Genomic DNA, 288,358 nt, shown 5'->3' on the forward strand with positions numbered 1-288,358 from the left:
AGGAAGGTTCTAAGAAATTAGATAACTAAGCAAGAGTAAAAGCAAAAAACTTCATAGGCATTTTAAAGATATCCTTGGTTCCATTTTAATGTTTTATATATTCATTTGATCTTAATTATACTTATTTCCCTAAGGCCTAGAGACTTCCAGAAGTCCATTTCCACCCAGGCCCATGCTCATCTCCTTCTGTGACATCTTATCTCAGGAATAGCATGAAACCATTTGGGATCAAAGCCTTCTGGTTTGGGAATGCTGCACTTAATTCTCTCTTACCATGTGGGGCTAGATATGTGGGTATAGACTTGGCTCTTTACATCTACATACTTGATTTGATATCCAACCCATTTTTTTTTTTTTTTACTCTTTTACCTAATTAGAGAGGATGTGGCTTAGGAGAACAAAGCTGTCCTCAGTTCTACATTGCTTCTTCCTTGGGTTTACTCCTCAACCTATTAAAAAAATTATTCCTAAAAAGGATAACATTTTCTACTAAACATTACAACAATGTCTCAATCCAAATGAATATTTTAAAAATGGAGATAATGACATTCAAGTATGTATAATTTTCTTTCCAAAGTGATTTTTTTAATGTTTATTTACTTTTGAGAGAAAGAGAGACAGACAAACAGACAGAAACAGAGTATGAGCAGGGGAAGGGCAGAGAGAGAGGGAGACACAGAATCTGAAGCAGACTCCAGGCTCTGAGCTGTCAGCACAGAGCCCAATACAGGGCTTAGACTCATGGACCATGAGATCATGACCTGAGCTGAAGTCAAAAGCTCAACTGACTAAGCCACCCAGGCACCCCTTTCCAGTGTGATTTCTAACACCTATATGTTGTTAAAATCTGTGTGCTGAAGAAAAGCTGTGTATATCCAACTGGTTTGTCATATTTATATCACACTCTCCTTTAAGGTCTTAGAAATAACTCTAAGTATTGACTCTTATAAAAATTAAACTTCTTTTATTGAATCATTGCTTACACTTTAAGTGAAAGAACGCTAAAAATGGACCGAACATTTAAAATCCAGTTGGTATACAGAGAGGTTTGATCAGTGTTAAAGGCTTCTGACAGGCCCTTGTCACCATCAGAATATACGATATTTTGTGGTCTGGTAGAATTAATTTATTGGCTGCTCTAGTGATTATAACATTGATTTGTTCCCCATGTTGCATTCATTTCATCTGTGTTAGTATCACAGGAAAAACAATACAGTTGCAATTATTACCTGAATATTTTTCAGGAAAAAAAACTAGATAGTTGTGCATTTGTTTATTTGTTTATTCCTTTACCAGCCAAAGCTGTTGCCCAATAATTAACTAAACAATGGATTGAAGCAAAGCACTAGATTTTCTTTTTCTTTGACATCTGCCCTGTATGGAGGAAATTTGTGGGAGGGCAGAGGACAGAAGACATTTTCAAAAAATTCTATACAACATGGTTAAGAAATTTCTCTGTGATTATAAAATCATACAAGAATAATTGGATGGAGATACCACCTGATTCCCCTGGGAATTCTAGTGACATTTCTGAGAGCCAAGAAGGGTCTCTGCATGATTCTCAGAAGCATTCTGCAATTTTTTTCCGTCTTCTCTCTTCAGCTCAATGGGTTCCTGGCCAAGTCCCAGGACCAGGAGCTGGGAGAAAGGCTGGGCTCAGCTCAGTCAAGATGGAGTGAAATTCCAGACATGCTGAAACTCCTGTGTGAAATCTCTGGGGAAGTTTAAAAAACTTCAGAGCTCTGTACTTCATGAACAAAATTCTAAATTAACCATTCCAGGGTCACTTCTGACCAACTCTTTAGCCCTTTTCTTTTGTGGCATGGTTGAGAAATCCAGTTCTAGCCCATGTAGATTTATTTGATAAAGTGCATTGGAATTTGCAGGGGTGGTGGTGGTGGTGGTGTCATGATTCAATTGCAAAGGTGAAAATCTGCACATCTTGAAAAAGAGAGAGCCACTGGCTACAGAAGAAATGTCTTCATTAGTCTTAACTAAAATATGGTCATTTCATTTGGATTTTTGATGGTAATTGCTCTATTGCACCAATATAGAACATGTCTAGCTAGGCTGGCACTTAGAACAGCTGTTGTAAATGCTTAAGAATAATTAACAAAAAGTAGATTACTTGAAATGTAGAAGAAAGCCAAAAATGCCAGAGAAGAGGCAATGATGGTAGAGATGCTCTTTTTCCTTTTGGTACCATTGTTCCCTTTGTGGCCTCTTAACTATAGTACTGAAATGGCTACCACTCATGAAGCCCATTTAAATGCTTAAGGGTGTTCTATGCATTATGCCACTCCATCCAGACAGCTGCCCTGTTTATAGGTGTCAATCTATAGCTAAGGAATCTCAAGTTTAGGAAGGCTCTGGGGTTTGCCCAAGGGAGCTCATTTTATGGGAGGTGAAAATGCAAATGCTAACATAGGATTTGTGAGCACCCTTCCTAGAATTCTTAGTTCTGATTGTACATACATCAGGATCTCCTGTGGAGTTTTTTCAAATGCAGATTCCTGGCTTTTAGCCCAACACCTCCAGTAAGAGGCTAGAAAACCCTGGTGTTTGCTTATTAGTTTGTGTATTTAGCTCTACATAAATGTTTGAGGTGCAGCCCTAAAAAGTCATGCCATAGTCCAGGATGACTGAGACAGAGGGCCAGGGAATCAGCAGAATAGCCTCCAGGTGACTTAGAGGACAGTGGGGCAGTGGACACACACATGGTCATCTCTGTTGCTCTGTGCTGCAGAGCCCCTCTTTCTTCTCATTGGTTTGTTTTTAAAACTCCCCCCCCGCCCCCCGCCGCTTCTAGCCCCTAGCACAATTTCTTCCACAGAATAGATATTCCAACATGTTTGTGAAATGACCACATAAATGCCACAGCACGGAACATAGCCTGGCCCAGTTAGGTGCAAGTAAAGGATAGATCTTGGGAAATAGACTGAAAAGGTGTGATGTCTGAATGGCAGGACTCTGAAGTAACGGGAGTGAGGGAAGGAGCAGCATGTTCTGAATGCCTTGGACACATAAGTTCCTTTCATGAGTCATGTCATTACTTCTCATAATGGTCCTCCAAAGTAACTTCCATCTCACACACTGAACAGATGAGCAACTCAGCCTCAGACAATTTAGTAGGATACTAAATGGTCATATGGCTGGTATCAGAAAAGCCAGAATTACTGACCCTCTGTCTGACACAAAGCCTATGCCCTTTATATGTTACTCTGAATCTCCTAATTAGAGAAGAATCTTGCTCTAGAGCTGCTGGTCCAACAGAAATATAAAGCAGGCTACAATGGGTCCCCAATGTGGGACACATAGGTCATTTAAAATTTTCTAGTACCCACATTTAAAAATGTAAAAAGAAACAGGTGAAACTAATGTTAATAAAAACAATAAAAACAACAAAAAATCTCAGTAAGACATTATACATTTTTTTCCTTCATACTAAGTTTTCAAAATCTGATGTATATTTTATATTTACCACACATCTCAACTAGGACTGGCCACATTTCAAGTGCTCAGTAGTCATATGTGGCTCATGGCTGCCATATTGACAGCATAGGTGTAGGTGATCTAGTCTGGATTGATGTTGGGGAGCTCAGTGTTGGGAAACCCAGGAGGAGGTCATACTTTGAAGGTGACTGGGTCAGGCAATTTGGCATACAGGAAGTATGTTATTAATTAATTAAACATAAATTAATGAGTATCTACTATGTACTAGGCACTGTTCTAGGCCCTAGGATAGAGAGGGGAACAAGATCAAGTGCTTTCACTAATGGAATCTACACTCTAGGAGGTGTGATAGACAACAAGCAAGTCAACGCATAATATAAGTGATATGAAGAAAAAATGCAGCCAGCAAGCAGATAGAGTGCGACAGGGACTATTTTTGATGAGGTAGTGAGGATGAGCCTTTCCAAAGATAAGACATCTGAGTGAAGACTGAAGCTAGGCACAGGAAAAATTTAGAGAAAGAGTGTTCTAAGCAGAGGGAATCCTGAGGTGACAACATGTTGAGCATATTCTGGGAATAGCAGGGTCAGTGTTTTCTGAATCGGGACAGAGAGTAGTAGGAAGTGAGGTGTGAAAGTGAGACTGGGGTCAGCTTCTGCAAGGCCTCAGGACTTCCCCAAGTGTGATGGGAAGGCTTCACAGGGTTATAGTCAGAGAGGGGAAGTCCTCTGATATATACATACTTTTACAAAGGATGTCCTGGCTATAGTAAGGAGAATCACCTGGAAGTTGGGGTGATGAATGACAGGTGGTTATTGCAGGTAATGGGTAGAGCTGTGGGGAATAAGTCGAACTTCATTGGGATGGGGATGCACAAACACTAGGGATCCCATTCTTAGGGTGCTGGTGTGCTAAGTGCTACTTTATATATTTCAGAGGCATATGTTGATAATTGGAGACCATTTTTTTTTCAAATTGCACATTTGAATGGATTACCAAGACTGGGACTCAGAGAATCAGGTCATGATAAATTGCCAAAACCGGGATAGGATGGGTGAGTGCATCTGATGTTATAAGGTAATTTGGTCAGGGACCCTAGAAATTCCAGAACCTGCCTTAGCCCAGCCAGTTCTCTTCTCTGGGAAGAGGTTCAAAGGAATAATAAGTTATGAGAAATAGTGACATGTAGAAAATAAGAGTGGCACTGTATCATTGGCTGACCTTGTATTTAAAACTCCAGTGTATAGTCATTGGGTAAAATAATTGGCACAAGAGGCATGAAGTGAACATTAAAGTGGAAGGATTATCTTCTTAGCCCCTGTCCATACCTTGCAATCTCATCACTGGAGATGAGAGGACCCCCTCACTAGAATGTTGGCTTCATAAAGACTGGGATCCTATCTTATTCACATATTCCCATATTCCCAGAGATAGAACCTGGCATCTAATGAGTGCTCAATATTCATTGCATTCATCCATCCATCCACCCATTCAATAACTCCTTCTAACAGTATCTTTGCCAGGCACTGGGATAGAGCAGGGAGGAAATATGGCCATTTGCATTCTGAATTAACAGTCACCATCAGAAACAGACTTTTCCCACTGTATGATGAGCTCTTGGGAGAGGAAGGACAGGTCCCTGTGGGAATGCATATGAAAGTTCCCTCATCCAGGGCTCTGGGGAGCCTTCCCAGAAGCAGTGGTGCCAGCAAAGATCATTTATGGGCTTAGACTAGGGGGTATGACATTTGTAAACTAAAAATCCTCTGTTGGTGGACTCATAGGCAGTATCACGGTAGAATGAATGCAGAACTATATTTTCAGAATAATAGTCTATAGTTAGTTGGCAAATTTAAATGGTGATAAAGCCTCATTAATATGTATGACCCACAGTCTTCCTAAATTTGGTAGAATGAAAAACTGGCATATATGATAATTTTTAAAACCTTACATTCATGCCATTCATTTGTGTAATCTGGCATATAATACCTGATTATCATAATTTTGCGTAAATAATGAATAAAAACGAAAAGGAAAAATTAAAACCTTTCACATTGGACACAATTGTAATTCTTTTACAGTAACATTCACAGTGAAATTCTTAATTAAGTCTGCATGCCTCTTTTACGAAAGTGCATTTTATAGATATAGTTAATTTTTTAATGTCTGCATTAATGAGAGAAAAAAAGAAGCATAGATAATTCCCCAAAACCAAAGCTTAAAATCCATCTCCACTGGGCTGTGTGATAAAGTCTACCCTGTGCAATGCCTGATATTTATTTTCTGAATGATGCTCTTTGTAGGACAATATTAATATGCATTTGTATTTCTTGAAAAAAAAAATAGCTGTTGTAAATCAGGGAAGAGAATATGGCAAGGGCTGAGGGATGTGGAGTTCTGTTTGGGATTGACATTTTTCCCAGTGACAATAGTTATATAGATACCTGACTAGCTCATATGCCATAGGTTGAAAGAGAAGAAGATATTTATTCCCTTCTTTCCTTCCTTCCCTCCTTCCCTCCTTCCTTCCTTCCTTCCTTCCTTCCTTCCTTCCTTCCTTCCTTCCTTCCCTAATCTCAATTCATTTATCATATTTCCAGAAATTTTCAGTGTCAATAAAAACACAGAAATCCATTCAAGTTCAGACAAAACCTTAACAATAAACTTGGAGAAACAACTTATCAATATGATTACCTCCATGGGAACTAAATACTTCAGCCCATTTGTAGCCTAAACCCCTCAAGGCCCATGGTCATAAACTTGAGAGGATATGCTGTACATATGTCATGCATATGTTAGTGCTCCTGCTTGTGTATGTGTTGATGCCCAAAACTATTCTTTTTAGAAAAATTAAAAAGAATTCGACAAGCATATTGTTGAGGGCATTTTGCAGTATTTGTTGCTGTCATCATAATAAAGATTACAAATGATCTCCCTGCTGTTCAGGATGTATCATCTAAGATCAGATATCAAGCCAAAGATGGCAGAAATGCATTCAGAGCCCTGCTTTATGAATTTACTTTGCTTATTGCATTTCTTTTCTTGGAAATGCAATTGCTTTGGAATTACTGGGATCAGGGGGAAAAGCATGTCATCAAAAAAGGAAGCTGTAGAGTGGGGAAATGTGATAAAAGTCAATTTAAGTTTGACAGAAATCTTGGGGTTTTTTTGATCCATAACTTCTAGGTAACTGCTTCAACCTTTGCAAAGCCAGAAGAAATATTTTCATTCATTTTTGTTGTTCAACACACATTTCAAAAGGACAGACCTGGTGTACTATCAGAAACTTGATAATAGTTTGGAATAATAGGTCATATTTAAAAAAATCAAATAATCCAATTATCACACAAATGTAATTGGCTTGATTTTTGCGTGTGAGAAAACTGTAAGAAAAGAAGCAAAATAATGAAAAAAATCTATTAAGTACTAAATAGACATCAGATTAAGCCAAACTTCTTGTTCCTTTCAACACAATCAATCTTAAATTTCCGTTTAGCTCATATAAAATTCAACATGTTATTTTCAGTAATTGTACAATATATCATGTACAGAAATACAAATTGAAAATCATTTTCTCTTGGAGATATAGTCTAAAGTTTTTTTAAAAGTTTATTTATTTTAAGAGAGAGACACAGAGAGAGAGAGACAGAGACAGGCAGAGAGAGAGAATCCCAAGCAGGCTCCACACTGTCAGTGCAGAGCCCAACATGGGGCTTGATCCCATAAACCGTGAGACTATGACCTGAGCCAGAATCAAGAGTCGGATGCTTAACCAACAGCCACCCAGGCACCCCTGTAGTCTCAACTTTTGAGAGTAAGAGTATATACATGCACGTGCATACACACACACACACACACACACACACACACACACACACAGGAGCTCTCATCTCTCGTTCTTTGGGTACCAGTGCACACACAAAAATACAAATTTAGGTGGGTTCTAAGCTATGTTTCTTGGATTGCAAGTAACCAAAATGGACTTTGGCTAATTTAACCAAGCAGAAATTTATTGGAAGTGATGGGATTACTTACATAGTCAATGTCAGGCTAAAGAAGCAAGCTTGGAAAGGGACATGAAGCCAGGCATTCTATTTGGCAGGAATTATTTTGTAGCATCAAAGTGCTAAGGCTCAGTGAATGAGCCCTAACCATTTTCATTTTGTTCTCTCTTTTTTGGTTTAAATTGTGTTTCCTGGAAGGGAGCAAACATCCAAATGATTCATTTGTTCAGATGCTCACTGTTGGAAGAAGAGTGTGGGGCACTTCCCTTAACTATTCCAAGAGACTCTGTCCAATGAGGTAAGAAGGGGACTCTAAAGAGATGGATTCCGGGTAGCCTAAAACAGCGAGCAAATAGTCCAGGGTGTGAGAGTAAGTAGGTGTTACTTCTTGGAGATCTATTTCTAGTCCTGAGTGATGAGATGACCATCTCCTCTTAGACCATTTCCAAAGCACAGCACAGATTGATGCATTGTAATGAGCTCCTGGTTTGGAGTCTGAAGACCTGGGTCTCATACTGATTAGGTTTTATGACTTTTTGTAACTCTTCTGTCTTGTTTGTGTCCTAGTTTTCCCATCTTTCCTGTCTCATTATGGATAGTTTCCTATCTTGTTATGGACACGAAGGACAATGCACATGAATGTATGTGAAAGCACTTTCTAAAGCTGGAAGAGGGTTTCCAAATGCTCCTATGAGTTCGAGAATCCTCTGTGAGTGACCGCAAGAGCCTAAAAAGAGACAAAGACCCAATAGCATGTTTGAAATCCAGCACATATACGAGATAGTGAGATCAGTGTCACTTCATGAATGTGTATACTTGACAGATTAGATAGCTGAAATGACTGTCATGAAATTTAATTTTAGGGGCACCTGGGTGGCTCAGTCAGTTGAGTCCCTGACTTTGGCTCAGGTCATGATCTCATGGTTTGTTGGTTCGAGCCCAGTGTTGGGCTTTATGCTGACAGTGCAGAGCCTGCTTCAGATTCTCTGTCTCCCTAGACTCTCTCTTCCCTTACCCTGCTTGTGCTCTCTCTCTAAAAGTAAATAAATAAATAAATAAATAAATAAATAAATAAATAAAATTAAAACATTTTAATTTTAGCTAAGTCTGTTATTCACCAGACTTAGGCCATACTTTGTAAAGCAAAGTCTTCAATTTCCTCTTTTTAGAACAACCTGTTCCATGATGCTGGTTCCCAACAGTCCTTAGGCTTCAGGCATCTGTCTGGATTTGGGGTTCTTAAATTATAAATGAAAAACATACACAGAGGGGTCGTATTTGATGAATATGTTCTGGAGTTCTTACATAATTCAAAATTCACCTATTTCAAGACTAATACCACCAAAAGATAGGAGATAGTTTTGTTTAGCAGCTAAAATGAGTGTCTGCATGTAGCCCAAGCATAAACTCAGTTTACAACTTGCTTGCCTCCTTCATCTTTGAGACTAAATTATGTGATTGTCTACAAACTTTCATTTGGGTGGTTGAGTCATATTATTACAAATTTTGCACATAAAAAGAGGCTCAACGTATTTTATGTCACATTATTTTGACTTCCTGTAATTCAAATCTGCATCCAATATGGTGGCTCTGCAATTTGACATAGTGTTCTAGTGGCCTCACCTTTTAAAAAGCCCCCTTTTGCAGGAGCATTTGATTCAAATCATGAACACATTCACTGTCAGATATATCCCATTTAACAAATGCATAAGGAAGAGCCCAGTAAAGCTAGGATACTTGAGTGTACATTTCATCCTGACCCACCTTTGAAAAATTTTGATTTTTGTAAACCTGAGCACTCATGTCTGGTGACTGTGTCTTGCTTTCACATGGGCTAACACTAATGAGTTGAATGAAGAGTTTTTCTTTGCATGCTAGCCCAAATTTCTCAGTTGAAAAATGAATTTCTCTGCTTTTGGTGAGGGGTGGGTGAGTAACACAAGTCAAGGGGGCAGATGTCACCCAGCCAAGACATATTTTCTTGGTCAATGTCAAGGAAGGCTCAGCAATCCAAAGTCACACAGCTGTAAAGCTGTGAAGACTGGCCAGCTGAAGAGCTGAGTTCTCATCCAAAAAAAAAAAAAACAAAACAAAAAACACTTCACTACCTCTTTTGAGGCAAGACTTCCAAGCTGTTTTGTAAAGGAGCCACTTAAAGCTCTCTTCTCTCTCTCCCTATTTTACCTTTTAATGTTACTTTCTAAAAACAATTTGCAGTGCTATATCCACAAATTTTTTTTCAAGGAAATGATTAGATATTTTGCCAAACAAACAAACAAACAAGCAGCAGTGGGCTTTGAATGAGGTATAGGAAAATAATGCATTCTAAGAAAAGATGGCTATACAAAATAAACCGAAATAAAAAAAAAAAAGGACATAGGATAATTCTTGGATGAACATCTAGATTTCAAGTAGAATGTTCTCTTGTGTGCAATTACGTGAGCATGGCATAGATGTTATGGAATAATTTTCTAGATTCCCCTGTGTGTTTCTTTGCTTCTAGTTGGAATGTCTTCTCCAAGTTTCTTGGCCTCTATTCTTTGTGTGTGTCTGTCGGTTTCAGTCTGACTTCACCTGACATCACACCAGGAACTTCATAAATGAAGCTATTGCCTTCTCTTCTTGATTATTCATGATATTGCATACCTAGGTCTTATCACTTCCTAAAATAAAAATAATCTCTTACAATGGCCTGCAGGCTCATCATCTACAAATTACTTTCTGTCTATCTGATTTTGTTCAATCCTCACCGTGGTCCTCTGAGTATCATCCTATTTTCATGGACACCTAGCTTGAACTGCAAGATACTTTGCAGCTTGCTATAGGAAAGAGAGCTGGGATCCATATCCCACATCATTTGATTCTCTACCCTCTGTTCTTTGTTTTGGTCATGTAGCTTCTCCATAGGGGCACTCTTCAGATGCTGTCCTCTTGTCTTCAGGTCTGTGTCATGGGCCTTGCACACCTATATAGGGATGAGATCCACAATAGCATTCTAGGAACTGCCATCCCAGGCAGTGCCTCCATATTTCCCAAATGGTACATTTATTTATGTCTCAGTTCTGTTCTCCAACCCAAGCCTAGCATCCACACAGTGATTCTCTTCAATATAGACCTCAGGCACGGTCAGTAGGAGGGGTACTGCCTTGGTGCTATGCCCCCAACCTCTTTCAACTTGTTAACTTGCTGCACTAGCTTCATACCCACACCCTCACCAGAACTGACTGCCAGCAATGCATGCAGGCCCTGCTGTAATTAAGTATTGATTTCGTGTAACATGTGTATACAGAGGAAGTTCATCTCATTTGTGGGCTGCTGTTATCTGTCGGTAGAACAAAATGTGTGATTATCAGTGGATATCCTATGGCTATGTATGGCGAACTGTAACCTCAAATCCATCTAATTGTAGTGACATTACGGTACGCCCTTCAGGAGTGGACCATTTGTCTTAACATGGCCTCTGCTGCTGTTGGCCTGCTTTTGTCCCTAGAAATAGCTGCACAGATTCTTCATTGCAGCACCTTCTTAGTTCCAATTTGGCCTTGCCGGATGGAAACTAGCAAAGTCCATTTACTATAATGTAATATGGCTGTGGCTTCAAATAAATGGAGCACCAGGTATTATTTGTTTTCTGCTTTCTTTCGAGTGGTCACACCTCCTGGCATTCTTCTGGTAACCTTGCTATTCCCAGGAGAGCAAGACAAGAAATTCTGGATGGAAACAAAGTTCACATCATTAACACCGTCAGGAAAAGCTGGTAGGTTCTTGCATCCCCCATCACCTTTATATGGCATTCACGAGCCCCTGGGCTGAGTTGAGATTGCTCTGCTCTGTAGATTTGATGAGGTAGGTATACTGGGGGGAGAAACCCTCCCACCCACCACAGGACTGGAAGCCCAAGGAACTGGGACTTGAGTCTCTCTTAATTGTGTGATTTCTCTTTCCATTTGACAGCTTCATCTCCACTGAACCACTGGCTGTCTTGATTAGGAACTTTCTCCTACCAGTGGAATGGAAGTTTCTAAATAAAGATATGAGCTGTTTGTGTACGTGTCTTTACTTGTTTGGAGTTTTCCATCATGGGGAGGGAGATTGGATGGAATAATCTATGTAGGTGGTGACCTGTCTTCATTGCTTGCTCAAAATATTGGCCTGGGGTATCAGGAGATGAACCAATTAAAATGTCTTATTTCTAAGGCTGGCAGTCTCTCCTTTAACACAGTTTTATCTCTCACCTACTGCTACCTCAGGTTACTTCCATTAGGTGTTTCTTTTGCTGCCATGTAAAGAGATGAAAAATAACATTGTAGACAGACTGCTGGTAGAGGGGAAGGTTTCCAATCCTGTGCACCATTGTGGGTTATGTCTCTGAAGCACACGCTGAACTCAAGCTCCATTTTAAGTGTCATTGTATTATAGTCTATTCGCCTGGCTGAGTTAAGAGTCCTAAAGTAGGGAATGGCAAGTAATCGTCAATCACACTGCAGGGGTGTCAACTGTACCTTAAATATGTCACTCAGGAATCTGGTGAATAAGCCAGAAACAAAAGTGTAAAGTAAAAAAAAATCTTCCTCCAATGTCCTCCTCTGATACATTTCAGCAGGGGTCTTTTAGGGGCCATGTTGACAATAATAGTGCACAAATCATGAATGCCCCTTTCTGTACTTTCTGGTATGGGATGGAGGGTATATGGGGAAGATTTAGGCTTTGGGGTCACGTGGCTCTGGGTGCAGATTTCCCGGCTCTTGGATACTGAACAAACAATGGCTCATCCCCTCAGAGCTTCAGTGTTCTCATCTATGTGCTTTGAGCCTAATAGGGATCTTAAAGGTCATGAGGCCTGAGTAGGCAGCACTCACAAAGCCATCTAGTACATAGTGGACACTCCTTGAAGTGTCCTGCCACTACACTTCCTAGTCACTGAGTCCATTACAGCTCTGACGATACAGCACTTTTGCAACGTTTACGTGTGTTTCTTTCCTCTTAATGACATATAAATCCATCCACAAGAAAATGTCATAAGGATGCTTTGATCTATAAAATGTTCAGAATTTCTTAAAACCCTAATGTAGAGTGTGGCTCTCTAAAAGGCTGGGTCTGGGCCATTGCCATCAGCAGCAGATTTTGCTGAATAGTACTATATGTGCTTAATAATAAGGTTTTCCTTTTTTTGTAAACCATTTTTTTTGTGTGGAACTATTTTCTGTGATGCTGAGGTTACAGAAAATATCATTTTTCTGTCACTGTTGGTGTTCTTCAGGTCCCCACTTTTAAATGGATGTGCCTTTGGAAACCTGGGTAGTTATCTACATCAGAAAAACACCTTATCCTGGGCTGCATTGGGTGACTTGGACAAAGCAATGAAATTTAGATGGGGGAATGCTATGTATTACATTTTATAAGAGCCAGCTTCCAATAATAACCATCTGACCCTTGTGATCCTATGTTTTCAATTTTCTTTTTAAAGAATGCAACAAGCAATGCTGCCAAGGCATATTTTTCTGTCAAGTGTTCGCTGACTTGTGAGTTGCTGGGGAGATTTTCTGTCTTCAGTGTTAGAAGACACAAACATTCACCACTTATGTTTTTCTTAGAGTAGCTTCTCATGCAGCGGTCTCATGGCATATGCTAAACCCCAGGTTTGTATTTGAAAAGAAAGTCCCTGTGTATGAATGCAGAGAAATAGGGGCATAATTTTCACCTTGGTTCTAGGTTTTTGTTTTGGTTTGGTCTTTTTGACTTGGGTATGAGCTCAATGTCTGGTAATTAAAAGAATAAAAGTAGAAGCCCATCACTAACACCAAAATGCATTTATTGAGTGGCTATCTTATACACATCCCTTTTCTAGGCTTTATTCTGAGGCATTTTCTATAACATAGCCTATCTCAAAGACTGTTTATTAAAGTAGCACTTTGGGAATCCCTGGTGGGAAGTTGGTGTGATATTCGGTGTACCTTCCCCAACTACCATGTAGGGCATCACCCTGAGGGTGCCTGTGTAGGAAGAGGATTCATTTAAAAATTCATTTCTAGGAAATGCCCTGTATCTTTGTACAAGAAATCCAGATAACCTGAGTGTTATTTGGCTTTGTAAAAATATTGAGCTGAATCCTGATCTCAGTTTCTGCCTCCTTTCCTTTTCTCTTCTTTCTAAACAAAAGAGCAGTTTAACATTAGCATAGTTGCTGTATTAGTTATCTATTGCTGGATAACAAGTTGTCCCCAAATGTAGTGGCTTGAAGCAACCCACATTTATTGTCTCCCACCTTCTGAGGGTCAGGAATTCAAGAGTGGCTTGGCCAGGTACTGGCTTGGGGTTTCTCATGAGGTGGTGGTTAGTGTCAGTAGGGTTGTGGCAATCTGAACACTTGACCGGGACTCAAAGATCCATTTTCAAGGTGGTTCAGTCACTTGGCTCTTGGTTGGAGGCCAAAGCCTTTCTATATAAGCCTCTCCACAATGTTCTTTAGGACATGGCAGCTGGTTTTCCCCAGAGGTAGTGATCTGGAGAGAGCAAGAGGGAGGAGAAAGAAAGAGAACAAAAGGAAACCATAGTGGCTTTTATAAATATCTCCAAAGTCACAGAACTGTCACTTTCTCTTTATTTGTTGGAAATGAGTGACAAGTCCAGCTCACATTCAAGGGGAGGAGAATTAGACTCCTCCTCTTAAAGGGAGGAGTATCAAAGAATTTGGGAACACACATTAAAACTATCACAGTTGTATGTGTCATTTAACGTTTCTGAAGTATAGGGAACGGGGGTAGCTCAGTCGGTTGAGCATCTAACTCTTGATTTCAGCTCAGATCATGATTCTAGGGTTGTAAAATCGAGTCCCGTGTTGAGCTTCATGCTAAACATGGAGGCTGCTTAAGATTCTCTCTCTCTCTCTCTCTCTCTCTTTCTGTCTCTCCTCCCTTCCTCCCACCTTCTGCCCCTCTCCCCTGCTTGTGTCCTCCCTCTCTTTAAAATACAAAAATAAATAAATAAATAAATAAATAAATAAATAAATAAATAAAGTTTCCAAAGAGTTCCCAAACCCTGTTTTTTTTTTTATATTAAATTTAGTGTCAAATTGGTTTTCATACAACACCCAGTGCTCATCCCAAAAGGTGCCCTCCTCAATGGCCATCTCCCACTTCCCCCTCCCTCCCACCCCCCATCAACCCTCAGTTTATTCTCAGTTTTTAAGAGTCTCTTATGGTTTGCCTCCTTCCCTCTCTGTAAATTTTTTTTCACCCTCCTCTCCCCCATGGTCTTCTGTTAAGTTTCTCAGGATCCACATAAGAGTGAAAACATATGGTATCTGTCTTTCTCTGTATGACTTATTTCACTTAGCATAACACTCTCCAGTCCCATCAACGTTGCTACAAAAGGCCATATTTTATTCCTTCTCATTGCCAAGTAGTAGTCCATTGTATATATAAACCACAACTTCTTTATCCATTCTTCAGTTGATGGGCATTTAGGCTCTTTCCACAATTTGGCTATTGTTGAAAGTGCTGCTATAAACATTGGGGTACAAGTGCCCCTATGCATTAGTACTCCTGTATCCCTTGGGTAAATTCCTAGCAGTGCTATTTCTCGGTCATAGGGTAGATCTATTTTTAATTTTTTGAGGAACCTCCACACTGTTTTCCAGAGTGGCTGTACCAGTTTGCATTCCTACCAACAGTGCAAGAGGGTTCCCATTTCTCCACATCCTTGCCAGCGTCTATAGTTTCCTGATTTGTTCATTTTAGCCACTCTGACTGGCGTGAGGTGATATCTCAGTGTGGTTTTAATTTGTATTTTCCTGATGAGGAGTGATGTTAAGCATCTTTTCATGTGCCTGTTGGCCATCTGGATGTCTTCTTTAGAGAAGTGTCTATTCATGTCTTCTTCCCATTTCTTCACTGGATTATTTGTTTTTCAGATTTTGGATACTAGCCCTTTGTCCGATATGTCATTGAAAATATCTTTTCCCATTCTATCGGTTGCCTTTTCATTTTGTTGATTGTTTCCTTTGCAGTGCAGAAGCTTTTTATCTTGATAAGGTCTCAATAGTTCATTTTTGCTTTTAATTCCCTTGCCTTTGGAGATGTGTCAAGTAAGAAATTGCTGCGGCTGAGGTCAGAGAGGTTTTTTCCTGCTTTCTCCTCTAGGGTTTTGATGGTTTCCTGTCTCACATTCAGGTCCTTCATCCATTTTGAGTTTATTTTTGTGAATAGTGTAAGAAAGTGGTCTAGTTTCATTCTTCTGCATGTTGCTGTCCAATTCTCCCAGCACCATTTGTTAAAGAGACTGTCTTTTTTTTCCATTATATATTCTTTTCTGCTTTGTCAAAGATTAGTTGGCCATACTTTTTTGGGTCCAATTCTGGAGTCTCTATTCTATTCCATTGGTCTATGTGTCTGTTTTTGTGCCAATACCATGCTGTCTTGATGATTACAGCTTTGTAGGAGAGGTTAAAGTCTGGGATTGTGATGCCTCCCGCTTTGGTCTTCTTCTTCAATATTACTTTGGCTATTCGGGGTCTTTTGTGGTTCCATACAAATTTTAAGATTGCTTGTTCTAGCTTGGAAAAGAATGCTGGTGCAATTTTTATTGGGATTGCATTGAATATGTAGATTGCTTTGTGTAGTATTGACATTTTAACAATATTTATTCTTCCAATCCATGAACATGGAATGTTTTTCCATTTCTTTGTATCTTCTTCAATTTCCTTCATAAGCTTTCTATAGTTTTCAGCATACAGATCTTTTACATCTTTGGTTAGGTTTATTCCTAGGTATTTTATGCTTCTTGGTGCAATTGTGAATGGGATCAGTTTCTTTATTTGTCTTTCTGTTGCTTCATTATTCGTGTATAAGAATGCAACTGATTTCTATACATTAATTTTATATCCTGCGACTTTGCTGAATTCATGTATCAGTTCTAGCAGACTTTTGGTGGAGCTATTGGGTTTTCTATGTATAATATCGTTCTCAATGGTAGTAGTGTCTTTTCTCTCCTAGCTCTAAGGTGCAAAGTCTCTTGCTGTAGAAGAACTATAGTATATTATTAGCCTTCTGTATAAATCTCTGCTTCCAATTGCTATCCTTTTGCATTCTGGGCAGAATCTGTCTCAGCCAGTGGAGAAATAATAAGCTGAGACATTTTGCTGATCTCAAACAGAGCATTTCCCTGTGGTTTTAAGGCTTGCCTTCATCATGTTTTCATTAAAACATGGATGGTATCTCTGAAGAGTAAGTTTGAGTGGACTGGCATTTATTTTGTGAGCACTGGGGATAGAGAAGAGCATCTCTCTAAATTTGTGGTTCTCCTTGGTAAGACAAATTTAAAGAAATAACATCTTCATAAATAAAATGTAGGAAAGATCATCAGAAAATACTGGAGTATATTCTGAAGTTAGGATAGTAATAAGATTTTTTGTTTATAGTAACCTCTTGAGAAACATTAAGTATTTCTAAGATATTAACTTAGGGGCCTGCTAGTGAGAAAGGGAATGATCTGGAGGGTTGATGTGTTTTTAATCTTTTAAATTAACATACAGTAAATTATCATTTTTGATACACAGATCTATGAATTATAACACATGTATAGATTTTTGTAACTACACCCACAATCAAAATCCCAAACAGTTGCATCACTCCCAAATCTCCCTCTTGCTACCCCCTCATAATTGTATGGCCCCCTCCAATTCCTTTCAACCTCTGATTTTTTCTCTGTCACTACAGTTTTGTCTTTGAGAGTGCCACATAAATGGAATTATATGGTGTGTAATATTTTGACACTAAATGCTTTCATTTATTACAATGCTTTTGAGATTCATTCAAGGTCTTGTAGGTATCAACAGTTCATTCCTTTTATTGCTAAGTTGTATTCTGTTGTATGGATGTACCACAGTTTGTTCATACATTTGCCTGCTGAAGGAGGTTTGAGTTGTTTCCAGCTTTTGGCGATTATAAATAGAGCCAATATACACATCTATGTACACTTGTTTGAGTAAACATAAATTTTCATTTCTCTAGGGTAAAAATGTAGGAGTGGGTCACATGGTAATTGAATATATAATTTTATAAAAAACTGTCAAACTGGTTTCTAGAGTGTCTGTGCCATTTTGCGTTCCCACCAGCAATGTATGAGAGTTCTAGTTGCTTCACATGATTACCAACACTTGAAATTATTGAATTTTTATTTTAGTCATTCTGTTACATGTGTACTAGTATCTGATTGTGGTTTTAATTTACATTGACCTAATGGCTAATGTTTTCTTTGGCATATCCTCTTTGATGAAGTGTCTATTTAAGTATTTTTTTAAAATTTTTAAATGGGTTATTTTCTTACTGTTGAGTTTTCTGAGTTCTTTTTATATTGTGCTTTTATTGTCATGTCTGTGCACTGTTTGCATAAATCCAGCACAGAAATATTTTCTCCTCTGCTTTTTAAAAACATTTTTAAAAATATTTGTTTATTTTTGAGAGAGAGAAAGAGAGGTAGCAGGGGAGGGACAGAGAGAGGGAGACACAGAATCTGAAGAAGGCTCCCGGCTCTTAGCTGTCAGCACAGAGCCTGATGTGGGTTCAAACTCACAAACTGTGAGATCATAACCTGAGCCAATGTCAGATGCTTAACCAGCTAAGCCACCCAGGAGCCACTTTCTCCTCTGCTTTTTAAAAATATCTCATACTTGTGGTGCCTGAGTGGCTCAGTTGGTTAAGCGTCTGATTTCAGCTCAGGTCATGATCTCACAGTCTGTGGTTTCGAGCCCCACGTCTAGCTCTCTGCTGACAGTTCAGAGCCTGGAGCCTGCTTTGGATTCTGTGTCTCCCTCTATCTGCCCTTCCCCTGCTCTGTCTCTCTCTCTCAAAAATAAACATTAAACAAATTATAAAAAATAAAAAATGTTTTATATTTTACATTTAGATCTAAGATCCATTTTACTTAAATCCAATTTACTTAATGTGTGAGGTTCAGATTGGGAACTCTCGCTCTCTCTGTCTCTCTTTCTCTCTCTCAATCATCTATCCATCTGACATATAGATGTCCAATTGTTCCAACACTGTTTGTTGAAAAGACTACCCTTTTGCCATTGAATTGCCTGTGCAGCTTCATATGCATAAATCAACTGGCCATATTTATGTTGGTCTATTTTAGGAATCTCTGTTGAGACTTTTCTAGTTCTTCATATGGTGAGTAACATTATATTGTATCCTGGACATTTTGAATCTAATGTTATGAGACTCTGGGTCCTGTTTAAATGCTATCAAGAATGTTTGGAAGTTTTATTCTAGTAGGCATTTAAACTGCTTAGGTTCAGATCACTTGTTCCAATCAGCATTCTGGAGATTGTGGTTTCAATGCCAAGTCCATTTTCAAAACTTTATATTGCTATTAAGATCACTGAACAGCAGTCCCAGCTGCCCAGCCAAGACCTAGGTGGTTGACTAAGGTATGTTGTTTAGGGTCAGATCTATGCATGAGCCACTTGGGATAAGTCCAGAAGTCGTAAATAATTTCATGAGTTCATTTTCCCAAGCTTCTTTTCTCTGTGGTCTCCTAGTACCTTTGGTTCCCCATGGTTCCTCTTTTCTACCTTCCACTCAGAAAATTGGGGCTTTGCTTATCCCACTCTGCTGCATATTTCCTATGAATCCATCCTTGTCCAGGGCCATGTAGCAGAAAGAGAGAGTGAAAAAAGTTACACACACACACACACACACACACACACACACACACACACACCAGTAACCAGGGTTGCTCCATACGGTCTTAAAGACCACAGGTCTTTTGGTCAGACAAGAAACATCCCCTTCTTCAGAGTTTTAGGTGCCTGGATATCACTATAGCCTGTATGTAAGAAGATGGGAGAAAAGAGAGAGAGGAAGGGAAAAAAAAGGGAAACTGGAGATTTTGGTCCTCTCTCTAGCCCTGAGGGATCCCCTTTCCCACTCCTCATGCCCAAGCTAGAGAGCTTCTTTTAGGGCTCTCTTTGTGTCTTGTACCCAGTTCTGAATTTCAGGTTTCCTTCAGTTTGGGCAGGGGATACTGGGGAAAAATGACAAAAATGGCAAGAGAAAAACATCCTCCAATTTCAAGGAGAGGGGAAACAGACTCCTATCTGATGTTATGGCACTGGGATCTAAATATTGTTATGACTTTTGGAAAAAATGAATTTCTGCAAACAACTAATTGATCAAGAGTTTCAAAATAGTTATATTTAAACATTATTTTATAATATGTATTTTCTGGAATAGTTCTTACTTCCTCTCATTTGTGGTTTATCAGTGGTACAGATCACAAAGGAAAGGCAAGATCAATATTCAAATCTTTCTCTTTATTTGCTGGTTTTCAAAATAATGAAGTAACTCACCATTATCCTCTAATGATGATCTATTAGAGTTTTTTCTTTCTTTTAAAAAAATCATTATGATCTCATGGCTTTAAACAAATTTGATCTGTTTATATCCACTGAAATTATTAACCTCATTGATGCTCAAATTGAGTACAGAGCTTTTCATTATCATTTGATCACTTTGGATAAACCATGACATAGGCCAAATCACTTGTTCACATCACAGCGGGAACAGGTGATAGTTTACAGGTAAGACCCCCAGACGGCTAATCTTTTCCTTGAAGACATATTACAATTACTGGCCAGCACGTGTTCAGGAACGAAGTACAGTGTTATCCACCCATTTATTTTATAATTATTCATTCATTGAATAATTATTCAATTGAAACACCCATTGAACCAACAGACATTTATTGAATACCTACTGTACCCCAGCTGCTGTGTTAGACATAGGGATCTTAATAAGCCAATAGAAATAGACATGTTTCCTGCCCTCAGGGAGATCATATCTAGTCAGGGAAATAGAGGCACTAATTAAATATTTGCACAAATGCATGTTAAATTGTAATGTGACAGGAACTAACAAGATTATTCTGAGGAGGCATGTGGAAGTGATCAGGAGAGCTGGACCCTTCTGGAAGGCCAGAGAAAGCCTCCCTTAGAGAAGATGGCTTCCTTGACGTCTGAAGGAGGGAAAGAGGCTGGCCAAACACAAGAGGGAGTATATGTCAGTACTTATATAGTATAATCTCTCCTTGCTGTCCCTGTTTTTCATTATAATCTGGATCCATGCCAACTGTAATCTTCCTAAGGCCTAGACTGAAAAAAGTCTCCTCTAGGCTTCTACTGCTATTCAAAAAAAGTTTGTTTCCCCTTAACTTCCATTTCCCTTCCCCCCAAAATGTCACTAACCTCTTCTGGTCACCAGGTCAAATATACAAAGTAGGTTGTTTGAACAAATAAAGATTTTCTATTCTCTCCCTAAGACAGAAAAATCCATCCAGAGAGTCTTATATAATCTCCTAACCTTCCCGTGATTTTTTCTTTGGGACGCTGTTGGATTTTTTTTTTAAGAAGAGTTCAGGAGCACTTAATTATCTGCAGAACAAGTTGGATCATGTCTCCAAGCTCAGTATGGATTCAAGCTGAGCCCTCTAAGCAATAGGCCCCCTGGGGCTTGCTTCAGTGGCGCACATTTACATTGGTTACTCCTGGTAACCAGGCCTTGAGGTAAAGGAAAAGAAAGCTTGGATTGTGGCTAAATAAAGAACTACCCAGACACCTGGCTGTTTACCCGAAGGACCATCCCCTTAGGGGTGGATCTGGTCTTTTCAGAAGGTGGAGAGGCTTGACAGAGAGAGGGCAGGAGAGAGAAAGAGAATGCACAAGCACAGTGGCCCTTCTGCCTTAAATTAGGAGATTTTGTTCTGACAAGTGCTCCAGGCACCCCTCTATTGCTCTCAACAATGAGATGTATTCTGAGAGTGCTGTGAAGCCAGTATGGCAGGCTTTTCTTTGTGTTCCTTCTTCCTTAGGCTCAGCTTTTGGCAGCTGCAAGACAGTGTAGGGGCCCCCACCTTGGGCCTGATAAGAATGCACTCTTGGCCCGAATGGCCAGTAGCCATCCTGTGGATGCTTATGGCTTACAGCAAGAGAAGAGCCCTCCTTCTGGCTCAGGGACGCTCCTGCCCTGATCAGGCGCTGTTGGTCCCACAGTAGCAACCACCAGAAAAGCCAACCTTGGTTTGCTGCCCAGGGCTATTATGTCACAGTTGATGACCCGCAAGTGTTCATAGGGTCTTGGCCAGAATGATCTGGCCAGAGTTACAATTTCAAGGGAGAAACATTTCATTGGTGGTTCTTTTTTCCAAACCCAAGCCAGCTAAAACTGAAATGGATTTTATTGCTCTTACAAGTGAATATTCCCTGGGTAGATATGGCTTCAGGCATAACATGATTCAAGTGATGTCAGGAGCCCTTGATGTCTTTCCTAAGCTATAAAAGAAAAATCAGGGTGCTGTTACTAAAAGAAAAAAAAGTAACGTTGGGTTGCCACAAAATAATAAATGTCCACATCAGTTAGTATAATATACACAGTATGCCTGGATGGGATTATTTTTTTCTTCTCTCTCCTTCTTTTTGGAAATTTCTGGTACTTCTCATGGTTAAAGCAATGAAGGAGAATGTTTGTAATGCAAATTCAAGAAAGGATGGAGATGATGAGGTATACAAGATAGTCTACCAGGAAGTTAACCTTTACAAGGCAAGATGTCAAATTGTTTCTTTAAAATCCACCCATGTGGCGTGTGGGAGGCTCAGTGGGTTAAGCGTCTGACTTCAGCTCAGGTCATGATCTCAGGGTTTGTGGGTTTGAGCCCCACGTCAGACTCTGTGCTGACAGCTCAGAAGCCTGAAGTCTGCTTCAGATTCTGTGTCTCCCTATCTGTCTGCCCTCCCCCGCTCACATTCTGTCTCTGTCTCTCAAAAATTAATAAACATTGTAATAAAATAATGAAATAATCCACCCAGAGCCCAGCCACTACGGTGGTGTCTTTTCCACCTACTATCCCTACTTTCGTCCTCATGGTTTGAAGCTCCTTGCTTCCTAGGAGCAGAACTGGTAGGAAAGATAGTGACTACTGAGTCACAAAGAGGTGGTGTCAGGGTGGAGGAGAAGGAGATGAAAGGAAAGAGGGAGGTCTTGAAGTGGGAAACGGTTGTGAAGGAGAAGGTCTGCAGCTAAAGTCCTGGTTTTGTGGGGAAGTTCTATGAATCTCTAGTGAGAGAGATTCAGCTGCAAAATGTGTATGGGGGCACATTACAGGGCTGGAACACTATCCAAAACTTAGCATCCTTTGGACTCAGCAGAGGTTAAAAAATTTATGAAACACTCTTAGGGGTTCGTGTGTGTGTGTGTGTGTGTGTGTGTGTGTTGGCCTCATTTAAGGAGGGAAGAGCAACAAGTGCCTGAATTTCCCCCGCACCCCCAAGGAAGCTGGGAAGTGAGCAGAGCCCAATGGATGGACCAAACAGCTGATCAGTTTCTCTTTTCTTTGTAAATGATTGTCCTCCTCTCTCCTTCAAGACCAGAGTTTCATATACAGTCACTCAGTGGCTATCCTGTGAAGGATTAATGTCTCTCTACAAAGACATTGTACCTGAGTTGTTACACTCATAGCCTTGGGGTCAGACAGAGCTCAGCTTGGTTCCCTTCTCCAGCACACATTACTCATGTGACCTGTATTACTGCCGTGACCTCCAGCATGTTATTTCTCCTCACGTAGTAAGCTCTCCTCACACGTGGACAATGGTGATGCAGATTCCTATTATTTTTGCTGAGTTTAATTGTGTGGGATTTTGGGAACTTGGGTCTGAGGGTCAAGTTTTTTTCTTTGAAAAAACAAAAAACTTACTGAAATAGAGACTTAAATATTCAGGATAAGAGCCCCAGCTTTACTATTGCTTGAGTAAGAGCGCAAAAGTCACCTCACTGGGCTTTGCTCTCTGTAACTGCACGGTGTGTCTGTGTGTGTGTGTTGGGGGGGGGGGCGGGTAGGAGTGATCAAAACAAGTGATGCTCCCCCATCTCTCAGGATTGTGTTAGAACCTGGGTGGGCTGTAGCTTTAATTCTTGCTGGGAATAATGGGTGGGATAGTGTGTCAGAGGACAGGGTCTGGAGGGGGGGAAAGAGGGGAGAAGAGACATTTCCAACCACCAGGTGTTGCGAGTAACATCACCTCCACTTCTCCTCTCCTTAGGTGGTTCAGGGCAAGAGGTGAGGCAGCACGTGCTGCCATAACATCTCAGCCTCCATGTGAGGGACATCTCTCCCAGCCTCTATGTTTTCTTCAGGAACTGAGACCTGCCACACCGGTGAGATTCTCTCCTAAGCCCCACTCAGAACTTTGTGCAAGCAAAGGTATTTAAATTCATCTGTTCTGATTCAGAGCCGTGAAAAATCATTTTGTGTGCTGAGATCAGAGAGGGAAGAAAAACTTCGTGCATTGTTTCTTTTCAATCTATGGAGTCATGAGATGGCTTCTATAATTCTAGAAATTGTGACAAGGCATCCATAAAGATGAGGCAGAACCCCCAGGCAGCAGTTACCGTAGCTTAAAGCAACATTATTTACTCTCCATTCATGGAAGTGTGGCAGCATTTAAGGACTTTATTTAATTCCTTCATCACATGAGCAAACGAGCAATCTGCAAGCAGGGCAAGTGGAGGCCTGGAACCTCTGGTGTCTCCCTGAGACTGAGGCTCAGGTATGCCTGGCTGTTCGGGCTTTGTCCACATTTACTTTGTGCACTTACAAAGAGTGAGTGAGTCCGTTGAATTTACATTTAAAGCTCTTTCGGCGTAAAGCCAGATTCCTACAAAAATGTTCTGACTTAATTCAACTCCATTCCTTTCAAATTAATTCATTTAAAAGAACATATGTTGAGCAACAGTTGGTACCATGTATAAAAATGAACTGGGCCAGTGCTCTGTGCAAAGCTAAGTGGATATCGGCAATTGCTACGTGACCCACTGTAAACAGTGGGGTGAAGGCAGCACTGGAATTCACAGATGCCTGAGCTCTTTCACTGACCAGATGTGGCCAGTTAGTTTCCGTTTTCCTTGTTTTCCTTCTCAGCTCCTTCCTTTGCCTGATAACTGACACACTCATTTATTCAGCCAATATTAAGGACCTGAGTGTAGGCCCAGCAGAAAGGCAGCTCGGGGAGGAAAGCTGATTGTTCTCCTCCGTCTGCAGAGCTTATCTGATAACATCAAGGAGCCCAGCTAGAGAGCCCGGTGGTGGGTTGTGAACACAGGCAAGCTGACAGCTCCTTCAGCTCCAGTTCCTCATCTTCACGTGGAAATAATCATCATATGTACTTCATATGGTGGTGAGGACTGGAGGAACTCATGTGTATCAAAGATTCAGTGTATTTTTCTGGCACACAGCAGGGGCTCAAGAGTTGCTCTCTGTCATCGCCATCATTGTGGCCTATTTTAGATTAGAAATTCCTAGAGGTCAATGACATTTACATTTTATGGATGATGAACAGCTTCCAACACCTGTTAACAAGCAATTTGTATCAATAAGTACCAAATACTAAAGAATAAAATACTAATAAAAATGCTAAAAGTTAAGTGTTTTAGATCTCTGCCCCAAGCCTCTGCCTGTAAGGAGGACTGTATGTGGTTAGCTTCATCCGTATCATCCTTCACAGCAGCAAGCTGGGCCTGGTAAACAGGAGAAGGAAGGAAGGAAGAAGCTACGAGGGGCTGCATGGTAAGGAGCACAGACAGAGCCAGCCTCGAGAGAGCCCAGGGAGGGTTCTGCACACCTGGTTTGGGAAGGAGCATGGGGGAAACCCTGACCTTGAAGAAGGAGAGGAAAAGACTGGGGCATAGCCCCCTTGTGTTAGGCAGGAGGGGAGAGACAGAATGAGAGAGAGAAGAGGAGGGAGTGAAGAAAGCCTGGAGGGCAGCACTGGCTTCCTGGGCCTGCAAGGGTGAGTCACGCAAGGCCCTGGGCTCAGAAGGGCCCCACACTCTGTTCACACTCTCCTGTCAGCCTCTGAAAACTCTTGATAGTTTTTGCACAAGGGATCCCACATTTTCACTTTGCACTGGGCACGGCAAATTAGCTGGTTCTGCCTCAGGGAGATATTGGTGGAAGTTTTCCTGTGCGAGGTAAGAGTAATCTCTTTTCAGTGTCTTCTTGAGATTTGAAGATCTTTCAGTTATTTTGAGGGGGGACAGTATTCAGTTGTGGATCCTTTGACCAAAACTCTAGATTGGGCTGGGCGTCAAGGTGGTTCAGCTTTGTCCATAACAGAAGAGCTGCTCTCCTCCACCCTGTGGTAGGAGTCCTCGGCACCTGCCCAGCCCAGTTCCTGTGCAAAACCCATGGGAAGTTTGCAGGCAACCTCCACAGTGTGCTCGCTGCATCAGGCTCGCTGCGTCATGCCCTTCCTCTGGCAAAATGTTTCATGCTGAGAGAAAAAGCTCCAGGCGTTCCTTGGTGATAGTGGTAGTGGGGGTTAAGTAAAGAAAACAGTGCTCCTTGAAATGGTGTGCAAGACATGGAGAACTTCTCGCCAAAGAGTGGTTCATACTTGGGAAGCCACGCACTTCCGCTTCTGGTTGGATTTTGTGCACAGCCGCTTTTTCTTCCTGCCGCTTACATTCCGCCAGAAAGGCACCGTGTAGAGAGGATGAAGCACTGTGAGTTCAGCCCATTATCAAATGGTTTCAAGGGTCATTTTGATCTTGTCAGGATCAGCAGGCTTCCTTTCAGCGGACCTAAAAAGGCTGACAGAAACAATAAATGGGCAATTTTGAAACTCTTTGTCAGAGTTGTACTTTGGGGACAAACTCTGCCATAAACACTGATTTCTAGTCCCCCTCTCCATGTACCCACCATTTTCAGATATGATGCCCCCCCCATCCCTGACCACCACATAGTCATCAACTTATCTTGCCAACATCGTGGCAGTGAGTGATGTGCGGCTGCTTGTCTATCTGCTCTGTAGTACTTACACTACAAGGAACCAAACATGATGTATACCTCACGGCATACATTCGTCTCTAATTTAGTGCCCACATATCTGTAATAGTTGTATTGAACTGAAGCTGAGAAAAATCACCCTTGCCACCCTCCATTTTTAGGGAGTCTGTGATAGGTTGGAGGATTACCCTATCGATCACTAGTCAGGAATGATTACCTCTCACCCTCCTCTGCCTCATCAATAAATGGCCCCAAATTTCAATTCCAGGAGACACATTCAAAACAGGAATGTCTGGAGCTGTGAACAGAATTATAAATACAACAGAATCTAAAAGAAAGCATTCATACCCAACAGACAGATTATAGGATATGCCACACCCTGTAAAGGATTTAGACTTTGAAGAGTATTAACACTTTTTCCATGGAAGATTGTTCCTTTCATGGAAATTATAATTCCTGTTATTTCTTGATACTGACAATGAAAATTACATATATTTTCTTCAAGCTAAGAAAATGCATATATTTTCTTAGTATTTTAACTAAGTAGTGAAATAAGGCAGCAAGTAGTTCTAAATGGGCTTCAAAGAGACTTTTTAGATCTGGATGTCTTTACGAAGAGATTCTTGGTGCTTTGTTTAAATGCCCCAACTCTAGAGCTGAACCTGGTCCAGATGGCCTGAAATACCATCAACCCTGTAATAGCAAGGCGAATTTGGCATGAAAAACTGGTAGTAAAGAACACTTTAAAAAACAGTAAAAATCTATACTACAGGTATTATAGCAAGACCAACAGATGTGAAATTAAGGGGGAAGGAGGCAGAAAATCCATGCAACATGGATGCTTCTCATCTGAACTAAAGACACTGGTATGAGTCAGTGTTTTTAAGCTGTGTTTGGTAGATTGCTGGCTTCACAGAATCTTAATATGAATTATGTTAAAAATAATGAAAAGAGCTCTGTAGTAAGATAAAGTAAGATTCTCTGAGCTAACAAAGCCAAAAAGATTGTCTTATTGTAGGAATTCTCAATGCTTTTAATTTGCTAAACGGTCTCGTCAATATACAAGGGTGAAGGGCGAACATAATACAGAACACTTCCCAAACTCGTTGCAACTTAGAAAGATTTCCTGAGAAACATTTCAAGGGATTCGAGTTTCAGGACCTTGGGGGAAGCTTCTGTCTTGGTTCTGGGGGAATGTTTGGAGGCATCAGTGGTGAGCTGGGCAGTGTGTGGCCCACAGCAACGTGGCTGCATTGAAGCGCTCAGTGGTCTAGGACCCAAGGCCATCTGGGCTGGCACTGGGGGAAACCATCACTTTCCCCCTTCCTCATGAGGCTCCTTTATGAAGTTCAGAAATCAATCCACAGTGATTCAGCAGGAGGAAGCATAGGCTACAGCTCCAAAATATCAGGTTAATTTGTGTTCTTTGAAGTTTGAGATCTTTGAAGTTCTGTTTTCCCTTGAGAGGTGAAGATGAGAAAAACAAATGTCAAATGTCTTCATACGCTGTGAAAAGAAAGTACAATTAACAACCATGCAGTGTTCCCCAAATGCCTTAGCTAGGGTGCTGGGGCAGAAGTGTCTACAAACTTGGACTCCGCTGGGGTTTTCCTGGGGCGATACGCCCCTGGGATCCAGGAATGCTAGAATCCTGCTTTGCCAGTCACTTTTCCCTTGCTCTCCCCTGTGAGGTTCTGGAAAGGATTATTTACCCAAGGAACAAGAACATGCCTGAAGCTATCACTTTATCTATAGCTGTTTGACTGTTGAGCTCTGACAAAGACTTTGGATCCAAGTGGGACCTTGTGGTTCCATTTTTCCTTCACAACTTTAAATCCCAGTATCTACTGTTGTCCAGCTACCAGGAACAGAAGTTGAGGAGGAAGGGGCAGCAAAATGGCTAGAGAATAAGCCTGAGTCAGTGTACCCACCAGCTGCAAGCCTGGAGAAGAAGGAAAAGCAAGAGGGAAGGTTGACAGGTCAGCATCAAGCCTCTAAGAAATAGGTCCTGACAACAAGCCTAGTTCCATCAGATGAAATAACTAAGAGGTGGGTTGTCTTAGTCTGTTTTGACTGCTCTAACAAAATACTACACCTTGGGTAGCTTTAAACAACAAAAAAGCTATTTCTCACAGTTCTAAGTGCTGGAAATCTGAGTTCAGGGTTCCTGCATGGTTGATTCTGATAAGAGTCCTCCTCTGGGTCACAGACTGCTGACTTCTTGCTGTGTCCTCATGTGGAGGAAGAAGCAAGGGAACTCTCTTGGGTCTTTTTTATAAGGGCACTAGTCTCATTCCCAAGGACTCTGCCCTTATGACCTAATCCCCTCCCAAAAGCCCTGCCTACTAATACCATCACTCTGGGGATTAGGGTTCGAACATATGAATTTAGGAGGGAGGGGGGCACAATCATTCAAACCATAGCACATTTGGGCCTCTGATGTTGAAGAGGGAGAGGATTGGGAGTTGGCAGACTTTGCCCTGGTCATTGCCTGCTTGCTTGGATAAGTCGAGGCCTGGCTCCAGAGCTGGCTTCTCCTTTTCATGCAAGCCCCTGAAGCCCCAGCAGGGCCAAGCCACATTCGAACAGTGACCACTACTGCTCATGTTGATCACCAGCCCCATTTGTCTGGAAGAAGGGTCCCTGCATCAAGACTAGGAGATGAGAGGAGATGGGGCTGGGGCCCTCACACCTTCTTTGATTACTGAATGAACCCACATAGATATGCCTCCTGTCCTTTAAAAGGAACTGCGTATGCAATTTGATTGAGCCCCATCAAAGGGTCAGAGATTAGCATGAGCCATTTTCCCCACTCCTTTCCTTCTCTGGCTAACTCGAACCCCATCTGGAAAAGCTGGTTTTCTGTTTCTGAGCCTGGTTTGATTCTTTTCCCAACCCTGGGATCATAGACTCTGTACTGAATAGCATTCTAAAAGGTCAGCTGACCTATATATGCATCCTCAGACACCTTGAGAATTCCCCAGAGATACAGACCTCTTCTATTTTTTGAAAAAAATCCTGTTAAGAAATACTTTTTTTAAAAAAAAATTAATGTTTATTTTATTTTTGAGAGAGAGAGGGAGAGAGAGGCAGAGCATGAGCAGGGTAGGGGCAGAGAAAGAGGGAGATACAGAACCCAAAAGCAGGCTCCAGGTTCTGAGCTGTCACTACACAGCCTGACATGGAGCTCGAACCCACAAACCATGAAATCATGACCTGACTTGAAGTCGGACACATAACTGATTGAGCCACCTAGGCGCCCCAAGAAATACTTTCTTTTATCTAACCTCCTGCTTTTGCATTGCTCTTTGTGGAGACAGAAAACGCCTGGGTATATCTGCAGTTAAGCCTTCTGTCTTAAATATTCTTGGTCTTACTTTCTGTGGGCTAAAAAATCCAGTCTTAACCTCTTTTTCCAAGTCTTGTTTTCCTTCCTTTTCACCATATTGTAAGTGTCCCAAGAAAAAATTCCCTTAAATTTGTTAGAATCATCTGGAGACCTTTTTAAACATACCAAATCACACATCACTCTCCAGACTTCCTGAATAAGAATTACAGGGGCAGGAGTGGTTTGGGGTTTGGGAAGGGCTTGCCATTCTGAAACAGGACCCATAAATTACTGGGATCGTTTTGAAGTGCATGCCTAGCTTAGAGTTCTCCCTTTCTTATGGGATGGTGGCGACCCTGCCCTTCAGAGGTGGGTCTCTGCCATCTAGGTTAGCACGAACATCAGGGATGCAGGGACATCTCATCCAGACAATGCCAAACAGAGTCTTTCTCCCAGAATTTGGAAATGGAACGTAGAGACAGGAGGTCAGTTTCTGAGGGTGACTAGAAGTATGACATGACAAAAATGGAGACACCAAATTATGACATGAAGATAGGGAGCAGCAGAGAGAGATGGTGCACAGGGAAGAGGTAGAGAAGAAAGCAAAACATTGTAATGACTCTTTAGGCTCTGGTTCCAGTCTCCGATTTTGTGCCCTGGAGTTCCATGAGACAGAGTATGTCCTATGCAATGAAATTCTCTCTTTGCCTACCCTTGCTAAAACAGATTTTCATTACCAGACACCCAAAAGGGCCCCACCAAATACAGAACTGACAGCATAACTGGGAGAGGTGATAAGCTCATAGCCTATGTCTTCTCTCCCCGTTGACTCACTATGGAAGTCTATTTTGCTTTCTTGAGAGGAAACATGTCTCCTTGACTTCTAAAGAATATTTAATTTTCTGCCTAGACAATTTTAACATACCTCAAATGCTGAATGGCCTGCCATGGAAAAAATCTTCCAAACTGTCCTCATAGAAGAAAATAAACCTTGCTAGTTTTTACTAATGGATGTATTCAACCAACAACATGTAAAGTCAGTACTATTATTGGCCCATTTTACATATGAGCAAACTAAGGCATAGGAAAGGTAAATGACTTTCCTTAGGTGACAGAGCTGGTAAACTGTTGAGCCAAGACTTGAAGCCAGATTTAACTACGGAGTCCAAGATTCCAGCCACTTTGCTATACCTGCATTGAAACCAAAATTCAATGGTTGAAAGCAAAACTCTTAATGCTACCTAAGAAGTAATGTGCAAATACTCATTTCTTTATCAAGAGAGCTGTCCAGTTTGGACTCTACAGGAAATAGCAAGCAAGGTGGATTAGAGGCAGTTTTCACAGATGAGTCAGGACTTGACCTGAGGTCAGACAGAGGTAGAGAAGGAGGATGTTGCCATCTTGTCACCCATTTCCTCCTTTAAACAGATCTCTTATTTTCTTCAGATATCCACTCTGTTCCAAAGTGGCCTATGTGCTAGGGGAGGCTGGCTTCCAAGAAAAGACTTTATTTTTCTAAAACCCACCCCCCTTACCAGTAGTTGAGCATGTGACCCAATTTGGACCAATGAGATGCAAGGAGACACTTTCTGGGGAGCTTAAGAGACAGCTTGGTTTTAAAGACAGAGCTGGAGCCACCAGATCAAATCAACCCCAAGTTCTAGCTGACATCCAGACTTCAAGTAATGTTTGTCAGGTTTGACACTATTTTAAGCAAGTTTGAGGTAGATTTTCTGGTACTTGTATAGAAACACTTCCAATTCAGAATTTTCTTTGGAACATTTAGGAACAGAAGCCCAGAGATGTGAATAAACAGCACATTGGTTAAAAAAAATAATAGCAATGCAGAGCCTAGAGAGATAACATTTCGTTTTCCCCCAAGTGCTTTGTCCTTGGAAACCCAACCATCCCATCCTTTTATTGCCCACTCACTTTTCAGCAGATGTATTTCTTCTTCATTTTGTGTAATTCGATTCATTCTCAGATGTTTGTTCATCTGACCTTCCAGTTGGTATGGTAACAGCCTGCCTGAACTGTGGTGTTTATCATTCACTTCAAGTTCTTGTCAAGTCAGTAAGAATTAGGTTTGCCTTCTTTCAAGCAGTCCAGGGGACTAAGTCATTAAGGAGGAGAGGTGGCCCTGTCCCCCCACAAGGGTCAATGCTTGAAATTCTCCTGTTAAAACTCCACCACTTTCTTGTGCTCACATTGATTGAGGTGGTTCCTTCCTTTCTGTGGAGCTCTTGTCTCATAGCCATAGAAGGCAACATTTATTTCCACTCTCCACCCCTGTCATGTTACATTAATAACAGGACACAAATTGAGTGGGCAGTTAGTCGATGGATTTGTAAAAGCCACATTAAAAAATACTGGGAAGGAATAAAGGGTAATATCTCAGAATAAGAATCAATCATTTAAAATAATATGTACAAAGGTTAACTATGCACTTATAACTCAATTAAAAAGTTCTTGACACCCTGGAGGGTAAAACATTGAGTAGGAGCATGGCTTAAATCCACCGGATACCTACTGCGTGCTGGGCACTATATGAAGCCCATCAGGCATGTTACTTCATTCAATCTTCACAATGACCCTAGGAAATAGTTATGATTCTCTCCATTTTAGGGAGAAAATGACTAACTTTTCCAAGGTCTCACAGCTGACATCTGGGGGTGGGGTTTTGGATTTGAATGGGGACTTGTAGAACCATTTTATTTGCACTACACTGTGCTTCCTTGAACAAAAGCACAGTGATTATGGGGGCAGACTTGCCTATGAGAATGATAAAATCTGGCCCTGCCATCCACTCATTGTATGTCTTTTGCCAAATTACCTAACCTTTCTGTGCATCAGTTTCCCCATTTATAGAATAAGGATAATCCTAGTAGTAGCCTCTAGTGCAGTCCTCAGAATTAAATGAGTGTACATAAAACACTTTGCACAATGCATAAGCATAATGAACTCTCAAATGATGGCTGTTCTTATAATATAGTGACTGCCTGGTAAGTGCTGTCCACTAGTACTTTCTGTGATGATGGAAATGTTCTAGATATGCATTGTTTAATGCTGCAGTCTCTAGCCTCGTGTGACTTTTGAGAACTTAAAATGTAGCTAGTGTCACTGAGGAACAGAATCTTTTATTTCATTTCATTTTAATTAATTACAGTTTACATTTAAACAGCCACATGTGCCTCGTGGCTTCCATATTGCACAGCACAGGTATAGAATGTGCCAGATACAGTATGTATGAAAAAGAATAAGATGGGATTCCTGTGGTTTAATGGAGGAACAAGCTGACAAGCAGATGATTAGTAGGCATGGTGATAAGTACTGTAGTGCAGCAGCCATAGACAAAATGCTACGGAGACACCAAGAGCAAGGGACTAATTTGTGCCTGGGGATCAGGGAGAGATTGTGAGAGGCAATGATGGTTGAGCTAGGCTTTGAAGGGTGAGTAAAGATTCACTTTATTCATTCAGCAGATATGTGCTGACAGCCTCCTCTGGGCCAACCACCAGGTTTGAGAGACTGTACAACTGTCAAATGAGAGGTAAAGGTAAGGGTGCAAAGGAGACAACTGTGTGGGTTAGACTCTTTGAGGAGGTCCTGTTGGACAAAAGGTAGAACTTGAACCATCCCTTGAATCACAGATAGGATTTGGATGATGCCGGGAGCTAAGGGAGGGCATCCCAGGTAAGAAGAACAGCATGAGTACAGAGGGGACGGTGGGGCGAGTACCACCACTAGAGCAGCCTAACTGAGAGATAGAACACAACTGGAGGGCAGCTATGGTGAGGTCCTATGGGGGATGCGGGATAAGCAGGGCAGGGTATGAAGTGGGCTATGAATGGTGGTTGATGAGCTCTTACCTTTATGCCACTGGAGATTTGGGAGTCACATGTGATAAGTTGTATGAAGTTGTCTGACAGATGGACTCCAAACGCTTCTGAAAAACAGAGGCAGAAGCTTCATTTGGGAAGTTTCCCCACCTGCCCACAGCCACCACCCCCAGAAAGGCGGTGTTCAGTTTCATGGTATTCTGGCTGCCTGCATCCATTCCCTTCCCATAGCCTCCCTCGTCTCCCCCCATGTCCCTTTTGGGGGGTGGGGGGGTCTGGACCAGGTGGTCTCTCCAGGGTGTACTTCCATCTGCAGGGAGAATCAGGCACTGCCCCTGAACTTGAGCATTTGGTGCCCTGGAGGGGACAGTGGGAGGTCAGAACATTGCTGTTTTGCATCGTGGCAAGAGCAGTAATGCACAGGCAGCATGTCCCCACTACACGGTGGCAGCATGGCTGCGGCCCTGGCTGTTCTGGGTCTGACTCTCCAGCTTCCTGCAATTCTGATACACTTCTACCGAGTCTCTTTTCACTTCAGATTGTCAGAATCAGGGTAGGTTGCTTAAGGCCAAGAACCCTGGCTGATCCATTTTAATAATAATGCAAACTCCTGCAAGTGGAAATGCTTGGTAGTGGCCCCTGCTCTGCCCTAACCTGTCATCTCTGGAAAGTCCTCCACCCCTGGGCCTCATTCTCTTGTCTCCCTAACAAGGGACCCACACTGGTACTTCTTTTTAATTTTTTAATTTTATTTTTAATTTTTTTAAATTTACATCTAAATTAGTTAGCATCTAGTGCAACAATGATTTCAGGAGTAGATTCCTTAGTGCCCCTTACCCATTTAGCCCATTCCTCCTCCCACAGCCCTTCCAGTAACCCTCAGTTTGTTCTCCATATTTATGAGTCTCTTCTGTTTTGTCCTCCTCCCTGTTTTTATATTATTTTTGTTTCCCTTCCCTTATGTTCATCTGTTTTGTCTCTTAAAGTCCTCATATGAGTGAAGTCATATGATTTTTGTCTTTCTCTGACTGACTAGTTTCACTTAGCATAATATTCTCCAGTTCCATCCAGTTGCAAATGGCGACACTTCATTCTTTTTGATTGCCAAGTAATACTCCACTGTGTGTGTGTGTGTGTGTGTGTGTGTGTGTGTGTGTGTATATATATATATATATACACCACATCAAAGCAGGAAAGAATATCCAATGGAATTGCTCGTCAGCAAGTGGTGCTGGGAAAACTGGACAGCGGCACGCAGAAGAATGAACCTGGACCACTTTCTTACACCACACACAAAAATAGACTCAAAATGGATTAAAGACGTCAGTGTAAGACAGGAAGCCATCACAATCCTTGAGGAGCAGGCAAAAACCTCTTTGATCTTTGCCGCAGCAACTTCTTACACACTGGTACTTCTAAGGGAGTTTTTGAGCAAACATCCAGCCACACCCTGGGCCAAGGCAACAGAAACAGAAGGCAATGTGGCTACAAGACATATTTTACAAACAGGTAGAGTTGATGGCTGATTGCACAGAGAATGCAAAGCGGAGACAGCAAAAGACGGCTCTGTGATAGAACCGGAAGGAAAAAAAAAATTGTTAGAAAATCACCCAAAGCCACTTTCGCCATTCTGAGTTGTTGTATCCATTTGACCAAAAAATCAGAGTTTAAAAACATCCTCTTGCTCTGCCTTCTTCGTTAATCCCCTTGGAACAAGCTCCTCCCATAGCTATGTAAATCCATCCACAGCTGCATAACTCACTGCTAATGGAGTGAGTCCCTGCTGTGATCTGAACTGCAGAGCTGGTGGAAGGGCATCTGGAACAAACAGTCCAAGCAGGGCTTGGAGATGTGTCCTGCTGGACCCAGCAAAAGTTCCAGATGCACCTGTCTGCTACTTTTCTGTTCCTCACACACAGCAAACCTTTGGTGCAGCTGTTCTTCCTTTTTGCAAGGACTTGGAGGCTACTCTCTGGCATTACAGATCTAATCCACCTTTCAAATATAAGCTCACACGGTTCGCTGAGTAAGTGTATATTGAGCCAGGCTCAGTAACAGCAAGGCAAAGATAAAAGGACACAGGACCCAGTCTCAAGGAGCTCCCCTCAGCTGGGCCTGGGTGTTGTCTCCAAGTTCCCACCTGGTCATTCATTTTGTCTGTAAATGCACTGTGGGCCAACTCCTGAGGACGGGGACACTTTCCGTCTTCTTCACAATGCCTGTGCACCCAAAAGGGGTGCTCAAATGTACACACTGAGAATCCCACTTTGCGTTGTGTGGAGTGAAAGCCTGATAGTATAGTAGTGAAGGGAGCTCTCCATGGAAGTACACAAATTGGATCCAAACCGCACCCCCCCCCCCAACTAGGTTCTGTGATGTACCAAGAGGGTGACTGGAGAAGCTATTTAACCTCTACAGGCCTCAGTTTTCTCATCTGTAAAATGGAGGATAGGTAATAATGGCATCTATTACTTGACGTTAAAGCAATTTGTTGCACTTGGCTTATAGAATGGTCTCAGTGTACATGGCTGCTGCTTTTTTTTTTTTTTCCTTGATTAGAGAGCTTCCAAGAGGCAGGACATAATTCAAAGGGACAGCTGCCTGCCTGCCCCTTTTCTTTCCCACTTTCCTTTTTTCTCTTCTTTTTCACCCTTCCTTCCTTTCATTTAAAAATTTTTTCCTCCCTGTGTCTTTCTCTGCTTCTCTCTCCCATTCTCTCTCTCTTACTCCCCTCCACCTCTATCAGAATAAGGGAAAAATTATTTGTTATAAATCATAATTGAATACAAACACTATTGAGCAGACAGAATCAGTGAGTTAAATCTAGACAGTGTCCTGTTTCCTAAGAAGACAGACCTTATTTTTCTCCTTCTCATGAAGATGAGGCCCTTTTGTGAGGTACCTTTTGTGCAGTCAATTTACTCAGAATTCCCCACCAGTCCAGACCCACTGAGGAACCTGACCCAAAAGCAGTGGAAAGAGAACAAAGCACAAATACGTTTTTTTTTTTCTTTTCCAGAATTGCTGACTGATTTCTTGGCAGTGGTATGCTGGCTCTCCAGGAGAAAAAAAACACACAAAAGAACGAGAAAGAAAAAGCAAAAGAAAGCCCCAAGTGCTTACCAATCTTTGTGGTGTAAGTACTCCCATCATGGTTGAATTCAAGCTTCTAGCATAAAATCATAGAACACAAAGTAGGGCGAGATGCACACTGTCCCCTCTCAGAAGCCACTCTGGTGCATGCATGCCCCTGAATGCCACTGTTGGAAACATGCAGACACAGCCCCAGTACATGGGCCTGTCCACTCCCCTCCCACACGGAGGGGCCTGGTCCTAGCCCACAGCACTGCATTTTAGCCAGATTTCTTGCCTCTGTTGTCCATCCCGACGTCCATCTGCCAAACATCCTTCTGCAACCCAGATCAGAATATGACTTCCCTGCTATGTACTCCCCAGGGGCTCATCTCACCCCCCCCCCCCCAGCCTTCCACCACTTCCTTCACTCTTCCCTGGAGCTACTCCAGGCCTCTCATCTTGATGCAAACCCTGTGACATCTCCATGACTTTGCTCACCTCTAACTTGCTGCTTGCAATGCTGTTCTCAGAGATCCATTCCTGCTCCTTTGTCTGCCTGGTGAACTGCTCTCATCTCCAAGTTAGCTAGGATGGATGCCTGTCCCCACTTGCCATTCACACCCTCTATCCTAAACTATATGGCATCAGTCACTCCCTTCTCAGAGTCCCCTTGACACTTTTCTTTCCTATTCTGTGGTGAGACATGAACCAATTTCTTTTATCTCCAGATACTAAGATAGTGAGGAGGCTATGGGCCCAGTAGTATTCATTCATTCATTCATTCATTCATTCATATATGCATTAAACAAATATTATGGAGTGCCAAGCATTGTCCTGGGAGGAACTAGAGTAGAGTAGAGAATGAGACAGATATCCCTCTTCTCTGGTAGAGTTCATAGCATACTTTGTATAAGCATGGAAGAAATAGACAAAGATAAATATATAATTGCAAATATGTTCAATGAAGAAAAAACAAGATATCATGAAAGAAAGTCCCACTCGTGAAAGGTTTTTAAGTTTTCAAGAAACCTGGAATATAACTTTTTAAGGGATGGGGGCCTGACTTAGCACACGAGGCATCATGACATGAATTGTGTTGTGTGGCAGGCCCCCAACTTGCTGGCTTATCAGTGAGAGCAAGAGTGGTGCAGTGTTTGTGTCTGTGGCACGCTACACTACATTTCCAAGTCAGCTCTGGTGTCAGGGGTTTGAGCTGAGACCCCCCAAATGGGGGAAGAGGAAAATGAGCATATGCAACACAGGCTTCTGAAAGAAAGTTGGAGAAAGCAGAGAGAAATGTGCACGAGAGCTAGGCAGGCTGCCGAATAAGCACGCTGTTTGTGTGGGGCTCCCTCTCTGTCCCTTCCCCACCCAGATGATGGGGAGAAGGCTGCCTGGGCTGGAAGGGCTTCTCTTTATTAAAAAGGAGCAGGCGAGGGGGGATGGTTGAGCTGTGTTTTGTATCTTTGTATCTCTATTAATTTCTTAAAACAGTATCTCCAGTGATAGAAAATTCAAATACAATAGACTTAAGGGAAGAACAAAGAAAGGATGAATTGGTTCACATAATTAAAAAATCTGTAGTTACACCCAATGCCCAGATCTTTGTTTTTAATACCATTCTCCAATAAAATGAACTATGCTCCATGGAGAAATGACTAATTTCGGTACTGAGGCAGAAAGTATACAGTAATGAGCGGAGCACCTTATAGTGCAGAAAGTAAGAAAGTGCTCAAAACTCAAAACACACACACACACACACACACACACACACAAACATTCAAGGATGTGGAATATCGAAGGGACATAGCAGCCAGCTGAACAAACACGTTAAAAGTCAAAGCTGGTAGAATTTGAGTCACAAAAACAAATTAGAAGTATTGAATTAAAAACCAAAGTGTAAAATGAGCCCATACCAATCATCATAAATAAGTGATTGAATAACTAAATAAAGGAGGGAGAAGAGACAAATCTACGCAGTATTCCAGAGTATGTAGATACTCCGTCCACAGTAGGTAGGGCATATTGCCTCATGCCGTAAGTGTGGGCTACACAAAACACTTCCTTCCAAAAAGTACAATATGGAAAGGGGAGAAGAGTAGCTAATTTACAGTGGAGAAACCTAAAAACATTACTTGACCCAGGTAATTAAGATTGGCGTCAACAATGATAAGTCACGTTGACAGCATGTACCCTTGATAAGATGTGGTAAAAATGGCACTTTTCTATGTGGTCCTCCTCCCCAAAACCCATATCCAAGTCTACTCATATGAAAAACATCAGAAACCCAACTGAGGAACATTCTACAAAACACCTGCCTAGTTTTCCTCACAACTGTCAAGGTCACCAAAAGCAAGCCAAGTCTGAGAAACTGCCTTAATCCAGAGAACCCGAAGGAGACATGATTAAATGTAAAGTGATATCCTGGAGAGAATGCTGGAGCAGAAAAGGAACAATGAGTAAAAACCAAGTAACGCCCAATGAAACAGGGACTTTAGTTAATAATGTACCAATATGGGCTTTAGTGTAATGTATCATACTACTGTCGGATGTTAATAATAGAAGAAACTGGGTGTGGCGTATATGGCAATACTCTGGACTATGCTCACCACTTATCTGTAAACCTCAAACTATTATGAAATCAAAAGTTTATTAAGAAATGTTTTTAAGTCCATAGCTCACCAACTCCAGATATGGCTAAAGATAGGATCTCACATGATGTTAACCAGAACTTTCTCTCCAGCTTTCAGATGTTTTGGCTTAGCTTGCAGGCAGCCTCCCTTCATTCACTGGAACCCTAACAAGTCCAGACCTGTATGATCCTAGTGGAAAAGAGATTCTCTTCCTAATAATTTCAACCAAAGATTTCAGATGGCATGTGCCCATCCCAGAATCAACCAGTGTGATCAGGGGGATGTGGGACTCTTACTGACCAGGTTTAGATCACATGCTGACCTCTGGAGCTAGAGCACAATGAGTTCAACCCCATCCAAAAGGCTGAGAGCAAAGATAGCTTGTTACTTAAACAAAGTGGGTTTTCAGTCTGGTACTGTGTGCTGAGGGGGGACCAGCTGCTCCCCCTCCACTCATGATCTACCCTCCAGGCCTCTAGGAATTTTCCAGGTTCTATTGAGGAGTGAGACAACATCTTGGCAAATGGGCAGATCTCTGTACCAGGCCACCTTGATGATTTCTGGCCAGCCTATAAGTAGGCCAGCCTTGGTCAGTGGTCACCTCTACTCTAACCAGTGGCCCCTAGGGGGCGCTACTTACCTAAGCTATAGACAGGGTAGTTTCAGCAAAAGAAGAAAGGCAAGACAAAGGCTAGGATTGGAAAGTCCTAGAAAATGCCTCACACAGATTTTTGGTGGGGAAAAATTTTATGTTTTGTGTGTCCTCATTTGCTCCTAATTGAGGAGCTTCTAATTCATGTAATTATCTGATTCTAAAGATAATGCCACTTGGTATATACCTTTTCCATCCAATACCTTGGTACAAAAGTGCTGCTTTAGCTTTTGCTGCCTTCCATTGAATTTTAGTCTCTGTACTTTAGCCATAATATATATATATATATATATATATATATATATATATATATATATATATGGTACAACACAAAAGGCTTCTTTTATGAAGCGTTGTCACCAACATGTCAGCCCAGTGTCAAAGTGGCTCCAGGGAGAAAGATGGAAATAGACTGGTTCCATCTATGCATGCTGGAAGCGTACATTAAAACCTCCTATTATTAATCTCTTTGTAAAATATTTCTTCAAGAGTTGTGCATTGCAAAATACAATATAACGTTCATATCAAGTGATATAGGAATTGCTTTAAGCAAAACTTGTTGTACTCTGTATAATGAATACTGCAATAAAAATACATATTCATTTCCTGATCACAAATCATAGCAATTTAAGCCATCTTCTCCCTAACGTTAGTGTTTGGAGGGAAAAATGTATGTGTGAGCCCTTCCCCCTTGAACAGAGGCACATTCTTCTATGGGAGGAAGCCTGTCTACGTGCCATATTGCATGGAGCTCGTTTATTTTTAAGCCTTTCTCATGAGGGTTCGGGAAGTGGTGGTGAGGCCATCAGTGGAAACACAACCAAGGAAGCAGTGCTGTGATCATAGTACAGTAGGAAAGGAATCTACTTTTAAAATATGAGTTTGTTCAAGTTGTCTCATAACATACTACCTTGAATACATCTTTTTAGTCTTGAGTTTAAAGGATAGAAAAATCTGGGGTGCCTGGGTGGCTCAGTCACTTAAGCGTCAGACTTTGGCTCAGGTCATGATCTCGCAGTTTGTGAGTTCAAGCCCTGCATCGGGCTCTGTGCTGGCAGCTCAGAGCCTGGAGCCTGCTTCAGATTCTGTGTTTCCCCCTCTCTCTCTGCCCCTCCCCCACTTGTGCTCTGTCTCTCTCTGTCTATCAAAAATAAACAAATGTAAAAAAAAAAAATTAAAAGATAGAAAAATCCAAGCCATGAAGGTAGTTTATATTTTCTTAAGTGCTAAACCTTACTTGTTGGGTATTGTTGAAACACAGTTTAAATGACATTATGGTGTGTATCAAATAAGAGGAACTTTTGAGGTCACTCCAGGATTAGGAGAGCAGTGAGGAACACTGACGTTTTTTCTTTTTACCAAGGGAGCAAATAAATGCCAATGACCTCCATCTGTGACCACTGTACCTTCTGGCCATGTCCTCCGAGGATTTGGACAGACCACAAACCTTCACTGGTGTTAGCATGAGATGTGTTCAAAGCACGTCTTCCTATCACCAGAGGTTCCATTTGTCTGGTATCCTAGGGGTCTGTATGCGCCCCTCTCATTTTTTTTTTCTCTTTCCAGATCTGAGAGGAACCCTGCTAAGCATATAACAAACATTTGCTCAGTTGTTTCTCTCCTGAGCTTTAGCACGGGGCCTGATACATGTTTGGTTCTCATAAATATTTGCTAAGTGGGTGAATAAACAACCTACGAGGTTAGGACTATTCTTTGTTTTTCAGAGCTGTGGGAAGATTCACACAGTTATATCTCTCATGTCCTACCTATGCCACCTCTAACAAATTCTCTCATTTGACTCTCCTGTGTCCTACAAGTGGTTTTCAGGATGAAACTCAAGTACATAGATTTTAAGGTGATTTAGAACACATTGAATTAAATAGCAGCTATTGCCCCATTATTATTGGCAGCTTGGAGTTGTGAACAGTTCAACACATTGAATCCGAATGCAACCTACGAAGTGTATTTTCTGAGAGGCATGGTGTCTGCCCATAATACCTGTTTGCCCAGGGGAGTTAGGATGTTTGCTCTACAGACAACCTGAGAGATGATTTAGATACAGACTGGCCTCCTGGCCCCAGTTTGACCCTAAATTGCCTACAGAATTACTTCTAAAATGTGGGTTTTTGCCTGTGAGTGACTTCCTGTTGTCCATAGTATAAACAATAAAGTCTAAAATATGGCCTACAAAGTCTTCTTGATGAACCACGTGGTCAGCCTTTCTACATCCATCCCATTCCTACCCCTTGTGCAACAGCTACGTGGGTTATAAAGACTGGCTGTTCAGTTTTAAAGATGGCTCTGACTGCTCTAACCCAAAGGGGTAACCCCATGCCTGGTGTCACAGTGATTGGTTAAGATGTCCCAGATCTATGTGAACTGGCCCATGGATTCCGTAAGTAGAGAGATTGGTTCAGGGGTGAGTCTTGTTGGACGGTGTCAGGAGCAGGCTTTCTTTCTTCTCTTGGATGTTACTTGGGAAGCATGTAACCTGGGTAGTTGGCAGCCACTCTGTGACCATGAGGGGCATCCAGTGTTAGGAGGAAGAAAATACTACAAAAGAGAGAAGTATAAATGTAAAAAAGAATCAGTTCCTTGGTGATCAGTTCATGGGATCAAACCAATCTGACCATTTAGGTATTCATGTTTCTAAGAGCCATAACCTTATCTATGCCCAAAAAACGGTAAGTCATTTTTATAGTTTCGGCCAATTCAAGCTGGGTTTTCTGCAATTAGCAACTAAAAGGCTTCTGACTGATATTCTGCTTATAAAGTTGTCCCAGGATTTCTTTTTAGATTTATCTGTACCATTCCCTGCATGTACCAATCGTTTCGCCGATTGTTCATTGTCTGTGAATTTTCACATACGGTCCCCTCCGCCCTCACTATCTTAACCCCCCTTTCTGCATTGTAAACTCCTACTCAACTTACAAAATCCCACTCAGTATCACCTTCCCTAAAATTCTTCCTGCCTTCTTTCAGTCCATCCCAGAAAGAATTAGTGGCTGTCTTCTTAGTGTTGCTCAAACATTACTTACGTAGCTGCATTAGAGCAATTTAAACACATTCACCAATTTAGCAGCTCCTATGGATTGTTCTGCCAGGTAATGTACTTTGTAGGTATTATCTCATTTAACCTCTACAGCTGTCCTATGATATTATATTAATACCCTAATTTAAATTTAAAGAAACAGTTTATAGAGGTAGAGGGACTTATCTCAGAGTCTGCATCTTATAAGATGGGGGGGTGGAGGGGCAACTGGGACTTAGATCATTTAATTCCAGAATCTGGGCTCTTAACCTCTGTGCAGTGCTCTCTTCTTTGCTAGTGAGTTCTTTGAAGCCAAACACTATCTTTCATTTATAGGTGCCTGAATGTTTTAGGCACTCAGAAATGCTAGCAGGTTAAATGAATGGATGGATGGATGGATGGATGGATGGATCCACGTAAGCCCTTCATATCACAGATCAGAAAAGCAGAACTCAGATGGTGTACATGTTGTGGGTGCTGGGCTGAAATACAGACATCACTGGGCTTTTTCTACAACATCTTTCCACTTTGGGAAGAAAATGATATTTCCTCTAAAAGAAATTTCCCAAAGCAAGAGGATGAAAATAAAATCCAAAGATGCCTGGGCTTCCCTCTCACCCTGGAACCAGTAATACATCCCTCTTAGGTGAATCCTGAAAAAAGCAGACCTCCTCGTCCCCTTCTCTGGAATCCAGGTTATATCTTTTGTTAACTCTCTTTAAATTGTCACTGATGCCTAAACTAATTTGGGGTGAAAAGAGAATAGGGCCAAATCACATTCAAGTCCTGGAATGGGAGGCCCATTTATAACTACTTAGACATCAGGTTTGGATAGAGGAAGGGGGGTTTGAGCACAAAATCCAAAAGAACATTGAAAGTAAGAAGAATCACACGTCATCCTAATTAGCCAGCTGTGGAGTAACAATTCTGCACTTCTGTCATGTTGCCACCATGCAAGAGCAAACTGTGACATTAGTTTAATTACATAAATTTATGAGATGAAGGGAACAACTTTTATAATCATTCAAACAATATTCCTATTCAAATTGCTATGCAATATCTTTATTTAGTCTTTAAGTATTTATTAAAGCGATTCATTTTTCAAACACCCCTCCAACTACCTGTATTTTAACGACTTGAGGGACACTTTTAATTTCCCTCCTCTAATTTCTTTAAATGTGTGCCCTCATCAAATGCTCATGTTCCACCAGCCTGTCAACCCGTGTGCATTTAATATCTGCTCTCAACACTTACCAGTGCCTTCAGCAGGACTGAGAAGTAGAGCAGCAGGAAAGTCTTCGGAGGTAGTGATTCTCTAGGGACTGACTCACATCTTCATCAGCATCACTGTAGCTACCATTATTGACCATGTACCCAGTCAGCATTAGCTGGACTAAGTTTTAGCACTAAGCAGTTTCCATCAACCATCTCCAAAACCCCTCAGGCTGGATACAAGAGTCACTGCACTTGCCCTGCTCACACCTCCTTCTCAGGGAAGCTGTCCCACCCTTTGCCCCACTGCCCAGGGAGCTATGTTCAAGATCACTGGGGCTGAGAGCCTGACCTACAGACAGACAACTAATCCATGGAATGTCCAGAGACCTGGATTCGTGTGGCCTGATTAAAAATATTAACTTGACTAACAAGATTCTCTTGGGAATTTAAGCACAGAAAGGCTCTGCTTATTTTCAGTGAGAAGTGAAGTAGAAAGGATGGTGTGTTAAACCAAGACTCTTTGCCTGGGGTCCATGAACCCATTTAGATGATGTGTGAAATTCTGGGTTTATGTGTATAAATGGTATAAACTGTTTCACAAATTTGAGGTGCAAGTAGGATAATGTTTCTTACTTACCAATTAATTTCTCTTTTACTTACCTCCTTAGCTGAAGATTCATAACCATTATTTTAAGTCTCTCTCACCACCTGAGAGATCCAAGAACCCTGAGGTTCACTGACCTACGGGTTCTGTCCAGTTCCCACACCCAAGCCAGGAAAGCTCTGGAAACCATTCAGTCCCCTGCTACTAATAATGCTCCCCCGACCATGCCAGGTCTTGGCTGAAGCTTGGTGCCCATAGTCAGCAGCAGATGCTGTTGCTGTCCGGCTGTAAGGACCACCTGTGTAGTTCCTGGAGGGAGGCTGGGACCTGAGCAGTCTCTTAGAGCCAGCCTCCCAGCCACTTGAGGGCTGGGTCAGTGCCCTGTCCTTGTGTCTTCCAGGGACACATATGCCTGGGTCAGGTCCTCAGAACAGTGAACATCCTATTCCACCCCTTGGTCCCCATCACACAAGCTATGTGAAAACAGGGTCTCTCTCTCCAATCCCTTCTTTTTCTAAGAGAGGCGAAGCTTAATGGATCCAAGATGGGTTCCTCACATCTTTCTAACACCAGAGCGAAAAATGTAAAAAAAACAACAAATTTTAATCTTTAGCTGGGCATGTTCTGACTGTGCATTTATCTGAGAGGAGCGTCTCTAGCTCTGATCAGATTTTCAGTGGTATTTATGGCTCAGAAATAGGTTATTGAGAGAGAGAGAGAGAGAAAGAGAGAGAGAGAGAGTCAGGAATCACTATAGTAGAGAGGGCCCAGAGTGCCCCGGGGACCTTATGAGAACCAGCATCAGGGTAGCACCCCACTGTCAGTGGGGCCAAGCAAAAGATGCCTGCATTGTGTAACAGGTCACATTAATGGTGATGCTCAAGAGAGAAAGTGCCAGGGTGCCTGAGTGTCTCAGTTGGTTAAGCGGCCAAATTCAGCTCAGGTCATGATCTCACAGTTCCTGAGTTTGAGCACCACATAGGGCTCTCTGCTGTCAGCAAAGATCCTCTGTCCCTCTCTCTCTCTCTCTCTCTCTCTCTCTCTGTACTTCCCCTGCTTGTACACTCTCTCTCTCTCTCAAAAATAAACATTTTTTTTTCTTTTTAAAACAGCTTTATTAAGGTATTGTTTATATATCATAAATCCTGAGTAAAGAATTGAACATTTTAAGAAAATTTACACAGCCGTGCAATAATCACCACCATCCAATTTTAGAATATTTCATCACGAATGAAGATTCCTTTATGTCTATTTGCAGGCACTTCCTGTTCCTGTTCCCACCTCTAGCCCCACCAGCCACTAATCTACTTTCTGACTCTATGGGCTTGCCTTTTTTTTTTTTTTTTTGGAAATTTCATGTAAAAGAAGTCCTACAATATGTGGTGTTGGCATCTGGCTTTCTTCACTCAGTATAATATCTTTGAGGTTCATTCATGTTGCTGCTGGTATCAGTTGCTCATTCCTTTTTATTTCTGAGTGGTGTCCATTCATCAGTTTTTGGCTATTATGAATAACGTCACGACGAGCATTTGTGCGCAAGTTTTTATCCAGCTATCTCTTTTATTTCTCTTGGGTAGATGCCTAGGAGTGGGATTGTGGCGTCTCATGTTAAATTCGTTTTTAAATCTGTGAGGACCTGCCAGGATTTCTTCAAAAGCGGCCACATCATTGTACATTCCCACTATCACCGTTTTCACATCCTTGCCAATACTTGTTGTTATCTGCATTTGTTATGATTTCCATCCTAGTGGGTGTGAAATAGTATCTCATTGTGTTCTGAATTTTATTTCCTTGATTGTTAACGACGTTGAGCACCTTTTCACGTGTTGATTGGCCATTGGCATATCTATTTTGTTCAGTAGGGTTTCTACTCAGATATTTTGTATCCACTTAAATTTCAGCCATTGTTTGTTCAAAACTTTTTTTATTTTCCATTCTTCCCCTTCAGCTTCTCCAATTTCATATTTGCTAGAGAACTTCTAATTGTCCCATCGCCCACTGATGGTCTGTTCATTCTTCTGGATTTTGTGTTTCTTTTCTTTTCTTTTCTTTTCTTTTCTTTTCTTTTCTTTTCTTTTCTTTTCTTTTCTTTTAAATATATGAAATTTGTCGTCAAATTGGTTTCCATACAACACCCAGTGCTCATCCCAAAAGATACCTTCTTCAATGCCCATCACCCACCCTCCCCTCCCTCCCACCCCCCATCAGCCCTCAGTTTGTTCTCAGTTTTTTTTTAAATTTTTTTTTAATGTTTATTTATTTTTGAGACAGAGAGAGACAGAGCATGAACGGGGGAAGGGCAGAGAGAGAGGGAGACACAGAATTGGAAGCAGGCTCCAGGGTCTGAGCCATCAGCCCAGAGCCTGACGCGGGGCTCGAACTCACGAACCGTGAGATCGTGACCTGAGCTGAAGTCGGACGCTCAACCGACTGAGCCACCCAGGCGCCCCTGTTCTCAGTTTTTAAGAGTCTCTTATGCTTTGGCTCTCTCCCACTCTAACCTCTCTCTTTTTTTTTTTTCCTTCCCCTCCCCCATGGGTTTCTGTTAATTTTCTCAGGATCCACCTAGGAGTGAAAACATATGGTATCTGTCTTTCTCTGTATGGCTTATTTCACTTAGCATAACACTCTCCAGTTCCATCCACATTGCTACAAAGGGCCATATTTCATTCTTTCTCATTGCCACGTAGTACTCCATTGTGTATATAAACCACAATTTCTTTATCCATTCATCAGTTGATGGACATTTAGGCTCTTTCCATAATTTGGCTATTATTGAGAGTGCTGCTATATACATTGGGGTACAAGTGCACCTATGCATCAGTACTCCTGTATCCCTTGGGTAAATTCCTAGCAGTGCTACTGCTGGGTCATAGGGTAGGTCTATTTTTAATTTTCTGAGGAACCTCCACACTGTTTTCCAGAGTGGCTGCATCAGTTTGCATTCCTACCAACAGTGCAAGAGGGTTCCTGTTTCTCCACATCCTCTCCAGCATCTATCGTCTCCTGATTTGTTCATTTTGGCCACTCTGACTGGCGTGAGGTGATATCTGAGTGTGGTTTTGATTTGTATTTCTCTGATGAGGAGTGACGTTGAGCATCTTTTCATGTGCCTGTTGGCCATCTGGATGTCTTCTTTAGAGAAGTGTCTGTTCATGTTTTCTGCCCATTTCTTCACTGGATTATTTGTTTTTTGGGTGTGGAGTTTGGTGAGCTTTTTATAGATTTTGGATACTAGCCTTTTGTCCGATATGTCATTTGCAAATATCTTTTCCCATTCTGTTGGTTGCCTTTTAGTTTTGCTGATTGTTTCCTTTGCTGTGCAGAAGCTTTTTATCTTCATGAGGTCCCAATAGTTCATTTTTGCTTTTAATTCCCTTGCCTTTGGGGATGTGTCAAGTAAGAAATTGCTATGGCTGAGGTCAGAGAGGTCTTTTCCTGCTTTCTCCTCTAAGGTTTTGATGGTTTCCTGTCTCACATTCAGGTCCTTTATCCATTTTGAGTTTATTTTTGTGAATGGTGTGAGAAAGTGGTCTAGTTTCAATCTTCTGCATGTTGCTGTCCAGTTCTCCCAGCACCATTTGTTAAAGAGACTGTCTTTTTTCCATTGGATGTTCTTTCCTGCTTTGTCAAAGATGAGTTGGCCATACGTTTGTGGGTCTAGTTCTGGGGCTTCTATTCTATTCCATTGGTCTATGTGTCTGTTTTTGTGCCAATACCATGCTGTCTGAACATTTTTTAAAAAAAAAAGTGAAAGTGCCACACAACATGGATGAATCTCACACATAGTGTTGAGTGAAGAAAAAGTATAATATTCCAGTTATATGAAGTCCAAAAAAGAGTGGTTCTCTTGGCTGGGGGGCATCGACTGAGCAGGGAGGTAGGGGTAGGCTCTGTCCTCTTTCTTTTATGTGGGCCACTAGGAAAGATTTTAGACTTTGAAACTGGAATGCTTCTGTGGCAACTACTTGAATAGCTATGGACAAAATGCAAACAGTGATGTGGTTGTGTTCTTATAAAACAATTTTTTTTTAAAGTGGCAGATGGGGTTTGGCCCACAGGTCTGAGTTTGCTGACCCCTGATCTATACCTTGATGTGGGTGGTAATTACATGGGTCTGGGTAAAAAAATCACCAAGCTGTATAGTTACAATTGGATACTTTATTGTATGTTAACTATGTCTCCGTTAAAAATGAATGAAAGAGGGGCGCCTGGGTGGCGCAGTCGGTTAAGCGTCCAACTTCAGCCAGGTCACGATCTCGCGGTCCGTGAGTTCGAGCCCCGCGTCAGGCTCTGGGCTGATGGCTCGGAGCCTGGAGCCTGTTTCCGATTCTGTGTCTCCCTCTCTCTCTGCCCCTCCCCTGTTCATGCTCTGTCCCTCTCTGTCCCAAAAATAAAATAAAAAACGTTGAAAAAAAAAAATAAAAAATAAAAAAAAATAAAAAAAAATGAATGAAAGAAAGAAAGAAAGAAAGAAAAGAAAGAAAGAAAGAAAATCCATTGTGAGGCTAAGCCAAAAAGGAGTGCCTGGTGGCTCAGTCAGTTGAGGGTCTGACTCTTGGTTCCGTTCAGGTCATGATCTCACGGTTTGTGAGTTCAAGCCCTGTGTTGGGCTTGCACTGAAAGTGTGGAGCCTGCTTGGGATTCTTTCCCTTTCTCTCTCTCTTTCTCTCTCAAAATAAATAAATAAACTTAAAAAACAAAGAGATTAGGCAAAGAAAGAAAGAAAGAAGGAAAGAAAGAAAGAAAGAAAGAAAGAAAGAAAGAAAGATAGATTCCACAGACTCTAGGGTAGGATGTTCTTGGAATGAACGAGAAGCTGGCATCCAGAATCCGTTAGAGCTTCTGCTCTTGGGTGTTGTGAGCGTCCATGCGTATTCTCACATCAGTCCCATCACCCCCTCTTGACTTGAGCCAGCTGGAGGGGACTCACTGATCCTGGCTACAGGGAACGCTTTCCAGAACACCCCACCAGTACTCACTTGGCCGGATGTGACCTCCTGCCTTGACCTGCCCAGATGCGCTCCTGCCTCTGAATAACTTGCCCCAGCTCACACAGCTCACACCACATGTGCCCAGCACACACTGCAGTCCTTGTAAATGCCTCGAAAACTCTGCAGTCCCTCTTCCCTTGTGCCCGTGTAAGTGAGCTGCATTTCCTAGGACTCGAGTCGGCCTCACCTTGGAGCTAGCTCATTGCCGTCTGCCCTTTGCATTCTCATGCTCCAGCTCATCAGCAATTGTTTGTTCTTAGAGCTAAACTTGACAGGGGATGGAGAAAAACACACAGCCAAGGTCAGAGAGCAGCAAACTCTCTCCTCCATTAAGTCTGTCTTCATCTTTAAACAGCACGGATCAAAACCTCACCTGTGTTTTCTCTGAGCTGCCTGCAGCCTAGTGAGGGTGAGTGTCCTCTGAAAGCTGTCCCCTCCCCTGGCTATACCTTTGTTTCCCCACACTGACATCACTGTCCTGAGACAGGACGCAGGAGAGAAAAGGGATGCCATCATTAGCTATAGCCCTTACGGTTTTCCAAAAGCTGTCTCTTAGGGCAAAGTGAAAGAGGAAGAGAAGCTGTTTTTCTGGGCACTTTCTCATTCCTTGGCTTGTGGTTTCCATCTTCAAAGAGCCGGCGACTGTAGCACTTCCCTGGGCTTTTCTTCGGTGTTCATCCTATCTTCCTCTGACTGACTCTTGTGCTTCCCTCTTCCAGGGAACCCTGTGTTTACCCCAGGCCCGTGTAGGTAAAGCAGGGTAATAAGGTTAACCAATTCACAACTGTAATTCCATCTGTCACCTAGGATTAGGGCAAGGACATCGTGGGGGGCATTATTCTGCCTGCCGCCCCCCCAAACCCCAGTGCCTGTGAGTAGGTGCCGAGTCTGTGCATAACACACTCATTTTCCCTGGACGTAATGCACCAGGGCAGCCAGTCGTGAGTGTCCTTCGTATCTGAGTCAAGATTGATTAAGATGTTTGTTTATTGTCATTCAAAGAAGAAAACAACGCCAGCGTGTGATGGGTTCAGCATCACCACATTGCCCCCGGTAGATCAAGTCAGTTCCTTTGCCTGTGCTCGTTCTCACAGTTTCTGCCTGCGTCTCAGCCAGAACCCTGTTTTACCCACCACAAATTGTCTCCAAACACATCTAAGAAATTGTTCAAATCTTATATCTAAAGGTACACTACATATATCTCAATGTTCACTCAAGGGGAAGGGTCAAAGCACATATGGCAGATGAAAAATGCTGACCAAGAACAATTAATAAAGCATGTCCTGTGATGTGCCACCGTCCCAAGGCCATTTGTCCCAGAACGTTAATAAGATTCAGCTTCCAGGGGTCCCGGAAACTCGAAACTCCAGCCTCAGCTTACTAGTGGAGGTCATGTGAGAGAGAGAATCCCACCAATAAAAAATTAGGTTACTTGCTGTTATCTCTAACAGCTGTTGGATTATTCGCTGACTGCCACAAGTCTCCAGAGCTACCTCCAACTCTCTCTCTCTAATCCGGGAGGCATTTCATGACAGTTTAGATTTAAGACGGGGATTTACACAAAACCAGTAAGTAAATGAATTGGTCAATAGGTGTGAGCACCTAGACAGAGTTAGTGAAGTGATTAATGAAAAGAGTTTAAAATCAAAGGTTCAAATTTTCGCTCTTCTGCTTGCTAGCTGTGTGCCTTACGCAAGTTTATTTACTTTCTGTTTTCATCTTTCTCCTCTGTAAAATGAAGATAATAATATTACCTATCACAGGGTTGTTTTAAAATTAAATTAATCGTATATAATGCTTAGATCCTTGTTTGACACATAGTGTTGCTCAAGGAATATTAATTTTTACTGGTGTCGTTATCATTATTAGTATGTATGTGACAGACACTGGAAGGCTCACTTGGGTTAGGTCCCCTGTCCTCTAGCATCCACAGGAGGGAAGCAGGGGGGAGGAGCTGAGAGGAAAGGGGAGGAGCATAAACTAGGACTGAGGATCAAGGAAGGTTTCTTAGATGCAGCTGCATTCAGGCTGAGACTTGAAGGATACAAAGAACTTAATCCGGAGGGTGTAGCTGGGGCCAGGGGTGGGGTGGGAGTGTTGCAGGCAGTGGGCATAAGGCCCCAGGTGTCTCAGCAGAAGAGGTTTGCGAGTTCCTGCTGTGAATACCAGGCTGCTATTTTAGGAGCCCCTGTGGTGGTAGCTGCCATTTCTGTTTCTTCCTTTCCCATCTGGCTCCTCGCCTTCTTTTCCCTTTTCCCTGTCCCTTTTCTCTTTATAAAGCCTTGACCCCAACAGCACTCCCAGACAGGACAGGTTAATGGCCTCTGGTTTAGATACGGTCCCATGGGGTAGGGGTGTGCATGGGTCAGATGCGTCATCTTCCTGGTCTGGGGACTCTGTGATCCCAGGTCTTTAATGAGGAAAGCACTAGATGGGTCTCTCGTGCCCTGTTGTTTGCAGGAGAGCAGTTCTGGACTGTCATTCCCACCCGGGCTGTGCCGGTCTCTCTCCCAGGCTTGCCACCGTCCTGAGGCCACTTGTCCCAGAACATTAATAAGAATCAGCTTCCAGGGGTCCCAGAAACTCCAGCCTCAGCTTACAAGTGGAGGGCATGTGAGAGAATCCCAGGTGAATGACAGACCGACTCTGTCTGGTGTTCCTGATGAAGACCAGACTGTGCTTTCCCGTTTCTGCCGCCAGTTTTGTATCGAGCTTTGACTATTTGCTGGGGGAGGAGCTGTCTGGGGCGCTGGAAGCAGATGAGCTGGAACCTTGTCCCAACCACTTGCAGAGGCTGAATAATTCTCAGCAAGACCTGTAAACCCTCAGAGCCTCCCTCTTCATCTGGAAGATGGGGATTATAATACCTTCTCCGGGGGCTATGATGAGGATCAAATAGGGTGAGTTTACAGCCCCGAGGCCGGGGCCCCACACCCTGGACTTGTGTGAGCGCAGGTGCATGGCATCAGCCCATCCTCCTTGTCCTCCCCACTAGCACAGCCCTTGTGGCTGAGCCTAGTCTCCCTTTTCCTGCCTTCTGATCGGGCTGTCACTGTACCGTATTGATGTGGGACAGTTTTGCTTACAGTGTGTTGTAAAATTGGAGGGCAACCAAGCAGTGGGCATGTGGAACAGACACAGGACTCTGAGCCAAAAATCTCTGTGACTTTGGTCAAGCAGTTACACTGCTCGTGTCTCTTCCCTAAATTGGGATAGAAGCTGACTCACAGGGTTCGGGTGAGGAAAAAAGTGAGGTCATATGAAAGCTCCTTGTAAATTGTATTGTTATTTCCCATCAGCATTAATAACTACTGGCTGGTCTCCAGATGTTGCTGAGGAAGGTTATCAACGCACACACACCCTGGAGGGCGGCTGTGACCAGCTCCCTGGTCAGTCGCCATCCTTGGAGGCTCCAGACCGGAACTGTCCACTAGGTAACCACCAGCCACATGTAGCTGTAGAAGTTTTAACTTAATTTAAAATTGACTTCCTCCATCACACCAGCCACTTTCTGTATGTCTGGTGGCTACCGTATTGACAGAACAGATATAGAACATTTCCACCATCACAGAAAGTTCTATTGGACAGTACTGGACTGAAATAGGCGTCCCCTTCCCCCATCTCTTTAAAGTGTTACAGGAACCCCTCAAGTGAATTTTGGGGATACCACAGAGCCCACAGAGCCTATGTTTTAGGTTAGATCATCCAAATCTGCCCTTCAGATTTACTATAAATAAAAAGACATAGAGATGGACACCGTTGCTATGAAAATAGTTATTAGAGTTATGGAGACTAGTGACCTAGGGGGATGCGCATTAATTCCCACCTACATGTGCTTTCTGGGTGGCCCCTCAGGAATTTGGCATGGAGAGATAGCGTCACAGAAAATTATTAGATTTAAGACGGAGATCATCCCTAAACCAGAGTGTAACTTTTGGGGGGTAAAAAAAGTGGAGCCAACCAGCACCCCCGAAGCTAACACGGGGGACAGTAGTTGGCCTGCTAGTAGAGAAGTTATCAAAAGACAGCAAGAGATTTGCTGCAGCCTGTCTGCATAACGCCAGGACCCCGGGAGGACCTGGGCAATTATCATGTGTCACCACAGAGTCTCCTGGAGGAGGAGAGGGCAGGCCTCGAGTCAGATACAATAACCATCATTACTTGATGGTAAATTGGGTCTGAGACATCCCCTGGTGAGCTTGCCTCCTTCTTGGGCTGGAATTTGCTCCCGCAGCAGGGTGAGGATGAGAACTGGGACAAAATTGCTAGGGTTCAGAGCCATTTCCCGCTAGAAGGGTTCCCAGAGGCCGAACAATGAGACCAAACTTAATTTTGTTGGCTTTTAAAGTATATATTATTATTGTTTTATTGCCCCTTGCTTGTACTTGTAGTAAAGATTGTAATGAAGAAAATGGGAGGAGGCCACCTTCTGCAATGTGGGGACAGTCATATCTGTCTCACAACATTATTGCAAAGATTAATTGAAGGACATGTGATAATCTGCCCCCAGCATGGTACATGCTAAACACTTAGGAAAATGTTTGTTTGTGAACTATTAGCAGTACTACTTACTGCTAATAGTTATTGGTAGTATTACTAATTAATATTACTAATTAGGCTTACTAATATTTATTAGTAGTAAATATTTCGTAGCAATTTTCATAAATATTAGTAGTGCTATTAAATATCAGTTAAACTATTATTAGTTCATTTTTTAATTCATTCCACAGATATTTATCGAGCACACATTTGGTGTCAGACTCTGTTCTAAGCCCTGGAGCAACAGTGGCTAATGACACAGTGGCCTTGATCACGGCGAACTTATACTTGAGAGAAGGGAGACTGTCTGGTAAGATAATTGTAGACACATGCTAGTGACAGGGACTAATGGGGACGGGGGACATCACAGGCTATCTCCTTAGGGTGGCTGGCAAAGCCCTTTCTGAGGAAGGGACATTTGTCCTGACCCTTATATGATGAGCTGCTCTCGGGTGATAGCAGTTAGAATGCTCTGGACAACAAGTAGCAGAAAACTCTGACTTGAATTGCTGAAACAATAAGAATATTTATTGTTTCACGTTGCAAGAAGTCTCGTGATAAGAAGGGGTTGGCTAACTCAGGGCTTCAACACAGCACAAGGACCCAGATTCTTCCATCCTCAGGATGTCAGCGGGGTCCTCGGGGATGGCCTCCCCATGGCTGCCACTGTTCTCAGCCCCACCCCTGAGGTATCTGGAGGAAGACAGCATTCCCAGAATCACACCCAGCACACTTCCTCTTGCATCTCATTGGTCAGACCAGGCCAGCCACCTTTAACATCACTCACCAGCAAGGGAATAGCATCACCTTCACTGGTGCACTTTTTCTGTAAAGAGATGAAATACTTTTGACTTGTGGGTCAAGAGGCAAAACTGAGGGTATTGTGCAGGTACTTCTATAATAAGAGAGAAAACACATTTGCATAAAGTCTTCATGGGTTGATAAAATTAAAAATAGAATAATGGTTAAATATAATTTTTTAAAATTCAGGTCTACTAATGAGAAGAATAGACTTTTTAGGGAGGATAACATTTTGCATATCTTTTGGCAAAGATAGTATTCCCTGTCATCAAAAAAGATTGCACACGTTCATCTGTTAACGCTGATCTATAATGAGATTTTACATATTTCATCTCTGAAAATGTCTTCACACAGACAGGTGATACATGTGACCTCAAAATCCTTTCAAGTTGTAACCTTGTTACTGTGACTGGTAGCGTGCCACTACCCAAGTTTGCTGTGGTTGTGTGAAGGCAGCCACAGACAAAAAGTAAATGAATTGGGACACAGCTGTGTTCCAATAAAACTTTACTTATCATCACTGTGATTTGCAGTTGATGTAATTTTCATGGGTAATAAAGTAGTATTCTTTTGTTTTTCTTTTCAACTATATAGAATGTAAAAAAAAAATTTAAATGTAAGCTGCACAAAAACAGGCAGTATACCAAATTTGGCCCATGGGCTATAGTTTTCTGATTCCTGCTCTAGAATCATGAGGATTTCCTCTGAGTCATGAAGGAAAGGGACCCTATCTGCAGGGATCAGGTAGAAAATCCTTGGGTAGGGATCCAACTGTGTTGGATCTCCCTACTTCAAGGGAGAAATTTCAAGGCTAAGGGAACAGTAGGTGCAAAGGTCCTGCAGCAGTGATAAGCCTGGCATCTATGTCCCTCAGTCAGGATCAGAGAGGAGAAGGAGAAGAGGTGCCCAAGATGAGGGTGGAGAGGGGGAGACAACTTCCAAATGGTGATGTGAGGAGTCCCACAGAGCCTCTCCCCAGCAAAGCAACCATAACTGGTGAAAATTATTTTAAAAAACAAAACCCAACCATTTAAACTCTGAAAATTGTCCTAAAGGCACATAACAAATAAATATTTATTCAAGAAAATGTGTCAAATCTTGGTAAGAACAGTGAGAGCCTGTGGCACTTGAAGCGAAACCCGTTCTCTCCTGCCCCTCCCCGCCACCCAGCTCCATGCTGCAGAGGCTAAATTCCAGACGAGTGTTGCCAAAATGTCGGGCCTCCCTTCCTCCACCCAGTCCCCACTGGTAAGGTAGAGGCGCTATTCCAGGTACGGCAAGCTGATAATACTGGTGCCCAGTTACCTTCACCCAGCTTGCTCATAGGGACACCGGGAGAGGCACACTGTCCACACAAGGATAGACAAGCCAGGGAGGTCAGAAAGTGCTGCCCAGCACCTGCTCATAAAGCAGGGACATTGCTCTGAGAAAGGCGGACCACTGTTTTGATCCTAGTTCTGAGGAAGAGACTCAGAGATTTTGTCCAAGAGAGAGACAGGTCTGAAAAGAGTGCACCAATATGGATCTACCGAAAGGACAGGTAGTAAGTAATGTAGGTGAGGATGTAGAGAAACCAGACCCCTCATACACCGCTGCTGGGAATGTAGAATGGTGCAACCATCTTGGAAAACAGTCCTTATTACTTTCTTGATGATGTCCTTGGAGCACAAAATTTTTAATTTTGATGAAATCCAAGTTATTTATACATATGCATATTGGAAATTCTAGAGGAAAAGAGAAAAAAAAAAAGGGCGGGAAGAATATATGAAGAAATAATGGCTAAAGATTTCTCCAAATTGAAAAGATTAAGCACTGAATTACCAATGACCCAGCAATGCCACTCCTAGATACGTATCCAAGAGAATAGCCACATGAAAGCTTATCTACAAATGTTCACAGTGATATTATTCACAATACCCAGAATGTCATCAACTGATGAATGAATACACAAAACCAGGTGTATCCCTACAAGGTAGTATTATTCAGCCATAAAAAGAACTGAAGTATTGATACATTCTACAACATTGACGAACCTTGAAAACCATATGCTAAATGAAAGAAACCAGTCACACAAGACCACACATTGTCCATTTATATAAAATGTCTACACTAGGCAAATCTAGAGAGACAGAAAGTAGACCCGTGATTGTCAGGCTGTGAGCTTGGGAGAAAGGCAGAGTGACTGCTGACAGGTATGGGGTTAGTTTTTAGCATGATGGAAAGGTTCTAAAATTGATTATGGTAATGGTTGCATAACTCTGTGAACATATTACAAACCAGCAAATTGTAAACTTTAAATGGATGGTGTATCCAAAGTAAATTGGATACTTTAAGTGGAATTGGTGGTATGTGAGTTATATCTCAATAAGGCTGTTATAAAAATAACAAAGGTGAGACGGGAGAGGTGGACTACAGACCCAGATCTGCAGTGTCTTGCTGGCCTGATGGAGAGTCTGGCTTTACTGCAGTGAATGGGAAAACATTGGACGTTTCAGAGCAGGAAATCAGATATGATCTGATTTACATTAAAAAATATTGCTTATAACCCCTTGCTCATATTAAGAATATTATTGCCAATGTTACTACTCTCTTGACTCTGCAATTTGAATGGAATAAATTCATTAAATGCCTGCTCTGTAACTTCCAGGACACCAGTGCCCATTAAGTACTCACTAGCTAAAAGTTCAGACCCAAGAAAGGCTGTCAGAAAATCCTGGAGTATCAGCCACAGCCTCATCCTGCTTGCTGGGATGGTGGGCTCCGAATGGCTCCAGTCTCTGCTCACCCTTAATGCAGTTTGAGGAGCCAGACACAGAGAATCACACAGTGGGGGGCATCTGTCCAGGACCCCAGCCCTCCTGATCTCTGCTATTTGCCTCTTTGACCCTGATTATGGAAGGGAAAACCTTACGTCTTCTCTGAGCCATTCCCCAAGTCAGGTTACTCCACAGTTGAAGGCTGTTTTCTCTGATAATCTCCTGTGAGTATGTCCTCAAAGACTCCTGAGTCCTCAATAATGAATATTAATAATGTGTAATAACAAATCTAATAATGAATGTTCTTAAAGTGATTAAATACTTCTAAAGAAAAAATTCGTGTGTGTGTGTGTGTGTGTGTGTGTGAGTGTATGTGTGAAAACAGAGTCTCAAGTAGCTTTTATATGTGAGGTCTGGCAGCTTCAAGCAAGGAAGGAAGCAAACATCTCATTTTGCAGTTAACCTGTCTCATTACATCATTTGTTGGCAGCCTTGGATGACATTAGTTCTGGGAACTGGCCATATGTTTTTGAAAAGATAAGGACTCTACCTCCAGATATATTGATGGCAATGAGATCATGACATGAAAAGCTGGGGTTGTAGCAGTAAAACCTACCATCAAAAATTTAGACCACAGGTCAGACACTCAAATACCTTTGCGGACAGAGTAGTAACACAGCAGTGTGCGGCTACTTTCTGTTAAGACTCCAGTGAACTGTGGTTACCTGAGAGGTTGTGGCTCAAATATATCCAAATCAAAAAACAATTAGATATTATGTTAATTAAATCCAACCCAACTGGTGGACCCACTGGCTTCCAATTTGTAAGCCACTAGATGGATTTGCTGAATCAGTTTTAACCTTGAGACCATCTTACAGGATCTAAAGCCCCCAGGTTTACTCTCCTATTTATAATAAACCTCGGTAGTTTCCTCGGACAGTTCTCCGTATAGCTGCTGACTCATTATTATTTTTGTATTGTAAGTGAGAAACTCTCCTTGTGGGAGTATCTCTAATAGCGACAGGTGAGGATGATGGTGATGATCCATGTTCCATGCAACAGACCCTGGGCTAAGAGTTTCAAATTACTCGCTCTACTTTATATGCTTCCTTTTTAAAAATTCTCATGGAATAGACACCACTAAAGCCTTGAACTTAACCGAGGAAGTAAATGAGGGTCAGAAAAGTTAAGCAACTTAATGAAAACCACACAGCTCTGTAGCTTCGAAAACCTTCCAAAGAAAATCATTATTTAACGAAACACCTGGTCCTTTACTATTGCCTTTTTTGGTAGGTTTCAGAATGTGTCCTAAGCATTTACTTGAATTTCAGTTCAAGTTTTCCAAGCATGCCCATGGATATAAACATTTATTGAAATATGCTTTTAAAGACAGTAAATTCACAAATATCTGGTAAAAGACAATGAAGTAAGGGGCAGCATAGGGGTTCTATCACTAGAACTAAACTTGAAGTTCCCGAACATTGGTCTAAAACAGGAGTCAACAAACTATGGCACAGGGGCCAAATCCAGACTGCAACCTGCTTTTATAAATAAAGTTTTATGGGGACACAGCTGCACCCATTTACTATGTATGATCAATGGCTCCTTTCCCAGTCTAACTGCAGAGTTGAGAGGTTGTGACAAAGACTGTATGTTCTGCAAAACAAAAGTATTTACTATCTGACCCTTTATAGGAAAATTTTGCTGATCTTGGTCTAAAATAACTAATACCATATACATAATACATCTATAATTTCCCCAATTCTATAATCTCTCTGGCTGTCTTTTCCTTCATTTCGGCAACAAGGAAAAAACACTAGGGTTAAAAAAAGTGCCTCGGTAAATTTCCCATCTTGTCTCCTGAACTGGATAAAGGTCTCCTTTTTATTCGGGGCCGGCAGGGGTGGGGACCAGTGTTAAGAGGGGTCAAGCCACTTGCCCAGGTCATGGAGCAGGTGGGACAACACTGAATAACAACAATATCAGTAATAATAAAACAGCTCTTTACTGAGTGCTTAACACTGTGCCCTGTGCTTTACAGGCAGTGTCTCCCAGAATCCTTGTAACTGCCTTCTGGGGTGGTTACCATTAGTGCCTCATCTGATAGATGAGGAAAGTGAGGCCTAGACCAGGCAATTTCCCAAGATCACACAACCTTCTCTGACTCCAAATAAAGTGCTGTCTTTGACTATAGACTATCAAAGCATCTCTCGAGTGAGCAATCTGCCTTAAGGCTTTCCTCAGGGACTTGGTGGAGCTAGAAACAACAGGTATGGCTGCTGTGAAGCACTGAGTCTCTTGTGGCCACAAAATAAAGAGAAGCAGGAGCCTGGAGAGGCTCTGGACCAAGATCTACCTGCTAGGGCTGGAGCCTTACAGACCACTTGCATATCAGATGCTCTGGCCTGCTGGGTGCTGGATGGCAGGCAGAGCGTCCCGAGCCACCTGGCTCCCCGGTCATTGAAGGCCAGGTGAACTAACTTAGTTTCCAATAGCAGCCCATGAGAACCTGATTCTGAGTTGGAACGTGCGCCCCCAGGTGCTTCTTGTATAAACGAATGCTTGAGAATCACTGGGTAGGTAATAAAAGACCGTTTCACCCAGAGAAAGCCGGGTAGATGCAGACTAGTTTTTCTGGCCAGGAAGAGACAGAGTTCTGCAACCAGGCGGTCCTTTTAAGCCCAGAAAAGTGGTGAGTAGGCATGTTTGCTTTCAAAGCACAGAGGGAGGTGACGGGAAAGAGGTGGGAAAGGAAAGGGAGGAGATGGTCAGCTTTCATCTCTCCTTCCTTTCTTAGCATCGGCCCCTCTAGTATGAGCACTGACTGCGGCAGACTGAATAATGTGCTCCCCATCATGTCCCCCGGCCAAGAGGTCCCCATCCTGGTCCTCAGGACCTAGAGATATGTTCCTGTACATGGTAAAAAGGATTTTGTAGATTAACATTCTGGATCTTGAGATGGAGAGATTTCCTTGGATTATCTGGGTAGACCCATACTAATCAGATAAACCCTTAAATGTAGAAAACATTTCCTGACTAAATTTTGAGAGATGCCAGAGCAAGAAGAGTTAGGAGGGATTTGCAACAGGAAAGAGACTTCACCCACTGTTGCTGGCTTTAAGAAGTAGGAAGTGGCCACAAGCTAAGGAACTGTGGGTGCCCTCTAACAATTGGAAATTGCCCCTAGTTGACAACCAGGGAGGAAACCAGGATCCCTGGTTCCCAAACTACACGGAACAAAATTCTGCCAACAGTCTGCATGAGGAAGGAATCAGATGATCCCCTAGAGCTTCCAGAAAGGAGCACAGAAAACCTTGCTGACGTTTTGATTTTGCTTTAATGAGACCTGCATTGATTGCACTTGCTACCTATAGAATTGTAAAATCATAAACTTGCATTGTTTTAGAAACTCAGTTTGTGGCAATTTGTTAGGGCAGCAATGGAAATTAGTGTTCTGACTCAGAGCTTTCTACTTGTTGTTTATCCTCAAGTTTTTCAGGTACAGTCGTGCCAGACTAGACCAGATAATGAACTGTTTTTGCCCTATGGTGCAATTCAGGCACCTGTATCTCCCACAGTACCCCCACAAGCCCCTAAAAGTCTGAGTGCAATGTCTGCTCTAGCACCTTGCCCAGAATTTCTGCAGCAGTGCCAGAAGGAGTGGTGGCCATCGGTGACTTGCTTTGTGCCTTTGGATTCTTCTCTAGTCCTCTTGAGCTATTCTTAGAATCATTGCCTTTGTTTCTTCACCCTGTGCTTCTCATGCAGTGTTCTTTTTTCCAAGAAAGGAAATAAATGCATTGTTTAATTTATGAGGATATAATACTATAATAGTATATTCCTCTGCCTGAAATGTATTCTTAAGTATTACCTTGGTCTGTACTTTAATTGAATTGGATAGAGACGGCACACTGCCGTTGTTAAGGTTAACGGCCCAATGATTTACAAGACAAGGCACATTTACTGGCAAATAGATTTTAGTAATTGTTCCGCTCCACGGTGAGAATAACAGCTTGTGCATTGATTCCTCATGTTCTGGAACTGGGGCTCACCTAGAGGAGACTGAGCTCAGGGTCCTAGAAACACAGAAGGCTGCCTAGGACGGATGAAATTAGCAGGCCTCACAAACTCTTCCTGCTCAGAGTACTTTGGCCCAGGGACGGCCTCAGGTGGAGGGAATGGTATCCAGAAATGAAACACACACACACACAAACTAATAAGGGATTGTTTTTTCCTAATCTGAGGAAGGTGGAAGATGAGCTATACTTGATACTCTGGACTTTGCCACTGGGGACTCGGTTTGGCATTTCTAAGGGGAAGGGATGAATTAAATAGCTAGGGGGAAAATATCTGCTAGGGTGGTTTGATCTTTTAGAAAAATCTTAGCAACGATGTTGGGGACCAGGAAGGAAGTCCACTTTCCAGAATGACTGCATTTGCTGTTTTGATACCCTTGCCTCCATGGTGGTTGAGAGTCACAGAATGGTCTATAAAACCAGGCCACTCTGAATATGTCTTGCTAAGTCTGACCCTTATTTTCTTCATCTCCAAGAATATTGATGAGGCCACAAGTTCTGTTTCAAGAACAGATTATCTTGCATTAACTGTGACAGAAACTCTAAGGAGGGAATTGAACCAGGCCTGGTTGGGGTGGTGGGGAGGGTGGGGAGAGCTGGGAATTGCTGAGGCCATGGTTCCTCAATGACGCACATGCACCCAGGCCTCTGAGCCTCAGCAGCCACTGAGTGTAGGGCCCGCCCCACTTTGGCCTGTGGTATTCCCCAGAAAGTGATGGAGAAGATTCAAAGCACAAGGACAGCAATCCTTATTTTTTCACGGACGTTATTTGTATTGTATATTAAATAAGTCCTCTGGAGGTTACATAGGACAGACTACGAGAGGAGCCTAGCTGTAGAGAAAAAGCTAACTGAATATTGTCCCACTTGAAAGATGATGTTATTAAAAAGCAAAAGGAGGGCAGTGCTTCTGGATGAATGTATTATCACGTGCATGCACGGTGAAGTTTTTCTTCTTTTTAAAAAAAAAAAACAAAAAACCTTGAAATGGTGAAATAGCATACTTGGCAGTCAGGGTCTACAACATATACTTTAAGTCAGAGGAAACTAAGCACTCCTGGACTCTCACCCAGTTTAAGAACCACCTGATGGCCACCGTCTGTTCCCAATGACCCCCTCCCCGGTCATGCCACCTCCCTCCCACAGAGGGCACTCTCTGAATTTGGTGCAATGACTTCATTTTTAAGAGCTTTTCTCAACATCTCTGCAGTTGTTCAGTACATTTTTAACATTTGCTATAGCTTTTCATTGTATAAATAAACCACAACTGGCTTAACTGCTCTAACATTGATGGAAGCGTGGGCCATTTCCAGTGTTTGGTATCACAGATGAGGCTGGTGTGCACATGGTTGTGACTGTCGGTGTATGACACGTGCAAGAGTTCTCTCAGGTGTCTAAGTGATCTCTAGTGTGTGTCCATGTACCATCTACCTGCACTGTCTAATGCCAAACTGTATTCTAAAGTGGTTGTACCAACTTTTACCCCCCACCAGCCGTAATGAGCACTCCCACTGCTCCATATGCTGGCCAATAGCAGATGTTTTTAGAGTCCTGTTTCGATAATCTGATAGTATTAAGGATATTTAATTGTGGGTTTAGTTTGTAATGCATTTGGATTGTTTCCAAGGTCACATATCTTATGTTGGCTGTTTGCATCTTCTGTGAATAAACTTCTTCGTGATCTTTTTCATTTTCTGTTGAGTTTTGTTCTTTTTATTAACTCCTAGCTCTATATATATTCTAGACCAACGCTACCCAACAAAGCTCTAATGCAGGTCACTATTGCAATTAAAAATTTTTCTAATAGTCATATTTAAAAAAGTAAAAAGAAACTTGTAAAATTGATCATAATTATTATTTCATTTAACTTAGTTTATATTATTTATCCAAAAATATCCAAAATAATTAACGAAGTCTTTGGAATCTGCAGGGTATTTTAAACTTAGAGTACATAGCAGTTCGTGCTGGCCACATTTCAGTTGCTCCGTAACCATGTGTCTCATGGCCGCTGTCTAGAGGCTGTTCCCTTGTCTGTCATATTTTCTTCCAACCTGTAGCTGTATTGTTGCTTTTTGTGGCTTTTATGAACAGAATTTTTATGAACAGAAGTTTTCCACTTTAACATGGTCACATTTGATCAGTCTTCATGCTTTAAGTTCCAACATGGTTAACATACAGTGCTATATTAGCTTCAGGTGTACAATGGAGTATTCAACTTCTATACAGTGCTCATCCTAAGTGTGCTCTTAATTTCCTTCATCTTACTGCTTTTTTGCATTTTAGGAAATCCTTGTCTAGACTAAGGGTATTAAAATTTTATTTATTTTTTGTCCAGAAGGTTTAAATGTTTGTCCTTTACATGTAAGGTCTTAATGTGTATGGAATCCATGTTTGTGTATTTTTGTGATGGTTTGTAGTTCACTTTTCCATATTGTCACCCATCTGCCCTTATTGAATAGCCTTTTTTGTCCCCCTGTTCTGCCAGCCCCATCAACTTCCCATCAGAGAGCCTGTCAGGTTTTGGACCCGTTCTTCTCTTCCATTTGTCTATTTGTCTACTTCTCGAATGCCACACTGTCTTCATTTTTCTTATAGCTACTATAAGCCTTGTTATTTGATGGGGCAAGTCCCTTGGCTTCTTTCTTAAAAGTTTCTTGGTATATTTGGCCTTTTGCTTTCAGATTTTCAATATCGAAACCGGTTTGTCATGATGTGTGAAAATCCTCTGGTGGCCCTTCTGTTCACACAGATGTGTTACTTTGCCTCTCTGGCCTGTCTTTCTGTCTGTAAAATGAAAGCAGCATGGTGTCGTTTTTACAGGATTGTTTTGAGGATTAAATCAAATAATGCATGCAAAGGTCCTAGCATAGTACCTGGCACATGTGAAATTCTCAATAAGTAAAATGAGTAGTTTTATTATTTTTAGAGTGGAGAGGTGGCCAGCCTGTTGTGGAGGATGCTGGGATCCTGAGAGGAAGTCTGGCTTTTAACTGTGTGGGCTGTTGCACAGGAACCGTGTTCTTATTACTACCTTGTCCTCACGTTTTGATGAAGGCTTTTGTGCTTAATGCTAGTAATGTGTGTGTACCACCCTTCACGCTTAAAGGATTTTCTCTCGGTCATATTTGGATTGTTCAGGAAACTTGAACAAGTAAGCATGCACATATTTGGAAATAGGAGACTGGAGCTTCAGCTGAGTCTGAGAAGCTCTATCAGGGCACTGGGGTGAGAGGTAATGAGGGCCAGAATCTTCTACTCTACCACCGACATGTCAGCTATCATGCAGGATGATAACCCGCGGAGGTAGAGGTGAGGTAGGATTGCCAGAGAAGATATAGGACATTCGGCTCCGTTGGAATCTCAGGTAAACAATGAGTAACTTTTTTTTTTTTCAGTATTAACTATGTCCCAAATATTGCATGAGACCTACTCATATTAAAATTTATTCACTTATCTGAAATTCAAATTTAACTGAGCATCTTAGGTGGTTGTTTTTGTTGTGTTTGTTTTTTTTTTTTTTTTTTGTTTTGTTTTGTTTTGTTTTTTATCAGCTAAAACAGGCAGCCCTAGGTGGGGGACATTGTCATTCCTTCTACATGTTATGACTGTGCTCTAATAATTTAGTACATACATTGTCTTTCAATGGCGTGCAGTCTAACTAACCTCTTCTTTTGACAAATGTGGAAACTGAGATCCAGAGGTTCAGAGCTGGTTAACTGCAAAAATCGGATGGTTCTAGATCTCGTGTTCTTCCTAATGCTTCTAAATGTGCAAAAGGACACAGTCAACTTTTCATTATTCTCATCCTGGAGAGGTAGAGACCTCTACCACCACTGACCTTCAGTCATGTGCAGGTTCTGTGGCAGGCCCTGGCCACCGGGCCAGTATCTGGTCACCCAGGTGTGAAAGGCTCAGGATTCTATAAAGTTTCATGCTGGCCTGGAGTTTGAAGGGCATAAGGGTAAATGGCCCACATTTGAGGGCCTCTGTTGGAATGATTGCTTTGTCAAAGCCTTCAGTTACTATAGTGCTAGGGATCAGAGAAGCAGATAAAAGCATAGAAATCTTTAGATTAAAAAAAAATGATGAAAGGGAAGGAAAGATGAACAGATAGGAAGAGCTACTGCCACTTCCTGGCATCTGGAGGGACTGGAGGACATAATGGTGGAGAAGTGGGGCTCCACTGGGAGAGTCAAGTGGGATAATAAGATTTAATATCAGAAATTTTTTTCCCCTAAAATGAAGAGCCTTAGCCTGAGAAAGGGCTCCCAGGGGCCTCTTTGATGAAGAGTCCCATTGCTGGAGTCGTTTAAAACCAGAACTGAACGAAGCAACGGAAAGTGAACTGCAGGAAAGCCTCCCCTGAATATCTTTTGGGACAGCCTTGATAATCTGATAGGTCTTTCTTTTCTCCATGCCCGTGAATCTCTGGTTCATATGAAAACATAATGGTTAAAACTCTCAGGGAACCAGAAATTGAAAATTTAATTGAAAGTAATTTTCATACAGTGAAGTATGGTTTAGAAATTCAGTGTGCGTGTGCGTGTGTGTGTTTTAATCCAGGATAGTGTGAGCAATGAGTCTTCAAATCCTCACCAGGCCAAAGCTTTGTTTCCACCTTGCTGAGCTGTTACTGTTCCTCACCTCTCGTTTCAAATTATTTTTATGTGACACTTGGATGATTATGCCTATTTGACTTCATTTTTCTAACTAAATAGTCTTCAGGAAATAGATCGCCCAGCTTCCTTTGAAGCTCTAAATAAACATTCACAGTATCTATGTGCTATAAAATCAGCTCCTCTATGATGCTGATCCAAGGCATGAAAATTGCCCCTCCTGGCGCTGGATGCCAAGCCTGGTTGACCTTCCCAATTTTTCGGCTGCAAATCTGAAAACAAACCCAGCTGTTGCAGAGAAACATCAGGCATAGGCACACATTAGATAAGTGTTCATGTTTTTCTTTCATAGCAGATGGCCTCACAGGAGATGAATCACGTAAACCACCCTACCTGTTAGCACGCCTTCATTGCCGTCATTTTATTTTCCTACGTCAGTTCTAATATTCCTGGTAACAGAGGCTTTTTTTAAGGCAATTTGGGGAGCAGCTATTGTCTTTTGCTTTGTATCTTACATGCCTTCCACACGAGGAAGAATGACCCGTTGTGGATTCGCCCTTCCTGTTCCAGCTCTCTCTCCCCAGCCCCACCTCTGCAGCCCCATGGGCCTCCCTGCTTCCCCCTGCATCTTCTTTGCTGTCTCTCCTGTGGCTGCAGCCATAGGAAGCTTCCTTGAGGAGAGCCTTGATCCTATCTCTCTCCTGCTCCGAAATTGTCAATAGCTCCCCGTTTTCTAAGAGGCATTTCCCCTAAAACATCCCTGTTTCACACACCATCTCCATTATCTCTGCTGTTTCCCCCTTCCTTCTGTGTGCTGTTGTTTACTTCATATTTATCTTTAAATGGACTCACTTTTTTCTTTTTCTCACTTAAATGTATTCTAGGAGGAAACTTTATCTGTAAGTAAATGGGAAGCCAGTATCATCTGTCATAAATAGAAGCTAACAATAAATGCAATGAAAACAAAACAAAACAGAAGTAGTATCTTCTAGCTAGATATTAATGCCTGAGGCTATAAGCCTGAGGCCTGCTCTCATGTGTGAGCTTGCTCTCTTGCTCTCTCTCTCTTTCTGCTTACAAAGGTGAATGATTATTCAGTTATCTTCCATTTGTCCCTCAGGATACATTTTCCTCCTTTCTCCTTGCCCCTGGAGGCTAAGCCCTATGGACTAATCCTTGGGCTCCTTTGTCTTTTGGCTTCCACCAGGGCTTAGCCTATGGGAGCCCAGTAGGGTATAGGAGTGAGAGTATGGATCCGGGGCTTTGTGTTTGGTTTCCCCAGACTTGTAGTGCTTCTGACCAAAGGTTACTGCTTGTTTTAGGGTGCTTTGTTCCACATGGCTCTCCTCTCCTGGATTATGGCAAACTCCCTCCTCTAGTCCCTTTAGGCCTAGAGTTGGTAACCAAGTGTCTTTACTAGCCCTGGTTTACTGCACTGCCCAAACTTGTGGTTTGTCAATAGTCCCTTTGTTAATCCACCCTCAGATTCTCCTATTTGACATGTCCTATCTCTCTATGGAGACCCTGACTAACACAGTTGTCATGACCTAGACGTTCTAGATAAATCTGCATCAGTTGAGACTCTCCTTGGGTTCATCAAAGATTAGAAGGGGGTGGATTGATATACTGTCTGTGTCCCACTGTGGTGCATACCAGTGACACATGTGTTATGCACTCAGGGACATACCTTTCTATGGAATTCTATGGGATTCAAGCTGGACTGGAGTCATCACCCTTCTCCTCCTGTTTCCTTCCACATACCCTTTGTTACAGACCAATGAACTTGATGCTGTTCCTTGTTCCTGCCGCATGGTTCCTCACCTTTGGTCTGTATTTAGCCTGTTTCTTCTGCTTAGAAAGAACACCTCCATCTCTGTGGTGAATTTGGTCCCTATTCTGATGCTGCCTTCTCTACCAGGGCCTCATTGATCTGACTGCTTCTCTTGTAGTGCCAAGTGACTCTCTTAATATTGTCTCCATTTCCCCCAAACCCTGTATGTCCTTCCCTTCACATCTTTCATGGGATGCAGAGGAGCAAAGAGTTGGCTCCAGGCTGAGGCTGAGACTCTATACAGTTGTGTCAGCCTCTTGGACCCACCTCTAACACCAGGTGGCTCCTTCTCATGGCTGATTATATTCTTGCTTGTATTATGATAATGCCTTTTCTCCTGTACTATATGTAAGTCTCCATTAATTAATTTAACAAATGGTAATTAAAACCTACAAAGTTCCAGGTACCTGGTAGGTGCTGGACATATAGCGATACGTAAAACAACATGATCCCTATCCCAAGGAGCTAAAGGCCATAGAAAACTGCAGAAACCCTTTGAGACTGAACCATTCTAAGGAAGCCATTGACTTTATGTCCCCATCAATAATTTATTTACACACAGACATACACGAACAGCGTGTATTGGTTTACCATTGGGGTTGAAACCAACCTGTGTTTTGAGGTCTTCTTGGGAGACAACTTATATGCCCTCTTCAAAGGGTTATTATAAGGGGGTCAGTATACCACATGAAAGGGCTCTTAATATCCAGCACCAAATAAGAGCTCAGTATGTACATCAGAGGTGGTAGTTGGAGGGGAGTAGTCTTTAGACAGTAAAAGGTTGGAAATTGGCTCTCTTAGAAAAAAGCAACATTGATATTTGCTTGAGAGCACTTGGGTTCAGACTCCTAGTTCCAAGTACCTGGGCTGTGATTATAAACAAGCTTGCAGGGAAACCCTCAGTAAACCTGAGCAGGAGCTGCAGAAGGAGCTGAAGGTATTTAGAGAAAACAAACTAACACAGGCAGAGAACAAGTCAGCCCAGAAAATTCACACACCTTCCACTAAGATTCTATGTGTGCAAATTTTTTTGGTACACTCTAGAACTGAGCTAGGAATACCGAGGATTAAACAGGTTGTCAACACATATTCACCATATTGAGTCCATTTTGGGTGTATAACATCACAAACCCTATTTAAGGATGGTGCTGGGCATGGTCTATATTTTGAATACAGACTCTTATTCCCATCCTAAGAGAATTTACAACTGACAAATTATTACAAGGACTAATCTTTTTCTCCTTATCAGAGAAATATAACTTGGAAGATAGTGGGAAAAACTCCACCTTCTCTATTTTGAAAGACCAAAAAGTGTTAGTTTGTGAGATTGCCCTGGGTCCTTCATCTTGGAGAAGGATATGCAGAATCCCTTTCCTGGCTTCCAGAGAGAACTTGGCTCCATGGAAGCCCATGAATATCTTTCATACTGTCCCTCTTAAAGAGCAAGCAGCTGAATTTCCTGAATAAGAATCACTGCTTTCTCTTTGAATACTTACTTTGTATGACCAGCAGTGGAATGAAACTTTATAATTAGCTCATTCTGAGAAGAACCCACTGAAGTGGTTACACTTTCCCATTTAGCATGTGATGAATTGGAGGCCCATCAAGGTCCAATATCTTGCCCACAGGACACTCAGATGGTGAGTAAGGAGCATTCAGTTCTCCCTGATGCCCAAACTTGTTCTCTTTTTACTTGCTCACATGGTCTCTCAACACTTTGTGTTCCAGATGTTTGGTTAGGTGGATCTGACATGGTGTATTTGATAGCTTTTAGCTGGAATTCTGTTTTCTGCCTTAGTACAATGACTGATGTTCTAAAGATGACTCCAACCCACTGCTGTGTCCTGAAATTAGTCTGAAGTAGGAGGGAGACCTGACCACTGAGCAAAGTTTGCATGTTACAGTACAAGGAGGGGCTCTGATTCTCGTACCACAGTGCCATGCATGTTTGTTTCCTCATTTGTAACCACCTCTCCTACCAGACTATAAATTCCACAAGGCAGAGGCCATAACCATGGTGGTAACCCTCTCTTCCTGGTGCCTAGCAACAAATAATTGTTGAAAGAATGGATTCTATCTGAAATGGTAATCTACATGTAACACACATGACTTAAGTCTATTTGCCTGAATTTCTCAGCAGATAGTTCTGTTCTTTCTGACACATTGTCTCCTGGTTTGTATAATTTATTCATAGGGTTCTTCTTGGCGTACTAATAAATTCCTATGGGACTTAGACTCTTTATATGCTGTGGAATCCGCCACAATAAAGTGTTCATAAGAAATGACTTTAGAAATATTGTTTGGGGCTATGCCAATTATGAATTTCTGAATACTCATGTCTGGGCTCCTCTCTGCCTCTGAGTATGCAATATGGGATATTGGCACTTCTTTGTATTAAGATGTGCATAGATTCTGATTTTAAAAAATGGTTGGGAGGTAGCAGGAGAGGAAAGTCTATCAGAAATCTCTACTCTCTGAAACATAGACACTTCACAAACCCTGGCATGAGTTTTAACAAACACATACATAGCATTCGTACGTGGTTTTTTGCTTATGCATCTAGATGATATGATCGATGAACAGGGCCCTGCATCTGTTGTAGGCAGGAAATTGTAGCCTCGTGTCTTGCTACTGCAATGAAATCTGAGGTGCTTTTTGAGTTTTGTTTTCACCCCTTGACAAAATTGAGTCCTGCCTACATACCAACTGAGAAGCCAGCCTATTTGGGAGCTTGAAGCTACCCTACTTGATGGCCTCCCTCTACCCACCAAAGCATAGCAGATGCTGAACAGGAAAAGGGCCTCTGGAGAGTTGACGTCCACCAGTTTCTCTGACTTTTGCCAACTGACTTTGCAAGTGTTTCCAAAAGTCCTTCACTGCCTCTGTGGGTGTGAAGAACCCCTGTGCAGTTCAAGGGCTTGTGAAATCACGTGAAACAGGATTGAAAGCCTTCTGGCAAAGCAATTGCAGTTGGAATTAGCTATGTCACCAAGCCACATCCTGGCTTAAATGATGTTGTTTATATCCAACTGCACTCAACAAGTCCCAAAGCCTTCTGTCAAGCACAGAAACCTGACTATAGCATTGACTCTTAGCTCCTCTCCTTTGTGTAGGAACTAAAAGGATTGCTCTTCCATACCTCTGTGTTTGAGCCCAGAAGGAGTATGTTCCCCACAGGGAAATGTCACTAATATTGAAGTGGATGAAATCCTGGGATTTCTGAATATGGTATACAAATACAGAAAGTTATGGATTAAGAGGCAGAAGGAAGACAGGTCCTCGGCTTCTTGTTCCTTAAGTGTGCCTCTGGAAAAAGGAAATGCAGGCATGTCCACATCAATAAACAGTATTTCTAAGGCTCCGTGTTTTTAATCACAAAATGGAGGAAGAACAGTGCCTGTTGTTGGGGATCAGTGAGGGGCCCTGTTGGAAGATCCATGCAGACCTCTTAGCACAGCCTCTGGCAGATAATGTGCTCCCACCAGGTAGCCAGTGCTGCACGGGGTTATCAGGGTATGAAACATGTGTGCATGTGCATGCATGTTAGGAGTATAGGCCTTAGAATCCAAAAGATAGAAATAGGTGTCAGGAGACAGGATCTGGTCACAGCTAGACCATTCTCAGATAGGCGATAGGTGCTGGAGTTCCAAGCCAAAGTACCCCTTCCATGGCAGTTCACGTATTATGTACCACATGACCTCCTGTAATGCATTTTCTCTGGTGCCTGAAAGGTTCCATGTGCCCTCTTATAAAAAAAAATAAATAAATAAAAAATTGTTTGTTTTTGAGAGAGAGTGAGAGAGTGAACGGGGGAGGAACAGGAAGAGAGAGGGAGACACAGAATTCAAAGCAGGCTACAGGCTCTGAGCTGTTGGTGCAAGAGCCCAATGTGGGGCTCAAACCCACGAAGTGTGAGAACATGACCCAAGCTGAAGTTGGACACTTAACCGTCTGAGCCATCCAGGGACCCTCTCACTCTTTGTTGTTGATGTTGTTGTTGTTGTTGTTTTTAATGCTTATTTATTTGGAGAGAGCATGCGAGTGAGCAGGGGAAGGGCAGAGAGAGAGGAGAGAGAGAGAGAATCCCAAACAGGCTACGTGCTGTCAGCACACAGTCTGATGCTGGGCTCAATCCCACAAACCGTGAGATCATGACTTGAAGGGAAATCAAGAGTCAGACACTTAACTGATTGAGACATCCAGGCACCCCTCCATGTGGCTCTCTAATTAGAGACTAAAACAACACACATTAAGACTAGGTACTTGCATTTTGATGCCTCAATTCAAAGAATGGTTCTACGATTTGGCTTATATATTTTTTGTTCTTTGTGTTTATTGGTGGTAGGGTAGAGGTAGACCTAGAACTTCTGTGTTTTAGTGACCTGAAATCAGAAATTGTTTTAGAGTAGCAAATAAGAAATTACCTATTTTTCACTTCTCTGAAAATAACATTGATTCACCTTCTTGGTAATGAACACTGTACTTCCTAAATTTGTCAGACTTCTCAACCGTATCCCTGTATCAGAAGACTATATGGCTCACTGGTGAGATAACAGCGGCCTATGGTTTGGGAAGAATCACTGCCTTAATGATTTGAAAATCTTGCCCTCTTCCCCCTCCTCAGTCCCCTAATGCTGGAGAGGGTAAAATTACTGCTAAGGGTCTGGATCTGGGAGAGTAGCCAGAACAGCCTGCCAAGTGCAAAATTGTTTGGAAGAATCAATGTTTAGCTAACAAATTCATGCAAGGTTTTCATTTTATTCCATTCTGTATCCATGTTTGTTCTAATATTGATAGTAAAATGTTTATATGATAGCCCCCATAATACACAAAAATGTTAAGTACAATTAAGACTGCAAGTCTGGGGGCACCCAGGTGGCTCAGACGGTTGAGCATCTGACTTTGGCTCAGGTCATGATCTCTCGGTTTGTGAGTTCGAGCCCTGTGTTGTGCTCTGTGCTGACAGCTCAGAGCCTGGAACCTGCTTCGGATTCTGTGTCTCCCTCTCTCTCTGCCCCTCCCTGCTCACACTCTATCTCTCTCTCAAAAATAAATAAACATTAAAAAAAAATTAATACAGATCTTGCAGTCTTTTTTTTTTTTTTAAGGCTACAGTTTCAGGGGAGTCTGGATGGCTCAGTGGGTTAAGCGTCCGACTTCAGGTCATGATTGTGTGGTTCGTGGGTTCGAACCCCACGTTGGGCTCTGTGCTGACAGTTCGGAGCCTGGAGCCTGCTTTGGATTCTGTTCTCCCTCTCTCTCTCTGCTCATCCCCTGCTCATGCTCTGTCTCTCAAAAATAAATGCTAAAATAAATTTTAAAAAAAGTCCACAGTTTCACTGACTGCCAGATGGAAGACATGGAAGAGATTTATTTGAAACTGTAAATCTTAAATACTTTATCACCCTTTCACTCTATTCAAACTTAAACCCGGTCTAAGACTGGATTGGGAAGGGACTTAGGTGTGGTTTTCAGAAAAAGTCCCGAGCATGCCCCTGAAGTATTGATAAGGTGTATCCTGTCCCACGAACTGCTGTAACATCCTGGAGGAGAGCCCTATATTAGGTTAAAACAGGAAAAAATCCAGCCTTAGTCTGTGATGGTGAAAAATACAGATGTTTCAGACAATAACTGTTTTAATCACCTTTATCAGGTACTTGCCTTGGCTTAGATAAGCAGGGAATCTTCACTGTGTATTCAGAGGGGCCTTTCTAACCCTCCTCCAATGTGGAGGATAAAACAGCCTAAATTCTGCCCAAAATAACTTTATTCATTGAAAAAATACATATTTATATATATGCACATACATATATATACATATATATATACATATATCTCCTACCATATATTAGGTCTTACGTATAGCAGTAAACCAGTAACATATTAATAAACTGTACAATCAGGGGCCCTAGTCTGATGGAGCTCACATGCTAGGGTAGGGAGAAAAATGATAAGTGAACACAGGAATAAAATAATTTCAAACACTGATATGTGCAACAAAGAAAAATCCCAAGAATGTAAGTAAATTTCTCTACTATTGATTGGGAGGTTGAGGACGATCTGAGGAGATATCATTTAGATCAAAGATCTTAATGATGAGAAGAAGCCATGCATGTGACAATGAGGGAGAAAAGATCTCCAGGCAAAGGGAATCGCTAGTGCAAAGGCCCTGAGGTAGAACCAGTTTAGGTGTATGTTTTTAAGGAGTTCAGGAAGGCCAATATGTTTGGATGCTTGAAGATTGTGACACAGAATCATGAGGGAGAGGTAGGCAGGAGCAGATCAAGGCAGACCTTGTTACCATAGCAACATGTTTGGCTTTTAATTGTGACAGCAGTTGAGAGCCACAGAAGGAGTTTGAGCAAGAGAGACCTGTGCAGGGTTTTAGAAGATTGTACTGACAGCTGTATAGAAGCAGACCTTCAGGGCCTGCTAGAAGACTCGGGTTTGGCCAGGTATGAGCTGTGTTGGCTTAGACTAACGTGACTGTGGTGAGGAGAGAGAGAAGTGGTGGAAGTAAAGATCCACAAGTGAGCTCAGTGATGGATTCAAAAGAGAAGAATCAAATAATGCCTAGAGTGGTGCCATCCTACTGGAAATAGAGTATAGGTCACACCAGTAGTGAAGTTTTCTAGTTGCCACTTAAAAAAGGTAAAATCAATTTTGATAATACTCTAGATATATTGGCTTAAATAAAATATATTTCAATATGCAATCAATATAAAAAATATTACTGAGAATTTTATCTGTATGTATTTCAAACTAAGTCTTTGAACTCTGGCACATTTTTACGTTTCTCAGGTCAGCTCCATTTTGCAGTGCTCAGTAGCCAGTGTATTGCAGTGTAGCATGGCTGGTTTATCTGGGAGCACCCTGGAACCTAGCACGGGGCTCTGACAAGGACTTTATCCCTCTGGCATCAGTTTTTTTCTTCCTAATTGGGAGGAAGACTGTTAGGCTGACTTGTGGGAACTCCTATTCTTCCTCTATCAACTTTAACATACAAAACTTTGTGAATATTTAGTCCATGGGACCGTGGCCATGACCCTACCCGTATAGGGGCTGGGCTCAAGGGCATTTGGAAGATGAGGTCTTAAGGTCTGTCTCTCTTGTTCAGCCTTCTCTAAAGTTTCCAGGTTTATGGGTCTCTTCTTGCCATAGAGTCTGTAGTGGGCAACTAGTATCAGTAGGAAAGAAAAAAAACTGAAAAGGACTTTATGTAAACTGTGCTTGGACCAAGTGAAGGCAAATGACTCCATGGGATTTTGTAAACAAAGTGTTGGATTAAACCCAGCAAATTCAGAAGAACACAAGGCAGCAGCATATACTATTGCAAGTGGCAATTTCATTTTACAAAACATCATATTTCATGTGAACTTTGTGTTAATTAACTTAATGTTAATTTCAATTGTTTTGCAGTTTTGCAAAACAGTTTTCATATATATCTAATTACATGCAAAATGGGTAAGCAGACCTTAGTCCATGTGAAAAATTTTTCTTTAAAAAAAAGAAAAGTCTTTAAATTCACCAACTTCACTGAACACTGTTCAAAGTGGTAAGCAGTTTCCAGAAGATGAGTGGGCGGATACCCTGAAACCATCTATCGTTGTATGACCCTGTGCGCATGAGCTGTGCCTGCATAGTTAGAACTAAATGCTAACTGTATGGTGATAGCAATTAACTACAGACCTCAGGGAGGCTTTAGTTCTGAATCTGGATACATTGATATTTACTTTAGTACTATTTTGCCTTTGATGTCATATTCACTTTTAATTCTTTAATATCCTATCAAAAAAGTCCTTTTTGCCCACAACAATGCGAATGAAAAGTACTATATTTTGGCTACCTCAAGGGTTTTGGAAAGGTTCCTAGAAATCTAACCACCTTTTAAAAATATTTCCATGGGAATGTATTTCTGAGTTTTAAATCTTGGATTTTTAAACTAAAACTTAATCTATTTTATTAATTATTTTTATTTTTTTAATTTTTTTACTCTTATTTTTGAGAGACAGAGTGAGAGCAGGGGAGGAACAGAGAGAGAGGGAGACCCAGAATCTGAAGCAGGATCCAGGCTCTGAGCTGTCAGCAACTGAACAGGACTTTATGTAAACTGTGCTTGGACCAAGTGAAGACAAATGACTCCATGGGGTTTTGTAAACAAAATGTTGGATTAAACCCAGCAAATTCCTAAGAACACAAGGGAGCAGCATATACTCATATTGCAAGTGGCAATTTCATTTTACAAAACATCACATTTCATGTGAACTTTAATTCACGTCACAGGGCTAGAACTCATGAACCTCAAGATCATGACCTGAGCCAAAGTCAGACACTTAACCGACTGAGCCACCCAGGTGCCCCTTAAACTTAAGATATCTTAAATGAAGAACTCCCCAATACAAGAGAATGTGCAAAATCTCTATGTATGTGCTTTGTGTATCTTCCATAAGGATTCTCTACAGAAAAGAATGGCTTAAAATAACATGAGCTCCAAAGATGGCCCAGCTGTGGTGTCCATAACCTAAACCAGTGGTTCTCCTCCTTTAGATCCATAAAGCACTGGTGGAACTTGCTTAAAAATTGAAACTTCAGGGCTTGACTCCCATGAAAATGTGCAGTTTACTCCCTCCCCAGGTGGGAAACAGTGCTACACTTTGTGGGTCACAGTGCCTGTTGCGATTGGACCAGCCATCTGCTAGAAGAGTACCTGGCCCTTCTGAATAATCATAGCCCTCATTACTGAGCCCCTACTTCAAGGCAGATTAACACATTGGATCCTTACAAGATCGTTAAGTAACTGGTTAGTGTTTTATGCATGTTACAGATGAGGAAACTAAAGTTTAGAAGAGACCAGCCTCTTCTCCATCGTTAAACACCTAGTGGTGAACAGAGCTGGGGCATAAAGCCTTGTCTTACTCCTAAGACTGCTACTCCATCCAGTTGCTTGACAGATAAGCATCCATGCAGGACCTTAAATCCTTGCTGAATCAACAGAGCTATGTAACTAAAAAGCACCTTGGTTGCAGCTTATTTTGTTCCTAAACCTGTAAATTTGGCCTGGTGAAATTTTGGCATGGTCTTACATGATGACCCGTTTGGTTTGGGCTTTGTAATCCACTTACTTGCATTCTCTTCACCCCTGTTCATCTGTTGTCTTTCCTGTATGGCCCCTGTTAGGCTTGTCCTCAAATCCAAAGTCTCTGCCCTCCATTGTTTTTGTTGTGTTTTGTTTTGTTTTGTTTTGTTTTTGCATGACTGAGCTTGACAAATGCCTTCATTTGAGAAGGCAAGCTGCCTCCCTGTGCTTGGTTTAATGTGAGCTTGGTAGAGTGGCATTGCTGGGTTTAGCATTAGTCCCCAGTGCTTTTAGTGCTTGTTGGTCTACATAATTGTCCTTTTAAGACTCAGATTAAGATCACAAATTCAAGAGTCCAAGACTCAGCTGCCCCAGGATGCAGGGCAGTCTATGAGGGTAAGGAGGCTCTTCTCAGCAATATGAGCTAAAAGTATGGCTATCACTTTTGACACTACTCCTTTAAGAAAAGACCAGAAATATAGAAGAAACCCTAACTAGACTTCAGTCTGGTGCAGCTAGTAGTTATCTTACCTGACTTGTTGGCAACTCAAGTTGGATAATGGATCATGTTAGATAAATGGGTCTTAGTGTGCCTGCAGAGGTCTCCTGATGGGCAATGAGGGGTCTGTAAATAAGACAAAAATCTAACCATGGATACAGTCATGAAGATCTAGAGGCTAACGACAAAATAAAAACATCTGAAATTTAAAAAGCGTCACAAGGAGATCTCTCTGAGATCTCTCTTGGTTGCTTGGAAAATGGATTATCCCAACTACACTTTGCTGCTCAAGTCATGATCTCACAGTTTGTGAGATCCAGCCCAGCATTGGGTTCTACGCTGACAGTGCGGAGCCTGCTTAGGGATTCATTCTCATTCTCGCTCTCTCTCTCTCTCTCTCTCTCTCTCTCTCTCTCTCTCTCTCCCTTTCTCTCTGCCCCTCCCCCTTGTGCATGCACTCGCTCTCAAAATATTTAAAAATAATAATATTTAACAAACTGGGAAATACTGAAACAGTTCCTTTGTATGACAAAGAAACTGTTTTTGTGTATGCACATGTGCACATGCACTCCTAATTAAATTAATTGCTTATGGAGAACTGTTTCTCTAAATGTTTCAGGCAGGAACAAACTATAACAGCAGGGGGAAGAAACTCAATTGAGGGGAGCATGGCATCACCTAAAAAGGGTGAGAAATCACTCTGTCAAACGAGAGGATTAAAATTAAACAGGTATCAAAATTACATACTCCTTGGAAGAATGGCTTACACTAGGAAATTGACTATCAGGCAGGGGGTATGAAAGTAAACTGCTGTCTGTAATTTCATCCTGTCACAGGTAACTACAGTTGTAGTCAACATGCTAATAGCAACAAAGGGGACTGTCTGCTGCACACTCAGAAGGAGCCAGCTTGATGAGCCATCTGGGTTGTTTAGTAAAGAATCAAGATCTCTTTCCAGCTCTTAGAACACCACTAGAATTCTTAAGGACAGCTACTTAAGAGCAGAGAAGTTCATTATATCTACTAGTATCAATTACCAAAAAAAAAAAAAAATCCCCTGAAAAACATAGGGTGAATGAAAGAATCCTGTATATGGCGAAACTTAGGGGGTAAAATTGTAGGCGAGTAGGGCACTATTATTAGAGTTCATAGTTGCCACAACTGGTAATGACCCATCAGCAAAAGACCATAGGGCTGTCCATAGGGCTATTGCAGAGAGATGCCAACCCAAGGATATTTCCCATAGCTGCTGAAACTCCTTATTCCACTTAAGGAGGTTTATTAGATGTCTCTTATAGGGATAATCTGTAACTCTAATATTTCAAATCAGAATATTCTGCATTTTAACCATTATTAGTACTGATGACTTAAGGTATCCCTGACAGCCCATTGCATGGGACCTACCAGACTGTGGCCATACTGCAGCTGAGAACCATTTTTTCAAGATGGTGGTGGTGGTGGGGGGTCATTCTTTATGAAGCTTCTGTCTCTTCCAGTGTAAGGTCCCAGAATACAGATCCAGTGCTTGTATTGGGAATGCAAATGGGGAAAGAGGCATATGAGCTTATCCTCAAATGGAGGAGAACCATAGTTGTTGGTATTTATGGATGGAAATTCTTGGGAAATACCATGATTCTGTTTTTTACTTTTAGAAGTTATTTGTGGATACCTGGGCCAGGTAACTTCCCCAAAGATTCCCAGTGGTTAGAATATTGGCCAAATCTTTAACATGATGCTCCAAGCCCCATGCTGAATCCTATGATTAATCTTTGTGTTGGCATCTTTACAGTGGGCCATGAAGTTACCTTCTCAGTGGTCAGATCCTGTCCTGAATTAACACTGACTAAAACATTATAAGACAGACAAATCTATTATCTGATCAGTGTAATTGATTCTACCTGCTATAATAGACAAATCTCCCGAAATGTAATGATCCAAGATTCTCTCTTGTTCATATAAGATCATCTGTAGTTTGGTGGCCCCTATTACTATACCATCAGGAATATATGACCTGTAGGGGTAGGGAGAGCTGGAGAAGATACATTGTCTCATAAACCATTGATCAAACTAGCCACATGACCTTAACATCAGCATTTGGGGGAGGGGTGTGGGAATTCAGAACAATGCATGGATGTCTGATAAGTCTCCCACATGAAACCTACCATTTCTAGACAATGCCACATAAATATTATTTCAGGTCTGGATGTGGCTCCTATTCATTTGGAGACCTGAGAATTAAACTGTCAGCCTTCACTTACTCATCTGTATCCATGACAAATAGGATCATCACAGCAAGCACACTTACTAATTTCCTATCATTTGGAAAGTGAAAGAACGGAGTCTGCTAGCAGCCACTAGTCCCCAGTAATCTGAAATCTACCAGGCATGGGCGGGGATCTCAGCCTCCCAGAGAGGAGAGTTTCCTTGTTTAGGCTCTGTGAAAGGATTCCTTTGTTCACTGTTCTCCTGGACCCTGGTTTGAATTCTCAAACCTATTTTGTTCTCATCTTCTTTTCTTCCCAAATGAATGACTGCTATCTTGAGGCTAAGGGAAACCAAATGTAGGAAAGCCACATCCCTGCCTCTTCCTACCCCCCTACCTCAGAAAAAGGCCTAAGGTTTTTAATATATAGCTTTCATAAATCAGGGTGACAAAGATGAATAATTTAGTAGAAACAAGACAAAGTCTACAAGGAGACATTCACAAGGAGAAATGCAGTTGGCCAATAAGTATGAGAAAAAGCTGTTCATCATCACAAATTTTAAAAATTAAAATGAGCTACATTTTCTACCACTTAGTATAGGTTTTGTTATATTTTAAGGTATACAACACCTTATATTTATATTTAAGGTGTACAACAGGATGATGTGATACCCATATACGTGATTATTACAGCCAAGCTAATTAACATATCCTCTCATAGATCCCCTTGATTTTTGTGATGAGAGCACCTGCTGAAGTCTCAGCATATTTCCGATATTGGATACAGTATTAACTATAGTCATCATGCCTGCACATTAGATGTCTAGACTTATTCATTCAGTTATCGCTTAATTGAGTCTTTGCTCTGAGTCATTTTATCCAGTTGAAAGGTTTAATTGGGCACCTGGGGTGCAAGGGCCTGAATTTTGAGACCCATATATTTCCTTGTATTTATTTTTGTAAGCTTGCCAGGGCTTCCCCTAGCTCATCCTTCTAGCAACATCTTGCCATATGTAGCCAGTGGCAACCAACACACTCTAATCACCTGTTTTCAGTATGGTAGGCACATGGTCTGCCTGCTGAGGCAGCACAGACAGGGAAGCCACTGAATTTGTTGTCCTGCAAAACAGGACCACCATCTTTGTATCCTCTGATAGCCAGTTCCTTGCTGCCTGCTGCCCGACGGATGCACTAATGGGTATATTTTATGATTTTGTTACAATCACACCCTGCTTCTGGGTTCCAGTACCTCTAAGGATAATTTTTTTTAAAGTTTTTTTTTTTAACGTTTATTTATTTTTGAGACAGGGAGAGACAGAGCATGAACGGGGGAGGGGAAGAGAGAGAGGGAGACACAGAATCGGAAGCAGGCTCCAGGCTCTGAGCCATCAGCCCAGAGCCCGACTTGGGACTCGAACTCACGGACCGCGAGATCGTGACCTGAGCTGAAGTCCGACGCTTAACCGACTGAGCCACCCAGGCGCCCCTCTAAGGATAATTAATGACAAAATTTCAGTAGTTTCACACAGTAAAGGCCAAATGGCCCTGCTCCGTCTAGTAGCTGTGCCATCTGAAATGTGATCTCTAAGCTCTCCACAGCAAATGTCACAGGGCACTGCCACTCATAGTCCATTAGCCAGAACCGGACATGAGGCAGGGTGGTCAACCTCACTGCAAGGAAGCCTGGGGGTCTGTAGTGAAGCCCAAGAATCTTGACCTATCTCTGCCACGTGTGCTCACATAACTTGAGCAGCCAGCTGCTGCATTACAACTCCCTTATCCACAGCTCTGCACAAGTGTAGCCACAGCATCAGAATGGATTCTGTTTCCCAGAATGACGGATTTTTGCCCCCAAACTCCTACCTGCTTCACCATGGAACTGGTTTTGTAAAGGAGAGTGGTATAGGTTGGCAGTGGCAGTCATGGATCACCCTAGAGGTTCTGCCAAGTGCCTCCCGCCCCACTTCTCTCCTTTTAAACTCCTCAGTTACTGCTTCCTCTTTTCCAGCCCCCCCTGCCCCCCCCCCCCCCCCCCCGCCAACACTTAGCTTGCTTTTCAGGTCTGGAATGCTAGGGTGAAAGGCACTTCAGTTTCTCCTTACTTAATTTTTAAAAAATAAAGTGGTGTGTGTGTGTGTCTATTTCAGATATTATGAGTAATGAATGCTGATGTAAGCCTAGAAAATACAGTAGTATATAAAGAACAAATAAAACTACCCATTATTTGATAACCTAAGAATGATCACGATTAGGAGCACTCGGCTAGCTCAGTAGGTAGAGCATGCAGCTCTTGATCTCAGAGAGATTCTGTTTGTTTATTTTTGAGAGAGACAGAGACAGAATGCGAGTGGGTTGCGGCAGAGAGAGGGAGGCAGAGAATCTGAAGCAGGCTCCAGGCTCCAGGCTGTCAGCACAGAGCCTGACACGGGGCTGGAACTCACGAGCTGTGAGATCATGACCTGAGCCAAAGTCGGATGCTCAACTGACTGAGCCACCCAGGCACCTCGTGTGTCCTGCTTTCTTAACAGTGATCCTGAACATGACCTTGTTATTGGGTATTTCCATAAGCATGATAGTTTCACTGAGGTAAACTTAACACATCATACAATTAACCATTTTAAAGTGTAAAATTCAGTGGCATTTAGTACATTCACAATGTAATGCAGCTATTGTCTCTATTTAGTTCTGAAAAATTTTTATCACCCACAAGGAAACTGTACCCATTAGGCATTTGCTCCCCAACCCCTGGAAACCACCATCTGCTTTCTGTCTCTATGGATTTACCTATTCTGATATTTCCCATAAATGGTAACCTATAACATGTCACCTTTGATGTCTGCCTTCTGTTACTTGGCATGATGTTTTCAAGGTTCATCCATGTTACGACATGAATTAGTATTTCATCCCTTTTTATGGCTGAAACATTCTGTGCTATGGATGTAATACATGTTTATCCGTTTTATCCATTTGATGGACACTTGGGTTATTTACACCTTTTGGTTATTGTGAATAGTGTTAAGAACAATAGAATATACATTTTTGTTGAAATACCGGTTTTCAGCTATTTTGGGTGTATTCCTGTGGGTGGAATTTCTGCATCATATGGTAATTCTAGGTTTAACTTTTTGAAGAGTCACCAGGCTGTTTTCCACAGCAGCTGTATCATTTCACATCCCACCAATGTATGAGGGTTCCAATGTGCCACATCCTTACGAATAATTCTTTTTTTTTTAAATGATAACCATCCCAGTATGTGTGAGGTGATACCTCATAGTGGTTTTGATTTGACTAATGACTAGTGACTAATGACTAATATTAGTCATTTGATTTGACCAATGACTAATATTTTCACGTGCTTTTCGGCCATTTATGTATCTTGGGAGAAACTCAAGTCTTCTGTCCACGTTTTATTTGGGGTTTGGGTTGAGATTTTAGATTTCTTTATATGTTATGGATATTAGACCCTTCTGAGACCTATTTTCTCACCTTCTGTGGGTTGTCTTTTTCACTTTCTGATGGTGTCCTTTTAAACACAAAAAATTTAGATTGTATAAAGTCCAACTTATACTTTTCTTGCTTGTGCTTTTGGTGTCATTGTTATAATTCATATCCACATCCAAGATCATCAAGATTTACCCCGTTTTCTTTTAGAAGTTTTATACTTTAGCTCTTACACATAGACCTTTAGTCCATTTTGAGTTAATCATTTTACGTAGTGTGAGGTAGGGATTCAACTTCATTCTTCATGTTTTTATCTAATTCCAATGACATTTTTGAAGAGACTCTTCTTTCTTCCATTGGATGATATTGGCACCATTGTTGAAATCAATTGACTCTATTTGGCTCTCATTATGTCAGCACCACACTGTTGTATTTATAGTAAGTTTTGAAATAAGGAAGGGTGAATCCTCCCTTCTTATTTTTTGAAGTATAATCGACCTTCAGTATTTTGTTTCAGGAGTATAATAATGATTTGATTTTTATACACATTATAAAATGATTACCATAACTCCAGCTGTCATTTATCACCATACAAAGTTTTTACAATATTAACTATGTTCTGTAAGTCTAGGTACCATGTCACCATACACGTTTTTACAATGTTGACTATATTCTATACTGTACATTACATCTCCACATCTTATTTTTTAAGTGGAAGATTGTACCTCTTAATCCCCTTCACCTGTCTCTCCATCCCACCCCCTCTGGCAATCATCAGTTGGTTCTCTGTATCTAAGAATCTGTTTGTTTTATTTGTTCTGCTCTTTAGGTTCCACATACGTGAGATAATATGGTATTTGTCTTTTTCCGTCTGATTTATTTCATTTAGCATAATATCCTCTAGGTTTATCCATGTTGTCACAGATGGCAAGATCTCATTCCTTTCTATGACTAATATTGTTATATATATGTTATATATAAACTTAAACACGTATATATACATCTCCTATATTCATTCATCAGTAGGTGGACACTTAAGTTGCTTCTCTATCTTGGCTACTTTAAATAATGCTTCCATGAACATAGGGATGAATGTGTCTTTTTAAATTAGTGTTTTTGTTTCCTTTGGATACTCAGAAGTGGAATTGCTGAATTATATGATAGTTCTATTTTTAATTTTCTAAGGAAACTCCATACAGTTTTCCATAGTAACTACATGAGTGTACATTTCCACCAACAGTGCATGAGGGTTCCCTTTACCCTATATCCTTAATAACACTTGTTTCTTTATTTTTTGATAATAGCCATTCTGACAGGTGTGAAGTGATAGCTCATTGTGATTTTGATTTGCATTTCCCTGATAACTAATGATGAAAACATCTTTTCATGTACCTATTGACCATCTGCATATCTTCCCTGGAAAAATACCTATTCAGGTCCACTGCCCCCTTTTTAATTTTTTTTTTTTTTTTTTGATATTGAGTTAGGAGTTCTTTATATATTTTGAATGTTAAACCACCTACTGGATATATTATTTGTAAATATATTCTCCCATTCAGTAGTTTGCTCTTATGTTTTGTTAGTGGTTTCCTTTGCTCTGCAAAAGCTTCAGTTTGATATGATCCTATTTGTTTTTTGCTTTTGTCAACCTAACCTGAGGATACATGTCCAAAAAATATTTTGCTGAGATTGATGTCAAAGAGCTTACTGCCTATGGTTTTCTTGTAGGAGTCTTATGGTTTCAGGTCTTACATTTACATCTTTAACACTTTTTGGATTTGTTTTCATACATGATATAAGAAAGTTGCCCAGTTTTATTCTTTTTCATGTAGTTGTTTAGTTTTCCCATCACCATTTATTAAAGAAACTCTTTTCTTCATTTTATATTCTTGCCTTCTGTGTCATAGATTTACTGATGATGTAAGTACAGGTTTATTTCTGGGTTCTCTGTTATGTTCCATTGATATATGTGTCTGTTGTTTGTTGCCAGTACCTTACTCTTTTAATTACTGTACCTTTGTGATATGAGATCCAGGTGTGTGATACCTCCAGCTGCTTCTTTCCCAAGATTGCTTTGGCTATCCAGGATCTTTGATTGTTCCATACACATTTTAGAATTATTTGGTCTAGTTCTGTGGAAAATTCAGTTGGTATTTTGATAAGAATTACATTGCATCTGTAGATTGCTTTGGGTAATAGGGACATTTTAACAATATTGCACTTCATGAGAACAGTATATCATTCCATTTGTGTTGTCTTTAATTTCTTTCACCAATGAAAACCAATCTTATGGTTTTCAGAGTAAAGGACTTTCACCTCGTTGGTTAAATATATGTCTAAGTATTTTATTTTTTGATGCAGTTAGATTACAAATGGGATTGCTTCTTAATTTCTCTGATAGTTTATTAGTATATAGAAACACAAAATATTTCGATGTATTTTGTACCCTGTGACTTTACTGAATTTCTTTATTCTAATAGTTTTTTGTGGAGTCTTTAGGGTTTCTTATGTATCATTTTTATGTATTTATGTATTGCAAATAGTGACCACTTTATGTCTTCTCTTCCAATTTAGGTTACTTCTTTTTTTTAACTTAATTTTGAGAGAGAGTGTGAGTGGGGGAGGTTCAGAGAGAGGGAGAGAGAGAATCCTGTGCTCACAGCATGGAGCCTGATGTGGGGCTTGATTCCACAACTATGAGATCATGACCTGAGCCAAAATCAAGTGTTGGATGCTTACCCAACTGAGCCACCCAGGTGCCCCTAATTTTGGTGATTTTTATTTCTTTTTCTTGTCTAATTGCTATGGCTAGGGCTTCCAATACTGTGTTCAATAAAAGGTGGTGAGAGTAATCATCCTTGTTTTTTATAAGATTTTACAGAAAAAATCTTTCAGCTGTTCACTGTTGAGTATGCTATTAGCCATCAGTGTGTCATATATGGCCTTTATTACATCGAGGTATCACTTTTTTTCTTTTTTCAAGACTATGGAAGTACAATTCAATGTCTTCATGACATTGTACTGTATGTGCATACCTCAATTTATTTTTCTGGTCTCTTAAGGTTGGAAAATAGATTCTTCCATTCAGTTTTCAAGTAGTCCTTGTGAACCACCACAAGCCAATATTTAAAAAAAAAAATACAGCTGTGGGCAGGACAGCAATATTTTCCACTAAAATTGAAAATGAAGAGTGCTCATATACAAAACTTTACTAATAGAATGGTATGCAAATAAAACATTAAAAATAAAAACTGAGAAGTGAGCATATAGGTAAAAAATATTTCTATTTCTCCTGCCTAATAGTATGGGAAACTGTCCTCCAACTACCTTCAAATATACCACATACATGCTCTGACACAAATACTAGATTTGGCCTAAGTCGTGTAATGAATAACTTTGTCTCTGATAGGGAAAATAAATGGACATTCCATCATACTGAAAATACAAATTCTTATATTCTAGTCTGTCTATACCTGTGTGAACTCTAGAGCTATATCAAAAGACCGAATGGTTTATTTTTATTTCCTAAAAATTGAGGTTTATTTGTAAATAAAAAAAAAAAATGAGTCCTCAGACTTCTAATAAAACGGCTTAAGACCTAGAAAGCCCTTTTAACAGTACCTGCCCCATAAGTCTTTAATAAATGTTAGTTGTTTTTCTAGAAAGTTCACCAATTTCTACTCCGCCTTTGTTCCTTTACCCAAGAAAATGGGATTAAGAAGACCACTTCGATCCTGATATCAGAAAAAATTTTTCTTACCTCCCACAACCCCCAATTCTGTGCACAAAGCTATTTAAGAGGTTTGGAAGCTTTCTGACCTTGAACTGGTCCATTAATTTTAATATTGAGCTTTTGGGTCTGAACACAGTATAACCAAGAACATTAAAAAAAAAAGATACTTCAGGGGCACCTGGGAGGCTCAGTTGAGTGCCTTACTTTGGCTCAAGTCACAATCTCACAGTTTGTGAGTTTGAGCCCTGTGTTGGGCTCTGTGCTGACACCTTGGAGCCTGGAGGGTGCTTCAAGATTCTGTGTTTTCTCCTCTCTCTGCCCTTCCCCTGCTTGTGCTCTGTCTCTCTCTCAAAAATAAACAAACATTAAATAAATAAATAAATAAACAAATAATAAAATAAAAGTAATAATATATTCCACAGGGCCATTCCTCATAGACATTCCAGTTGAAGGGTAGCAGAATTGGTCATCCCCAAATATGGCACTTTGGCATAAGGATTATTTTGGGCCAAAGGCAAGTGAGAAGCAATGGAGACCAGAAAAGTTCTCTGCTTAAAAGCAGGATATAAATTTATCAGATGTATCCACTTCCCTCTCTATCAGAAGGACAAAAGTTAATCATTGGAGAGAATTCGAGAACCTTATCAGCCTAGAGATGGCACAAGGGGCATCTACATAATAAACCTTGCCCAAACTAGCCCTTTGCTACCATGTGATTCCCAAATTGTAGCTACCTTCCTGCAATTTGCTACTCCTAGAAGCTCAAAGTCCTTTTCCTTTTTCACTTCTCTAAAAATGTATTGCTCTTTTGTTAAGATGCTATATAAGCCTATGTTCTGACCACCCTTTGAGTTACTCATCACTGGGTACTCCAATGTGTATGTGCAATACACAGGTTAATAAACTTGTTTTTCTCCTTGTTAGTCTGATTTTTTGTTAGGGGCCCAGTAAGAGAGCCAAAGATGGGTAGAAGAGAAAGCTTTTGTCCCCCTCCTCCAAATAGGGCATGCCCTTCCGGATCTGTACAGATTGTTCCAGATTCCAGTACTTTCAGTTCATGATGCTCTGGTTCTTGGTGCTTCCTGATTATGATAAAATAGAAAATACTTCAGTATCAACCACACATACAGGATGAATTGGGTAAGCCTAGGACATGTTGCATGAAGATTTTTCCATTTTGATTTGAAATAAGGAGACACGGGAATAATTTCTCATGCAGGGCACCTCCATCAAGAGACCTGGCTCTCACCTGCCTCCAATAAGTGTTGAGGGGTAGTGGGCCACTGTATTCAAGCTGCTGTGGGGTGAAACAAGAGCAGCAAGGGATGGAGGAGCCAAATTAACTGTTGTAATCCGTTTCTGGTGACCTCAAATCACTGCTCATTCCATTCAGAGCACTCTGATACATAGTTTTGTGGAATAATATCCTTACAAAGGTTAAAACAAAAGAATCATTTTTTAAGTAATATTTTAATTGTGCATAGGGGTAAATCCCAAATTAAACAGTCTTAGAAGCAAACAGAATGATAGGCTGTGACCCACTAAATTGATTCCATGAGTCTTCATTGTAAATAGCAATCACCAGTTTGAAGAAGACTGCTGGGTGTCTGGAAATTTCCAACAAACTTATCCTACCTGAGGAGGAATAAATACAGTAGGCTTTGGTCTCTCTAGCAAATGTTCTTTGTGTATTTGTGTTTTGTTTTGTCCCTGGAAGATTGGAAGGTACTGGAGCTGATGTAGGGGATTGTAGAAGTATTTCTCAGTTTCCCTCACTTGTACTCTATTCCTTCTATAGCCTGGGTGCTCAGATCTTTATTCATCCATTGAACAAGAATCAATGAGTACTATCCTCAAAGATGAAATCTAGATATCTAAAATTTTTTCCAGTTCACTACCACAAAATTACTTAGCTTGTCCGTAGGAGAGACAGCCTCTTTTAGTCTCACCAGAAAGGATTCTGTTGTGTTTTCTGACAACAACCAGTTCTCCAACTCTCTGACACCAGCTGGGTGTCCTACAATTCAATACTGACATGATCTACCTGGAGTTAGCATCAGATCTCACAAGTTAAGGGCTCAATCCCATTGGACTGCCCCCCAACTTTAGATGCTAGTTGAAAGTCCCAGGTTGTCCCTGATGCTTCAAACCAACTGCCCATAAAGTCAGAAGTTCCTACAACTCCCTCCTCAGGTTTGATAATTTGTTAGAAGAACTCCTAGAACTCAGAAAAGCCCTCTATTTGTTATTTCCAGTTACTTCTAAAAGATACAACTCCTAAAAAGCCAATGTTTGGAAGACAGGCCTAGGTCAAGGTTAGAGGGAAAAGGTGTAGAACTTCCATTCCCTGTCTCTAGGCATGCCACCCTCCAAGCACCTTGATCTGTTCACTAACTTGGAATCTCTCTAAATTCTACCATCTAGGATTTTTTGGGAAGCTTTTGTTATGTAGGCACGAGTGATTAAATCATTGGCCATTGGTGAGTGAACCGAATCTCCAGCCCTCACCCATCCCCAGGGGCCAAGGGTTGGGACTGAAAGTTCTAACTCTAATCATGCTTACTCTTTTGGTGATGATCCCCCATCCTGATGCTATCTAGAGGCCCCTAACTAACAGTAATCTTATGAGTATGTAACAGACAATCTTATCACTCCAGAGATTCCAAGAGCTTTAGAAGCTCTTTGCCAAGAATGAGGGACAAAGACCAAATATTTATTTTTGTTATATACACACTGATTTCTCCCCAGGAAGATTTGTGGCCATCTGAGCTAGTGTTGAGGTGGCAGGAGAGGAACTAACTCCAGTTATTCATTTTTCTCCCCATCTCTCGTCCAACTACTTTGCACAGGGTTGAAGTAAAGTCAGAGAAGAAATCAAGCCAGAATTGGTTTAGTTCATCTTATTGTCCTTATCTTCAGATCAAAATCAGAGTGTCTTGAACGACTTGAATGTGAAAAATATTCCTGCTGAAGGCAAAATTGAGAATGGTTGAGGAAAAAAAATAACCAGGGGTGAGAAACAGTAGGAAGTTTTGAAAAGTTGAGTTATAGCCTGCTATAGTTTCCTTTCTGTTGGGTAGAAAGTTTGACCATATAATACTATACAGTTGGAGTGGCCCTGTGTTTGAAACTATAAAGCAAATACAGTGGTTACATCATTTCTGAGTTCCTGACGTTTCCTCCCTTTTAAAGCATACTTTTCTTGTACCTGTATTTCTTTAATTAAAGTTTTTATCATGACCTTTTGTCATATTCTTCTTTGTGTTATTCTCCACTCACTTCCCCATCTTCATTTTCTGGTTACCATGCAATGATCTAGTGCTGCTTCAGAGTGTATTCCTTGGTTTTGTGTGTTTTAAACCTTCACTTTCTGCATCTCAAAATATACATGATTTATCATGAATAAGACCATAAGAACACCAGAAGCCATGTCCCTCCACTGTTTCCCCTCTAAAAACAGGTGTGTAATCCTAACACTCCTTTTGATGTATTGGAATTTTCATTCTGGGAGATTTTTTTTTTCTTATAGGGCTGCTTAAAATTTTTTTTCATTTTAGGTTAACAGAAAAATCAAACAGAAATGACAAGGAGTTCCCATATATCTGACCATGAACCGTCCCACCCCCAGATCCCATGTTATTAACATCTTGGATTAGTGTGCTACATGTCTTACAACTGATGAGCTAATATTGATATGTTATTAACTAAAGTGCATAGTTTACATAAGGCTTCGTTTGTATTCTACATTCTATGGGTTTTGACTAGTATATTATGTCATATACCCATCATTACAGTATACAGAATTGTTTTACTATCCTCAACATCCTTGGTGTTCTGCCTACTCATCTTTTTTTCCTAAACCCTGACAAACACTGATCTTTTTGAATTGGCTCTTTTTCATGTAGCAATATGCATTTGTTTCCTTCATGTCTTTTTATGGCTTGGCAGCTCTTTTTTTTTTTTTTTTTTTTTTTTTTGTTATTGCTAAATAACGTTTCATTGAATGGATATACCACAGTTTGTTTATTCAGCATGACCTCTTTTAATTGCAAGATCTTTGCAATCTGGTTTTCTTTAGCATAACCAAGAGATTTATTATTCTAGATTATAATTACAGCCTATTTATCTTGATGCCTATGAAAAGACTTTGATTTTTCATAACTCACAATTCTGCAAGAAACAAATAAGAACTATAAATGTATCACTGTACTTCATCTTCATTCCCCATCTGGTCTCACTTGAGGAAAATTTGTTTGAACATCAACAATACCCTAGACATCCTAGAGAATGCTGGGAATTATTAGCAAAGGATCTCACTGGAAAATATACAAGGTAGATAACATTCTCCCATAGCTTTCCTTTGGCAAATTGTCATCTTATTAAGAAAATTGACAAATTATAACACTGGACTTTCAGGTTTATTTCAGGGGTGTGTGTGTGTGTGTGTGTGTGTGTGTGTGTATTATATACCCTCTTGGCATTTGTTTATGTTGTATCTCAGTCCATTTGGGCTGCTATAGTAAATATCAGACTGGTGGCTTTTAAACAATGGAAATTTCTTTCTCATAGTTCTGGTGGCTAGAAGTCCAAGATCAAGGTGCCGTGGTCGGATGAGGGCTGTCTTCTAGTTTGTGGACTTCTCACTGTCCTCAAGTGGTAGAAAAGGCACAGGAGCTCTGTAGATTCTTCTTAAGACCACTAATCCCTTTCATGACATGATCCATCCTCATGACCTTCCCACATAATCTCTTCCTACAGCCCCCAACTAATACTATCACCTTTGGGTGTAGGATTTCAGCATGAATTGGGTGAGGGCACAAACATTCAGACCATAGCATCTAGCACATAGTATCCCGATCACTGTACATCTAAATGAAATCCAGATCACCCATATGAACTTGGGCTGATTCTTCTCCCCCATCACCCTTGAGTGAAGTTCATTGGCAGGTGAGATGGTGGAGACAGTCCTGAAGTTCTGTGGGCAAGAGTTTGTCCCTGGGTAACCCAGATAGGACTGATGCAGTGGGTTCTGAATAAACATTGGAAACACACTGTGGGAAAGGAAATGGTGTAAGTTCTTAGAGGGCATTTTTTGTTTGCCATTTCACCCTGTCTCCCCAGAATCCAGGGAAGTACCTTCTGCTGATGAAAACTTGATGATGCCTTGCACGTATTAGAATGACAGTTTTTGGTATGATGAATATGAAAATGGATATTGTTTAAGTAGGGGTCTGATTTATTTACCCAAGGTGGCAAATTGGGGATGAGAAACCTCAATCTCCATTCAGTGAGGATGTACTGAAGAACTAATAGATGCTGGCAACTATGGTAGGTGGGTTAGATGGTAACATGAATCCACAATGGATTTCAGCCTCAAAGAGTTTGCAGTTTTAGGAGGACTGATTGTTTCGATATAAGTAGAGTGAGATCTGAGTTAGGAGAAAAGTATAAATTGGAGCTAAAAGAACTGGTAGGAGAAGTTAAAACTTGTGGATAGGATTATCTTGTAGCATGAGTACCTTGAGGTACCGAATACTACTAGAGCAAAATGTCTGAACCCTTGGATTGTGCCAACTGTAAAGTGGGGACAGCTGTCCCCATCTTTGGAGTATGTCAGAGTGTTAAGTATGGTCTCTGCATTCTTCATTTTCCCATTATACCAGGGTTTTCTCTTACTGGTTCTTTCCTCATGCCTCTAATGCCCTTTTCTCTTTTTCTGTCTTCTTAAATTGGCCACTAAGAATTCAAGATTCAGTATGCATTGACTACATTGCATACATTTTTATGTTACCCCTTCCTACTTTTGAAAGGTATGTGAAGTATTTTGCATATCCATACTAAATTTGATTTAATGTACATGAAGAGGTATTATGCTAAGCTCTTTGGAACAGGAATTGGTCTCCTACTCACCATGTGTCTAGAATAGTGCCTGGGACATAGCTGGTATCTCTACTTGTGTTGGAAAAAGGTTTCAGGCCAGAAAAGCAGAGTTTGTATTATCTGGTAGCTCTGTGGCAATGGAAAACTTGCCCAATCGTTTTTAATATGCCTCCTCACTTAAATCATGGGATTAATAATCATATTTCAAGGCTTATTTGCAAAAATGAGGAAATGATGAGAAAACACTTAAAACTACGAAATATGTTAAGTATTGTATGTTGCCATTTGTTTGCATGACAAATCAGGAGGGTCTCAAAAGAATCAAATTCTTTAGAACTGGAAGAGGCCTCATACAGCTTTTCCAGTTAACAGAGCTTGATATATTTTTGAGGTGTCTTCATCTCTGTAACTCTGCATTTCAAGGCCATCTCATTACACCAAGCTCAAATCCATCTCCTGTGAATCTTTCACTTGGGCCAATATTCCCAAACCTGTTCCCTTTCTCTTCTCCTCACTGTGTACCTTAATAAGTGCTGGAAAAAGGTAAACTTTGTGCCTTTGTAACATGGCACAGAAACAAGGTCCTACAGATTTATTTGTAAAATGGGTCATTTATGCAACACACAACTCAGTGTTGCATAAGGAGTATCTGGAAACTCTTCAAATTGCAGCCCATTGGCAGAACTCTCCCCTACATACCTTGTTAGGATCTTCTGTGAAGTGAATCTAAATGCCACCATCCTTGTAGGAGGCTACATGGGCGATGCAGCAGGTCCAGGAAATGCACACGGATGAGCCTCAAGACTGTAGGGAGCCAAACCCAGGATGCCCTCTTGATGCACATGCATGGGCTATAAAATGCTTCTGAGTAAGAAGATACTGAGAGAAAAGGAAGAAAAACCTGACCTGCTATAGAATTTCTAGGCCCTTAGAGGGTTGTAGAGAGGAGGTTTGGAGTTGTAGGACACTCACTGCCCAAGAACACATACACCTGAGGATGTACACACCCATGAACATACATCTTCTCTCCCCCACAACTCACCCCACACTGCCACCCTGGGAAAATCCACAGCCCTGGAAGTAGATCGCTTTTGAGTGAAGTGGTCACCCAGGAATAGTGCAGGAGCAAAGGTGAAATCACATTATTAGTCTTTTCCTTCATTGACTATGCCTGGTACCATTCCATAATCAGTTTCACCAACCCGTTATGGGCTGTAGAAGGTGACCTTTCCTGGGACCAAAACAGTGTCTTAGGTTACAGTGGAAATATACTAAGGTAGGGATACTCTAACCATTCTGTTCACAACACAATAATGTGACAGTGGTTGTCTTTTGTCTTGATAACAACTTGATAACAACTGTCCTCAGGGGATGTTGCTCTCCTATCATTTAAGGGAGCTCACCAGCTGTAGCAAAGATAAGGCAGGATAAGGACTCTACTCAAAAACCAGTGCAGAATAATTCAGCTTATCCCAAACTCCCAGCCAGTCGTCATTCAGGTGGCATTTGATCATTGCTGCTTTATGGAATGAAAGCCCAGCAGGTACATTTCATAAGGGAAATAAGGCACCTGCAAGTGAGCAGGAGTGGGTACAGTGTAAGGTTGCCAGATAAAATACAGCATGCTGGTTAAATTTGAACCCCAGATAAACAACATCTTTTAGTATGAGTATATTCCATGCATGCTCAGTTAAATTGGAATTTCTGATCAACTAAATTTGTTCAGAATTATATCCCATGCAATATCTAACCAAGGGAACTGAGTTAGGCAGGGAGAGGAAAGGCCACGGATGTGACAGCCCTTCAGTGTTCTATGGAATTTGGGAAGAGTTTGCAATGGAATCAAAAGAAAATGTGAGGAAAAATATTGACATGAAGAAAAACCCACCCCTAATAAAAAGGAAACCCACTATCATAGTCACTACAGATGGAAGAGTTGAAATTAGGCTAAAGGGAAAATATAAGTATCATAATCCCTAAATGTTTTACTTGCACTTTTAATCTCTCAATCTTGAAGCATTTTTCTTGCAGTACATTCACTGTGAGTGCTTTAATTCAAGTAGACTCCATGATTTATTCCAGAGTTTTTCTTGGAAAAACTGTCCAGTAAGAAACACATTCTAATTCAGGTTCATTTAATTTGCCTTCCCCATGCTTCCTAAAATCTCTTCAAGCCATTTACTTGCACACATTAAAAAAGATGCTCAGCATTTCTGCCCCAGAACCAGAACCAAACAAGTATGTAATCACTTAATGCAATTCTCTCCCTGACTTCCTGGAGGGGAATCTGGGCACTTTGAATAGAAATACAGAGCCGTGTGTCTACTCACCTTGCCCACCTTGGATTTGACTCCCCTGCCCCCAGTTTATGCTTTCTTCCCAGAAGTAGTTCATCACCAACTTCTGCTTCCTTTCCAAATGTGAACCTTCCCTGCAACAGGCTCGGGGTAGCGTTTTTCCCCCAGGTGAGAGGGTGAAAGGCCTCACCTGGCTCATGAGCAGAGGTTGGCACCTGAGTAGCAACCAGATGCTCACCGCCTGCAGCTTCAGTAGGAAAGGATCAATCTAGCATATAAAAGCAGGCACAGATAGATTGCTAAACACTGTAGTACAATGATGGCATACATCTCTGAAATGAGAATCTTGAAAATCAATAAGAATTGAAATTGAAAGAGGAAGAATTGGAGCTGTCAAAATGCAGGATGTCGGCAAGATATTTGAGCCCAGGTCCACGTTGGCTTCTCTGGCACCCAGCAGAATTGTCTGTTAAGAAAACTTGTCTCTAGGTGATCTTTTTCATGTCTCTTTTTGAAAAGCACTGTGTCTAAGCCCAGGGACTGGACTCTTATCCCAAGTTGTAATTGACCTACACATCATGTCTGCACAAGAGTGAGGGGCATTCCCCTCAGCCAGAGAGGGAGGTCTGGGGAGGGAGGAGAAGCCAAGGGTCAGAGGCTTATGTGGGAATGGGGTCTGGATAGAGGGAGGCACACCTCAACTTCATGCAATGATTAAATACAAAAATCTGTTGTCTGGAAGACTGGCCATAGGGGTACAGGGAGCAACCAGGCACAGTGAGAAAAAGACTTATCACAGAAAAACACTGAGTACCAGAGCCCTCTTCTGGCTCTTGGTTATAAGAAGAAATTCAGAATATGCCGTTTCACCTGTTCTATATCCTTTTTTAATAGATTTTTTAACTTCTATTTTTTCAAAATTGTACCAGTTCATGTTAACACAGACATGTCCTACTGTTCCACATTCTTGCCAACTCTTGGTAATGTCTTAGTTACTATGTTGGGTTTTATGTCTGGTTTTGCTTGGTCAGTCCAGTGGCGGAGTGTGGTTTGGCATTGTGGATTTGATTTCCTGATTTCTGATGGGATGGAGTACACTTTTCTCTGGATAGAACCATTTGGATATCCTCCTCGTAAAGAGTTACATACTTTGCCCATTTTAAACATTGGATTCTTTATATTGATCTATAGTTCTTTATATCTTCCAAATACTTTATTGGTTATATTGATTACAAATATCAATGTATTTTCTTTTTTCCTCTCTTAACAGTGTCTTTTGAACAATTCTTAATTTTGATGTAATGAAATTTTTTCTATGGCTAATGCTTTCCAGGTCCTGTTTGGATCTTTTATTTTTCTGCTCATCTTTTTTTAGGATTATGTTAAAGGATATTTCTTTGTGCATTGACTACCTACTGTAAAATCTAACTAATTAGCATATCTGTTCAAAAGAACAATTTTGCCTTTGCAAGGTAAATAAAATAGCATAATTAAGATCATCCATTCATTTAACAAACTGTGTCTTGAAAACTGATGTATTGGTTTGAAATAGATGGATTAAAAAAAAACCACGTGCACGTAGACTTCCAAGTTAACATATTGTAATATGTTATACATATGTATAAGTTACATATGTGCAAGTTAACATATGTAATATGTAATAATGGTTTCAGGAGTAGAATTTAGTAATTTATCACTTCCATATAACACCTAGTGCTCATCCCAAAAAGTGCCCTCCTTAATGCCCATCGCCTACTTAGTCCATCCCCCACCCAACACCCTGCCAGCAACCCTCAGTTTGTTCTTTGTATTTAAGAGTCTTTTATGGTTTGCCTCCCTCTCTGTTTTTCTTATTGTTCCTTCCCTTCTCCTGTGTTCATCTGTTTAGTTTCTTAAGTTCCACATATGAGTGAAATAATGATATTTGCATTTCTCTGACTTGCCTAGAATAATTCCCTCTAGTTTCATCCATGTTGTTGCAAATAGTAAGATTTCATTCTTTACAATTGCTGAGTAATATTCCATTGTATATATTATCCATTTGTCAATCAGTGGACATTTGAGCTCTTTCCAAACTTCAGTTATTGTTAATTGTGCTGCTATAAACATTGGGGTACATGTGCTCCTTTAAATCAGCATTTTTTTATCCTTTGAATAAATACCTAATAGTGAAACTGCTGGGTCATAGGAGTGCTCTATTTTTAGTTTTTTGAGGAACCTCCATCCTGTTCTCCAGAGTGGCTGCACCAGTTTGTATTCGCACCATCAGTGTCAAAGAGATCCTCTTTCTCTGCATCCTTGCCAATGTCTGTTGTTTGGTGAGTTGTTAATTTTAGCCATTTTGACAGGTATGAGGAGGTATGTCATTGTGGCTTGTTATTTCCTTGACGATGAGTGATGTTGAGTGTCTTTTCATATGTCTGTTAGCCATTTGGATGGCTTCTTTGGAAGAGTATTCATCATGTCTTTTGCCCATTTCTTCACTGGATTATTTGTTTTTTGGGTGCTGAGTTTGACAAGTTCTTTCTAGATCTTAGATACTGACCCTTTATCTGATATGTATTTGCAAATATCTTCTCCCATTCCGTTGGTTGTCTTAGTTTTGCTGGTTGTTTCCTTTGCTGTGCGGAAGCGTTTTATCTTGATGGGTCCCAATAGTTCATTTTTGGTTTTGTTTCCCTTGCCTTGGGAGATATGTTTAGTAAGAAGTTGCTTCGGCTGACCTCAGAGGTTGTTGTCTATTTTCTCCTCTAGGATTTTGATATTTTCTTCTTGCACATTTATGTCTTGGATCCATTTGGAGTTTATTTTTGTGTATGGTGTAAGAAAGTGGTCCAGGTTCTTCTGCATGTTGCTGTCATTTTCCCAACACCATTTGCTGAAGAGACTGTGTTTTTTCCATTGGATTTTCTTTCCTGCTTTGTTGAAGATTAGTTGGCCATACATTTGTGGGTTCATTTCTGGATTCTCTATTCTGTTTAATTGATCAAAATGCTGGTTCGTGTCTGTTTTTGTGCCAGTACCATACTGTCTTGATGATTATAGCTTTGTAATACAACTTGAGGTCTGGAATTGTGATGCCTCCAGCTTTGGTTTTCTTTTTCAGGGTTGCTTTGGCTATTTGGGGTCTTCTGTGGTTCCATACACATTTTAGAATTGTTTTTTCTAGCCGTGTAGACAATGCTGGTATTATTTTGATAGGGATTGCATTGAATGTGGAGATTGTTTTGGGTAGTATCAACATTTTAACAATATTTGTTCTGACCCATGAGCATGGAATATTCTTCCATTTCTTTGTGTCTTCAACTTCTTTCGTACTTTCATAAGCTTTCTATAGTTTTCAGTGTACAGACCTTTCAACTCTTTGGTTAGGTTTATTTCCAGGTATTTTATTGTTTTGGGTGCACTTATAAATGGGAGAGAATCTTTTATTTCTGTTTTTGCTGCTTCATTTTTGGTGTACAGAAAGGCAACCTATTTCTGTATGTTGATTTTATAAGCTTCAACTTTGTTGAATTCAAGTATCAGTTCTAGCAGCTTTTTGATGGAACCTTTGGGTTTTCCATATAGAGTATCATGTCATCTGAGAAGAGTGAAAGTTTGACTTCTTCCTTACTGATTTTGGATGCCTTTTGTTTCTTTTAGTTACCTGATTGCTGAAGCTAGGACTTCCAACACTGTGTTGAACAACACCAGTGAGAGTGGACATCCCTGTTGTGTTCATTACGTTAGGGGGAAGCTCAGTTTTTCCCTACTGAGGATGATATTAGCTGTAGGTCTTTCATATATGGCCTTTATGATCTTGAGATGTTTCTTTCCCTATTTTCAGGGTTTTTATCAAGAAAGGATGCTGTATTTTGCCAAATGCTTTTTCTACATCTATTGAGAGGACCGTGTGGTTCTTTTCCTTTCTTTTATTAATGTGATATATCACATTGGTTGATTTATAGATACTGAACCACCCCTGTAGCCCAGAAGTAAATCCCACTTGATCATGGTGAATAATTCTTTTAATTTATTCTTGTATTTGGTTTGCTAGTGTCTTGTATTTTTTCATTTATGTGCACCAGGGAGATGGGTCTGTAATTCTCCTTTTTAGTGGGGTCTTTGGTTTTGGAATCAAGGTAATGCTGGCCTTATAGAATGGTTTGGAAGTTTTCCTTCCATTTCTATTTCTTGGAACAGATTTAAAAGAATAGGTATTAACTCTTCTTTAAATGTTTGATAGAATTCCCCCTAGGAAGCCATCCAGCCCTGGACTCTTGTTTTTTGGTAGATTTTTGATTACTGATTCAATTTCTTTACTGGTTATGGGTCTATTCTAATTTTCTACTTCTTCCTGTTTCAGTTAAGGTAGTTTGTGTTTCTAGGAATTTGTCCATTTCTTCCAGATTGCCCAATTTGTTGGCATATAATTGCTGATAATATTCTCTTATTATTGTTTGTATTTCCACAGTGTTGGTTGTGATCTCTCATTCATGATTTTATTTACTTGGGACCTTTCCTTTTTCTTTTTGATAAATATTCATAGAGGTTTATCAATTTTGTTAATTCTTTCAAAGAACCAGCTTCTGGTTTCCTTATAAATTAAGGCGTCTATACACCAAGAAGATCTAACAATTGTAAATATTTATGCCCCAAATGTGAAAGAACCCAAATAAGTCATTTAATCACAAACATAAACTCAATGATAATAATACCATGATAGTAGGGGACTATTAACACCCCACTTACAGCAATGGACAAATCACCTAAGCAGAAAATCAACAAGGAAACAATGGCTTTGAATGACACATTGGACCAGATGGACTTAACATATATATTCAGAACATTTCATCTTAAAGCAGCAGAATACACATTCTTCTTGAGGGCACATGGAACATTCTCCAGAATAGACCACATACTGGGTCACAAATGAGCCTTCAACAAGTTTAAAAGGATATTACACTATGCATATTTTCAGACCATAATGCTATGAAACTTGAAATCAACCACAAGAAAAAAATTTGGAAAGAACACAAATACTTGAAGATTAAAGAACATCCTACTAAAGAATGAATGGGTTGACCAAAAAAATAAGGAAGACATTAAAAAGTACATGGAAGCCAATGTAAATGAAAACACAACAGTTCACAACCTCTGGGATGCAGCAAAGGCAGTCATAAGAGGGAAGTATATAGCAGTCCAGGACTTCGTAAAGAAGGAAGAAAGGTCTCAAACCTAACCAAGCTAGAAAAAGAAAATAAAGCCCAAAACCTGCAGAAGAGGGAAATAATAAAGATTACAGCAGAGATCAATGATACCAAAATAAAAACCTGTATAACAGTGCACATATTTTTTCATTAGCTCCATGTTTATCTTTCACATCAAAGATTTCACTGGTAACATTCTATGTTCTCTAAAGTCACACTCTGCAAACCTTAATGTGCCTCCAGATCATCTGGAGATCTAGTGAAAATGTAGCCTCTGATTCAGTAGGTCTGAGGAGGGACAAGACTCTGCATTTCTCCCAGATCAAGGCAGTTGATGAAGAGAACACACTTGGAGAGCAAGGTTCTCCAGCACAAGGAAGATTTTATTACCATGAAGAATATATAAGCAACATTATTTATGTACTAAGTACTACATCAGTAGGATTTTAAATGGACTTAACTTTTTTCCACCCAAGATGTCCTTGAACTAAACAGACCTCTATTCTCAATTTTTCTCAGATGTAAAGTAGAATATAAGCTCGTGACCACTAGCATTTTAAAATATCTAAACAGTTTGGGGGTGTGGATCAGCTTGCCCTGCTTCTAAAAGCAGGGTTCTGAAGCCAGATCCCATGAAACAAAGCCAACCATTTGGCCAAATAAAGGAGTATCTTCTCTGAAAGAACTTTACTATAAAATTTGGATTCGAAGCTTAATTTGAAATAAACTACCCTCCTCTTTCTTTCTCATCCTAATACTTCCTAATGTTCTATTCAGGTTCTCCCTGCCTGCCTTGGAGGAGGCTAATAGTAGTGACCCTTTAAATTTTAGTATCGTGAGCAACACCATGTTTTGAATACCACCTGAATATGATCCATTTTAGGCTTAGCTACTTTAAAAAAAATGGCTTACAGAGGAGAAAACTGGCAGATACTCTGTGGTCAGGTGATCAAGGTCTGCATTGCCAGTGAGAAATCACATCAATAGCCTCAACCACTGGATATGATATAACTAGAAAGACACTTTACTTTGTAGCCTTTCTTCTCAAAAGCCCATAACCCCAGGGTAATCCTGAGAAAACCAGCACACAAAGCTGAAATGAGGGACGTTCTACAAAATATCTGACCAATAATCCTCAAAAGTGTGAAGGTTATTACAAAGACTGAAAAAGTGCCACAAGATAGTGGAAATTAAGAAGGAGACATGCTGACCTAATGCAGTGTGGTTCCTGGTTTCAATCTTGGAACAGGAAGAGGACATAATATGGGAAAACTGGTGAAATGTGATTTAAGTTTAGAGTTCACTGTGATGTAGCAATGCTGGTTTTGGACTTCAGACAAATGTACCATAGTAATGTGCAAACATTGGGTGAGGGGTATATGGGAACTCCCTGTACTAATTTTGCAACGTTTCTGTCAATCTAAAGTTATTCCCAAATGCAAAGTTTATTAAAAACGGCATTGAAGGCAGGATTAGGGGAGAACAACACCTAAGGGACTACTAGAACATCCTCTGTAAAGCATATTTCATGGCATTTTTTTCCCTGTGTGTGTGTGGGGAGGGGGATGGCGGGGGTAGGATATTGTGCAGGAGTGTATATTTTGCTAGTGACCTATGGAGAAAATAACACAAAAATCAGACTACTTCTGGTTCAAAAGAAAAGCAAAAGAACACCTCAGTGTCCTTAAAAAAAAAAAAAAGTCCTTAGTCATGAAAGTTAGCTCAGATGCTCAGCTGACATGTACCAAATTGCTCTGAAAGAAAGCAAAGTCTAGAGGAACTGTTGAAAAATCTGTCGAGTGACTAATCCCAAGTTGGATCCCAGTGGAGGAAATTGGAGAGATCCATTAGGCAGACGAGGCTGTCCATTTCCTCAGAATTATCGACCGTGGTGATGCCCTTGCTCTGTGCGCATGTGCCACCGGAGAAGCTCCCCAGCCAGAATCAAGTTAAGTGGAAACATCACAATCAATAAAAGACACTCTATTTTCCATTTGCTCATTGTTTTTTAAGGGCTTATTTTGTAACAGCACGAGAAGGATTCAATTCAATATCAATTCACCTTCTGGGTGGGAGAGGACTCCAGATATTGACTTTTAGTCCCTGACAAAATTTGTGACAAGGTTCCGTTTGCTAACATTCTGACCAAAGTGCAAACCTCAGCCATTGGAGGAACCAGGATAAGCAGATGTTCAGCATCACTTCATGATACTGGAACCTCTTTCAATGCATCAACAAAGTCCACAACAAATGTCAATTGCACACCTACTGGCTGCTGAGCCAGCCAGCCAAGCACTTCTCATGGTTTTCAGTGAGTTGCCAAGAGTTGCTCCAGTCTGGGCTTTGCTTCTTCCATATTAAATAGGAGCTAAATGAGTCGTCTTCCAGGTGTTTATACCATTCTATGTTTGTATTCAAGGGTGACTTAAATGATACTGTTTAAAGCAATGTTGGACCCTTACATTGACCTTAGGTATTTTACTTTGTGGAATTGCAGTTTTTGAGTTTGTGTTGGTGATGGTGGTGGTAGTGATGATAATGGGTTAGACTCGCCATAGACCGATTTTTTTCATATTCTTTCCCCACTCATGCCCCTGCCCCCAAGTGAAAATTACTAGGATTAACCAAGGATGTGGTTCTGTATATATTTAATACAATTTAATAATAGAACAAATTATTTTCAAAGATGGCTGTGATCATTCCTCCCACGAATGTATGCATACACACCTCTGCAACATGACTTTGCAGCTCTTTCCATTAAGAGAGAAAATCTATTTCTTTACCCCCAGAATCTGATTTGACTTGCTTTGGCCAGTGGGATATTTGCCAGTGTGGTATGGGAGGCTTGAAAATGTGCACTTACTGGGGCTTGTTTTCTCTTGATTCCAAGAATCCTGCCCTCATATGAGCAAGCCAGGGCTAGCCTCCTGGAGGAGGAGAGGCCACAAAGACAGAGGCCCTGCCTGTCTCACCCATCCCAGTGATGGCGTCAGACAAGGGAGCGAGGTCCTCCTAGGCCACATGGCTTCAGCCAAGCCAATTCAGAGCAGCAGCACTGCCAAAGTAACTCACAACAGTGATAAATACTGTAAGCTATGTTTTGGAGTGCCTTGCTACATAGCAAAAGCTAACTCCTACAGTATATATTCTTTGTTAGAATGGTTTAGTTTTCTCATTTATAGTAAGTCTTTAGAGGCTCAAACCCTAATTCAGAGCAAATATCTTGCCCTCAGAATCTGCCTCTACCTGGGAGACAGAATTAATTGCTCTTGATAATTCTGTGCCACTCTGTTAAAACATGTGGCAATTATGTCATACCTTTATTGTCCACATCTGTGTTTCCCTCTGACTAAGCTCTAAATGGAAAAGTTTGTACACCTTTGGGCATGGCCCCAGTCTTCAGTATGGTAGACACTGGAATATTAATAAATGTAGAAAAGTTCTAAGAAAATGATTTCTTAGTGACTTCTTTGTGCTGGGATCAAGCAGTGTATTCCACCTGCTTGAGTTTTGGCTAACCCAAGAAATAAGACTGAGGAGATGGAAAATAAAGATTATAGTATCTACTCCTGATAAAACCTAGGTAGAAGACATGGTTTATCTGTCATCCAGTGCTGGCAAATACTCAATTCCAGAATTAACCAAATGGGACCCACTCAGGTATAGGCTGTACTATATGAAACTCCATTTGAGTGGAATCTGGAAAGACACTCTTTTTATCCCTCCCCTACTGTAGAGTTGACCCCACTCTCTCCATGACCCCATTGTACATATGTCTGTTTTGGTGTTCACAGATCTTCCTGGCAGTCTTAATAAATTACCAGCACATCTCTCCCCCAAACCAAGATTACAATCTCTTTGGCTCAAGGCCTGGCATGTTAGTTATTTCTGTATCATTTGTGTCTGGTGGAGATCTAGGCACAGAGTACTTAGTAAATACTTGTTGAAAGACTAAGCTTTGTAATTGTGACTCTGGAGATAGTTTGACTTCTCCTTTCTCAGTTCATTGGCATTGAAATAATCACAATTAGGACATGGCATATGTCACATAGGACACATAACAGCTTATGGACAAAAGGGGAAATCAAAGCTGTATATGACGCTAATTTTAATAGGCACATGCTCACTTAAGGAGAACAATTAGAACTCACTGCAGTAATAAGCAATGATGTACTATTTGTGGACTAAACCACCCCTCATATTTGCAGTGTTTTTTAGAGACTTAAAGATGATGTGACTATGACATGTTCTAAACACTGAATATGGTGTTGTTAACCAACTTTTTGTTCTTCGTATTTTTATTAACTTTTAAAGGCTAAATGCCTTTGAAGATGTTTGTGTAACAAACATTGTCTGATTCTGGTGGGGTGTATGGTACTTGATAAAAATACAGATTCCTGATCTCCATTTCCAGCATCATTTGATTGGAGACGTCCGGATAGAGACCAGTGTTGTGTGTTTAACAGCTAACTAGGTGACTGATTCAGGGATTCTATTGGCCATCTCCTGAATAAGGGATCTTTAGGTTGAAAGGAAGAGAGATCTGCTCAATGAGTTGAAGTTCAAAGGTCCTTTTTCTTTTGTAAGGATACAGAGATCTCCCAGGAACCCAGTGGCTGTCACACAATCAGACTTCTGCAAGGTCCAGCCCCAGGGCAGCTCCAGGGACTGGCTTGCTCTCCACCTCTGAGTCTTCATATCTGATCCTTTCTCACTCTCAATCAGCTGTCTTTCAGTCCTTGGTCCTTAGGACGTGGGCATGTGCTGCCACTGACTGTGTCCCAGCTCTTCCCCTAGATTCCTCACAACCACCTGTGTCTTTTGTTTCAAATTCCTGAGAGGCAATCTGATCAGTTCAATGCATCCTCTGGAGACCTGGTACCCAAGTCAAAGGTCAGGAAAACCTCTGAGAATTCATTTCTATTCAAGGATTTCCTTGTCCAGGCAGCTGGGGGCTGGCAGTGGAAAGGAAGGTTTTGAAGAAGACCGTGGCAGGGAGGCTGAAGGCGCACTGGCAAAAAGTCTGTTATTAACACAAACGCCTTCTCACCATTTTCAGTATCTGACTTTGTGACCAGTGATAAAATAGGGAGTAAATTTGTCTCCACGAAAGACCTTTATCTTCAGGGATATTAGCCATACAGTAGGGGATATGTAACACTGCTGTGGAGTGTGGTGTTTTAATAATGCAAATATCCAAAAGGGGGAGTTCTAAGATGTTTGGATAGTGAAGAACTTCTAGAACCCAAAGGCTAGGAAATAGAAGATAATCAACTTGGAAAGGCCTTCTATTCCTTTGAGTCAAACTTTGAGTACTCATTTTGCCTTTGTACTCCTGGGCATTGATTGCATTAAACCCCATCTTGCTAGTTAGAGTTTTCTATGTTAGGGTGACTTTATTTACTTATCAGAGTCGGTAGGTGTTTGAGTTACTTGATGGAAATTTACCTTGATGAACTCATTTTGCATGTTAGAAGTAAAGAAAACCTCATACTCAGAACTGATCTCCTCGGCAAAATATTAAGGAGCTTGTGTATGTGCACTCTGCCTCCCCACCCCCACAGCCACCCTCCCTGTGTGTGTGTGGGGGGGGGGGGGTGGGTGGGTGCATGCGCACACGTGTGTAAATAAGAAAAGGTTAAAAAAAAAAATTGGAGTCGAAAACCAAATTATTTTCCTGAAATGTGTAAACTTCCCCCAGGTTAGAAAGATTTCATTTTGGACAATGCAATGAAACTTAAGTAATCATCTAAGTTGTGCGTCTGTATGTTTGACAGCAGAGCCTTCAAAATATTTTGATATGCAACCTTTCTTCTTTTCCTTTGTGTTGTCAGACAACATGCCAGCTGTCAGACGGAGGGAAGCAAGAAACTTTGGCATCACTATTCCTGCCACCTTCACCATGGAGTTCCTATAAATAGCATAATAGGATAAACCAGCCTCAGAGGGAGAGCAGCAGGTGGCACTCGTTGTATCCAGAGCTGAAGGTGTAAATGAATTTCAATGCCCTTTTGATACCCCAAACAACAATAAGATTATAAAGAATGAAGCTTTTGTTAGAGAGCCCAATATTTGAAGTAAATAATAATGATGATGATACTTTTCATTATCTGGCAGCTTTTCCCTTTGAAAGAGTTTTCAAAGAAGAAAGCGTCCTGTTTTCAGAACAGCCAGTGTCCCCTCTTATCTCTCTAAAGAGTCTCTCTGAACCCCCTCTTTTAAGAAAGGGGAGGTGATACTGATCTGAGCCAGGTGGTAGGTGGAGGGAATTAAGTCTGTTGTTGAAATGTTACTATAAAACACATCTTGCTGTAATTACCAGAAAAGGAAATCATGGTGGCCTTCATCAGGAATGTTCTTTGTTGTCACCCTATTTCTCAGCTTTGGCTTCTGTCCATTCCTTGTCATTTCAGATTTACCACTACTTTTTAGAGCCCGTTTACAGTTCCGTCTCCTTTTCTTTCTGCCCTGATTGCTCCATTTTGAAGAAATCTGCTTTCTGACCACATAGCATGAAGAGAAACAAAACTTGTCACATGGTTTGGCATCTGTATCCTCCTCTAGCTGTGTCTGACTTGGCCTCCAATGTGGTCTCATGGTGTCCAACACATTTCTGGATTCACAGTGGCCACATTCTCCTTTAATCACAGTCTACACAACCAGGGAACACCATACTGGGATCAAAAGAGGAATGGGCGATGATGATGAAAGTTTAGCCCTTCTGACCTTGTGACCTCTTTCTCACCTTCTGTCTTTACCTGTGTCTTTTCAGCTTCCAACTATGGCTCTTCTCTCTCTCTGTCTGGTCCACACTTACTCCTCCAGCGGCTGGCAGGTTCAGCAAACTCCATGTGGTCAGCTCCACTCTTCCCCCAGCTGTAGCTGTGCAAACTCCTTTGACTCCTGGTTCCTCTGGGTGACTGTTCTGCCTTAGCCACCATGAGGAGGAATGGACCACAGGTGCTCAGTTGTAAATAATTAACCTTATGCCTTGCAATCGACTAAAATCAAGCCACACTTTATATTAGAGGCACAGCTGTACATAATCTGACCCTCGGCTTCTCTAGACTTTATCCTCCTTTCTCTCTCTTCCCTCACCAAATTCTGGCCTTTGTGCCCCTTGAAGCTTCAGGACCCTTTCACTCCTCTTCTGTCTGGAGTGCTTGCCCTACAGCTGGTCCAGCTGTTGCTCATCTTCTCAGCTCACCCTTCCTAAACTTGACATCCAATTACTCTCTCCGCCTATTTTCACTTCCTTCACAGCAATACATAACTATCCATAATTCCCATTTGTTAATTTGCTTACCATAGATCTTCTCCCATCAAACGAATGTAAACTCTATGACAGCAGGGGCTTTATATTTTCTATCACCATGAAGCCACTTAATATAGAGAATGCTTAATGATGAGTGTTGGCATGGATGTGGAAGGAATGAGAACACAGAGAAAGTTCTTTAGTAATGTCTGTTCTCTGTGTGCTTTCTTTCACTTCAGGGACCATACTCTATTGTTACATACAGTTTGGCACCTAATTGAAAACTGAATTGTTAATGTCACAGATGCCAAGTTGTCTTAGTGAGCTGTGGCTGGAGATCCATATCAACCCTTGGTTAATCACCCGTTGTTACTCACATTTGAATAGAGTGACGCCAATGTCTAGTTGATCGTTTGCTGAATCTACCACGTGGATGAGACCGTAGTGCTATCTCTACTGTGTGGAGATAATATGCCACCAGCAGCTGTGTCTGCTAAGGCCTATTCAGTGTTCAAAGTGGGTTCTTCCCAGTAGGCCTTGTTGATATGTACATCAAAACCGACATCTGGGAAGATGAAGTAATACCAATTACCTGCATTTCACAACAAGCCAACCAAAGTTCAGAGCCTCAACTGCAAAGTTGTTGAAATAAAAAATAAATGAACAGACGTGCTGGTTGTAAAATCCAATTTTATGTAATTCCTGCTGTACCACTGTCTTTCTCTTGGTCCTCTGCATTTTTCTAGTTTCTTCTGTTCTCTACAATTAGTGTACCTGCATGAAAGTTCTATGACCCACAGAAGGTGGGCTCCACAGCAACATAAACCAGTGTCTTTTGTGAATTCCCTTAAAACGTGTTCCTGGGAGAGTGCTGGAGGAAGTCCCCTTAATACTAGGGTGGGGTCTGCAAATTTTTTGGCAAAGAGCCCTATGGTAATTTTAGACTTTGCAGGCAAAAAGGCAAGATCTGGGATCTTACATAATACTTACATGATAAGAGATGAATTTCTGCAATTTTTTTTCAACAATGTGAAAATGTAAAATCTTCTTAGCTCATAGACCATATGGAAACAGCCCAATTGGACCTGAGGGCTACAGTTTGAGGGCTTCTCCAGGGGAAGAACAGAAATATTAGCCCATGACTCCTAAACCAACACCACTCCTAAACTCCTTGACCTTGCCTTGAGCCACAAACCTGGCTCCTTTTTCGGGTGTGCTCACTTCCATACTTGTGTCCTGGGAGCCCCTTCTGAATTCTGTAACATCTGTGGAAAGTTGGGAGAGACCCTATCTTTTAACTTGGCCACAGGGGATTTATTTTCTCACTGGAACCTCATGGGGGTGGGGGGGGGAGTGTCGCTGGTCTGTTGGGGACAGGAGCCTTGTTACAGCGTTTGCTATCTGGCTTTCTTTCTCACTTACTCTTTTCAGACCTCTCACAGAAGCCTTTCTGCTCATTCAGTTCTCTGGAACACATGACTTAACTGAACCCTCATTAGACTTGTTTACTGAAAATCTAGCAATGCACAAAACTTTGTCTTTCGAGCAGTGCTGTACTGACAGGACTACCATGGCAAATGGAATTAGGCCTATTTAGAGTTCTGTTTCTCTATATGTATAGGTAAAGAACCTCACTTTTAACTGAAGTGGGCAGTAGTTAGGATAGAACTTTAAGAACTCCCTAACAAACAATTTAAGACTGGGTCATGCCTTAAACCATATTTTGGCTATAACATGTTTCACTTCAATGAAAATTCTTTCCAGTGCATTTTTTCTTTTTCTGTGTGTGCGTGTGTGTGAGAATCTTTTTTTAAAATTTTTTTAACGTTTGTTTATTTTTGAGAGAAACAGAACGTGAGTGGGGGAGGGGCAGAGAGAGGGGGAGACACAGAATCCGAAGCAGGCTCCAGGCTCCAAGCTGTCAGCACAGAGCCCAATGCAAGGCTTGAACTCACGAACTGTGAGATCATGACCTGAGCTGAAGTCGGACGCTCAACCGACTGAGCCACCCAGGCACTCCAAGAGAGAGAGAATCTTAAGCAGGTTCAGTGCCCATTGAGGAGCCTGATAAAGGACTCCATCTCATGACCGTGAGCTCATGACCTGAATGGAAATCAAGAGTTGGACACTTAACCGACTGAGCCACCCAGGCACCCCTTCCCAGGGGTTTTTAATAGGACTTTAAACACCATCCAGAGTTGGAGGCACAGAGTCAGGATCTTCCCAGATGAAGCCAAAGCAGAGCTCTTTTCCCAAATACAGTTAACCCTTGAATAATACCCACCCCACCCCCACCACCGCCAAAACTTCACTAACTTTTGACTCTCGCAAAACGTAACTCCTGATAGTCTACTGTTGACCAGAATTCTTACTAATAAACATTCAATTTATACATATTTTGTACTGTATATGTATTATATACTGTATTCTTACAATAAAGTAAGTTAGAGAAGAGAAAATGTTAAGGTCATAAGGAAGAGAAAATACATTTATAGTACTGTATGGTATTAAAATATATGCATGTGTAAGTGGGCCTGTGTTGTTTAAAACCTGTTGTTCAAAGGTAACTGTACTCCATTTTACTGCCTCCTTCTCAGGATGTGGATGTTTCCACTTCCTGACACCTTGCAGTTGTGGTCTCTGACTTGCTTTGGATGATAAAATTTGAGAGGAGGTAGCATGTGTCTCATCTAGGTGGAAATACTTAACTGCCAGAGCAAGGGATTTTTTTTTTAAACCCAGCTACAGGGAACATGGAAACCCAGTGGGTAAACAGTCCTCCATCAAACTGTACAGAGTATGCAGTACAAGCAAGAAGTAGACCTACATCTTTTTAAGTCACCAAGATTTGGGATTTTGCTCTTATTGCTGCACAACTCAGCCCATCCTGACTGCTATCCTCGGTCTAGCCCAAAAGCATGAGAGTAGAAGAAAAAATCTGTCCAGCTGGTTGTTTGGAAGAATCACTGATAATAGTGGTTTCTAGTTAGGCTATTCTGGATACAACTGTCCTGTGCACCATGCATGTTGAGCTGGAGCCATGGGCAGTTGCGTATCTTTGAGTAGGAAATCAAACCTCTATCACAGAGAGGGAAAACTGCACTGGCTGAAAATAAAATCTAGGTAGTGGGGTGAATCCCATTGCATTGTGTTCTGAAAACATTTATTGAGTGCTTCTGTGTGCAAGACACTGTTGGAACCTCAGACTGCTTTATCAGTTTCTGAAGGAGAACTGCAAGTATTTTCTTTCTTACTTGTTTTCCTTGTGGTCAAGCAATTAGTTAAGGCACCTAATTAGCAGCTATTGTACCTCTGTGCAGACAATTTACAAGTCTGTTCTCCAAAAGGGGAAATGTTAATGAGAAGAGAATCCTGTGGCTGAACTCTGGAGGGGACAACTGTCTCCCTTCATTGTATTCACTGGGCAACTTCCTTCCTTCAGTGTGCTGAACTCAGTCTGAAAAAGCCTCCAGCTACTCACGTGACACAGGGTTTATTTTTACCTCCTCAGATTGAAACCCTATTGCTAGTTTAGTGAGCCCTCTTGACCAGCATGAGCAGGTAATGTGAAAAATCAAAACTGACAGCATATTTAAATCACACCCCTAACCCACATTGGGTATGTGTACATCTCATGGTACCATTTAAATCCCCAGATGAAAAAGCAAGGGACATTATTACAATTGCTGGAGGATGGGTCCTGAAGGTAGAACTTTCCAACTACTAAGGACCAAGGATTGGGCAGTCTATGTTTAAGTTGCAAGGGGTGGGGTGGGGGGGGGGGACATTTAGCCACTGACCATTTAAGAAACCTGGAGAAGCCACAAACTATTAAGGTATATGTTCTTATTTTTGTCCAACACACACCTATAGCTACTATAGAATTTCCAGTCCTAAGCAAGATCAGTAGGGAATCATCTTTTTCTCCTCTTGGTGCAAAATAACCAGTTTTATTCAGGAAGTATTTTTGTGAATTGCCATTAAACACTTTGTTAGTTGAATAAGGAAATGGCAAGCTCATAAACAAGTGTTTTTTTCAACCCAAGTGTTGATGATATTACTTTTGCTTCTGGATTTTCTTGAGTTATACTCTGCCTATATGTAAAATGGAAAAGAACCTTGTGAATTTTGAATCCTAAATATTTCTGTGTATGGGAAGGGGAAGTAGAAATCTAACAAGGGAGGCAAATCAGAGGCTCTTGTGAGGAGGAGGAAAGAATAAGCATTCCCATGTTGGCAGGACTTTGAGAATTTGCCTTTTCTGTCCAAAACCAATATCTGAGTCATGATGTCAATACTTTTGAGACTAGAAGCAAATATTGAGTATTAGAAATAGAGAACTTCCTTTTTGTTAAAGGGGCAAGGAAGCACCCTTTGACTTATCAAAATTCCTTCCACAGTTAAAGATGCTCAGAGAATAGAACACTCAATTTTGAGCAATCTTCATAAGGTAGGATAATGGGAGATTTGCTTCACATACAAAGCTTTGTATATCTTCCAATAAGTGCACTTAGTTCCTCCAGCATTGATCAGTGAGGCTGTGGGTCTCCGAGTTCTGTATGGAATGTGGCTTCAAATTCTCTTGACTTCTGATTCTACCCTGGCTGCAACGACCTGTTCACACAGGCTTCAGGCAGCTTTCTGCAGGTAGAAATAAACAGCATCTTGCTTGGGTGTGTATCCCAGGCCTCCTGAATTTGTTTCAGGAATTCCCTGACATCATGGCCCAGTGGCACTGTCAGAGCTGTTTGGCAGGTTTGCAGGTGCATCCTAGAAGCCTAGGAATTAATGATCCTTTGGGAAACTCTTGGCCAATGGGAGTTGAGAGTTGAGGAATAAATGCTTTCTCTTTCTCTTCTCATCCCCTAGGGTAACCACTTTTAAGGCACATTTGATAAGGCTTCTAAGAAGGTCTTAAGGGATCTAGCATTGCAGTGTCTACAGTGCGGGCCAGATTGATAGCATGTTTTTGTGTTGCACCCCCCCTCCCCTCCGCCCATTCCTGTCTCAGTCCTATAGTCCCTCCCTCCTGCCCAGGCATCCTTTGTCAAAGAAACCACTTGCATACAAAGTTTGTCTCAGGCTCTCTTGAAAAAGCCTGTCCTAAACACATTCTATTCTTAACCCTCCACCCCTCCCCCGCCCACCACCATCCTCTGCCTAAGTGTGTAATTTCAGACTAAATTCAGTCTTACTGCTGTTGGGACATTATTAGTGAATATGAAAGATCCCACTTTTACATTTCCAATATGGTTTTAGCACCAGGGGCCAGTGGACAGAAATGATCCCATTAAAATGGCCAATGACCTATTTTTTTTTTCCTTTTGATATAGGAGAGGTTCTTCTTATGTGTGTTTCTAGCTCCCTGTATTGCTCCTTTGTGAGCCTCATTATAAAACCTTGACCTTCAGGAAAGAAATTAAAGGATAGGGACATTTCATGGTACTCGTGTTCATTCTCTGGATGCTTTTTGATCTTTGCAAAGTATAAACAGTCTGGGGAGAGTGCTGATGAGGCCAGTGCTGTAGCCTTGATCCTGGCATGAGCTGATTAGCCTTGCATGGCAGAAAACCATCACGTAGGCTGAAGGTACATTCTGAATTCTGGTGGAACATGGTGTGTCTGCTCTTGGCCACCCAGGGTAGCAGATGACAATGTGCATTTCACCCTCCCTCCCAAACACGAAACACAACCTCCCTGTGACAGTGATTCGGATGTGCAGTGTTGCCCGTGATGAGACGAACACGTTGATGTAATGGGGCATTTATAGGTGGCTGAGCAGGGCTCAGATAGGACTCGTGTAGGCAGTGCCCTGAAGTTAGGAGTGGGAGGGCAGGAAACCATCAGAACTGTTTGCAGAGGAGACCAGGGACTTGGGCAGATGCTGGATGTGAGCAGCGTGGCTTCAAGGCACACAACCTAGGTGTGGTTCTCCTCTAGCAGGGAGCCGAGGAGGGGCTGGGTTCCCCACTCCCCGTGGCATCTCTGAGGCATCGGTGGGATTGGTTCCATGCTGAGATGGCACAACCACGTAGCCGTGGGCATTTGTGCATATGTGGAAGGGGATGGGGACAATGCTAAGAGAATCAGAGTCAGCCAAGCTGCCAAGTGCTCTTAAAACTGTGCTTACGGTGCACTCACTATGGTACTTTCTTTCTTGTCCCAAATGAGTTGACTCTGCAGCCATGTTTCTAATGGCAGTGGGTCATCTGGCAACTCAGGAAGCTGCTGTTGTCTCTGAATTTCAAAGAATGCCTGGTGACCCCCAGGAGGGCCGCAGCTTGGCAGAGACTTTGCTAAGGGTAGAATTCGTTCTCCAGGGTAAAGCATGTTTGAGTTTAATTTTGTGTTCTAGGAATGTGGAGTGGTTTTTACTTTTGAGGTGAAATTCATATAGCTTACAATGAACCATTTTAATGTATACAAGCAGTGGCATTTAGTGTATTTACAATGTTGAGCTACCTGCTTGCAAAATATTTTCATCACCCCCAAATAAGACCCTGCAGGAATGTCATAATGTGGTTTTAATACCTGACTATGATGATAATTGCTTTTTTATGAGGAGCCAAAAAAAGTTCTAAGAACAAATATATACTCCTTGTTAATTTTATTCTATTTTTTAATGACATAACTTTATTTTTGTTCCTTCCAATTTATAGATGCAATGTATTTTCAATTCAGGAAACTAAAAAAATAATTGTGAAAATCATAAGGCAAAAGAATACCCAGACACCATATGAAGAAGGTAGAAGACTAGTTGGGACAAAGTTCTAGCAAAACCTTTTGCTAAGTTTACATGCTCTGCTCTATAGCCCATGTCTGGATCAAGACAAAGAGTCATGGATGAGAATTCCCTGAAAGAATTTGGACAATGTGTCTTCCTGAAAGTCCCATGTGATTTTTGCCCTTCTTCTTCTGGTATGCTTGAGAATTATTGGTTACACAGCAGGAGTGGTTTACAATCAAGTCAGACTAGAGGTAAAAATCCAAGCCCTGCTGCTTACTAGCTATGTGACTTTGGCAAGATGGGTAACATTTTTGTGATCCTTGATTTTCTTATCTGTAAAATGGGGTTGGTATCTGCCTCGTGAGTTTATTGTGAAAGGTAAATGCCTGGCACATAGTGCTGAGAAAATGAAAATGTTTTAAAAAGAGACAGCCATAAAGACAGGCAAAGATACAGATGTTTGGGGGCCAGCTCAGGCCAGCACCTCTCTCATGGCAGGTTTGATTTAAGCTCATGCTACCAAAAATGGAATCAAACTCCCACATACTAAAGCCAGGATGGCAAATGTCTACTGTTGAGCATTGTTCACTACTGCCAGAGACTGTCTCCCAATTTACAGCAAGATCACTTTGGGTAGCAAGTGACTCTGGTACGTCAAAAACGTACCAGAGAAATGGCAGTAAGTTGTGAAGGGAAGGTTGTGTGTTCTGTACCTGACTAGCTCAGTTGCATGGGAGTTTCGGAACAGGCCCCTCCCAAGGCTATAAAGGACACTGGCGTGACAGGCATGGACCTGCTGCCGATGGTAGGATGCCTGATTCTCATGAGGCTGAGAAGAAACTCATGCCCCGAGGGCTGGTTTTGAGTAGGACCTGAATACATCATTTCCTGTGATCCAGGTATGGAATGCAATTTAGAATCCCATTAGTTTTGCCTGGGTAATATATCCAGCCTCTCCAATTTGTAATTTATTCAGGAAATTGTTGAACATCTATGGGTTAGATGCTACCCAAGGTGTTGACATCTGGAAACGAGACATGGCCCCGGCCATCATGAGAGTCCCAGGCTGGAATGGCCATTCCTTGGAGCATCCTGGGGTTGGGGGGGGGGGGTGGTGTGTCTATCACCTCTCAAGACATATATCCCATCCATCAGAAAAGCTTTCCATGACCAGACACATTTGGGAAACCGTGAGTAGGACATAAGTTTCATTAGGGTTTAAGACCTCTAAGATGTGGTAAAGGGAAAAAAGACAAAGTAACTTAATGTTCCCAATGTTAAAGTAAATAGGAAATCTTTTTGCCACTTAAAACTTCTTAAGGTAGCCTGGACCTAGTATTCCCTGTGGGTCTAGAAGAAATCTGTCCTAAGTTTTCCAGACTGAGATTCATAAACCAATACAAAAATTATACTTCTTCTATAGATGCAGATGTATGTCATGCCTTGGGAAACTTTGAGATCTGATTCCATTTCAAAACCCCCCCTGAAAGAGATGGTAAACTGAAATGTTTGTGCAGCCAGCCAGCTTAAGATCAGTAGGAGTGGCTGGCTGGGAGTTTGTCTGTGCTCACTGACAAATTGGTGGCAGTGCTGTGACCTGGAAACACACATCCCTCCGCTCCAGTTGGTCTCTGCCGGGTAGTGTGAATGTAGGTCAGACCAGTAAGCACTTGTTTCTTAGGATAGCATGGAAACCTGTATTTTTTAGATTTGAAATTTCACAACTGCAACCTTGTAAAACACTGTACTGGCCAAACAAAACAACAAAAACACACTTCTATAGGCCAGCCCTTGGAGAGGAGCTACCAAGCTGTGACCTCACCCTGGGGAGATGGGTGGGAACCCTTTGCAGATTAGTAAGATCTGTAAAACAAAGGGTCTGGGAGTTCCCAAGGCAATTACCATGCCTAGGTAATTATGTTGGTGACCACACCCTCCATGCTCTGGAGATTCCCTGCCTGTGCCTCTTCCTTGGCTCTCAGTCAACAGCATTGACACAGTTGATGCCTTTCTTCCCAGAGACGGGTTCTGCAGTTAGCTTGCAGGGCAGCTCCTCCCTCTGCTTGGCTGGTTTTCCTTTTCTCCCCAAGTCTGGAAATGTTGGAAAGCCCAGGGTATAGTCCTGGACTCTTGGTTCTTCCTCATTTACACTCGATTCCTCAGAGATAGCACACAGCCTGTGCTGCTAAAGTCCTGTGAGTGCATATTTATATTACTAGCCCAGTTTTCATTCCTGAACTCCACAGATGTATCTACAAGTCTCTTCTTCAGTCTAGTAGATCTTGAACCTGGCAGATCCAAAGCAGAATTCCTGATTTTTTTCAATCCCCAAAACTTCTCCACACACGTCCTTCCTCATCTTGATCACTGGAGGCAAGGGACTTTATGGCTAATTCCTTCCCTTCCTTTAAGTCTTGAAGGCTCCCTTCTCAAGGAAACCTGTTTCAGATTGTGCAGCCTACCTTTGTTACATCTGGTTCCTCCTACTCTTATCAGTCTTCTTCCACAGCACTTCCTTCTAATCCACAACATGTTTTTATGTTTGCTCAGCATCTGCCTGCCCACATTAGAATGTGAACTCCACAGGGGTTGAGGATACTTGTCTGTTTTATTTCCTAAGATACCCTGGGATTCAATATGAAGCACATAGTAGATAATAAATGTTTGAATAAATAAATTCCAGTTGTCATCTGGCAAGGAACTCAAGAGAAGATGTGCTTCAAGGAACAAGCTTGTCATAAAAGCTCAAGTGTTAATGCCCACTAATTAGTGACCATTAATTGGATTGAACCACAAACCATTGGGAGTATAAAGACAAGGAATGTCTTTAAAATGTACTTGGTATGTGGAAACACTGTTATAGTCAGGGAAGATTTTAAGATGTATGTTAATAAGTGTATATATAATGTGTTTATAGATTCATAGACACTTCTTTTAATTTTTTTTTTTTACATTTATTTATTTTTGAGAGACAGCACAAGTGGGGAAGGGGCAAAGAAAGAATGAGACACAGAATCTGAAGCAGGCTCCAGGCTCTGATCAGTCAGCACAGAGCCGGATGTGGGGCTTGAACTCACAAACTGTGAGATCATGACCTGAGCCAAAGTTGGATGCCCAACCAACTGAGCCACTCAGGTGCCCCTAGACACTTTTCTTCTGATCAGGAGTTTCATGTTTTGTTTGATAGGCCAAAAATTCTAGGGGATATCTACCTATTGAAGCATTCCACCAGCTTTCGGCTAGGGTTCCAAATTTAAAACAAAACAAAAAAAACATGTACTGCAGGCTTCTCCCTCTACTGATAGCTCATTTCCTAGTGTGTTGCTAATCTCCAGTTTTGCCCCAAAGATAGTATTTTAAAAACTTTCACACTGAGTTCCTTTGTGTATCAAAGGCCAAGTTATTATCAAAATTATTACTCATGTTCTTTGTCATGCAAAAAAGCATAAGTAATGTTTTTAATAATGCAAGCCATTAAAAAGTGGATGGGCTGAATTCATTGTGTCTGTTTCTAGCCTGCTTTGGGAAAGAATTTTTCTCCACACAAAGGTGTAACCCCTTAATGCCTGCATGAGTCTTTCCCCCTGTTTTTTGATACAGAGTTGAACGTCCATTTCATTTAGAAACTCAGAGCTAAAGCGTCAGCCTTTCAAATCCCTGCCCCCAAGATGGAAAGGTATTGAAAGGAACAGTTTTACTGTGAGAAACAACTTTCTTTGGGTCAAAAAAAAAAAATTGCTTTGGAAGAAAATGAAAGTTCTGGATTGATTTTTAAGTGTGACTGAGACTCCTTTCTTCAAAATGGTCTAGGGGTAGGTTCTTCGGACAGGTGATACTTGAGGAGTTAGGATGCCCTTCAGGATTGAGGCCTTTGCACTGGAAAGCTTGAAAGTGAGAATGTGGTACGTGTGGAACATGTACCCTTCATTTCCCTACACGATGCCAAAGCAGACATCGAGATCAGGAAATCCTTGTCCAGAGTCTCACGCTATTATCTTTAATTTTTAATTTTTTAAATGTTTATTTGTTTTTGAGAGAGAGATTGAGAGCACAAATGTGTGGAAGGGGCAGAGAGAGAGGGAGACACAGAATCTGAAACAGGCTTCAGGCTCTGGGCTGTCAGCCCCAGAGCCCGATGTGGGGCTCGAACCCACGGACTGCGAGATCACGATCTGAGCCAAAGTTTGATGCCCAACTGACTGAGCCACCCAGGAGCTACCCACCCCCAACCCCCCGCCCTTTTTAAAAGTTTATTTGAGAGAGCATGAGCAGAGAGGTGCAGAGAGAGACAGAATCCCAAGCAGGCTGTGCTCTCTCAGCACAGGGCCTGATGCAGGTGGGGCTCAAACCCATGAAATGTGAGGTCATGACCTGAGCCGAAATCAAGAGTCTGATGCTCAGCTGACTGGGCTACCCAGGTGCCCCCACAGTATTTTTTAAATGTGGTAATCCAAGCAGCCACCACCAGTCACATTGAATTGGCATGTGAAATTACCATAATGGATACAATTTTAAAAAGCAAAATATTTTTAAAAGATGGAGGGCAATTCAGGTAGACCAACACCAAGTCAAGGCCAAATTCAGGTACCTCTAGTCGTTGCTGCTGTGTCACCAGCCTTCCTCAGTTCCAAAACTTGGGTTCCTGTACAGGCTTTTGACCAATACCTCGTGGCCTTCTCCAGGATGTCTCAAACCTTCAGAAAAGGCTTCAGAGCAAGACCCAGTGAGAGTGGTTACCCGAGCTTCCTCTTGGCTTACCCCAGGGTGCTTTGAACATCCTGGCCACACATAACCATCATCTTCATCCCAGACTCTTCAATCATGTGTCACACAGATGTGACAAGTTCTAAGTTTCCTTCAGAAGAATCAGGTGGCCTGCAGCTTTAATTCCTTTTCCAAATAGCAGTCTTTGTTCTAGTTAAGAGTCCCAGCCTATAAAGTAGTTACATAATGGGGGACTAGGCAAGAAGGCTGGGACTAGAATAGCTCTCCAGGGAGAGGAATGCGCATTGTAACTTTCTCAAACCCCAAATCTGTAAATGCTGCTTTGCTGTTGAAAGAAATTGCTGTTTATTTTTCCCTTCTAGTTTCAGAGAAGAAATGTGAAGGATCAAAAGAATGGATTTGCCTGGATGCTAGCGTGGCCTGATTAGGTTGGAATTAGTCTTTTTCTCTCTTCACTGAGAGAAGCAGAGACCATCTGCGGGAATTATTCAAATTCGTGTGCCTTCCAGGGAAGCTGTTTTATTTGCCACTGCATTTATTGTAGCACCAGGGAGCTTGACAGCCATTCCAAACTCTTGCCGCAATAGGCACCAGCCTTGCCTTTGGCCATTAGATTAACAAAAGGAAAAATTAACTTTCCTCCAGCTGAAAATTAACACCTTAGATTAATTAAAAAGCAAATGTGATCAAGTCCCCTGGATCTTTCTCTGAAGGTCCCTTCTGCAGGGGCTTCAGGACTGCAGTGAAGCTTCTCAGCTCATGGCAGGGGGTGGGAATGTTTCATCAGGATTAATTTATAATGTAACTTGCCCAATGTGAATAGAAAGAAAACCAGTGGGAATCTAAACCCTCTCTTGCTCCACACAGAAGGGATGTCACTGCTGTTTGTTTTGGAGATGGGGAGGGAGCTAAGATATGCGTGTGGGCTGCATGCTTCATTCTCAGGTCACCTTCTGTCCACATCCCAGGTGCCCCAGGTACTATCTGTGTGACCTTGGGCACCTACTCCATTTCTCCAAAACTTTTCTCATCAAGGAAATGGGAATAAATAACAAAACCTAGAAGCCACGGATCCCTTAGCATATAATAGGCACTCATTAGATGGCAGTCCTCATTGTCAGCATATTAATGAGGGCTGTGTGGTTAGAGGTGCTTTGACACTTCTTACTGATCTTACAACACAGGTGATGTTGACAATTATCTGTTATTACTTGGTCTTTGGGACCAATACTGCTAATAGTTTTAATTATGCTTTTGCTGCCTGCAGTTTTGTTAGGAGGAATCTGGTTTGACAAACCTCAACATCTAATAGACTATGTCATAGCAGATTTCCTTCCATTTTTGTTTCTTCTTTGAAGATGTAGAAACATTGCTGCTTTCTTAATTCTTTCAACTACAAATTTGGCATCTTCTGGACTCTTTCACGTGGCACTGAAAGCTTTTTCTACCTCAACCCATGGACCATAAAATACCCTGGCCACACTGAAATGTCTACATTTTTCAAACCATTAGGGATTTTTCAACTCTCTGCTTTGACTCATACAAGTTTCCTTGTCTTTGAGACCTTTTCTCCCCTCTGGGTCTGGGATCTGGAAAACTCCTCTTTACCCTGAGAGGTAACCCCACCCCAAAAACCCATCTCTTTGTCTCTGATGCTCTCCTCTGATCTTAATCCACATCTTGGTCTCATTCTTCTCTATGGGAACATTTCTCCTTACATTCTGTTGCCTTTTAGTTTTGTAATGAAAGGAACAGCTTTGAATCCAAATGACAGCCCTGCCTTAGTTTAAAGCTAGGTTCTCTTTTCTGCTTATTATGGATCTTTGATAAGAAATACAATTGCTGAGAAGTCTGTTTTGCTTGCTGTTTGCTATGAGCATTGTGAGACCTTTCCTGATTGTAACCCGCTGTAGAATGGGCTGTAAAACTTCCTAAATGTAGTCTGATATGTAATGGAATGAGTGATTGTATACAAACTAACCGGCATTTCTCGCTTCTGTAAACCTGCTTGCTTAGCACATTCCTCACCTACCCCCTTCCCCCTTTCTTCCTCCCGCCACAAGTAAAAACCTCCCCTGTGCTATTTGTCTCTGTCTATAAAAACGCTGTACCAACCCTAATCGTGGCCTCTTGTGTCACCGGCGACGAGTGCGCAGAGGACCAGGTTTGAACCTGCAATAAACGACCCTTGCCGCTTGGCTTTGACTTACGACTCTGGTGGTCTTTTGTGGGAGGTTTTGGAACTTCAGGCATTACAGTGTATGACAATAACAATATCATTAAGGTAGTTAATTTATGGGGCAAAATCACTCTCCACAGTTAGTAGAATATGACCATGCACTAGGCATGATGTGAAGAATGTACTTATGTATGCTTTCCAACAACTTCATGAGATGAAAACTAGGACTTTCTGTAGTTGGCAAATGGGGAAACTGAGGCTCAGATGTACTTGCCACAGTCCCACAGCCAGCCTGTGGTAGGGGAAGGGCTGGAACATGGGCCAGTTTGTCTCTCAAGTCCATACTTCAAGACACTTGCTATGCTTCCCAGGTGTTGCCAGGACAATTCCATTCTATTATGATGCTCATGTCGGTCCCTCTTTTTAAAATTGTCCTCTGTGGTCTAGGCATGGCTCGTCTGTCATTTCATTCCCTCGGCCTTGCACGAGCCTGCTACCTGGTGGGTACCTAAAGTGTGGTGGAAGGATTGAATTGGGTATGTGGGGGCTAGCAGAGACCAGAGTTGAGGACAGTGGCCCCCTACTCTCTGAAATATGACACAGTCCCATAACGACATCAGTTTGTGTGTCCCTCAGACAATGACTAATGATTCTCAGTCTTCCTGAGCACATTAAGACACGATTAAATTCTGTCAGCTCAGCTCTCCTGCCTTCTAAATTAGAGCAGCAAGCATGGTTTCTCTCCTCAAGTCACGTTTTCCTGCAGCAGATTCCATTCAACCTCCTGACACCAATTTGTGTGATATTTCAGCGTTTAGCACGCAGACAGGAAAATGGTATCCCGCTTGTGTCCTCTGGGCAGACAGCCCACTTTGAGGTTCAGCCATGTGGTTTGCCCTCGCCCCAAGTCTGGCCTACTCTATTGAAATTCTCCTCCTGAAATTCACTCATTAAACTCTCCCATGATCCATCACGATGAAACTGATTATCGCAGTGTTGTCTTTTACCATTATTAATCTTTGGAGATTGATGCTCGCTGGTGCTTCTGACTGACTCACATGATTCCAGCTATTAATCTTTATCTCAATCAAATTATTTACTGTTTTAACTTGGAAGGTCTTGCTGCCTCTGGGGCTGAATCTTATCAGCTCTGATGGCTTCACAGTGAAAGCTATTTTTTTTAAATCCCATCAACTTTTTGGTTTGCAAACAACTTCTACCCACAAGAATTCCTGGATCGCCATGTTGTTTACTGGAGTCCCTTTCCAAACACTATTTTCTCCACCTTTTTGTCTGTCCTCCTCCTTCATGGGGGCCAATTAAATGTGGTACCTGAGAAATGACCTTCAAAATCTTTCCAATCACGTACCTAATTCACAGGAGGCTTCTGCAGTGGACATAACCTATCCCAGTTTTGCACCACAACCACACCTCCTACAAACTACTCATGGCTAATAACTCAAAGTGTTGGGAATACTAAGGCAGACCTATTCCTGGAAGACAAGAGACTTACTTGTTTCCCGTTTTGGCTCTAAGACTCCCTTATGACTTTTCAGAACCTGCCTTAGACTGCAGGGCAGTCTGGAACACTCTGACCCGATCTTCTCTCCCTCTCTAGTTCACTTGGGGTCAGATTGCAGCATGGTCTGATAGCTCTCCAGTACTGTTCCAGCTTCCTTTCTGAGGATCTAGACTAACAACTCTCTCCAGACAGAGACCTGGCTGCACCTGGAGAGTTTAACTTTAATGGAGAATGATATTAAGGGGATGAGAGCAATCAGTATATCAAAAACCAATAATCTCTCAAGGAGAAAAATGAATCAGTAAAATTATTAGCAGAATAAAATTGAAATAGCTAGTTTCTAAGACAGGGCATGCAGCATTTGTTATTTTAGGGATTCAGTAGATGGAACACTGCCTAATTAACCTAATTAAGATTTGCTATATTCATGAGGATGCATTCACATACTTCTCAAACAATTGGAGGTCAAAGGTGGGAAAGAGACATGACAAATACTATAAAACAGGCTACGGTACAGTTATGTACCCTGAGTTATCCTGCAGATAATCATGTGTTTTTTATTTTGTATCTGGGTGATTTTATTTATTTTTTAATTAAGAGATGTAAGCTGCTTTCAGGCTTATGTGATAATAAAGGAGATCTAAAAGGATGGAGATAACAGTCTTAAGAAGACTAAGTTTCAGGAAACTAATACCCTGCTTCACCGGTTGGGGACTGGCTGAATGAAAGGCTGATCTGATAGAACCTTGACCTTGGAGGAAGGAAACTTGGAGTGTAGTCCACAATAAGCCAGTAATTCATACCTGTTGTACATTGAGGTAGGATGGGCCAGCTGAGTGTGACACGCCCTTCCAGTGAATCTTCATAGATTCTTCCTGCAGAATCTAGCAGGAACCTCAACTCATTGGCTATTGAAGGTTTGTGTTGATGAGTAGTGTTTCATGTCTAGAAAGCCGAACATCGCTGAATGATTCCAGAATGTTCAAAATGAATAAAATTCAAGATATACACATGTTGGCCAGCTAAAAGTATAGAAAGGGGATTTAAAAAAGGGCATAATCCCAGCTGTCTTCCAGAAAGCAGATTTCATGGGATGACTTACTCAAGGTTGTTCATGGAGCTTCTGCTATGTTTTAGGCACTGTGCTAGGTATCAGCATTGTTTGGGGATCACTCTGTTAGCATAATTCCGTAGATGAGTCCAAATCCCTGGTTAGCTAGTACCCTGGCGGTCCTCCTCCTTCTAGTCAAAGCAGAAAGAGACAGTTTGAGTAGTGGAGTAGTGGTGGAGAATGAATTCAGCTCTTCTCTGCGTGAAGCCCACACCTTCAAAGGTGGAACTCACTTCCTATCTGAGGAATGAAGTGTATACAGATCCAAACTAAAAGCTTTCTATCACACTGTCTTTTAACATTTCTTGCTGCTTTTAGAAAGGGGAGAGAGAATCGGATTCGGTGACACCACTTCTAATGGAGTCTTTACCTTTGATGGTTTTTGAAGGAAGGATCATTGTACGTGCTCGCTATGAAATACTTTCTTTCTCGAAATGTCAGTTTGCTTTTTTCCAGTTACAGACAGGGATTCGTATATGGCACTGTGATCCTGGGGTCTGGAGCGGATGTACTGGTGGTTCCAAGGAGGCCTCTGCCCATACAGTGAAAATTTTCAAGGATGGTTCTCCTGCTTGTGGTGGTCTGAGTCTGTCTCAGGCCCTCTGAAGCCCTGGATTTTACCAGTCTGGCATCTCACTGCCTTTCCACCTCTTCCAGGCAACACTGCATTGCAGGGGAGTCGTTCAGGGAAACCAGACAGCCATCCTAACTCTAATGCAGCTAACCTGTGATGCCAGTAACTAACTGGTTGGTTATAGCTGGCTCGATGCTCTCTCCAGTCATCCAAAACATTCCTCCCACTCGGAACCCCCTTCCCTGGGTCTCTAGGAGAGCTGAATTCACCTCGCTACCATATTCTGTTTTGAAGTTAGCATTTAATACATTTGTCAGTACTGATTATACAATTATTTCAGGCTCTCTGAAAAAAGCTTGGCAAATATACAAAAGCACAAGGAAGAAAAACATTCTTTCATCTTTCTATGACAAATACATATTTTTTTCCCTTTTTTCTACATCAGGGATCTTATTGCCCATACTATGATGTTACTACTTTATACTCAATACTGTATTTTCCATATTTCCTTGCCTTAAATCTTTTATAAGAGGAGTTTTAGAACTGTATGTCATTTTATAGGTTGGATGTGCCACACCCTATTTAACCACACTCTTGTTAGATGTTTGGAGTATTTTCCCCCTCTAATATTTGTCTTCTCTGTCAGGTCTGAACTGTGTTCAGCTCTTTTTGGACATCCGTGATATTTTTTCCAAGGATAAAATCTTCAAAGTAAGGTTGTTGCCTTCTAGAAAGTGGATTTCATGGCATCCATGGGGGGAAAAAAGGCTATTTTACAAGTTTTGTGGATTTACATCATCTACACCTGTTAGAGGAGGACCCTTGGATTAAATTCGCCGGCGTGCTGCAGGTGGCCACCACAGTGGTGGTTTCTAACGCTGGTTAATTTGATAGGTCAAAATGGGTTCCTCATTGTCATAAACACTTTGTTACTGAACCTGAATTTTTTAAGTGTTTTCCTTTTAGGTTCACTGGATTTTTGTGTGTTTCCCTTTATTTTTTCTATTTTACTTGTCATGCTTTATGTATTGTCCACTGTAATTAAAGTATCATTTTTATTGGCTTGTAAACTCTTAATTAACATAGCAGAGAGTTCATAGCCATTTGTCTGGCTTTTCTATTTTAACAATAAAATTTTTATATTTCATTTTAATAAGGCCAGATATTTCTAAAATCTTTCTTATGTTCTCTTCCTTTGCTTTCTGATCACCTTACGCTGAGAGGGAATAAATGTAAACTATGTTCACTTTTCGATCTTCTGATTGAATTATTTTAAACTTTCTCTGACCTGAATTTTCTTTGATGTATAAGGGGAGTAGCTGTTCAACATTTTGAGGTGGGGAGGGATCTAAGTACCAATTATGAAATATCTCCTTTAGGAATTTAAATGCTACCTTTTGACTATATTGACTACGTACATCAATATTTAATTCCACCCAGCTACCCTTGGGTCAATACAATCATTTTAGTTACTGTAAATTTTAAATATGTTTTAACATCTAGCACTTCACATTCCTTGGATTTTTCTTTTTAATTTGGAAATTATCACTTAAATTCTACTTTTCTTCTGTTTAACCTGTGAGTTTTCCCTTTTGATTATTGTTGGAAATGTTCCTTGGGTGCTTAAGCTTACCTCTTGAGTTAGCTTGCTTTCAGATTTCCCTCCCTTACCCTTCACTACCTTACACAACATAAGGCTTCCATTTCAGACCACAGACCTCTTTGAGTGTTAATACCTATTAACACCAAACACCAGTAAGGGTTAATAATCCTTATTCTTACCTTTCCCATTCCTACTGTATTTCTACCCTTCTTCTTCTAATTGTTTAATGTATGTCTTTCAACCTAGACAGTTCAATAGCTCAAACCTTTGGGAAAGGTATACTTACTTTTCAAGTTAGAACTTCTTGCATTTTTTGTTTTTCATACCGTGGGATTTGGAAAGTACCTACATATTCTCAAAACTGAAGGACACCCATGTGAACAGTAATCTCAAACTGCAATTTGCCGCATACCTCCACTTGATCTCAGTGGAGGGAAACAAATGTCTATCTCCCAGGTTTGCATCCCCTGCAACAGCTTGGTGATCCATTCTACAAACTACCATATGGACTATAGGGCTCATGTACAGAGAAATTATATTTCTCTCCTACTCCCTTCTACAAGTGGAATAATAGGTTTTACATCAAAATCAAATGTAATACTGTGAAACATTATCAGGTGCTTTTAATAAATTAGCATACATGTTTTGCAAGTAAGTTTCCTATCCTCTTTTCACATTCCCCCTGCCACTTGCTCTTTCAGTGACCCAGAGTGTCTGTCACTGTCCACTCTTACCTAGATGCTGTGAGTTAGTGTAGACATCTTCTAAGAAGAGGACAACATCATGGGTAAGAGCATGAGTTTAAACTTGATCTATACAAGGCAGATAGTAAACACGTTTGACTTTTTATGTGCCGTAAGTCTCTTTTGCAAGCCATCTCTATCATTATAGTGAAACACAGAGACAACATGTAAATGAATGAGTATGGCTGTGTTTCAGTAGAACTTTATTTACAAAAATAGATACCAGGCTGGGTTTGGTCCCTGACATGTGGTTTGCTGACCACTGGTTAGAGGTGCAGGTTCTGGAGCCCAGTTACCTGAGAATGAGTATCTGTTCACTAATTTCTAGGTATGTGATCTAGGGTAAGTTTCTTACTGCCTTGTGCCACAAAAATAGGGCATTCGTAAAATGAGGATGATTATAAAATATGCTTTATAGGGTCCCTTTGAGGATTGAAGGAATTAGTACAGGTAAAGCTTCTGGAATTTATGTGCCTGGGAACATAATAAGCCCTAAACTCAATGTTGAATGTTGTGTTAGTTGGAGGCCAGTGCACTACATAGACACTGAGAGAACATTTGCAGCTTTTCCTTTCTCTTAACTTGTATTGTTTAAGCCTTGGGTCCTCTCCCAGCCCTCCCCAGAGTAAAATCTTTAAGGAAATGCTAGTGGAGAGGTATAACTGCTGTCTGTGCTGTTGTTTTATTTCCAGAAGGGAACATTGTAGTGGCAACAGAGGGTCTTTCCAGGATACTTTGTAACACAAAAAAACAAGGTCGGCTTTGTTATAGCTGCAGAAAATCTCATTGCTTGTATTTCTTTTCACATGGTTTGCCAGTCAAGATCTATTTACTCCATGGTTTCTTGGCTAATTATTTCCAGCATGGCACTGATTGAGCTGTTAATAAAGTGTGAAGGTGCCTTGCAGATACATTCTGAGCCTTAAAGAAGCCATCTACATCTCAAACTGCAAACTGCTGTGTCCTCCGATCCCTCCAATATTCTGGCGATAGCATCTCCAATTGTAAAATTAATCAAACTTCTTTCAGTGACAGAAATGTTAATTTAAAATTTTTGTCACAATTACCGGGAGTGTTATTGCAGCTTCTGACTTGTAATTAATTTCTCCTTCCCTTTTTCCATCGCTGGGTTAGTCTCCTTTGTAATAGTGATAAATGAAATAGCTGCCTGACCTGTTTTTTTTTTTTTTTTATTTAAAATAAATTACTTTACAAGAAAAAAATTACCTCTAGGTAATCAACACCTTCAGATAAACAGGGGAACATGGGGCATTAGGTACTTTATTGTTTCTCTCTGTCTTTCTATCTTTTTAATTTGTGTGTCTTCAGTGATTGAAATGACAAATGGAGAAAGAGCACCATGAGTCTACTTTTATAGCTGTGTTCCCATGTGGAACTAATTTGGGTTGCGGTGTTGGTTTTTATGGGTGCTGGGGAATACCAGCAAAATCAGAGTGTGATACTAAGACATTGTAAATTAGAATAAAAGAAACCCGCAGGGAAAAGAGGAAACGAGATGTTATGTTTACTTGAGCAATAATTAGAAAGTGTAGTGCCCCCTCAGTTTGAACAAGCCCCTCGCTACTCCCAGTGTGGGCTCAGACTAGATGCATGGTGGCCCCCGGGGAGCTTGCCGGAAATGCAGGATCTCAGGCACAGCCCCAGTCCCACTGAATCAAACAAATCCTCCTGTAACCTGTGTACATACTAGAACTTGTAAAACACTGAAGCACAGACTTAACGATGAGGTGTCTCGGAGGCAGGTACGAATGAGGTTTATAAACAAGTAGCAAAGCTCATGGTACCTCATTACTACTTGTGCAGAGAATAAGAGATCCAGGATGCATATTGGAATTTCAGAAAGTGAACAATTCAAGGAATAGGGATGAAAAGAGGTAATTACAAACAGGAATTGGTTTTTTTGTCCCCCTGCAGGAAGGCCTAGCTTTCCCATGAGTGTATCAGAATTGCCAACTTTGGGGTGGCAGGGACCATCCAGCTCTACCACAGGAGGTTCCCAGACATCTGAGTGGAAAGAGTAATGGAAGGGAATCTACTGGATCCTGTAAAAATCCAAAGCAGTTGGTATTAGAATGTAAAAAGTTTTTGTTGTGTAAATGGGTTGTTGAGTTGGTTTAACTGAAGTGATTTTGAGAGAATGAATAAGGATTTTCCTACTTCTTGAAATTGAATGATGGGATATGGGAGGCTGTAACCTGGCTGAGGTGCTGGAGGCTAAGATCAAGTGGGTGCAGCAATGCTCGGGACCCATGACGGGCCAACCCCTCTGCTGTGCCCTGGAAGTACAGCTGTGAGGACACTGTGGGCTCTACTCTGGAGGAACTCAGAGTCTGAATATGGAGGGCAATGGTCTTGGTTTCTCTCTAGGGCTTGGCTTATTACTTTCTTTCTAGTACACTGCTTTTCTCAGTAATCCAGTCAGTGACTCTATATTTAGCTTCTATTTTGCCTCGAGACATTATCACAAGTAAAGCTAATGAATAGCGGTGAACTCTGGCCTACATTCCCTTGAGTTGGGACAGTTGGGGACTTGTGATGTCACTGGGAATGCACAAGGTAGTTAAAGAGGCTGCCTTTTAAAATCTCTACCCTAGGTAAAGGGCTATGAGAATAAGGATTACACACACAATGCTTTTCTGGGGAAAGCAAGACTGGTTTGGGATCTTTGTTGTGAAATCCTCTGTCAAAATTAATTAAGGGAACCACATAATTATAATTTATGCATCTGGATGGCCCCCGATGGTTTGTTTATTAATAATGGGATTCGTTTTGAAACATCTGAAATAGCAATGAAAAGACTAAATGGCCTTTTTAGGGGGGATAAAACTTAGAGAGCTAAAATAATCTTTGATTTAATTACAACTTCATGGCAGTTACGGTTAGGATGGGGACATTCCCCCCTTTAAACTTGACCATGTTAGGTGTGAATCCTCCAATTAGACGCCCTTGGATGGGAGGCCCTACGGAAAAGCCAGTATTATTTTTAAACCCTGGCCACATAACCAACAAACCTATTACAGGTGGCAAGGCTTGTAGGAGATAATTGCCAGCCCCCAGGTTCACAGGGAGGTGCTCGCTTCGAGATTGGGCTCCTCTGGCCCTTGATAAACACAGTTATCACTAACACACACATGCTGCTGAATATATTATTTCACTCACCAAATCGAGATGTAAAATGACTTTGCAACATGCCAAATTAGGTTAATTATCTTTTAAGAGTGTTTTGGAAAAAACTCTAAATGTTCTATTCTAAGGCTGCAGGGAACCTGGCATGAGCTGGCCTTTCTTTATTTAAAAAAATCACTAATTTTTTGCTCCTGCTTTCATTACTATTCTTTGCTTCCGCAGATATGCAGCAAATATCTCTCGTGGCACCCTCTTCCTCTGCCAGCCTAGTGTCCCTTCCATGGAGACCAAGGTCCTGTTGGAGAACCTCCCCTTCCTCATTCTCCATTCTTACCCACTGTGTCCTGGGAGAAGCCATAACTGAGCTCAGTTCTGGTTCTTGAAGATGCCCACCTGTTTCCGTTATCCTGACATTTTGACAAAGACATCTCAGTTCAGCAAGGAGCCTCACGAGGCCAGAAGCAGGGACTTCTTCATCAGAGAATCCTAGCATGGGCACAAGCTCAAGAGGCAGGCTCCAATGGGTATGTGTCTAATGGATGCCAGTGAAGTGTATCCACGCCACCAGAATGTAGTTGGCATTCAGTTGCTGGAATGGTGAACTGTGGGACTTCTTAGCTTAAAATTCCTTAAACCTTTTTGCTTTCTGTGGGATAGAGTGAAAACTCTAATAGCACCTACAATGTCCCCCACCAGACTCCTTCCATGCCACTCTCAGTCTCTTTTAGCGTTTAACCCAATGGAGGTTCTCAAGAACCTGACGGTATCAAGCATCTCCTTGCTATTGCATTTCCAACATGCTCTTTGCTTTCCCTGAGGAGTCTTCTCCTCTCCATCTCTACCTTCCATGTGCCTTTGCTGGTCAACTCCTGCTGCACTTGAGTTCTCTGGTTTGATTTTCTCTATGAAACCTCTCTGAGCCCCCAATGCTGGTTCAGGCTTGTGTCTGTTTCCACAGCATCTCCTACCAACCCACACTCCCAAATTACCCAGAACCTTCACCTTCAAGAGTGTGAGCTCATTGAGGACAGATATCTTTCCTGTCTTATCTACTGTTGGATCCCTGGCCCCTATGCCCTTCCTAGAGCAGCTACTCAGTTGTCTGGTGTTGAAAGACTTAGTTGCCTCTGCATGTTCGTAGGTGAGTTAAATTGTCATCAGAGAGAATAAGCCTCCAGACTTGGGGGCCTCATTAAGAATAGAATATTAACTCTGGAAGAACCTGAGCAGAAAGTCTTGAGAGGTGTATGGATTGCAGAGATTCTGCCATTATGGTAGCTGAGAAATGTCTTTGTCCTATGGGAGCAACAGCGTGCTGAGGGTGACTTCTAGAGCAGCTGATATTGGCATATCAGGATCTTCTAAGTAATCTGACTTAAACGGTGCTCTAGTGCCAAAGGCTGGTGATCTTTGAAGTCTGTGAACTCCTAGAATTAAACGAAAAGTCTTGTGTGTGAATGATAGAAGTAGTTATCCATCTCTGAAAACCTCCGCCCCCTTCCTCTTCCATACCCCATTAATTGGGATTTCCAATATTTTGTTTACCTTTTCTCACCTTTTCTATGTCACGAAGTAGAAGGAGTTGCTTAAGTAACTCTGTTGGTAAAGAATTCTGAATGCATTTGTCTCTTTGAAAGATCTCGGAATATTTCATTTCACCCTTTGGCATTACTACCAGAAAATTCCTTTCTGGGAACATGTGAGAACTTGTTTCAGTCGATGTAGTAAGGATCATCTCTAAGTTTATAGAATGGCTTAGAAATAAGAAATTGCTGGCATTTTGTGAATATTTCCTATGTTCTGTGTATTAAGTTCATGCTTTTATGGCTTGTATCTCATTTTAATACTCACAGCAGGGTATTATTATTGTCCTCATTTTATCAATGAGGGAAACTGAGGCCCAGAGGGAGAGGCTTGCCCAATAGCATGCAGCCAGTAAGAGGTGAAGTCAGTATTTGAACCTAAAGAGTTGGTTTCTAGAACCCATGTTCTTACTTAATATATTATTATAGGTGATCTTGCAGGCCTCATTTCACAGATAAGAAAAGTATGGGTGAGTGAAGCTAAGGAACTTAACCATGGTCACCCTGTTCTGTGATTTGCAGAACCAGGCTTGAAACCAGACCTGGTTCCCCTGCCAGTGCTGGTGACCCCTCAGGCTGTTCTACCTCCTGGTGGTCGTCGGCAGCTGGTATCTTCTGGTTCAGACCCAGGTCCTTAGAAAACCCTCTGGAGGTTCTACTGGTAATTTCCTATCTTAGTTGTACGAATGCTTCAACATGGGATAGCTTCTACTTGAGAGCAACTTTTGCTTCCCCATCCTCCATGAGGCAGCCACACTGTGTACTCAGTCCCATTGCATCTGTGATTAATGCCACTCTCAGTGGGTGTTCTAAAGGCAGTAACTTTGGTAAATTGTCTTAAGGGAGCTAGTGCGATGTGATTCCTCATTAGCTGTGAAAGTTGGTGCAAACATTCCTAGAACCACTGGAGGTATTAGATCCTGAACTCTCTGGGCATAGAGTAGCTCTCTGTTCTTCACTATTTTTAAGGACAGTGTTCTAAGCTGCAGAGTGAGCTAGGACACTGAACCAAGGGGATCTTTTAATTAGTATTTTTAATCATGAACCATTCCAAGTGTTCTCTTCTGGCAAGATCTTTTCTCCAGATGACTGTATTTGTAGGCCAAAAGTGACTATGGTTCAGCTGGGTTTGGTATGTCTGAAACTATTGGCCACTGGCAGCATTCATGTCTCCTGCTGACCTTCTTGACAAGAATATTACGCCGCTATGCTATAAATGGCATTACTTGTTCTCCTTCAATAATTATTCATTGTAGGTCAATAATGTGCCAGGCATAGAGATACAGGGTAAACTAGATAGTTAAGATCCTTCCTTTGGAGGCTCTGGACAATAAACAGAGATAAAGGAAAAGAAAGACAGCTATGCAGTGAGCTATGTGCTATGAAGGACATAAGCGAGGGAGCAGTGATAGTGACTGCAAGGATGTACCTAAATACCAAGGACCATTAGAGGTGGCCTCTTTATGGAGGTTCTATTTATAGGAAAACTGAAATAGGAGAGAAAACCAGGGGGAAGCATTCCAGGCAGAGGAAATAGCACATACAAAGACGCTGAGGTGGGGAAAAAGCCTGGCAGTGTTGAGAAACTGAAGGCAGAGGATACCAGCTGGAGAGTCAGGCATGAGAGGCAGTTGTCATTCACATGACAGCGCCTTACTGTTGGGGAAGTAGGCGGGGTCTGGGTTGTGCAGGACCATGTGGGTGTTGGTACATGGGCAGGGATATTAGTAAGCCACTGCAACCTTTTAGGCAGAGAATCTATATGATATCATTGATAATTTTGAAAGCTCCCTCTGGCTCTTGTGTCAAGATTGGATTGGACTGGAAACTGCAAAGTGTTGCTGAAAGAAATCTTAGAAGACCTAAATAGAAAGACAACCTGTGTTTGTGAATTGGAAGACTTAGAAGCATGAAAATGATAAGGCTCCCCAGAGAAATATACACATTCAATGTAATCCCTATTTAAAAAATGAGAGCTTTTTTTTTCAGAAATAGAAAAAGTAATCCTAAAATTTATGTGAAATCTCAAGGGACCTCAAATGACCAAAGCAGTGTTGAAAAAGAACAAAGATAATTTAGACTTCCTGGTTTCAAAATTACTACAAACTCCAGTAAACAAAATAGTGTGGGATTGGCATAAGGGAAGACATATAGACCAGTGGAATAGAATAGAGCGCCTAGAAGGAAACTCTAACATATAAGATCAAATGATTTTTGACAAGGATGTCAAGACCATTCAATGGAGGTGGAATGTGTCTTTTCATCAAATGGTGCTGGGAAAACTGGATATCCACATGCAAAAGGATGAAGTTGGATCCTTACTTTACAATATACACAAAAAATAACCCCGAAGGAATCAAAGATATAAACATAAGAGCTAAAACCATAAAATTCTTAGAAGAAAATAAAGGGAAAGCATCAGGAGATTTGACTTGACCATGACTTTTTTCATTTGACACTAAAGCCACAGGCAACAAAAGAAAAATAAGACTTCATTAAAATTAAAAAGTTGTGTGCAACCAAGAACACTACCAAGAGAATGGAAATGGAACCAACAAAATGAGAAAAATGACTGTAAATCATGTATCTGACAAAGGATTAATATCCAGAATATATTAAACCTTAACAACAACAAACTCCAATAAGCCCAATTTAAAAATAGGCAGAGACTCCTGGGTGGCACTGTATGTTAAGCATCTGACTCAATTTCTGCTCAGGTCATGATGTCAGTGTTTTGGGATCAAACCCTGAATTGGGCTCCACACTATCAGTATGGATGTCAGCTAGGGATTCTCTTTCTCTGCCCCTCCCCTGCCTGTGTGCTCGCATGCTCGTGCCCTCGCCCTCGCCCTCGCCCTCGCCCTCGCCCTCGCCCTCGCCCTCGCCCTCGCCCTCGCCCTCTCCCTCGCCCTCTCCCTCTCCCTCTCCCTCTCCCTCTCCCTCTCCCTCTCCCTCTCTTTCTCTCTTTCTCTCTTTCTCTCTCTCAAAATGAATAAATAAAAAAAATAAAAATGGGTAAAGGACTTGAATAGACATTTCTCCAGTAAAAACATACAAATGGCCAACAAGCACATGAAAAGATGTTCAACATCATTATTCATTGGGGAAATGCAAATCAAAACCACAATGAGATAGTATTTCACATCTGTTAGGATGGTTATTACCAAAAAAAAAAAAAAAAAATAGAAAACAGGATGTGGAGAAATTGGGACCCTTGTATATTGCTGGTGGGAATGTAAAATGGTACAGCTGCTTTGGAAAACAGTTATGGTAGTTCTTCAAACAATTAAAAAAAGATACAATATGATTCAGCAACTCTACTTGTGGATCTATGCCCCAAAGAATTGAAAGCAGAGACTCAGATACTTGTCTATCAGTGTTCACAGTTATTCACAGTTGCCAAAAGATGGGAACAACCCCAATGTCCATCAAAAAATGAATAAAAAAGTTTGTGTATGTGTGTGTATGTACACATGCCTGCACACACAGTGAAATACTATTCAGCCTTTAAAAGGAGAGAAATTCTGACATGTGCCGCGACATCGATAAACTTTGAAAACATTATGCTAAGTGGAATAAGCCAGACATAAAAGGATATATATTGTATAATTCCACTTATGTGAAATACCTAGAAAAGACAAATTCATACAGTCAAAAAGTAGAGTAGATGTTTCCAGGGTCTAGGGGAAGTTATTTAATGTGTACAGGATTTCAGTTTGTGTTGATGAAAGTTCTGGAGATGAATAGTGGTGATGGTTGCACAACATTGTGAATGTAGGTAATCACATTGGATTGTATATGTACAGTGGTGGCAGTGATCAATTTTATGTTAGGTATATTTTACTGCAATTAAATGAAATAAAAAATATTGGATTGGAAGAAGGGAAGATAGATAGATAGATATAAACAGGTATACTGGTAAGGAAGAATTTTGCACAGGGCTAAGTTAAGAGAGGATGACATCTTAGGTTAGGGTGAGGGCAGGTGAAATGAAGAAAGAATTTTTGGCAGGAGAGTGTTATTTGTAGGTTTGGAATATCACCCATTAAGGGTTTATTTTTTATTATTTATTTATTTATTTATTTATTTATTTATTTATTTATTTTTATCTTGAGGCAAAATAAAAATACCTCTCATTGAAATATATTTTACTTTGGTAAAATTCTGTCATTACAGTGGCTTAAGTATCTGTAGATGCTTACCCAGTTTGAGTAGAAAGTTGATTGGGTGTTAAGTTACTCGCATTGACTTTTGACATTTATATGTTCCTCCCTTGGTAATTCTTCTACCCTTGGTTTACCTGTCTGGTACAAGGAAAACTAGCATTAGTGTTAAGGGTCTCTGACTCCATGGTCTTACCTGTAAATAAATTCCCCCAAATTCTCAGCAGACACTTGTTTTTGAGAGGCAAGTTAGCATATAAAATATTGATTTTAATGTAGTATTTGCATTGCAAATTAGCTCTTTGGAATAAGTAGAGTTTTTGTTGTTGTTTTTGTTTGTTTGCTTGTTTTGGATCCTCAAAGGATGACAAAATAGCTTTTATTTCTTACCAGCTTGTGTCTCTGAGATTTACGCAAAATCTTATTGGAGGCCCTCACACAAAGGTTTGGGCAAATGGTCACAATTTCCTGAAGTGATAGTTTTTCTCCCTGTGCTAAGAGGAGAGTCACAGTGGATATCGTAGAGGTTCATTTTGGAAAGCATACTCCTTCTGAAGCCTGTTCGTTAAAGCAAAGAGAAATACTTTAATGACTCCTGTGTGCAGATTGGACCCTGATTTCTGGAGTGGAACAGCTGTGTTGGTATTACAGTGGGTAGAAGGGCTGCAGTGCCTTGTTTAGACCTGGGATGAACTGATTGGAGGATGATGAGTGGGGTTTGGACAGCCACCGTGGGACTGAGAGGCTGATCCCACAGTGTTTTATGCTCATGACCAACATCAGAAAGGGGGCCAGGTTGGGGCGCCTGGGTGGCTTAGTGGTGTCTGACTCTTGGTTTTGGCTCAGGTCATGATCTCATGGATTTGGGGTTTGAGCCCTGCATCAGGTTGTGCGCTGACAGTGCACAGCCTGCTTGGGATTCTCTCTCTCCCCTTCTCTGCCCCTGGCTCATGCACATGCGATCATTCTCTCTCTCTGTCTCTGTCTCTCTTTCTCAAAAAATAAACATACATTTGAGAAAAGGGTGGGAGGCATGTGTCAGTAGGGAACCCAACCCACAGATACTGTGTTCCATCTTAAAGAAAACAATCTCCTTGAGGAGGTGGTGAGGATTCAGGGGCTTTTGCAAAAGATTTTATAGTTACTTTCTTTTTTACTTTTAAAACCAGTCTTCCTAGGCTGTCTTGAGTTTATGGGGGAAAATACTTGTAATGCCTATTATGAAAATAACAGCGGCCATTGTAGCTCTCCATAAATATTAACTAACATGCCAGGGACTGTGTTAAGAGTCTGTTATAAACTGAGTTGTGTTACCTTACAATTTATATGTTGAAGCCCTAACCCCAAATGTGATTGTGTTTGGAGAGAGTGATATTAGGGAGGTAAGTAAGGTTAAATGCGGTCATAATGGTAGGGCTGTAATGGAGTAGGACTGGTATTCTTATAAGAAGAGATAGAGAGAGATGTGGGGGAGGTGCATACTAAGAAGGCAGCTATCAGCAAGCTACAATGTGAGGTCTAAACCAGATAGTGACCCTACTGGCACCTTGATGTTAGACTTCCAGTCTCCAGAACCATGAGAAGATAAATTTCTGTTGTTTAAGCCACCCTGCCTGTGGTATTGTGTTTTAGCAGCCTGAGCCAACTGATACAGGATCCTATGTAATTTATCCCACCTAATCCTCACAAGGAACCTATAAGATAGATAGTATTTTCCCAATTTTACAGATGAAGACACACACTTCAAGTTGAAGGCAGCTTCTCTTAAACTTTGTGAGTCATAGTTTCACTCAAGAAACATTCTTTTCTTGCTTCAAACGGCTTACTTTCTGTTACTGTGATACTAGATAATGGTGTTTTACCTTCCATGGATCACCATTGCCTGCTAAGGCAGCTCGTACATAACAGGTCCTCATAGTCTCATTGAACAAAAGATGGAGAGGCACTGCAGGTGAAAGTTAATGTGGAGTTCTTTGGATCATCACTCATTTAATTTTGTTGATTTAACATATTATATTTTCTCTACATAAGGTAAGCATTGCCCAGATAGAAAATTCAGCTGCATATCATGAGTGATTGACTTAATGTATCCTGAGGGGAAATTATGTTTCTTGGGCAATTCATTGCAAAGAAAAGATACAGAAAGACAACCTGTGCACAACTGAGGTTTTTAGGCAGGGAAGTGGCTATTTGGTTATTTTTTTCAAACTAAGAAGCTCATTTATGTCAACAGTGTTTTCCAGGGGTGATCTTGCTCACTTACCTCCAGAACTGAGTTGAGTGCAAAAGGCCTTTGGTCCATGTTCTCAATTATGTTTATTTCCTGGTGACTGACACTAGTGAACCCTAAGTCTTTGAGAAGAAATCCTTCCCCAGGTGACATTGTTGTCATTCATCTGAAGAGCATCACACATTCCTTGAGCCTCTTCTATGCCTTTTCTCCTCAGCTCCGAAAGAAAATTTTCTCAAGTCAACATGTACATGCCTTTTGCTTCCCTTTGTAATACTGTTACTAAAAGAGATAAATTATTCTAATCTCCTTAGATGTTGGTTCAAGATAACAGATTACACATTAAAAATCCCAATTTTTAAGAACAAATTCACTGGGACTTCCCTGTTTTCCAGTACATGGCTCTATATTGTCACATGATAGCTGAGCAAATTAGACTTGTTAAATAAAGACATTCTTTTTTTTTAAATGTTTATTCATTTTGACAGGGTGCGAGTGAGCAGAGGAGGTGCAGAGAGAGGGGGAGAGAGAGAATTCCAAGCAGGCTCTACGCTGTCAGTGTAGAGCCCAGTGCAGGTCTCAAACCCACCAACCGTGAGATCATGACCTTAGCTGAAACCAAGAGTTGGACACTCAACTGACGGAGCCACCCAGGTACCCCTAGAAGGTACCCCTATACAGAGTCATTCTTTAAAGAGATTTTTGGTCCTGGGTGAACAGAACTTAGAAAACTTGATGTACGACCATCCAAAATGAGCAAACATAGGGGTGCCTGGGTGGCTCAGTTGGTTAAATGTCAGACTCTTGATTTCAGCTCAGGTCATGAACCTTGTGGTTTGTGAGTTCGAGCCCTGCCTCAGGCTCTGTGCTGACAGCATGGAGCCTGCTTGCGATTCTGTCTCTCTCCCTTTCTCTTTGCCCCTCCCCCATTCGTGCTGTCTCTGTCTCTCTCTCTCAAAATAAATAAATAAATATTTAAAAATGAGCAAACACAGAACATCTTTTAGACATTGACTTCAGCATACGTAGGTGTTTAAATAGTATTCACCTCTAGAGAGAGACTGGGATCAGGAAACCTGAAATTTGAATGTTAGTAAATTATCTAAAACAGCATATGTATATACCTAATAAAACAACAGGATCCATTTTATGGATTCATAATCGAATGTGAGTTTTCAAGATTTCATTTCTTAAGGCGAGATAAATCTCTTTCCTCATGTTTTCTTGTCAAAAATCGCTTAACCCTTTTACTGCCTTCGAACTGATACCTAAGCTTTTAGAATGCTAGACATAGAAGGGAAAACTCAGAGGAAACAGAATCCAACTCCCTTATTAGTAAAATGAGGAAAATTGTATTACCTGATTTGTCCAAGGTCACACACCTATTAATGGCAGGCTCAAAACTAAAACCCAGATGTCCCGATTCCCAGGAAACACAGATTTTGCTTCCAGTTGTAAAGGGGTAATTGCTTCCATCATTTGAAATCGAGATATGTCTCATCCCAAGATGGATATGTAATTGTCGAAGGCATCATCTGTTATTCTGCCAAAGATTCAACACACTACTCAGCGGGAAACCAGCTCTAATTTAAGTCAGAGCAAATGACGTGTTTTTTTGTTTTTTTATTTATTTTTTCCTATTGTGGGGCATGACAAGTTTCAAAAATAATGAGCTCCACTCACTAGACTTCTTTTTGGCTTGAGTATTCTACTCTAGAATCATTCTTACTAATATGCTCTAAGGAGCTGAAGCATTATACATAGGTTCTCAGAGCCATGTTTTATTATAAGGATCATTCATACCAGTTATGCATAAGCACATACCAATAGAAAGAGAAATTTGCTGTACCGCGTGCATGTGTTTAACTGAATGTGGACTGGTGTACTGAGGTTTGAGATCATATTAAGGTTCGGGCCTCATTTTTATGTAAACCTTTTCTGGCCTGAGGCATTTTTCTCATTATAACCCTCCCTGCTGCCGTCTCCTGCCATAAAGGGAGCTTATGGTCATGACTGGCTATTTTTCAACTCATTGAAAAATATCAAAAGGTAGATAGCTTATTAATGTCAAACATTTGAACATCTGGTTTAAATGGAGGGATAGAAACAAGTGCCTCTACAAACTTTCATCTATGGAAAGAGGTAAAGTGTTATCCAAACCCCACACTGCTACTCAAATACCACCACCTTCTCCCCAAATGCTTTGTGTCTGCTGCATGACCTAAATAATGTTTCTCAACCCTTTTGGGACACAGGCTCTATAGAGCGTTTAATGAAAGCCATAGACTTCCTCCACCTACCCATACTTAATACTTATGGACACACACACACACACACCCAACGTTGCTCTTAATTTCAGAGGCCTTAGCAATGCTCTGATGTCTATCAAGGGGCCTTGAGTTAAGAAATCCTAGTTAGTGTGTTAACTTTCTTTATCCTAGAATCCAGAACTTAGAGACTTTGGGGAAATCACCATTGATTTCTTGAGATTTAAACCATGAACATTGGTCAGTATCTGGTTACAGTCCACAGCAACTGAAATAAATTTCTTATCAAAAATTCTTTTATTGAGTAGTAGGTGTGCCATGCCAGGCAGCCTGGAAATGCTTGAGATACCCTAACTCAGAAGCATGTGGTCTAGTTAAAAACAAAGTCAAACTAGCACATAAAATAGTTGGTTAATCACAAAGTGTCATATTTCACCATGTAGAGTTCAGAAGGCAAAGGAACCTCTTTGGGTCAGAGTGATGAAAGTCTTTCCAGGGTGGAAGGAAATGATCTGTTGCTTGAAGCCCAAATATACTTTAGGTAGATGGAGGGATAGGGGAAGGATATTTTGAGCAAGGGAGCAGTGCCTTAGCAAAGCTATTGGGGAAAATGTCAAATCAGCAAGAATATGAATAGCGATAAGTATATGCAACAATTTTTTCTATTCCTAAGCATCACCTAACATAAATCTTCAGAGCTGGTGGTACTGTTGACCTAATTCTGATGAGGAGGAGTGGTTATATAACCAATCAAACTAAATTGGCCACAGTTTAGAGTTGGACATACATTGTTTATTGAATGATGCTTTGTGTTCTCAGCTAAAAGATCTGCTTATTTCAACCTGGTCTCTGCAATTTTTTTCAATTTGATGTTATTTTCTGGGTGTCAGCAGCTCTTGATGGGAGACCCAATATGTCTTCAACTTCTACAATCTATCTTCTCTTTTTCCTGATTTTTCTCATGGCTAATAAACACAAAAGTTAGATTTTTGTAGAGTCGAATATGTATATCCATGCATTTGCATATCCATATATACTCACACATGTGCAGAAAAACAGGAAAGGTATTTGAAGGTTTTATTCTAAAGTATTGGCAGTGGTTGCCTCTGGGGACTAGGGTTGGAAGGTGGTGATGGTAAAAGGAGAACTTTATTTTATTCTACATACTGCTGTATTGTTTGAACTCCTTACAATGAGCTTATATTACTTTTGTAATTAAAGAAAAAGAGAAAAAAGGAAAGAAATTGAATTTGACATATCTCCAAGTAATATGAAGCCCTTTCATCCTTTTGAAGGTACAAAGAAAAACAATTGTGCCTCAAGGGAAATTTATTTTATCAGAACCTGTACTTTTTTCCCCCTTTAATCATGTAATGAAGCATCTTGCCCTGGATTTCCAGTAAGCTTGCTTTGTTTAAATATGCAGATCTCTGCTAATAATTTATGGTAACTGGAAGTCATATTTGTTAGACTGGCATCTCATTCACACACTGGCATGCACATGTGCTTAGGTGATGTTGGTCCCCTTCCCTTTCTGTCTCTATATGATCTGGACTTCTGAAGATGATGTGCTGGCTTTCCCATAATCTCTCTTCCCCTCCATTCTGGGGTTAAGTAGGGGACAATTTCCTGTACCGTGCCCCAAGGCTGCAGGATGACCTGTAGAACCATGACCTTGGTGTCAGACTAGAGAATAGACATGCGATTTTGTTTGCTGTTGTGCTCAATGATGGTATATCATGCAAAAAATATATACATTGCCTCAGATGTATTTGATATTAATACCTGACTTGTGAGTCTAAAAACCATACATTTAATGAAAAATAAAGGCAGGAACACATAGAAACACTTTAAGATGATGTATGAAGAAGGCAGGAATATGGATGGTCTCTATTTTTTGACAACCGTAAACTGCTTCAGGAAGCAGAAAGAGTATGGTAAGGAAAGACTAGCCATGTACATTTTGGGGTGAGTATAATAAGGAGAAATAATGTAGAAGCAGTATGGCATTGTAGTTAAGAACATGGCTTCTGGCAGTCTAAATACTGGCTCCTCAACTTACTTAGCTTTTCTGTGCTTGAGTTTCCTCATCTGTAAAATAAAGTTGGTTATAGTAACTACTTTATGGGATTATTAGGAATTTTAAGGTTGTTTGTATTTATACAACATTTGGAATAGTGCCTGGTACACAGAAGGTTGTGATGAAAAATATAAACTAATATGTCCATCATCTAGTGAGAGATTAGTGCTTGCCAGACCTAACTGAATAGGCTGTATATGCCCTAGTTTATTCCTCAGAACCTTATAAGAGGCTTTATGATTGCTCTCATTTCACAGTTGAAGACAACAAAGCCCAGAAAGAATGAGTAGGCACAAGGAACAGAATTTAAATACAGGCAGTTAGATTTCAGAGTTCATGCTCTCAACTGTAATAATCTATTAGAGATAGAAAGGGAGAAAAAGGAAATTCTGATCCCAAACCAAGTATCTGCTCCATGGCTTAAAATATTGTACAATGGGCACAGGGTTTCCTTTTGGGGTGATGAGAACCTATGGAGTTAGATCATGCTGATGTTGGCATAATATTTTGAATGTACTTAGTGCCACTGAATTGTTTACTTTAAAATGATAAATTCTACCTTCTGTGTATTTTACTGCAATAATAAAGAAGGTAGCAGTTACCGGGACAAGTAGCCCCCATGTAAAGAATATGCTGACTGTTAATCTTTGTTACCAACAACTGCAAACAGCGTGTGTCAAAGACAACGATCCCTCTTCTCTTTGAGTTTGATGCCTATTCCTGAGACAGGGATTCTTCTAGCTTTATTACAAAGGCATTCAATGCAAAATGTGGGTGTAATGAAATCTCCCTGTGGCAAGCTCATAACAACTGTCCCTCCTATAAGTAGAGAGGCATAATTGTATTTTCTTCCCTGACGATGAAGTTACTTGCATATTTTAAGTCCTGAAGTGAGAAAACAGAAAAGCAGAGTCTAAGAGGGATTTTGTTTTCTGTGGATAATAATTTTACAAGACTGAAGGCAACATGAAGAGGAATGAAGTGAAGGGGAAATATTAAGCAATATAAATTAAGCATAATTTGTCTTTAATTTTGGTTTTTACTGAAGTCTATGCATGGAGCCCATCGTCTACTTGCTGGAAAAGAAAAAAAAAAATTGTGTTTTTAACATTCTGCACAGTTGTTTAGCACCCAAAGCCATAGAGAACTTTAATCCTTTAGTGAAGAGGGACTAACAATTGACAGTATAGTGTGTTTATGTAGGTTTCATCATGAAACAACAGAATCGTTGACCTATTGGTGTGATGACTTAATTGATAGTAATAAAGACATAATTAAGGGTAATCTTGCCTAGGGTTGACTGTTTAGCAGCTTGTTTGTCTTATTTGGCTTATTATATTGAACCCAAAACAGAGATATCAGACTAAATCATTAAAATTTATAACCACAACATAACACACAACATTGTAAGAGAGCCCTGTGTGCCCTGTTCCCTTATTTTAGCCATGAAGAGGAGACTGGAAGCCTATTTTATTTAAAAAACTGGTCTTATTAAGACATGCCTTGGGAAAGTTAAAAGAATTTTTATCTGGTGTTAAACCAATGTAAATGCAGTATGCAGAAGCAGATTCTGACATATTTAAAATGGGTGGTACTTTTTTTTAAGAGTTTTTTTTTTTTTTTTTTTTTTTTTCTTTAGAGCATGCAAGCAGGGAAGGGGCAGAGGGAGAGAGAGAATCTTAAGCAGGCTCCACACCCAGCTTGGAGCCTGATTCAGGGCTCGATCTCACAATCCGTGAGATCATGACCTGAGCTGAAATCAAGAGTTGGATGCTTAGCCAACTGAGCCACTCAGGCACCTCAAATGGGTGGTACTTTTGCTAACAAAAGAAAGAAGCCAGAACAATGGAATAGACTGTTGTTGCTACAAAAAAGGCCTGGTCGCAGAGCCCCAGACTCAGTTAACATCCAGAGAAATCCAACACCAAATCCTCACCATTATCTTCCAAGCTGTATTGTATTCCTTAATAACTTACCAGAGGAGACTCATGGAATGATGCTATCAGCTGCTAAGTTCTCTGGTTTCAAGGAAATAGGTTTCCTACTTGGGAAACATGATATTGCTTTTATTGAATTTGAAAATGGTGCATGAGCTGGAGAGGCCAGGTGGGCTGTCTAAATTTTGCAAGATACTTAGGGTCACTCCCCCCACTGCCATGAAGATCAGCAAGCCAAGAACTAATTTTTGGATATACTCCTTTTAAAGATTTAGTGTTTTCTTATAGTGGTTATTCCTCAAGCATTTGGTCATGTCACTTCGCTGATTTGGGGCATGGGGGAATAAATATTTAGCATTTTTTGTGGAGAATTTAAAAATAATACTCTTTCGACACTTTTAGTGTTGCTATTTTTGTCTCAGTAGACTTAGAAATGTGGAAGTCTTAATTTTGTACTATGAAAATTGACTCGTAGTCTAAAACAAAGTACATACCCTGGTATTGCCATTATAAAATCAGCATCACTGTTTTCATAGCCAGTGAAAGAGAAAACAAACCTATTGCAGGGTGTGGATGGGGGGAGGCAGAAGCAAAGAAAAGGTGGTTTTCCTACTTGGAAAGGTGAGCTCCAGAGGGCAATTTCTTGAGAATGGCATGTGGCCTCATCCCTCATGTCTCCTTTCCCAAAGCTGCCATTCATTTCAGAAGGGAAGAAGCAAAATAGGTGAAGAAATATAGAATGGTTCCAGGCTGGATTTTGATAATTCTTTTGTTATATTTCCTAGTTCTGTGATGAAAGTTGAGATGGCAGATCCAGTTGTCAAGCTGCTTGGATGGTGCTGCACTCAGGTGAATAAGTGTTATTTCTTTACATTTACTGATAGGAAACCAAGAACCCAGTCTCCTCAGAATTGGAGGTAGGCTACCAAATAGTCCATGCTAAAGAATGGTTACTATGCGATTTATTCTGAAAAACATACATGGGGAACATAGTTCTTAATTTGACTTACTTGGTTTCACTCATTCCCTGGATGATAAATGTTCTGCTTATGGGATAATATTTTATGCTTTTGAAGGTTTGAATCATTGAGTTGTACTAAGTGTTGCAAGATGTATTACCTCTCAAAATTGTTCTGATATTAGTGTGATCTGGGTCTTTAATCTGATGGTCTAGAATGGTTACATTGGTCCAAGATGCCAATCACTGTCAGAAACATCGTATCATATTTGCTAGTATACCATTAGCCATGCATTAGTGATATTAGGCTTTGTGATTTCCATTTAAATAGCATAAGATGCATTAGGAGCAGAATGTTACTGTTATCTTGTATTATACATATTCAGAATGGTGTTTGTTAAAAGGTGAAACATGTCACTTCTTGTCCTGCCTTCTGTTTTTATAAATGATAATTGGTTACAGATTTTCTGGTGATCTGAAAGCATTTTGCTTATGTTAATGTGAAATGGGATGTTGCTAATTTAGGGAAGGATGAAAAAAGGAAGAGAAGTATGTCTTACCAAGAAAATAGAATTATGTCCTGGGGCTAAGCTTGGGCTGTCTTTCCTTGATCTGGAATTTTATTGTCTATACTTGGGGATTAGAGGTTACAGACTGGCTATGAAGCAGTTATTTAATTGTTGCCTAGATGGTGCAACTGATTTCCAAGAACCTATCCTCCTGTGTGTCCTGGATCCTTGGTTTGTGTTCTCAGTACCTTGGGCAGTCCCTCCATTAGCCTTCTACAGAATAATTGCCCTCAAACTGTGGTCTCAGATCCCTTACACTTACAAATTATTAAGGATTTTAAAGGACTTTGGTTAAATATTTACTTTATTAAAAATTAGTTATAAATATTAAATTTGTGTATTTATTTTTAAAATAACAAACCTTGGGGTGCCTGAGTGGCTCAGTCAGTTAAGCTTCTGACTCTTGATTTTGGCTCAGGTCGTGATCTCACAGTTTGTAAATTCAAGCCCTGCATCAGGCTCTGTGCTGACAGGATGGAGCCTGCTTGGAATTCTTTCTCTTCCTCTCTCTCTCTGATTCTCCCCTGCTCTCACTCTAAATAAGTAAGTAAATAAGTAAGTAAATAAGTTAAGTAAGTAAAACCTTTACATAATAACTACATTTTTAAATGAACAATAGCTATGTTTTCCAAAACAAAAAGAAATTTGAAGAGTGATAATGTTTTTACAATTTTTCAAAACTTTTTAGTGTTTGGATTAATATAAGACAGATTCTTTTATCTGCCAATTGCGTTCATTCTGTTGTGGTAGGTTCACGAAGATTGAGGTACATGAATAAAATCTGGTCTCACACAGATGTGTAGCTGCAAGAGAGATGAATATTTTAATGTCCTCTTTTAGATCATCACGGGTATTCTTCTTTGATAATACTCCTAAACTTGACAAGTGGTGGTTTTTCCAAAGGTATTTGAAGTATGAAACCAGAAACCATATGAATTAATGTTTTATATTCTGTAAAATTAAAATCAGTTGGTCTTCCTTTTATTTTGAAAGGGCCTTTTACTTCTGAAAGATTCTGTAATTTCATGTATTGATCATTTGGAAAATACTGGTGCAGTTCTGCCAAATGCTGACACATTTCAGTGTACAATATAAAAATATATTCACTAATCTCACGCTCCACATTATCAGAAAAATTTTTATGTAGTGGGAAGCTTTTAAGCTCACAGATAAAAATTTTTCCAAAAACAGTTAATTATGCTTGAAAGCTCACATTTCATCATTGGCAACAAATAATGTAAGTTCTCCTTGAAATGACAGTTTCATGCTCTTTAATTTAGAAGAAAAAAAATGTCTCCCAAATACTCAAGTGTCACTACCATTGCGTGTCCGTTGTTCTTTCAAGTAAAAGTTGTGTTCTATTTAAGAAAGTGGTTAGTTCAGCTCTCTGCTCAACCACACAAGTGCTTTTCCTTGAGACAGCTGTCTGATTTCAGTTAGCAACGAAAGTGGGTGTGCAACCTTACCATTTTGTCATACAGAATAGTAAAAAGACATGCACTCAAGAGCCAAGACTTAACAGAGTTAAAAATTTTTAACTCCCTTATCAAGTAACTTAAAAAGTTTTTTTAATGTTTATTTATTTTTGAAGGAGAGAGAGACAGAGTGTGAGTGGGGGAGGGGCAGACACACACACACACACACACACACACACACACACACACACACACACACAGAATCTGAAGCAGGTTCCAGGCTCTGAGCTGTCAGCACAGAGCCTGACACGGGGCTTGAACTCACAAACCGCGAGATCATGACCTGAGCCAAAGTTGGATGCTCAACCAACTGAGCCACCAAGGTGTCCCTCAAGTAATTTTTAAAGGGTCAATGTCTCGTCCTCCTCTTTTTTCTGTATTCCAGTGTGGAGGGAAGAGAGGGTGGGGTGTGTGTGTGTGTGTGTGTGTGTGTGTGTGAGAGAGAGAGAGAGAGAGAGAGAGAGAGAGAGAAAGAGAGAAGTTGCCTTGATTTGTGCTAAACGATTTATTTATTTTTTTTTAATATTTATTTATTTAGAGCATGAGGGCAGGAGAGGGGCAGAGAGTGAGGAGAGAGAGAATCCCAAGCAGGCTCTGCACTGTCAGCACAGAGCCTGAGGAGGGGCTGGAACTCAAGAACTGTGAGATCATGACATGAGCTGAAATCAAGAATTTGGCAGTTAACCAACTGAGCCACCCAGGCACTCCTAATCCACTTAATTTTACCACCATTACTTTCACATCATCAGTGTAAAAGGTTAAAAGAGTGAAAAAGGCAATAGTGTCTTAGGTTTATCACAACAATAGTCTTGACCTGTTGGCTTCCCCATGGGTTCTTTGGACAACCCCCCCCCCCCTGCCCCCCCCCCAACCCTACCATCCTCCTTCCCCTGGGGTTCTGTGGGCCACACTTTGAGAATTGTTGCTCTCCGGTAACATTTTGTTCTACAATGGTAATCCTTTGTGAAATTTGTTCCCCTTATTTTCTTTTATGATTAACTCTCTGAACTTAACTAAGTTATCAGCTGTACTGTGACTCCCATCCTAAGTGCTTTACCTGTGTGAAATATTTATCTCTAAGTGAATTGCTTAGCAGATGTTCCCACTGAAAAATAAGTTAAGGCAGAGATTCTCAGAGAAGAAAAATATTAAAGAGCATTGATCCAAACCTTTAGCAACTAGGTAATATTATTGTGATCTAATCACAGTGGCAGAATGTTCCTCAGACGTCGAAACGAACAGCTCCATAATTTTCACAGTGTGCTATGTGACAGATGGCAAAAACTGTTTTGATTTTCCCCAATATCAGAGGAGCAGCAAGCGGAGCTTGTGCCTCCCACTTTACTCTCACTCTTTGTCATCTCTGGTCGGCCTGACAGTAGACCAATTTTTACCTCTGTGATCTGTTCTCTGGATGACTATGTTTTCAATAGCTACTTAGTATAAAAATAAAATGTGCAGGTCCCATCAAATAAACTAATTAAGGCTTAGAAAGTGTCAAAATCCGAAAGCCAGGAGGAACAGATTAGACACTGGGTATAAGACACACAGACCTGACACCTAATGTGTTGCCATGGCAGCAGGAGAATCAATATCCCTCAACTGGGCAGAGAGTTGACAGTAATTTTTGCTGGGTCAGAGAATTAGGAAGAGAGAGAACCACCTTCTGCTATGTAAAGAATTTCTCATTTTTAACCAAAAGCTTCTGAAAGCTTTGTAAATTTCTGTTGTAAAATTGCAATCGAGTCTAGGAGAAGGTGATGTCCATGGTGTTGGAGAAGGCCCTTACTATGTAAAAGACAAACTCTTGATGGGTGAATTTTCTTGAGATGTACCCACTATCTTTCTAAAAAAATCAGAATATGAAGACAGGTGTTTCTTATGCATACTGTTCTCTATAAGTAAGTGTTTAACATATGACTGAAAGCTGGCATGTGTTTTCTCTTTGATCTGTTGATGATTAACCATAACAGGCAAAGAATTTTTGCATTTGATTTTCACTACTGTCTAGTCACATTGGAAATTAGTATTTTCCTGGATGTGGTGTCACAAATGCTTTGACATTCCATCATAGCTACCAAAGAGATTAGATTAAACCTTACTTTGTGCTTTGGGGAAGTTTGTCATTTAGCAGAAAGAGAGCTTCAGTGTTAACATTTATTTTTCCAAGTCTACTTCTCAGGCACAGCTGGTTTCTAAGTTAATTGGTGCATAATAACATCTGACCCTGTAGAACAAGATATTTCATATCAAACCCATTTAAAGAAAAATGGTGCTCCACAGAATGCATAATGGAATGCATGATAAGTTGCAAATAGGGAACAAAAACATTTATTGTTACTCTTTTCCAAAACTTACTACTCTGGGAGTCCAAATGTTTGTTTCTTTTCCTTCATTTCTTCCTTTGACATAAACTTAATGAAACTATTTTGAAAAGTTAACCAAAAGTCAATATACAACTTAGTTTCATAAAGTCCTATATGTCTTCTCAGTAATAATTCCTGATGGCTCTCTATTATTAAGTGGCACAATGTGATTTATGGTGAAATTAAAATATGGGCTGCAGTTTTGACACATAGGCATTAATAGAAATGACATCCCTAACAAATTAGGCACTGGGAAATCTGCCTGATTGCCAGAGAACTATGCTCATTTTTGCCTTTTGCTGTAACTTATAGAAACAAACCTCATGATGTAAATGCCTGTGGGTTATATTCCCAGTTGAGAGGCAGGTGACAGGCTTCAGTGGGGAAATGAGGAGAGGCAGAATTTTTGTTTGTTTGTTTCAGACAAAGGATTTCTGGCCTGGGGCGATCCAGCTGTAGCTGCTGTCAATATTGAGGCAATGAGCCTATTTTTCTAAATAGATCAAAAAAAGGAAATTCTGACTGTGATTCATTATATCAGAAAGAGAGGAAAAGGATGGGGGGAGGGGCAGAGGAGGGGGAGAGAGAGAGAGATACAGGCAAGGGTGATTATTAGAGCAGCCACTTTCAAATAAGAAGTGCAAACTATATCTGGATCCACTTGCAAGATAGGAGCCTAAAGGAAAGAGAAGAGTAGTGTGATTCTCTGCTGTACAAGTGAGAGGAGCTTGTAGGATCTGTGTTTTTGGAGAGAGAGAACTGCAAATCTCAAGAGCAACTGAATTCAGATCAAATTGATGCAGAACAGCCTTGGTTTCTCATTTGCCAATTATATCCTGTTGTACTTTTTTCCTTCCTTGGCATCCCATGATACTCTTTTAAGAGCAAATCTTCAGGGCTGGATGAAAGTGACACTGGTCAGTGGGACCTTCAGTGTCGTCCCTCCAATCTGAACTTTGCCTGGGTCTGTGGCTCTCCTGTTCTCTTGATGCTGACCCATTGCTTGGGTCACTTTGAGAAACCTGAGTACATACACAGAAAAGTCCTTTTATTCTACAACTTACCTTTCCCCATCCATCTGCTTTTACTTCTTCAGTTGATAAATTAAGTACAATAAATGGGGGAAGAAAAGGAGAAAAATACATAAATCTGAGTAACTGAACACAATGACTCCCTATGCTTTATTTATGTATTCAAAAAATATTTGTCAGCAAACAAACAACAACAACAGCATAAAATATTTGCCAAGTGCGTACTCCATGCCAGTGCTGTGTCAGGACTCTGGAGATAAACATCACCTGGAATTGGCAAACACAGCCTCTACCTTCCAAGGCCACAACCCATTGAATCAATAAAGCACCTCTTCTGGTTCATGTTATTATTTTGGTTGAACAGACAGTAGGGAATTCACTTAAGTTATTAACTATTTTATTCATTTTAAAGATGTTTGAGTTTTGTGTGTATGCACACACAAAGTTTGAGTTTTGCGTGTATGAAATTGACAAAATGAATTAGAAAATATTAACTTATTACAAATTTGGTCCAAATTATCTTGTTTCATAGCATAACCAGGAAAAATATTATGGTGGTTAATAATAATTTCTAGGTTGCAGAGACATGGCTGAGTAGCTCATGAAAACACCAAACTCCAGCTCAGGGTAGCTCCTTCTCTTCAAGTCAGATTAGCTCTTTGGGAATAATTGTGTGCCCTTATTGAGGGTGGGTAGGGGTTTGTCCTAAAATTACACTCTCCAATGTGGCAGCCCATAGCTACATGTGGCTACTGAAATGTAAACTTAAACTGATTTAAGCTGATTAAATGTAATCACATTAAAAATTCAGTTCTCCATTCATGCTAGGCATAGCATAAGTATCCCATAGTCTCATGTAGCTAGTGGCTACCATACTGAGGAGAGAATATAGAGCATCTCCATCATTCCAGAAAGTCCTATTGGATAGTGCTGTCTAGAATATATCCATTCAGCCAACCTTTCTTGGGATCTTGTATGCTATGCATTTTCCTGGTGAAGTTGAGATATAGTCTCTGCTCTCAGGGGCATGTGGCCCAATGAGGATGTGAGGCAAGAGTTGAGATAAATTACTGATGGTGAGTAAAGGCTCTTTTAAGGAGCTGACATTTGAGATGAAATCTGGCATGAGGAGCCATGCCTGTGAAATCCAGAAAAATCATGTTTGGGGCACCAGAAACAACATGAGCAAAGCCCCAGAGGTGGGGAAGAACTAGGTTTTTCTGTAACTTCTCAAGTACAGAACTTTGAGTGATATGATAATGATGGTGACTGTGCATGACACTCCCTTACCCCAGTCACTACCTGGATGCTTTCTGACCCTATCTGGGCTCTCTGCCAATTCCTATTGTAACATTTTCTCAACTGTGACATTAGGTCTACTTCTCTGGTCTCAGATTGAAGCTGGGAGGAGTTGAAAAGAGTACATTTAGCTTTAATTAAAGATACATATGTTCCAGGGATGGACATGCTCTGATTGTGGTTAATAATGAGCTGTGGAAGCTTCTCTGTATTAATGTTCATTACCATCTTTGTCTTCAAAATTTCTTCTCAATTCAGACCTTACTGAAGCCTCAGAGAACTTCTCTGAGAACTCTGAGTGCCCACCTTGGTTGCATACATCTTCGAAGTTCAGGGCATCACAGAGAGGGATGCTCACTTCCTCATGTGCTTCCTCTGAGAATTTACCAGAGCTTTCTGTGGAGGGGTTCTTCCACTTCAGCACATGCAACAGACCACAGCTCACGTTGACATTGGCTAATGGCCTATATTTAGAACTTCCTGTGATCTCCAGAAGCCTTGGGCTAGCTCTTGGAGAAAGGGATGAAACATGCATTTGAGACTAGTAACAAGACTCAGCAAAACCCCGACAGTAACTAATAATAAGAACAATCCTTGGAACATAGGTCTTAAACAATTAAATCTTTTTATTTTCAGTAGGTCACTCTGAGAAGTGGGCCTGCAACTGGTGCTTCCTGAGGAAATCATGTGCTAATGAAATTAACATAAAGATGTCAGTGTTGAAGATAGTGTAGTCCTTGTGAGAAAGTTCCCCACTTATCAGAAAAGATACCTGGAAATGAAACCCCACCTGAGCAAGAAAATAGTCCCTGAGCATACTGCAAAGATTAGTCTTAGTCATTGTTCTTTTTGTCTTCCCAGATGCAGAATATCCATCTAACCACAAAGCATGCAAATAGAAAGGCAAAGAGGATTGCAAGTAATAGATGAACTGTACTACCTTCTATATTAATACATCTCTAATAGCCAAAAACATTGTTTGTATTTAGGTGGACACTATTGCCTATATCAAATATAATTTTCAAAGGGAGAGAGTTAATCAAGTGTACTTGAAAGAGTGCTTTGTAAAACTGCAAACAAATGTTATTAAAGATGACTCAATTCTTCTTAATAGAACACAACAAAAACCAGCCACACGAAAGTTTCTTCTCAGTACTTAAAATGATAGCACCATGTGTAAGATGGGGGTAGGTGGTCAGTTACTTTGAAGAAGGCTCTAGTTATGTTTATGAGCTGATGTCGGTTGATGGGTTTTCAGGGAAGAATTAATCCTACCAGTTCTTAATAGAGTCTGGGGTAGATAGGTATAGAAAGGAATTACTTTGTGGAAGGGTTTTATATTCCTGATATCTTTGTCAAATTGAGGAGAAAATGATGGAAGGGAAGACTGATCAAAATAATTTGTTTGGATTTGGTTCTTCTTTATAGGGAAAACCTGTGTGTGTGTGTGTGTGTGTGTGTGTGTGTGTGTGTGTGTGGGCTGCTCATTACTTGAGAATTGAAGGGTGTGAATAATGAGGTAGCTCCTGGCTATACAAACAATGTGACCCCACAAGAAATGAACTCTGTGTCCAGTTATTTTTCCTAGATGATGCTAAGCATTTTCTTCCCTTCAATTTGATTCCTTTCATTGGACTGAATTGTGTTGTGTTTGTGTTTATGTACAGAGGCTCATGATCATGTATCTCAAATTTATATATTTTTTATACATTATATATTTGTATATATTTACTTCGTGGATATGTGAAAAAAATCCTCATAGGTGATGAGATTACTATCATGGAACAGGCAACCAGAAGTGTGTTTTTATTCTGGGTAGACTAGGAAATTTTTTTCTGTGTGTTCACTGAGGACGTGTTTTATATGTACTTCAGTATATAGAAAGGTCCTGGCTCATAAGGAAACATAAAAATATGATACTGTCTTTGTTTAGTAGCTAGTAAAACCATCTGGGATTATTAATAATTTTGTGGTCCTGTGACTTCTCATCTAGAAATTTAGTGCTTTCCCTTTTACTGTGCCAACCCCAATCTGGCAACTTACTAGTTTCAAGTAATACTTCTATAGAAATTTGAAAAGAAATAATATTTTCTGCATATTCAAAAGTGGACTTCTGAAATATAAAATGATAAACTTATTTGACTTCCTTTTAAAAAATTGTCAATTTAGAGTGTTTTAGAATAACCTGCTTATAAAACGCCAATATATATTTTCTACCGAAATTGCTTTACTCATTAGCCTCACAAAACAGTATAATATTAAATTGATTCTCATGGTAACTGAATCGGATTGCATATGAAGCCCAGACTTTATTCGGCCTAAATAAATCCCTATTAGTTTTTTATGAGTAGGTTTGGTTAATCTTCCTGCAACCAACAGGAAAAAGAAATGCACTTTGAAAAAAAAGCATTTTGGAGAAGGTAGAAAGGATTGTCAGATTGAATTGTGTCCTCTTAAAATTCATATGTTGAAGCCCTAGCCCCCTGTACTTCAGAATGTGACCTTATTTGTAAATCAGGTCATGGCAGATGTAATTAGTTAAGTTGAGGTCCTATTGGAGTCGGGTGGTACTCTAATGTGACTGGTGATCTAATAAGGGGAGATTTAAAAAGGAGGCAAGCAGCACACAAGGGCAATGTGTGTGATGATGAATGTAGAGATAGGGGTGAATCTTCAATAAGCCAAGGAAAGCCAAAGATTGCCAGAAAACCACCAAAAACTAGGAGAGCAGCAGAGTCTCCCTCAAAGCCCTCAGAAGGAATCAACTCTGCTGCTACCTTGGTTTCAGACTTTTAGCTCCAGTATGGTGAGACCATACATTCCTGTTGTCTAAGCTTCTTAGTTTGTAGTACTTTGTTATGGTTGCCCTAGGACACCAATACAGATTGCAAATGGGAAAACACAGAACAACTGGGATCATCATGGCCACTCATCATTTGCACATAGTGGTGGTATGTTGCCAGGCTAGAAAAGGAATACCTACCAAAACCCCAGATGCTGTCAGCATTGGGCTATTTACCAACATCGTCATAAAGAAGCAGAGTTATTAAAGTCTCTGCGATCACTGGGTAATTCAGCTCTTGACATTGATGGATGGAACTTGGCTTTTCCTCTTTGCCAAAGCTGCTGACTGGGTAAATGTTTTATTCATGAGGCCCGGGGCAGGAAGGGATGCCAAAGGTTTAAGAATATTTTAAGAAACTCTTTGAGATGTCAGGCAAGTTATCAGGAGGTGTTAAGCAAGGAAGCTAGGTACTACATCAATCCAGCTGGACAATACAACCTTTGAGAAGGCTACAAGCAGTGACTGACCATGGTCTTGGGAAGCCATTCCATGTTCTTGGTCTTGTATTTTGTATTGACTTGCACCCATGGTCACAACTCAAAGAAGCAGGAATTTCTGCTGTGGCTCAAAGGTCCTTCTGTCTCACTAGGATCCAAGCTAACCCAATTTGAAGGATAGTCTTAGCTTTGGAAGTTCTACCTGCCCATGGATCCAGACTTAGGGAGTTTCCCCCATATTGGCAACTGCCAGAACCAAGGGAGTCATTTAAGTAACAGCATGTAGCTTTAGCTTACAGTCTCAGGATGCCCATTAGCTATTAGCTATGCATTTTAATTACCTATTAACAAAATGGTATTTCAAATTATTTAGCACAACAGATTTTTTTTTTTTTTTTTGCTGGGAGGATAGAGAGCATCTTAAGTGTAGACAAGTTGCCGATGTAACTCTTCTCTTTCTCTATACAAAGAAAAGTCTTTTATAAGATAGCAGGTTTTAATAAAGAATGTTTGTACTTATTCAGGTAACCATAATGATGGAAATTCTGGGTATATGTAATAAATCATAATAAAATGCCTTTTGTCCTTTAACTCTCTCTTATGGCCTGAGAATTTTAATATTTCATAGAATCTCCTAATAAAGTTTTAAAATTACTTAGACTCATATAAAAGAACCAAGAATGAAGTGTAGCTGGTACAGAGTTGTCAATCCAAGCATTTTCTCATTGCCAAGGAAGCATACACCTTGTGTCCAGATTAATCTTTCCAAATTTTATAACTCTGTTGAAACTAAACCAGGCTAAAATGAAGAGTTAAAATATAAAATACATTGGCAGATAAAAACCAGACAAGTTCTATGTATCCTTTGCCCTTTATTTTTGGGGAAGTTTCAGAGTCAGCGACCCTAAGAACTTTCCCTTGGGTCCTGATAACGAAAAAATCAAAGACCAGAAATTGACAGGGACAGCCACTCTAAAATATGCTGTCAAGATGCATCAAAATATGTCTCTACATCCTTTCTTTTCTATCTGTCAAAGCCATTGATTATTTTCAATGAAGAAAGTCAGTGACAGTTGCTGGAATTGTAGAATTCAGCATAGCAACTAGGTGATGCCTGTCACTCTCTAAATAGACAAAAAAAATTTACTCTCTGAATCAGAAGCATATTTTTGGAAGCATAGTTAAATACGGTTTCATAAAATATAACAATAAAATGCAGAAAAGTGAACTAGGAGATCCCTGGACTATTTCTCGGGCTTATTGGGATTTTCCATGAAAGTGCTTATTTTAGGTCTCTTTCAAAACAAAACAGTAGGTCAAGAACTCATTTCAAAAGTTTAAAATGTTTAGACCTTTTCCTGTTTCTGTGCTGGCTAGAAGGGACTTTTGTACCTTGGAGTTTTCAGGATTCCAGGAATACTGTTCATCTAGCCAGGTCACCCTTGGTCACACATGTTGCTAAAGGTTTGGGTTGTGTGGGAGCAGTTGAATAGCTTGCATAGTTTAGGACATATCTTAGGTTGTCTGGTATCCTAGAAAAAGAGTAAAACCCATGATGGAAGTGTATTAAAGCCATAAAAAACTGAACATGGACAGTTCTTGCTAGCAGCAGCAGAGATATGAACATTAGCCCATTTCCAGGGGCATCAAGGGTGTCCCTCAGAATCTGGTGGCAGGGATCATGCTAGAGGGGAGCAGCGCAGAGGTTAAAGTCAGTGTGCTCTTGTTTTTTTTTTTTTTAAGTTCATTTTGAGAGAGAGAGAGCACATGTGAGAGTGAGAATGAGCAAGTGAGCAGAGGAGGGGCAGAGAGAGGGAGAGACAGAATCCCAAGCAGGCTCCACACTGTCAGCACAGAGCCCGATGAGGGGCTCGAATTTATGAACCATGAGGTCATGACCTGGGTTCAGATCAAGAGTCAGATGCTTAACCAACTAAGATACCCAGGCACCCTAGCATCTGTGTGCTCTTGCAGGCTGCTGTGATGTAAGCCTGAATCCCACCTGCCTGGCTTCCCTTGGTACTGAGCCTGGTTCTTCAGGCCTTCCCCCTGTGATTCTGAGTTTCCCAACATCCTTTCAATAAATTCCTATTTTGCTTCTATCAGCCAGAGTCTATTTTTAATTTTGTTTTGTTTTGTTTTGTTTTCTTTGCAACTAAGAAACCTCACTGATGAAATGTTGTGACTTGAGTTTGCTTGCAAAACCTCAGAGGGCTCAAAATGTGGTCAGGTTAGAGCAAAGCTGTTAACTAGAACCTACTATATGAATATAAGGTGGTAATTTGTGGTTTTTCTCTCTCAAGTTCTATTACCTCAACGTGATCAATACTAGAAACAATAAAAATTTTATTTGCTATACTACAAAATTAATAGTAGTAACAGTGGCTATAACAGTTACCACTTATTGAGATCTTACAATATCTCAGGCACTGTGCTAAAAGCCTATGTATAGTTATTATTGAATTATCCCAACAATCCTAAGCCAAAGGTATTATTATTAGTACCATCCTATTTATTTGGAAAATGAAGCACAGAGAGGTTATGTAACTTGCTGAGGAACACACAGCTAGGAAACGTGAAATGGGTTTGAATTGAAGAGTTATCTGATTTATGACCTGTGACTTAAACTTGTTTACATTTAATTGTTCTACTTTTAACTTTTAAAGAGCCATACAGATTCAAAGTAGTCCTACTGATACCTTAAAAGAAAATAGATATTTAAGTCATCTTTAAAGAATTGTATGTAAGACAATCCCCCAAACAGTTCATAACTTCATTAAGTTTCACTTGAAAGAAAGATACAATCAAAAAGGAGAGAGAGATCTTTGAGAATGTGGGTAGGGGCTGGGTTGGGAAAACCCAAGGGATGTGGTTTACAATTTTTAAAAATTTAGGTCTACATTAGCTGTTGTCACCCAAATTTATATCTGTAGCTAGCTAGAGCCATACTCTGAAGAATGTTTGTTGTTGTTGTTGTCTGCTGTTTGTTTTTTGAGATCAGTTCATTGGTTTTAGGAAAAAAAAAAAGGTCACTGGAGATCTTTGTCTGATACACTCAACTTAAGTCTAATTTGCAAAACACTGTAGAATATTCTAGCGTTCAGCACACACTGCTGTGCCATTAGTCACATACACATGCAAAGACATTTGCAGGAGACATTTTAAATATATAAACATTAATTTATCTGTTTGAAATTCATAGTAATAAGCCCTGCCTAAGAGTATAATTTAAAGCTCTTCAGAAGAAAGATGTAAAGGATTAACAGAGCTTAAATCAGGAATTAGTATATGGGAATATATTGGGTGCCATGCTCTGATGGGTATTGTCAAAGAATCTCCTAGTGCTTATTTAGGAAAAATGCTATTTGGTTTCCTTGGAAAATTTTAAACAGTTTATAAAATTAAAACATGAAATCCTTGGAGATTTTCTATCTTCAGCTGAGCAAAAATTTTTTTTTTTAAAGTTCCCTTAAAAAATATTTGCAAACAAATCTGTAACAGAAATGCCAAGAAAAATTTCCCAGGGAGAAATCAGCTTATATTTTAACAGAGCAAATGCAAAACATATTCATCTCTAAAAAAATACAATATACACATATTTAAATGTACAGTCGTATGTAATACATAAAAGGGAATACGCATGAAATATATCTGTGCATACCACATGCAAATATATATTCTATTAAACATTCATAGTTAAAAAATTGGTACAACTATAACAGATTAGAGCTGGTTTACACTCTTGTTGCCTTTCTCTTTCTGTAACTAGTTCTGCTTGCCCTTGGCTCACATTATATTATTAAATCTTGGGATAATTTGAAAGAAGTATTGCTCCCAGCTGCTGCTGTAGAAACAAACTAAAGAGATAGTTTAAACTGGCATGAGAAGATTAGACAAGCTGCGTTAAGAATTCCCTCTTAAGCACTCACGTTTGCATGTTGTTGGAGATTCAGCAAAGGCCAGATCTCTACAAGGCTAATAAATAAAATGGGACAATAATCCATGATCATTATTGGTGCAGAGGTGCCTGAGTTTGACTGTGCTAACTAGGTGTGTCTGGTTTGCCTTCTGTGAGTGCTACTACTTCAGTCGTGCGTTGGCTCTCTAGTCTCCAGTTTCCTCCTCCATTGTGCTATAGAAAAAAGCTTTTTCTGTATTTGACCTGGAAGAGAGAAGTTAGAAACTTGTTAGAAATAGTATTGCAGATATTTTAGATTTAAAGACACTAGGTTTAAGGGAAGAATATTAAAACATATGAAGGAACTCATGTTGCATAGTATAATATAACCTTATAGAATCTGTTACCCTGGACATGGTAAATTTAAAAGAAAAAAGAAAGAAATTCAGGCAGAAAACTAGGTAAATACTGGGAAGACTGAGCTACAATGACTCACCAAGCAACTTGCTAGCAACTTGTGGTTGTTCGGGAGAATTTTGACTTAGTGGAGGTAAACTACATCCCTCACCAGGAAAGGAATAATTTACTGGGTAGACCATTAGTCTGACTTGATTTTCTTTCATTTATTCATGGAATATGTATTCAATGTCTGCTATATGCCAGGTTCTACACTTGACACTCTGTGATGAATGATGCAGCCACTTTCCCTGGCTGAATGGAACTTAAATTTGGTGGGCGAGAGGGATTATGCTGTTATGTGCTGAATGTAATAGGGCAAGCAGGGAGTACCAGTCTCCAGGATCTCAAGAAGCTTTCCAGAAGGAAGGGATTAAACTTCCTGGAGTTCAAGGGAATAAATCAGGGGGAAAAGAAAGAGTTAGGGGTAAGAGTGTTCTGCATCAAGAGGGAGAATATGCTGCTAGTGCTTGGAGGTAAGGAAGAGCCTGGGATGCCTGAAGATGCTAAGTTCTGTGCACTGCAGTTGGTCCAAGCTGCATAAACCAGACACAGGTTACAGTGAAGTGATGAGGAGTGTGCAAACACAGAGCCCTGGCCTATAAACGAATGACTTCAGTGACCAATAAAGGAAGGCAATAAACAAGTGAAATGAAGCCAAGCACCTAGGCTAGATCTCAAGACTAAATGAGAAACTCAGCATAAATTCTGATGGCTAGAAACTTCAAGTGAAGCAGACGAACTGCACATCACAGAGATGGATTTGCTGCAGTGGACACAAGAAGGCCAGCAGTGATAGACCGTGCTCTGGGAAATGGTGGAGAGTGTTTGGAAGCAGCATTCATTCAAGAGCAGGTCTCAACGGGCTGACATGGTTGATGATGATGAACATGGAAAAAGTATATTGTTTGGAAGATAGATAGGGTGGGTGTGTGTAAAATAGGACTTTCCTTTTGGAGGAAATTAGATAGGTTTCCTGTAGAAACTTTTGTCAGTTCCCAACAGTTTCTATGCCACGTTAATTTGGGGTCATGATTAGGTATCTATTATTGACACTTGTACATTAATAATGGCAATTTATTTTTAGAAAAGTTCTTTTAAAGAATTAAATGACATACATCAATGATATAAGGACATGGAGAATTACTTAGGAAACACCTGTGTGCCTTCTTCCCAGCTTTAACAAAGATGACATTTGCAAAATTGGCATAAGACATTTTTAAGAAATGAAACACCACAGATCTGTTAAATTTCCATGTACACCACTCACCAGTCCCATCCCCTCCCTCCTTCCAGAGGGAACAATGTTCCTGTGTTTGGTTGTGTTAATCACCTGTATTTAAAAAAAAATTTTTTTTACTAATTCTGTACCCTTAAAGAATATATAGAATAGACATTTTTATAACTGTATAAATGGTGTTATGCTATGGATAGGTACATATCATTCTGCATTATTTTTCACTCAGCATAATGTGTTTATTTTTCCATATTGATACAGAAGCTATAGTTGATACTCTTAACTGCTTAATAGTATCTCATTCTATGAGTATACTGTATTTTAATGACAATATTTACACATTTTTATAAATTTTTGCTATTATAAATAGTGGTGTGACGAGTATTATTTTACTTATGTTCTTATGAAAATAAGGAGAAGTATCGATTGGGTGTATATGCCTAGATGTGGAAGTGCTGTCATAGGAAACACCCATATCCAATTTTACTGAATACTGCCACCTGCTTTCCAATGTGGCCTCACCAGCTTCTGCTCCCTGTACCTGTGCATGGAAGGTCATCTTGCACTGTATCTTTGTCAGCACACAGTACTGTCAAACATTGAAATCTGTGGCAATCTAATGTGTGAAATGGTGTTTCAGTTAGGGTGTAGCCAGGGATGCTCTAGGATTTTCAGCAGAGGAAATTGAATACAAGTAACTCACTGGGCAGTTGATGGACCAGCTGAGAAACTAAGCAGGCTGGTGACATAACATCCACAGTAGTAGGAGGCTGCTAGCAACCTTAGGGCTGGAGAGACATATGGAGAAGGTGGTGAGACCAGAGTCCAGAAGCTGCGGCCACCTGTCCGGAACTGAAACCAGTGTGGAGGATGGGAGTGTGGGAGCTGAAGCCACAGAGGCTCATGGAAGCTGCCAGAGATCCTCCAAGAAGGAAAGAGGCTCCTGAGACACTAAAGAGAAGTCCCAGGCTCTCCCTCTCCTGTCTCCCCCCTCCCCCAATCTCCTCCCACTGTCTCATTTGGCTGAACTTACCCAGAGGCTGGAAGTTACTCATGATTTAAAGACAAGTAAGGCAAGAGCAGGAAATTGATCTGAAAGTAGACCGACTATTGACTAGAACAGGTGCTATTGTATTATGGTTTTAATTTTCGTGTCTCTGATTTTTAGTGAATGTATTTTAAACAATTACTGGTCATTTTCCTGTGAATTTTTTTTCAGTTGGTCCATATTTTCTATCAGCTGTCCATTTTTAACTTATTTTGGGGGATTCTTTGTACATTATGGATCTTAATTTTGGTCAGCTATATATGTTGCTAATGTCAACTCATAATATGGCTAATTTTCCATTTTTTATGGTATCTTTTGTGGTATAGAAGTTTTAAAATCTAATATACAACCTTGTCAGTATTTGCCTTTTAAGGTTAGCACTGTTTTGTTCAAGGAGATCCTTCCCTATCTTGAGTCATATTCCCCCTATATTCTCCTTTAAAAGTTCTAGTTTTCTAGTTTCACTTTTCATATTTGTCTTTAATGTACCTGAGGCTTATTTTTTTATGATGCAATAAAAATATCTTAAAATTTTCTTCCATAAAGATAACCAATTGTCCCAGGCCATTTTAAAATGCTCTCCCCCAATTTTTTTTTATTGCTGTTCTTTTCATATATAGAGTTTCCGTGTATGTGTTGGTTTCTTCTGGTGTAAATCTGTTTCTGGGATATCAGCTCTGTGTCACTGGTCTGGTTTATATTCATGAACAACAGCGTGCTGTCTTAATATAGCTTTAAAATAAGACCTGATTGCCAGTAAGAATAGTTCCATCCAATTTGGCTGGGGTATTTCAGACTCCTAGGTACTTTGTATGAATTTTAAGATCATTTTGTCAAGCACCATGAAAAAAAATGTTCAGACTTTAATTAATGTTTTGTTGAATGTGTAGATTAATAGCAAAATGGTCACTTTTATAATTGTATTTTCTCCTTCACTAACATGGCATGTATCTCCTGTTACATAGGCCCTCTTTGACATGTTTTTCTTATTATATAAAAACATTTTTATATATTTTAAAATTTCCTCCATAAAATCATTGCATACTTTTGGTGGTTTGTTTTCCCCCTATATATGTTATAGTTTGGATTATTGTTAAAAATGGCATTTGAAACTAGCATTTCAAATTCATTGCTGATAGTGCAAAAGAATACAAATAATTCTTATGTGACCAACTTATACCCAGAATACTTGCTGAACTGTTTCATTAGTTCTATATAGATTCTCTTGGATTTTCATAAAAACAAAATCATATGGCATATGAATATGGTAAATTGATTTCTTTCTTCCCGACCCTTACACCTTTGAGTTACATTTTGTGTCTCACTGTGCTGTCCAGTACCCCTTGAACAGAGATGGTGACAGCTGCTTGTTCCTAGGTTTGGAAGGTGCTGTAATATTTCAGCATTAAATACACTTTTTTACTCTGGGATTTTTGATTTATTTTTTCAGGTTAAAGAAGTTCACTTTTCTTCCTAGTTTGCTGAAAGTTTTGTTTAAAGTTAATTAAATAATAGCTATTTTTTTGCATCAGATGTTCTTCCTGCATCTATTGAGATAATCACATGACTTCTCTGAAGTTCTTTGAAGACTAATGCTCTGCCCGAGTAAAATCTGAACTTGAAAAACACAAAAATCAATACTGTATATTTTCTATGGACATAGATAGATGTAAAAGCATTTTTTAAAGGGAGGTAAGGCTATATACAGAAATGATTCTAGGTAGTACTTTTGGAGAGAGTGAGAAAAAGAAATGGAAAGGGAATGAGTCCAGATAGGTTTGGGGATGGTAGAAACATAGCCACTAGCTCCATCTAATATATAACAGGAACATGTTCTCATCTACCTTCATAATTGTTTTAGCAATGTGTACACAGAAAAAAAACAGGTGTGTAAAATTAATGATAAATTTTGAGTGCTAGAAAACAGGTGTGTAAAAATGACAAATTTCGAGTGCTAGAATATATATAATTGTCACTCCTTTCTGTACTTTGCTATAATTTTCTAATTTACAAGAACAACCAAAAAAAAACCCAAAACATTTAAAAAGTATTAGTCATCTAGACTATGGCTGATGTGGGATTTAAATTGTTCAAGTTTGGTCTTAATATTTGGAACTGGAAAGTTGAAAGATTGAATTTCATTTCCTCATGCACATAGTCAATTAAAATTCATGTATTTAAGTACCTAATTGATTATGGCTTGGGTAAGATAATTATACGGACCCGTCATCTAATAATAGGGATGGGAAATACAGACAAGCTTTTCAAAGAAGCACTGAACCAACATGTAAATCAAAAATGAAATATTGCTATCACATACAGGCCAGTAGTAATAGTGTTTCTTGGTTAGTGTAACTATTTTTTAATACACAGCCAATTCCTATTCCCTTTAAATTACTAAACAAGATGTTTCTTTCTGCAAAGGTCAATTTCACTCTAATTTTTATGTTTTTCTCTGGGACCCGGGAACTTGAAAATCAACATTTTCCCTCATGTGTGAAGTAAGAGTAAAATGTTCCAGTGTAAGTATTTGAGTACTCAGGGTTGGGTTGTCCAACAGATGATTGGACAGTTTGAGTATCAGCTTAGGGTGCCAGCAAAATGTATACAGATAAATGGGTAGATAGATGGATAGGTAGACAGACACACATAATAAGTATGTGTATGTACATATGCACATACATATGTATATATACATACATATTTAAGCATGTGATATTTCACATAAAAGAATGAAAACCATAATCAGAGGAACTGGAGTTGGACTTAGGCTTACTTAATGCTATGGTACTGATTTAATTTGGAGTTACATGGATGAGGGAGTAAGTATTACAGTCTTTCCAATGTTTTGGGCTGCTGAACATTTAAATCTGACCCAGTGAACACATCTTCTAGTGAGCAACACAAAGAAGGGCTCTTTGTGACAGACTTTGTGTTTTCAGATAGTAATCCACATAATCCACGTAATTCACAAAAGGTGTAGAAGCTGAACCAGGCATGATGTACATAGAGTGAAGATTGAACTAAGGAGGGGTGTGTGTGTGTGTGTGTGTGTGTGTGTGTGTGTGTGTGTGTGTGTGTAAAATGCAAATTTAATGTTGAATGAGGTGAAAAATAATGAAATCCTCTCTGATTAAATGTCAAATGGCTTTGAAGAAAACCTTTTGCCCAAATGACAATAGTGGATTAGCCTATAATGGAAAAAAAAAGCTAGACTCTGAGCATATGGGGTCTGGGGGACACGATCTTGTGAGGAAGGAGCGTGGACAGAGAGAAGAGATTGGCAAAAGGCATGAGGAATAAGATGGTTGGTATCCACACAGTCTTTCTCCTGGCAAGCACACATGTCTTTCCTTGAACTTGTTCTAGAAACCTCATTTATGTTTCCTGACTCTAGTCCCTATCCTGATAAGGGCAAAAAAATGTCCAGGAGAGAGAGAGCTCCGTGGCCAGTCTATTAGTCACTCCAAATGCACTGTTAGATATGAAGCTGATGGGCATTTAGGCTTTATTTTTGTTCTGGATATGCACACAGCTTAGAGGTATGTTTTCCACACTTTGTCATACTGTTCGTGGTTACAGATAGGAAAGGAAAGAATTGGAAATTGTTAGGCTTGAATAATGTCAGAGGCAATGTTTTATTGAAACAGCAGTTCTGAAGATATTAGAGATGCAGATCAATCTTAATCTTTACTCTTAGGACCATTATTGTACTGAACATTATAATATTTTTTTTCAAATATCAGAAATGGTTACTTTGTCTGGTTTTATAAAGGGGGACATATGAGCAGATCAGGTGCTTAAGGGCAAGGCTTTGGAGCCAGGTTTTGAATAGGAACTTTATTCTTCTCTACCTAATAAGTTGCTTAACCTCCCTGAAATTCCACTTCCTCATCTATAAAATGTGGTAATAATACCTCCCTCATACATTTCCTATGAGGAATAAATTATACAATACAATAAAACTTTGCGTGGTGCAGTGTGCAGTGTAAAGTACTCAGGGAATAGTGAAGGTGGTGTAGAGGTGCGATTAGTCAACATTGAATTCATTGAGTAGTATATTTTACATTTGTATAACAATGGTATTGTAATCCATTGCGTGTACAAACACCCACCTTCAATGGCTTAACCAAATGGGGATGTATTTTTCTCCTCTGCAAAAAGAGGCATGCCAGGGCTTGTATGGCTCATGGAGCAAATCCTCAAGCACTTAAGTTCCTTCCATTTTCCCTGTTCTGTGTCCCTAATATTCTGTGACTCTAATAATATTCACAGTTGGCAAGATTCTCCTGCCCATTCAGGAATCATGCCTATGCACCAGTAGAAATAAGTAAAAGGTGTGGGCCAGCTAAATTTGTCCGTTTTCTATCAGGAACACAAAGTTTTCCAGAAGCTCTACCTGATAGACTTCCTCTTAGACATCAATGGGCAGAATTCAATCACATGAAGATCCCTGGTGCAAGGGATCCTGGGAAACTCTTTCTTGGTGAGCAACAGCTGTTGCCCAAGCAAAGTTTGCCTCTGATATTAAGGAAAGAAGAGAGAATAGATCTTGAATAGGCACCAGCAGCGTCTGCCATAGTTTGACGTTAGGAATTATTTGCTTCCTGCCCCTCCAAATGCCTAAGGCCTTAGTAATGAGAGAGTAAGAGAAAAAGCATCTGTTATGGCCTGATTTTAATAGAGGAGCTAGATTGTAGCATGACAGAACCCAGTATCACTTTAGGAGGAAGCAAGCAAATATTAGGCAAGAATTTTTAATTTCACCTAAATATTTTCCTGTCACAGAGGGCAGCATGGTATACTGGTTTCAAACAAAGCTCTCAGAAATCAAGCAGTCACGACTTGGAATTTTGAGACCCTGGCCCTATTTGAGTAGATCACTTTGCCCAAGTTATTTCATCTCTGTAGGATGTAAAAACTATGAGAGCAGTGGCTTTGTCGTATTTGTTATTATTAGGAGAGAGTTTTCCTATAGTAGGTGCTCAGGTATTGGATGCTGGATGGATGGATGGGTACAAACATGAATGAGTGAACTTCTCTAACCCCCAAATTCCTCAGCAATGAAAGGGATTAATAGAGACCATCTTTAGAGGTCATCATGAGGATTAAATGAGAGAACGTATGTTTTATAGAACACTCCAGTGATTCCATTGTTAGAGAAATACAATTTTACTTGGAACATCCCCAAGTCTCCCTGAACCTGAGAAGCTTTGTGGGGCTTTTCTGAAGACCTAGTCAGCCAGCTGTTCATCTCCCGGTCTGTTGGATTTTTAGATAAGCTGCGTTATTGTACCATTTAAGTGTAATACTAATGTATTTAAAGCAAATATCCATGGAGTATATTTCCAAGATGGAGAGATGAAGGTATATGTGCACATGTCTATGTGTATGTGTGTATACACACCTAGAATGGTGGCTTTAATTTGGATAAAATTTTGCTGAGATTTTAATATCTGCTATTCCAGGCAAACTTGTTGCTAATTAAGGGTTAGCACACTGAATTAGCAGTAAATTAATACTCATTTCTGTGCTAGCACACTAGAGTGGCAGGAAAATTACCTAAATTAGATTCAGGTAGTGAATTTATCATGGCCAACAATAATGGGGTCTAAAAGGATTTTCTGTGAAACACTGGGAGTGAAACACTTCCGTAAGACCCAAAAACTCTGCCCTTATTTAGTTACTTGCAGTGGATGAATCTTAAGAAATGTTTTGATGGGGGGCCTGGGTGGTTCAGTTGGTTGGGCGACCAACTTCAGCTCAGGTCATGATCTTCTGGTTTGTGAGTTTGAGCCCCACGTTGGGCTCTGTGCTGACAGCTCAGAGCACAGACTCTGCTTCGGACCCTGTGTCTCCCTTTATCTCTCTTTCTCTCTCTTTGCCCTTCCCCAACTTGTGCTCTGTCTCTCTTTGTCTCTCAAAAATGAATAAACATTAAATTTTTTTAATGTTTAAAAAAATAGATGATTTGAAAGAAAATTCCCCTCAGTAGATGTGCCAAGTACACACATACAGTTAATATTGGCTGATTTATAGGGTTCATGCAGAACTTCAGAATTAAGGCCCAGAATGTCCTCATGCTGATAATGTGGAAGTTGCCAAATTGGATTACAAGGCAAGCAAATCTTACACAAGCACCCATCAATAGCTGAACAGTTCTTTAACACCCCTATGCCATTTCATGATAATTCACCACTCTCAACTCCTCTCTATTACATGGCGAGTTTTTGGCACCAATGCCAAAGTAGGGATATCTTCTGTGGGGTGGGCGGTACTTGTCCAGACTTTCTAAATTAAATTTATTGACTGGGTGATACCATGTTATCCATGGCCATTTAAAATGTGTTCTATGACAAAGTAGACAAAACCACCAAATAGGAAATTAATTGGCTTGGTGCCATACCTTTTCAGAGAAGAATGATTCACTCCTATCACATACATTGTGTCATTGTGAAGGCACTTCATTTCTAACCTCATGGAACATAGACTGCAGGAAAGCATCAAACTGTGCCTGCCCATCCCTCTGAGCTCCGTAGTTCCTGAGGTCCTTTACGGCCAACTTTGATGTCTGGGCCTGTGGGCCCATTGAGTATATGTCTGCTTTGTCTTTCTGCCCTAGCCATTCACCCTGCTCTGGCTTATAATGGGAATATTGACTGGCCATTGACTGGGCCTGGGAAGGCAGACTTTGCAGTAATTATGAATGAAAGATGTCAGTGGCAAAGCATCTCATTCCAGATATTTCTACACATAGTCGATATCGGCTTTTGTAAGCGTGACTGAGCTCCAAATGGCTTGCAGTCATAAGGGAATGACCAATTGAATAGCTATTATTTCATCCAATTGATGCTGTGCTTTTTGTGCAAAGGGAAACAGGAATGCAGAAGCATGCACATTTTACACCAGCCTGGTTCTTGCTTTCAATAGTTGCTGAAAAATATTAGCTATTTTCCCTAGGAAGCTAGCTCCTGGAGAGAAGCTATATGTCGCAAGTGGAAAACTATGTTAATTTTCAGCAAATGTTACCAAAGAATAGAATTTTCTACCCCAACTTAATCATTAATGCCTTTATTCCCAACAGAAAGAGGAGTATTTCCTGGAAACTCTTAAATCCAGCTTCACTAGTAAAACAAAGAGCATGGCTAAGAAAAGTCCAGATTAAAACACAATACCCCATGGGTCTTGTGGAAAATCCATGAATCCAGGCAAAGACAAAGGACAAAAATGAAATCTTCCACCTCCTGACAAGGTTGGGTAATTTGAGATCCAGTCCACTTAAAAGATCTTGTTCTTCTCACATTCTAGAGGCCACTGCATGTCAGAGCCACTTTAAATTTTTATAATTATCCAAATATTTACAGAGATTGTTTTCACTTGCTACAATTATCTTGGTAATAAAGCCTTAATTATTTTAGCAAATAGTCAAAGCAGTTACTTGGTACCCTTCAAAACAACCTATCCCAATTCCTGTAATGTTCAGACAATGCCAGATTAGTTGAGCAGAGGTGGGGGTGAGATTCACACCCGACAGTTACAAATGCCCCAAGAGCACATAGCTAATAAGCAGCAAAACCAGGAACTGACTTCAGAGCTGACCCCTCTAATCACTGTGCTCTATAGTCTCTCCATCATAGGTGTGGAATAGCAGTAAGATGAGTTCATGGTAGTGGCATATAGAAGTGACAGTAATATCAAGTGTAGTGTCAGCCATCGTTTTTAAAGTTCTTACTATGAACTAGACATTGAGATACTAAGTGCTTTCATGAATTATCTTTTTTCACAAAACAATCCCATGAGATATATGCTATATTACCACCCCCATTTTGCAGAAGAAGAAACTAAGAATTTCAGAAAAATTAAGAGATTGGCTCAGGGAAGAAATATTAAATGACTTAACTGGAATTTCAACCCAAGAGACGTCATTCCTTGTGTCCTAACCACTACTTGTATAGCTTGCTGCCCTAGAGAAAAGAAAGATGTCATGTCTACTAACATCATGGGAGGACCAAACACTTGGCCATGGGAGCATTTCAATCTCAGAATGACACAGACCAGTCAGATTTCAGTTCAGCTTTGGTTTGCCTTCTCCCTTCAGGCAAGTGCTGAGACCAGGAGCCCTGTGGTCTTGTTAAAAGTGAGCATGGAATTCTTGGGCTCTTCAGACAGAAACATGAACCATGGGAATAAAGAGATGATGATGTACTGAAATATGTACTTCTGGCAAGCTACTGTGGTTAGGTCTGTAGTGGAACAATCTCAACAATCCTCTGATGTTAGTGTTAAAGCCCTATTCCTTTACATGAAGACTCTATAGCTCAAACATGCTAGGTAGCACTCACATTTTCTCCACCATGAAAAACAAGGGCTGGATCATGCACAAGTCCGTCTGACTCCAGAGTGTGTGGTCCTAGGGATCAGAACTCTGGAAAGGTGACAGTATATTTGCAGTCCTCACTCCCATCTTCACCTGAACTGGATCCTGCCTGTGTCATTCCATTTGCCTGTAATCAGATTATTCTAGGGATAAAGAAGGACTTTGTTCTCTCTTGATCATGTACTCCTTTAGGATTCTTTAGCAGGGTTGGTACTGCTCCCAAGGGGCCATGTTGGAAGTTTGTGGGGGCTATTGCAGTGACTGATGTTTGCAATGACTTGCATTCATTTAGGTGGGGGTCAAGAATGCTAAATGTTCTGAATACCCTGAACAGCCCAGTTTCTGCAGCACTTCCAAATGTCATTCAAAATTTCATTTAAATGAAAACACCATTTATACCTCTTCAAGCCTTGAACTTGACTGCAATTTACATATCAAGTATAAAATAATCTCTTCAATGTTCTAGTATATGCTGTATTTTCCAGGAAGGCAGATGCTAGGTAAATGCAAAAACTTCTACTTCTTTGTACAAAAATAGCTTTTACCAGTACCCACTCAGGTTTCCCAAAGCCCTCTATGGGATCTGTATTAGTTTTCTCTTGCTGCATAACAAATTATCACAACTTCAAACAACACATATTTATTATCTCAGAGTTTCTAAAGGTCAGAGATCAGCATAGCTTAGTTAGGAGCTTCAGGGTCTCTCTCAAGTCTGTGATAAATATGTCAGCCAGGGCTGGAGTCTCATCCGAAAGCTCCACTGGGGAAGGGGACCCACTTTGAAGCTCCCTGAGGTTGTTGACCAAATTTGTACTCCTGATTTGAATAAGGGTCTAGGTTCCTTGAGGGCTGTCAGCCAGAGCCCACCCTCAGTTCCTTCACATGTGGCTGTCTCCTTAGGGCAGCTCACAACATGGCAGCTTACTTTATCCATGCAAATGAGGAGAGTCTACTGCAATATGGAAGTTATAATCTTAAGTGACCATCATGGAATTGGCATCCCATCACCTTTGCCGTATTTTATTGATTAGCAGAAAGTCCTACCCAGGACTCCATGGGAGGGGACTACAAAAGGGTATGAATACCAGCAGGCAAGGGTCTGTGGGGGTTGCCTTAGAGTCTGCCCATCATAAGTGCCCAAGATTGAGTTCTGTAGCCTTGTACCAATGCTTGAATGTGGAGCGTTGCACACTGCCTTTCATCAGAGAGAGGTTTTGGAATAGACCTTGAGTCTCTGCTTTTGGAAGTGTCTCTACATTTGTTTAGGCCATAAACCCAGGCTCAGAATCTGGCACAATGTTATTTCCCTAATTAAACAGATATACCAGAATTGCATTCTGCAAAGTGGGCTTTAAGTAAGAAGGCTAACTTGATCATAGCAGTTCTTAGTGGGGAGGTCTTCCAGTATCCTCCCTGTCATCCCTATTTTTTCTCCTGTTATTTTTCTATTCACTGCCTCTTTGAGGTTTTCACCTCAAATTTTTCTGCATCAGGATGATGGTTTGTGTATAAAATGTTCATTTTTAATTACATGGGCTTGGTAATAGGTATGTAGTCATGTTGGATCAGCTTTGGATGCAAAAAATCCTTATTTTCAGCTGATTATATCTTGAAAGGACTTGTGGTCCCAGGCACCTGGAAATTGGAATGCATCATTGTTCACTAGATGAACATCAAGGGACAGAAATTGAAGCAGATGGGGGGATGATGGTAGCAGTGATCCTTAAATCAGGCACAATGAAGGTGGATTGAGTAAAGCATGAGAACTTGGGACTGGAAAGGGAAGTCCAAGTGCCCACCCCCTCACTGATTCATGAGTGGTGAAGTGATAAGCCGTAGCCAAAGCTACCATAGGTCCTTCCCACAGGGTAGGGTTAAGAAGTAGGCCAATCATAATGCATTAGTGTCTAATGCAGCAGGCAGGACCAGGTGGAGAAGGCAGACCTTCTCAGGGTAGTGATGAATTAGCCCACGAGTCACAGAGGCTTGTGGGCCCCTTTGGAATCTTGACTCCTGCAGTGTGACTATGTGGCAATGAGAGAGACCCTTACTTCTGAAGTTGCAAGGGTAAAAGGCCTGGGACTCAGATGCTTTTGAGTAGAGACCAGAGCCATTGAGCTTAGATCTGGAAGGAACTTTTAAAGAGCCCCTATATCTAACACCTTCGTTTGACAGATTGGTAAACTCCTATCCAGAGTGGCAACAGACTTACACGAGAACTAGAACCAGGTGTTTTATGCCCTTTTCACCCTTGCATGTGCCTTTTTAAAGTAGGCATTACAAAATGCTGGTGTCCACATAGGCTTCATTAACTTGGAATGGGAAAAGCAAAGTTTGTTGGTGTTGGGAATGGGTTTCTGGCCACTTCTCCTGGGGTCATGCATTGTTTAACTATCCCATCATATCTTTCAGTGACCACCCCCCTAACCCTGCTCTGAGTGAGTGATTTGTACATCTGTGCCCCATTTAGCCCCAGTAATCCACGTGACTTGTTTTGGCCAATGCAGTGTGAGTAAAAGTGAAGTGTGTTGCTGAGGAGCCACCTCAAGGTTTGCCACATCTTTTCCTCTGCTATGAGACAGGCAGTGCTCCAGACAGAGGCTGCCTCACAAGTCTGGGTCCCACAGTGAAGAGGATGTGGGGCAGAGCTATAGCCAGATGGTGATGACAGGCAGTATGAACCACCTTTGTTAGGGGGGTTATTTGGGCTGTCACCACAGCATGATCTGGCCCACCCTATCAACTCAGTTTGGTGGGTGGACAACACACACAGTGTGTTGACTCACCTTTCCCAGGTACCAGGTCTTCCTCCAGATTGTCTCCTCTTTGTAGGCCCCACTTCTATGAATAACATTCCCTTACTCATGGAGCTGAAGGTCATACCTGCCTCCTCTCCCTCCACCTTTTTCAACCAGCTACCAAATGCTGCATTTCTACTTTTTAACTGCCAAGTTGGCTGGTTTTAGTCCTTATTCTTACCCTTCACCCTCCAGTTGGTCTCCAGAGGCAGCAAATCCCAGTAGAAGGTTTTTTTAAGTGGTTGCTGCAAGATCAGATTTAATACAACCTACACAGTCCTAGCAATGTCCCTATTTATCTTTCACTGTGTTACTACTAGGATCTTCCTCTTCACTCTCATCCAGTTTCTCTTTTTTTTTTGTTTTAATTTATTAGGCTGCCTTACTCTGTGGAAGCCCTACCTCCCACCTACACTGACCACCACAAGATCCACTCATGCCTCTCCCTTCTGCTCACCCCCCTTTTATTTGGCTAACTCCTACTCATTCTTTGAACCTCAGCACAGAAGTACATCCTCTGGGAAGCCTTCCCTGATTGCCAGAGTAGGAGTTGGGTATGAGTCCTCTGGTTCATGGCGCCCTGTACTTGCCTCATCATTGCTCTTTATGACCCTGTAGTGTAATTGACATGTGACTGTTCCCCAGTAGACTATATTCTCTGAGAGGTCCTCAACACTTTGCAAAGCTGTATCTATCACATAAGAGATGACCCTTAAACATTTGCTACTGAATGTTGGGTTTTCATCCTGAAGGTAGAGGAAAATAATGCCCAGACACTGGAATAAAATACTTTATCTTAAAAATAGGCTCTCTTGGGTACCGAGTCTTTATATTTTGTGTAGGGGAAAGATAAAGCTATTGGAACCAACTATAACTTTCAAAAATACATGGAATGAGCTACATGTATTATGAATTATGGGTCATAGTTCTATCTGCTTGGAGTGTGCAAAAATCACAAATTTTTTATCAAGAAATAAATATTTAAAAACAAAGCAACCATGAGTGCTGGGGGACTTTGGTGAAGAGTGTGAGGTAAGGATTGGGCAGGGGACAAAGAAGAATCTGTTTGGACTTGTGGGTCCAGGAAGATTCATTTAGGGGTGTGTGTGTGCGTGAGAGCAGTGTTTTATGTTTAAAAATACTTCCTTAAGAGATTGTTTACCAGAGAGTCAAACTTTCCCTTCTTGTTCTGTGCTGCAAACACAACCTGATTTCAGGACACAGAGTTGGAAGAGATGTTAAGAAATAAGAATCCGTGGAGTCCTTGAAGAGAGCTGGGGTTGCCAGAGCATCCTGCAGACCTGGTGGTTGATGATCACGTCTGAATGGTTGTGGTTAATATCCTGGGCACATAAACTCAGATTGGGTAATGATCTTGATTTTAGTGCCTCTTACAGGAAGTGATTTCCAGTGCATGTGGATGTGCATCCAAACTGTGGGTCTGCTTCTGCTGCCAGAGTGCCCTCCCTTGTAATCAGTCCAGAATGTAAGGCAGCATGGGAACACTGAGCCTGGATCCCCCACATTCCTCAAGGAGGAGAAGTTGGTGTGTATCTGCCAGCTCCTCACTCTGAATTATCACAGGCCCTCACAGGTACTGACTATAGGACTCCACTTGGGCACAGTGGCCAGATAAAAAGACTGTAAGTACATAAGCTATGTAGGTATAAGGACAGATAAGTGGCTGGCTGACTGGCTGGATGTGACTGTGCAGGGAGATGTACCGGTAGATAAAAAAAAAAAAAGACTTTCTGGGGCACCTAGTTGGCTCAGTTGGTTGAGTGTCTGACTTGGGCTCAAGTCATGATCTCGTGGTTCATGGGTTTGAGCCACATTGAGCTCTGTGCTAACAGCTCAGAGCCTGGAACCTGCTTCAGATTCTGTGTCTCCCTCCCTCTCTGCCCCTCCCCCACTCTCACTCTGTCTCTCAAAAATAAACATTAAAAAATTAAGACTTTCTAAGAATCATAATGATGGAAGTATATTCTTCTGACATTTATTTGCAGTTTATTAATAGTCAACACATGAAGCCTAAATAAATATGAGGTTCTGCCAAAGATTTAATTAACCCAACCTTTGAAGCATCTTTGATTTGTATCATTAAAATATTTTAAATGCATCATTTAGAAGGAGGTATCACAAAGGGGAAGTTGATAAACATAAAACCCCTTTGTCCAGGCATGAGAGAATTTCCCAAGAAACAACAGAGCTCATTTCTCCTCTGATAACACAGTTTCCCTCCACTTATAAAAAGACATAAGCAGGATAATGAACAGATTAGGTACAGAATCACCAACAAGGTAATGAACCTGCTTAAGCAATTAGCCCCCTGTGCTTTCCTCCTGGGAGAAGCAGACCCAGGTGACATCCAGACACAAGGCCAACACCTGAACTGAACTGGATGCTTTGTTCACAGTACATTGGTAGTTTGGCTGATTTCAAAGCGCATGAGGGAGGTGGTGGATTGGGTGTGTTTATTTCCCCCAAATCAGCCATCCTTCCTTCCCATCTGCAGTGGACGTGCACGTATGTCAGCCGCACACACCCTCCCTTTCTTTAAAACACAGCTCCCTTTCTATTGAGGCAGCCCTTTTAATGATTAGAACTTCCTATGTGGTTCTAATAAGGCTGCTAATCATACGACCCAGACTCGAAAGTAGGGCCAAGAACTAGGTGAGCCAAGCATAGTAGAGCCAGGCCCCAAATCAAGCCAATCAGAATTCCCCATCAGGTTTTCTTTTTAAGGGGGGTGGTCACCTTTCTTTTCTAGTAGTAATGCTAAGAGGGTTGGCAATTTAGGAGAGCCAAACCAACATACAGAAAGGAAGAGAAGTAAGAACCAATCAGAAAAGGGGAAGGGGCCAGGGTCCAGATGGCATTTCAGTCCCTGAACCACCACCACCCCCAAAACATAATTTCTCTGATTCTTGCCTTCCTGAGACCTGGATGTACAGCATGTCCAGAGCTGTGAGCCTCTTCCATGTCTCTTCAACAAATAACCATTGTCTTAAGCTAGTTTGATCTAGGTTTGTGTTGCAATGAAATGAGTCCTCAATAGCTTCTTTTCTTTCACGCTTGGTTACTGAATACCTGTGTTATGGATGAATAATTCCCAAAATTTGCTCTAAAGGACTTCATGCCCTGTGGGAGAGATTCAAAGAGGCAACAGTGACACAGTTTATTTAGGAATATTATTGGTGTTTCATTGTAAAGACATTTGCCAAAATGTGAAAACTCAGTTCAGGTTGTAATACGATGTAATTTTTTTTTTAATTTTATTTAAATTTTAGTTAACATACAGTGCAATATGGGTTTTAGGAGTAGAATTCAGTGATTCATCGATGTATGATGTATTTTCCTAAAATGATTCTTAGGTTCAGTACTTTCCTTGTGTTATACAGTGTGAATTGCTGTTTAAATTTAAAAAAATTAATGATTTTAAAGTTTTCTTGATCAAATAAGTATGGGGGATTCCAAGTTAAACAGAAGTGTGCTGCAGGACTTTTCAGAGCCTGTGAGACTAGCACAATTTGGAGCATAAAAGGCAATAATGGAGTATGCAGATATTTAGAAAGTTCCATAACCAAAGAATGCATTTTTCTTGGAATGTGTGATTAAATTTCAGAGTACTAGTGTTCTTGGAACACAACTGGGGAACACCCACACTTGATCTTTACTAACTTCTTAATCGGTTTATGTTAAGTTCCAGGCAGAGCTAGGCCAGGAAGAAGTCCTGGATTAATTAAATTTTTTTATTAATTAAATCCCAAGGCATGTTTCTCTCCCTGCTACCATTGTGGGGTGGGTGCCAGAGCAAATCCTCCTTTTCGTTGCAGTCAGGAAGCATGCTAAGCCCTCAGAAGGAGTTGCTATGCTACGATTTGAAAAGCTATCTTACTTTCTGAAAGCCTAAGGTAGCACTGCAAAACAGGCAACAAATGTCACCTATGTAGGACGTCAGCTGTATGAACTGTGGGGGCAGTCGGCAAATGTTGTCACTCTTCTTAGCTTTCTTTGAGCTTTAAAAGAGACTACTCATGGAAGTTTGCATTTTGATTTTCTCCTTTTCATCAGACGTACATTTAGAAAAAGCTCCTGTTACAACCAGAGCACATTGCTGGAACAGAATGCCGTGGAGGTTAAATTCCAATGGCCGGCAGAGGAGCATCCTGTGGGCTCCAAAGTTCAGCTTTGATGCCTGCATAGACACTTGGGAATAGAAATATGGAAAATAAAGCAATTTCTGTGACACCTTGATATATGGGGCAGAGTATAAGAATGCAGTCTCCACTGTTAAGGAAGAGGGCATCCAAGTTTTCCATTTATATTCTGGTTCAGTGTCTTAGTTTGGTGTATTTTTATGCTTTTGCTATTTATTGATTTGACCAACGTGAATCACCATTCGGCAAACAGGGCTGCATTAATGCGTTAAAAGCTCATTATGAGGATAATGGACACGAAGTAAAAAGGAATCAAATGATGTGAGTGTAAAAGGTTTTTCCCTAGACAGCTGAAAATAAATTGAAAACAAATTCAATTAAAATAACATTCAACCTTTTTATTCCTTCCGTGGTGTGATTCCTCTAAAGGAGGCACCCAGAGCTAACACACTGCTTCGAAAGGCCGCCCCTCCCACATCTGACAGAGCCGGGCAGGCTTCCACAAAACGTGCTGACAAAGGGCTCTGTTTTGGAAGCTGCTCTTTGCAGCCATGTGCTCCTGCCTCCCCCAAGATCTCTACATCTGTTGGTCCTGACCCTTTCTGCTCTCTTCTGGTTAGAACTCCCGGAGACCCTTCCACGCGAGGAAGGGTCCTCCCATCTCTCAACCTTTATATGCCCCACACCCAGATCTTGGCCTGTCCCAGCCTGAGCCCACACCCACACCCACGCCCACAGGTGCCTCAGCTGCTGCTGACTTTAAGCCTTCAAAATGTTGTCAAATTAGCTCCTTTCTTTGCTTCTCTGTTATGTATCATCCTAGCCATAGACAACCCTTACAAGGTGTATTCATTTCCTAGGGCTGCTTTCACAAAGTGCCACAAACTGGGTGGCTTAAAACAACTGGAAATTTATTGTCTTACAGTTCTGGAAGCTAACAGTCTGAAAAATCATAGCATCAGCAGAGCCGTGCTTCCCCTAGCATCTAGAAGGCAATCTTTCCTTGCTTCCTCCTGGCTTCGGGTAGTTTCCTGGCAGTCTTTGGCGATCCTTGTCTTGCAGCTGCCTCACTCCAGTCTCTGCCTCTGTCATCACATGGTGCTCTCCCTGTGGGTCTCTGTCTTGGTGTGGCCGCCATTTTATTAGGATACTGGTCATGTTGGATTAGGGGCCCACCCTACTCCAGCATTTCCTCATCTTAACAAATTATGTCTGCGTTGACCTTATTTCCAAATAAGGTCACTTTCAAAAGTGCTGGAGGTTAGGACTTCGACGTATTTTGGGGGGTAGGATGGGAGACACAGTCAACACATAACTTGGAGCTGTAGTTGGCTGGCCTCCCCCCTTGTACCTGTCACTCGTCCAAGGTGGACCTGCACAGCAGCCAGAGACAGTCTTCAGTTTGAATCTGATCCTGACACTCCTCTCCTTAAAGACCCCGAAAGACTTTGACAGGACCTAAGATAAAAATCTAAGCTGCCTGAGGGGGATGAGGTACTGTGTGGCCAGGAACCCTTCCAGCTCTGCTGTCCAAAGCCTTTACCCGTGGCCCCTTTACTGAAGGCTCTTCCCATCCCACCCCAGTCCACGTTATCCCGCTCTTTGCCTGAGTTTTGCCTTCCTCCTTTGTCAAAGTACCCCTTGGATGTTGGCTTTTCTAAAAGGCCTTCCCAGATTCCTCCTAAATCATGCCCTGATGCAGCCTAGTTTTCTCTCTCACTCTCTTACATCTGTAATTATCGAAGTGTTTATATGTTTAATATCTGTCTTACATGGAGGTTGGTGAGCTATGGCCAATGGGCTAAATTTTGCCCAAGGCCTATTTTTGAAAGACTCTCAAGATAAGAATTATTTTTACAGTGTGAGGATTGGCGGGGGTTGGGGGGAATAGGCAAACAAAAAATATGCTATGGAAACTACACGTGCCTGCAAAAGCCTCAGATACTTACTCTTGGGATCCTTGAAAGTTTTTTGGTCCCTGGTCTTACCCACTGCCAGCACCCTGAGAGCCAGGAACTTGTCTGTTTTATTCATTGCTATATCTAGAAAACCTGTATCTAAGTTCCCTGACACTTCATATGTCCTCCAATAAACGTATGATAGAGAAATAAATTATTCAATGGATGGTTGGTTCACAATGACTGTTCACAAGCTAGGAGAAACCAATCCTTTAATAACTGCCAGAGGGAATTCTGTGGTAGTAGATACAGATTTTGATAACTTGGTAATTCAGTCTTTTAATAAATACTTAGGACTGGTAATGTTTTAGAGAATAATCCAGGTGCCTAGGAAAGAAGTGGCCTTGGGAAACTTTTCCAGAAGGGACAAGATACAAAGTGTGAAGGAGGTTTTAACCAGGGAAAACAGTGGCTTGCTGAAAGCTCAACTCCTCTTTTGTGGTAGGGAGGAGGCAAACAGAGGGAATACCCTCTTTATTTTATTTTCTCAGCACACAGACACCCTTTCCCTAGTGACAAGTTCTCCCCAAAGGCATATCTGGCCCAAATAGGACTATCTCTCATGAGTCAGTCCCAACTTCATTGCCCTCAAGGTACGGGCTGTAATGGACAAAGCAGAATATTTAGCATTCCCAGCCCTGGACTAAGAAAGCTTAATGTCTTCTTTAGCCCCTGGAAACTCTTGAGGAAATAGCTGGGGGCCGCAGCCACCAGTAGTCAAAGGACTCAGCCCTTGGTCAGCTGCCATCTCTCACTCTGAGGCCTGTCAAGAAGGCTGGCTGTCATCTGAAATTTGGTCTCAGCTTCTTTGTCTTCCCGGGTTGCTGCAGTTTTAATGCCTATTTTCAGAAGCAGGTTGAATCTGAGATGCACAGTCTGCTGGCCGGCTTGGCTTCTTATAATTCAATGATTCATTTCAAAACTTCACCTGGTGAGTCTCAAGGAATCAAGCTTAAGGGTAGCATTAAGCTGTATACGAGGCTTTGTTCTTCTCACTTTTGGCTAAATGAGAATCCATTTGTCTTGGACTTAACTCTAAGCCTTCCTACCAGAACTTACCAGGATCTTTTATTTCTGAACAGAATTTAAATTTTCTTTTAAACACAAGTCCTAGAGAGGGGCCTTTGTTTTCCAAATGCGCAGTTGGTTTCTCGGACAGCTGGCAATGCTCTTCCTCCCTCTGCCCCCATATGGCTGTCACTTTCTTTTCCTGCAGGTCTCAGCTTCAAAGCCAAATGCCCATGGTGGGGCCTTTGTTCAGGACTAGCCCCTGGATGTGACTGTTTTTGAGGCACCCATCCACCTCCTGGTCCAAAAGAAAAGCCAAATCAAGTGCCTGTATTCTGGAATATTTGAACCATTTTAAATCCTAGTATTTGTGCAGAACAACGTATAATATAATGAAACTCAAATTCATTTACTCAAAAGATGATGGAGACTATTTTGTGAAAGAATGTGTAACATAATGTGGGCTGGGGGTGAGTTCCTGGCATGCACGCTCAATGAGAGTTGCAAGATGTGATCATCATTCAGTCCTATCAGGTTCACTCTGTGCCTTTGTGTGGACCCTCATCTGGAGGTGTCATTAACATTGGCCATGTGAGGCCCTTTGAAAGAAGAGGCACAGCCAAACACCTTGCTGCTGCTTCTCTGTGGCCAAAAGGTCTTTGTCTTCCCCACTGCTTTCCAGAACAGTGTGCTGTGTATTTCCTTTATAGTATGTTTTCTGATTTGCAATTATCTTAATTTACCTATTTGCATTCTGCCTGCCCCTCCCACTAGACTGTAAGTTCCCTGAAATCGTATCTTCCTCCCTGAGAGTGGGGTGGAGGCAGTACTGGTCACCATCATGTTCTTAGTCCTTGACCCCCAGTGGACCCTGTGGGTGAGAGAGTGATGGAGCCTGTCCAGTGGTGGGGATGGATGTCTGTGGATTGTTTGCGGCACGCAACGGCATATAGGATGGTCTACCAAGCCCTGCCGTGTTAGACAGTGGTTCAACACCAAAGTCAACCACCTGGTCTGGCAACTGAACCTACATGTGTTTGCTCACTGCTGCCTATGTTCAGCTCCTCTTGGCTGGCTGGCTCCATGGCTGAGCTAAGATTATTCAGTTTTAACATTCTGAATGTGAGGAACCATGTAAATCTTGTGTCCCTTCACCTTTGTTTTCCTCTTGTTCTCCTTTCATTCCTGTTTTTGAGCTTATGCGGTGACTCATCTCTGAGTCTCCCTGGGTTCCACTGTCTTTCTATTCCCCCAGAATCCTTTTTCATTAACTCCAGCCATCACAGGGACTTGACCTGTCTCTCTGGGTCCCTGTGGTCAGTGCGGGGCGTGGGTTGGCAGGGAGCCCAGTATCTGGGACTCCTCTGCTAGTGATCTTCCACTCCATCGCATCCATGAGCTCCCCAGTTGGTTGCATTGTTTGGTCTTTGAATGTTCAGTGAGTATTTAAATCAACCTAGAGATGACACATATGACTTCTGGAAGCAGGCAGCCTGGGTTTGAATCCCAGCTCTGCCATTAAGTAGCTCTGAGTCTTTGTGCAAGCTGTTTAACCTTGCTGTGCCTCAGTTTTCTCACCTATAAAATAAGGATAGAAATTGTATCGTCCTCACAGAGTGTTGTAAGGATTAAATACATTAATATGAGAAATCACATAGGACAATTTCTGGCATACAGCAGTGCTACTATGGGTCAGCTTCTTTATCATTCACACATTTGCACATTCAGCTCAGGAATAGTCTCTTAAAGAGTCCTCTTGCTGGGTGCTGGGTTATCTATTGTGTGTGAGGTTTTCTGTGTATAATGGCAATTGTTTGTTTAAATGAGGGCTTGGCCTGAGCTGATGCCTGTAGAGAAGAGCTGGAGCCCTTAGCAGTGACCCCTGGGATGATCCCATCTCCTGCCTGGTCTCAGTGGTGCAGAACACCAGCTGCAGTGCTCAAGGTGCCTCTCTTCCTGATGGCCATGTTGCCTAATGGCTGGCTGAGGACTTAGGGACAGGAAAAGAAACAGCAGAGGAAGCCTAGAGCCCGTGGAGGCCTGAGCTCAAGCCAAGGTCAGGAAGCAACAGGCTGTGATGAACTATCAGGCTGGGAATGGAAGCAAATGCCAAGGAACAGCATGATTAGTACATCAGGCTGGCTCCCTGCTACATCGTTGTCTGATTCAGGAGTAGCAAAGGCAGGTGTTGTCTTGAGAGACAGGCCAGGGCCAGATGCCACATGCCCAGCAGCATGGCAGTGGGATCCAAGCTGTGACCATCCAGAGACCCTTAGCAATGACCAACTCCTCCATGCCTCTTGGATCTTAAACCACTGGGCCTACTGCTCTCAGCCCCATTGCAGTTTTACCACTCGGGTATTTACGTGGCTATGGGCAGCTTCCCCCAAGCAGTTCTCACAAGAAGCCAGAAGATGGCGCACTTTCTCCTATGTTCCAGCCAGAGGTTCTCAGCTGGGGACGAGTTTTCGCTGCTAAGAACCAGCGATAATAAATACCTGTAACATTTTGAATATAAAATGTAGTAGGCAAAATACATTGGAGGCTGCAGGTTGGGATGGCAATTTATTTATTTATTTTATTTTACAAACACAAGATGAAACATACATTAGAATTTACAAAAATATTTTATATGTATTATTTCACCAAAAACCCATCAAAATAGATTTTACCCCTTTTTTGAAAAATGGGTAGGATATATCTGAGTCCTCTATCTGCATCTGATTGTAAATCTTACATTGGCTCATTCGATCCTAAACTATGTGACAATATTACCATTGCTATAATGATATTGATAATAAGAGCAGAAATAATGGATTAGGCATTTTACATGTATTGTCTTGTTTAACCCACAGAACAACATCACGAGGCAAGAATCACACAGTGGCTTTATAACTCACAGTAAAATTCCTCGTCTCAGATAAAAACATGGAAACCTGCCCCTTTTGCTTAGACAGTAATTCTGCTCCTACTTCAGTACTGTGTCCAGCTTACCTCCTGATAGAGGAGATAAATGTAACACAGGGAAGATGATACATTAAATTAACAGTAGCAACAATGACAGGTATCATTTATTTACCTCTTATTATGGGCCGTGTCCTATCCTAAGGGAATGTTTAAAACCTCACAATAACATTAGTAAGAAGGGAAACTTGTTAATCACCACCTCACTGATGAGAGAAATGAGGCCCAGAGAGGTTTAGTAACGTTTCTAAAGTCACAAAGCTGGCAAGAAGCTGTTAACTCCAGAGCAGGGGCTCTTACATCAGCCACTAAGTGAATGGCCTTCAGAACGTAATTACCTGAGTGAATTTGCCCTCTGTTGACTTCTTAGTTTCATGGCAGCGTCTTCATTAGTGCAATACCCTGTTCTCCGACTCTGTGGGAATTTGTGTTTTTGTTTGTTTGGTTTTTTGTTTTTGTTTTTTGAGGTGGATTTTCCTCTTCGTTTATGTCCATGCAACTGCCAAATCAAAAATACAGCCCCAGTTGGTTAGTCCAGATTGGTGTTTGGAACACACTCCATATTCCAGGATGACTCCACATTTCTGAATTACTAAGGGGATTTGGTCATTTGGCAGAGCAAGTGGGCTTGCAAGATGTTGGCCTTGGCATTGAGTCTGTCTTCTCTGTCTCAGAGGAAAAGGGCACTTAGCTCCCTTCTTCAGGAGTTTGAGTCAGCGCTGGGCTCAGAGAGTCCTGTCCCTGCAGCCTTAACTTAGGCCTCTGGTTCTTTCTCCCTTGTCTCCTTGCTTCTCTTTCTTTCTACTCCCCTTCCCTGCACTGCATTTTCAGACACATCTGGGTACCTCATTTGGATGAGGAGGGACTGGCAAGGTATGCGTTTCAGCTTCCCTTGTGCCATCAAACTTTTTCTTGTTAGCACTTGGATTTTGAAAGGGCGTCGCTGGCATCTAGGATGGATTTTTGTCAGAAGAGCTTATTTTCAGGCCTGGTGAAAATTTCTACCTGGAGAAGACAGCTGTCTCTTCCTAATTCAACAAATAGTGCCTAATGCCTGGTTGTAAATCCTGTTGCTCTGCAAATGGGGCTGTTGGTGGCATCCTTGTTACCCCCACTCTGCCTTCCTGAGTGGCTTCATCCCCTTTCCCAAGGTTCGGCTTAACTGCTTCTTTCCTCTCTCACCCTTCCAGACTGTCTGGCACCCAGAAAGGCATCCTGTTTTGGGGGTTGCCTGTCAAGTGGAGGTGGTTGGGTGCTGGTGCGGAGCATATCCTGGCGCTAAGGGAGGCCGCAGGAGGCAGGAGGTACAAGAGGCTTGCTTCTTCCTCAGTGGTGGCAGAGGAACATTCTCCAGAGTTGTTCCACAGAGTGGTATTGGTGGCTTCATGCACACGCATGTGTGTGTGCATGCACACACACACACACACACACACACACACACACACTCTGCCACCACTGAGAAGGAAAATGGTTTCCTGCTCAAGCAAGTCCTGGGAGCACTGAATTAAAGTGATTTCTTTTAGGGCTCATGAGTCTAAAATGGGGCCATAGCTTGGACAGTTTCCCCATTTTGTAGGCCAAAGAATCCCTTCTAGCAGACTCCTTCATGGGGCCAGTAGTCTACGCAACACATACTGATGTGTTAAGGGGCATGAAGTATGCAACCTACTCTCAAATAATTGATAAAAACATATACTAATATGTATATTAGTGAGATATAAATGTAAAAAAAAGGTGAATTTGGGTGAAGACTCTTAAGAGTTCTTTGCATTTTTTGTTGCAGTATTTAGTAAGTTTGAAATTACTTTAAAATACTGTCCAAGAGGGTCATTACTTAGAGACAAGATTCCCCTCTGAGATGCAGAACAAGCAAACACACAGCACCCAAACCAAGGTCCTGTAGAAATCGGGGTGCAGATTTGCCTCTGGTTCCAGTGCTCCATGAGGTCACTCTCTGGAGCTGGATGAAAAGCCAGGTGTCCTGAGCAGGTTTGGGATGGGAGGTCTTAGCCTGTTTTTGGGACTTTGGAAGCATGGAAGGTCCCGGTGGTTGGAAATGTGACTGGGGAGGAGAAAGAGAGCAGAGGCAGCCCAGCACAGCAGCCACATCAGCGGAGGTTGGGAGGCCCTTGTACCTCCCTTAGAGATTCTGCGTGTTTTGTGAATGCTAAACTTATTGCAAAGTATATGAATTCCAACCTAGCATTCTTAAATCTCCTGATTCTATGAATATGACATAAAAGCCTAAATGATCAAATTCTATGATCATTTGTGACACCACGGTTAAAAATTGGCCACCCAGACAGTTCCCCCAAATAGTGCTTCACATTTGTCCTTGGATGGATCTGTGAGCTCCTGTCCCCAGTCTGCATTCCCTGCTCCAGCTCTCCATATTCCTTACTACCAGACTGACCACTGGGTGCAAACTTCCTGCCATCAGGGTCTACCTTGAGAACTCTGATGGGGCCAATTCTGTGTGTTCCTAAGGCTCTCACTCCCATGGGTTCCAGGGTATGGCTGGCACCATACATTGGTGAGAAGAACCTCTCTCCCCAAAGCCTGCCATATTTTGTCACTTGGACCTCAAGGCCACCTTGCTTATGCCTAGAGTCTCTCCATTTATTCCAGGAACTATGATTCTGCTTTGAGCTAGAATTTTGCCCAGCCTCACATTGGAAGCAATAAGTACACAAATAAATAAAAAATAGACAAAAGACAAAAATGATTTTGTCCGTCACTCTTCTGATAGTAGAATCTCAAACTCAGCCCATTACAGGAATTGGGGACACACCCAACACTTTGTACTTCTTCCCCTCCTGTTTGTCCCAGCCCAAACTCATCTTTGTACCCAGACAGAACATATGTTGTGTGCTCCTTCTATGTTGGAGCGCCTGGGTGGCTCAGTTGGTTAAGCATCTGACTCTTGATTGTGGCTGAGGTCATGATCTCACAGTTCACGAGTTCAAGCCCTGACTTGGGCTCTGTGCTGACAGTGTGGAGCCTGCCTGGGATTCTCTCTTTCCATCTCTCTGTTCCTCCCCTGCTCATGCTCTCTGGTTCTCAAAATAAATAAATTAAAAAAATTAAAAACAAAAACCTGCTATGCATATTTAGACAGTGGATTTAAACAGCTCTCAGAAGATGGTGGCAGAGTAAAAATAATCCCAGAAATTGTAGACATTCCAACTAAGTGAGCACATACCCTCTCCCCCCCTTTTTTTGCATCCAGTTCAGTGCTGAGTGCTTTATATGATTGATGTCATTCAGTCCTTCTAATCACTAAGTTCTGGTGTTATCTCTATTTTCCCCATGAGAAAACTAGGAGCGTAAATCACTCACTCAGGATCTCACAGTTAGCAAGCACTGGGGCCTGAGCAACTATCCATAGATGTCTGACTCCAGAGCCTGTGTCTTTAACCCACTTCATGATTTTGATTCCCTTTCTCCAAGCTACAGAATTGATGGGGAGGGGATAGGTATTGTCTTCCAGTGTCTGGGTTCTGAGGAAGGCTCCCCCAATTGACCTGTTCCCTATCATACCCACCAGGAGATGTTGTGGGACCTTTCTGAGTTAGAATTACCTGCACCCATGACTGTTATAAATCTTAGGGTGAAGTTTTAAAAATATCCACCTCTGAGTAATCTAAAGGAAGCCAGAAAAATACCTAATTCATTCACAATTGGCATTTGACCCTGAAATACATGAAGTGTTTTGGGAATAGTAGACCCTCTTCCTCTATTTTTTTGGCCCTGGCTGATATTAATCTGTGTTTGCCTTCCCTGGATTTCACTGAGTCCAAAGAAACATGAGTAGCTCAAAACCTGTTGAGTCACCAAGAAAAGTAAGTTCAGGAGTGAACATCTGTAATAGAAAACCTGCCATCAGATTATTCAGAAATGGATAACCTAGTTGCACATGCTTCTTGCTAAATGGGTTTCAGGTGAGAAACCTGTTGCTTCTCTGTGCGGTTCAATGTCCAATCCAGACTGAAAATATAGGTAAAATTTCTGTTCTGACAGACACTCATTTATCCTCTGTTTAATACCTTAATTTCCTCTCAATTATGCTCAGACATTAACTAATACTGACTAACTACAACCCAAAATAATTATTGCTATCTGTTCCCTTTGTAAATATAACTTTAGCGCAGAGCTAGAAGAATAATGGCATATTTACAGAAGGCAGCTAATTAAACTGAGTTCCAATTGCTTTCACTTTGCCAGAAGGAGCCATTTTCACAGCAAAAATTGGGTGGATGCTTGCATGCTTACCATGAACAACTCAAGGTAACATAATTCAGAGTTCCCAAGACAAAAATTCAGCACAAGACAAATTTACACAAGCAATAAAAATCTCATTAAGGAAGATATGAAGATCTTTTTACTACAGCCCAACAGTTAAAAGGGGTATTGTTTTGGTGGGTTTATTTAAGGAATAGTATATATTTCATTGTTTCATAATGGGAGTAACTGCAAGAGACTCTTAGGCAATTCTTGAAGAACACTTTCATTTTTGGCTCTTTTTTTCCAGTTTATGAAACCACTTCACCATTCTCTGCCTCTTAACTTCTAAAGTTTTTAACAGATCCAAGCATTGTTGAGCCCATTATTGAAATTGTGAGTCCTCCTCTGCTTCTCGTTTATTCCATGAATTTCGTCTTAAACACAGTTTGACCTCTCATACAGAGTTATGGGTTTCTAGTCATGTAATTTCTGGAGTTTTGTTGAGCTCGTTAGTATCAACCACATGAGTGGAATTCCTTAGACAAATCTAGATTTGAAAGCATGTCTTAAGTTGGCCTTCTCCTCTGGGTTTATTCAAACACAAACCAAAGGTGAACCATGGCCTCCCAAAACAACCAGAAAAGCAGACATACCTAGCGTTGGATAGATGCTGGGTTCCATCTTGGTAAGGAAGAGTGTTTTCCTTGTTCTAGCCTTGGTTCCATCTCGGTGAGGAAGAGTTTCTTTTCCTTGTCCTAGCCTTGGGAGAGGAACTCCGGAACAGAGGAAGTCTGGTGCTTTCAGACTTGTAGCACTAACAACACCTTTTCAATTGCATTACTTCACTCTGTTTCTGAATGCTGTGATGATTTTTCTTCCTGCCTGTGTGTCATTCCTGAATGTGCTTCTATCTACTGGAAGTAGTGATTTGGCAGGCATCGGCACTTTTTCCATGTTTAATTAATTCCTCTAATTTTGTGGTAAATGAGAATAATGGGGCTTAATTTTGCTATTTATGTAAAATTGATTGGTAATTATGGAGAGCACAGGAGATTTGGCTTTACAAACGAAAATTAAGTGACCTCTCCATCATGGTGCCTTGGCATGCCTCATTCACTAGTAGGAAAAAGCAGAAATGGCAGCAAAGCAGATGTTGAATGGGAGATGAATGTAGGTTTTCTGACTTCTGCAGAAGTTGAAACATGGAAATCTGTGGGGTCTTGTTTAAAGACCTAAATGAGCTCAAACCAGAATCATCTCAAAGAGAACATATGAAGGACAGAAGCCTGTTTCGGTTTTATCATCTCATATTTGGTATGGTTGGTCACTTTAATTCCAATATATTCTAATCTATTGTGCTCTGATCAAAGGATGGATAGTGAGTGGGGGGAGAAGAGGCCTTATATCGAAGTGATCTATGCTAGAGGCAGATATCATAGAAGAGAGTCTCAAGATGGAAAGATTTTAGAATTATTTTTTCTCTTGAAACTTTAGATACAACTCCAGATGATCCTTGATTCTCAGTAAATGATACTTATATTGTATGCAATGAGAAACAATTTCCTATAGGTAGATATCTAGGTATACATGTCTGTATCTACATGGCGCGCGCGCGCTCTCTCTCTCTCTCTCTCTCTCTCTGTATATACACACACATTTCATCTTTGCTTTCTATCCAAGAAGACTTAAGCACCCTACCATAACAATGAGAATTCTTATCATCCCTAACTGTCAGGAACTAGTTGTTATCATGATGGGATTTGTTTGTTAAATAAGGCAAAAGAATTTGGTTTTGCTTCTGTTTGGCACCACCCAAACTCAATTCTTTGATGGACAGCATTACAATTATAGCTAGATGGCAAGGCATGTACCTTTACTCTGGTAGGGACATGGCAGACATTGAATTCTAGAAGCTGATGTCCAGCCACAAAGATCGGCAACATCGATTCATGTTATTTAGCCACTATTAAAAATTATTGACGGGGATGCCTGGTTGGCTTAGTTAGTTAAGCATCCAACTTCGGCTGAGGTCATGATATCGCATTTCACAAATTCAAGCCCCATATAGGGCTCTGTGCTGACAGCTCAGAGCCTGCAGCCTGCTTCAGATTCTGTGTCCCCCTCTCCGCCCTCTCTCTGCCCTTCCTTGCTCACGCTCTCTGTCTAAATATTAAAAAATAAAAATAAAAAAATACATTGACAATATCTTAATCAGCTAATGTTAATTACACATGATAAATCTTTAAGAGTTCTGAGAAGAATAGTTTAATATATACAACATTGAAATAAGTAGGATGCTTTTATCTCAATTCTGCCCTTAAGGTATTTGCCTGATTTTGCATTACAATGAAACATACAGAAATATCTGGTAGTACCTATTTTCCCCTAAATTAACTTTTTTCTCCAATGAAGAAATTCACCATACCTGTGCTTTGTAAGTCAACGTGAGGTTACAGGGAAATTAATGTTTAAGAGAGCCTCTGCCTCTAGCTGAGAACAAGAGCAGACTGTCCAGAACTCAGTGCCAACAGGATGTGCCCGGGGTTTGGTAATTCCCTGGCCATGGTCCATTTAGAATCCTATCACTGTGGATCAGGCTGAGCATTCTAAGTGCTTTAGAACATTCCATCCACTGAGGTTTAAGGTAGAACACAGAGTTGAGACAACAGAGAAGCCTAGGGGATCAATTGAAAATATCACTACAAAATGAAAAATATTTCCTTAGTTTTTTTTTTTTTTTTTTTTTTTATTGATGCCACACCTGTGGTCTCCCAATATAGTTTTGATATCATTAAAACTCAGGGACATGCAGTGCCATCCTGAAAAACAAATTTAAAAAGTACCCAGGCAAAAACCCAAATTCATTCTTTGGGATTTGCTTTCTTCCTCTCAAAAACCTACTTTATGGTAGGCCAAATCAAATAATCATTACTTGTTAAAACTTTGGGGAAGATAGGTGGCAGCAGTAAAATGTTTGGATTTTCCTAAATCATCACATATAATTGGAGAAATTAGTTAGAAAAACCAAATTCATGATTTCAGAAGAAATTGAGGTGATGAGGTGTGCCCCAACCCACAGAATATAAGCAGGTATTACCATCTGCGCGAGAGAAAACAGTGGAAAGCAATGGGGTATCTGTCAGACCTGAAAACAAGAGAAAGAAACCCTGAAAAAGCCAACAGATACTAACTGAAATGCATGTCAGGCCAATTTTAAAAAGGCAGCTAAGGGGCGCCTGGGTGGCTCAGTCCGTTAAGCGTCCGACTTCGATTCAGGTCACGATCTCGCGGTCTGTGAGTTCGAAGCCCGCGTCGGGCTCTGGGCTGATGGCTCGGAGCTTGGAGCCTGCTTCCGATTCTGTGTCTCCCTCTTTCTCTGCCCCTCCCCTGTTCATGCTCTGTCTCTCTCTGTCTCAAAAATAAACGTTAAAGAAAATTAAAAAAAAAAATAAAATGGCAGCTAAAACTGGCACTGATTTTGCTGTATCCTATGACAGGAGGGTGCTTGTTAGGTATGAAGGAGCTAAGAGAGAAGTCTTGTCTGTATGAACTCTCAAAATTAACCCCCCAGGGTCCTTTCAGAATATGGCTCTGCATCAAGGAGAAATTGATGGGAATGGAATAAAAATTGACCAGGAGAGATAAAAATATGAGGAACAGAGATAGGAAATCTAAAAAAAAAAAAAAAAAAAAAAAAAAAAGAGGCAGACCGCTATGTTTTCAATACAACATTTAATAGTAAATGAAAGTACTTAATACTATATAATACTACACTAAGTAGTAGTCCAGCTGAACTTCACAATTTGAGTTCACAGAAACTAATTATGAGTAAAAGAAAAGTATTCAGGTTAAGTCTCACACAAAGTTGTGATAAGAAAAAAAAGAAAATAAGTAGTAGATTATATTCTTCTAGAGGATAAAGCATGCCAGAATATGCTCAAAAAACAGATTAAAATTGTGAAATTTTATTTCAAAACAATCTAAAAGACACTAAGAAAATGATAAAAGACATGAAAATATAACATCAATCAAAATAATAATTGAATGTAGATGACAGTTTAAAAATTAGAAATAAAAATTTAAAGAATTTGGAAATAGTGGCCATACTAGAAGGAATAAAAGAATAAATAAACACAATAAATAACATCTAAGAAAAATAGTAGGTGCAAAGAAGGATGTTTTTAAAAATAATTTAAAAAACCCCAAAGAGATAGAAAGGATTTATATGAGATTGACAAATATCAAAGATAGGCAAAAAATGTTTTAACTCTATAGATAATAGGAGTTCCTGAAAAAGGATACTGCAGCAAGGGAGCAGAGCAAATACTAAAAGGGATAATTAAGAATATTTTTTTTCTTGAGTCAAAAAAAAAAAAAACCAAACAAACAACAATGACGACAACAACAACAACAACAAAATGAGGGGCACCTGGGTGGCTCAGTTGGTTGAGCATCAGACTCTTGATTTTGGCTCAGGTCAGGATCCCAAGGTCATGAGATAAAGCTCCGCATCAGGTGCGAGCTGACAGTGTGTATCCTGCTTTGGTTTCTGTCTCTCTCTCTCCCTCTGCCCCTCCCCAGCTTGTATGCATGCATGCATGCACACACTCTCTAACATAAAAAACAAACAAACAAACAAAAACCCTAAAAATTAAAGTGCATATTAAAAAGGCTCACTTTTCAATATCAACCAACTGCCAGATACATTCTAATAGAATGTCTAGATTTTAAGAGAAACAGGAAAGGCAAATATATGAGGCATCTAGGCAAAAGGAACACATGACTTAGGAGAGAAAGAATAATCAATTTCATCAGACTTTTTGATAGCAACACTTTATTACAGAAGAAAATGTAATAAAGAAGATGTGAGTGAAGAGTTAATGTCTACCAAAAAGAATCTTCTAGTATAAAAGGCACAGATAAAAGTAATATGTAAGGATATCTTCCCATCATGGTTTTTGTTTGTTTTTAAAGAAATCTACTAGAGAATTAGCTTCAGATCACCAGAATGACTAGAGACATCAGTGCAAAAACTGGGATGGGACATTAAATGAACTTGTATATCTGTGACGAAAAAGGGAGATTATGCTAAGTAGTGGTTATATGATCTGACAGTGCAGACATAGTACAACCAAAAATGGAGGAAAATTGAAAGACATGTAAAAAAAAATGTTGTAACTATTTTCAGGAATAATAATTGGTGATGTTAGTATTGTTATTCTGAGATTCATGTATATATACAGATGTAATCTGGGAAAATTATAAGTAAAATTCCTATAGTCCCAGATTGAATTATAAATATTATTATAAATTCATGAGGTATTCAGGCTTTGAGCATTAATTACTAGTAACATTAAAACAAACAAAAAAAGCAAAAACAGAGCAATACAATGTGTCTTTGGGTAAAACAACACATTACCAGCCTGTGTCTTGCTAAAGGGATCAAACCTGATCTGGGTTTGGCTGTCAACTTGTGAGAAATACTCAGGACAGAGGAACATGTTCAGTTGCCCATAAGTGTGTAAACAACAAATCCCAGACAGTGGGAAACCCCCACCGGTCAAATGGCCCAGGATCTTTAACAGATAAATACTAAGAGATGGAGGAGGAAACATCTTGGCTAGGAGACCTTCTCCATCTTGATGGTTTATTGGAAAATAGAAGAAAAAATTAAGAATTCACGTAGAACTTTCAGAATTATTTAAAACCTTGGTTTTATGATGAGAAAATTTAGGAAAGATTTGAAGATTCAACTCATGACAATGATAGTAATAACTATTTATGAAAGCCTATCATGTGACTCTATACTATACTATAATGTATTTATTATCTCTAATCTTCACAATGGTTCCATGAAATAGTGACTATTATCCCCATTTTATGGTTGAGGAAATAGAGACACTGAAAGGTTAAGTAAATTACACAACAGACTTATAGCAAAGTCAGTGTGCCAACTGAGGCCTATGGACTCCATATAGCCCATAATTTTCAACGACATGATGTAACAAATTATATTTAAAATGTGTGTTAAGAAGCCTACGTTGTAACCTTAATGTTACCACTTAGGAACTTAAAAAGGCCATTTGTGTTAATATGTCCTTTGTTATTGTCCAGACATAAAGCTAAGAAGAATGGTGTGGTATTACTACTTGAGTATTAACCATAATGGTATCTAAGCATCCACATATCCAAAAGAATTTATATTGGACATAAATTTTTGGCTCGCTAGAGATGTCATATTTTTAACTCCTTTTCTGTGCTTTGAGAATAATTGTCAGCCACTGCTTCTAAACATTTTATCACTTTCAATCTTACTTTGCACCTCTCATTTTATGGAGATTTTGTTTAGCTACTTAAAATCTTGGTTTCTGATAGCATCAGAACAAGAAGATTTTGATGATGCCCCTGAGGCAAAATGAGAAATCATTAAACTGTATCAGTATTCTACAGCTGGTCCCTCATACTATGGAACTTAGCTTCTTGAAGGAAATAACTGTTGAGAGGCTGACCCAATGTATCTGGTTCTCTGCTTAGCACAGCCCAAATATTCCATGCATGGTAAACAGGGAGAAGTCTCTTAATATGGCACTGATTTTAGGGAATTTCTCATTTTGTTTGACATACAAATTTATAATCCATTTCACCCCATAATATCTTTATTCAGACACCACCCTGGGAAACAGCATGATCTTTTAGCATCATGGACCACCCCAGTGATTTCTGGAAGGGATTGCAATAATAATATTTCAATTTGCTCTAAGGCCAAGAGCTTCATCTATTGAACTTTTCCTTTCTATTTCCTTCCCTGTCCAACTCATTCTCACTCAGCTTAAAGCTCATCTTGAAATGGTGTTAAATCTAATACCACTCTCAGATTTCATCAATCTTTGAAGTTGGCTGGAGCTGCATAGAGTAAAAAGGCAAGCAAAAAATGGGCCTCTATAAATTAGAGACTGGAAAATACCTATCAGAACACCCAGATTCTGATAAAACTTTCCCCTCCAATATACAGGGTTTGAAAATTGAACTGGTTTTCTCCTCTAAAATGCCTTAAAAAAAAATTTTTTTTTAAATCTCCTTTGTAATCGTTTGTGATTCCTTGGGCATCCGTTCACTGTTCCATACTACTTCAGTTTCTTTACTTTTGATTTAAAAATAAAAGTGATAGCTTTTGCCATACTACTGATTGCCTGGAATTCTGTTTCTCCATCATCTGCACATTAGTTAGTTCCTTTCCTGAAGGCTTTAAGGTCCTACAGAGTTGATATAAATGAAGTTGGACCCCTGCCCAGAAATACAGAGACCCACTGAGCAACATTTCACATTGAAGGTCAATGCATGTTTAAGGGTATAGAGAGAAAAGATTAGCCATGGGTATGTTTCACATCTAGGAAAGATGAAGCCAGAGAAAATCATCCTCTCCTCCTTGGAAGACTTTGGACGAAGGGGATTCTTAGGAACTGTTTAAATGATGGGTGAGAGACCACTAACTTTACAAAAATTGTGTATTGATAAATAATATAGTTTCTAATCATTTAGGTATTATAAGAAGATTATTACAAAATTGTGCAGCCAAATCTAGGTGAGGAGTGGCCCTTTAAATTTGATCACCCAAAGTATTCTTCAGATAATCTAATCTTCGCTTCTGAGTGTTGGTGTGTAGGTGTTTGTGCATTTATGTGTGGCATATCCAATTTTGGTTGATATGGGCAATAATTTTAAGGACAATATAAAATAAGATCCATAGAATCATTGGAAAATGTAATAAATTTGCACAGTGAAGTGTCTTTGGGATTGATTAGGGCTGTTTTGCATGACTTAGTAAAGGTGAAGTGTCATCTCTCTTCTCTTCAGACAAATGAGTTTAGTTATTTCAATGAAAGATTTTTATGGAAAATGATCATACTCTTTTCTACTATAAACTTTCAGACTATAATTTTTATAGCGGTCATGTCTCCCTTATATTTTATTTGAAATTCAGACTTCTATTTCTCTTTCAGTTTTTAGAGGGAACTTAATTTACTTAGTGATTTATCAAAATATTGTGATCATCAGTAAATACCCATAATCTTGGTTTTATTTATTTATTTATTTATTAGCTGTAAGTAAGAAAAACATCAGGAACCCCTGGAAGATTTAATCACAGGTTCTATTTTAGACCGAACTTTGGCTGAATGGCTTGGGCAAATCACTTAATATCTTCAGGCTTCAGCTTCCCCATTTTTCCCAAATCCAAAATGTCTAAAACTTTTATTCTCACCAATACCAAGCTAATAAATGAATATATGCATGCATGGGTTGATGCAGGGATGGAAGCATGGGTGAATGCATGGTTGCATAGATAGATGCATGTTTGGGTGTGTAGATGGATAAATGGTTGGATATGTAAATGGGCACATGGACGAGTACAAAGATGGGTTCGGGGTTGAATGCATGGATGAATGCATAGATGGGTGCATGGGTAAGTGCATGGATGGGTTCGGGGATGAGGGCGTGGATGAATGCATAGATGGGTGCATGGGTGAGTGCATAGATGAATGTAAGTTGGATACATGGATGGACTCATGGACTGAAGGATGGTGGGAAGGAAGGATATAAGGGCACAAATAAATGTTTAAAATTTATAAAAAAACATAATTCAACAGAAGAAAAGTGTACAAAAGTAAAATTTGAGAAACTGCTAACATTTATTGAAATGTTCATTTGCTCCCAAAAGACACTATTGTGCCTAACATACCTTACAAGTAATCTTTAAAACTTTGTGCCAGGCCCCATGCTATATAATATTTGGTATGTTTTCATTTGTAAGGGGCCTCTGCGGTTGGTACGGCTGGCACTTTATGGCGAAGGTCCTCCATCTTTACAGTAACGACTTTGCAATTAACAAGAACAACTTAGCTTCTATCCAGTCCAGCTCTTTGTCAGATTTGCAAAAAGAGGTACTAAGCATCAGTCTGAAGGGTTCCTCAGTCCATGGAGAGCCCCGTGATATACATAAAGCCAAGGGGAGAACTATTGTGTTGTTAATTTGTTTTGTTAGATTAATGATTCTTCTGTTAATATTTAACCTTTTGTCAAATTGTGATGCATAGGGTTGTACATCTAGATCAATACAAATGAATAATGGGACAGGCATATTTTTTCATCTCATTTCTTTTCCCACTAGTACACACTGTTTTATTGGCAATATGTTTCAAATGGCCTGTAATTAATTAAACAGAGAATGACGTATCCTTTTACCACGTGAAAAGAAACACCATGGTGCAAACTACTGTCTTCATTCTTCCTGTGAAGCAAACTGGGACTGATTTAGATTTTTCCTACATTTTCTTCCTGTTTAATCTTTCCTGAGGATTTGGAATAGTAAAGGAATCTCCTTGAGGTCTGGTTTGAGAGGAGGGAAATGGTATGCCTCATGGAATGCTAGCATATCAGGTGCAAGGCACTATGTCTAAAGAGGCAAATCTGAAAGCTTCTATGCGTGTTAGTGATGAGCAACATCTAAGGTCTAATTGGCAGTGGTGCTAAATAAGAAATGAATGAACACCTGGGAATTCCTTTCAATAACATGGTCTAAAATTATATCACTTTCTCTCAGAATAGACAAGAATGATAAAGTACAGGTCTCCTTAGTCCCTCACAATATCACTTTGCCAGTTCTTAATTTTAAAGGCATCCTTGTTTATCTATTCTTTTAATAAAATTTGTCATGGCAAAATCTTCATCCCACACAGTGCCTGGGCTATAGGACACAATGCCTTGGAACAAGGTATATGCTGAATAAATCTTCTCCGCTCTATTCTTTTTTTTTAAATTGTACTCCCTTTTTTTTTTTTTAAACATTTACTTATTTTTGAAAGAGAGAGACAGAACATGAGGGGGAGGGGCAGAGAGACAGAGGGAGATACAGAATCCGAAGCAGGCTCCGGGGACTCTGAGCTGACAGCAGTGAGCCCGATGTGGGGCTTAAACTTAGGAAATGTGAGGTGTTGACCTGAGCCAAAGTCGAATGCTTACCTGACAGAGTCACCCAGGTGCCCCTTCCCTGCCATATTCTTGCTGACTGGTTGTTTCCTTCCTTCCTGAGAAGAGGCATCAATTTTACCTCACATTTGTGTAATTGAGAGTTTCTTAGTGGTTTCTTACTTGGGTGGTGCTTAAGAAACAGAAAACTTGCAGAACAGCAGTGTTTTTCTTCAATTACCTTTTCTCCCAGGACAGGAGATCACAAGACCACTGTCCAGTGCTGATAATCTGGTTAATAGATGCCTTTGGTCAGGTATTTACATCTGGGATTTAGCTATGTAAACTTTGCCAGATATGAGAACCTCTGCTTGGGAGCTGTTTCCCAAGGCAGCAATTTCCTGTGAACATCAGACCCTTGTAGGACACATTTGTTTCTTTCTGACTAGGGGCTGTGTAACCATGGGCTGCTTTCATGTCCTCTCCAGCTTGAAGGTGCACCATTGCCCTTTCCCTCCATGCTGCCAATCTCAACGACAGGAACAATCAGGTCTTAATGTTGAAGGGCACTCACATCAACCCCTGTGTGTTTCCACCGACCTGTGGGTACAGGTTTCCTGACTGATGGCTGACCTAGAATCCAAATGAGCTGAGTCCAAGCTGAACTTGCTTCTCTGGTTGATGTTTTAGCCATCTGTTGACCCTCTGTAGCTCAGTCAAGAGTTTCTAGCCCTGACAGCACAGATAAAAGAGACATGGGTTGAATTTGCCAACTTTTCTGTATTTTTGTTGCACTTTTCCCTATATTTTTTCTCTTTATTTCCCAAATCAGTGGGCATATTTAAGTTGCATGAAAGGCCCACTATTTGCATACGTGGTGTACTTAGCTATTTCTCCCTCTAAACTATAGGGCCAAGATAATTCAGGTCTCATTGGGATCTGCTCAAAAATGTTGGTGGAATAAATGAAGTGATAGGTGAATGAAAAGATGGTATGCAGGTGAATCCAAGGTGGATCTGCACCCATGGCTAATGATGAAGTCAAGGATTTTATCCAACATGCATATATCAACACTGACTCTGTGGTCTGATTTAACTTATCTTCTCTGAAGATAGAACCATGAACCACATTAGTAGGACAACAGCTTTGAGTTCTTCCAGTTAGTGGTGACAGAGCCAATCACCACATGACCAATGCTATAATAATTAGCATATGAGTACAATAATCACCAGGGCATGTCTCCCTAGTCACTGTTAAGACTGGTAGTACATTTGCATATTGGCCTCTGCCCCTACTTGGTGCCTTTAATGCTAGCTCTCTTCCTCCCAGACCCCCCCACTCCACACTGCTGACCGCTGCCTCCAGAGTGTACACACCATGCTCCAACACTCCAGTGCCATTCTGGGCACTGGGCCTTCTCATGCTTGGCCTTCTTTTGAACCTGTTCAAGTGCTCACACAATGCTTCCATGCTCTATCTTACGTGGACAATTTGTATGGCTTCAATATAACTGACCCTTTGCTTTGCTGCTCTTCAGATAGGAGCAGCAAGGTAATTATCTCAGGTGATTACTCCTCCAGCCCTTTAAGTCAATATTCCAGAGGCTGGCCTATCCCTTAAAAAGGAGGATCCCATAGGCCTACACCTGTGATAAAGGGTAAACTTGGGAACTCAAGGGGGGGAAAAAAAGGACTTGAGCAGAGTACCAATGACTGAGAGCTATCAGGCAAACAGCATCATGAGCTCTTAAACCCTTTGGGTCACGGAATTCCTGGGACTCTTCTTTAGAAAAAAAGTGTGTCCTAACACCCTGTAAAATTTTGTGCAACAATAGCTATTACAGTTACTTGGAACACTAACATATTGACCACTTTCTATGACCAAAGCCCTCAATTAATCCTCCTAAAACTTTGGCATAGTAGATTCCATTGCATTGGTTTACGACATAGGAAGGTGAAGCTCAAAGAGATTATCCATCTTGACCAAGCTCATAGAGTTAGTGAGTGGAAGAGCCAAGATCTGGACACCCAGTCAAAGTCCTTAACGACTATCACTTCCGGTTCTCCCCCTCCCCCAAATAAATGGGTCTCTTTGGGCAACAGTATCTTCTCATTTATAGAATACAGAAATAGCTTTGTATAATATCAGGTTTCTAGGAAGACTGCAAATATCAGGAAATAACAATGTTGTCAAGCACTTTGCATATAGAAAATGCTAAATCAAGCTAAATTAAGTTCGACAGAGTTCTAGACAGTTAAGAAGCCTTTATTAAACCCCTGCTGTGCTGGGCACCCAGCCGTGACTTGGGTTAAGCCTAATACTACTTAATTTATGAAAATGCTGTTATAATTATTCTGTTTCTTACATTTAGGTGCCCTCAAGAAGAAAGTACAATTTACAATTAAATATAAATTATTTATCCCAATTTTCTGACTTCTATTCCATTCAACACCCTTTTAAGAGGTACCTAACTATAGTAGACACATCTTACAAGGTCTTGCATAATTCATGATTACTGCCCTTTGCCCACAATTACCCCTTCTTTGACACTCATGGAGGTGGGTTACCTAGAGCCATGTTTGACCATTTATTCCAGGTAGGGCCAATCAAGCTTGCTCTTCTGTGAATTTTATATTTAAATTTAGAATCTGTTCCTTAGTCTTTGCATGTGACTGGCATGTGATATGTGAATTATTTAGACAGAGACCTGGGGGTGGGGGTGGGAGGGTGGTGGGGGGGCAGACTGCAGAGGGGAAGGAGAAAGCAGAAGAGAAACAAAGATGAGAAACTTTGTATCTTAAAAGAGATCGACACAAAGCAAGAGCATACAGGAGCCATGAAGAGAAATGTAGAGTTGAAAGCAGAAATTCCCAGAAGAACCCCTATGTGGTGGTAAAGCTGCCCACTCATAATGCTGCGCTTTGTGGAGTGAGGACTTGGTCCTGACAAAGTATATTAAAAGCATGGGTAACCAAGGATGCCTTTAAAATTAAGAACTTGCAAAGTGATATTTTGAAGGACTAAGGAGATTTGTACTTTATTATTGTTTTCTGGTCTGGGAGAAAGCCTTGAAATTTTAGACCATGAAATTGGATGGGATGCCCAGCTAATGTTTCACTTCTTATTTAACAATGATTTGCCAGTAATGTCCCAGGTGTTAATAAAGGACACAGTGTTGGGACTGACTGATAGCTTTACCTCTTCTGCATTCCTCCACATATCCCTTCTGATGTCAAGACTAACTTTCTGGTTGGACTACTTGGTTTTATGTTTTTGCTTTTGTTTTTGTTTTTGTTTTTGTTTTTCCTTTGCAGGATATGCTGCTCTGTATAAGGAGCTCCTTGGTGAGGTAGGTCCACCTCAATCAGAGTGAGGTCATAGAGAAGGTGATGGTAAGGCTCCTGCTATTCTTTTTATACCTCATGGCCTCATCTGGATTGGTAAACCCCTGATAATTTACCTGTGCCTTCACCCACTTGAACTGCTGACCTTTTGTGTTGTCTTCCAAAGTTTCTTGACTGCATGTTTGATGTACTCATGACTCTGATAAGGGTCAGTTCTGGTCTTGACAGTCATTCCAGAACATTTATGAAAGCCCTAGGGTAAGAGCTGAGAACATGCAGTTTATGAAAGAGCCTTTAGGTTTGTGAGATGTAGCCTTGCTTAGGATTCCTTAGTAATGAGAGAGACCATTAGCTCCCTCCACCCCCAAGCAACTGTATTTGTATTGCATTATAAACCAACTCATTAAAGAACAGAAGGCTTATGCCAGGCCTAATGATCAACTCTGCAACTAGAAAGCATTAGAGTTTTGCTTCTTGTTTTATTTTCCCTTTCACATGCATGAGATATGGGGGCCTTTAGTCAAAAAGTGTCTGAGTGAAGCTGAGTCATCTGGTGTCTGAAATGAGACGTTTCCTGTAATCAGTGTAAGGTGGTCCCAGAACAGACCATGAAGCTCCTCACTCTCATCCAGGGTGGTGAGGAGGACTCTCCAGGCTGGCAGAGCATCCCTGGTTGTATCTGAAGGGTGGAGCAGAAGTGTACACTGTAACTCTCCAGGTTTGGGCTGCCAAATAGACCTTGAATGTCAAGATGTCAGTGGTAAAAAATTTGGCATTCAGATTACCAATTGCATTGTCCCATTCAGAACAGGTGGCTCATGTGGATGAAAATTGGAAAGTCATTTTGTATCCATTTTATAAAGCTCTCTCATTGAGTAAGCTTTCTAGTTATCTTTGTTCAAACTCTGCTCCCTGCCAGCCTATTCCTGTTGTGAATACCTTTTGGGGTATCTTTGCAGGTCACTAGTGTCCCTTTAACCTTACTGTCAAAAGCAATGGATCTCCTTCTTCAGCAGCCATCCTGTGTAATGCGACATCTGGTCCAATCTCATTAAACTAAGCTTGGGTACCATTTTACCCAAGGTGGACCAAGTAGAATCCTTTTCTTCTAAAATGGAATTGAGATCAACAGAAATCAGGGAGACTGTCTGCATGTGGCTGGGCATGTAGCATCTATACTCAGGAACTAGTGAAGTAGTCTTTTGTTGTGCAGCCTGGAGCAAAACGAGGTAGCCTTCAAATGATGCAGATTCACAGAGAGAAACAGAAACAAAGGATTAGGAGACAGCATTGTATGAATTCCTGGAAGCATCCTGGGTCCAATGTGAACCTTTCTTGAGAACTGGCTTCATTCCTGACCTTGGTTTCCATGTAGGGTAACAGCATAATCTGGTTTATCCAACTAATTATAACAGTGCTCCCCTTCACTGTTGGCACAGTAACGTCCACAGACATCCTATTTCTTAGGAACATCAATTTTGTTTTTGTAAGAGAACACCCCTTTTGCTCTCTAGTTCCAGTTGGTTTTTCTCACTTGCATTACAACCAATGCATGTAGCAGCCTTAACGAATAGGCATTTTAGTGAGTTATCTTCATTTTGCAGACGAGAAAACCAATGCTCTGGGGATTTAGGCAAATCATCCAAGATCAAACATCTAATAAAATGGTGGAGCTGGGGTATCAACCAGACCTGGCCACCTCCAAAGCCTGCGCAGTTTCCATCAGGCTTCAGTGTTTCTCAAGGACACAGACATCGTTGTTTGTGCAGTCAACAGCAATTTTGTCTGTCTCAAAGCCTCTGAAGACAGATTGGGTGTCCAAAAAATGAATCCCAAACTTTTCTGATTAAATATCTGCTTTCCAATTGCTCTTTGAAATATGGGAGAGAAAATGGCAATGCTGATGAAGATGAACTCACGCAGAAGCCTGAGCTGAATTTGGGAATGATGATTAGTGAATCCAGGGCTGGTGAGAAACAAAGAGGTTGTTTGCCTTTTCTCTATTATCCACGTGTTATTGAAAAGGTGGACAAATCTCACCTGAGAGCACTGTAATGAAATGGTCTTTTGGGTAAGAATCTGAATCCAACAGAGGGACAATAAATTAAAGTGTATGTGTTCTTTGTACTGTTCTGGTTTCATTAGCCACTGGACCACATCTTTTTCTATTATTCACCAGGGATCACTACACAGAACAGCAGTGAATGCAGCCACTGGCTGAGTGTGGAAGGCCCATTAGACACCAATTCTTAGCCTTTTCTCCCCAACCAGGTAAAGTCACATCTTTCAGAAAGGAGAGGCATTATATGTGTTTTTAATTAACCTTACCTGGGTGCCAACTCTTTTCATATAGGTCAGCTCTGACACAATGAGTACAATGTGGCTAGATTTTCTCTTGAGGGATGACTGGGTCCTGGTTGTAAATGCAGAAAGACTTTTTGAACTAGACTTCCCTAACACACACAAAGTCTTCTCCCCAGGGCTTGGATCCACCAGAGGAACACCTACCTCCTCACCACCACCCACAAAATCCAAGCACCTTTCCTGGTATGTTCCTTTTTGACAGAAATGAAGGACCTTGGAAGCTAAAAAATTCCAAGCCCAATAGAGGAGTTCTGCTGGCTTGCTTTTACAAGTAAAGTGCTTATATTTTTCTCTGCATTTCACCCTGTCTTCTTAATGGCAAAGGAAGTGGTGCTAATTTTACTGGTCAGCAATCAGAAGAGATCAATAGAGAGCAGAGGTGCCAATTTGTAGAGGAGGTGTTATTTTTAAACAGCATGCCAAACTCCAGAATTATATTGAGTTTTAAGGGCAAAGGATGGGCAAACCGGGTTTAATAACTTTTTATTCTTTCCAGTTTCCAATATGTCATTGTCTCACTTGCTAAATGTAATTTGCTTTTGCTGCTTCCTTAGGGGAGGGGTGGTGGGAAGAAAGAGAAAGAAAGATGAAGTCAGGGGAGAGAAGAAAAGAATTGGAAAAGCTCCATAAATGATCAGGGCCCAGAGGATGACATAATACCAACTAGTAACTTTAAATTGTCTGGCAATATATGCATTGCTGACTCTCTTATTGGCTGGTCCCCACTGAGAAAGATTATTTAATGCAAATGTGTCATTTCATTATAATTCTCCAGCTAGAGTAAATCAAATTTCAACATTTGCTCAACACCGAGCTAAAGCCACAGACAGAGAACATATACGGTTCAATGCCTGGGGTAATTTCTCCTCTATCAGGTTCCTTTCTCAGGGCAAAGTTGTCCAATTTGGCTATTTTAATGTTCGGACATTATGAAAGAAGTCCCGGAACCATTGAGCCTCCTCCGTATTTATGTAATGGACTCCAGAACGGACTAAGTGGTGTGGTGGTGTAGGGTCTGATTCTGAAGGAGAACAGTTTAGAATAAGATCATTCTTGACCTCCCAGTTGGTAAACAAAAGTTCATTATCACCATTGATGGGAAATGTACCAGTAAAGGGGCTTCTGAGAGTAGCAGAAGGAACATTTGATTTTTCAGAACATTCCTTCACATTTTTGTTTGAAGGAAAATCTATCCTTTTTGTTTTAACTACTAGATATTCCAGAAGAGGGAAGTCAGATTATTTTGTAACGATTACCTAAAATTGGAAGGGGTGCAAATCGTACTTAGCTCATATTTGAGGGGAAAGTGCAGATGAACAGACCATGTGTAGAAAGCCATTCCCAAATGGTTCTTTCTCTATTTAGTTTAAGATATTTCTTTGAGTTGAGAGTCACGCATTCTCAAATATATTTACACTCAATTACTATACCAACATTTAGATCATTCCCAAGTAACAGTATGAAACCAGCAGCCTCAGAAGTATTTATAACTGAGATGCATGATTGGTGGCACAAAAATTGTTTTATAAAATACTCAACCTATCATTTTTGATTGCTGACTTAAGGTGTATGATCTGTATAAAAATATAAATTATTTGTGTTAAGGAAATGGTGATTAAATATGAGCTTTGTGTATTAGTCATTAATCTTTCCATTTAAATGCAAATTCTTCATTTCAACCACTACTTGAAGATACATCTAATAGGAAACAAGTTTGATCTTCTGATTTATTATTTCAGACAAGGTCTTTAAAATATGCATTTTTTGTCATGGGGAAGGGTGGGTTCTATCCACATTCTTTAAAATGTGCTCTAAAAAAATCAGCCAACAAAATATTACTTCACACTCAAATATAAAAGTCTCTTGGGGGGCTCCTAGGTGGCTCAGTCAGTTAAGCGGCCGACTTTGGCTCAGGTCATGATCTCTCCATCAGTGAGTTCGAGCCCCGCGTTGGGCTCTGTGCTGACAGCTCAGAGCCTGGAGCCTGTTTCAGATTCTGTGTCTCCCTCTCTCTGACCCTCCCCTGTTCATGTTCTGTCTCTCCCTGTCTCAAAAATAAATAAAACGTTAAAAAAAAATTAAAAAGTCCCTTGGTTGGCCAGCGGATGTCTAGCAGTGTACGCGTGTGTTGGGGATGGGGTTGTGTTTGAGAGTAGGGCATGGTAGTAGATAGCCACTCTCCCTCAATGATTCCCAACTCTTGGATACTGGGGACCTCAGAGTTATTGTTGGATTTACAAATACTCATGCATCCACCAAGAATTCTCTTAATAGTCAAAAAGTAAATCTATCTTGCCTATATATTTTAATAGTAATTACTAGTATTCAATGGCAGAAATCACCATATTAAACCCTTAACTAGACTTACTCATTGGATCCTCCAAGTAACCCAGTGCTGTGCATGTTATTTTTATCTACAGTTGACAGATCAAGAGGTGCAACACAGATTAAGGAGTTGGTCTGAGATTATGTGGATGTTAAATAAAAGAGACAGAACTCTAACCCAGAACAGCTGACACCAAAGTCTGTGAATTCACCTCTAGACCCTGCTCTCTTCCTAGGTTAAATTTTATTCAAAGGCATTTAAATACTGATGTAAAACAAATACAATCCTCAAGTATGAGAAGGCTGAGAGCCCTTGCTCTAATTGAATGAGGACTTACATCTAATGGAGTTGGTTGTTGTCAGTTCTATGCTTCCTGAAACTAGGAGTTCAAGATGAGGTTGGGGAGAGAGCAACTGAGTGTATACAGCTCATCCATTAACTAACTTACCTGCCACTCAGTGGACACAATACAAACCTTACATCAGGTTTTCAGGTACCCTTCAGAGGGACAAACAATGGTGTCATAACTCCTAATAAGCCATTCTGTAAATATAGCTCTCCTGTTCCATATTTGATAGCTGGGGCAATATGGCCCCAGAGGAAAAAAAAATAGAAGGAGAAGTATAGACTAAATTATAAAATGGAGCTTCTGAGGAGTATTTCCTCCTCTGATAATATTGGGGGTGGAAAAAACTTCTGTAACTTGCCACCCTGGGTAAAAATGTTAGTTATATCATCTGGCAGTGTCCAGTTAGATCACCCAGTAATACATTTACCTGAGGCATATGGAACATGGACAAGCTTTTTTTATCCAATAATTTTAGAGGCTGGATGGAATAGAAGAAAGAGTGGTAGACCAGTGATTTGTGAAATTCTTAAAGCAGCAACCCTTGGCAGAATTCACATGGGCTGTTGTCTTGCAGAGGCTGAGTGTTCTGAAATAGGCTGCAGGCAATCAGGGATCAGGTGCAAAGCCTTTTGTTTGGAGGTGTTGCACCTGAACCACTGGGGGGGGCCTCTCTCAGTTCTTCATTAATGCTGCACCCTTTCTGAAATCAGCTGGAGAAAGAAAATTGATCAATTCATACTGAATAGAACATGTGTGGCAGAAATACCTGTGGACCAGGGATATCTGTCCCTTGCCTGCTCTGTCCTTCTTGGGGACAGCTCTTTCTTGACCATGTTGGGCTGGGGCCTGTGAGTAGCCCCCACAGGAGCATTCATACGCCCTGGAAATTGGCAAGTTGCATAAAGCAGGACTTCTGCTACTGTTTCCCTGCTTCCTTCCCCCTCCCCTCTTCCCAGCCCTTCATAAGTCATGAAACACTTGCCAGCACAACCTCTGACTCTTCTCTGCCACCACTTGGGCACTCTCTGGTAATGAAGTTCCCTGCAGGGTGCTTCAGTTTCTATGTCTATAAAATGAAAATACTGATATGAGTGCCTTATCACATAATTTTAGAGAGGATTAAATGAGATAATAAAGGTAAAGCATGCATCAGGTTGCTTGGTATTTAGTAAGTACTCAAGAAATTTTGGCTCCTTGTCATCCTCAGTGCCTTTCATTAACCAGAATAGATGTGATCTCTCTAATGTAAACTCTCTATTTGTTATTTCCCTACCTAAATCCTTTAGTGACCCCACCTGCCCCCACCCTTAGTATTTAATGAAACCTTAGTAAAGAAAATGAAGCAAATGGCCTATTTGGGAAGCAACCCAATGGCCTTAACCTACCGCTCCAGGGGGAGCATTTCTCCTTTGCTGGGAATAGCCACAGAGGGTGTGTCCTTGTAGTTATTAGCAAACAATAAGGAAAATAAGGAAGGACAGGAAGGGCTACCATGTCTCATTATTGTGGGCAAGAGTTCCTGCAGGTGTGCAGCTGCGGAGAGGTCAAGTACTGGCAGAAGCTTATTTCAGACACTCTTGTACTTTTAGGTAAATGGACTACATTTCACCTCAGAGCTTTGGTCAAGAGCATAAGCTACAGTGTCAAAGGTCTTTAGTTTAGCGTCTACTCCACACTCTAGTAGCTACATGGCTGTCCATAAGTATTTTTGAAACCTTTTGAGCCTCAGTTCTTCTGTGAAATGGGCATGTGAATGCCAGATTCATAGTCTCATTGTGAGCACTGAGATAACATTCAGCAAATCCTTAGCACAGTAGCTGGTATTAGTTCTGCTGCTGCTGAATCCATCCTCCATGGACAAAGTGGTAAATGCAGTGATGAGAGAGGGCAAATGCAACTATTTTTTTTCCTTTTCATGCTCTGATGAGGCATCTGCTATAGTTACTTCTAAGATTCTAGAAATATTCTGTTCTCTTCAGGCACGAGTGGACACCGGGAAGACCATTTAGTGGCTGCATTCAGTTATTAAAACAAGAACAGTTCGTGGGGGATGTGCCTCACTCATGCTCCAGCGATCACTCTGGTCTCTGACATCTTGAGTATGCCCCAGTTTTACTTGCTGGTCTGCCCAGCCCCTAACCTGCTCTGAGCATTACTAGCCTGTAAGTGAAAGCTGGGGGGGGGGGGTCAGCCTCCAAAAACACAAATAATTGTAAAGGTTAAAGTAGTTCATGGCATTATAATTAACTGCTGTATTAGGTGTTTTACAATCTTGACACCACCACAGACAGAAATGTTTAATCAGAATAGAAAGTGCCTTGGAGTTAATCCATTTTCATGGTGGAAATTGCAGTGAAAGTGTAAAATCAGGCCAGCCTTCTTCAGAAGGAGAGCAGCCCATTTGCCTAGCAGGTTGGATGCTAGTCACTGTCTTTCCCTCTGCTATTAGAACTTCATCCCTCAGAACCTTCTATGCTGTAAAGCAACTTTTGTTACTACAGCAGAATCTATTTATCAGCCATTCTTGGAGTCAGGATTCTTTCTCTCTCTCCCTTTTTTTTTTTTTTTTTTTGAGAGAGAGAGTGCAAGTGAGTGAGAGGCAGAGAGAGACAGAGAATCCCACAAGGGGCAGAGAGGGAGAGAAATAGGGCTCATCTGGGACTCATGTTTTACCCCAAGTGGGGCTCAAGCTCACCCATTGTTGGACTGGAACTCATGAACTGTGAGATGATACCTGAGCTGAAGTCAGATGCTTAATGACTGAGCCACTCAGGTGCCCCTTGGGGTTAGGATTCTTAACAAGTTTTCCTTGTCAGAGTTTTATAAATCATGACCTGTGTATAAAAAATAGCACAGTGTTTCTCCTGGGTGAGCCTCAAAGAAGTTGAGTTTACCGAGTACAAATTTTGACTTGGACCTCTGACCCTCTCTTGCCCCCAGCCAGTGCTGACCAACCAGAAGGTGGGAGTTGGAGGTGTTCTAAAAGTGGCTATGCCCTGGTCTATAATGACTTCTTGCCTTGTCATTACAGGTACACATGTGGCCCTTAGCACAATACCTGGCACAAAGCTAACCTTCTATAAGTGGTTACTCTTTTTTAAACAGGCTCTACTACTCTGCTACTGGACAGGGACAAGTTCCTTACCCACTCAAAAATCTCATTTCTTCACTGTAAAACTGACTTTGTGGGACCTGACAAGAATCAGCTAACAGATACATGATCTCTAGGGTACAGTGTGCACCCCAAAGATGGAAGCTGTTAGGATTTTCTCGACTGTTATAATGAATGAACTGTGTTAGGGCACAGAGTGGGCTTATTGTGTGCGCTGTTATTATTTACAATGGCTACTTTGATAAACTCTGTCCTAGGTATAATATAAAGATCGTTCTATCAAATAACTCTTAGGTTCTCAGACAAATGTATTTGCTGATTTCGAAGCCTCTTAGTTTTTGCACTGGAAATAAATGAATATATAAAATAAAAATTTTAGACCGTGATTTTTTGAAGTCATAATATAATGTTCTCTTTTATAATGGGATGTCTTCTCCTTGGAGGTGACTAATTTGTAAGGAGTTAGCCTGTACCCATTCTATAAATGATAGACTTGTGCCTGCCATTGCCCATCTGATGGGCAATTTAAAAATGGTTTCCTGCATGTGTACAATGCAGAGCTACCCATGCAAACAGCTCACTCTCTGAATGGGGAGCAAGCAGGCCCCCAACGCAGTCAGGTCGGGAGGGTGCCAGATCACTTCTTTGTGCAGTGAGTCTCTCCCAATCTGTGGGAGGTGTTTATTTTTAGCTCCCCACACCGTTTCTAGCACTGTCCCTCCTTTGGAGGCTGACAGCTTGTTCCAAGGATCTTAAACAAGCTGTTAAAAGCAAGAGACTGCTGAAGGCAGGGAGGCAGCCTAGCAGCCAAGAAGGTGATTAGAGCAGAGGTCACCTTAGGTGTTAGAGGCAGAGGATGGCTTCGGTAGAGTGTCAAGCAAGTTGACCAACAAACTTTTAAAAGATGGCCTTGGTGACACTTGCCTGGAGCTTTAAAGAAACAATGCTTGAAAGAAGCTGAGAGCATGAAGGCAGCTGGGTACAGAGGCTGGCATGGATGTGTGACTTCTCACAAATAGCAGGAAGCTGGACTCCTGAGCTCAGATTGCAAATGCCAAGGGCAGAAGCAGGGAAAGAAATCCAGGGTCGGTGACATTCCCACAGGGCCAGCTGGTTGGTGCCTGTTCAGGCTAATTTGGGATGGCAGGAGGTCTGTGCTTGAGGTCATATCCATAATCATGCTGGTTAGTGTCAGAAGCCTAAACCACCCAGACAGTCCCAGGACACCTGCAGAGGACAGAGCTCCAAGGTTAAGGAAATAAGCAAGGACAGAATCTGTGAGCAAGTTAAGTCCCACTGGGTCAAATTTTTTTGTGGCAAGGAAGGAAGGAGGAGAGGCTGGGAACATTGCCTGGCTGAGTGGTGCCAAGTGTGCTGAGTGTCCTTAATAAATATTAAATAACAGTGGTGACATCATATCACATCAGGTGTGTTTTTGGGACTCAGGTAAGCCTGGTTGAACCAGCTCAGTGTGGCAGTCACCTGAGGGCTTGACCTCAAGGATCTTTAGTGTGAAAGGGACAAATGGGAAGCAAGACAGTAAATTCCAGGGACTGTAAGACCAGCAGCAGCTCTCAAACCTTCCAGGACATGATGGAGTTCATCACCACAACCACTGGTCAGCAGGCTATTTGCCTGGCTGTTTTTATGTGCAGCAGATGGAAAGGTTGCAAGTGGCTTCAAGGAACACCCAAGGGGAGACAAGGGAGATGAAATTCTTTCCTTGCAAGTGTTCAGAACCCTGTGTGGATCTTTGGGCAGGTTCAAAGCCCAAGGCAATGGAGAAGTGAGGTTTTGGCTGCTCAAGAACATAGCAAGGGAATGAACACCCTGCTGGTAGATCATGAAGCAAATATTCTCCACAGCCAAGGGTGGAGCTACAGAAACAGAACACTGGTCTCTGAAAATGGAGAATTTTCCTCTTGAGCCTCTTGTATTGTCCATTCCCATGGCCATTTTTCTGACCTTGAGATATGCATTGAGAATTCAATGACTTGCCCATTCATGCAACCAATATAACTGAACTCAGCTCACTCTCTTGGCTGTTGGTGAAAGACGTTGGACCTCTAACTCTAAATAAGTGACATGACCAGCTGATAATTGTGTCACCTGAAAGCTTGGAGGCAGTTGTTGGAAGAGGGTGGCCTTTGGAATCAGAGTAAACCTGGACTCAAACCCCATCTTTACTGTTTACAAGCTCTGTGACCTTAGCAATGCCACTCAACCTCCCAGCCTCAATTTTCACATCTATAATGTTTGGGGGGTGGATGTGGAATACCAGCTTTGTAAGGCTAAAAGAATGTGTCAGTCACTTGATAAACTATCTGGCAGAGTTTCAATTAAATCTATCAATCTATGTTAATAATAATAAAATTCAATAAATTAGAACCAAAATAGCTATCTTTGGGATCAGAATCTACTGATGAGCTGAAACAGGGTAAAACCCTACAGTTCTAGATTATCTTATGGCATTTAAAATTATGTCACAATTTTTTAAGTATGTGCTGTGGATAATTCTCTAGGATAATGTATTAGAAGCAAATGACATTATCCCCCAAATTCTAACAAGTTAACAATTATATGAAAGTAAGAGGGAAAGTTGGAGATTCTGGGACCACCAAGAAGAACTGTGTGTGGGCATTCATTTTTCAGCCAAACTGGGTATGTAGGTAGGAAAAAATAAATCAATGAGGCTAAGAGACAGAAAGGATACTTCTGGTTATGGGAAAATGATTGGAGAGGAAGAAGGATTCCAAGAGCTGGGATGGGGCTGAAGAAGGGCATAGAAGAACAGAGACCACTATGTGGAAGGTATCTAAGTCAGCAGCCACCACAATAGTACAAATGAAGCCTCTGGAGATAGCCAAGCATTCCACATGGTGCTTCAGAACATGATCCCCTATGAGGAAGTCACCAGTGCTGATGCTACTTGAACAAAGAAGGACCATGAGTAACCAAGCAGCATCCATCTGCTTGAGCTAGAAGCAGGAGACTTGGGGAACATACAACCTATTAAATATAAACCCATATCACTGTAAATATTTTATATGGCTACATTTGGAGAAGGTGACATATTTTATACCTTCACTGTAAATCTAAGTACTTTATTGTTGCCAATTTTGCCATTGCCCTCAGCTAAAATGAGTCATTTATTGAGACTGACAGGGTTTGGTTATATCACCAGGGATCATTCCTTTCAGTGATTGACCTGATAATCTCTCCCAAGAAACTAATTGTCATCTATTGGAAAACACTGGAGACTTATGGGTATGTTTGCTTTTAAGTGATTCTAAAAGATATACAGCTATATGTGCATATATTAAGAGGGAAGGGCTTATCTTTTAGGATGTAGAAACTCAAGGAAAATGGTATAAAGGAAATCAGTTTCTAGGCTTTATTCAAATAAAAGTCAATAAAAATTCTCAATGAAGATCTCAATATAATTCATATTTTTGTATAAAATTAGGATTATGAATGAATACACAAAATGTGGTATATCCAATCCATGCAGGAATAGTATCTTGAGCTAAAAAGGAACACCATATTCAGACATGCTACAATGTGGATAAATCTCTAAAAGCAGTAGGCTGAATGAAAGAAGCCAGACACAAAATAACACATATTGCATAGAATGTCCAGAATAGGCAAATCCCTGGAGACAGAAAGTAGATTAGGGGTTGCCCAAGGTTGGGGGTGGGAACAAGGATTCACTGCTAATGGGCATTGGGATCTCTTTATGGACTGACAGAAATACTCTAAAATCAGATTGTGGTGATGGTCATACAACTCTGAATATAAGAAACAATTATTGAATTGTGACTTAAAATGGATGAATTTTATGGTAGGTACATTTTATCTCAAATCTGTTAAAATGAACAGGAGTGTGGCTTTTGATAGACGCAACTAGAAGTCTTTGGTGAAAAAGTAGGGACAGAAGTTTACACCCTCCCAAGGAGGATAATAAAATGGGACACAGGCTTAACCTGACAGGCTGAGCCACAGACCCTGTTCCTGTTGGTTTGCCAGTATCCCTCACAGCCTGGCAAAAATGTGACCAGTTTCCCTCAAGGTTGGCCAACTGATACTTAACACATGTGTCAGTATACACACTCAGATGCCCTAGCTCAAGGGGGAGTGAGAAAGCTAAAACTGAGTGGACCAGTCCTCATAGGGTGGGCAGGGGAGGCATTGGAAGCACCAAAAAGGAAAACTGGATCATGTGTGAATTAGTCCCAAGACAGGAAGGTTTAAGCAGGAGTCGAAAGCCCAAACTGAGTGTGAGCCAGAGACTTCTTTTAAGTGTTTATTTATTTATTTTGAAAGAGCATGCACACAGGGGAGGGACAGAGAGAGAGAGAGAGAGAGAGAGAGAGAGAGAGAGAGAGAGAGAGAGACAGAATCCCAAGCAGGCTCCATGCTGTCAATGAAGAGCCCTATAGGGGCTTGAACTCATGAACTACAAGATCATGACCTGAGCTGAAACCAAGAGTTAGACACTCAACTGACTGAGCCACCCAGGCGCCCCCAGAGATGGTTGTTTTCAGAGCAGCATCCATGCTCTGGTACCAGTAAGGAGCAGAGGTATCTGGGGCTCATCGCACAGCACACTGAGACACCTTGTGCTGCATTCTCCTTCAGTGTGACATGCTGCCAGAAGCAGCAGTCCAGCTTGTTATTCATAAATGTGATTGGGAACCACATTTGGTTATTTTTCCCCATCTGTCTAATTAAGTGGTAAGTCCCAAAAGGCAGAGACCAGCATGAGCTCTAGCTCATGCTCTCGGCATAGTTTTTGGTACTGAAAGAATATTAAACAATAGTCTAGTAATAAAAGACTGGCATTTTCCACAGAGCTTTTGTATCCGAGAGCAAAGCAACCCTTTGAATGGAGTTACAGGAGTTCGTTCTGGTTTTCATATTTCTCAGCAAGAGGCTCACTCCCCACCATCAATCACATTTTCATACCTGGTAAACCAAGCTGACAGGACTGTAATTGAAATAGTTTCATGTTGGAGGATAACCATTTAAGACTTCAGGTTATAACTAGTTCTTGTTGGAACTAGGAAGCAACTGAAGAGTCAGCTTCATATTAGTGCCTCTAGAAGAGGTTGAACCAACTCAATCCAATGCCTAGGGTGGTGCTGTCTAATGGAACTTTCTGGGATCATGGAAATGTCCTATAATATAGAAGAATATGTAGCTGGTGGCTACCATCTTGAACAACCCAACACTAGAGGTTCTCAAGTGAGGAAGATTGAACAGCTTTTTGATTACCCACATCAAAGTATTCATATACAACAATGAAAAGTTATCACTAGGAATAATTTTCATGGTGATCTCTTCTGTTGATTCAAAAAATGTTTACTGTGGGGTTTCTGAGTGCCAGGACCCACTCTAGACGCAGGAGCTAGCTCACTGAAAAAACCTGGCAAGGCCCCTGCTCTCAAGGAGTTTATAATTTTATGTTTAGAAACAAAAAAAAAAAAAAAAGGAAAAGGAAAAGTAAGAAGCCAATAAATCAATGGATAAAAATAATCTGTGTTTTCAAGAAGCACACAAAGTGATAAGATATATCAAGCTTCTTTGGACAGAGATGAGATCAGGTCTTGTTGAGAATGAGATGCAAGCTTCAGTTGGGAGAGCAGTGGGAAGAAAAGATCGTTCTAGGCAGATGCACTATTCTATAAGGAAAATCCAAAATGGGGAAAGAGCTTGATGCCTTTGAGAAATTAAATGAAAGCCAGTGTGCCTGCACAAGGCAAGTGAAGAGAGATGAACAAGCACATGTTGGTGATGTAGGGCAGGAATCGAAGTGTACAGAGCTCTATATACTAGTAAAGTACATTGGAAAGTCTTGGGGTGATTTCAAGAAGAAGAATGGCATCAACAAGATATAGAATTTTACTCTGACTGTAAAGAGAAGAATGACTTGAAGGAGGGCAGGAGAGAGAGTGAGGACACCAGTTAGGAGGTTGCTATATTCAAAAAGTGAAAGGCAAGTGACGATGTAGCCCAGGGTATGAGCCTAGATGGAGGCTAGGCTAGAAAGGAGGGATTAGGAGTTCAGAAATGATTTGGGGAAATTGACAGATCTGATTGATGGGTTAGATATTGGAGTAAAGAGAAAATGGAAGAATCACAGGCCACTGCTAGGTTTCTGGGCTAAAAACTGGTGGAGTTTGGCATTACTGGCAATAATGGGAATAGAATGGAAATATCTCTCCACTGTACTTCTGTGTTGGCTTTGTGTACTCACTAGTTCTTCTTGATTGTGGGAGGTTGGATGACAACAGGATTGAACTGGACCATCCTGTTAAGCACTGATGTGTGTGTTTCCAGATATGTCTCTTGAAATTTCCTTTTATGTATTGGCTACATTTAACTCTAAAACCTATCATATTATGAAATAAGGAATATTTCGGACCATTGGTTCCCAACCTTTTAAAATGTGGCACCCCTCTGTAACAATGAAACATGGATCTCTGTAGAATTCTAATAATACTGGCTGTCTGCTTCCTTTAAATGGGATATGGGCTAGAAGAAAGCTGGCAAACACAGCCTCTGTAGGATTAGACTAACCTTGCAGTTTAACCAGCTGAGAATCTGGAAATGTAATGAAAATGTGACCTATAGGACAAGGGATGTTGCAGTGCTTTGCAATCCTGTTAGAATTAGAACAGTGGGGTTTTTGCAATACTGTTGCTCTCCAGGACTTCTGGAACCAGGTTTAAAACTGTGTCCCAGAAGTATGTAAGCATTTAAATTCAAGAGAGTGTTAAAAATAAAAATTAAAAAAAATTAAAAAAATAAATTCAAGGGAGTGTTTAAAGAAATCACAGTCTCCCGTTTCTTGACTCATACTCATGATCCCTATCCAGGGGAGAAGAGAGAGTCTGTGCCCAGGGTAAGTAACACCGCCCTAGCTCTGTATCCTGGAAAGCCCATGTCCTGCTCTGTGCCTCATAAAGCACTCACTCTCAGGCCAGCCAGGGTCTGTATCAAGCCCTTGTCTGCATTATCACACTTGATCTTCACTAAAGTCCCTTGAGACATACTTCTTTTTTAAATGGTATGAACAGATGAGGGTGCTGAGGTTCGAAGTGGTAAAGAATAACCATTTTACGTGGGGTATCTGTTGATTAAGAAAATAGTGATAGGGGTGCCTGGGTGGCTTAGTTGGTTGGGCATCCAACTCTTGATTTTGGCTTGGGTCATGATCTCGTGGTTTGTGAGTTCAACGCCCGCATCATCAGTGTGGGGCCTGCTTGGGATTCTCTCTCTCTCCCTCTCTTTACCCATCCCCCCAAAATAAATAAACTTTAAAAAAGAAAAGAAAAGAAAATAGTGACAAATGACTATAATAAATTCAGTGGTTTTGGAGAAATTTGTATTTAATTCATTGCAACAACATCTATCAACTTTGGAAAATGAGTTGCCATGCCTTCATTTAATATTTAAACAATGTTTTGAATGTCATGAATTCCAGGCCTTCTTGCAATTTTTATCCCCCTCCCAGGAGTGCTTGAGTCATGATTGACATCTTCTGATCACACCAGAGCCACTTGTTCCAGATTAGAAAGTTGAAGTTTAAAGAGGGCAAGTGATTTGGCCAAGGGCAAAGAATTTGCCAATGGCATAATGGAACACAGACCTTGTCCTTCCATCTTTCTACTTAAAAGTTTTACTACTCTATCTTACTCCCTCATAAGATGAATGGATCATCTGCCTGAAGACCCTAGAAAAGGAAAGTGATTAAATCAGGATAAGCAGGAGGGCTGTAAATCCTACTGGTAGGAGTTGCTGGAAGAACTCTGTGGGGAAGGATCTTGAGGCCCTGTTTCACTGCAAAACATGCTAGTGACTGATTGATAACGTTTGCCATGAGTACATGACTGGGAGTTAAGGCACCTGCGCCATGCCTTTGGATGTGAACCAGTCAAGTCTTGGTGGCTTTGTAGGTGCGTGTAGGCTGGTTGTCCTCACAGTGCAGAGCCAAGTTCCACTTTCTTCATGACTGTCCTTGCCGGGTCAAATGCCTTTAAAAATGAGCAGCAGAATGGTACTAACTCTGGGCATCTCCTTTCTTTCCCACTCCCCAGATCATGATTTTTTGTTAGAAGCAGACACTGGCAAAAGTTCTGAGCACTGTATGTATACAAAAACCTTTTCTGACAAGGAAACAGAGGTCATGCTGAATGGAGAGAAATTGGATCATGGTACCTGAGGGTAGCCCTTGACATTTACTCAGAAATTTAAGCTGAAAAACTAAAGAATAGCATTTTAATTTTTCTCTGCTCCAAACCGTTTACCTCCATTTACCTCCAAACCAGCAATTTATTGCTTCTGAGTCTGAGTACACAGCTGAGTCTGGACGTAGCATTAGGAAAGCACAATTTTCAGTAGAAAGCCCGAATCCACAGACAGGGGTATTGACCAGAAATGTAAGGGCAAACTAATTCAATTACTTTCAGTGGAGTTTAACCTATAATCTTCACCCAAGCATATGGGTACCTCAGACAAAGAGAAAGAACTTTTAAAAAATTGATTGTTACCCTGCAAAAGAGCAGGCAGGAAGCTGGCCTTGCGTGGATGAGGTTTCTTTGGAGGGCCAGAAATCTGTTTCTGTCAGCATAGGAAAAACCATCGTGTAGCAAAGGAAGAAATGAAAACCAAAGTGGAAGTTAAACACTTTTTTTTTTCTCCAGATGACCTGGTGTAATGATTAAAATGCTGAATTGCTTTTTTAAAAGGTTTTTCCACCAGAAGAATGTCAGAGCCACCCCCCCCCCACCAACCTGCTCCCTTCTTTCAAAATATCTGCAAGAGAACATAAAATGGAATATATATTTATATACTTTTTTCTTAAGAGGACTGGTAAACAATTTGATCTCTTTCATCTGCAAGTTTTGCCAATGTTTTCATCAGTTCCTGTGGAGATGGCCTGTGATTCCACTTTTTCTTTGAACAAAGAATAAATTGGGTTTCTTTGCACTGAGAAATACAAGGCTCACTAAAAGTATGGACTTCAAAATAGTGCTTATTATGCATTTGGGGAAAGCATATCGAAAAAATAGTGCCTAGTGCTGCTTGTACTGAGAAGCCTACTTTGGCTTCCATGAAGCTGCCGGAATCTTCTGGAAAAAGCCTGTGAGATATGCTCAGCTGGAGACATTGTTGGCATTTCCATTTGATTCTGATTCATTCACTTGTGTCTCCATTAGCAATTTATTTTTAATTCAGTGTTCTGTGGAAAAAGCATATTGCTGGAAAACAGGTACATCTTATGGGCATATGCCTGACATTAAAATAAAAATGAACATAACACACTCTATGCTCAAAATAAACAGGCTGTCTTTCCATTTCCCCATCGAACAATGTTTATGAACCTCCAAGGAGATTGCTAATGTATTTGCCACCATCACTATCTCAGGCCTGGCTGTGTAATGGCTTAGTTCTAGTCTTTGAACCACCTAGGTGTCAGAATCATTGGCTAATCAGGGAAATCACCCTTCTCCAGGTGACCTGCCAGATTCAGGACAGCAATGCCTCAAAACTAACCCAAGAAAGTTCTTATAGTTTACCTGTTCCTTTTTTTAAAGTTTATTTATTTTGAGAGAGAACACAAGCAGAGAAGTGAGAGAGAGAGGGAGGGAGGGAGGGACGAAGGGAGAGAGAGAGAGAGAGAGAGAGAGAGAGAGAGAGAGAGAGAGAGAAAAGAAAGAATCCTAAGCAGGCTCTGTGCTGTTAGCACAGAGCCTGATGCAGGGCTCAAACCCACAAACCACTAGATCATGACCTGATCTGATGTTGAGAGTCAGAGGCTCAACCAACTGAGCCACCTAGGCACCCCACAGTTTACCTGTTCCTAATGGACAGTGTTATTTATGTTAATAGTAGTAATCTACTTCCTTTGTATTATGAACATTGAGCAATAGTTAAACTCATAAAACAGTTAGAATCCAGAAGATCTAAGATGGGTCTGAATTCTACTGTTTTCTAAGATCCTGGGAAGGACTCTTGACTTCTCTGTCTCCATTTACTCACCCATACTTAAATTCTGTATTCCAATATATATGTACACACACACACACACACACACACACACACACACACGTGCACCTATCTTAAAGGATTAAGTGAGTGGGGCACCTGGGTGGCTCAGTCGGTTAAGCGTCCGACTTTGGCTCAGGTCATGATCTCGCGGTCCGTGGGTTCAAGCCCCGCGTCGGGCTCTGTGCTGACAGCTCAGAGCCTGGAGCCTGTTTCAGATTCTGTGTCTCCCTTTTTCTCTGACCCTCCCCTGTTCATGCTCTCTCTCTCTGTCTCAAAAATAAATAAATGTTAAAAAAAATTTTTAAAGGATTAAGTGAGAAAATGCTTGTGTAGTGCTTAGCACAGTGCTGGGCATATTCTCAGTTGCTAAACCAATGATTAAATAACATTTTTGACATTTATAAGTAGTTTTGCATTTCGCAAAGGTGCTATCTTGAGTAGCATCTGAAAAGCAATTTGGTGTCCACATTAACATCCCTCTTTGAATGTGATTTTAATACTACAGATTAATTGGGCCACATCTCTTAGCTCATTCGAAAATAATAGGTTAACTGCAGTTAAACATACTTCCTCCATGGCCCTGACCCACTGGGAAGCCATGATGTCCTGAAGAAACATGTCAGCTGCTACAAGTATTGGCCTTGGGTTGAGTCTTAGGGAATCCACTTAAGCTTCTGTAAGCTCTAAACAACCGTGAGGAAGATTTTCTTCTAATAATTAAAAAAAATACTCTAAGCAAAATAATGATAATAATAATGATCCAGCTCACACTTGAAGTAGATTCTCAAAGTATTAGTATCTCTTCAAGTCTAGAAAATTCTTAGCCTTATCTCTGAAAATTGATCTACTCTACATTCTTATGAAGCTTGTGTGAAACCTAGATTTATTGTCCCTATTGTCTTAGAGCTGCTTTTATGTTGTCTCCTTATCTGAGCCTAGGTTCTGAGTGGTTTCCTCAGTTCCAGAAAGCCTGATCTTTTTTCAGGTGTATCCATCCAATATGTTGTTCCACCTGCTCATTGTAGTCTGAAGTTTAATGACTAGATGTTCTGTTGCCAATGTTCTCTTTGGTTCTCCTTCAAATCTTCATGATTCTTTAAAAGTAATTTTCCGTTCTTTCACTAAGGTTTCAGTGACTTCTTTATCTTTAATAATTTTGAACACATTTGTTTTATAGTTTCAATCAGATGATTATCTTCCATTCTTGAGATGCTAATTCTCCCACTTGATGTATCAGCTGATTCTCCCTCATGGTACTTTGTGTTCTTGTACAGGTCATCTCATTTTAAAAAAAAAATCATTGGGCTTATCATTTGTCTTGAGGGTGTGGTGGGGTAGGGACTTCTTTACAAGTCCTTTATGTCCTGGATCATAGAAATATCACCATAGAACAGTGAAACATGTAAGTCTCCTTTAATTCTTTGTGTGTTTGGTCAGCTGGGGGTTCCCATTCCCTATGTCAATTTGGACCTGTAATTGATCATCATGTGATATATACTGTGGGCTTTGATGCCTGTGTGTGTAACTGTTTCTTCCACCTGTAACTCCAGATAGAGTGCAGTCACATTCTGCAACTCTAGGCAAACAAAGAGATTTAATGGCTTTTCTCTCACAGAAAAGAAAAGTATTCAAAGCCTCCAGCATTTCTGTTGTGGGCTTGAGTACAGTTTCTAGCCTCCATTGTCCAAAAAGTCACCATGGTATAAGTTCCATTCAGACTTTGTGACCCTCTTTGTTTTTGGACACCTGGATATTACTTCTCCTTGCAGACTCTGATATGGGGGTACTTACTGGTTTTATTCTTTTTTATGTTTTGTTTGTTCTTCCATTCTTCTGTTTTTAACAGAGATGGATACCCTTCAGTGTTTGTTCAGTGCTCTGGGTTGCCCCTGAATCTTAGCACAGCTCAAGCCTGCCTGGCTTAACTCATGAGAAATGGTCACTCAAAGCATCAAGCCCAGAAATGATCCATTGCTTTGATTATAAAGTTTGGGCCTTTTGCTAAAGATACAACAAAATTATACCACCCATTTTATTTGTCTTTAATTCCTGCATGTGTGCATGCGCGCACGAGTGTGTGTGTGTGTAAGTAAGTAAGAGCCCTAGGCGTTTAATCATTTGAAAATAGAAAGAGCAATTTCTCATGAGGATGCCTCCTTACCTAAAGAATAAACCAGAAAACATTCTTTTCTACAAATCAGCTCCAGATTATCTGAAAATCTAAAAGATTAAATGAGGGCAGTTTGTTTTTCCCCTAGTACTGCAAGCCAGTGATTGTGTTTTCAGCAATGAATAGATCACACCAGTGCTGGGCTAATGTTTTCCCAGTATCCAAGTGGCACATAAGTTATAAAATCCTTATGAGAATTTTAGCCAACACCCTTTCTTATTGATATAGTAATACTGAGGCATCTCAATAGTTATTAATCTATAGAAACATAATCTGGGTTCCAAAAATGTTCTATTGTAACAATAAAAACAAAATAGTTCTTAGAGAGTTTTCTATTCTCTCTTTAAAAAATATCCTGTGGCCCCAAATAGCCACATTTTCCTGTGATAGAACCAGCATGAAGGTCAGTATTTGGGACCTGAGAGGTGGAAGAGGGGAAGAGAGGTAGAAATAGAAGGTTATGGCCCTTTCTTTCTAGCTGACAGTACAATAGGGCCACAACTGGGTAAAGCAACTGAGGTGTTCGTGTCAGGCACAGAATTTAGGGGGATTCCAAGAAACTCAGCAATTAAGGTACATGATGTTTTAATGCAATCTTTCTTAAAAAGTCAAACTGGCAAACTATGAGCCCTGGGCTATCCCCTGCTGTGGTGAAAAAGGTTTCATTAGAATCAGGTCCAGGATAAAGGTGAGGTGAGTGAAACAGAGTTGTCTATGTGCATGGTCAGATACTTTTGATACTTTGTTCATTGTGTGAGTTTTGCATTAACTTTAAGATATTGCCTTAAATATTACTGATCTTTGTTGCCCCCTTAATTGTGCATCCAAGTAGAGTGCCTTACTTCTGTCACCAGGGTCTAGCCCTGGTGTAGCCCTGGTCTAGCCCTAGTCCCTAGCTATGGCAGGGACATGGTGAGGTCTGAGCTGTTACATTAGCATGGCTAGTAATGTAGGCACCAAATCTGCACTTTGGCAGGTGTGACCTTCTTCCAGGTACTTCACCTTCCGTGTCTTCCCTGCAAAGTGGTGGCAATAATGGTACTTCTCTTATAGGATTGCATTGAGGATTGTCATAGGCGGCACAGCACAGTGCCCAGCACATAGGTCAGTAAGTGTAAGTTAGTAGCAACAGTGATGACAATGAAAGAGAGGTTCTGTAAGCTCTAAACAAAGGCACGTTGTTTAGAGCCTTGGGTGTCTTGCTAAGGATTTTGTTCTAATTGTGGTAAAACAAACATCACTTGAAGTTTACCATTTTAACCATTTTTCATTAGTGCATCCACATTGTTCTGTAATTATCTCCAGAATCTCTACACATTTTGAAGTCTCTCCTGTGAGCTTGAAAGGACCCTGGAAGGCTTTGGAGAAGAAAACTGGCCTAAAGGAGCATGTGGGGGAAATAAATGTGGGCGGATAATCCAGAATGATGCAGAGTAAGAAAGAACAGGGGGCAGGAGGTGATTAGGAGGGTCCTTCATTCGTCTGAATGTGAAGTGGCAAAGTCACTGACCAAGGAGGTGACTACAATAATAAAGAGAAAGGACAGAGGAGGAGGGTGGGAAGGTCATTAGACATTGAGAAAAGAGAAGGGTGGGAAGGAATCAGACTCGTGAGGTGAGATTTCGAAAGAAGATTCAATTCATTAAAAAGTTGCTTTAAGGGGCACCTGGATGGCTCAGTCGGTTGAGCGTCCGACTTCAGCTCGGGTCATGATCTCACAGTCCGTGAGTTCGAGCCCCGCGTTGGGCTGTGTGCTGGCAGCTCAGAGCCTGGAGCCTGTTTCGGATTCTGTGTCTCCCTCTCTCTGCCCCTTCCCTGCTCATGCTCTGTCTCTCTCTGTCTCTCAAAAATGAATAAACGTTAAAAAAAAATTAAAAAAAAAGTTGCTTTAAGGCATAGAGACAGTGGAGCTGCACATCAGACAGAGGCTCCCCTCTCAAGGCAGTGTGTTGTGACCAACTCCAATCACAAGCAGAATTAAGTCTTAAACTTTCAGGAATTTTATGAGCTAGTTGTTAAACCTAACCAAAATTAAATACTAAACTTACAGTTAAATAAATTACATTAAAAACAAAGGTTAAAAGGACTCAACGGCCATCATTTCCTAATCATGTGATTCCATTTTCATATTGTCTCTATCTCTGTGGTCATTACAACTACTGTATCTGTGTAGTGAAATGCTCTGTAATTGTGTGCCACTGAACATCCCTTCCCAACTCTATGTTCACTACCATGGTGTGAGTAGCTGGAAACTGGCCGTGGTATGGATATTTACACCAGGAGATTGGTAGAGGCTATCAGATGGGGCTGGATTCATCATTACCTTGATTGTCTCCACCTAGGAAGGTAATGGGAAAGTGATAATGATGCCACCTTATGCTTAAAAGTGTGTTGCATCAGCAGTCATTACACTATAACTATCTGTGAAATCAAGGTGAATGGCTGTGAAGACAAAGGGTCAGCAAAAGTCAACAAAATCATTGTATGCCAATCAATTGCAATCAATTAGAACTTAACATAAAGAATATCGTAAATATTGTTGTGTGTAAATTGTATGCTACATATCCTTTGTATCAGTAAAATTTAAATTTTTAAAATTCTCTACCCATGTAAATATTTTGGGGCAATCAGTTGACCATTTGCCAGAACACCACTGACTATAATCTGTGATAAAGAAATGTATTGTATCACAGGTATGTATTATTGAATCAACCTTAAACCTACCTTTATGAAGGACAAATGAGTTATTTTCCAGTCCAAATGGAAAACTGGACACATTCTCTACTTAGTAAACAGTGAAGCGTGTTTCTCCGGGGAAACCACAGCAATTCCAACACCTTACTTCTTTACCCTTATCACCAGCAATAGTTGGCACTGTTTGAGGGTGACTCTATACCAGACACCACACAATGTGCTTTATTCACATTTTTGTCCCCACTCAGCTTTGCAAGCTAGGTCCCACTGTCACCCCATTTTGTAGATGGAAAGACCAAGGCAGACTTCCTCTAAAGGTTGCACAATTGGCAAGAGGGGAGGGAGAGATCTGAATGCAGACCTCTCTGATTCTTTTTGACCTCTTGATTCGGATACCTTCTCTATAGTTCCTTTAAAAATGTATATCTAGAAAAGCTTTACTTCACAAAGGATATATTTTTGGCAGCAGTTATCGATCAGTTATTATGTTCCCAGTGCCCTGAGGGACATTGGGCAAGTCTCATGAGAAGTCTACAAAGAGGCTTCTGACTTTCAGGAGTTGATTCTGTCTCCAAGCTCCTGTGGGCTCAAGGCTGTCGTCATCAGCTCTGCCCATTTTACAAGAAGAGGACTCAATTCCCAAACTGCACTTCTGTCACAGCTGATTCCACTTGCACTTCATTTGCTCCAAAGCCAAGACAGTCCTTTCTTGTGCCGCTTATATTCATGTCCTAAATCCCCCTTGAAGAGTTCACTTGCTCCTCCTCTTCTGTGTCCTTTAAGGAAATAGGATGATGATGCAGAAATCAAGCAGGAGGTACTTTGAGCCAAGAGGGCCTTACCAGGTGGTACAGTTTTATCTTCAGTTACAGAGCCTCCCATCAAAATTTTGTGCTGCTGTGCAAGCTCTCAGCTGCTCTATTTGGGTTATGTCCAAGACAAGAAATTTCAAGGGCTGTTGAACAGTGTTGTTTCCCAAGTGGATCAGTGCAAGAACTTTTGACGTCAGAGTCTTGGGAATCTGATACACTGGAGGGAATTTTCAGCACCGGATGGTCTTAAAAGTCCCCTTTCCCCCACATTCCAACGTGAGCTTGCATTCACAAACACCTTAGGTTCAACTGGCTGGAATGGAGAGCTGAGTTGAAGATTTTTGTTCTTCCCCCTTAATTCCTTTTTATGTGTCCACTTACCAAGATATTTTCTTTGCCTTCTGCTTTCAAACTAGGCCAGTAATTAGGAGAGAAGTCGGAAATAGTGTTGATACGCATCTGTGTTGCAAACAGAAGCTCTAATAAAACAAGACAGAATCAAGGTCGGCTAAAGATAGAACAGAGATCCTTCTGTTCACCAGTGATTGAAAAATGAAGATTCTAAACATTAAAAACAATATAAATAAACCAAATATAAACAAACATGCATATTGATATTTATATAAATGTTTAAGCACATACACAAACAATGGCATTTTTTTTTATTAAGAGACAAAGAGAGGAAGGGGCCCACTTCTCTTTGTGAATAGGAGAACCCACTGTCCAAATGTACATGTGGGAGTGCCCTGTGTTTAGAATCATACAAATATAGAGCTGATGCTTGTCCTTGAGGGGTCTACAGCCTACATTTCCCAAATTGGAAAATACATTGTTTTGCACAAGCCCTAGTAATATCACCAATAATCCTTATTTTACTATTCACCAGCTGTCTTCTCTGTGCTCAGAGTGAATACTTCCAGTGCATGATCTCATTCCCTCTCCCCATCATCACCAGGAGGAGGCAGGTGATTGGGTTTACATTCTAGCCAAAGGAAGTTGAGATTGCTTAAGCTATTTGTTCACTGTTACAGAACTAGGAGGAGGCAAGCTAAGATTAGATCTTGGGTCTTCTGATTCTGGAGTAAGGGCACCTAGCCTCTGTGCTAGGGCTGGGGAAAGGGTCTGGGGAACACACACACCTAGATTCAAAGCCCACCTCTGCCACTTCCCATTTTAATGTAGTTTGGGGGCGGTGGGGGGAATTTGCTTTCCCTTCCTGAGCCTCAGTTTCCCTCACTGCAATTAGAGCCAATGTTGTGACAGTGGAAGAGAATGTCCGTGAAGAACTCAAAACAGGATGTGGCATGTGGACAAGAGGAATTAGAAACTGATTTGTGGGACAAATTCTGTTGTGAAATGATGCCCAGTCTTTAGCAGGTAAATTTGAGCTGTGAGTGAAGAGAATTATTATAAAAACCCACCTCATCTGACATTTCTTATTCACTTGTTCATCCATTCAACAAATACTAAGCATCTACTCTGCTGTGAGACATTTTCTTCCGTTATTTGTGTGTAGTTTAAAAGGTAAAAACCTGAAAACCATACTGTGCAGCAGATGTAGTTTCTGAGGCAACTTTTTGGCATTTTCCAGCCTAACCGTTCACACCCCCTGTTGTATTGCAGGCACCGGGCTAGGTTCAAGGTGGACAGAATACATTTCCCACCATGTTGGGATGAGGGCTTATGGTCTAGCCTGAGAATCAGCATGCAGCATTAGAAGGGTGTGAACAGTGTTCTGACCACAAAGAAAAGGGAGGGACTCAAGATAACTTTTGAGTGTGTTGGGGAGATGGAAGCCGGGGTGGTCGTCCTGGGAAGCAGTGAGAAACCCAGCATGTCTGGAGCATCAGGTGCAAGGTAGCTTGGGGGTGGAGTGTCCATTTACCCTTTGGAATATAGTCTTACCGTTGGCATGGCAACTGCTGCAAAATAAATTCAAGGTGGTGCTTCAAATGATGCCTCCGAGACTGTCCAGGAGTCATTTAAATTGCTTGTTTGTTATGTATAAGGATTTGCCTAACCTCCAACCTGCAACTATAGCTTGGCAATCTCTTGTTTATTGTGCTGGTATTGTTTCTTGAGTCATTATTCTCCTTAAACCTTTTTTTTTTTTTTTTTTTGCTTTTGCTTTTGCTTTTTATTCTGTCCATCTAGAAAATATGTCCAGGCATTGTGTTGATATTCCTAGGCTCCCTTGAGATACCCTAGGCCTTTCCTTTCTTCCTCTGATGGAAATGCTGCCAGGGTGCTGTTTGCCGTCTCATTTCTCACCCCTGGATCCCTGCACTGAGCTTGGTAGATGTCATGGTCGCTCAGTCTATCATGCCTCCTTCCCATTGTGGATTTGTGGAATGGCCTAGAATTCAGTCTCCTTAGAGCAGAACAGAGGTTTCTCCTTCTAGGATGAGGAATGAGACAGTCAATGCTGGCACCATGAAAGCATCATAGATACAGACCTGCCCTACAAACCAACATCACACATTTGCTATCCTTGACTGATAATAAAAAAGAATACATAAAAAAAACAGATAAATGACTTAGGGTGCCTTTTCCCATTCAGGGTTCTAAAGCCAACAAAAGTCTTACCTTCTTAGATTGGTGGTAGATTTTCCAAAGCAAAATAAATGTCTAAATCTCTTTCTGCTTCATGTGTGCGTGTGTATGTGTGTGGGTATGAGAGATAGACCACCAACCACAGGGGGTCGGGGAGGGTGGGGTTGGAAGTGGCCAATGTGGCTTCAGCTTATTCGGGAGAGTTGATCTGTCCATCTTTCCAGGAGAAACTGAATATAAAACCTTTAGGCATGAAAAGAACCTCTCACATATGGACTCTTTGGGGATTCAATTCACACTCTTCTCTGCTTCCTTTCTCACTGTCTCCTTTGAACTTGAGGGAAAAGCATTTCCTATGCTGCTCACTTCTCTAGCTCTCAGATAATAAAGAGAGAGAACTAAGGGGCTTAAATGTCAAGATTTGTAGAATTTGGCAAACTGGCCCCACAAGGTTTGCAGTTTGAGTGATGGGTTTGCGTCAGGCGTGGTGACAATGATAGGAAAGGGGTCCAAGCAGGCAATACAGCAGACACTCCTTTAGCCCTTACTCTGTTCCAGGTACTGTGCTGAGGACTATTCATTAATTCATCTAATCTTCCAAATGATGTTACAAGGTACTAACAGTATTAGTGTTATTACATCCTTTTTGCAGATGAGGGAACTGATGTTTGAGAGATAGGTAACGTGACCAAGTCCTCACAGCTAAGAAGCGTGATAGCTGGGACTTGAATCCTTGCATCTGACTACAGAACAGTAGTTCTCAATCGGGGGTGATTTTGCACCCCCATGGGATGTTTGACCATGTCTGAAGACATTTTTTAATTGTCACAACTTTGGTAGGGGAGGCCTCTGCTACTGACATCTAGTGGATAGAGGTGAAGGATGCTGTTAAACACCCTGCCCCTTAACAACAAAATATTATCAATCCCAAATGTTCTGAGTGCCTAGGCTGAAAAACCCTGCCCAGGATTTATCACTTCTTACAGTTCTAGTGACGAAGGCCGAGAACCAGGTATCCCACTTGAGATCAAACATTTAAGCTGTGAATATTATCTGATCCCTCACTGGCTGACTGAGACACTCCACTTCTGTTCTCTGGTGCAGGGAGCAAGGTTCTCCTGAATGGTATTTTGCTTGGCTTTTGGCTGAATTTGGCAGGGAGAGCTCCTTGCTTTTTGCCTGAGCCATCACAGGGGACCTGGGTTTGGAATCGCAAGACCACGTGGTAGGGAATGAGAAGAAAGCACTCACAACAAAGTTATTTTCCTGTTCCCTTGCTCTCATCTGCCTCAGCCCTCATGCCATCCTGAGACATTTTCTAAGTAGAATCACTAGGAAATAAAGTCTATGACTTCACAGGAAACATCTGTTGGAGAATGGGAGCCTGTGAACTCCTTTGCTTTGCTGGGGGATTTTCAAAAAATGATCAAAGTGTGGTTTGTTTTAGCATTCTGCTAATCAAGCCTCCTCTCTAGATTCCCCAATACTTGCTTCTCTTGACCCAAAAGAATTATTTTTGAGATTACCATCAAGTTGGCTACATTCAGTCTACATCTGCCGTGTACTTTTGGTTGTGGCCCTTGACCTGCAGCCTTGAGTTACCTGGTAGCTTCCTAGAAAAGCAGTATCTCAGACCCTGCCCAAATCTACTGAATCAGAATCTGTATTTTAACAAAGCCCCAAGTTACTCACATATACTGGTCTGTAATGTTTTGATTTTTACTCTGAAAATTATTCTAAGAACCATGGATCCAAATAAATGGCAGCTCTCCTCACTAGGCCTCAGATTCCAAAGTTTTACAACATGCAATTTGTGTCACATGGACTCTGGAGCTCCACTGCAATTCACAAATGCCCTGAGATCCCAGATTTATGTAATCAAATAGTTTCCAAACAGTCCTACTAATGAATCAGTGTAAAAATGTTTGAGTTACCCCACCGGCCATAGTTCATATACTTTGAGTTGACCACCAAGCTCTTAGCAGGACCCCCTCCCACAAAGAAGGAATATTTCTTATTAATAGACATTCTGCTTTGGCTGTGACGGGTTGTCAGCGATTTGATCTGACTTCTTCCATCACTCAGCAGTTTCTTAGTTCAAATGTGATGTCTTACGAGTGATGTGAATTAATCTACTTCCCAGTCCTCTGCCACCCAACCCCAATTTTTTCGGTTGAGGTCCCATTCTGAAAACCTCATTCTAGGGTTTCTCAACACTTGCATCCATCCATCTGAACGTGGGCACATGTTTCAACATCACCACAGTGTTAGACTTGCTCTCTTCCCTCCCAATTTAGCTGCAAGGCCATAGACTGTGCCTTTACCAGTCATATAGATGATACTGTCATGCAGACCTTAAACAAGATGGCTGCTGCCCTGGTGAAATGATGGAATCACCAAACAGCTACTGAGGGTGCATGAAGCCAGGGTCACAAAAGCAAATGCCTGCATGGGCCATTAGAGAAGCGGGGGGACCTGGGGAGACTGTGATAACCTGTGGAAGTGTGTTGGGGGGTAGGGCTACAGCACATGTATAGTTTCATCTGATTGTTCCCAGGAAGAGGGGGCACCAGGGCCTTTATGTAATATGAATTTTTTTAACCAGGAGAAGGTACAAGTCTGACTTATGACAATTTCATATTTTGTAAATATTGGTTATAACCCAGTTTCCTTTTGTTTATCTGAAAACATGGGGCAAACAGAATGAAACACATTCTGCAGACTCAAGTCAGACCTTATAGTCCCTACCATGACCCTCTGGTGGGGATGAATCTATTTACAAGTCTTTAATGGGACTCTTCTACAGGACTAGTACCTTGTGTTTCTCTAAATTCTGTTTTTGGGTCACTCATGGTAGAATCATACAAAATCGCCATATGCATTTTCTGGTCCCTGTCCAGGACAGCCACAAATCTGTGGAGTCTTTGAGCATGCTCCTTCGGAATTTCTGAAGACACAGAAGTGTGATCCTTATTAAGTCTGGTTACTTGCAAAATACCAAGAGGTGAAAGAGTAAGTCTCCATCCCAGTCCCTAGAATCTACTAGAGAATATAAAATTATTACATAGTAAACAATAGTTTAAAAAAAAAAGAATGATGGGGGGCTCAAGTTATGGATTACTCAAATCGATTGCCTTAAGCAGTAGGCAATGGCCAGTTTCCCCTGAGTTTTAAAGGCAGCCAACTCTTTAACTGGGAAGCAGCCAGTGGGGGTCTGTTGTGTACTGATTAAATTTCTAAGCACAGGTATATAGATGGGGGTTGAAAACTCAGAAGCCTCAGAGGCCAGTTAGGTGATGCAAAGGAGTGAAGCAGGTTAGTGTGAGAGGAAATGGGGGATGTAGTAGGCTGTGGCAAACTGGAATGTACATGGCCCCACTAGAGGGGGCAATTAATCTCTGGCGAAGAGAAACAGTAACTAGAGACTAAGGCAAGTCCTATTAAACAAAACAATTTGCAGTTACTTACGCTCTAATTTATTTGGGATTCAGAAGTAGAGACCTTAGACTGCTTCTGACATTCCCACTACTCGGACAGGCCACTTCTCACTTGTGGATTCTGAGATTCTTCACATGTAAAGTGGTAGAGATGGTCCACATACAGAAAAGCTCCAGCACTTTTGTTCATTCTTTCCTGAGAATCAGGGCAATTATGTTGGTTAATGGCTTTAAACTGAGCTTTGGCCAATGAAAAGAGCACCAATAACAACAAGAATAATGATCAACATGCATAGAGTGGCTATCATGTGCAAAACTGGGTGGCCTCTCCCAGAAAGGAGAAGAGTGGGAGACAGGCAGGCAAGAGTACCCAGGGTGTGCACAGAAACAAGGAGAGATAGAACTGAGTTTCTCTATGGCTAATGGTCGCTCAAGTTTTTTTATGATTATTTCATGTGACAGTAAAAGGACAAAAGCCATTCATTCATTCATTTAACCCATATTTATTGAGTACATGTTATGTGCTACTGTTGGGTAAGTGTTAACTTGTCCACAACCAATTCCTCCACGCTGGCCTCCCAGAAGAAGATTTGACCTTCTTCAATAACCTTCAATACTCTGAAGAAACTGGCCACAGCCTAGTATTTCAAAAATCAGTCTTGCTGAGTTCTAAGTCTGGGACCCCAACTCCCACCACTACAACCACCACCCCATTATGCTGGGTGAGAGACCAATTCTTCCCCGTCCAAAAACTCTGAAGTGACAAATTCTGTCTCAAGCTTTTCTTATTATAGAGCTGCAATGATAAACCTTGGGGCTCAGCTCCAGATAATGGCTCCACAACCATGCAATTCTGCCATGCTATAATGCCACTGAATCCTTGCCTCTCATCATGCTAGGAGAAGGGCCGGTGCTTCCCTAACCAGGCAGTTGAAAAGATCACACAGTTGGAGGGTCAGTGTTGTCCTACTGGGCCTGATCTCTAACCTTGCTCTCTTTGTGCTGCTCCAGAATGCAGTGGGTGGTGAGGATCTGCACACCTACTGCTCCTCTCTCCAGGACTTTTCTCCAATGAATGCTACTCAAGCCACCCTTATGTGTCATGCTTGGCCACCTACCCTTGTCTGAATGGCTGTCAGAGGCTGGGCATGTAACAGAAAGCAAGTCAGCCAAAGTCCTTGCCCTCATGGAGCTTACCTTCCAGTGAAGGAGATGACCAATACACAAGTGAGCAAATGGGTGGGGGTAGTGATGCAGAGAAGCAAAGAGACAAATCACAAGTGACCAGTGTTGGGACAGGAGTGAGGGCTGCTGTGGGAAAAGGGGGTATCAGGGAGAGACTGCTGAGGAGGTGGGAGCTTCCCACAGCCTCACTTATTTAACTCCTAATTCAATATGACTTCAATAAATAGCAGTGTATTTATTATTTTTTAAAATTTATTGTAGAGCTAAACATGTTTATTTTCTTCAAAGCTTATGTTGATCCTCATTTGAGGTGTTAAAATATACTCTATTTTACATAATACAATGATATAGTTGATCATTTTAACATCCTTATTATGCAAAATAAAAGTTGCAAAATAAGGGGAAGAGAATTCTCTTTTTAATGTTTATTTATTTATTTTGAGAGAGAGAGAGAGAGAGAGAGAGATAGGGAGAGAGTACATGACAAGAGAGGGAGAGAGAGAATCCCAAGCAGGCTCTGTGCTGTCAGCAGAAGCCCAGCCTGAAGCTTGATCTCATGAACCATGAGATCATGACCTGAGCCAAAACCAAGAGTTGGACACTTAACCAACTGAGCCACCCAGGCACCCCAAGGGGGAAAGAACTATTTATGAGATTATGAAATTGAAACCTCCTGGAACCACTTCTCTACCAAATGTTCTGCCAATTCTATCTATATAATGAGAGAAGCTTATGTTTATTAAGCACTAACTACCTGTGAGGCACTCATCTGAATGCTTATATGTGTACACTTTTTAATTTTTATTGTTTAATGTGGTCGCTTTTTAAATCTTCAAACGAATCCTGGAAGAAGGGTACTATGATCTTTCCACTTTTATAGAAGAGATAACTGAGGCACACTGAGGTGTGGAAACTTGGCCAAGGTTATACTGCTATTAATGGTTAGAGCATGGATTTGAACCCTGGTTTGCAAATCCCATAGCTTGTGCTTTTATCACCCCTTTCATCCCATCCCACCCCCAAACCAACTAGTTACAGTTTAGAGGATGATAGCCCTAAGCTCCGGCAGTCATTTACATGTGTAGCTCCTCTCCTTCCTACCCTCCCAGCACTGGTTTTGGAAACCATTTGATTAGGTACCCTAGAACCAAAGGAGAAGGGTTCCACAGATAGGTAGCCATTCTTGGACATTCCCCAGAGAAGTAAAAATGCTTTGCCGGCAAGCTCACTGTGCATATTTGCTGCTCTCTGGATGTGTCCCAGTTGGGCCAACTTCTGTTCTTGGCTGTCTGAATATATTCTGGCAGCTCAGAGGTGTAATTTCTCCAAATGCCGCATTCCTGCTGAGCCCATGGGATGAATTGTGCAATTTCAGGTGAGCACATCTTTAAACCTTAGCAGGGCTTGTAGTTTCTCCCCTTCAGCTTTCGCTGCAGGCCCCACTTGGAAGATTGAAGTCTTGAGAGCATATGCCAGGCCCTGGGGGGCAGAAGGTGAGGTGCTACGATAGAGATTGAGGAGGTCTGGCAGAGGACTGTGGAGAAGTGTGGGCTGCCCAGGCCAATGCCAGGTCCCCACTTTGAGAACCTGGATCATCTTTAATTTTACAGAGTTTTTGTTCATTTATACATCTACTTGTAAAATGATTTTCTGAGAGTCAGCTATTGGCCAGATACTGCTAGGTCTGGGAGAATGTTAACTGTTAGGAAGACAAGTCTACCTTTTTAGGAGCAGGTATAAAGGGAGGGGGGCCTTGACTCAGTCAAGAAAGCTGGAGACATCCTATTGGGGCAAGTGGAATTAAGAAGTGATCTAAAGGTAAAAAGGAGCTAATTCAGCAAAGGGCAGAGGGAACAACCTTGTGGAAAGTTTCTGGGTCAGGCAGGAGGGTACCAGACTAGATGAGGAAACAAAATGCCTGTCTCCTTCCCACTCCATTTCTGAGTGCTGACCATGTACCTGACTTGGGCTGTGAGCTTTACAACCCCATGATGCATCTCATGAGTATCCTGGATTTTCACACAAAGAAATGGATTTCAAGGAGCTGAATAATTTGTTTATGCCACACAAACAGTGCCTGGTGGCCCAGAAATTCAAATCCAAGTTTGTGTGATTCCAAAGAGGGACTTCTTAGTCACATGTTTATATTGTTTTCCTAGACAGATCTCACCACTTGAAGGGACCCACACACCCTTTGCATACTTCTATCTTGGTTTTAGCATAAGAAATAATGTCCCTGGACTCATTTCCTATAGAACAAAAGGAAAGTAAGATAGCCCCCACCAAAGACATTCACAATGGTTAAAATGTGGAAGCTACACAAGTGTCCCTCCGTGGTTGAGTGGATAAACAAAAGGTGGTGTATATATACAATGGAATATTATTCCACCTTAAAAAGGAGTTCCTGGAGTTTGTCCAGAAACCATCCTAGATTTCTTGATTCTGAGACACAGACTTGGCAATGGCGATGAGGAAGGGACTCATCTCTGCATATTTAATGAGGTCTCTTTGTTCTACAGAGACTCAGAGACTTTTGGAAGTTTGGACATGAAGGACTTGAGTGGTCAGTACTTTTTGGAAATCCACACATTGGCAAATGGGGACACTGAGGTAGAGGGAGAAGGAGCTTAGCCAAGAATACATGATAATTAGCTTGGGTTTAAATGATCTTTCCTTCCTCCCTCCTTCTTCCTCAGCATTTTGGTTCTCTTTACATGTCAGGCATTGTGCCAAGTGCTTTCTTGCATTAATTCCATTAGTCCTGCCAACTACCTGTGAGGTAGGTTTTATTTTTAGTGCCCTTTTGCAGGTAAAAAAGAGTGAAACACAGGGAAGCTAATGACTTACCCAAGGTCTCTCAACCAGCAAGTTGTGGGACCATTTTTTCTCTCTCCTTTGAGGCTATATAGCAATCCTACTCATGCAAGCAGAGGCAGCAGGCAGTCCACCTGGGCAGTGCCACACCTAGGGCATGGAGTCCTGCCCAAGAGCATCAGTCAGCTGTGGGCTGACCACCCAACCACACATCCCACAGCTCTCCTTACACCATCAGCTGGAAGCATCAGGTAGACTCCTTGAAGTCTTCCTGGGAACCCATGAAACAGAGCAAAGGAAAGAACTGAAGCTAGGGGCTCTGGAATTGAGTCAGATCCCAGCTGGGACACTCAGAAGCAGAATCTTGGTACAAGTTTCATAAACTGTCTGATTATCATTTTCTTCATTTCTAAAAAGGGATTCATAGTAGAACTTGGCTCATAGGTTCTTGTGAGGATTTAAATAAGGTGATCTGTATAAAATAGCATAATGGTGCCTACCAGTTTGTAGGGACTACCAGTTTGTAGGTAATTTCTTCTAACAGTATCATCATGGGCATCTTTATCACCCAAGCTGCATGAGAATGGGCTGTGATTTCCCCTGAAGAATTTGCCCCAGGCCTGCCCAGGGGAGGCGGAAGGGGAGCCCACCTCTGCTGCATTGGTGGGCTGTTTTGGCAGCAGACTCTTGCAACTGCAGAGCAGAGCTCAGGTTAAGCTCTCAAGGTATGCATCATACCAGAGGAATGGTCCAAAGGTCATAAACATAGCAAGGAAATGGACATTTCTGGGATTTCCCCACAGAGCTTACTTGTTCATCATCTGTCTCCACCACCGAAAGACAAAATCTGTGAGAAAAGGAAATTTGTCTTAAATACTTCCTTATCCTTGTCAGCTAGAACAGTTCAAGTCACTGTAGCTCCTTATTAATAGATATTTCCTGATTGAGTGAATGAATGAATTCTTCTCTGTCCTGGTTCAAGGGTCAATTTGCTATAGGGTCAGCAATGGAAATGAGGGACTTCTCAAGGGCCTGAACTTCACGACTAAAAACCCAAACACTCAAATAACAGTAATAATTAATAAGTGGTAATTATCACAATGTATTGCAAGCTATGCCTATGTACTGATGATACACTAAATACTTAGTGTAAATGGTCTTGTGATACTCAATACCTGTGAGGTAGGCATTATTGTTATCCCCATGTTACAGATGGGGAAAATGAAGTTTGCAGAGGTGAAGCAGCCTTCCCAAGATCATAAGGCCAAGAAGCCGTGTGATCCTAGATTGGTTCCAGAGTTGGTTTGATTATAGAACCTGTGCTTTACAAAGCACTACTTTTTCCAATGTCTTCCATCCCCACCTGAAGATCAAAGAAAATCCCAAATAGCTTCACTCTTTCAGGGCACAAGGATACATTTTGGGAAAGGCAGGTCATCTAATATTGGATATCCACAGTCAAATCCAGAGTAAAAGAGAACTTTTCATTTCTCAAACCTATACAGCACCCCTGCGGTGACCACATGCCATTCTGTTGGATCTGGCTCACCATCACTTCTCTACTACCTTCACCAGCTCACCCATCAAAATGTATCAGCTCAGTGGCCCATTTCTTCCAAGTTCTTTTATATCCTCATTCTCCCAAGCAACCGATTTGAGCTAAGATAACAAAGTTCTTTTTTTTTCAGATGATTCCTCCTATCTCTGGTGCACATCATCAGAAGGAATGGGAGAACTAAGGCCCATAGCTCCCCACTTCTCACCTCTACTTCGAACACAAGAGCTCAGCTTTCAACTATCTCCATCCACCTGTTAGGCTTCTGCATCTGAACAAAAGATTTTATGGAGCAACTAACTAAATAAATAAGCTTAACAACCATTGGTTTAATTTAATCCTCAGTGTAGGCATCTAAAAATATTTTGGGATGTGTGCTCTGTGCTTGGCAGTGTTCTCAACATCAGGGGAGCATAAAGGTAGGCAAAGTCCTTGCTTTCATGGTGCTTACATTCTGATGGAGAGACAGGAATTCAACTAACAAGTTGGTAGAGTAATGAGGGACGATAATAGTAAGTGTTAAGTAGAGAGTCAAAATCAAGCAGTGTCTTGCATGGTATAGTTGAATGGTGAGATCCAAAAAGATATGTCTGAGTCCTAATTCCTGGAACTTGTGAATATTATTTTCTATGGCAAAAGATGCAATAATTTAAGAATTTTGAGAGAAGGAACTTTTCCTATATTATCCAGGTGAACTCTAAATGCAGTTACAAGTATCATTGTAAGAGACAGGTAGAGGGAGTTTCAAGACATCACAGGAAGCAGTGGGACCACAGACACAGAGTTTGGAATGATGCAGCCACAAACCAAGGAGGATATGCACCTGCCTGGTATGGCCCTGTTGAAACCTTGATATTTGATTTCTGACCTCCAGAACTGTGAGAGAATAAATTTCTGTTGTTTGAAGCCACCCATTTTATGGTAATTTTTTACATTAGGGTCAGGAAATGAATACACATGGCTACTTTTGATCGAGTGGTTAGGAAAACCTCAGAAGAGGTAACACGTAAGCTGATCATTGAATGACAAAAAGGACCATCCTTATGAAGACTGGTGGAAGGAACGTTTCAGGAAGAGGGAAGAGCCAGTGGAAAGGCGCTAAGGCAGGGTTCTAGCAGAGAGGCTAGTTAGGATGCTATGACAGGGGCCAGGTGGAAAGTATTCCTGACTTGCACTAAAAGTAGTTGAGAAGATAGGGAAAAGTAGAAGGATTTGGAATAAGTCACAGAAAAAAGTCAATGTTAATTGTTTCTGGATTAGACATTGTGGTGAGGGAAAGCAAGAGAAGATTTGGGTTGAACCACTGGAAAGATAATGGTGCTGTTCATTGGGGTGGAGAAAGAGCTAGCTGGGAAGGAAATCAGGAGGCCTTTCCTTTATCATAATAGGCTTTAAATGCTTATAGACTCCCAAGTCTGGGATTAAGGGATATATCTGGGTGGGAAATCTAGCTTTGGGAGCCACCGACACATAGGTATCCAAGTTATAGGACTAGGTGAGATCATGTGGGGAGAGCATGCAAATAGAGAGGTAAAGCAAGACCAAAATGGGACCCTGAGGTACCAACACAAGGAGATCAGGATGATGAGGAGTCAGTGAGGGAAACCGAGACAGAATGGCTAACATGGTGAGAGGGAAAGAGGAAAGTGTGATGTCTCAGAAGCCAAGAGAAGGAAGACTTCGAAGACTTTCCCTAAAGACAGAGGCATCAACCATATCAAAATAAGTTCTTCTGGCCAGGTAGCTTATATATATTTTCACTGGGAAGTTATTGTTCCAGGCCAATAGATGTCTTCTTAAGTGCCATCCCACATAATTGCTAGTGGATCCCGGGAGTTCAGTGATGAGAAGTAGTCCAGTGTTTCGTGTGAATTTGGCAGGAACACCTGTTATGTGATTGGCTGGTGATACCAGTGTGAGAACTTGGGCAAGAGTTCTGTATATTTTATGACCCCACCTGATCCAAAAGAAAGAAATGAGTTACAACCATTTCAGGGGCTTTTGTAATGCACAAGGAGATAAGCTGTGGGTAGGGTAACCCATCAGATCACATGCCATAAGCCAAGTCCATCTACATGCAAAGACCACCTTGCAGTGGATTCAGGACTACAAATGAGACTGTTTCTGGAAGAAGGACATACAGAGGAACAGAAATAGGAAGTGGGGATTATAACTTAAACACCAGTGAGGCATCAAGGGCTTTGGAAACTGACATCTAGATTCAACTCACAACTCTGCCCCTACTGTGAAGATATAGGTAACTAACCTCACGGAGCCCCCATTTCCTCCCCTGATGAATGCTATGATATATGTGCAATGGTGATGCCACAGTAACATGTAGGGCCAAGTCTCTTGGGATCCCTAAAGGCAAGATCTGTTTTTGAGGGGCCTGAGTGACACTTTAATTTAGGGTTTCTGGGACCTACTGAGAGGTTTATCCCCATCTATGGCCATTGCACCCTTCTTATAGAGAGAGAGTCTTACACATGACAGGTTCTCAATCAATGATCAAAGAGACTTAGATTACAATGTCCCTGATTTTGTGCTACTGTGACATACTAAGTTATAATCTCATTTTCTTAAATAAGAATCCTTTATTAAGGATATAACAAGGAATAACAACAAGACGTATGTACGTGTGTAACTACAATTTTTTCGTGCTCCCAGCTTTTAGGGAGAATACCATGCTGACACTGTGTGTCTATTGGATCTTTGTGGGACAGATCAGGGTAATGGGTAGAAAGGTCATGATGAAGAAATTTTAAAAGGAGAAGTATATTTGGGACACCTGAGTGGCTCAGTTGGTTAAGCAGCTGACTTTGGCTCAGGTCATGATCTCACAGTTTGTGAGTTTGAGCCCTGTGTTGGGCTCTGTGATGAAAGCTCAGAGTCTGGAGCCTGCTTTGGGATTCTGTGTCCCCCTCTCTGTCTGCCCCTCCCCCCTTCATGTTCTCTCTCTCTCTCTCTCTCTCTCTCTCTCAAAAATAAATAAACATTAAAAAAAAAAGGAGTATATTTCCCTGGAGAGGTGAGCCTATGAAGCAATCTCTTAGGGGAAATTACCTAGAAATCTGGAGGATGGGATTTAAGAGAAGGGGATAGTATGGGTGTGGTAAGTATGGGTAGAACCACTTAAGGAGGGAAGAGATAATTAAACAGCTCCCATTAAGAAAGAGATATTTTGAAAAGAGATAGTTAAGAAGCTCTGTTTGAAGAATTTTGCCATGTTGTATGGCATAAATCTTTTTTGTCACCTCTTCAAGAATCATTTGGTAAAAATGTACATTAGTTTTTAAGACTTTTTAAAGTGTGTATGTAGAATACCTTTCTGCTCAGGTTGGCCTTAAAGCGGCCACGTTTTATTTGGGTTCCATTGGTGGCAAAGTATCTTCATATTCATCTTTCAATTTGACCTTCAAATCATCTGTGATAAAAACTCATGATATTTTAGTTTTAAATTGTTTCCTATTCAGACAAAGAGAGACTAAGTCTTACCCTGTGTCATTGAGTTAATAACTGACAAGCTATAGGTAAAATCCATGCTTCCAGAGTCTTAGACCAGCATGTTTTTTCTTCCCTCCTTCTATCCTTCCCCATCTTCCTTCCCTTCCCTCTCTCTCTCTCTCCCTCCCTCCCTCCCCCCCTCCCTCCCTCCCTCCCTCCCTTATCTCCTGCCTATTCTCTCCCTGTGCATCACTGTTAGCAGTAAACCATAAGCACAAGACATTCCCTAATCTGCCACCATGCTTTTAGTTGAATATCTGAGTCCCAACAAGTCCAAAGCAGTGTCTTCTGGGAAACCAGAGGGCCTGTGCATGGTGTTTAAAAATGCAAAGACTCAAAGGACCTACATTTTCAGTTTCCAGTGGGAAGGCCCTGAACAGCAGCCTTGATGGTAGTGGATATAGGTAGGCCCCTTGCCTCCTAAAGGTGAGGATCCAGACTGCGTGGGGGTTTGATAACTCCCCTGGGCCAAGCAGGGTGTTCATAACCTGTAGATACAAAGGCTGCCTCACAGGGCTTGCCACTTCACGTTGGGTCTCCACACCTGGGCCCGAGAGAGTAACCAGCCGCTGTCTCCCAGGGCCCATACTCCTGTTCTCTTCTGCCTTCCTTTAGTTACTGAAAACCTATTTGTGTGTAGTTTGGCTAAGAAAAATCCTGTTGCTTTCCAAGCGGATGCTTTGTTGTTTCTGTTACACAAACATATGAAAAATCAGCATTTCCTGCTCTGCATTGAGCCAAAATTGACTGCTGTCTCCATATAATAAAGCAGCATGTTTTGCCCCTCTCTTCTAACTGGAAGACACAAAGTCTCAACAGACAGAAAGAATGTGTTTATTGATTGAGCTTCATCCCAGAAACTGGACTGCGCCACAGGGAGTAAGCAGAGAGAGCGCGCACCAGCCAATTTTAAATACTCCGCAAATGCTCCTTAATGGTATTAATGAGCAGTGGACTGAAGTACATTAAGACCTCATGTGATGGAGTAAATGAAGGCAGAGCTTTCTGTTTCATAATGATCTGAAAACTCACTGGTGAGTGGGAAGGAAAAGAACGACTCATTTCCTGAGTTGCCTGTCCTCTCTTGCTGATTTGGAAACTGCACTGGTTCCCCAAATGCAACGATAATAAAGCTCTTACAAACGCAGGAACAAGCCTTGTTTGCTTGGAGAGGGAAACAATTCTTCAATGCGGTCTCAGAAGAAGCAGTAGAGAGATGTGGGGCAGTGCAGCTGGGCAGAAGCCAAGGAGAGATTTGCCGCTGGCCCTACTCATGAGTCTGAATCACCTCTACTTTTCCTTGTCCTGTCCTGCTCCCTGCCTCCTAGGTCCACCTGCTCCTTGGACAAAGCAGGCCTGTGATTGGGTAGGCCTAGCCTCCAGGCCCCGCTCTGCAGCCCCTCCATCATTTCCCAGCTCAGACTGTGCTTGCAGAGACTCAGGAATGTGCTACTAACAAACGCATGGAGATGAGCCTTTGGCAGAACCCACTGCCATCCCTGCCTGGTAGCTTGTGGAGAGCAGAGGGTATACCTGCCACTTGCTTGGCTCCCAGCCTTGGGGGTCTGCCAGCTCCCCTCACCTGTAGCAGCTGCCTGTCTTCCTTCCTTCCTTCCTTCCTCTCTTTCTTTCTTTCTTTCTTTCTTTCTTTCTTTCTTTCTTTCTTTTGCTGTGTCTGGCATTGTCAAGTTGTCATACTTGCCAACAGACCCCTAGGGTGGCCCCTTCTCCAGCTGCAGAGCATATGTTGCCAAACCTGAGCCTTGCTCCTATCTGGAACAGGAGCAACCCTGAATGACCCAGAATGCAGAGCCGCTTGCAAGGGGCTGCTTCTACCCCTGTGAAGCTGTCCTTCATTCCTAAAAACAATAGGGAGAGCCAAGAATCCAAGGGAATTTGGGAGAGATGTATGGGAGGGAGAGAATAGACGGCATGAGGCATAGAGTGCTTAGAATTCAGCAGATCTAGGTTCCAATCCCAAATCTGCTGTTTGCTACCAGCAATTTTTACCTAACCTTCCTGGCTTCATGCCCTCAGCCATAGAATGGGGATGATAATGATTCTCAATGGGAAGGGGTGCCTGGCTGGCTCAGTCCGTTAAGTGTCTGACTCTTGATTTTGGCTCAGTTTATGATCTCAGGATTGTGGGATCCAGCCTCGCATTGGGCTCTGCACTGACAGCCTGGAGCCTGCTTGGGATTCTTGCTCTCCCTCTCTCTGCCCCTCCCTTACTTGCATACGCAACCTCTCTCAAAAATAAAATGAATAAATAACATTAAAAAATGATTCATAACGGGAAGATTAATTGGGATAGCACATAAAGGGCCTTCGAGCAAGGAACTTGGACATAGACCACATATTGAAATCTGTTTCTTCCACCCACTCCAAACCAATTTTCCATTACCAAGCACTTACCAGGTATTCTATAAATATCTGAAGGACAGAAATGCTTTGAATGAAACAACCAATGTGTAATTTAAAAACACTGAATGTTTTAATGGATTAAGCCTTAAGGTCAGAAGATCTGGTTTTGAGTTCTGACTGAAATATAGCAGAGGGAACTGCTGAAGAAATTTGATTGTGAAAATATTTATTTAAGCTTCATTTTTTAAAAAATTTTTCTCATGAATTTTTTTATTGTAGCAAAATACACATAACATAAAATTATCATTTTAACCATTTTTAAATGTATAATTTAGTGGCATTAGCTGCATTCTCAGTGTTGCGCTGCATGGCCACTATCTATTTGTAAAACATTTTCATCACCCCAAACAGCAACTCTAATCTGTTAAACAGGCCTTTCCTCCAGCCCCTGGTAACCCCTATTCTACTTTGTCTCTATAATTTTACCTATTCTCAATAGTTCATATAAGGGGTATCATATAATATGTGTCCTTTTGTGCCTGGCTTATTTCATTAAGTATGTTTTCAAAGTTCATGTAGTAACATGTTTCAGAACTGCATTTTTTATGGCTGAGTAATATTCCATTTTATGTATCTACCACATTTTGTTTATCCATTCATCTATTGGACATTTGGGTTGTTTTTACCTTTTGGCTACTGCAAATAATGCTACAATGAGCACTGACATATAGCTATCTTTCTGAGACCCTGCTTTCAATTATTTTGGATATATTTCTGGGTTATGATAATTCTATGTTTAGCTTTCTGAGGAATTGCCGAACTGTTTTCCATAGTGGCTGCACCACTGTATGTTCTCACCAGCAATCCAGCAGTGTTTCAGCAGGGGCAGGGAAGGGAGTGTTCTAATTTATCCACATCCTACTCAACATTTCCTACTGTCTGTCCTTTTAACCCACCTACCAGCTGTGAAGTAGTAGCTCATTGTAGTTTGATTTGCCTTTCCTAATGACCTATGATGCTAAGTATCTTTTCAAGTGTTTACTGACCATTTGTGTATCTTCTTTGGAGAAATGTCCATTCAAGTCTTTTTGCCCATGTTTTAATTGGGTTGTCTATTTGTTGAGTGGCAGGAGTTCTTTATATATTGTGGATGTTAGAGCCATACCAGACATACAACTTGCAAACATTTTCTACCATTCTGTAGGTTGTCTCTCCATTTTATTTAGCCCTGTCTTTAATAGTTCCAAACACATGCACATATGTGAGGGCAACTTAACATTATGAGAGTGATCTGCAGTTCAAAGGCCAAAATCAGCCTCTTAATTGTTTATCTGCAACCTCCAATGTAGTATCTGTCCCTTAGGGTAGGAAACGTCTCTGCACATGAAATATATGACTTGATACAGCCATACTACCAGCTTCCAGGGAGCACTCTACCAGCTTCTGGGGAGCAAGAGGAGTCATTTTTGTTACAGTAAATATCACCCTAAAGCTCTGGTTAGATCCAGCCTGAAACAGCACCACAGAGTCATAAACTGTCTTGTGAGTTCTGCCGAACATCCTTAGTTCAGCAGTGAAGGGAAGGAGTAAAATAACCTAATTGGATGGATTTCTCACATGGCTGAAGTCCAAATAATCAGACAGCAGGGGAGATCCTGACCCAGAAGATGGACTATATTTGGACATATCTTGATGTTTAATGGAATACATGTTTCAGGATTCTAAGGGAGCATCTTCTATGACTTTTATAATCTGGGAGCCAAATATAAAGGAGGAATTCTCCCCTGTTCACTCTGGTGGAGGCAATGGGCCCAGCCTTTGGGAAGTTTCTGAGTGAAAACAGTAGGGGCTCACAAGGCTGGAAGGGAGAGGAAAGGACATGGAGAAGAACTGTCCCTGCATGTCTCCCTCATCCCTATTCTTAATTATTTTGTATCTAGAGAGGAAATGGTCAAATCTGGGAGGAAGAAGAGGAGGGAAAAAACAGGTAAAGAATTAAAAAAAAAACAAGTTCAACTGGATTGACTTTAAAATGAGGCAGCCCTACTGTCATAGTAAAGCATAAACACTTTTGGATATGATCAGCTCAGCAGGCAGGAGAAGCGGGAAGCCGAGTCTTGGGGCCCCTGATGAGAGCCCTCATTAGAGGAAGGGGCAGGAGCTACTGTCTCTCACATGCAGTGAGAGAAAGACTCTACACCTTTTTAGCCAGGCAGGGGTTTGGTAGTGCAAAAGAAACAACAGACCCTTCTCACCATGGAGCTTCATAGCACTAGGCCAAGGGCAAGTACACACTCCAAAGTCCTAGAGGCAAAATCAAGAATTTCTCTGCTAAGTGCTAAACAGGACATTTGGTTTAGCATGGAATCCTGGGCTGGTGCTTTGAGAGGTCTGCATTTGGAGGAAGCTTCCTGCCAGAAAAGACCAGAGGCCACTTACAGTAGACAGGTTTATTTGGTATCTGTAGAAATGAAAGAAAAAAGTTAAGTTGCTGGCCTAAAAGCCCATTTGGTGGCCTATTGCTACACACAACACCCCCCCCAAAAAAAAAGAGGAAAGAGAGAAGGATAGAAGGATGAGATGGTAATGGGAAAGAGGCATTTGCTCATGGTCCCTTGGCTGATGGGATGCCAGTCTCATTGCCCAGACGTGATGCCAGGCTGCATGACAGGCTCTGAGTGCCAGGCAACAGAAGAAGCAGCATGCTGTATTTTTTTACTCCTCTACCTTGCCAGATGCCCATGAAGGGAGCTCTCCCTCAGCCCATAACAACCAAGACTAATAGAATATCTCTGGCAAAGGTGGTTGGCAGAAATATCTGCCATCTCAAATGTCAGGCTATAAGGAGGGACCAGTTCCCTTGTTCCACAAGCAAAGCGTTGGCAAGCCACAGAGGGGAAAAAGACATGGAAAAAACATGTACATTTTGGGGGAAACAAAATCAAACTGAGCCATCTTGTTTTAGTCATCTCTGGAAAAATTTTTCTGTTCTATGGGTTTCCAATTGGAAGAAATTTGAGATGCTGCTCTTCCTACCAGGAAAACAGGGATAAGAAGAACTGCCCCCTGCACAAAGGGAAACATGCTGAGGTCCGGGGAAAGAACTGGTCCCTCTGCTCAGGCCTGATCCTCCTCCAGCACTTCTGTAAGGTCAGAGGGTGGGTAGAGCATGTAAAGACCTTGGAAGTCATTGTTTCTTCTGGCATTATGTCAACAGCATGTCTTCGCAGCCTTGGTGAAGGCACTGCTCACTTAGCACAGTTGGTATGTTCTCCTCCACTCCTATAAAGAGCACCTGGACCCTGGAGTTGGCATCTAGAATTAGCCATTGGGCAGCCAAGGGCTGTGGATAGTGGCCCAGGCTCTGGAAAAGAACTGGTGAGGCTTGAATGGCTCCACCATTCCCTTGTAGTGTGACTTTGGGCAAATTACTCAACTTCTCTATGCCTTGATTTCCTTGTGCCATAGCAGTTTAGCCAAGTAGTTAATAGTGAAAGCCCAAGGCCACAGTGACTGGGTTTAAATCCCCCATTAGCTGGCTGTGGGACCATGGGCAAAATTGAGTCATTCTGAGTGGTATTTTTCTCATTTCTAGAAAGGGGGTCATCATAGTACCTACCTCATAGGGTGCCTGGAAGCCACAGATAAGCTAACCCAGGGGAAGTGCTGGGAATGGCTTGCAGCAGAGACCAGTGAGCTAGCCTGGCTGGTTCTCTTCCTCTCCACCCTGCCCCCTCTGGACTTCTCCCTCCCACACTCTGGCCACTACCACCTTCCTTTAGTCTTGGAACAGGCTGTGTTTCTCCTGCCCGAGCACCTTTCCTTGGGCTGTTGTCTCTGCCTGTGTTTGTACCTTAACTCTCAATACCCCTTTGCTTTCAGGTCTCAGCTGTCAGAGAGGTGTATATGAATCCCCTGGACAGGATGAGGAACCTCTTGGGACACGTGTATCCCTTTATCCCATTTATTACATAGTAATAATTTATCATTGGATTGGCATGTATTAGATATTAGAATGTAAACTTGTTTCTTCACCATGACAGCTTCAGCGCTGAGTATATTGCACATATTAGGCTTTTGTGGAACGAATGAGTGAATGAATGGAGAAATGCCCATTTTCCTTGGGCTGGCCTGCCACCTTCCTGTCTAAGAATGAAAATTACTTTATCATGGGGCTAAGCTTCATCCGCTGATTTTTTGCAAAGAATAGTATCAACACTGGTGTTGCTTCAGCTTTAGGAAGAAGTCACTGGTGATACTCTGAGACACAGAATATACAGGTGTTTGTGAACCTGCAGGTGACAAAAGATGGTCTGGGATTTGAGGAGGCAGTGGGGTGGAGTCACTCAAAGTAGGCGCTCTTTGTTCAGATGGCCCAGCCTGGAATCCATGTCAGCATCACCAACTGTGTGATTGTGGGCAGCATCTGTGCCTTGACTGTGTCCTTGCTGGTAAAATACTCTCTGGGGTCGTTGTGAAGATAAAACAAGATAATGTGTATAAGTTGCCTGGCACATAATAAGTCGTATGCTAGTGATTTTTTTTTAATTCAGATGTTATGTATCAGACACTATAACCAAATCCTAAGGAAAAAAAAATTTCTTTGCTTTTATAAATCCTTTTTTCCTTTAATGTGTCAGGTTTCTGACTATCTAAGTGGAAATGTAATCAACATAGCCATTTAAATTTATATGTGTGCTCAGGATATCTTGGCTGATGTTAATCCAAGCATTTATGATCCCTTAAGGTATGTTTACATTAGCTAGTGGAAAAAATATAAAATGCACAGAGTGCGTTTGAGAGGCAGGTTTTGGTGTCTGCAGCCACACGTAACATGCAAATAAAAATTCAGCTTATCCGAGGTCCGTGTGTGTTGTGCCTTAAGCACATTGTTGAAATGCATTTGTGTGTCTTCATATGGTGCTTTTCCTTCTGGGGTTGCACAACTAAGCCCATAAAAATCATGATCTGCCTGGACATTTGGCTGAAGACTGTAGATTTCAAACTCTGGACCACTATGAGAAAGCACTTTTTTCTTTCTGCCAACATCAACAATTCTTTAGCCTGTTATCAGTAAAATTTTTCTCCATTTTTCCTTCGTCACCATCCCTGGGTAATTAGGCTGTTCTCTGTAGAAAACAATCACCTAATGATCTGTGTGTATCCCAGAGAGGAGGAGCCACTCCAGCCTCTGCCCTCCTGGGGACCCCACCAGTACTGTGCTCATCTGTGATTGCAGACTGCAGGGTAGCTGGTGGTAGTCTTGCCACCTAATTGCACTTCAGAATTACTTGAGCCAGAAAAGTGTCTGGATGGTGCCTAGGAAGACTAATGTTCATTAGTGTTGTGAGCATTCCATATTGGCCTGCCATTGGTGGTGCGTGATAAGCAAAGTTTTTGATTAATTGCTCCATAAACCACATTTATGTATGGATTAAATGCTGGGCATGGGAAGGCATTTTGATGGAAAACTTACTCATCTTTTCCAAACTCAATTATTCCAAAAATATATACTGAGTGTCAACTATGTTCCAGAGATCATTCTAGGCTCTGATTATTCAATGATGACCAAGATAAGCCAGATCTCTGCTCCTAAAGGGAGAGAGGCGATGAGGATAGTAAGTTAACTGAAATAAATAAGCCAAAAGATAATTTCAAATGTGGTACATGCCAAGCATTTGAAGAAACTGGATGATGCAATGGGGATTCAGAGGCTAGGGACAATTACATTGGTTGATGAGACCGATAAGGCAGGAAGGAGCCAGAAATAGGATCTAGGGAAAAGGAGTTCCAAGCAGAATAAAAGCAAATTCAAAGTGTATGAAGACAAGAACAAACTTGATCCTGTGAGAGACACCAGGAGAATGCCATTGTGACTAATGTCTAGTGAGTAAGAAGGAGGCAGTCAAGGGCTAGATCATACACAGCCTCATAGGCCCTGCTTAAGCGTGGAACTTAATCCTGGAGATAGAAGTTTGTGGGGTTTGAATAGGAGTGTGCTTGGCTTGATCAAAATCTTTAACAGGCCACTCTGTAATATCCTGACAATAGGGCTCATACATATAGCCAGACCCAATTCTTCCACTGATCCTCTTCTAAAGAACGACATAAAAATCAACTACTTTTCTATTTACTTGGGAATAATTATTTAGTGTCTTAATATTACCCAGTCACTATAAATACCATGTGCTTCAGCTGGGTTTTCCTAGCTTAGCTTTAGAAATACATTTAACGTACTTTATCATTTGAACCCCTGGCCCCCCATCCCCAGAATTGGAGTAAGCCCTTTAATTCCAATGGGAATTTGGGGAGTTCTGGACAAAGTATGAAGTATAGAAAACTTATATAAACAAATAAAGAGAGACCTATCTAAAGTAGATGATGTCTGCAAAAATATCTCAGCTAGTTCACCTCAGCAGTTCTTAACAGAAAGGAACCAAGCAAATACAGAATCATGATATATCAGATCATGACTTTCCTCTTTCTGGAGCCTGGAACGGGCACAAAGCAAGTGGATTTAACTCCCCAAAACAACAATAGTTTCTTATGAATGAGTGTAGAGGTGACCTCTGGATAATGAATTCAGATGCTTGTTCCCCCACACGCTGGTGGGGGGCAGGAGGGTCTGTAAGGTCTGAGCTCTATTGGTTTTACTCATCTGGTCCACCACTCTGCCTGGCACTGGAATTCAGGCTTTATGACCATGGAGTTTTGAGTGATTTCAGGGTCCAGGTTGTGACCTGTGAGCAGGTGTCAGGAGGAAAAGGGAAGAGAGAGGAGGATGTTAGAAATGAGAGGTGGGATTGTATGCGGGTTACTACATAAAAGGCAGAGGTTGGGATGAAGTGGAAGTCCATGATATCCAAACCACTGATGGATGGGAAGTAATGACCAGTACAGGTATATGGCAGTGACACGGTGGTGCTGCATGGGGAGGGGGATAGAATTCAGTGGCACAAGTCTCAAGGATCACAGTGTATTGCGGCTCCTATTGAGTTGAAGTGTAATGACCTGTTTGCTAATTTTTCTGTCCACTAGACTATAAGATCCTCAAAGGCAGGGACAGTGTTGCATCCACTGTAGCATCTCCTGTGCCTGGAATGTGATAGGCATTCAGGGTGTATTTGCTGTACTGAGAAAGTATCCCTGCTATGCACACCTGGAAGATACCTTCATGATTCACCACCTCCTGGTCCACCCTAGCAGTGAGTGTGCAAGTCCTACACTTTCCTCAGTATTTGCAATCGTTTTTTGTTTTTTGTTTTTGTTTTGTTTTTTTTTTTTTTTTTTTTTTTGATTCTCCTATAAAGAAGCAGGCCCTGGCAGCAGGGAAACTGTCCCAGTCATCTCCATAGTCCTGTGCTTAGCCTGCTAACAGGTATTTAGTGATGCTAAGTGCCTTTTGTTAAGAATAAAAGACTTCAGTGACATCTCATATGCTTGTTTTCCTCTAAATCTTAAAGGTTTAAGTGGAGTTAAGGGTTTTTATCGAGAGAAACTATGGTATACCCATATGAGGAAAGTATAATTAAAATGACAGAAGGTCATTTGATAAATCACAAGGCATGTGCAGAGGCATGTTGTTGTTACTTACTAGAGTCATCCTTATTTGCAGTGCGACCTGACGAATGCATGCACATTTCTTGACTACTAAGAGAGAGGGATGGCTGAGGGAGCACAGAGGACTGAGAAATGCGGTGAATAGGTGGCAGTAGCTGTCTTGAGCTGGCTCTGACAAGGACAGGCAGGAGCGTGAGTGGGACTGAGTTACCCCAGGTGTTCACTGAGAGTGAATTGAGGGACATGCTCCCGTTGTGGTTTAAAGCCTGGGTTCATCTTGAGTAAATAAGGCTTTTCAAGGTGCCACTAGAAGATGAAAGACCCTGAGATCAAATCTGACTTATGTCAGTCTCAATAAGCTCACCTGCTTGCCACAGAAAGGGCACACTCACTCTATGTCTGCTAGAGTAAACTCTGCCATGTAAACATCTAACTAAATACATCAGGCAATGGGAAGTACGGTCAATAAATTGTGAAATGCCTGGGACAGAGGGCCTTCTTGACCCTGGAACCAGTCTGATTTCACACTAAAATGACACTTGCCTGGTTCATACCCTATATTGCGGTTGGCAGGTCCTTTTAGGTCAGACCCCAATCTGGTTTTCACTGGCCACCTCCAAAATTGCCCACAGAGGCCCAGCTGAAATCACCACAAGGCTGTTCTTACTCTAGGAAATAAACCACCTTCTTTTACCCAATTAATAAACATGCACCATACACCCAGTACTAACCAAAAACTAGGACTCCTGGGACACTTGTCTGCCCCCAAGATGGTGGTAGGAGAGATGGAGACACAATAAGTCTAATGAATCTGATAAACCGTGATGTGGCGGCAGGGACAATGGTGTTGTGTTTTAGCTCCATGTTGAGTTTGGCCTGGGTTTCAACTCTCACCTTCCGCCACTTACTAGGTGGGTAATTTCAGGAAATTTAAATACCCTCTGGAAGTTTCAGGCTCATCATCGACAGAACAATGATAATAATTGTTCTTGTAAGGATTCAGTAAAATAATGAGTGTGAAGGAATCAGCCCAGTGTCTTGCAGGAGTAAGCTCTTGGTAAATCTATCTTGTCTTCTTCTCCCTTTATTACTCCTATCACTGCTCTCATCCCCCCTGGAACTGTTCTGATGGCTCTGTTATTGCTTCTCCTGTGCAGAGGTAGGAACCAAGCAGAGGAGAGAGTCTGGAGGATGGAACAGGATTCCTAGAAGGCTTTGGGATAAGCAACTATTGCTTTCAGGTCTCAGGGGATGAATGGTGTTTCACTGGGAAGGAAAGAATATGGAGATAATTCTGGGCAGAAGAATCAGCAGGGGCTACCCCCCTGTGCATCCAACAACCCACTTATTTTGGATTTTTTTCATTCACTGATTAAACATGTATTTATCACACATTTACTGAGTGCACAATGTAACCTCCTCAAACTCCTGCCCCAACACACTCCACACAGACAAACCTTATTTAAAAAAATCAGGAGGCACAATTTCTAAAGTTCAATTACCTTCTGCATTAAATACATTCTCAAAAGGTAACCTTTCAGTCGATTTTTCATAAATTGGATCACCTTTCATATTGTCCAAGAAAGCTCATTACAGGAATCTCATGACAAATCTTCTGGGGAAGAAGAAAATCCTTACCTAATGGGAAACATCATTAGTCTTACATTTATTGATTCATAAATCTAGATATTGGATCCAGTTCTCTTCTTCCCCTGGGTGTGCTGAGACACATGTTTAACCAGATGGTTGGCCATCCAGTGTCAACCATCAGCATAGGAAGAACATATTTCTATAAGGAAAACTTCACTCAGAATGAGGTTTTTATGTCAGGCATTTTTCAATTGGTTGGCAACATTGATATTAATTTCTTAGAGTAAGCCAATGAAGGAAACCCAGAGGCCAAAGGCTAGGGGATGCGGTTTGGTTTTTGTGGTGCCACCACCAGCAGGGATGGGTCCTAAGTCACAACTTGCGGAAACCAGCAGCAGCCAGTACCATATGCAGGGCTGCTAGGACTAACTAAGCATTTGGGTTTCTGGAAGTTTACTGCTTTTCCTCGTAAGGAGAACCGTATGTGTGTGTTTGTGTGCTGCTAATTATAACTCAGGTGTTGACAGTTCCATACTGAAGAGCATGGGGAAAGGATCAATTACACGGTTTTGAGACATTGAGGAGATTTCTAAAATATTTATTTTGGGCTCCTATGTCAGACCATCATATAAACAAAATGTAAATATAGTCCAAAGATAAATGCTGTACTTTGCATATTTTAGGCTCATCATCATTGATGTAGAATGGAATGTAATCAGAATTTCCATACAGGAATATTTAGGGAAGAAACCCCTTTACTATGTTTTTTTTTTTTAATTTTTTTGATGTTTATTTATTTTTGAAGGAGAGAGAGGCAAAGCATGAGCAGGGGAAGTGCAGAGAGAGAGGGAGACACAGAATCTGAAGCAGGCTTCAGGCCCTGAGCCGTCAGCCCAGAGCCTGACATGGGGCTCGAACCCATGAACTGTGAGATCATGACCTGAGCTGAAGTCGGATGCTTAGCCAACTGAGCCACCCAGGTGCCCCTTACTATGTTTCTACTTAGGCCCACAGAAGATATTTCTTTTCTTTAATTAGTAGTCATAAAATATTATCACTTAGACAATATCAGCATGTGTCATATTTATTTCAAAATGTTATATTTATGCATCAAAATACTGCACTGCAAGCTTCCTGTCCAGTGGTGATAGAGAGCAATCCAGTCTCTCACAGGGGGGCATGACATCTTCAATAATTAGGATACCTCACAATTACATGGCCTTTTAGGGTTTATACAAGACTTAGAACCCTGTTATTTAACCCTTTATTTAACCCTTGTGGCTGGTTGGTTATTACCATCAGTATTTCATAAGTAAATCTGAAGTTCACAGAGGTTAAATCATCCAAACAAGGTAACAAAATAGTAAGTGAAATGCCACCAGGTCAACCGTGTCTTCTTTTCTTATCTCTAAATGAGAAGTTCATTCAGAAGAAGAAATCATGCTTTCTTTTAAAGGCAGCCACATTCACTAAAGGCATCAAACTCCATCCTTAACTAGAATATCACTTCTTCTGGGTACCACTTAGATCTGTTTGTGTCTCAGAGGGTGAACGCTGGTTCATTTAGATATAGAACTCTTTCACCAAATTAAAAGTCAATTTGAAACAGCAAAACCACAGAGCTGACAAATCTGAAAATCTGTCGTTACTATGTTACTTCTTTCAGCATTGAACCTGAGGATAGAAGCCTGGCCTGCATCCCCCCTTGGCCATTAGCTCACTGTTTAGTCGCTGTACTTCATTTGTGCTCATTTATTAGTGAAGATTAGAGTCAGCAGTGGATGTGTGTTTTAAATGAGAACAGAGTGAGGTTGGGATTTCATTTTTATCTGAAGTCCAAGCCAAGTTTATTAAAGATAATTAGGGCTCTGGAATAAGTGAAATTACAATCGACACGGGCCTCTTGCCAATTTAGGCAAGCACATTTTTCCAATTACAAAGAGGCACTAACTATCTAAAAGGAGCAAGACGTCTTCAGCCCCACAGGCCTCCTGTCTGTTTCCTGAAGGGATGGAGTTCTCCACTCAGAGCTTTTGCACTCGCTGGAACATCCACGGGCTGGAGCATCCTGCTTCTTGAAATTAAAACTGGCTCCATCTTGTCAGCCAAACAGGAACTGAAATGTCACTTCAAAGAGGCTCTCACTGTCTAAAGCAGCCGGCCAGTCATTTTATAAATCATATTATAATACATTAGCATCTGTTGTTTATTTTCATTATTTCTTTATTCCTTGTCTTCCCTTCACTAGACAAAAGTCTGTAAGAGCAGGGCCCTGATCCATTATTCTTCCTCGTATCCTCAGAACATAATGCTGGATGCATGGAGGGTACTTAATACATATTTGCTCAATGAAGGGAGGATCTTGAGAACTTAGGCCAAATCTGTCCTCTTTGATTGCCCGATGTGTTCATTATTGAATTATTAGTAAGTAATGAGCTACCTGAAAACTCAGTGGCTTACTCTAACAAGTCTTCATCATTATTCATGCAGTCTGCTGGCTGAGTGAGTGTTGGCTATTTAGGCTGGGCTTGGCTGGGGCAGCTCTTCTGATCCTGGCTGGGCTGGCTGACATACCTGCAGGTCAGCTGGAGTTGGCTGACTTGAGTTAGGCTCAGCTGGTGCGGTTCTGTTTGACACTGTAGGTCTGAGGGTTCAGGTCTTCCACACAACTCTCACATCTTCCCTGGACCAGCAGGCTACCCAGGACGGGTTTTTCCTTACTGTAGTGGCCTAGGCACAAGAGAACATGCAGAAATACATGAGGCCTCTTAAAGTCTAGGCTCAGAACTGGCCCACTGGCACTTTTGCACACAAGCCATTGACTAAATAAAGCAAGATGTATCCCCCAGGTCAAGGGATGGGGAAGTACACTCTACCCATGAAGAGGCTATAACAAAGATATAGATGAAGGGAAGGCTGAAGGAAGAATTAGGGCAAATAATGCAACCACCACACCCAAAGATACAAACCTGGACACATGTGTGGTATATACCACATCTTCTCTATCCATTCACGTACTGATGGATGTTTAAGTTGCTTGCATAATCAGAGAAAGGTACAAAATGGGTGTATGCTTAGTAGAAAAGCCTGATCTCTTCCATTTTCACTGAGTTCTGGAACTCACTCTCTTTTTCCTGTGCAAATCTCATTGTGTGACATCTGTGTGTCTCTTTCTCTCTGTCCTTTCATTACATGCACTTTTTCTGAATTTTGCATTTTCTTCTATCTTAATATTTTTATATCTTCCTTTAAACAAAAGTATTTTTAATGGTACTTACTGTATAGTTTCATATATACTTACTGTATAGTTCCATAAGAAGGAATTTAAGAGATTCATAAACAGTTACACTAAATTCAGCTGCTTTTTATGTAATGTAGCCTTACATTGATTTTTTTAGACATTATTTATATTCTATATAAAACTACCTCTTTATCTGACACCAATACATGCACCTTAAATAACATGCTTTTTTTCTCCCCTACATTGTTGATGAGGATATAAATTGTAAGCCTTCTCAGGTGGGCAATTTGGCAGTGTATCTCAAAATTTAAAACAGACGTATCATTGAACTCAAGAGTTCTCATTCCAGAAATTTATCCAACACGTGTATTTGGACATGTACTCAAGGGTGTTCCTTGTAGCACTGTTTATATTAGGGGAAAAAAATCTGTAAAGAATTTAAACATCTATTAATAGGGTCCTAGTTACATAAGTATGATACATCTATACAGTGAGAGATCATGTAGTTATTTAAAATAATGGTAGCTCTATATAATAGTTTAAAAATATTTCTAAGATATATTAAGTGAAGAATGTCAAGATACAGAATATTGTATCAAGTGTGCCATGGTGCTTAAAATGGACATATAAATATGTGCATAAATATTTGTACACATGTGCATATGTGGATATATATATGTATTTTCATTTATATATACACATGGACAACTTCTGAAAAATACATGAGAAACTTTAATGACTGCTTTGGGGGTGGAAGAAAGACAAACTTTTTTTCATTGGGTCCTTTTTTAAAAATGAAGAATAATTGATGTACAATATTTTATTAGTTTCAGGTATACAGCATAGTGATTCAATATTTTCATACGTTAAGAAATGGTCACCATAATAAGTCTAGTTCCCATCTGTCACCATACAAAGTTGTAACAATGTTACTGACTATATTTCCTATGCTATATATCACAACCATGTATCTTATTTATTTTATAATTGGAAGATTGGATTTCTTAATCCTCCTCATCTATTTCATCTATTTTCCAGTCTCTTCCCTTCTGGAACCATTAGTTTGTTCTTTGTATCTGTAAGTCTGTTTCTGTTTGGTTTGTTCATTTTGTTTTTTATGCAATACATGTAAGTGAAGTCATCTAGTATTTGTCTTTTTCCATCTGGCTTACTTCACTTAGCATAATACTCCCTGTTTTCACAAATTGCAAGATTTCATTCTTTTTTATGTCTGAGTGATATTCCACTGTGTGTGTGTGTGTGTATGTGTGTGTGTGTAAATGCACAGCCATCACATCTTCTATATCCACTCATCTATTGATGGACATTTAGGTTCCTTCCACATCTTGGCTATTGTAAATAATGTTGTGATGAACATAGGGGTACATATACCTTTCTGAATTACTGTTTTCATTTTCTTCTGATAAATACCTGGAAGTAGAAATTCTGGTAGTTCTATTTTTAATTTTTGAGGAGCCTCCATACTGTTTCCCACAGTAGCTGTACCAATTTACATGCCCACCAACAGTGCACAAGGGTTCGCTTTTTTCTGCATCCTCAGTAACACTTGTTGTCTCTCATCTTTTTGATTTTAGCCATTCTGATGTGTGTGAGGTGATATCTCATAGTGGTATTGATTTACATTTCCCTGAATAGTTAGTGATGTTGGGATTTTTTTCATGTGCCTGTTGGCCATCTGTATATCTTCTTTGGGAAAAAAAAGATGTCCTTTTAGGTCTTCTACCTACTTTTTAAAAACTGGATTGTTTGTTTTTTGATATTGACTTTTAATACATTTTGTAGTTTAACCCCTTTTGGGATATATCATTTGTAAATATCTTCCCCTGCTCATTAGATTGCCTTTTCATTTTGTTGATGATTTTCTACATCATAGAAAAGCTTTTTATTTGATGTAGTCTTACTTTTTTTTTAATTTTTTTGCTTTTGTTGTCCTTGCTTAAGGAGACAGATCCAAAAAATATCAGTAAGAGAAATGCCAAAGAGCTTACTGCCTATGTTTTCTTCTAGGAGCCTTATGGATTCAGATCTTACATTTAAGTCTTCAGTCCATTTTATTTTTGTATGTGGTGTAAGAAAGGATCCAGTTTCATTCTTTGGCATGTAGCTGTCCATTGTTCCCAACACCATTTATTGAACTGTCTTTTCCATTGCCTTTCATGAATGCACGCTTGAATTCCATTTAATTATACTCTTTGGTATGGACTTGGTAAAGTGAGAGGTTATTGAGTCAACTTGTCCTTTACCACTATTGAAGTCACATGGCAATAAAAGGGAGACTGTCATAAAAATACAATTTTGAAAGAATGTTTTATGACTTCATTATAGTTTTTGATTTGGAGGACTATAAATTCCTGGGAAACTTCTAGATCTTACATAGACATTTGTGGTCTCAGCCTGAAGTTTTTCAATCTTTCCACCTAGACATTTCTACCTAGGTATTTAAACATTTGAACTGTTGTATATCTCTTAAGGTTTGAGGACAATGGAGAAGGCTGGCATTTTTAATTAATCCTATGCATGATAGCCTAATCCATCTTCTTGACTGTGAACTCCTGGGTCAAGAGTCAATCCATAGGACACTGCATCCTGAATATATTATATAAACACTCAATTGATCGAAGGTTAAATGGTCCCTTTAAAAGCCCAGTGTTACCCACAATTGCAAGTTATGGTCATATTCTGAGAATGGATGGATTTTCCCTTAAGTAACTGGCTTGGAAAAAAAAAATCCCAGGCTACAAAACTAATAAGTATGATGAAATCCACATGCCAAATTTTAAATATTCTAGTAGCTACACTAAAAAAAAAGTAACAGGAAACAGGGAAAATTTATTTTAATAACATTTTATTTAACATTTTGTATCCAAAATATTCAACATGTAATCAGTGTAAAAATTATTCATGAGACATTTTGCACACTTTCTGGTATGTATTTTAAGAATAAAATAAAGAATAACATAAATGTGTGTAAAATATCTCATGAATAATTTTTATTCTTAAAAAAACATCTCAATCTGGACAAGCTGCCTTTCAAGTGCTTAGTTGGCACATGTGGATAATGGGTACCACAAAGGGCTGTGAAGATTTAGTAGCTGATTACATTAAAAAAAATGATTCATCAGGGGCACGTGGGGCTCAGTCGGTTAAGTGTCCGACTTCAGCTCAGGTCATGATCTCATGGTTTGTGGGTTCCAGCCCCGCGTCGGGTTCTGTGCTGACAGCTCAAAGCCTTCAGATTGTATGTTTCCCTTTATCTCTGCCCCTTCCCCGCTCATGCTCTCTCTCAAAAATAACATTTTAAATAAATAAATAAATAAACAAACAAACAAATAAATAAATAAATAAATATTCATCAGAAGATCCTTCTAAAGTAAGAGTTCTTTTAGAGTATTTAAAATACAATTCAGATTACAAAGGTGAGATTTACATTATCACCTTTTAGTCATGACTTATGGAATGGAGGTAAAAGCTCACCTTCAGTGTAATTACTGCTAACCAAATCACCACAGAAGGAAAATTAAATAAAGCATTTTAAATAAGGCTCAGCCAGTATAAACACTTCCAATAAATGCCTTGCTGATGGTGAAAAAATAGCATTTTTAAGAACAAAGGCTGAGAAGTGTGAGGAGAGCTTGAAAAATTTGCAGCACATATGTGTGAGAGGGGTCTGGATATGTCTTCTCTGGTTCTGTAACGAGCAGCCTCTCAGCCATACTTTACCCACTTCAAGTCAGAAATGAGAAACTTCAAGGGCTGTTGAACACTTAGGGAATTTTCACAGTGGAACAGCTCAGGGTTATTTAGCGCAGGTGTTGTGTAAATCGTGATGCATTTGAAAAGTCTCTGCACCCGGTAGCCTCAGACCCCACCTGCTCAGTGGGTGGGTAGCAGGCAGTGTTCATGCAGTGGTAAAATGCAGCCCTTGAGACCACCGGTAGCCTCCAGGCTCTCATTTTGTAGTGAACTGTCATGCAGTGACCTAGAAAGACCTTGGACTTGGAGCCAAAGGAGCTAGGACCATTCTTTTACTATGAGAACATAAACAAGCCATTGAATGGTCTTCGACTTTAGATGTTGTATTAGGGTTCTCTAGAGAAATAAAACCAATAGGACACACATGCACGCACATACACACAGTTTTATCATAAGATATTGGCTCACATGATAAAGAGGCTAAGAAGTCCCATAGTCTGGAGACCCAGGAAAGGCAACGCTGTAATTTGAAGGCCAGAGAATCAATGGTGTACATTCCAGTCTGAGTCTGAGGGCCTGAGAGCCAGGAGCACCAGGGGCAGAATGTTGATATCCCTCTCAAGCAATCAGTGAGAGAATGGACACTCCTCGCCTTTTTGTTCTATTCAGGTCCTCAGTGGATTGGAGCATGTCTACCCACATTGGAGAGGCCCATCTGCTTTACCCCGTTCACCAAAACAAATGTTGCTATCTTCCAGAAACACCATCATAGACACAGCCTCCAAAAACAAAACAAAACAAAACAAAACAAAACCAAAAAACATTTAACCAGCTATCACGGCATCCTATAGCCTAGTCAAATTGACGCACGAAATTAACCACCATAGGTGTCTTATTTTTAAAACAACAGGATTTGATGAGATCACTTCCAAGGTCTCTGAAGTTTCTAACATTCTATGATTCTTTGTCTCTAAGTGAATTGTATTAGTGGGTGTGGGCATCTGAATGTGTGCTTAACAAAATATGTGGAGTATTAGCTCCTGATAGGAGTAAAGGAATAGCTAAAGAAAAGGCAAAAAGTATCTGACAGGGAATGATGTAGATTCAGGAGTGCTCAGAGAAATCAAAATTTTTTTTGTCCTTTAAAAAATTACATTAGTAATATATAAATAACTCTGATTTCAGCTATGTGTAAACATATATAACAAACAATGAACATTTTCCTTCAACTTTTCCTGCTTCCTCTGTACTCCTCAGAGGTAACTACTGTCATTGGTGTGGAATACATTTTTCCAGTCCCTTTTCTATGCATTTGACTATATATTTAGACATTGCATGTGTATTCCCATTTTTAATATAAATGGCATTGTATTATATATATTTTTCTATAACTTGCTTTTTTTCACCAATAACATGTTTTAGAGATATTTTTATGAGTGTACCTAGGTCTGTTTCATTCTTTTGAACAAATCCCACGAATTAATGTACCACAATTTATTTAAACATTCTCCTAAATGATGAGTAGTTAGGTCACTTCCAGTTTTTCACCATTATAACATTCCTACAAATACCCCTGAAATACCCGTAGGTATTTCGAGAGATAGTCCAAGAAATTACCTTCTACAAAAACCCTCACCAACAATATATTGAACAATTCACTTCTTCACAAAAGAGCCAACACACCGTTATCAATACATTAAAAATTTTTTTGCTAATCTTATTTATTTATTTATTTATTTATTTATTACAAATTCTTCAACTTCTGGAGAGCTTAGATTCTCTTCAAATATTTATTGGATTTTTGTATTTTCCTATGAAATGTCTATTGATATTCTCTTCACATGTTGCTAAAAAGTTATTTGTCTATTTATTGATTCACAGAACTATTCATATTCTGGATATTAATGCTGTCCTTTGTCTTGCATAAATATCTTGTATAATTTTTTCCCAGTCTTTTTATGTATTTTAACTTTATGGGATATTTTGCCATTTAGAAATCCTTAATCTAAATCTGTCTATCTATCTGTCTGTCTGTCTATAAAGTTTCAATTCTTGCTAAGAACAATATTATTTTGCGACGATCCTCCTGAACTTTTGATGCTGCAATACTAGAAGATAAACATATGTGTATTTGGTGTATATTATACTGGTGTGTAAAGAGGTTTCCAAGAGTCTTCAAAATATGCATTGTTACTGATATTTCTGAAGATCTCCTATTCTTACATCCCTTTCTCCTCATCCTTCCATGGGACATTCCTGAGAGCTTGATTTCTCTGTCACAGAACGATCCTAGGCACAAGATGAACCAACCTGTCAGAGGTTAAAACTGGCCCTCCTATCTGATTCCCTGTGTTTATGGCATCTACATTTACTTGAGCTCCTGACTTCTACACGGTGAGTCTGATTCTTCTGATATTCTATTTTCATAACCAGAATATGCTAACTTTTGTTTTTCTGTCTTTCCAAAGACTCTTGTCCTTTTTCTTTCCTCCTTCTCTAACCCCCTCTATTCCTCATTCCTTCTCTTCCTTCCTCTTTCTTTCTCTTTTTCCTCTCCTTTCTCTCTTCCTTTCCCTCCCTTGCTCCTCCCCTCCTTCTCTCTCTCTTTCTCTCTTTCTCTCTCCTTCTCTCTCTCTCTCTCTCTCTCTCTCTCTCTCACACACACACACACACACACACACACACACCTTTAGTGAAAATTCAGAGTGTGTTAGGGGCTTTTCCACGTGCTCTGGGGACACATGATGAACAAAGAAGATAAGACATGCCATCATGGAGTTTGAATTCAGTATTACTGATGTTCTTTTTATCAGCGTTTGCAGTCTGCAGAGCTCACATTCATATACACAACAGGGGTGGTGAAGGGCATGGGTTTTGGTGTCTGGGAGATCTGAGTTTAGATTCTGGCTTTGTTTCTTATAACCTATGTGACTTGGGTCAAGTTGCTTCAGCTCTTCCTGAATGTCAGTTTGCCTCCTGTAGAATAAGGAGATTAATAGCACCTATCACATAAGATCGCGGTAAGGATGGAATAGTGTGTGAAGAATTTAGCCCCATGATAGAATTTAGTAAATGGCAGTATTCTTATTATCTCATTGATTCTCACAAACAATCTCTAGAGTGGTGGCTGAGTGGAAATAATCAACTCTTATTTCAGAGATAAGAAAACAAAGACTTTGTGCAGGTGCAGTCACTGAGATCTCTGGGTCCTGGGTAGAGTGTGTGACTGCTTCACAGACCGACCTTGGAGTTTTGCTCTCTCTGTGTGCCGCTTGTGTTTCTATTTCTTTAATACTCTGTTTAAGTTGACTCATCTTTAACTTGAGTAAATACCCATAATATCTGTGAAAAACTTGGGTTTGAAATGCTGATTATGATTTATCTCATATACATGGAAAGAAATACTTTGAGCATTCTAGAGCCATCATCTGAGCTCCACCTAGAATCTCATTAGGTGACATTGGTGGGATGAAGCCCTGTAATATATGATGATGTCCCAAGACCAACACCTCAATCAAACTGTGGTGACTGGGTAAGTGTTCTTTGAGCTCATTAAGAAATGATGCTCCAGTTCCCAAGCAGTGGTGGAGCTACTCTGTCAACCATCCCAAGCCTACCTGGCTTAGTTCAGCCCTAACTTGGAGGTGGCTTCTCAGAAGTGGAGCTGCTCTCCTCTCTGTTGTCACAGAACCCTGGTGTCCCTCTATCCCTTCATTTTTCATACTCTGCTACATCTCCCACATTTGTTTATTCCCTTTTTATCATATACTTATTGAGGATCTACTATGTGCTATGCCTCATGTTGTGCTCTAGAAACACAGAGGTAAACACACAATAGAGATGAACCTTAAAGAACTTTATTATCTAGTAGGCATTGTAGTATATGCCCCATCCATAGTTAAAAAGCTGCTACTGTATACCATATGTGACAGATAGTGAAACATATTTAATACATTGTAAAGCCCAACTTCAGGATCATGAATTCTATTATTTTGATTCATAATGAGAGGTAAGTACTATTATTAACTCCCATTTTACAGATGAGAAAAATGAGCTTCAGAGACATTAACCTCCTTGCTCACGATCAGCTGACAAGTGACAGAAGCAGGATTCAAACATACTTCAGAAACAACTGTCAAATAAATTGATTGTTAAAATTTAAGACAGCCTGCTAAAGAAAACTGGTGTCTAAGCTGCATGATGGTCTTGTCAGATTGTCACCCTTTCCCTACCCCTAAGCAAAGTCTGGATGAAATGTTTCAAAGGCATAGTAGAATCATGAGACTTTGGCTAGATGAATTCTAAGACCCTTCCATTTCCAGTGGAAATGGGATATAGAGTTAATCTACAGAAGATTTCACCTCTGTTCTCTCAGTGCACTGATGTTGGAGGCTATTCCTTCAGGCCCTCCGTGGTATTTAGACTATTCCTGAGAAAGAAGCTTGACTTCCTGGTTAAGCTACTAGACTGGGCTGCCACACAGCATAAAAGCAGCCCCAATAGGCATTCTTTCTGAACCTCAGGTAGAAGCTATAGGTGCTGGAAGAAAGCAAAAAAGACTCTTGAGTCCAAGAAAACTTGAAAGGCCTGGATATATTTTTCTTTTTTAATTATCACTTTTGGAGTCCCTTCTTGCCTCTACTCCAATGGGCTTTTGAGGGAAAATAATTCTTCTGTCTTTTCATGCCCAAATGGACTGATGGGAAAACTTTGCAAACCTGGAATGCACTGAAGAGTCAGGAGAGTTCTTTAATTTCCCCTCTAACTTTCCCCTGGATAGAGAGACAGGCCCTGTCTGTAAGAGTCTGGGTGGAGATACTGACATGGAGCATAATTGAAGAATAATTAAGCACTGTGAATCATTTTTTCACCTCTGCCTATTAATTCCTCTAAGCAGAGTAGGAGGACTTGCCCTGCCTGGTGAGTGGGCAGCACTGCTCTGCCGTGCATAGTGATCTGGGAGATGGTCAAGTCAGCTGGGTGAGCAGAGCTAGTGTAGGTCACAGGTAAGGCCCCCTTCCTACAGGACGTGACTCGCCTGGATGGTGGCCTAGGAGGTGGCGAGGCTCAGAGAAAGAATTGCATCTCCCACTGGGCCAGTCTCTTCAAATAAACCTATCTTTTACTCAGATTAATTTATTTCTTCATCCATTTATATAAAACCCAGTTAGTGCACCAAGAACACATACAAAGTAAGCCCATCACACATTTGTTTAAAAACCAACAGTAAGCACATTTTATGTTTCCCTTGAGAAGACTTCTAAGCTTTGGAACTTGATCTTTGTCCCAAATCTGACATCAGCCCTCTAGTTAATGCTCTTCCTGTTTCTCCTGCTATCACTTCTTTTTGCTGTGTTTGACTTCTCTTGCTTTTAATCAAGGCAGTATCTTCCAGAATATAGCAAAAAAAAAAAACAAAACAAAAACAAAACAAAAAAAAAACAAAAAAAAACAAAGCCCAATGCATGAGCTGGAACTATTGCCGTGTGCCTTTGTGCAAACTAGGAAAATGTGGCAGGAAGACCTTTTGCAAGGTACATGGCTTACAGAAGAGGTAGAGTGGGACTGCAGCCCCCATCTCTCTTTCAGAATGTCCCCTTGTCCAGGGGCAGGCAGACATGTGCCTAAATCTTGTTTCATCAAAGGCCAAATAGAACTTAATGGGGATGAGGGCTGAAGGCCATTCTCCACTGAGAAAAAAACTGAGTTCTCAAGAACTTTGGTGGTGTTGACATGTAGATTCTTTTATTTTTTTTTATTTTTGACATGTAGATTCTTGAATAGTATGGTTTTCTAATTGGCCTTTAAGGACCCCTTTATACTCCAAAGAGGAGCCTCAGGAGCTGATGTAAGGAATGAGGTAGGAGGTCAAGAACATATCATTTTATTCAGGGCAGGTCAAACTTTTCATCCAGCACAACATAGAAGCACCTGCACGAAAGTGGTATAGGGAAGGGGATCCTAAGCACTAAAAAAACAGCAACTTGAAGACCATTTGTGCTACAGATCAAGTTGTCAAGTCAGTAAGAACCTTCTGCATGTGGATTATTTGTGTTTGGAAAGATATGTCTGTCCTTAATGCTTACACTGAATTTAGATAGGTACATAGCAAGAGATTGTTTACTATTTTACCTTATGGTTGTGATAGTTCTTAAGTTTACAGGTGTTTCTAGATGTATCTAGGGAAGAAAAGGTAAGGACAAGGAGGAAGGGAAAAATCTCTGGATGTTTGAGTGTATATGGCAACTGGTTCCTCATCTCATGTTTATTCAGGAGATATTTTTATGAGCAAAGAGGAGTCATGCCAACACAATTTGGATTCTGAATCAGGGATGGACTGACTGTACTGATTGTTTCTGTGTAAGATGTGCCACCCATGCAACCTAATAAAATTTAATCACTGTTAACTATTCCAAGTTCTGGGAAGTGAAACTTAATGTGCATTTGGTTGCCTTCAGATGCCAAGTATCCTAGACCAAACAGGTTGCTACAGGAAGTTCAAAGATAAAGTGGGAAGTCCTGGTTCACTCCTCCTGGGATTGATGAAGCTTCCCTTAGATCCAAGAGGACAACTCATTTTGGCTGTTTTTACAGATGAATTGTATTTCCAGCTCTGAACACTAATCTAATTGTCTGTGACATATGACTGTCTCTGTAAAGGAGACATAGGCTCTGGTAGGGTGCCCTCTGTGCCCCACTCAGCTCCAGAATATCCATCTCATCCTTAATCACTCAGCCCACAAGCAGCCCCATGGGGGAAAAGCCTGATGAGAAGCTTGGAAGTAAAGGATTGTTTGTGGCTCAGGTTGTTCTGTGTAGAAACTGTCCTTGGAGCTTAACCTGGGTGTATCTGGAGCTACCTCACTTGTACCTGGAGAAACCTACAATAATGCCTCATGTATTCAATAGTTCTATGAGACTTTTAGACTTACTCTCTTATAAGATCTTGAATAGAGAGGATCTTGTTTTGCATATCTTTAGGTTAATGTAAACTAGGAAGAAAAAGCAGAAATAGGAAAAAAGAGGAAGAGATAAGAAATAAAACAGTGGAAATGATTTTGCAACCCCTGAGCATGTGTCTTCCTGTCCCCACTATAAATAACAAGAGTAGAATAATATCACAACCACCAGTTATTGAGTATTTACTGTGACAGCATTTTGCAGGGTGGTTTACGAATATTATCTTAATTAATCTAATCATTTATACATTCAACAAGCTTTGAGTCTATTATATCCTGAATACTGTGCTAGTGATTAGGGTTTAATAGTGTGCAAAAATAGTCAGAGCTCCACCTTCATGGAGGTCACATTCCTGGGAAGGAAACTCACCATCAAATGATTTCTCAAATATAAGTAAAATTGCAAATGAAGGGGAGGAACAAGATAGGATTGGAGCTTCAAGGGGCCATTAACCCAATTATGGGATATAGTTGAGCTGGGATCCAAGTGATGAAATGGGCATTAACCAAGGAAGATAAGCCAGGGCACTTTGTGGTTTGTGGGCATATAGTTAGTAAGCAGCAGCAGAGCAGATACAGATGTACCGAAAGTAACATGGGGTAGAACATGATGGGAATTCAGGAAGGAGTATTTTCTTCTAGCTAGAAGAGACAGTAAAATTCCCCTGCAGAAGTAAGCAGATGGGTGGCTTTGACTGCTCCAAGAGAGAGGCCTTATGTGTAAAGCTGCTACATGAGACACTTGGATGTGTCCCCCCCCCCACACACACACACCCCGCGCATGGGAATTCAGCACCCTAAGCAATCCCACAATCTCCTAGAGTAGTAGTTCTCAACAAGGACAATTTTCTCCCCAGGAGACATTTGACACAATCTGAAGACATTTTTGGTTGTCACACATGGAGCTGGGAACAGGTGTTTCTACTGGCTTCATGTAGGTAGAAGCCAGGGCCACTGCTAAACTTCCTACAATGCAGAGGCTATCTCCCCACAACAAAAAAAATTATTGGACCCAAGATGTCACTTATTGCCAAGATTGAGAACCTCCGCCCAATGCTTTAAGCAGGCCACAGGATAGGCACTTAGGAATCAGAATTCCTTGTTTCTGAAGTATCTTTCAGAGACTTAACTACTTTTAGTATCTTTCCCTCTAGATACTACTTTGAAAAAAAAAATCAACATCTTTATGTTGATATTTATTGAAATGCTTATTGCTAAAACCTATCTTATTCATCTCTGTAGCCCCTACTATTGGATCTTGTATAAGGGAATAAGGAAATGGTAGACTAAATGAATGGTAAATGAATGAATGAGCTGCTCTTCCTTGTGCCCTTAGAATGTACTTCTTTACATTCTCTAAATACCACAGTAGCATGAAAATCCTGGATGCAACTCTTCTTTAGCATGGTGGAGTCTCAGATCAACTCAGATTAATTTTAGGATCATCTTAGACAACTCTGTTTTTCTTATTCCTTACATCCAATGTATCAGAAAATCCTGTGGGTTCGATTTAAAAAAAGATCTAATTTTTTTTCATTTTCCTTTTTTATTATTAAATATGTAATAGGTTGACTATGATTTGTGATTTTTAGGAAATATATATTTGGTCATCTAAATTACCAAATGTATATTTCTCATGTTTGTTTGTTTGTTTGTTTGTTTTTTAACTCAAGTTAGTTAACATACAGCATAGTCTTAGCTTCAGGAGCAGAACCCAATGATTTATCTCTTACATATGACACCAAGTGCTCATTTCAGAAAGTGCCCTCCTTAATGCCCATCATCCATTTATCCCTCAGTATTATTTCTACTCCCTCCACCCTACCACCTGGTCAGAGCCAACATTAGTTCTTACTTGGATTTCCTGTTCCTTCTCTTGCTTTTGTCCCTGTAATGTCTACTTGATCTGTCCACCAGCTAACTCTTGGAACCCATTTAATGTCCTCAGCCCTGATGACTCTGCTCCAGACCACTAGACTTCCTTCATCTTTTTGAATATACATAGTTCTTTTCCTGCCACAAGGCCTTTTCATGTCCTCTGGACTCTACCTGGGACAAAATTTCCCCCAGAAATTCTCATGGCTTACTTTCTCACTTTATTCTGGTTTCTGCTCATATGTCATCTCATCACAGAAGTTCTTCCTGACTTCTCTATATGAACTAATAGATCGCATCCTTTTCTACCTCTTTACTCTGCTTTATTTTTCTTCATATCATCCATTTTCACCTGACATTGTGTTCTACATCTATTTCTCTCTTTATCCCCTCTCTTTCTCTTTCACTATAATGTATGCTACATGAGGGCCAGGATTCTTAACAAAATAGATAAGTCCACAGTAAATAGAAGAAAGACTGGCCTATCATGAGTGCTCCATAAATTATTTAATAAATGAATGAAGGATCAGGTTCAGAAACTAATGAAGCCCTGGGATGTGGGACAGGAAAGACAGGAAGTATAATAAAGAAGGAAGACATCAGTTCAAGTCTGGCACTGGGAGGTAAAATGGTGTGATGGGTCAGAAAGTCCTTAGAAGCGGCAGGGGCTTTAAGAATGCTGAGCTTCTGGTTGAGGGCAGCTGTGACTGCCCTTTACAGCAAGAGTACCAGGCAGCCTGTGTCTACTTGGCAATCTTGGCACATGTTACCTGCAAACTTTGTCCCTATCCCACATGTCACTTTGCACAAGGTGGCCTTACTTTCTGCCAGGGAGCTGGGACCATCATCCCTTTGACCTTAGCCTAGAACACTGTTAATATTAATTTAATTAGCATTTGTATAATAACTTCTTTATCATTTCCAAGTCTAATTTATTTTAATTTCATGTGTGCTGATTTGATGATCAAAGGGTTTATTGAAGCTTTGTTTCTATTCAAAGCCCAGCGTATTAATCATCCACTTAAAACTATTACTCTCACCCCTCTCCAGCAAGACCTCCTTGGAGCATAAAGAGACATGGCAGATTGAGATGATTCATCTCATTTAGAGTTTCTATGATAGATTTCTTTTTTCTTTTTTCCTTTGCTTCCCTTTCCTTTCTGTAAGTCATCCAAGAGAACCCATTTATGGTGGAGCAATAGTAAAAAATGCTGTGTGCTTTTCTACCCCACTAAGTTTTAAGTGCCTTTCAAATGGATTCCCGATCTTAAGGCTTTAGTCTCCTGATATGGTCAGAGCTGGAGACAGAACAATGTCATTATTAAGGGTACAATCCTTGGAGTCAGGCAGACCCAAATGCAAATATTTGTCCCTTACTAGTGTGACCTTGGGCAGGTTACATAATCTCTGTAAGCAACTATTTTTTTTTTATCCATTGAATTCTCCATCATAAAATGGGGACAATAATAAGAACTTATGGATTTGACATTTACTTATCTGTTTGTTGTACTTTGAATGCTCTATGGAAATAAATGAAATAGAGGTAAATAAATATTTGCTTAACATTCCCTCAATATTTATTAACAGCTACCATCTTTCTATTCAGTTTCACACACCCTTACCTTGCAGTTCATCTGTGACAGGCATGAAGCCAGGTGCAAGGAACACTAGAAATAAACAGGGAACACATATTACCCTCACTTTCAGTCCAGTAAAGGGCCAGTATGCACACTCATGGTGGCAACACAGTGAGATGAACACAGTGATTGAGTTCAAGGTGTACGTACTATGCCCCAAAGGAGCTCAAAGAATTTGTAGCATTGTGGGATAGAGAGGGTTGAGGAAGGCTTCACAGAAGGGCCTGACACAAATCCAGTAGGACTAGTAGGAGTTGACACAAGAGGGAGAGGAGGCTACAGGGACATGTCACAGTGAGGAGAAAGTGAGTACAAAGGTTAGCTCAGTACTAATGTGCTCCTCGAAAGGCAACTGTTGAGAATGTTGGGCCTCCTGGATACACATCAAATGCTAAAGGTAGACTCTACCAAGTCAGGTGATTGGACACATTTGTTGTTGATTTAGAGAGTTGGTTCAAGATTCCCCCCATGACAACATATGTCACACTTAATTTCCAAAGTCCTTGTCCTTATTGATTTCCCATCCTTCTGGAAGGCAAGTGTACTCACAGAGGTTTACAGTAACCAACAGTGTTAATCTGGGGCAAATTTCCCACAGGAACTAGACCATTTCCAAGTTGTTTCCTATCTGTTCATGCACAAGAGACCGTTTCTTTGAGACATCTTGGACTGGTCTATAAGGGCTTTAGTCTTTGTCAGAATATGAGGATTTTGTATTAGATAAATCAAAATCTTTTGATCCTTTAAAGGGTTTTCAGCTATTTTTTTTTAATTGGTAATGTGTGTATATTGATTAGTGGGTTCAGTCACCTGGTAGAATTCCATCATTGACCAGTGACACCGAAAAGTCCAAGTGGGCTCTTCCATTCACTTCTACGTGTGTGTACCATTCTTCCTTCTCTCTTTTGCTTCTTCCCAACCCAACTTTTCTACTCTTCATGATTTTCTTTCTAATCTATGTGGTCACCCTTCTCATAATGTTCAAGTTCGAGAGGGTGCAAAAAAGATGAGAAAGAATGACAGTATAGAGTATTGCTAAGGATCTAGGAGAACATGAATTCCCATGTAATGCCAATGGGAGTGAAATTGGTACAGCTCTAGTAGGGATCATTCAAATGCCTTGATTTTGAATACCATGTGACAAGGTGATGCCACTTATAGGAATGTCTCAATAAATTTTTATCCTAAAGGTTTAATCATAGATACAAACTTGGCCCTGTAGTTTAATAGAAATATAAAAATGAAGGGGAAACCCCTAAATATATATTATTATGGTTAATCATTAATCATGGTCTATCAGAAAGGTAAGTGTTGGCTTATATTTACTGACATTGAAAAAAGGGTTTTTTCAATGCTATACTGTTAGGTGACAAAGGAGGTTATAAAACACTATGTTGAATGTGAGACCATTCCAATTAAAAATATATATAGAACTCACTCTTACTATTCTTTAGCTACAGATTGAGAATAGAGAAATGTGAGTACCTTTTTTTCTTCTGTATACTTTTTAAGTATCTTTTTTTTTCTAACAAGCACATATTACTTTTAAAATCCAAAGAAAAAAAGACTCTTTGCACTTTAAAAAGAAAAAGGGTGCTCTCACCTTAGCCAAATTTGGCACTAAGTCTTCCTGAGCAGGTACTCTAGAAACAATCTTTATTGTACCTTCTTGTCAACATGGAGAGTCCAGTGGCTACATTTGCCTTAGAATTCCCTAAGTAATGGCCACCTTGAGGGAGGGATCAGACTTTTCCCCAGGAAATGTGGAAATAATTTGCCTCTCTCTACTCTGCAGAGAGAGTTAGGCTCAGCAGACTCATATGAAACAAATCTAGGAGCTGGGAATGATGGTTGTTATTCCCCCAGTTATGCTGAGCTTATCATCCAAGTTTGAAAGAAGGCCTTATATTATTGTCACTTAATGATAATTTTTAGCACATGCATGTATTGTCTGATAGTGGCATGCTGTTCTTTTGTTCTGAATAAACCCTTGTCCTGCTATAATTCCTTTGTAGTTGCCCAAATCCGGATTTCAGTGTGTTCAACGTGTAGGTGTGGTGAGGAAAGCTCTTTAGAGAGCTGGCCACTGCTTCTTACATCAGCAGTTCATTTTGTAGCCTTGGAGCTTAATATAATCTCCCTTCCACATGATCCATTGAACTTGTAGGATTTCTGATCTGAACGGGAAAAGGAATTATATGAGTAGTCATATGCTCAGTCCTTATTATACTTTGCTGGTCTCTTTATGATAGGGGGAAGAAAGAAGCAGTAAGGTTTGTTTTTGTTTGCTTATTTTTTGTTTGTTTTTGTAGTTAGTGTTCTTCAATAATCTTTTCTGTAATATCCTCACAATTAAGGGCAATGACAAGCATTAATAAGCATTTTTCTACCAATTTATAATTTACCTTGTGCTTTTGCTCTCATCACTTTATCTAATTCTTTTTTTTAAATCTTTTAATGTTTATTTTTGAGAAAGAGACAGACCGTGGATTGGGGAGGGGTAGAGAGAAACACAGAATCCGAAGCAGGCTCCAGGGTCTGTGCTGAGCCTGATGCAAGGCTTGAACTCATGAAAGGTGAGATCATGACCTGAGCCAAATCCAGACGCTTAACCACCTGAGCCACCTAGGCTCACCTACTTCATCTAATTCTTATAAGCACTCCCTGAGTATGTATAATCACTGCCATTTTTCAGGTAAGGGAACTGAAGAATATAGAGGCTGTTATCTTCCCAAGTGTATTAGTCCGGACTCCTTTGGTTGCAAATCCTGAAGCACAAATACATTTTGCTTAAGCCAAAGGAAAAAGTGGGGGTGGGTGGGATTTATTAAGTGCAAGGGTAGACCTCGGCTTCAGGCACAAATGAATCTAGATGCTTGAGTGATGTTGTCAGATTCACCCTCCATGTCTAGGCTCTGTTTTCTCTGTGTTAGTTTCATTCCCAGCAGATTCTTTGCATACAGTGTAGAACAGCCATCACAGCTCCAGGCCATGTCCCACTGACTTAGCAACCCCAGTGGAAAGACATCTATTTCCCAACAAAATTCCCGAGACTGACTATTATGTGGCCCAGTCTGGTTCTTTTGGTTCAGCCATGCACCTGTCACTGTGCCCAGGGAATGGAACGTTCCAACTGGCAGGTCTTAGATGGGGTGAATTTAGTGCTACACTATAATGTGAACTGAGAGAAGAAGTTTCTTCAAAGTGAAACATGGTACTGTGCACAGAAGGGGCATGAATAGAGGTAGACAGAAGCACCACACTGTTCTATACCAAGTTGGAAGCTAGTAAGTATGAGTTGGCACTCCTTATGGAAGGATAGAGTATGACATCTCACCTCTGAGAGCTGCAGGAAATCTGAAAAAGACTAGAAGCCACATGCTCTGCCATAGTTCTCAAACCGTGCTCTCTCATTCCTGACCTTTAGGCTATTTGACCGTTAAGTTATATGGGTATTCTTGAAGCCATATATACATTCAACATTATCTTCAGAATTACAAATGTATCATGACTTGTTTGACCACTTTTTTTTCTCAATTTTATTGAGAAACAATTGACATACATCACTGTATAAGATTTTTTTTGAACTTAAAATCTTTTATTTTTTAAAATATAATTTATTGTCAAATTGGTTTCCATACAACACCCAGTGCTCATCCTGAGTATCCTCTTTTTAAACACATAAGTATAGTTATGATTAATAAAATATAAATTTGCTTTAAAACCTCACTGAATTCACCGGGTGGGAGTTGGTCATAATGTTTATTTTTAACTTCGATAAAAAAATTCACGTGTTATCCTGTTGAGGGTTTTAAGAACATTTTCATCTCTAAAAGGTTCAAATTACTTAGGTAGTCCTATAATCAAATATTAAAACACCACCTGAATAAGGGTTAGAAGCCCATTTCTGCCTTTATTTCTAGTGATTTAATGTTCCTTGGGTCTCAGTTTCCTGACCTGCACTATGGGGATAAACTGTCCTGTCTACATAAGCTTATAGTGAGACTCTTATGTGGAAGTGAACTGCTAGGAAGTATTTTTTTTTAAACTGTAATATGGTAGCATTGGTATTTTTTTTATTTGACTCCATGCTCAAGGATATTGCTCTTAATGTGTTCTGCAAACCACTAATGGCCCCTGATGCAAAATGTACTTGTCCATTTCTAATATGATTGTGCAGATCAATGAAGGTCTGTCTTCCTCTGTGATACACTGCAGCCTTACAGATTTTGTAAAGATCTCTCGCTTCCAATGGTATATATTCCAGGAAGCACATTTTATCTTTCTTATGTCCCAAACACACTTGTGACTGCAAAAAGTGATCAATCATTTAAATTTTCTCTTTAATTTTCTATTGTGGTATAATGTAGAGAAAAGTGCAAGTATTCTAAGTATGTTTTTGATTAATGTCCATGACTGAACACATTTGTATAACCGGCACCCAGATCAAGAGAGGGGGCATCAATAGTTCTCCAGAAACAAATGTTGTAGCCCCTTTCCAGTCACTATCCCTCAAGGATAACCTCAACCTTACTTCTAAGAGCACACATATGCTTCATTTGGTTCTTTTATCCAACTAAATGAACTCATTTTGTTCGTGGATCTTTCTTTCAATGCTGCATTTGTAAGATTTATCCATTTGTTGTTGTAGTGACAGATGGTACATTTTTTTATTGCTGCACAGTATTCCATTATGTGTATGTGGGGATGGGTGTACTTATTTTTTATAATATAAACATGTTATTCATGAGCATTTGAGTGTTTTCCAGTCTGGGGCAATTAATATACTATACAGATCTTTGGGTGAGCATATACATGTAATTTTTTGAAGGGGGGCAGGTTACAGAGAATGCCTAAGTTCAGCTTTACTACACATTACCAAACTGTTTTCCAAAGCGGGTATACCAGTCGACATTCCCATGAGCAGTGTAAGACAGTTTTGTTTTCTCCACATGCTTGCTGATATTTGGTATTTTCTGCCTCTGTAATTCTAGCTATTCTAGTGAATGTGCACGCTTTTAATTTGCAATTTTCATTGTGGTTTTCATTTGCATTTTCATAATGAGTAATGAAGTTGAAACAATTCTTCATATGTTTATTGGCCATTTGGACATCCTCTTTTGGGGGCACTTACTTATTCAAATATTATGCTAATTTTTCTTTGGATTGGTATCTGTTTCTTATTGGTTTGTAGGGAGTGGTTAGCCATTTGCTTTGCCTATTTTATTGGTGGGAAAAATTTTTAAGCTTCAATATTTATTTTTAAATATGAAATTGAACATGGCTCACCATGCCATTTCATTAATGATCCATTCTGAAAACAGAACATTTATTTGGTACCCAACCTTTACAAAAACAATGATAGCTGTTAAGCATGCAACAGTAAACAAAACTGATGTGGTCTCCATCCATATGGCACTTGCCATCTAAGGACGAGACAAACAATATATTAATACATATGTAACTGAAAGATGAAGACAATTACAAAAGTACCATGAAGCATTCAAACAGGGTGGAGGGAGAGATTAAAAGGGCTTCTTTTCAGTTCTATAGACTTTTGTCATTTAATCTGAGACCTAAAGCCTAATAAAAAAGCAGGGGGAAAAAAAAAAAGAAACAAGGGAAGGGTATTCCAGGCAGACACAATAGCATGTGCTATTCCCTGAGGTGGGAAAACACTTTGCATGTTCTAAGACTTGAAAGGAGGTAGTTGGTCTAGAGCATGGGTCAACAAACTGTAAAAGGTAAAATAGGAAATATCTTAGGCTTTGCAGACCAGATGGTCTCTGTTGCAACTACTCAGTACTGCTGTTGTAGCATGAAGGCAGCCATAGACTGAATGTAAATAAATGAACATGGTTGTTATTTCAATAAATCTCTATTTACAAGAATAGGCAATGGGCCAAATTTGATCCATGGGCCATAGTTTGCCAACCTCTAGTCTAGGTTATGGAGAAAAATATCAGTCTCCTACCTGGACTACGTTGGTATGGCCCTAACTAGCCTTCCAGCTTCCACTCTTACTAATCTAAAATGCATTCCCTGCACAATACCCAGAGCAAATATTTGAAAGTCCTAAATTAGATGATGATGCTCTTCCCCAATTAAATAAATCTTGATTAACTTTCTGGAAACTTCTTAGTGAACATAGAATAGAATGTAAAGCTGAGATGGGCTTGGTCTAGATGGTACATGGATTTGTAAGCCATTGATTTGTAGCCTTGATTTTAGATCTCAATACTTAAAATTGCTTCATATCTATGTGCATGGGATCCAGTGATAACTGTGAGCATGGAAAAAGGGAGCATGATGTACTGTATGGTTTCCAGCTGCTCTTCAGCTAAGAGAAGTCTCTCCCTTCTTAAAAATCCACACATACCTGACTTTGTGCCCATCTCATTTTTTACCTTCTATTACACCTTAATAGGAGAATCCCTATAATTGCTGAGTCTTGTCTGGTCTGGCCTTACATTCATAGTCCAGTAGCAGATGTGCTGTACTTGAATGAATGGATGGATATGATTGTGCTCTCTCGCGCGCTCTCTCTCTCTCAGTGAATAAACAGTTGAATAAAAGAATGAATAGATTGAGTTTTGCAGAAGGAAAAAGATACCAACAATGATCCTGGAATTCTTAGGCCTGAATTACCAGGGATGGGTGTGTTCTAATCAGAAATTAGAAAGTCAGGAGAAGGTTCGGATTTGTCAGGTTTCAGATATGATAGATCTCTGGTATAAGATGTCATTAGCGTGCAGGGGATGAGTAGAAATGAGTTCTGGGACTTGGGAAAGCGATCCAGGATGGAAAAAGTGACTGAAGCTAGAATTGTTTTAATGCTGGGAGATAGAAGGAAAAGTGGTCCAAGGACCAAAAAGTAGGTTGAAAGGATGAAAAAGAGAAAAATTTTCCATGAATGGCAAAAGTGAAGAACCATAAGATTTCTAGATTTTCAAATAAATTCATTCAATAGGAATGAAAAGTTGTATAGGCTCTCAAGGTTAATGCTGTAGTTATTTATTACATTGGAATGGAGTTACATTAAAATTCACAAAATAGCGGGGGAAGTCATTAATCTAGATTCTTAACAAGATATTCATTTTTTAATTAAAAAATTAACCATCTACTCTTCTTTCTACATCATACTGTGAAAAAACACAGAATAAAGTATCCTTAAAAAACTAGATTTGGAGTCAAGCAGGGCTTGAGTTCAAGTGCTAACCCTGCTACTGACTAGCTATTTGACCTCAAAAATTATCTTAGCTGTTCTAAGCTTCAGTTTCAACACCTTTAAAGTGAGATGGCTAATAGTACTTTCCTCAGAGCATGGTTGTAAGGACTAAATGATATGATATGTGTACAAGCCCCTGGCACCAGTAGGACATAAATAAATGGATGTTAGCAATTATGACTTACAACACATCTTCATATCATGGCAATGTACTCTGTCTCTGAAAGCCCTTGAGTGGAAGAGACCATACAACATAAGGATATGGTTTGTGTAGATAGCTGGCAGGGATTGAATCCTGACTCTGAATTTTACAGCAGGGTGACCTAGACACCTAATTCCTTCCCTGCCTGTAAATGGAGAAAATAATCATACTTCCTTCCTAGGAAATAGAGAGTTGATACATTCAAGGCTCTTAAAATAGTCCCCCACATAAAAATTCTCTATAAATATTTTTTGTTAATTTTATCATTATGGTTGTTACTCTTAGCTATGTAGCCATTCTAATGTAAGACACAAGGCAAATTTTATTTAGTTCCTATTTGAAATCATCTTGGAACTATATCAGAAGGATTATCCTAAAATTCAGCATGTCAATCTCTACAATTATTTCTGACAGCAAAGTTCGCACATTTGCCCCAGTCGAGGTAGTCAAGTTAATAGGAAATTATAAAAGACCATTTGCCGCACAAAGGAGCTTCCCAGTCTGTGCCTCAGTTGTTCTATCCCCAGCTGTGAGATCCCCTCTCATTCTCTTTGTCTCCTGTCCACCCCTAATGGGGAGAGCTGCCTTATATTCTGTGGAGAATTTTGGACAATAACTCACAGAGAGTTTGTTCAGGTTAGAGCTGAAGATTCCACATTAGGCATCGGGGAGCTGGCAGGGCATGGCAGGAGCAAGGTGGGACTCAGAAGTCCAGTAGAACACTGAGAATTTAGGGGAAATGAGACCCCAGCATTGAGAACATTAAAGAAAATTATCCTGGGGTGAGGGGAGGAAGCTTTAAAGAGGACCTTAACAAAAGTGGTAGATGAGGTATTGCAGAGAATAAGCTTGGGGAGGATGTCAGGGAAGAGGAATTCCCACATCCTGCCTGATTGAACTACAAACCCAGATCAGTAATCGACCATTGAGTCCTTGCTGGGCTGCACAGCAGCATCGAAGGTTCCAAGATTCCTTTCTACATCTCAACTGCAATAGTAAAGCTCACAGACAGCCCCAGATCCGGGCTTTTGTCTGTGCTGTGAGACTCCTCTGTGCCTCAGTTACTCCTATGTAACATGGGAATCATAATTGAATCTACCTCATTAGGATTATTGGTGGACTACATATATGAAGAGTGTAGAAGAGAGCCTGGCATATATGTTTGATATAACTGTCATTGTTGCCATTGCATCATTATTATAAGGGCAAGTCCTTAGGGGAAGCTTTAGTTTTAGAAGAATCAAGTGTCCAGGTGAAGCCTTGGGGAAGACAGAAGTGTGTTGGTTTAGATCAGGGGCCTTGTAATTAGGCAGAGATTCCACTTCTCATGCTCATTAGCTGAATGACCTAGAACAAGTTATTTATCACTTGAGGTCAGTTTCCTCATCTGAAAAAATGGAAATGATAATCATACCCATTTTACATTATTGAGAGGATTACATGACAGGAAGCATGAAAAGCACTTCGAACTACATCTACCTATATGAACTGATCCGTAAATAATAGTAATTATTAAAATTGAGACTGAAAACATCTTTCCCAGCTGTAACTTGAGTGTCAAGTGGAGAAGCAGAGGTGTAGAGCTGAGCAGGGGTCCTGGGCCTCCAGAGTCAGACTCATACAAGGTGAGATTTGGAAAAGGCTGCAATGGTTTTTGCAAAAGGGCCTTGGCCTTCTACTTTGTGCTGTCAAAAGATCAGTAGCTAAAATAAATGTAACTTCTATGGCTAATCACAAGGGCTGTGTGGCTGCATATTATTGCTAGGCCAATGGAGGGGAGAGGGAGAATGAAGGGGGGCAGAGACTGGTTTAGGGTCACCCAAGAGGCAGTGGTTATTTTTTAAGGTGGGTTCATGGCCTCTGTCTTTGGGGTAACCACTCCCACATCCCTCACAACTAACACAAAACACTTTTCCCTCATTGCTGAAAAAAAAAAAAAAGATTCATAAGGGAATTAATAAACAAGCCAAAGAAAATTCTCGTCTGCCTTTTAATTATAGAAGAGTGATTGCTATGCTAATCATAATCAGCATCAAGGTCAAAAGTTTCCACCACTCTGGAATGAACATTTAGAAAATAAATTAACCAGAATACCAATGCTATTTCTGAACTCCCAGCTCACGTGGGTTTCAGATAGAATGCTGTATATTTCAAGTGTCTTTTAAAAGGATCCGTATAATATTGATACATTGATTGGATAAACGTCACTCTAAAAACCTGCTAGTGCCCAAGGCAGAGGGGAAGACCATTTGGAGACCCATGAATTGGTGTGATTGCCTAGACTGCCAAAGTAAAGACTGGGAATTTGTTGTGTTGAGTATGATCATTTGCTTCATCTCTGGCAGGTATCACTACAAGATGTGCTGAAAGTACTTGGTCTCAGGTTAATGTGAGCGATGAGATATTAATGTATTTGAATAATTCTCCTCTATTTTCATTTACTCCTGGGTATTGGTATGTACAATAAAAATAATGGTTTAATGTCTCTTATTTCACAAAGTTCGACCCCTACCTCACACTATATACAAAATAGACTACAACCGTAAGACAAGTCAAATAAAAGTTTAAGAATATTGATACAACAAAATGTTCAGCCGTAAAAGGGAATGTAGTACTGATACGAGCTACAACTTAGATGAACTTTGAAAATATTATACTAAGTAGATGAAGCCAGACTCCAAACGTTACACATATTGAATGATTCCATTTACATGAAATGTCCAGAACAGGCAAATCCATAGAGACCGAAAGCAAACTACTGGTTACCAGAGGCTGGAGTGAGGAGGGAATAGAATGTGTATGGAGTTTCTTTTGGGGTGATGAAAGTGTTTGGGAACTAGATAGAAGCAGTGGTTGTGCAATATTGTGAATCTTCTAAATGCCACCAAATTATACATCTACTAATGCATAATGGTTAATTTTTATAAGAGTTGAATCTCAATTTTAAAATGTTTAGGAGTGTTAGAAAAAAATTAGGGTAATATTTGTACAATTTTGGGGATGGGAGTGTGCTTTTTAAGAGTAAGGTAGAGACCACGGGGCACCTGGGTGACTTAGTTAAGTGTCCAATTTCAGCTCAGGTCATGATCTCACAGTCTGGGAGTTCAAGCCCCATGTCTGGCTCTGTGCTGACAGGTAGGAACCTGGAATCTGCTTCAAATACTGTGTCTCCCTCTCTTTCTGTCCCTCCCTGCTTGTATTCTGTCTCTCAAAAATAAAAACATGAAAAATTTAAAAAAAAAAGGTAGAGACCTCAAAGCCATCAAGCAAAAAAGGAACCAGTTTGTGCATATGAATTAAAAACATTTGTATTACAAAAGATACCATAAGCAATGCTAAAACAAGTATAGACAAACAACATACCAGAAGAAAAGGCCAGGAGACATTCAAGGCTCTGAGAGACTTTCAGATACCACTAAGGGCTCAGCAATCACCCACCCTATACCCGATCTGATGCTTCCATATCCAGTATAACCTCCTCCTTCCATATCCAATATCTACCAGGTTGCATTCCAACCTGGGGAGCTCCTCCCTTCTGCAGATGGCCTAGTCCATATTCAAGTAGCCATATTATCTTGAAAATGTTTTCTTATGTTGAGTCAGATTATCCTGCCTAAGAATCGTAGTAACTGAAGTGATTTTAGAGCACAGGCCTTGCATTTAGAGAGATTCAGTTTTGTGCCCTGGCTTACCACTTACCACTTACCACTCTATAATCTTGGGCAAGTTGCTTAACCACTCTGCACTTCCATTCCCTCATCTGTAGAAGAGGCTCATGTGTCCCTCACTGGGGTAGTCAGGAAAATTAAGTCATATCATGTCTGACAAATACCTACCAGAGAGCTTGGTACATTGTAGACTTTCAGTAAATGGTGGCTGCTCTAATGAATTCTGGAGACAGAAATAGAAAATGGCTCCTATCTGTCCTAACACATGGCACTCTTATTCAATAATTCTTTCATTCATTGATTCATTCACTTCCTTTCTCTCCTCCCTCCCTTATCTCCTCCCTCCCTTCTCTCCCCTGTTTCCTCTGTCCCCCCTCCCCTCTTCTCCCCACCCCTTCCCTTTTTTTCTCCTCTCTTCTCCTCTCTTCTCTTCTCTTCTCCTCTCTTCTCCTCTCTTCCTTCTCCTCTCCTCTCCTCTCCTCTCCTCTCCTCTCCTCTCCTCTCCTCTTCCACTGAGGATCCAAAGACCTTACTATGGCTACAAGGTCCTATACAATCAGGTCTCAAACCACCCAATCTTCCTGCTAACTCTTTCACTTTACCTCTTACCCTTTCTCCCTTCTGATTTGTCCTCTTCAGCCACACTGGTCTCCTTGCTTGTCCCTAAACATATTGAGCATGCTCCTGCCTCAGGGCCTTTGCTCTTATTGTTGGTTCTTCCTGGAATACTCCTCTCACTAGTCGCTCACTTCATTCACTTATCTGCTCACATATCACCCAGTGAGAGCTCTCCTAGACCATAACACTACCATCCATTATTCTCTGTGCTGCTTCACTCTGCCTTATTTTTCTTCAAAGTACTGGCATCTATCCATTTATTTATTGGCTCCTTCAATTAGAATGTAAGCATTAGAATGATAGGTACTCTTTTTTTCACCTTTATGTTCCTAGTGCTTGGCAAAGAACCTGGCATGTAGTAGGCACTTTATAAATAATAGCTTCGTAAATGTGTTAACCAAAATATGTGAGTACTTCCTGTGAGCCAGGTGTGCTCATGCAGAGGCAAACAGCAAGGTGCTTTCAGCTTCAGTTATAACAATCCTATCCTGACACGACATGGTTTTAACAAGCCAGCTAGCAGACTGTCATAGTAAATGTTGTTTATGTACAAGGCATCTTTATGCTGAGGGTAATAAAACAGCCCTACGGCACCAAAATCCTCAAGCTGAGTGACTGGTTAACTGTTAGACCATAAACAATTTGAGTTGGCGAGAAATATTCTCACTTCAGTGTGTGGCTGTATGCTGTCACTTCTCTGGATTCCATCTGACATGTTGGATTATTATAGATTAGATAAGCAATTGTAAATGGACTGTGGCCTAGCAACATAGGCCTGAGATAAAGGAGATAGGACCCCCAAAATGGGGATGTGGGAATGGGGCCATGGCCAAGCTCACAGGCAATGATCACTGTGTCATTGTGTGCACTTGTGAAGGCAACAACACTCGACCCTGTTTTGTACCCCCGCCCCCCCCCCCCCCCACACACACACAGTGTGCACTGAGTAAGCTATGATGACAAGGGCATTCACTGTGACTGGCCCCAAGGACTCTCCTGCTGATACTTGTGGCTATGTCTTTACACCAAGACTGCCAACTAGACAGCAAATATCTCATGTACTCAGCATTTTCAGCAGTTCAGAGTTGGAACAAGACAGACCTGGATTTGAATCCAGGCTCTGATGTTTTCTAGCATGTGACCTTGAGCAAGTTAGTTGACCTTTCTAAGCCTCTGTTTCTACAACTCTAAAAGGAGATGGAAAGAATTCTGGTTTCATTATTAAGGAATAAACATGAGAATGCACATAAAGCATTTGGCAAGCTGCCTGGCACATTGCAAGGGTCCAGTTATCACAATTGTGACTGTTCAAATGAACCTTAACATCTGATTTAAGACTCTCCTCCCACATCCTAAATGGATGTCTGCTGGTATGTCACATAAGACAAACAAGTCTCAACACAAGGAAGATATGGGAATGTTTCACTGACTTCCTAACACAAGAAAAAAGTGGCATTAAAATAGTCTTTGGGAGCGTATTCAGGGAGTAAAAATCCCTGTGGAATTAATATGATCAGTCATGCTCCCAGTCAGTTGTATAGCAACGAATTCAATTAAAGTTTGAAACATGTCAACTTAGTGATTCACAGTTATGGAATAGACATGCTTTAGCAGGACAGCCTGCCTGGAGGTTGGAGGATAAGGGCTTTCCATGACCACTATATGGTCTTTTGGAGGCCCATTCCCCTCTGAGCCTGATCTCTCAGTTACAGACATTTCATTTTTAAACAGTCTTAGAACAGCATGTACCCTAAATCCCCATTATTGGAAACAAACCCAATACTTAAATTACTCCTTGTAACAAACAGATCTATAACATGCAATCTAATAATTGAGGATTAATATTAAAATAGAATACAGCAAATGGCAACAATGGAACATCAGCATTTTTGTTCATTCCTCCTCTACCTCTGGAGAATTGAGTTATCTGAAAGGTGGATTATTTGAAAATGCCCACATTTGCATATAGAGTTTGATTTTTTTTTCCTGTATTTGCTCTATCTTGATGGTCCTCAGACTGTAGTTTGTACAAGGTTTGCTATAGATTGTTAATGATCTAAAATAAACAGTTTCTACCTCCTGGGTATTTAAGGGATTTTTCATAGTATTTTGCCCATTACAAATATTTTTTCTGACTTCAGAGCATAACCTCCCAGTAGTGTGGGGCCCCACAATGAAAAGAAAACACCCAACCAGATTGTTTCTATTGTTTCTTTTCTTCCAGAAAATAAAGGTGATGGTGTAAGGGCTATTTTAGAGAAAACATACTGAACATCAAATTAGGTCACATCCATAAAATCACCTGGCAAGCTGTTTCATAGGAATGTTAGCTGCTAGAACAACCTGGGGGCAGGTTATAGCACAGATATTTTTGAAGCATCTGAGCTGCACCCTAGATCTGCACCTAGGATGGGAGAGTGACCTGGATAGGGCTGGCTTTGGAAACCCTGATGGAGGAGGGACAGTTGTAGGAGGTGGGCCCCTGGCCTGGGGAGCAGAACTGGGAAGGGAAGGTAGGGTATGAACATTGCCCTTAGGAATCAACAGGGCTTCAGCATTTGAAGAACGGTTCTATTACTTTTGTAATAGCCCCTATAGGGCTAGGAATTCGGGGAGTGAGGACTGTGGGAGAGTCTTCAAGAATCTATTCGAAAACCGAGGTTTGTGGCTCCCAGGCATCTTAATGACATGTCTCTCTGTAACTGTCTTTTTCTCTTGCCTTGAAGAACTTGCATCTTCAATCATAGGTGTAGGCACATGCCAAGAAGGGACCTCAGTCCTCTAGGTAGCTGCACTTTAGAGGACCATTGAGGCCAGTCCCTGTCACAGCAGCAAGTGCAGACACACTTTCAAGCTCAGAACACTTGGGCACCCCTCCGATGGGGTCATTCTCCAGAGAGCTCCGGGAACTATCTTGGAAGATCTTCTACATCCTATCTCTGCTACTTCCTAGCTCTATCATGTGGAGATGTGAATAACAGCATGCAACTGTGATGGGTAAACGAGCTTCTTGGCACTTTCAACAAAGCTGGAGGGAGAGATACCATTCAGGATGAGGGAGAGAATTCTCTGAGACTGAGTTTGGTTCAAGAACCAGCAGAGTTCAATGTTCACACACATTCCTGCAAACTGAAGCACAGAGATGGTTATATGCTTCTTGAAATGGTGACATAAGCACAAAAGTTAAAAGGGCTATGGCCTGGGGGCACCTGGGTCATTCAGTGAGTTAAGGGTCCAACTGTTAATTTCAGCTCAGGTCATTATTTCAGGGTTGTGAGATGGAGTCTGGTGTCTGGCTGCATGCTAGAGTAGAGCCTGCTTGGGATTCTTTCTATCTCTGTCTCTGTCTGCCTTTCTCTCTCCCTCTGCCCCCCCCCCATTAAAAAAAGAAAAGGCCATGGCCTGACTGTGTGTGTTGAAGTAGGGCATCTTTCTATGCCAATCTGAGGCCCATCTGAAACCCCATACTAACTCCATGGGTTGGTGTGAAAATATTAAATGAAACCATGAATATAAAGCATTTAGTATGGTTTCCAGAATATAGTAAGTGTCTAATGGAGTTGTTGCTATTCTTGTTCATCCAGTGTGATTTTCTGGGAGGGGAAAGTGAGTTGAAAGAAGATAAAGAAACCTAATTAAGGATCTGATTCCTCTCTCATTACCTAAATCCCTGAGGGCCAGGAAAGCCAATACTCTGGTGTCCATTCTGTTTAGGATATGGCTTAAGTTCAAGATCCCCTTTCTTTCCCTAAGTTGTGGCCTTTCTCAGCCTTGAAAGATGTTTGCAGAGTTTGGGAGAGAGTTGAGCAGAGTGGGCCCCATGAATCTCAAATGGCAAACACCTCCTTCACTCAAGGACTGAGTTTACCCCATGTCTCTCATTACTTGTCACCTGTTTTCCAGAATTGAAAATGCCTTTCCCTTCATCCCGTGACTTCAGGAATTCCTTTCATACTTCAGTGCCTGCATGCTTGACACAAAATGGTGTTACCTCCTGCCATCATCTTTTAGTTCTGCTGGAACACACACACAAACCAGAGGCAAGGCCCATGTGTTTCTTGCTGGCCTATCAGGATGCACTGTCTTCTCAGGCTGAACTGACAATATGAAAGGCTTTTTGCCCTTGTCCATTTTCTGGTTCAGTCTCTGACAGCAGTACCTTGTTTTCAGACTACCATAATAGGAAGTGACAAGGACTTTTTCCCTGCAGTCCAGGTCATAGTAGAAGCAAGAGCTGACATAGAATGCATACGGAACTCAGACAAGTCCATCTTCCAGGTGACAGGTATCAGACCCATCAAACTCATAGGAAATCTCTTCCCGTGTATCTCTATTAGTTAGGTGTTTGAATTGGGTTATAAGCAAAGGCGCCCAAGTCTGGCTGAACTATGCAAAAGATTAGCATTGACTGAAAGTAGAGAAGCATGGCTCATAGAATTGAGGAAAAAGGACAGGTAGACCTCATAAAGGACAGACTGGAACAGGCAGGAGATTGAGTAGCAGAAGGGAAGCCATTGGGGTATATCTGCACCATGCTGGTCATGATCTAAGTTCCCTGGAGATAGGTGGATTGACTCATGGGTTCCCTGGCCCAGTGGACAGTGGAGAAATTCCACACAAGAAATCTAAGTACCGTTCCCAGAGAGGCAGTGAAGAGGCTGGTCAGAAAAGGCAAGGGTGACTACTGAAGAGACAGCAACCAGCCCTTACTCTGAGATTCTCCAGTGCCATTCTGTACATATTCTCCAGACCAGGTTAACTGGGACAAAAGGCAGAATGCTTTTCACTGCTGTCATCCCCTAGAGAAGAAGGTAAGGATGTTCCATGGGGCCTGAGCTTCCCATTCTGAATCTTCTGTCCAGAACAGTGTTCAAAAAGGGGATCAAAATTTCCACACATTCCGTATTACTCCCTCAAGCTCTGCACGACTGAAATCTGTTGTCAATTTCTTCCTTCCTTCCCTCCCATTTTCCCTCCTTCCTTCCTTGAGAGGGGAGGGGCAGAGAGAGAGAGAGAGAGAGAGAGAGAGAGAGAGAGAGAATCCCAAGAAGGCTCCATGATGTTTGTGTAGAGCCTGACTTGGGACTCCATCTCATGAACTGTGAGATCATGACCTGAGCTGAAATCAAGAGTCAGATGCTTAACCGACTGAGCCACCCAGGTGCCCCTGCTGTCAATTTCTTTCTATCTAACCTCAACCTCTTCAGCTATGGAGTAAAAACTTTTTAATAAAACAGGATCTATAGGGCAGGGTTGGGTGAGGGGAAGGAATCCTGTATTGACAGCCCAAAGGCCTGCCTCTCTTCTGAACCTGTTTTCTGGGATGTGAAATGGGAATGGCCATTTCCTGTGCTACCTTGCAGGAAGGAGGAGGGAATGAGTCCTCTTGAAAATTCTTTGCCAGCTGTGAATGTGATGTGTCTGTGAAAGAGAACTTAATCAATATTCAAGAACAACAGGAGGCAAGGTTGTATTTCATTAAACGACTGACCATGGAAAACAGTGGAGGGATGAAGCAGCAATCTAGGTAAGTGTCATATACCTAAAGATTAAATTTCAAGAAATTGTTATGGGTTCAAGAAAATACTGGAAAGCAGAAGAGGGGAGGAACAAAAGAAGAAATTAATTTGGGATAAAGAATCTAGGAGATCACATAACATCCATTCATGTATTTGTTTATTCACTGAATAGACAGAACCTGCTACTTGACAGACATAAAATCAGGAAAGACAGGAGATGAATAAAGTCCAACCTCCTTTCTAAAGTCCTAAAAATTGAGGAGGAAAGTTGGGAGTTAAGTCCCTAAGGAATATTTTTAGGATTTGTTAAAAATAGAGGCAGCGGTCTTGATTTCTTTTTCAAGAAACAGGAAAAAAAAAAAAAAAGAGGTGATATAAAATATTGAGATACCTAACGCCTTGGCTTTTCTGTCTGTGGACCTGTGAGGAAAACCTGAGTTTCTTCCCCAGAGAAGGATACCTGAGGGAACCTCTTTCATTCTCTAGGAGTTGCTAAGTTTGCAGGAAGTTAGGGGGAAGTTGGTTTTAGGGTAGAGGCCCTCCCTAAGGAATGTGGTGAAAACCTCAAGATAAGGCAGCCTGGCTATGTGTGCCTGCACGACGTTCCTCATGACTCTGTAACCTAGACTGCCCATTCGGACTGTATGTTATCATATATGGGAGACAAGGGAGCAAAAATTATACAAAAGGCAACCCCCTGCTGCGCTCGAAGCTCAGCCTTTTGGATCTTAGCCGGCTGAGCCCATGATGACACAAACAAAACTGCTTCCAGGAAAGAAAAGCCTTGGTGTTCTGACTCTGTGTGTGTGAGACTCACTGCTACAGTGGGGTCCAGAGCCAGAGAGCCAAGAAAGAATTCTTGAGGCATCTTTGGTGCAAAAAGGTGATTTTATTAAAGCCAGAGGACAGGACTGTGGGCAGAAAGAGCCTCCCCTGGATTGTGAGGAGTGACCACTGTACACGTGGGAATTAAAGGTAAAGGCAAGGGGAAGTTTCCAAAAGGGACTTTCATATGCTAAAGAAGACTCACCAGATACTGGAGGCCTTGATGTAGTCAAGCTAAGGTGGTTTTTCTAGCAAATCAACATTAAGACAGTAGGGAGTTCCTGGAGAAACATTTTACTCTGCCTGCCTCAAGTATTTGTCAATGGGCTGCAGGTTATAAGGAAATTTAATTTGACCATGTCCTCATGCCTTTGTTTCCCTCATCAATCCCAGCTATAGAGGCAGAATGAAAATTTGAATAATGAATTGTCATTTTTACATCTTTGAAGCTAAACAAAAGTGTCCTAACCTTTAAAAATCAACTGTAATGTTAACACCCATAGCAGAGTGGCAAATGTATAACGTATACATTAGTGGATTTCTTTAATTAAGAAATGAGCACTTTCCAAGTTTGGACCTAATGTATCTTGATCAATCTTAAGAAAGCAATTAGAACCTCAAGCTAGTCTTCTGCAGGTCCCATTCTGTCTAGTAGAGAAGACTCAACTAAGAGAAATGATTTTAATTTCCCTGTTAAGGAAACATTTAGGGTCATTATGTACTTATCAGAAACAGTTAACAATGGACAATCACTGCAATTGTTCAGCCACTTCCTGAGAATGAATCCAATTGTCTCTATAATACCTTTGACCATGTCATTTTCTAAGAATGGAGATGATTGATTATTCTATTATTTGACCAACCACAACTATGACAGGCAATGTCATATATGTGCGTTTATAGTCTCTGGTCTAATGAAAAGTGTAATTAAACCAAAAGGGAACTTTCAAAAATGAGTGCTTTGGGACCTATGTAGAAAACTTTTGGGAGCGTGTGTGTGCGCATGTGTGTGTGCATCTGTTTAACCAAAGAGATGTGGACCAGGTAAAGAATCCCTTGACAGTGTTAAACCACACAATAAATTAGAGCGAGCTGTCTTCTGTAGCTTCCTGTGAGTGATAAAAGGGTATTGACAGTAGAATTAAGCCTGTGGGATGTGAATGTGATAACAGAACTCCTTACAGTAAGATGCTTGTTACTGCAACATTTTAAATGGAATGTTTAATTACCTTTGGCTCTCTTCCTTTCCTGATCTCCCTTCCCCTCCCCTTTTGCCCCAGTAGGGAAATATTATAACACAATGAAGAATATTTCAGAGAGGAAGGGGAAAAAATAAAAGCCCTTAAAAAAAACACATTAGCACATCAATGCTCCAAACACAGCAAAGCCCATTATCTTTTTCCATTTAAAATTAGTTTGCCCTCTGTATTTGACTACTATTTTATTACAAATAATCACCTTAGTTTGGTGGCTTCTGTGTTCTTCAATCCATTACAACTAAAATCCCAGTTAAGATTTTAAGCAAATGCAAAATTCCATCAACTTGCTGAAAGAGAGTGTGGTC

At 40.9% G+C, this 288,358-nt stretch overlaps 1 protein-coding gene and 1 long non-coding RNA gene across 6 annotated transcripts; both read left to right on the plus strand.

Moving 5' to 3' along the window:
- The first annotated feature begins 4,404 nt into the window (after positions 1-4,404).
- Positions 4,405-53,830, plus strand: LOC122236194. Its single transcript, XM_042977089.1, has 6 exons — positions 4,405-4,507; positions 7,656-7,755; positions 23,551-23,665; positions 28,153-28,273; positions 52,965-53,099; positions 53,730-53,830. Exons 1-6 carry the CDS (start codon positions 4,441-4,443, stop codon positions 53,828-53,830), a joined length of 639 nt encoding a protein of 212 aa, XP_042833023.1. The 5' UTR covers positions 4,405-4,440.
- Positions 53,831-74,579: 20,749 nt separating this feature from the next.
- Positions 74,580-236,614, plus strand: LOC122236683. 5 transcript variants are annotated; one of them, XR_006214870.1, is made up of 5 exons: positions 74,585-74,935; positions 78,479-78,589; positions 106,440-106,592; positions 145,237-145,300; positions 236,424-236,614. It is a non-coding gene; the product is annotated as an uncharacterized LOC122236683 (long non-coding RNA). The 5 variants fall into 5 exon arrangements; XR_006214874.1 differs by lacking the exons at positions 78,479-78,589; positions 106,440-106,592 and adding an exon at positions 130,414-130,715 and having other exon boundaries at positions 74,580-74,935; XR_006214873.1 differs by lacking the exon at positions 78,479-78,589 and having other exon boundaries at positions 74,588-74,935.
- The last annotated feature ends 51,744 nt before the right edge of the window (positions 236,615-288,358 follow it).

The sequence above is a fragment of the Panthera tigris genome, chromosome A2, assembly GCF_018350195.1.
Source record: "Panthera tigris isolate Pti1 chromosome A2, P.tigris_Pti1_mat1.1, whole genome shotgun sequence".
Lineage (NCBI taxonomy): Eukaryota > Metazoa > Chordata > Mammalia > Carnivora > Felidae > Panthera > Panthera tigris.

Bases quoted from the DNA above. Each gene is read 5' to 3' on its own strand.
- LOC122236194 (XM_042977089.1), top strand. From the start codon at position 4,441: ATGGATTACCAAGACTGGGACTCAGAGAATCAGGTCATGATAAATTGC. The intron at 23,666-28,152 runs GTGAGATTCTCT...ACTGTTGTCCAG, and splicing joins AACTGAGACCTGCCACACCG to CTACCAGGAACAGAAGTTGA. The intron at 53,100-53,729 runs GTAACCACCAGC...GCATAACGCCAG, and splicing joins AGACCGGAACTGTCCACTAG to GACCCCGGGAGGACCTGGGC.